This window comes from Melopsittacus undulatus, chromosome 2, assembly GCF_012275295.1.
Source record: "Melopsittacus undulatus isolate bMelUnd1 chromosome 2, bMelUnd1.mat.Z, whole genome shotgun sequence".
NCBI classification, from domain to species: Eukaryota; Metazoa; Chordata; class Aves; order Psittaciformes; family Psittaculidae; genus Melopsittacus; species Melopsittacus undulatus.
Window position 1 is genome coordinate 52,624,845 of NC_047528.1, and position 286,637 is coordinate 52,911,481.

Below are 286,637 nucleotides of genomic sequence, written 5' to 3' on the forward strand. Positions count from 1 at the left end.
TAAATCAGATTACTTTCTTCTACTATAAGCACATTCCACTTGGCTTTCACATGAGGTGTTGTATGGGTGAATGAGCCCAGAGCTCTCCAGCTGGTGCAACAGCTTTATTTATGCAGAGGGATGGCATGAAAGGGTTTTGGAAAGTCCTTTTAATGGCTTCAGGATTGTACTTCAGTGATTTGTACTGCTATTGAACCACTAAACTGCTTTAAGTTCTTTCTCACTTGCTTGTGTTTTCCAATGACAAACTATGGGCTCAGGTGATGACCTCTTTGATCAAGAAACTCTGTGCTGGCTGGAAATGCAAGAGAGATATTTTTCTAAACTCTTCTTATATGTTCCTAGCATTTCCCATGTGGCAGTAAAGCTTCCACAGTCTTGCTGTCTATAATGTGAAACAGCTTTTTGCCCCATTGGGCTATGCTTTTATATCTCAACTTTGAAATGCTTTAGGTCTTTGTAAAATTATAACCTGCACTTTGTCACTTCTACAACACATATCACCAGTAAAGGACAGGTGATTCAGTAGAGGAAACTGGGTGACTTCGTTTATTTTGTGCACTTACTACTGATTTATTTTTCTGTATGGATTTTTTTCTTTTAAATGCATTTTTTTTCACTTGTGCAACCATGTTGAGTTTTGCTTTTTCATAGGTCTTAGTGACAGAATTGTCAAAAACAGGTTATGCAAAATGGAAGGGGTGGCAATAAAATCAGATATAAGAATATGATACTAGTAGCTTACAACTTCTTCCTAAGCATCATTTCTTATGCAGGCAGTTTGACAGCAGGTTGAGAAACATCTCAGCAGGCTGTGAGTTTCACAGAAAAGAAGAAATATCCACCTTCTGACCCAAGGTAAAGCATCAATTTTGTAGAAAAGATGCGGTCTGTTCAGTTGTGAAAGTGGCAGGAAAGTATTTTCAAAATAAAACAGTGTTAAACTTCATGTGCAAATGAGTTATAAGCAAGTACCCAGTAGTTAAATGGTGATACAGTAAATGCAAATCAACTGGGCAATATTTAATTCAACATTTAAGTGTCTAATAACAAAGCGTTTGTGTAGAAATATCTCCCTCTGGACTATTAAGGGATTTATGGCTCCAGGAGCCCCCTATTTTGCTCAGACTGCAAGGGATTCTGAAGGGAAAACACAGTTCTTAGGGGAGAGTCACTAATGGAGTAATTGGAACTAATCATCCCTTTGGTTTAGCTGATGAGACACTAATTTTCCTTCCAGGAATAGCCAGAATTACCTGTTTGTACAGTGCCTTCAAGTTGGCTGACTTAAAACTCGAAGAAGAAACTTTAAAATTGGCTGTGTTGGTTTGAAGAGGGTATTAGCATCCCTGATTCAAGTAAGTAGCATTGATCATGGTACAAGGGTACAAGTGAAGACAAGTCCCTAGAGACTGGGAAATGGTCACAACTGGTGCCAAGAGTAACTTGTATAAAGAGCTTTCCGAGAGGTTCTTTCGAGAGCACACGAAGGATTCATTTAATTGCTCACACATATGGGATGGCTTGGCATGCTTGTGTAAGATGCAGGGAAGAAAAAATAAATGTTCCTTACCTGCAATAAGTTTCTAAAGCAACGTTGTCCAGAAAACATAGCACACAGTGAATGAATATGTTTACTGTCTTGTTTAATACCACTGACAGTCATCAAAAAGAATTTTAATTTTATGGCTGAAAGAGAAATATTTTTAGACTGGTTTGATTCCCAGAACAATCTGTACTTACGCTTAAAGGATGAGGATTTTCACAGAGGCAATTGCAAAAGCATACAAAAATCCATTACTGTACTTGCTGATAGAACTACTGACAGGTATGTGTTTGAGGAAGAAAGATAGCAGACATCTGATTTGTGCAGGATGGGACTGCTCTTTGCTGACATCTGGCAGAGGACTTGGAATCTGGGACAGCTGCTAGTGCCACAGAATTGCAGACAGCTTGAGGACCTGAATGCAATGAAGATAAATGAGCTCCAGTTGGTACTGAATGGCCCTAAAGGTAGAAGCAGCAATGAATGCAGGCCCTCTGAATGCTGTACTGATAGGCTTGCAAGAGGGTTTTTTTATCTGTACATACATAAATGTTCATTATCCTGGATTTCAGGCTATATTATCAGCATACTGAATAGTTTGAGTTTCTAAAGCTTTGTGTTACTTATTGCTTAGGTCCCTCAATTTTACATTGGTTTCATGTTCTAGCTGTTCTGTTATTAACAGCTCTGAGTACTTAGTCTGTCCCTCTGTATGACCGTAGCGGATTAAAGGGTAAGACTGTGTGATTTAGGTATTTTCAGAGCCTGAATAAGATGGGCAACTTCATGCATTATCTTTATTTTCATGAGAGAATGATGAATTATCCACATCCATAAATGGATGCCTTCATTGAGGGCATTTCTTACTGCTGCAGATTTTAGGAAGTCTGCAGAATTCTAAGGTATCCAGTTCTGAGACTGGAACAGGTAGTCAGCCATGGTGGTTTTTGGGGAAGGCAGGTTTGAAGAGGTTAATTTTTGTGTCTTTAGGGACAGGAAAAATAAGTGTGTGTTTAGAAATTAAGCCCAGTTAAGCAGCTCCCCCTTCCTCCTGTTCTCCACTGACTTTACAGGGGACCAGACATGACCTGCTAATGCTGATCTTCTTGACCATACCTCACATAGACCCTCCCTAATTTTGACTTCATGAAGCAGCCATAATTTATAATGGTATTTTTTTTTTTATTCCAGAAGACAGCCCAATGGTACAGAAGAATTGGCTTTTTATAGTGCTTCATTCTCTATGTGAATATTGCATATGTGAACAAAAAGGGCAGGCAGGAGTCTGAACACAAATCCATCAACCACCTTCAGCTGCAACATGTCCATTAGGAGCTGAGCAACCAAGCTTAGTCTGCTGGGTGCGAGCAGAGAAGCAGACACCCAGCACCTGTGTCTGTACTACTGCCCTTCAAGCTTGAGCTATTTTTCTGTTAAGAGCGTTTGGTGTCACATTTCTTTGCTTCACAAAAATGCTGGTCCATTAGCCTAATGAAAATCTTCTGGGTTTATGTCAGATTTCTAATGTATTATTTTCTTCATAAGGACCTTTGGGTAATGTCAAGGGTGTATGAGGTTCTGTGTAATGTGAAACACAGAATCATGGAATGGTTTGGGTTGAAAGGGGCTGTAAAGATCATCTAGTTCCAAACTCCCTGCATAAACTTTGTGTTAGTGAGGCAGCTGTTCGTGGGTTTTGGTAGTTCCTTAAGAAAATCAGACTTTTAAAATAAGATTTTCTGAGAAATCTTTAATATCCTCCCATGAGAAACTGCCAAAGACTCACCAGATAGTAGCTGACTTGAAAGTTTTCACTGCAGTTGCTTTGTACACCTCTGCCATGGATTTGTGGAAATTAACTGGGATAATTCTTAACAAAGTACAAAAGCCTGAACTACATTGGTGCTTGGTCTGTTCCCCATCATTCCAGACTGAATTTAGTTTCAGTCTGAAATTCCTGTTCCTCTTGCCCTCTGCATGTGACCTGTGCATATTACCCTGTCTTCCTTATAACTTAATTACTGGGATTCCTAAAAAACTAACTCTAGTTTGTCAAGTAGTATGTTTTCCTGCAAAATGGAAAGTGCTTAGAATTGGAGATGAGTACTTGACAGGAGTGTTAGCTACAGTATTCACTGTAGTCCTCTCCATAGTTGAGGCTCTCCAAAAGTTTTACAAGAAGCTGGGAGTTAAAAGCATGTGCAAAAAGTCTGTCTGAACTGCCCTTCTTTCTCCTTGCTGCTTCATGTTCATTATCCTTTGGAATATCTGGATTGAGTTTGTTCTTTTGTAGTTCTCTGGTGCCTTCCTAGATCTTAATGGTAGTTTGTAAGCCATTGAGTCTGTTTGAGGCATCTCATCTGGTGTTTTATCAGCTACTTTGTAATCTCTTTCAAATGTTTCATTAGATATGATCTGGGACACAGTGGGCCAGCAACTCAGTGGCCCTGACTGCAGCTTTAACTCTGTAGCTGGTCTGCTCAGTGACTTTACAGGCCAGTCACATCATCCCACTGTGCTTCAGGCTTCCCCACCTTTGAAAGGCATATAGTGAACAGTGTGCTGCCTTCCGTTTCATGCTGTGAAAATGTGTTTAAGCAAAGCAAAAGAAGTGGAAAAAGCCTAAATACCTGGTACTGTTCTTCCTTTATAACAGGAGTCTCTAGGAAATTCTTGGCATCAAATGTCCAGATCTCATGGCCTGATCTGGGAGAGCAGAGCAGTTAACGAATCGGATTAGTATCTATTCCAAAATGAGCTCTGCTCACATTTCTAACAGAGGATTATTGCTCCTCTTTTCCTCAGTACTTCATAATTTTTGTAACCCCTTTTTCACATTCCCCCCATCCCTCCCAAAGTGCTGTTTATACTCCTAGTTCACTTTACACTAAGTCAGTTTGTTTTCTTCATCCTGCCAGAGAAAAATACGTGGAAATTTTAATTGCCCTGAACCTTTCCAATGCTATAAAATTTGACTGTTTTGAACATGGAAGGCTAAAACAGCTCTGTGCTGAACTACATCATGGCCTTTATCCAGCTACTGCATAAGAATCTATGGAACTTAAAATTTTCATCTAAGCATTTAGTATCTCTGTAAAAAGATTGTTAACATGTGATTAGGACAAGAACAGGTTTACTAATCTAAGTAATGGCAGTTGTAGATTTGCGTGCCAGTTAGGTGAGATGGCTTGAGCCAGTCTAGTGGCCTGCCAGCAGCTGGCTGGGCTGAGCTCACCTTGGCCTTGGATTTGCCAGCCTGCTGAGTCCAATCTAAATTTTTCCTTATCCAGCAGAGAACAAAACATTGAACCATTTTCTTTTGGGTTAGAGCAGTGCATTGAAGGAGGCTGAGTGTCAATGCACAGCATCAGGCAGGACTGCATGGGTGGGAGCTGGGAAGGAGCAGAAAGTGACAAGGCTCTTCCACTGGCAGCTCTGCTATGTCAGGTAACTTCTCTCACACAGGTCAGAATGCAGGTTAGCTCTCTGCAGATGGTGTCTCTGCATCTTTGCAGATGCTACAGCACTGCTGAGAAGGGCACTGACACCCTGTAAATCTGCAGCAGAAATGATAGATGTGATCTTGGCCTGCATTTTACCAGCTGTCAAAAAGACCAGGCAGAAACTCATAATTTTCAGTGTTCAGATGAGTCCTTTTTATTTGCTGCTCTCATTGCTCCTGTGTGGGTTGTCTACTTTCATTTATGTTTTGCTTAGGGCTGCATGTGTTGGAGTCTGGTGGCCACTGCTGTTTCTTCTCTGTTAATAAGAGAGTAGATTTAAATTAGATATTATGAAGAAGTTCTTTATTATGAGGGTGGTGAGGCACTGGCACAGGTTGCCCAGAGAAGCTGTGGCTTCCCCATCCCTGACAGTGTCCAAGGCCAGGTTGGACAGGGCTTTGAGCAACTGGGTCTAGTGGAAGGTGTCCCTGCCCATGGCAGGGGGGTTCGAATTAGATGAACTTTAAGGCACTTTACAGCCCAAACCATTCTGTGATTCTATGATAATACCTTCCCCAATTAATCAACTTTGTCTTTCTACTAGAGGCTCTTTAAAATTCTCCATCCTCTTCCAAACTTGATCCTTCTCCTCATGTGACAGATGTTACGTGTCCTCATCCCCCAAGGTTTGCTCAGTATTTGCTTAATACTCTTCTAATGCATTCTGTGACCTTAGTTCACTGCCTTATAGATTCAAAGTGATCTGGGGAAAGGTATGCAGCTTGACCGATGCCCTGCATTATTTTAGAGGGTGCAATTGTAATAATTTTCAAGGCAGCTTATACAAAGGCATAATAAAGCTTTTTTTGCTGATGTTATGACAGCACCACAGTGAGACTAGTGTCATGCAGAAAAAAAAACAGCTTAATGTCCAGTGCAGCATGCTGATGTTTATACATACAGATTAAAAAAGGAAAGGTCCGCTTTTAATTTTCTAAGTAGCAGACGCATGTGATGAGGGAGGCCAGTACTTCTCAGATCTTTGCTTCCAAATGGAAGCATGCGTGTGTTCAATATATGTAATTACAAGAGTTTCAATATTACTAACTGTTAATAAAAAACCTCTCAGCTGTATATATGGAGTGGTTTGGCTTGTACCTTTCCTCCATGGTGTTTTTTGCTCCTAAATTTGCATCTCTTTGCCTTGTTTCACTAAGTTTATAGGCCTGTCCAAATGTGTGTGTGGGCCTCTACATCATCCTGTCAGAAGAATGTTTATAGAAAGGTTCAAGCTCTGTAATATTTCCTTGTGTTATTATTTAATGGTATCCTTGAACTGATTGGATTAATTCCTATGTTTAGGATTTAATGGAAAGAACAGATTTCCTCTTCATCTGCTTTAAATGTCTGTACCTAGCCAAAACCTGCTGTAGTAACATAGGAATTGTAGAGGTCCTTTCTGCTGTGCTGGTGCTGTCTGTGGGATGTGGTGACTTCAGAAGAGCTCTTAAACCAGCTTTGGAGTTAACAAGAATATTGACCAGTATCTTTGTGTGTAATGGCATTTCCAGTCTGGGTGTATGTGCTACCTTTTTAAATGTTCCTGTGTACTTCATATGCAGGAAAATCAGATTTATTTGTAAATAGGCCTGGAGTCTTGTTATATAGAGCTTGGTGTCTTCTGGAGTTCCTACATCCAGCTGTAGCTTTCTTGTTGGCACTTATTGTACCTGTTGAGCTGATATGTAGAAGTGTGTGATCTCTAGTTTTTCATTCCCTTCCTTCTCAGCTAACACTTCTTTTAGTCAAAGTGCTCTTGTAAATTTTTTACTACAAGCTTCTTGATGTATAAAAAATCTGTGGGAACACATTAGTCAGGACATGGAAGAATGATGTGTACTAAACAGTGTATCCTGCTGAAGAGAGGACTGTTTTTATTCTGTCCTTGCGGAGGGGACTGGTGTCTTATCACCTGGCACTGTTCTTTCTAGTATACTGTAGAACTAGTGATGGATTCACTAATACGTAGGCTACCTTGTGCTTCCTTTTTTTCCCATAGGCTTCTCAATAGTTATAACCTCAGAGTTAAGGCCAGTCAGTGATTTTCAGTACTCTTTCTTGTGCCTCTGTTCACCTGGAAGGTTAAATTTCCATTCTTTTTGTATGCTACATGTTTGTTTTTGTTTTTTAATGGACATAAAAGTCATGCAGAATGAAAATGCAATTACCAAGAAAGATAAATAGGCAGTAGCAGTGGGTTTAATCAGAAACCCAGCCAGAGTATCAAAAGGCAGGGGGATGAAGTGAAATAAAATTCTGGTATGATGTGTAATGTTTGACAACTAAAACTAATAGTCCTTGAATTAAAAAAGAAGGTTCAAACGTGTGCCAGTTAATGAAAACTCACACTGAACTACCACTGTAGCTCTGCTCCTGTTCTAGGATAGAATTTAGTAGAAATGTCCTGTATAATGCGGTACAAAAGTTGCATGGGAGCAAAATTAGTGTACTGGTTTCTGAGCTTGCTTTCCATAGATATAAAGCAGACATCCACATTCAGAGCTGGTGCAGGTGTAGCCTTCCTTTAGCACAGTGAGGAAGGTGTGTTCCTTGGTGTTACCCTCCCACTTACAGGGCTGTGTGGGAAATAGGATTTCCTGTGCTTTTTCCAATCTGTGTTACTGCTCTGGGTAATTTTTGGCCTTCACAGTAGCACATCCTCACAGTCCTTGGTCTGTCAGTGGGATCAAGCTGGGCTCCGGGTTCTAGAGTAACACTGGTCCTCAGAATATGCAAAATATTTGGGCCATATTATTGGGGTCATGTATCCCTTTTGCTTTCATACATCGCAGACCCTTAGGCAAGGTGGCAGCTGCAAAGGGCCAGAGAAGGCTGGAAGGTCTAATGGAAAAAATGCTGATTATAGCCAGGAGGGAATGATGGCCAGCAAGCAATGAGTTGTGCCAACTGCTTTCCTCTCCTTCCTCATTCATAAATACATAACAATTAGCATAATTCATTGAAACCTGGGTTCTGTCATGCTCTGTTTCCAGTGTGGTCTCACTTCCTTTTCCAGGAAAAAAGGAGTATTTTCCCATGGTGCAGTACTATACCCAGTCTGTCAGCCTTACCACCAGCAGGTGATGAGCTTGTGTGTTTTATTTTTTTTCTTAAGTACAGAGGCTGCCTGATTTTCTTGCCTTCATATGAGACATTGAAAAGAATAAAATCATAATGGTTATTACTTCATGTTAATGATCATATGGTTTATTAGCTGTAAGTATATATATCATAATGCTTATGTGCAAAGTATCTTATTTATATGGTCTTCTTTGCCCTTATTCTTTTGTCAGATATAAGAAACGTGTTTCTCTAAACATGGGTGAAACAGAGCAGAGACCAACAGCAGGATCCCGGTTAGGAGCTCAGGAAAATGCTGGGATCAGTACCTTGGAGCATGGGCAGAAACCACCTATGACACCTCCAGGAAAACTCGTCTCCATCAAAATTCAGATGCTGGATGACACGCAAGAAACTTTTGACATTCCGGTAAGGATGTGGAGGTTGGGGTGGCTAAAGATTATTCAGGTGTTTCTAAAAGCACATTTTCAAACCAGTTTACGTCTTATTTCAACTGTGATCCCTTGGCTGTTGAATTCATGGTGTGGAGAAAATGGATGTTATATCAGCGTTAAATTGATGATGGTGCAATAGAATAACATTAAACAGTGAACTGTAAATTGCAGTTATTTATTCCGTTTGTTTGAACAGCTTCAGAAGAGGTGTGATTTCTTGGTGTTTTGTTTTGAATTCCAGTATTACATCAGTGGTTTCCTCTGCTTGCTGAACAGTTGATGTATTTCCTGGATACTGTTTGCGTTTGATCCAGTAAACCACAGATCTGTACAGAATTTTTTCTTTTCCTCTAGCAAGTCCTTAGGCCAATAACTTCAAATCAAACTTGAAACTTCACTAATTTGTGTCACTCGCACAGGTACCAAGTGCTCTCACACACATTGAGTGCAAGCGAAGAATCAAAGCAATCTCATCTAAAGTTTTTCTGTACCACTCTGAATTTAACTTAGGTTGGTACTTGCCAAGGAAACAGATTTATTACTGCTTTTGTGTGTGTGTGATCAGAATCATAGAATCATAGAAACATTAGGGTTGGAAAGGACCTTAAGATCATCTAGTTCCAGCCCCACTGCTGTGGGCAGGGACACCTCAGTTTGAGTAAGTTTTGATACAAAGACAGATTCTGGCTGTTGGTAACCACTGATGATTTTAACATGCCATGCTTAAGTAATTAACATGTAAGGTTGCTAAACATGGCTGCTGTTATGAAAATGTACTGGAATGTGTATTTTTCAAAGTGCTCAGGGTTCAGGGAATAGGAAACTGGAAATCTGAGTTCAAGTTTCATCCTTCGTAACTTGAATTTTATGTAGCTATGGTAACTCCCATGCTTTCGTTGGGTCAGTTTTCCCTTCTGTGAAATGGAGGGTTACCAGTGAGGTACATGGATCTTACACATATAGTGATCAGTGAAAACACTTATGGTCATCACTGGAAATGTTATTCCTATATTAGAGATGAAGGAATTCTGATTGGGAAAATCCTCATTTAAAAAAAAAAGAAAATAAATGCACCTGTTTATAAGGTTTTGTTTGTCTGTTTTGTCTGTGTACATGCACATGCTTTTTGGACTGCTCTCTGCTGCTGTTTGTGACACAATTAAAACTGTGTGTTCAATCTCAGATTTTGTTGTAATAGAAAGTTCCCTATGGCAGGTATGTGTGCACTGAACTGTCATCAAGTTAAATGAGTGACCAGCAAGTCGAAGGAGAGGTGATCCTGCCCCTCTACTCTGCTCTTGTGAGACCTCACTTGGAGCATTGTGTGCAGTTCTGGTGTCCTCAACATAAAAAGGACATGGAACTGTTAGAACAAGTCCAGAGGAGGGCACGAGGATGATCAGGGGACTGGAGCACCTCCTGTATGAAGACAGGCTGAGAAAGTTGGGGCTGTTCAGCCTGGAGAAGAGAAGGCTGAGTGGAGACTTCATAGCAGCCTTCCAGTAATTGAAGGGAGCTTACAGGAATGCTGGTGAGGGACTCTTCATTAGGGACTGTAGTGATAGGGGTAACGGGTTAAAACTTAAACAGCAGAGGTTTAGACTGGATCTAAGGAAGAAATTCTTTCCTGTTAGGGTGGTGAGGTACTGGAATGGGTTGCCCAGGGAGGTTGTGAATGCTCCATCCCTGGCAGTGTTCAAGGCCAGGTTGGATGAAGCCTTGGGTGACAGGGTTTAGTGTGAGGTGTCCCTGCCCATGGCAGGGGGTTTGGAACTAGATGATCTTAAGGTCCTTTCCAACCCTAACTATTCTGTTATTCTATGTATCAACTTATGCTTTTATGCTCTTCAGAATATCAAATATCCACAGCAAACAGGCTAAAATTAGCAATCTTTAGGTAATCATCTCTGTTCAAAAGTGTAGTTCTTGTTTAAATTATCAAATGATAATGAAAGTTGTGCTGCTTATCTTATATGGTACAAATACCCTCATTATCCCACATACAAGCTTTTTTTCCTCTCCACAGCTGCTACTTCACCATACTTTGGAAATGAGATACAATTTATAAGAGTTAATTCTATTTAATAAACACTTAGTAGGAACCACTTTGAGATCAGGTGCCTGTTATTAAATTGTTTAGAAGCAAGCATAAGTAATGTGCGGAAGCAGTGCATCTGTATAACTCCAGCTTTGCTTCTGGGAGTTTGAGAAAACAATATTATTTTGCTCTTCAGTGTTAGAAGAGATCAACATTACTTTTTGTTTTCCAACTTCAGGAACACCTGGGAGACTTGGGTTTAAATAATTCTCTCTTCACATCATTGAGATATGGTTATTTTCTGAGACTTTTATTTCATAATTACCTCTGTTCAAGGAAGACCTAGTTGGTTTAAAAGTCAGAACTTCTGGTGAAACTTTAAGGATGCTTAGAAGTCTCTTAGTGTAGCTTCCTAAAACCTTTTCTTTTTAAGGTATGCATAGTCAAATGGAGCAATACACCTAATTCTCAGTCTGCTCCTAAAGGTTTTTCTTTGTTTGTTTGTTTTTTTTATAGTCCCATCTCACAAAACTGAAAAACTTTTAATACATCAAAATTGAGATGTTTATTCATGTTGGAAAACCCATGTTCCCACATATAAGCTTGCTTGTTTTAGCCAGATGGGTGCAATATACACAGAAAAAGAAAATGACACCATTTCAACAAAATATTTTAGGAGCAGCAAGTGTCCTGTGGGCAGAGGATGTTAAACATACATGCCTAAGCACATATGTGAGCTTGCTTTCCAGTGGAGAGTTAAAGGGTTTTTGTGTAGTTGAAGGTCTGAACTACTCTATCCAAGACTTGAGGTGACATGGTTATGAAAACAGCCTCCCAAAGAGAAGTACAAACTGAGATAGAAGTAGATAGAAGTACAGACTGAGCAGGGTTTGTGTTTCCTAGAGTTATAGGAATTTTACTCGATGATCTTTTCTCTGTTAGCAAATGGGCCAAACTTTGAGTGGTTTTATTGCTGCTTGTATGGTGTCTTACAGGACAGTGTGACATTTAAGTCATGCCAGTTTAGCATTTGTTCATGAAGTCTGGGAATAGATAAAAACAGATACAGGTATGACTTCTTCCTGAGTATGGGGGAAGCAGTAAAGTAGTTGGGACTGACCGTCTGTCTAGTCCTCCTTCCTTGGTACTCCTACAATTTCTTCTGTTACAGGTTCATCAGCACCCAGGCCTCCCTTAGCTAAAAGTGGGTTAAGATCTTATCTGTGTGGTGTTTTCTGGGGTTTGTTTTGTGTTGTTTTGTGGGGGTTGTGGTTTTGGTTGGGGGGGATGTGTGTTAGGTTTTTTGTTTGTGGGGTTTTCTGTGTTGGGTTTTGCTTTTTTTCCTTTTTTTTTCTCTCCCACCGTATGCAGATGAATAGTTTTTGTTACAGCAAAATCCTCTGGATTTCTGTGTCTGGTCTGTATATAACAAAACAGGAGAAAAACATGACCTACTTTTGCTCCCTCCCCCCTCCCCAGTGCTGCTGCTCTTTGGGCTGTTTAAAAGTGAAGTAGCTCTGGTGTCATTTGTCCTTCAAAAGGAAAATTGATTCTATTTGTGTTAATGTTTTGATGCTATATAATTACACCTTGTTTGGCTTATTGTATTACCTTTTCAGAAGCCTAAAGAGAAAAAGATCCACATGGCTTCATGTTGGCCTGTAGATGGTATTTTTTTTCACCAGGAAAGGAATCCATGAAGTGTATGGAGAGAGTTTGTATGGGAGACTTGAAAAATGGGAAACACAATGCAGGCCTATTCATCAACTAGCAAATGCAGTATTGTAAAAGGAAGGGTACATATGAAAAATCTTACATGCTGCTTGCTGTTAACAAACAATGTTTCATTGTGGAATTTCCAAACATTCCTATAGTCCAAAAAGCCAGCAAAAGCTTGAATAGATGATCCTGGGTCTTTTACACATGTTCAGTTAGCTGGTTGCAGGATTCTTTTCAAGCAAATACAGATGCTTGGGGAGGTGCGGGGAAGGTAGGCACTGCTGCTTTAAAAAAAAATTTGTATTACTTTCAGTTGGCATTTCCTGCCTTTAACATAAAAGGAAAGTATAAGATAACATCAAATATCTTTTTGAGCACATTTTTGTCTATTCTGCTATGAGGAGATAAATTGTGAAGAACATGCTTCCCCCTTTTAAGTTATTCAGCTTTTTACAACTCTACCTTTAGTTTGAGTCTTGTTGTGAATTCTAAGACGAGCTGGCTTCAGCTGCAGTTGTAGGTGATTAGTGCCTGAAAATAAGGCCATGAGTTGAAGGTTCATGATCATTCAACACTTGCAGTCATTGGCCATGTGTTAGCTTTGTGGAGGGGTTGCGTGCAAGTGTGTAAGAGATTTTTGTCTCTTGCTTTTTGTTTCTAATTTCCAGTTTGGCTGTAATTACTGAAAAAATAGTTAGATATGCTGACTGAAGACTGCAGACGTCAAAAATACAGCAGTTTGTTTGAGCTAGTGTTTGGCTGAGTTATGACTATGCGCTAGAATGAGCAAATACAGCCCTATTCTGGTAGGTAAAATGGCAACAGCTTTAGCTAAAATGACGAATGTGAAGGAGGGAGAACATTTTTTCACTCTTGTACACATAATGATAATCATATAGATAGATCTTGGGTATTTTGAAAGGTTGACGCCTCTACCGTAAGACTTGCAAAACCCAACATGGCCAAATAGAAGTTGTCTACTATACAAGAGACGGTGGAGATGTACAGTTCTGCTTGATTTTGCTCTGGGTTCATTTCTACCTGTGTTTCTATGGATCAATTCCATATAGTCATAGTAAAACTTACAGATTTTCTTACGTTTGTTCTAGTACAGTCTCCTCTGTAGATTCAAACTATAGTTTAAGTGAAAAACAGCTTTTAAGAAACAGCAAAAGTAACTGATGATTCCATCTACTGCAGATCATTCTGGGAAAGAAAACCATTTAATGTTTAGTGATTAGGCCATTTATATTATATTTACTTTTATAGTTGTTTCCATGCTAGAAATAACTTGTTTTGAAACGTCTAAGCAGAAAGACTCAGTGTTTCTCCTTTCTAGGTAATGCTGAAGACATGACTGATTCTCATGTTAGACTGCTGTAGAATGATTTGGTGACTCAGAGCAGGTTTAATCCTGACTGACTTGTTGCTTGTCACTGATCATATTCTGCTCTTTGGGTGTATGACACTGATGTGACTGGAATGATACTGCTGATACTAAATAAAAAGTCAGAGTTGTTTCTTTCTCATTAGCATCAAAGGTGAGATCAAAGTAAATCACAGGAGGTAAGGATTCTTCTTCTAGTTAGCATCCGGTCTCTTTAATTAAAACCAAACCAAAGTCCTCTTTATTGTGTCTGTAAGAAAATAGTTGCTTCCTTTTTGTGGCAGTCTTCTGGAAAGACCAAAACTTGCCTGTCAGATTACTCAAGTTCATTAAACATCTGTTTTGTGTCTTATGTCAACTTTCTTTCCCTCTGAATGTATTCAGGCTTTGTGAAATATGCAGGGTTGGAAAATGTCATCCACTTTGAGGGATTAACACCAGGTTTCTTAAGCAACAGGAGTCTCTTAATAGAAAGCAGGGTGAGGGTATAATCCTTAGTAAACATCAGTTGTAAACATTTAATTTCAATTTGCTTTTCTCTCAGAAGAGAAAGGCTTCCTTCTCTTTAGGTTATCTGAGAAAAAAGACCAAATTGTCTTGGTCTACAGCATTTTATCTTCCATGGGAGTTCAGATGTAGTACTTTGGCAGAGAATTTCCATGCCTTAAATCCCAGATTTTCAGAGAGGACTTCATAATCCTGATGGGGTGCAGTTCCTTAAGGCTGACATTCTGGGTGGGTTTTTTTGTTTGCTTGTGTGTGCAGCCATATAATGGTGGCTCATGTTCTCTTTGTGGGGAAGATGCCTTCTATTAAGTGTACTCCCCACTGACTTAGGCCGTTGTAAGTGTGCCAGGAAAAGTTTAATATTAAGAAGTCTTGATACTTAATAAAAAAGATCACATGTGCTTTATTATAAATTTGCACAAGCATTGTGTTACTCTGTTAAATTTGACATTTCAGCCATGGTTTTATAAATGTTTAAGTTATTTTCTGTAACATTAATGGGTTATGGTAATTGCTTTGTCCTAGGTATTTACCCTTTTCCTCAATATGCAATTATAACCAGTGAATAAAACAATTTTATAAGAGCATTAGACAGTAAAGCAATGCAGAAGCATGAAACAGTAGTTTATGCCTTCTTAGCCAGCTTCAACTTCAATATGAATTGCATTTTTTTCCAGCTTAGAAAGTGAACAGGAGGTCAAATGTCAGTTACTCATCAGTTTGAGACTTTCTTTTCTTCTTGTGCTTGAAATTATTTGGCCGTCACTGTCAGACTATTTCCAATGAATATCAGGCATTTAAATATTCATTATTGTCACAGCAACCCTGCTAGATCTCCTGAAATTACAAGAAGAAAAGTATTTTTTTACCCTGTAATTCTGAAACATATCAGTTGCATTTTTCTCAGCAGAAGATTACTCGTAGATAGCCAGTAAACTGTAATTTCTGTTGACAAATGATTAGAATGTCCTTGTTGAAAGACAGGGAATTTTAGTGATTTGTGTTAATAATCTATGTGCTTTTCAAAATGGGGGAGAGAATAATCCACAAGCAAACTTCTGTAACCTGAGGCAGCAGGCTGCTTGAGCTGCTGATTTCTTTGTTACAATATTCTGTAGGCTGAGCAGAATAAGTGGGGAATATAATTTTAAGCACCAACAGATCCAATGCATTTTCAGACTCGGTTGATGTATTTGAAGGTAACTGGGAAATGGGTGTAATTTCATTGAATGAATTAGCCTAACTTGTAATCGGGGAAGGCTTCTCAAAAAATGCCTTTTCACCTCTCATGGTTCAGCTGACTCATGAAGTCACGCACCAGTGGGTGAGCTGGTACAAAGCAGAGGATAGAGCTGGCGCAGGGAAGAGCAGCCAAGGTTGAAGAGGCAGTGTGTGAGCATTTCTGAGCAATGGTGCCCTAGCTGAAGGGGTCAGTGAAAGCATGCTGTTAATTCTAACCATGTCTGTGCCTTTAATTTGGTTTGCACAGTATATTGAGGCTGGATTGATGCTCTGTGGGGGGAGCATGGGATCTGTCCCCAGCCATGAGGTGTTCCTCTTGGCCACCCTGTTTGGAGATGGCTGTTGTCCATGGAATGGTGGGAGGTGTTTGCCACTCTCCTCTTCCAAGTGTACGTGTATGGGTGAGTGGGTAGCTGGTGCCAGAAATGGAGGCTGATTTTGCTAGGACTGCATTTCCTGTTTCAGGGTCAATGGGAGGGATGTTCTGCCTCTGGTCAGAGGAAGGAGGGGAGCTGAACTGTCTACTGTGTGCTTCCTTCCTTTGCCCCGAGACTGGGGTTCATCCTTTCTGGCTTTAAAGATTTTAAAACTTGATGTCAAAGCCTCAGATAATCACTCTTTCCTTCATAGTTAGGGTGAAAACATGGTACCCTCAACAGGCTGTTCATCATGCCTGTCTCAAACGCGTATTTTAGGATGAGATTAATTGCTCTCTGGAGTTGCTTGTATATCCCTCTAAGGGGAGTGTAGGGCAATTGCGTAGACTTCATTTATCATCCAGGCACCTAACTTGTTCCACAGGAATTCCTTTGTTTCCTCTTAGTTTCTAACCATGCCAAAGTGATACATGAGTCTTCCCTGCACTCCATAGTTGGCTGGCAGTGCTGTCTAGCTTTGATGTGCTGGGCTTGGTGAATTATACCTGCTGTAGTGCTGCTTTTCTCTGTCCTAGTTGTATCAGAGAAGTTGCAGAATAAAGCATGCTGTGGAGTATGTTGGTGCTGTGCTGCAGTGATGCACATGCATGCCATGACTTACTTAAGCCTATTCCTTGTCAGCACAGGGTGGTCAAGCTTAAGTTACTTTCCTTAAGGTCTATATGAAAACCAGTTGTCTTTGCTTCTGGCCATATGCTCTGGAGAGACGTAAAAAATGAGCAGGATAAGCTTCTGGGAGAAAATAGTTGCCTTCCTCTTTCTCATGAATTACGTGTGTATTGTCCATAGCTAAAGAAATGCAGCGTGTTACGCTTTGCCAAGAGCACAATCTTATGTAAGACTTCACGCATTTAGAAGGCTAGGCAAACGACAGAAAACTTGGGCTCGTATGTAAAGCACTACTGTGATGTGACTATATCACACAGTGTGATGAATGGCCATTCAGAGCAGTGTGAATTTCAGGAACATAAATTGCAAGTAAAAGCGTATCTCTCTGTAATTTGTTCTATCCCCTGTTGGAAAAATGAAGGAACCTTTATTGGGCAATCACCGTGCAGTTGCTTTCTGCCATTATTTTGCACAGAATGGAAAGCTATCCATGTAAAGGAAGACTTAAGCACTACATGATAAAAGGACAGTAAAATGTTATAAATTGTCCATTCATTTCTCTTTCAGTTCATTCTCAGTTGAATATGGTCACGTATTAACGTTTTTTGCCTGGTGATAAAACAACCTATTGAAATGCTCCCCTCCAGGTTAATTTGCCTACTGCCGATTCCTTCCTCTGGATCCAACCTTGCTTTGCCTTTTGGCTTGGGATGTTTGTCATTCCGTGTTTGTTAGCAGTCGTTCAGACTTGGATAAAGCTGATATGGAAATACACAGCCACAGAGGTAGGAGAGAGAAATATCAGGAACATCTCCAACCCTTAAAATGTTTGCAAATATGACTTTAGATTGGTTCATATTTTAGCACTTCCATGTTTTTCTAGTTGTTATCTCTTGTTCCTTTCTTGCTTGACACTGGAACATGCCACCTTATATTCCTTATCCTCCTTGTCCTCTGTGCCTCTTCTTTGAAACTTCTGGTTCAATTCCTCGATATTCTCCAAACAAACAGTAGCACTGCAGGAGTTCTGGGTGTATCTCCTAAGCTTTCAACCAACTTCATTCCGATGATGATTTCCTTCCTCAGCACAGTATTAGGTCTTTGTATTAAAGATTGTATTCTCTATGGGGAAAAAACAGTCATCACCATTAAAGGCTGCATCTGCACTGCAGAGCTAGAGATGCTTTTTGCAATGGCATAGTGAAATCCTCATCCATACCCAAACTTTTGCAAGTGGGATGATCTATTCAGATTTTACCAAAGATAATTTGTGGTTTTGGAGTGAAATTTGACCAGCTTAAAATAAACTAAAAAACCTGCAGCTAGGGTAAAGTGATTAAAACAGTATGTCTTTGTCTAATCTTGGTACTAAAGGGGCTCCACCAGTTCCCAAGTTTAAAAGCCTTCAGAATGACTTAGGAGTAGGCTGCTTACCTGTAAACTTGTCTTTACTGCTCCGATGAGGTGCTTAGACAAGGCTGTGATTATAATCCGCACACACAATTAAAGGTTGTCTTTTGTATGCCAATGCATAAATTATATAAAATACATGGCTGAAAACATCTGCCAAAGCCATTGTGCATATTTGACTACGACTAGTGTGTTAAAATCATTCTTGGATAAATAAGTCAATTCTTGAATAAAAGGTGATACAAGAGGCATCAAGCACTAGATAACTCAGTGAATGCAAACAGTAACAGAAGAAGTAGATTACAGTATCTCCTTTTCTTATCCCCATCCCCAAACAAGAGGCTGTGAGTGATAGAAATTGCACAAACATAACGTTGCCAGAATGTAAATAGCAAACGGTGAGTTATGACTCTTTGCCAATTTGCTTTTTGATGTCCTGTTGGCAGATGCAAATATTCATGCATCGCGCAGCAGCAGTGAGTTCTTCTCATTTCTTTCTTTCTTACCTTCTCACCTGGTTTTCTGATTGAACCTGGAGTCCTTTCTTCTTTTTTCTTTCTTCAGTTTGCCTTGCTATTATAATTCTGGTCCTGTTCTCATGGCATAATGTCTTAATAAGTTTCTTGCTGAATTTATTTGTAATAATCTCCATTTAGTAGATAGTGGACAGTATTTTTGTGTAGATGTTGCTTAATATTCAGAGGCTAGTTCTTCATGCTTGAAGGGGGACATTTTTTGCTCCTAATTCACAGTTAATTGCTTCATTACCTGGTGCAGATGCTCAGTTTTATTCTCTTATGTCATCTCACCCTCATCTAACTTCTCAGTTTTGAACTTTCTTGGAAAACATTTATCTTTGTATTCTCTGCATGGACAAGACGTATAGCTGTTCATAATACTTTGTTACAGAGCTCTCTTTCCAGTCTTTTACAAGAAGCACATTTGATCAGAGCAGCTGATACTGGATCTGGAGTGACTGTAAGTTAGGGGAACACTTCCCCGTTCTGAGCAGTGTGCCCTTGTAGCACAGAACACCAGCTGTGTCCTGGACTGCATCAAAAGGAGTGTGACCAGCAGGTTGAGGGAGGTGATTCTGCCCCTCTGTTGTGCTCTCATGAGACTCCACCTGCAGTGCTGTGTTCAGCGCCAGGGACCCCAAAACACAAGGGGGACATAGACTTGTTGGAGTGAGTCCAGAGTAGGGCTATGAAAATGCTCAGAGGGCTGGAGCACCTCTGCTACGGAGATAGGCTGAAACAGTTGGGCTGGAGAAGAGAAGGCTCTGAGGAGACCTTGTAACAACCTTTCAGTAATTAAAGGGGGCTACAGGAGATCTGGAGAGGACTTTTGAGAGGGGTATGTGGTGGCAGGACAAGGGGTAATGGCTTTAAACTGACAGAGGGGAGATTTAGATTTAGAGATTAGGAAAAAAATAGGTACTGTGAGGGTGTGAGGCCCTGGCACAGGATGCCCAGAGGAGCTGTGGCTGCCCCATCCCTGGCAGTGTTCAAGACAAGGTTGGATGGGGCTTCAAGCAACCTGGTCTAGTGGAAGGTGTCCCTGCCCATGGCAGGGGGATTGGAACCAGATGGTCTTTTAACATCCCTTCCAACCCAAACAATTCTATGATTCTGTGATAAGCCAGATCCTCAACTACTGTGCATTGTCTTACGTTGGCTGGAGCTACTGCAAATAAACTGGGTTACATTACACAGTGATGGTGATCCAGGGGTCTCCTCTGAGAGTGCTACTTATTGAAATTAATTTCAGATACCACAGTTTTGGTGAACAGAATTGAAATAAAAGGGTTTTTTTCAGAATTAATGAAGTTAATACATGTAAACTGATGTGAAAGAGAATGCTTTCTCAAACCTTACATAAAAAGTTACATTACAGGAATTATAAAAGGACTGTATCAAGCAGTTTCTGGTGTTGGATTCACATGCATTTATGCTGTAACCATAAATAAATGTGGCTTGGTAGTTTATACTGTTAAATATTCCAGAGTTCAGAAGCCCCTTTGCACTTAGGGACAAACACTAGCAACTGGCAAAAAACCCCACTTTTCTCAGAAGCACTTGAGTTGGAAGGGATCTCTGGAGTTAGTCTGGACCAACTCTCAATGCAAAGTCAGCAGTGACCAGATTGCTCAAAGTTCCTAAGAAATAGTAAGTGTAATATTTCAGGGCTGCTATGTTTTAGCATCTTTGTTCTTCTAGAGCTTTAGTTGAAGTTCAAAGTTACCAGTTGAAAATCTGTCACTTTTAATCCTGCAACTGGCAATTCTGAGGTAGAAGGCTTGATGTTTCTGTGTGACAAATGGGCATTTGCAGCCATATCTGTGGGCTTTTAAAAGGAACAAGGCAGTAGTAATTTTATAAATGAGACACATGTCATAAGCTTGCTTATGTTCTAGAGATCATCAAACCCTTCAGATTTTCTTCTTTAGGTTTTTTACTTCATGTCAAAGTCTAACTTCGTCTCTGTCTGCTTTGAAAAGCTGTGGAAGATTCTAAAAATAAGATTCAAGCAGAAAGCAGACACTTCAAATGGTTGATGGTGTCACAACATGTTCCGCTCCATGACTGGCAATCTCAGGAAAAGCAAGGTAGAAATACAAAGCTGTAGGAGATCAGGCTTTGGGAATGGGAGATTTTCATAGCTGCAGCTGCCCAAAAAGAGACAACACCACCTCCCATCCCCTTGAAAACCTTTTGGATTCACACCAGCTGTGGAAGAGCCAAGTTTTCAGATTTTTTTTCTGTGAAGTCAAACTGGATTACTCTTGTAGAAAAACAGAATTAGGAGCAGATAATCTTTGTTTCGCTATCATAAGATGAGTCTGGCCCTTGCCATTTCTTCTTGCACCTATTCCATGGGAAAAGTAACTTTGAACAGATATACGCGTTTCGGTGGAAAGGTCACATCTCTGCAGAGCATTTCAGATCTATAATGCTTAAATTTCATTACAGGGATCACATACACACACCTTATCCAGGTGAAGTGAGAAAAGGTTACTGAGGAAATGGTTCAGCATTTTCTTGAGCTGAAGGAACAAATCGTTGAGGGGTCAGTTAACACTGTTGTTGCTAGTGCCACTGAAATGACTGATTTCCCATATAGGTATAGCTGTGAAGTAAATTGGTTGTATGTATTTTGGATTCGGAGAGGTGCTTTTCCTCTTTGAGCTGCTTCTATTTAGGGTGCTGTGGGGAAGAAAAAACCACCAAATCCTCAGCCTCTATGGTAATATTTTACTGAGAGTTAAACTGAAAGTTATTCCTTCAGCACTCTCAGAATTAATTCAGTAGGCACTGCCTCGGGAATAATGACTTGAAAATGGAACTTGGTCACCTGACAGTAAAATATCATGAAAGGATTAAATAACTAAAATAATGAACACAAACTAATAGTTCTGAATCAGTTGGTAGCTTAGGCATTAACATCTGATTTTTTTGTATTTCAGATTAGCACGATGTTTTAACAGGTAATGCTCATTTAACAGGAGATACTGGCTAGTCTGATTGTGAATTACAATTATTCCCGAAGATAAATAACTTGTCTTCCTCTCCTGCAGACATCTTAGCACCACTTGCAGGTAATTCATTTGTCCTTCTTAGAGATCAGATCCTCACACTGATATTTCCCAGGTGAATATGTGTTACCAATTACTGCTGTTTTCATCTGGGGGCATTTGAAGGCCTGGTAAGGCTGTCTTGTGGTGGTGCAAATTCCTTTGAAAAGGTCATTCATGTGGAAGACAATACAATCAATGAATTTGTAGAAATGGTCCATGGATTACCACGGGCTGAAAACCTCTGTACTAGGACATGAAGTGCTTGGGTATGTATATATAGCCCTGTTATCTCAGCATATAAGCTGTTTTTTCCTTTTTCATCTGTCACAATTGTACACAGTATTCTGGCCCTGAAGAGCACTGTAGCAACAAGTGGAGCCCTCTCTGTAAAGGTGAATGCTTTTCCCTTTGCTTTCAGGCTTTAGTCCAGGAGCGGGTTTCTTTTGCATTCCTTTACTGGTAGCTAAGAGGACCAGAGAGTGAGCTGGAGCACTAGGTCCATGATTTTCCACAATCCTTAGCTTTAGCTGGGTTTCTGGCTGTGATTTAGGCTGTTCCAAGGAGATCTTTCTGAGGTAATCCTAGCTTTGAGTGGTGACTTGTCCTGACCATCAAGTCAGTACATGTGTTTCTGATCTTTGGGGTTGGAGTTGCTCCCTCATCTTCTTTTATTTGTAGCTCTAAGGATAGTTCTGGGGTACAGCTGAAGATGTGGCAACTCTTTTAGCATGCCAGATATAAGCTTGTTAGCTTCTTTTTCTTCCTGTGTTGTTTCTGCGTACCCGTAACCCTCTCTGAAAAATCATTTCATGGGAACATAAGTGCCTTACTGAAAAAGGCTAGCAGGCCTTCTGGCTTAACATTTTTTCTCACACCCTGGCACGTGAGCTTGCTCCTCTGTCTTTCTCTTGTTATTCCCTGGCTTCCAAAGTCACTTTCAAGCCTCCTACCTCCATGGTCTTCTGTGGCAGAAAGTTCTAGGAGTTCACTGCTGCTTATGTGAAGAAGCTCCTTAATTTACTTTCTCTAAGATAATGTTTGAGGTACATCAACTGTTTCCCTAATCTCTGCTTTGTAAGATTTGAGCTATTCTATTTAAACCACATCACAAAAATGGACCAGTTACTATTATTGGGCATAATTACATCTCAGCAAAAAATAATCTCTTTGGTTATTGACTGACTAGTAGAGTGGTAGGTGAAGGAGATGGGTCTGTTTAGGGGAGGGCAAATCTACTTTGGTGACAGATCAAATGCAGGCAAGAGAGTGATGGGAAGAGGATAGAATAGGTAGCAAAAGGGGCATCTAAAGCTGCAAATGCAAGAAAGTACATTAAGAGAAGGGGGAAAGAATTGTTTCTGTAACTTTACTGAATTAATTTTTTTCCCCCTTGGCTGTCCTTGCAATGCTGGTGGTCTGGTGCATTCATGTTTTAAACATCACAGCGTGACATAGCCACATAAAGGAAGAGCACTGGAAACTAGCAGTGACTGCACAGTGCAGTCAATGTTGGAATTGGAAGCAGAATCTCTCATTCGCTCCTCTAATTGCCTCCAATCAGACGTTTACACATAGCAGAGGGCTAATGATACGGCTTTTAAAAATTACTGCAAATTGCAAGTCTGTTACATTAATATGATTAATTTGAACTAAACCCGTAGCTAAGGTACTGCTAAGGCACAGTGGAGTGTAGAGATGTAAAGCTGTATGTGCAACCATAGTGTAACTGCCTGTTCTTTTCTCCCCATGTTCTGTAATGGCAGAAAGGGGCTGATCTGTTAATTTATTATATTCAGTATCAATGTAGAAGTCAGGAGAATGGTATTTGAAATAATATATTGAAGCAAATTACAATGGCCTAAAATGTATTTGAGTGAAGAAAATACCTTCAATAAAAATACCTAAATTACCAAATCAGTACATGCCATTGCAGTTATCCCAAAACAATGGGTGCTTGACTATTGAAATGAAACCTAAGTGATAGCCTAACTGTAAGAGGGTGCAAATCAGTTTATGCCAGTTCCATGCTTTTAAACATTGCAAGTGGCAGCAGTTTAAAAAGCAAGTCAAGCTTCTGAAAATGCAAGTGATAAAGTATTACTCAGGGTTGGTTTGATTTTTTGAACCTTCTTGTCTGAGAGGTAGTTCAACATTTTGAGTTCTTGGGATATAAAAAGACTGGGGGATTTCAGTGCCCTCCAGGAACTAACTGCCTGCCCTTGCTGCTTGAAGTTCATCTACTTAGCTTCACATCTGCTCATTGCCTCTCTCTGCCCCCATCTTCACACCACAACAGGAGCACTGTGGCTCTCCTGGCCCCTTTTTGTGCGTTCCGGAGCTCAGCTTCTCATTTCTGGGTTCTTGCTCCTACTGCAGCCTTTTGCAAGCTGCCCAGGGAAGAGCTGCCATAGGATGCCAAGTATTTGCTCTGGGATCACTGACCTTTGAGGAGGAGAAGGAGAATGGTGTAGTCTGTCTCCTGTAGTACTATCTTCTCCAGAAGGGCAGGGAAGTGAGGCAGGAGCAATTGGGTAGTTTTCCAGCATTTGGCTGAAAGGACCAACAAGGTATTCCTAATTGCCAGCAAGACAGGCCTCCTGCTTCTGTGGCGACAGAAGTTCCGGTCCCGACTATGTTTTGTAATCCATGGAGAAAGTAAGGTAAGAATTGGCAAAGCTAGTCCTACTATTCTTCTGTGCTTTCGTTTTCAGTTTTTCAGTGATGCAGTGTTTGAGATGAAGACATTGAAAGGGAATGTTAATGTTTAAAACAAAATTGGAAGTGTTTGATTTTCTTGCATTTGTTTTAAGAGAGTGGAAACGATTTCATCCTTGGTACAAGAAAGCTTTTATTGAGCCAAGCTTGAGCTAAATATGATGAGAAGTCAATAAAACTTGTAAGTAGCTTGAAGGTTTTTCAAGCTTGCATGAACTGTTGTTGGTGAGCTTTTGTCCTGGAGGGAAAATGTTTAGCTTGAAGGTTAAGATGAATCAGGTGACTTCTTGATTATCCAAAGAATGAAGGCTGTGTTTGCACCCTCATTCCTGTTCCTTTGCATATGGTTCTTTCATCCATTCAGTCTGTGCTAGTCAGGGAGAAGGGATGTTTGAAGAAGGAACTATAGAGCACTCTGTCTCTCATCCAGCAACAGCTGAATGCTTTATGGAAGTATATTAAGTCCTTGACAGGCGAAGGTAGCCAGCTGGCTGCTGCAGCAGGATGTTCATGTTCTCCCTCACAACTGAGAAGGAGGAGTTGGCAGGGCGCCTGCTGAGCTTGCTGGGGAAGAGGGAAGGCACAGACTCTTGCAGTATTTTAACTAGGTGGGCCGTTAACCAAAAAAATGAGGCAGAGAGCATGCATTTCAAGTCTGCCCAGGCCACCAACTAGAAAGTGGTAAAGGGCTGACTTTAATATAGGTGATGACCACCCCAGAGCCTCCACAGTTTGAGGTAGGTTAAGAACCTGCTTACTTAAAGGTTGCAAACAAGTAAAGTAACTACACAAGTATTTGTCCTGCTTGCAACAGCATGCAGAGACTCACTGATTAAAATAGTGATGTGGCAGTTCTACAGAATCTGGAGCCTGGAGATTGGCTGTCCTTTCTTGTCCTAATGAGTACAGTTCAAGTTAAGATGTCAGTGTGTGTTACCAAGAAAGATAATTAAGAAACGAATTCACATTATAATTGGCAAGTTCAGAAAAGAGAGAGCACTGGAACAGGGCTCACCATTTCATTATGCCAAGTTTTGAAACAACCTGAGATACTATCCAGTTGATCATCTATTTCCAAAAAGCATGAAGGTGAAAACAGCCTTAAGGCACAACCAATTAGCACAGAAATAGATACATATGTGGGGGGTGGATGACTAAATGTGCTGAGGTACAAGTATGTGAAACAAACCAAGCCTCAGGTCATTAATTTACAGACTGTTCTTCCCAACATGCTTCCTTGTGTCAACTGTCCCAATGAACCCTGTGTGGGTGCTTGACTGACAGCTTTTTCACAACTACTGAAGGTAAAGATGATAGTAGCAATAAGTGCAGAGGCTTGTATGGTTTTTTGATGATGGAGTTTTGTGTACTCATGAGGTATTTGAAACAAACATGTCATAGAGGTCCAACCATTGCAAATACATATTCAGATAGCATAGATCTTTGAATGCATAGTCATACTAGGTCTCCATGTCCAAAACCCAAATGATCCATTTATGAAGATGACTAAATATTCATGTGATCTGGTTTGACCTTTCAGAAGGCAGGAAATACTGCTCTGTATTGCTTTCCCCTAATTTTCTTTTGATTTACCTCTTGGACAGAGTTGGGAAAAAACCTTAAGTTCTGGTATCAGTTTACTGTCCCCTCCCAAACTGGCAAAATTAAAGTAAGCTCTGATGCTTTTGTGCAAATTCACAGTAAATCAGACGTGTTAAAAAACCAAACAAACTTTTGACTGCTAATGAAGGAAGTGGTGAGGGCTCTGGTTTAAGATTACAGGTTATTAACAATAGGTGCTGGTTTTAGCACTTAGTCATTGTTTGTCTGCTTCACAAGATTGAAGATTATCTGGCACCATTTGATGCAAATAACCATGCTGCCTCAAAAATGGCAGAATCATACAGAGATGGGTGAGCTGTGTTGTACATGCATCTGAAGTTTGTTTTTCCTTAACTTCCATTTGCAGCAATCACAGTCACGCTGGAATTAATTGAAAGTACAGGATTACTTTGTGTCTAATGTAGATGTAACTATGTACTAACTGAGATGTTGAGAGTAACTTTGACTCTTTGTCAAGCATACCATGTAGTCTTTGCTTGCAGATTTGTTTTGCAGCTTGCAGACATGCTCCAGTTACTATTAGAGCTCCATGGGCAAAGGTTGAGAGGACGGTTGGGAATTTATTGTGCTTTTTCAGTTGTTCAGAGAAGAGGGAATGAATACAGCTCAGGTTTCTCTTAACAAGTTGAAGGAATTTCAGCCCTTGTTTTTAGACTCGCAACTGCTTGAGGCTTCAAAGCTGTGTATGTGTGAAAGAGAGAAGAGGGAAGCAGGAATATGTAACAGTGCTAATCTTACGTTAACATAAATGTAAGGATTGAAACCTCAGCTGTAAAAAAACATCTGCAGTAGCAGGGGGGATATTCAAAACACAAGCATTCAGTGCTCTCAGAAACAGGTAATGCATCATAAAGTCCTCTTTTCAGTAGGATATTGATTGTATATTCAACTTTGTACAAATCTAATTAAAAAAGCTATTTTTTGTTTTACTTCAAGAAAACTAGTACATATTTGGTTATGAAATTTGATCAGTGATTTTGTTACTGAGACAACTGTGTGTAATATACAATTAGGGGAGCATTTGAAAGAATTAGTCATGCACTGAAGAACTGGATATAAGAAGAGAAGATAATAAAAAAAACCCACAAACCTCTAGTTTTATTTGGAGGAAAATGGGAATCTTTAGTTGCTTGTTTGTACTTCTGGTCCAAGCACTGAGAGCACGTAAATGTTTCTCCCTCCTGTTTTTGACTGTCTGTTGTTAGACTTCTAATGTCTCCAGCTGAAAAAGGAAATTAAGCTGGAATCCCAATTCCGTCTCTTTTGTGCAGTGGCTCATTCTCACAACAGGGCAGCTACTTGAAGCAGAGCAGGAATGTTGCCAGTTTATCTCAGCCTCTTGCTACCCACATGGGAAAAGTTCAAGAGCAGAGAGAAAAATCTTGGCCTTAGTCTGTTTTGTTCATTTCTGCACAGGGGTGAAGGAACACACAAACCTGAAGAAGCACTCATTCATCAGTGGCTACAGGAGCTAAAAGCGTTCCTTATTTTTGAGAGGATGGTGGGTCTGCTATAGACTTCTGCAACACACGTAGCTCTGTGGGTTGCATTACTAGAATGGAGTTAATAGGCAAAATAAAACTGAAGATTATTAAAATGTCTAATTTCTCTCATACAGTTCGGCAATCTGGTTTGGATTGGAAGGGACCGTATAGATCATTCAGTTCCATCCCCATGCCACAGGCAGCGACACCTTCCACTACAGTCAGTTGCTCAAAGCCCCATCCAACCTGGCCTTGAACACTGCCAGGGATGGGGCATCCACAACTTCTCTGGGCAACCTGTGCCAGTGCCTCAGCACCCTCATAGTGAAACCTTTGACACATGAGCCAGTGGACTGGATGCCATGCATGTGTTTTGAAACAAAACAGAACCACCACCATTAGTCTTTACAGACTTACGTGTCTTAAATGTGGCTTTTGTTTTTCACTTTTGAGTGGTGGTTTTGTTACAGGACTTGACGTTAGTCATTGAAGAAATTAATGTTAGGTTTTGCATTTGTAAACTGCTTGAAAGGAAGGTTGATGATTCAACTAGCACAGCTTTCAGTGTTCCTGCTATTACAAATGAAAAGTTTTACAAAATGTATTCTAACATAAATGGGTTACCATTGGAAATTATTTGCTTTTTTTAGTTAATCAATAATACATATCATACAACACCTGGAATACACTAACTAGTGGTGTTAGACACAGTAGTTACAGTCAGGGATAGATTTGTAATCTATGCAGAGGAGAGATAATTGCTCTATCTCTCCTTCTGTTCATCCTTTGCAAAAAAGCAGAGATTAAGGGATTTGATTTGAGGGTGACACGAGCCTTCTGTGCAACAGCTATGGAAGAAGAAAGTGATTTCTCAGAACTGAGTGCAGTAATGACAAAATAACTATTTTCTCTAATATGATATTTTATTACAGATATTTAAGCACAGTTCTTTTTCAAAGATTAAGGATTTACATTAATTTCTAACAGTTAAGGCTATCTAGTGTAATCCCATGGGATGAGGCTTCATAAGCTGCAAAACCATCTAATAAATAGATATTTAGGCTCGCTTGTGACTTTGTTCCAGAGAGTCATCCTAAGCTTGGGTTTATCTCATGTGCCATTTATTTGGGAAGCTTTTATTCAATAAACTGTATCTGATTAATCATAACATTTAATCAGATCCACTCTGTTTAATGTGCCTTAATGTTTTCTCTTCTTTTCTTTTTCCCCCAGCTGGTAAGAACATAGTGCTATATAGGGATTTAAGTGCCCCTTCCCTGCAGAAATTCTCTTCTAAGACTCCAGAGTAGCTCAGGCCCAAGAGTTTTGTTGCAGACTCTCCAAATAGCTGTTTTAGTAAATACTGGATTACTAACTTCATTGATTATTTTTGTCACATTAACCTTGAACTACTAAAGCAGGCAACAGTTGCTGTTTTGAATGCAAGCAGAACAGTAGCTGGCATCAGCAGCTATAGTATGATTTTGCATTCTCTGTCTGTAGTCACATTCTTCTGTTTCACTTTGGTACCTGCTGTCTTTTACAGACCTAAATTCTTGAATGGCAGGTGCACTGTGACAGTCAAAAATATGCATGCACAAACTTATGAAATAGAGATCATGCTTAAGTGCCTCATAAAGGAAAGGAACCCAAACTGCAGAGCCAAGGCAAATTATCTGTATAACTTGATACTATAAGCAGCTGTTGCCAGCTTCTGTCAGAGAACTTATTCAAAGCTAAGTGTTTATAAAGCATCCTGTATCCCTCTACCTGAATAATTTACTGTTAAAAGTATTAAAAAAATTCAAATATAATTCTTTCGAGGTATCTGTAGAACATGGTAATGTAAAATTGGAATGCTGTCATTTTCAAAAGTGCCCCAAAGCATTCATGTTCTGAACACTGAGATATACTTTTTCTTTGTATTAAAGGGACAGGCAAGTGTTTATCCAATGTCCATGTTTTTCAGCTGCACAGAAATCTGAATCTTCTGGTTCTGGTATCTGGAAATACCCTGCTGATTAATCTCCATACGAGACAAAGTTTATTTAATTTCTAAGTGGGAGCCATGAATGAGAATCTTTAGCTTTATCATTCTTGTTCCAGTGAGTGCAAAACCATTGGTTTCCCACCACAGTTCTGGTTTTTGCATATCCATCAGTTACAATTTCATGAATTCTCACTGCTGGCAGTAACACACATGTTTTCATTTACTGCATTATGGGTATTCTCCAGACAACCAGTCTGTTGAAAAGAAATTAATCCCAGCAGTGAACTAAGATACTGTATTCTCAGCAGTTCATGAATTCATGTTTTTACATTGAGTCTATTTATATCTGGATTGAATTAATTTGAATATGTAACCAGGTGGTTGTGGTTACATCTTTTATTATCCACTGGATGTGAAAAGCCAGCAGAATGCAACTGCAGGATGGGAAAACTCAGTAAATGCAGTTGGGAAATACAGCATTGTATGGCAGAAAACTCCAGCTTGAATTTCCCTCATTTCTGTCCACAATTTCAGGCATGACCAGAATGAAGGAATACAATTATACAGTACACTGTAACTAGAGTATCTTAAGGCATACTATACACAATTTTTAGATCTGACTTATTTTAAAATTTCACTGAAGATGAAAATCTAACAACTTGTTGCTCTTTTACCCTGTGGATCCCCTTTCACCAACAATAAGTCACAAAATATCCAGACAAAATCTTAGACAACCTCTTCTGAAGGAGAGTGCAGACTTTATAGATAACTTGCAAAGGCTGTTACTAAGCTGCAAATTCATACTTAGCAGGGTTGTGCTTTTTGTATGTTCCTTCTGCAATGAATATTCAAAATTCTTGGCTCAAGGAAGAAATGGGCTTAGTCCTGAGCTGCATTTTACATGGAGCAAAGAAAGTGAAAAGCTTCAAGTTTGCTTCTGTTGGATATTAAGCACTTTACCCAATCTATTTTCTTCAAACTGGGTTGCTCCTTTTAAGAGGAAGCTTACTTAATTACAGACAGAAGTTGCATTTTATCTCCTCTGCTGCACGAAGATTGAAGGTTAAAGGGAAGTGTAAATTTTGTATCTCAAGCTTTGATTCATGTCTGTGCAGTTTGAGAAAATTTCATAGCAATAACTGGAGAAAGTGACAAGCTTGGAAGATTGTAAAGGCAACTGAAAACTCTGCTGGCAAACTCTTTAGGATTATATTAAGCCTCAGTTAGACATGTCCCCATGATGCTAGTCTTAGCTGTAATACTTAGTCATTCTTGTAACTAAACAGCAGCTACATGGACTAGGTAGTTGTGACTCATGAAATCTCTGCCTCTCTCTGCTACAAGAAGTACCTGTTCCAGAGGCTGCTTTTGGTAGGATATGGGTGATACACTTTCTAACACTGAGCGGTTTCTGATTTTTGGACAAGAAGGGATTTAGGATGACAGTGACAGCAGGCTCTTTTTTTTTTCCCCCCAGGGGTTGCACTGAAACTAGGCTTGCTTCCCTCTTGAAGACTTGTACTGGGAATTCACTGGTTAAGGTACATTATTTTTAGTACCAGTCTCTAAACAAACCCTGCCTTTTTCAAGATGACAACATGCCTGGAAATCAGAAATTTCTGAAGTGTTAGTAAATAACTGCATAGTTTGTTTGCAAAGAAGTATGCAGGCAGTGAATTTGAATACGTGCAGATAGTTCAGCATTTTTAGTAGTAAGAGTATGCATAGCTAGAGGATTAGAAAATAACCTATTTTAGAAAGTGTTCTGTTGATTCCTTTGCTATATTGATTTTACATATTCTTTTTATCTTGTGACTGATATATGTACAAGGAATATTGTTGTAATCCCTTGTGTCTGAGGGGCAGCATCTCTGTTGAAATGTTTTCCAGATCAGTCTCAGGATATTCTCTTCTATCTTGAGTCAATATACAACAAAGAGGAAAACTCATACAGTTTTATTCTCTTAAGTGGTAAGGAGAAAGGAAACTATATCATTGTTTTGATATGGAAACACCAGGATGACTTTTTTTCATGCAATGTGTGTACAAGATACATGTTGATAAATGGTACAAATGACTTTGAGAATACCCATCAGACTTTCTGTAATCTTATGGAAAACATCTGACGTATATTTAATTTATACAACATTGTAGTGTGTTCTGGTTTTCCTTCTGTGAATTGCTGTATTTGAGTGCAATCAGTATCTTTGTTACTCATTCACCTACTGCTGTGTCTTTCTTTCTTGAATTAAATAATTTCTACAGGAGTGATTTCATAATGGTGGTGGTGTTTTCTTACGCCACCGCATATAAACAGAGAAAGTACATTAGAAGAAACTTTTATTAAGAATAACAGTTATTTCTGTAGTGAATACATCTATATTGAGGCAATGGAGAGAAATACATGTCAGAGAAATACATATGTCAGAGAAATAATTTTGTTAGAGGTTTAATTTATTTGTGCTTCTGGGAGCAGCTAAACCCCAGTAATTCTCAGTTGTGCTGATTTTGGGCCTCTCTGCATTTTCTCTCCATGAAGAACAGTACCCTGCCCTGCCTTAGACTTAATGCCCTGCCTGAGACTTAGTCCCCTCCCTTGGTGGAGAGTGCGGGTGCAGAAGTTAGCTGCCAGGATGTGGCTGTTTCTTCTGCAGAAGATGTGGAATGAAGAGGCACAATCCTTGGTTGGCACCCCTCAGGGCTCCTCATGGCTTATTATGGGTGTAGTTCAGCTACTGCTGACACCAGCCTTGAAAACTGTGTGATGCAAAAGAGCATAGAATAGTTGTTCTCTGTATTTTCCTGGCATTGTCTCATGTACAAGGAGGGCCATAATTGTGAGAGCTAGATTAGTTACAGTACGTGTAATGAGACCAGAGCTGAGGCTGCTGTAGGGCAGAAGGGATGGAGAAAGCTCACTCGGGGATGGAAGTGGGGCTATACCAGCACGTTGCCTGTCCACAAGCTTCAGTCCCATTTCCCAGGAGATCAGCAATGTTGAATGGCAAATGTGGCCCTGGCATGGCCTTCTCATTCAGTGGGATGGTTACAAGTAAAGAGCTCCTTACTTTGTCTACTTCCTTCCTTCCCTCTGCCCTTTGCACAGCTGCAGCATCATTCCTGGCTAAAAGTTGAACAGCAAGTTCTGTAAAGTTAGACGCTGCCTTAAGTGGTTCTGTAGCCATCCTCTTTTTCTGGTGTCACATTTAGTAAAATGACTTCTTGGAGAGTATACATAAGAGTTTAAATGAATATGTTCTCTGTAATTCCTGAGGTTCTTTTTGATTCTTGTCTCTATAGGAATGCCACTAGGCTCTATCTTCCCTTTTTATGCATGAGAGTGTATGCAGGACATACTAAACCAGGGTCTGAAAATGGAGCACAATATAAAACATGCACAGAGCAGAATTATGTTACTCAGAGCAGTCAGTTTTGGTTTTCTTCCAACTTAAAAAAATACATGATGGGGCTGGGGCTGGGGCAGGGGAAGGCTTCCGCAGTAGTTAGACTTCAAATATAGATACAATTTTGTAAGTTTAAGAAGTAATAGAGATATTTTCTAATAGATATCTGTGAAATCAGTATTTATGAGTGATTCTGTATTCTTACTGTTTTCTAGCTAATCCATATGCTTTGGGAAGGGAAAACAGACTGCAGAAAAAACACATGCTCCTGAAACTGAGGAATGACCCTAGGCAGCTCCCTGTAAAAGACGTCAATTGTTTGCACACCAATTAAAGGCTAAATGGCCTACTTCTTATTAGCTAAGTCTAATTTTGTTTCTAATCAGGAAGCTAAATATCAAGGCGGAAAGGGCTTTTCTGATCTTTTTTTGGTGGCTATTACGTGAATGTTTCATTGCAGTGCACCTGTCTAGGAAACAACATGGGAATGGAGCAGTTCTGAATCCTTGCATTGTTGTTGGAATTGTTCTTTTTTACTGCGACCACTGTGATTTAGAAAAGCTTGTAACTGATGAAAAATGTTTAGCAGATGTACTAAGTAAAAAGTCATTCAACACAGCAATAAAAAAGGTCTGCTTTTTTCTAGTACACCGCCATGTTGTGTTTCTCTCCCAAAGCTAAAATTTCACCGTACTGATGCTGTCAGCAATGTTACTTTTTTTTCTTCCAAATCAATCAAAACAAGTGTCCTTTTAAGAAGAAAAATCAATTTAGCCTATTAATTAGATGAACTTACTATGGTGCCCAAAGGCCAGAATGTCACTTTGTATGAGATTTGCTTTAAAAATGCAATCTGAATTGGAGCTCTCACAGCTTGTCATCAGAAAGGGCTCTTAATACTTTAAAATACAAAGTAATCTTTGTTCTGTGTGATACAAACCCATAAGAATATTCTAGTTAGACATTTTTGGTTGTATTTGTTTCGGTTTTCTTTCTTCCACATTAGATACAGGAACTTGTCAGCCAATATAGCCAGTGCCTGGGCAAAATGTTGCTACAGCAAGCTCCCAGAAGATTGTACATGGTAATGGATTATTTTCCTATAGCTTCTTAGCCTTCAGCAAAAAAGACAAAATTTAGACTACCAACTCATACGAAAAAAAAAAGGAAAACAAAATGAAAAACGTTATTAAAGGACAGTTATTGCTTTCGACACTGTCCTGCACGACATCCTTATCTTTAAATTGGAGAGACATCAATTTGATTGATGGACAATGCAGTGGATGAAGAACTGTCTGGATGGCTGCATGCAAAGAGTTGTGATCAATGGCTCAGTGTCCAGCTGGAGACCAGTAATGAGTGGTGTCCCTCAGGGATCGGTGTTGGGACCGGTCTTATTCAACATCTTTGTCTGTGACATGGACAGTGGGATTGAGTGTGCCCTCAGCAAGTTTGCCCATGACACCAAGCTGTGTGGTTCTGTTGATACGCTAGAGGGAAGGAATGCCATTCAGAGGGACCTTGATACACTTGTGAGGTGGGCTGATGCCAACCTTATGAAGTTTAACCATGACAAGTGCAAGGTCCTACACCTGAGTCGGAGCAATCCCAGGCACAGCTACAGGTTGGGCAGAGAAGGGATTCAGAGCAGCCCTGAGGAGAAGGACTTGGGGGTGTTGCTCAATGAGAAAATGAACATGAGCCAGCTTCAGTGTGCACTCGCAGCCCAGAAAGCCAACCGTATCCTGGGCTGCATCAAAAGGAGTGTGACCAGCAGGTCGAAGGAGGTGATCCTGCCCCTCTACTCTGCTCTTGTCAGACCTCACTTGGAGTATTGTGTGCAGTTCTGGTGTCCTCAACATAAAAAGGACATGGAACTGTTGGAACAAGTCCAGAGGAGGGCCACGAGGATGATCAGGGGACAGGAGCACCTCCCGTATGAAGACAGGCTGAGAAAGTTGGGGCTGTTCAGGCTGGAGAAGAGAAGGCTGCGTGGAGACCTCATAGCAGACTCCCAGTATCTGAAAGGGAGCAACAAGGATGCTGGTGAGGGACTCTTCATTAGGGACTGTAGTGATAGGACAAGGGGTAATGGGTTCAAATGTAAACAGGGGAAGTTTAGATTGGATATAAGGAAGAAATTCTTTACTGTGAGGGTGGTGAGGCACTGGAATGGGTTGCCCAGGGAAGTTGTGAATGCTCCATCTCTGGTGGTGTTCAAGGCTAGGTTGGATGAAGCCTTGGGTGACATGGTTTAGTGTGAGGTGTCTCTGCCCATGGCAGGGGGTTTGGAACTAGATGATCTTAAGATCCTTTCCAACCCAAACTATTCTATGATTCTATGAAAGTGGGTGTGTTTTAACTGGCTGTATGCTTCTCCGCAACACTGTCTCTGAAAGCTGCGTGGAGAAAGTAATACTTGTTAGTGAAAATCTGCTTTACCAGTATGTCTTCTTGGTGAAAGAAGTGAAATGTATTTCACTGAATGTTCAGAGTGATTTATCTTCTGAACTAAGTAGTTGGTACAGGTAGTGTTATTAGAATGACTGTCAGGAGTAGAAACAGTAAGTTCATCCCAGAGTCAGAGCTCTCTACAGAAAATCACAGCTAATACTCAGTATCTTGTAGTCAATGGAGCAGAAAGAATTCAATTACTATTCAGAAGGACAATGTAAAGGATTGCATGTCCCTGGTTTCACCATGGGCAGAACTCAAAGCTAACGTGGTTCTTGTGCAGAGGCTTGCCAACCTTTCAGCAAGCCGTCTGTGCTAAACACCATATTGGTAATGGCAGCAACTCAATAGCATACTGGATTCCTTGTTTGCTGAGCCTGCCAACTAAATGCTTTAGGAAAGGAAACTTTTACATATTCAGCCCTGAGTAAACTGCAACTGCAGGCATACAGTCCCTGCTTTTTGTGTGTTCTTCTAACTGCTCACCAACAAGCAGTTTCTAAAAGCTTTTATAAGAACTGAACCCAAGCCATGCAATGGGCTTTGCAAAGTAGAAGGGTCCTATTCAACCAACAAAAAAAACAAACCAAGAAAGTTCCAACAAGGATCCCACTTACTGATTTAAATGTGCCATCGGTCAAGCCACCTTACTTTTCTCCTGATTTCAGTATGAATTTTAGGCCATGTTTAGGACTTCCAACTCTAACTGTTAACTTAGAATAATAATGAGCATTCAAGCTTAGTTTTTGTTCATGAGATTTGTATGATTAGAGTAATAAACTCCTACTATGGATACATCAACAGTATAGTCTGTCATTACTTTCCCTTGTCATACTGCCTGCGTTCCTTCTGTGTCTGTATTATACAGTATATTTTTCCAGAGGTTCACCTGGATTTCGCTGCTCAACATAAGAAAGAAATAGAAAACCTTGAGATCTATTTACCTGTTAATTGGATGTTAACCATATGAGGACCTTCGATCTAAGGAAATGCATATGAGTATCATTTAAGGAAAGATTGTGTTCTGCAGCTGATCTTGGGCAGGCAGATGCCAGTGGGATTCTGCATAGCCGCTCACGGAGCAGCTTGTGGTATTGGGACTGAATAGTCGTTAAAGCCATTCAGATATTAAAATCACAGTCAGGAGGCAATAGAAAGGGAAAATGGGAACCACAGTAATTAAAAAAAATGCAGTTTGTTGTTGCTTCTTCAAGTTTCAAGTTTAAAAAGGGGGGGGGGAGTGGGCATTTTCAGAAATATTCTCAGATTTGTCAAACCCAAAAGTTTAAGCATCCACTTGGAAAGACCCAAGAATCCTGTTGGTATTATGTTCATAAAAATGTATCTTCTTCGAGCATTTCAGCTTTCTCTGACTTCCCTGGCAACGCATGTGTGACAGTTGCAAATTGAAAAGCACATAGACAATATTCATATGAAGATTCTCCACCTGTCTCAGGTGCCTTCCCCATCTTGTCAAGGGTCCCAGAAGTGATGGCATCTTTTTGCCTCTGCCTGTGAAAGGAGTTGTTTCTAGGCTCTTTTCCTCCCACGTGGTAGGTGAGAAGTAGTTGAGGTTACTGCTACAGAGTTCAAAATTGTGTCTACTTTGGAAGTAGCTGGCATGGGAAAGCTACCCTGATTACATGGTGAGTGTTTACACTGGTACCTCTTAGGCAAGTAGATCACAATCCTATTACATTCTGGTTGTTTTTTCTTCACTCCCTTGCTGGGTGATGTAGAGCAAAGAAAATCGTAGAATCACAAAATGGTTTGGGTTGGAAGGGACCTTAAGAATCATCCAGTTCCAACCCTCTGCCATAGGCAGGGGCACCTTCCACTAGATCAAGTTGCTCAAAGCCCCATCCAGCCTGGCCTTGAACACAGCCAGGGATGGGGCAGGCACAGCTTCTCTGGGCAACCTGTGACAGTGCCTCACCACCCTCAAAGAGTGCCTGCAAACAGTGATGGTCTATGGTGGTAGAAATAAGAAGTTTGTTCCACCTGTTATTGAAGTTTCATATATTTTCACACAATGATATGATTTTAATTCACTTGTTACTGTACTGGGCTTCTAAAATATGCACAGTGTCTTTCATTATGGGTGTTTGGCTGACCCTAAACTTGTCTCTGCATTTTTTTTCAACAAAAACAGTTCATGAAGTTACAGAAGTTCAATTAAGTTATGAGGTGCTGTGCATCATCTTAATCATGTTCTTGTTCATCTTCCTAGTTCTCAGCAAATGTAATGTAGAGAGGTCTCAGTGAATTTTAAACTAACACATTTTATTCTGTTATTCTTTTTGGTTGTGCTGAGATACTTGTTCTGAGTTGTGAACTAGAGAAAAAAGCTTTGCTGTGCCTGTTAACCCTTTTTTGTTGATCACAGTGCTCTAGAGCAGAGACTCTTGAACTTTGTGAATGGAGGGGCACACATTTTGGATAGCAGGTTGACTCTGCTGTTTCACAAGCACTAGTTAATGCATCCTTATGTCACCAAAGTGGTGTGAGGGATTGCTATGCTTCCCTTTTTTTTTGTGGATGAAGAACTGAATGAGAGCACAGAATCACAACAAGCATAAGCTCTCAGTTTTGCTCTTGACACAGCTGGGTCACAATTTGCTCAGGACAGATACTCTCAATCCTGAATGGAAGTTGGGATGGGAAGGGGCACTCTGGGACAATATTCAGGATCCATGCAGCATTTAAAACACCTCCAACCAAAACAAACCCCACATCCCCCAGAGACACTGGTGAAGCGTGAGTTAGGTAAGTAGATGGCAGAATGGACTCAAAGGACTGAAAGCTGTCTGAACTGCTGGTGCTCAAAAGTGCTCAAAGATCAGCAATACAAAGGTCAGCTAGAGGCAAATCACATTTTGACACTGAAACTGGTACTGCTGAACATCACTTTTAATGACCTGGATAATGGGGTATGACATGCCCTTAACATGCCTTAATCAGAAATAATGGGGTATGACATGATCTGCAGCTGATTAAAAATTGGATTTGGTATTTAATACACCAGTTGCTTTTGCTGCCATTTAGACGGACTTTGACAGGCTAGAGAAATGGGCCAGTGGGAACCTCATGGAGCTCATCAAAGGCAAAGTCCTGCCCCTGCGAGGAATAACCCTGCACACCAATACAAACTGGGCATGGACTAACTGGAAAGCAGTTTTGCAGAAGTGGCCCTGGGGGTCCTGGTGAACAACAGCTTGAATGTGAGTCAGTGATACATCACTGTGACAGAGAAAAACCTGTTTCCCTGTGAAGGTGGTCAAACACTAGAACAGGTCACCCAGACAGGCTGTGATAGCTCCATTTTTGGAAGGAGATATTAAGAGCTTTAATTGAACAGGGCCCTAAGGAACCTGACCCATCTTTGAAATTGGATCTAACTTTGAAGTTGGCCTTGCTTTGATGGGGTGGGAAAACGGGTGAACCAGATGATCTTTAGAGCTTCCATCCAACCTAAGTTATTTTGTAATTCTCTGATTGTAGCACAGATGTTATAAACAGCACTCCTTTTCCCCTAAAAAGCCCCAGGGGAAAATACAGGCAATGGTCTTTCATGTTTGTTTGCTGCAACACAAACTAAATCAAAACACATGTTTCTGTGGCTTATAGTTCAATAAAGATTTTCCCATGTGTTGAATGTATTTAGATTAAGAATATACAGTTTACTCCAGTGTCATCTTCAATGTTATGCTGTTTCTTTGCTGTTTTCTATTGTTTAAGCTGTGCCAGATAATGTTCCAAGTCACTCTTTTCCTTTCTCGTGGACAATGCATTTTTCTCTTTTCCCCTGTGAATTGTTGAAGCCCTTTGGAAGAATTCACTCTTTATGATTCTCCAAGACACAATCACTTGAGTTATTACTGCTGTTCCTTTTCAGCAGGTACAAAGGCACTACAGTGCTTCCTTTGCTGAAGATGCTGCAAACCAAACTCTTCTCAATTTTCACTATGACTTAACTTTAATGGGGGAGCATAGCAGAATTACAAAACTTCTTCACCACTTTTTTTCCCTTCCTCATCGGAGTTGCATTGATCCTGCCTTGAACATCTAACCTGTGAAAATTAGTTCTAGATAATAAGTTGCATTCAGTTTACTTGATTCTGAAAAAGATGAGAAAAGGCATATTTATTCTTAGAGGAGCCTAATTTAATATGAAATAGAATTCTAGTCAGTTCACCATATTTTTATTCTCTGAATCCATGAAGTCCTCGGCAGCAGTATTGGATTTTTGCTTGTGTGCAATTCTCACTCTCGGTTATCTGGCTATTTGATTAGGTGGGAAGTTTTGCAAAGAAAATGTAGGAAACATTGCATTTATTGAGTCACAAGCATGAGATGTGTTGTTTTTTTTTTAATCCACAACACCCCAGGTCTGACCCCCTTTTAGCCAGTCCAGATCAGAATACCTACTGGTACTTTGGATTTGTGTTGGTCTGTCTGAGGACTGGCTGTAAATGACTAGGATAGAAAGAAGTATTTGAAGTCCTAGTTTTCTACTCATCTTGGTAGATGGTTAGGACTATTAGTGTTTCATTAGACTTAGACCAATATGCTTATTATTTTGTTTTGACAGGAAATAGTATCAGAATTAATGAGGTGCCTGGAGGAGGGGATTGTAAGGACTTTGCATAGGCTTGCGCTATTTTATTCTTGAGACAGGAAGAGGAAAGAAAGTTTTGGCATGTGGATTCTACAATTACTTTATCTGAAATTATTCTAGTAGGGGAGATGAAATTAGTGTGTTTGGGAAGCAGTAAGTACTAATGTTGCCATGAGAAGTCTCCACAAAGAAACATCAGTTTGCATGAGATATGTTTGGTATTCCCCACACTAAGAATCTCAAGGGTTATCTGGAGTCATCCACTGTCAATAAGAAAACAAAGCCCCATGTTGGGCAAATATTAACTCGCAGATTATCTTTGTCTGTGAAATATTTTGTTTTAATATAAATTCAGCCTCATGCATAACTCTGAAGGATCTCTGCCAAAATTTGTTATGGTTGAAGGTCATAGGTTCTAACATTTTGGATTAAAGGAAATTTTAAAACCGATTGGAAATCTAGGAAGCCAGTGATAAAACCCAAGAAAGCACCCACTTTTGTTTAAAAGGAGCTGAAGTCTGGATGTTTTTTGTACCCACTCCAACAAGCTAATGAGCAAGAGAAGTGCTAAACATCCCTGCTCAGTCGTGTCATATAAATGTACATTCATCTGCACTGATGTCACCCTAGACTGTAACCTGTTCTGGTTATGGACTTGTAAGCTGGTTAATGCTTTTCTGTTGCTATATGTAATTACAGTTTTAATTTTGACCCTTTGAGACAACATTTCTTATAAGATAATATTTAAGAGCCAACACATTTTAACATTCCAGTTGGTATTTATGTTAATTTGAGTTCGATTTGTTCACTGAGTTTTTGAGATCAGCTATTTTTAGCCTGGTTTCCTGAGGAACTGAAGTTTATAGGATGGCTGTATCTAGCCGTCTGTCTTCCACTGAGTTTTTCGAAGCCAATAATCAACTATCCCAATCTGATGGAGTGTGGCCTAAATGCTGTTAAGCTTTGGTAAGTTTTACTAATGGCTTTGGTTTAGTAGAGGAGGCACACACAGATGACTACCCCACCTAAGAGAAAAGGTGTAAGATATGTTCAGCATTTGTGCTGGGTGTGGTTTGGAAGGAAACCAGTTTAGCCACAACTCAAGTGGTGCTTGTCACTCATGGGGCAGTGAGAGAATGTGAGAGCTGAGGTTGTTGTGGCTGAGTGGGGAGTGGGTATTTAGTCTGTGGATTATCACAGTTGGGAGGATGCGTGGAGATTACAGACAAGGACCCTGTGTTCTTGCAGTGAGGAGAATGTGTGACTATGTGGCAAGACGTCTGTAGGGCATCAGTTTTATTGCTCTGAAAACTGCTTGCCTTTAACAAGGGAGGTTATTGTATGGACACTATTCGTATTCCTGGAAGCCTGTAAAAACATATAGCTTATTCTTCATGTTGGGAGAGGGTTCTTGGACATGGCACACAGGCTTTTATATGGGGAATTTGCACCTACTAAACAAATGATCTCAAAGTCCTTCAGGAACAAGTTGGGCTTTGTTCCTCCCTAGTTCCTATATAAATGAAGTTAGGATTTATTTCTTTTGGGGAAACTGGGAACAAGGGAAGAAATGAGACTCAGAATTTTGGTTATGAATGATAATGTGATTGTGGAAACGAGCTCTGAGCTGAGCTCTTGAAGTTAGCTCTCAAAGACACCATGCCTAGTGGTGGTGATTCTAAAAAAGTTTCCTAGCAAAAGCTGTGCCAAGAGAGTTTACTGCCAGAAGACAGTTCTCTGGTTTCAGTGACTGAACTTAAAGTTTTTATGCACTAAAATAAAGCAGAGATTTTAATTTTTCAGGAGTTCACCTGCTTTTCCTTGGTATTTAAACAAATCTTCAGAATCTCAGCATGTAAAGAATCAATAGCTGTAATACTTGTTAAAGAAGAACATGGAAAAGCAAATTAAGTTCCACGTGCTGCTATGGAGAGGGGATTAGGACTAAGAATCATCACGCGGCCTCTGCGATTGTGCTTGTGATGAAATACAGGACGTGAGTTTTGTTGAAATGCCTGTCAGCTGTGATACTGTGTTTCATAAGCTGCCTTTTCAGAAAAATCTGTTCAGCTTTAAATCTCTAAAAGATGTTCCTGGGCTTTTCACTGACTTCTAGTTAGATGAATACTTATAAACAAAAAGCACAACACAGGACTAGAATGTTACACTGCATTTTTCTGTCTCCTTCTCCTGTATTAAGCATGTATGCTATTCTATGATCTGTCTAATTACAGATAAGCTCTTAGAGAAGCTTCCATAACAGGTAGACACTCTGTATTTCAATTTGGTTTGGTAAATTTTGGTTTACTTGCATAAAAATGATTTTAATAGGAACAGGAAACATAGATGTTGGTTATAACAAACTAGAAAAGCAAGACAAAAATTGGTTTCAGTTTCTCTTCTTTAAAGCTGATTACCTCTTCAATTTTCAGAAGCCAAATGAAAACCCCTGCTTAAAAGCCTTAAGGCTGCTTGTATATCCATTCAGCTCTAAGAAGGGCTGGATAATTTCTACCAGAAACTTAGAGATCACACAGTAGTCAGCTGGAATGTAGAAAATGGGGTCATGTTTTTTGACCTAGAGTTGATTCTGCATTTCCTGGTTGTAGCACTGATATATGTTAGTAAAATCCAATGCATCTATAGTTTCAAGGAGTCAGAGTTTTTATAGTTCTTTTATTTTACTGCTTATTTCTACAGTCCTATTTGGAATATTTATCCTAATTGACCTTTATGTGTATCTTGTGTACGAACAGAGATTCTATAAAATATTAACAAAACAGTCTGCTTTACAGATCTGTCTACAGTAAAGATCTGTCATTTGTGAGCTTGTATTACAGAAAATCTTGTCATTTTTTGCAGTGACAGTATATTAGGAGCTATGGGTTTGATGTACCAATTCCTAGAGTCTCTTATTTATTCTGTTGTGCCAGCAAAGCTGTTTTGGCAGAGAGATCAGGGTTTAATCCAGCCCAATAATAATGCCCCTTCTCTCGTTTTTCTTTCTCTTTCGGCTGTTGTTTTAACTGAATCAGTTCCCTGGGTTGCTTTGCCAGCCAGAGAATTTCTGTCATCTTTGTAAAGTTGGTGAGGCTAATCTGCAGTGTTGAAACTTCAGGATTAGCGAGAAGTGGGCTCCAGGAGCCTGGGAGGTGTAGGTTTGGCTGTTTGTCCTCTTAAGTGCTAAGAGTTTGTTCTTCCATTGCATAGGCTGACTTGTTGAGTGAACTATTTATTGTTGGAATATAGTTCTGCTTGGAAGGTCTCTCCTCCTGATTTCCTTGTTGTTTTCTCATGGAGAACATCTAACTGTCCTGCTGGGCCTGGAGGTTGTTACTGACCTGCCTGGGAAAGCAGCAGCACAAGAAAGGAGAGAGGTGCAGGGTTAAGCTAGCAGAGCTTTGGGAGGCAACTGCCTGATTTGGAAGTGTCTGGCTGCTTTTCCAGAGGAAAGGGAGGCATAGGTGCTGGAAGTTCAGAGTGGGGTCATGCATGGGCTGTTACAAGGTCAGGCTGCTGTCACTGTCGTGGTGCTGTTTTGGTTAGAGCAGCACTTCTGCATCCATGTGCTGTGGTTTCCCTTTCTGCTGTAGTCAGTAGGCTGGCAGGACCCAGTGGGATAAAGGACAAGGGGCTGAGTGGTGAGGGAAGAGGCTGTGATCTTCATTGCCTGTGTGAACAAAGAGCTCAGCTGTGGAATAGAGTGTAAGGAGAAGAGCAGGAAATGATTATTAATAGATTTCATACTGCTTTTGTTCCTTCTTTCTCCCATTTTAAAAATACAGTATGCTGCGCCTTCAGTCCTGTCCTTTTCGTGGGCTTAAGTTCACAGAAACCCATGAAACTTGTTCCTGACAATTACTGTCTGGCACAGCCGCACTGCAAGACAGTACTGAATGTAGCAGTAAGAATGAGGACACAAGGTAGGAAAGGAGGATTACTGTGGAGAAATGGGAAAGCAGGGGAAGATCAGGCAAAGTGTCAAATCAAAATGTCCCATGTAAAGACTGTTGGCTAGTGCATGCCTATGTCAGATGTACTTCTGCTCCACAAAAATGGCTTTTTCAATGTAGATGATAGCTTAACCTGAAGGGGTGAGTCTGGGCTTTTTGCTTTTGCCTTGTGCCACTTTCAAAATACTTTCCTTACCAATGGGTCTTAAAAAAATCCATATTGTATTAATAACAGAAATTCTCCTGCCATTAACTTGTGAAGGCTCAGTTAACTGAAACTTATATTTAAGTGCCTATTTGCGAGTTCATTGATCAAATTACCAACTTTATTTCTTAAAGGAAATTGAATACGCTGAGTATTTCCTGGGTTGCTTGATTACATGGAGAACTTACAAAAGCATTTTTCAAATTTTTGTCAGATAAGTATTACTGCAAGAGGATAAATAATGGTTATGTGCAAATATATTGGCAGTTCTGTATAACAGTTGTGTGTACTGACTTGCAGGTGCATGGGCAGAAAATGTTATCTAAAGGCATGCTGAGAACCAAGTGCTATGTATGTACTGACAGTAGCAGTACATTTGCCACAAAGTTAGGCGTCATGTCAGTGATGTATATAGGCTGTACACATTAGCACTTAACACAAAAATGAGCAGAAAGAAGTATGACCAGTGTGGAAGTTTAATAGTCTGAGCTAGACACTTCCTCTAGTTAAGCATACCATCATTACATTGCTTCGCAAAGGAGCCTTGTGTATTTTCAGTATTTTATATGCATTGAATCCATTGCACTGAAATCCTGTTGATGCATTTACCTAATCTGTAATTTGGTCCAGAATTCCTATTTGAAAGCCACAGCTACTCTCAAAGCTGAAAAAATAAATATCATCTAGAAGTGAATTGCATTTCCTTAACAAATACATCTCATATTGTATACCTTTGCATTTCTTTCATACTGGTTTCTGCTGATTTGAGGTTGGAGAGTAGTTATCAGAGTACTGCAATACAAATAGGAAGTTTTAAAGCTATTGACAGCCATTACTTACATTTAATGTAATTATTCAAATCTTTACCCTCCTTTCTAGGCTTTAAAAAATCCTTTAGTCAATCAAAAGCTCAACTGACAAATTTGATGGTATCTTTTTCCATTACAATACTTGCTGCTACAAGAAGATACAGAATAAAGTATCTCTGCTAAATTTTTAAGACCTAAGTAATTTTTTTTATCATATCTAGCTATGTCTGATAAGGTTATTGTAATAAAAATCAAAATTTAGTCAAGATGAACCAGGGCATAAAGTAGTTGTATTAAGGAGGCTGAGAAGAAATCTGTGCAATCTCTTGGATCTCAAGCTCTGTTGATCATAACTACCTGGGAGGTGACTAAAGACTTTGCTCTCCTCTGCCGGGTCACATCAGAGGCAGAGCATTGTAATGGATTGACTGTTGATAGGATTTGCTGTAGTGGATCGTGCTTTCAACTGTGTGCTTCTATTCTAGCCTATTAGAAGCAAGCAGACAGGACACCAAGGGATGTTCTGAAATATAGGTTAGCTTATATATAGTGCAATAGTTACGAGTAGCCTCTATTTCATGAGAAGCGCAGTCCAAAAGTGTGATTTTTATTGTTATCTGCAACAAGGATCTGTTCAGGTCAGAATTTGCATCAGGATGTTTCAGAAGTATTTTCCAAGTATTTCTGAAAATTAAGAACAGAATCAACATAAAGGTTGAATAGATACATTTTAAATGTTTGAGCTTATTCTTTTGCGTTGGGAAGTAGATGAGGTACATGGAAGGGAGAAAATAATAGCATATTGTATTGCTTTCTGGAAAAAAAAACTAACTAAAACCCACCGTTGCTATTCCTTAGTTCTTCCTCCTGGAGAGAATATGAATTGCTGATTAGAGCTTTAGAAACTGATTCAATGCATTCACAGTTTTTCAAACTATTTTTGTAGTTGCTTTCAAAAAAATCCAGGACCTGGCACGTTCATAGAGTTTAGAGATGATAGACTGCTTCTTTCAACTACCTTACACTGTTCAGCTTCATCTAGTTCAGTAATTCAAAGAATATCACCATGGCAAAGCAAGCTGGAGTTGGCAGAGCAATAGGAGAGCAGTTCAATCTGGTAATGATCCTGAGTGTTTTATCCATGCTGCCCATGTTGTCACAGTTTCAGGGGCAGAGCTCCCTAGGATGATTATAAGTAGTTCTTTACCAGTGACAACTCTTCTGTATGGACTGCATCTCTGTTTTCTGTCCACGCATGCAGGAGCAGCACCACTGTGTGCTGGGTGCAGTTTTCCTGTATGTTACAATTCTTCTGCCTTCTGATAGGTGTTCACTGACCAAATTCAGATGTGCTTTTCAAATAGTAATCCAGAGCAATTTAATAGTGATCCAGATGTGTTCTGACTCTTGAGGCTCATAGCAAGAACCTAAGCTGAAGACACTGGAGCAAGTGACCACCAGTAGAAATGGGCATGCCTTGTCAGCTCCAGCACTGGAAACCAGCTATTTCATCCTGGTGTCATCAGACCACTGACATCTGGAAGGACTGCTGAGATACAGGGCTTGGCCCTGCTCTCTAGGTGAGGCATTCTAACAATACAGCTGAATTTGAATATAACTTCTGGCTGAAAACAACCCAAGTGATGACAGTGACAAAGAAAAGGCTTTTCTGAAAACTCACCTGAACATCCAACATGTTTAGAGAACTTATGACAATGTGTTCTATGTGCTAGATAAGAAAGAGTGATCTGAGAGGCCAAAGCACATGTGATCTGCTTATAGAAGCACCATAGTCCTTGCAGGATCTAACAAGATAATTAGATAATAGGCTTCCAGCAGCTGCTTTTGTTATACCTAGTCACAAAAAGAGGAAGAGGTAGCCTATAGCGTATCAGGAAGTGATATAGAAATAAACAGAATATAGAGATAAAATCAAAAGGCATACGTTATCATGGAAAGGAAGGGATTGCATACAACAACCTTAAATGTTTTGATTACTCAGCATTATGTTTTCGTTTGCATGTGACTTACTTTACCAGAGGACAGGGAGACAAAACTGAGCAAAGTGCTCTTAGTCAGGGGATGTTTAAAAGCCAGATTTCCAAAGACATTACAGCTCATTCCTGACAAGGGAAAAGGCATCTCTTGCCCTAAATGATTGTATTAATATGAAAGGGTTTTTTTTTGTTGTTGTTGTTTTTTGTTGTTTGTGTGGTTTTTTTTGGGGGGGGGGGGGGGAGGGTTTGGGATTTTTTTATTTATCTTTTTTAAGAACCAAATGCTAGCAGTATAGAGAAGAAGGACTAAGTTACCAGTAACTCCTTTCTGCATCTGCTGTCTTTGTCTGTATATGTGCTTCCTCTTCTGCTTCTGCTGCCTTGTCTTACAGAGCATTTAATTTTCAGACATTAGACAAAAACCAAAATACAATAAAGAGGTTCTGTTACCTCTTTACCATCCCTTTTCCTCCCAGTCTTTCTTGCAGGCTCTCTTTAGTCTCATTCTCAGTTTTGCTTATTCCTATCCATTTATTAGCTTTTCTTCCATTCCATTCAAAACTCATATGCATAATGCAGTATCTCTGCAGGGCCCTTATTCTGTCTATATTTAAATCTCTCTTGACTCAGTTCATTGAAAGCCAGTTTTCACATGATTTATATATTGCAAATTTGTTCAATTTCCCTTAAGTTCTTCATACTCCTTTGTCTAGCTGTAGGTTTTGATATACACTAAGGCAATAGGTCCTGTCTTGAAAAGCTCGAAAGACCTTCACATGCATTGTTAGCCTACATAAACTGACAGCTGAATACTGAAGCACCATTGAGGCAAATGGGAGCCCAACTGAGTTGTTTCCCACTGAAAAAGAAAGAATGGCAATGATGCTCCAAGGCAAAGCTGTTTGTGTTATCATGATAATTTTTCTAGCAAGTAGGGTTGGTTGAATAGATTTACCAGCTGTGGACACAGTAAATGAGGCACAGATCATGCCCACTAGATTGGATGGTTTCAGGGAGGAGGATGAAATCTGCAGTGACAGTTCTGCTGATATCGGAACAAGGCTCTGGTCTGTAGAAGTGAAGGCGTCTGTTTGTGGCTCCTGCCCTGTGGTAAATGTGTAGAAACGTGGGAAAATTGCAGTTGTCACATTCTGTGGATTGTCCCAAATATATGACTTTACACGTGCATTTGCCTCAGATAACTGAAAAACAAAACCCCCAAGACTTACCCGCCTTTTTTCATAGAAATTTGTTATTTGAGGTGACTGGTGTCACTGGGCATGTCACAGAGCAAAGGATGCTCTGTCCCTACCATCTCTTGAGAACTTCCTTTTCAGATCCACTGTGGTATTTTGAAGTTTATGTCTCTCTTAGCTCCTGCCTGATGCCTACCAGTTCCCTACAGCTGCTGTTGTTCTGACATTTTCTGTCTTTTGGGCAAGTTGTTTTGTTGATGGGCCAAGTCTTGTCCAACTTGACCATACAACCTTAGGAAAGCATCATCCACATCTGTTTGCCCTGTAAGCATTCACACTGCTCTGCTGGGCTGAGGATGGGGCAACTTTCATCTTCTGTAGTCCATCTTTAAAAATGCTAATTCAGAGTAGTCTGGCACTGCTCACCTGTATTGTCCTGCTCAGATCATAGCTCTTGATTATTTAGATTCGCTTAATGGCTGCCTTCATGAGCTTTGGCTTTGTGCCTGTGCTCGAGGAATCCTCTGGGAGTTCTGCTCAACACAAGTAAGATACACTGCACCCTTTATAAACAGCCTCTCCTGTTGTCTGCACGTTGTGTGTTACAGCTCCTCAGGGATGCAACTGCAGTAGGTAAGTATTTCAGCAGTGACTTACAGTGTCTTGATGTTATGTATAGATCACTTAATCGCACTTGAATGCCTGATGTTCACAGGTATAAGAGACATTTCTCTTCTGCAAAACCACCAGCCCAAAAGAGTTATCTTCAAATTAAAGCCCCAATTAGATTTTTTAAAACCTATGTTGGAGCAGACTCACTGTTGGATAAGTATTGTTTGTTTCCAATGTTACTTACTGCACATAGTGAAGCCTTTCTCAAGAGCTGGATGAAAAGATGATACTTTGTTCTGATCTGAAGTTGGATTGCTTGGAGAAACATTTTCTGCATGAAATGAAGAATTGTTCTGCGTCAACAAGGGAAACGAATTAAGAGGAGATTTTTTTTTCAGTCTCTCTTAATCCGTTACACAAGAAAAGGAGCATTTATTTCATCCAAAAGTATAAGATCTAGTCAGTAGATTATGTGACTTTTGTTGTTGTTTATCCAAAAAATGACTTGAGGGGGAAAATGTGATAGTGAATGCCTGTTAGTGAGATCCTTTTCTCTTGGAGAACTGAGCCAGGGCCTCAAGTAAAAATGGCATTTTCTTGTACTTGTAAATTTGTTTTTTTCAATGGTTAGTAACAAAAAGTGTCTTTTTAAAAGCATGAAAGAATTTTTAACTTGCACAGCAGGTTGTAGTAGGCAGGAATATGACTCCTGGTTGGAGTGTGGTGGTGTGTTTAAAAAAAGCATACCCCAGAATTGAAGAATTGTTTTCTTTCAAGCACAATACCATTAAATTTGCTAGGAGTACGGACACAAAATCTCATAAGCCCGGCTGAAGGAAAAACTTGCATTGGCCTTGGTGTAGAGATAGAACAGTGTTTATAGTGTGTTCCAGGGAGGATTAATTCCCACTTAGACAGAAGCAAACTTAAGGTTTGGTGGCGGGTGAGAGAGATTGGAAGGAGACAGGTATATAAAAGTGATTGCCTCCTGATCACAGAATCCCAGAATCCCAAGGGTTGGAAGGGACCTCGAAAGATCATCTAGTCCAACCCCCCTGCAAGAGCAGGGTAACCTAGAGTACATCACACAGGAACTTGTCCAGGCGGGCCTTGAATATCTCCAACATAGGAGACTCCACAACCCCCCTGGTCAACCTGTTCCAGTGCTCTGTCACTCTTACAGTAAAGTTCTTCCTGATGTTAACGTGGAACCTCCTATGCTCCAGTTTACACCCATTGCCCCTTGTCCTACCACTGAACATCACTGAAAAAAGCCTAGCTCCATCACCCTGACACCCACCCTTTACATATTTGTAAACACTGATGAGGTCACCCCTCAGTCTCCTCCAAGCTAAAGAGACCCAGCTCCCTCAGCCTCTCCTCATAAGGGAGGTGTTCCACTCCCTTCATCATCTTTGTGGCTCTGCGCTGGACTCTTTCAAGCAATTCTCTGTCCTTCTTGAACTGAGGGGCCCAGAACTGGATACAATATTCCAGATGCTGCCTCACCAAGGCAGAGTAGAGGGGGAGGAGAACCTCTCTTGCCCTACTAACCACACCCTTCCTAATGCACCCTAGGATGCCATTTGCCTTCTTGGCCACAAGGGCACATTGCTGGCTCATGGTCATCCTCCTATCCACCAGGACCCCCAGGTCCCTTTCCCCATCACTCCTTTCCAGCAGGTCAGCCCCCAACCTGTACTGGTACATGGGGTTGTTCTTCCCCAGACGCAAGACTCTACACTTGCCCTTGTTGAATTGCATAAAGTTTCTCCCTGCCCAACTCTCCAGCCTGTCCAGGTCTCGCTGAATGGCAACACAGCCTTCTGGTGTGTCAGCCACTCTGCTTGGTTCATGGCCAGCTCAGGAGTGGACGTCTTGAGGCAGGACAGTAGTTGTTAGTTTTTCTCATCATTAGTATTCTGGAAAGTTTGTCCTTCGCTCTGCTGTTAACTGAGGAAAGATGTTGAATGGTTAAAAACTGCACTGTCCATGGGTATGTTCTGTTTATGCAGCAAACCACATCTTTTAAATGCCTTATCTTAAATTAGTCATGAAAATTTGCTACCTTTGACAGGAAGGAGGCATATTTCATCTACAGTGTTTCCTTACATATGCAAGACCTGGTTTACTATATATTTAAATAATTATGTAGTATAGTATTCATATCACAGACTTTCTGAAATGCTGGTGCTGTGCTGCATATACTAACACATGTCTGTAAATGTGGCCACGTTTGTACCTCCATAAAATCATAGAATCATAGAATGGGTTGCATTGAAAGGGACCTCAAGGTCATCTGTTTCCAACCCCCTGCCATGGGCAGGGACACCTTCCACTATCATGGGTTGCAGAGGCCTCTGATGTTAGAGACAGTCCTTGCTGGATCGGGGACAGGGGAGAGGTTGTTCTGAAATAAATACATCTGACTTTAATTTTAAAAATTAACCCGTTTTCTTTGGGTGCAAATTGGAGAAATATCAGGCTTGGTTTGCTGTGGGCTACAGGGGCCGCTCTGTCCTCTCCTTGTGAGCCCAGGTGGCATCCTGAGCCTTGCCCATGGCCCTTGTGCTGGGAAGCATCATATTGTAGCTCTTCCCACCCCACCTGAGCCATGCCCCTGCAGCCTTAGCATCTCGTAGACCTGGCTGGCCCTGCAGGTCAGGGGTGCTTGCTTTCTGCCTGCGTGCCAGGGCCCTGAGGGCATTGCCAGGCCTGGCTGTCCTTGCCCATGGCCCAGGACATCTTGTCAGTTCCTCTGCCGTGCTGTAGGGAGCTACCACTTCTCCTGGTGTCCCAGCTCACAGTCTGGCAGTGCTGCTCTTTGACACTGTGAAAACATGAGTTGTCTTCAAACCAGGCTGCCGTTCATTTGCAGAGCATGAAGGATTTCATAAGCAAGATGCAGCACAAAGCCTAGGGGTACACCTTGCTCTTACGCATGGGAAGAAGAACAAGGGCAGGCTTGTCCACAGCTTGAAGGGGGACAGGGGACAGTGGAGCTGGATGCTCCTTCAGCGTGCCCTCTGCAGCCTCACCACTGACTTCTTACAGGCATTTCTCACTGCTACATCTCTCAAATGCTGATGAAGGAGCTGTTACCATTTTCCTTCTTTAATGCACAGTGGGAGTAGGAGGGCTTGAGGTTGTTTTCTGCTGTCAGACAGTGCCTTCAGTGCCAGGAGCCCCACTTCAGCTCTGTTCAATTACTTTGAGTCAGTGTCTGACTTTCTCCTGAGCCATTTCTGTCTAATCCTCCCCCCTAACCTTCAGCAAAAAGTTATCTTCCTCCTCCACTGCTCACCTCCCCCTCACCCTTTAAATGAAAACTCATTTACTGGCTTTCAGTCCCTAGCAGAACAAAGAGAACTTTAAGAGACTTAATTACTGAAGATGTGCTGCAGTAAATACAGAGATTATTGATACCAGATTTAAACCTGAGTGAGTAAAATACTTGCATTTCCTGTGTGGAAAAACTGAGGCTTTGTGGATCTCAGATAAAGCTAATTGAAAGAAATCAGTGACTTTTATGAGCATTACTGTCTGCTGCTAATCAGAGCTGTTATTTCGGAAAAAACACTGATTGTGCTCATTAAATGAGTTACTTCCTACATGGTAAAACACTCATATCTTCAATAAACTACTTATTCCTACTCATTTTTTCCTATCTTTTCTACTGCCAAAACTTCACAAATTCTGTATAACAAAAAAATATGTGTAACATGTGCTACAATATTGTATATTTAAATATTTTGGTGTGACATAACCCGAACAAGTAATGAACAAGAGATGTGATCAGTGACCGCCTCATTGCAGATCTTTCTGTCTTCCTTGTTCAGTCTATGGGAATAGGAATAATGACAATTTTGGCCACAAATAATGCACTTATCGGTTAAATTGCCATGAGACTAGACCCCCTCTATGTAGCTGTCTGCCTTTTGCCTCCCTGTAGGGCATAATGCATGCATAAGATCCCCGCATAAGGAACACACACTTTGCTGTGTGTGAGATTTATGTAGTAAATTTTACTTGTGCCTGGAAGTCTTCTGTTATTAATGATTATAACTGTTAGGGCGTGTGAGCCATAGCTGCCATTCCCACAGACAGCAGTCCCTCACCCCCATCTTCACATCCCCTCAGCAGCAGTATCCCTTTAGCAGCTCAGATTCCCAGGTTTCTTCAGCTCATCCTGTTCTTTCCATCCCATCTTTGCTTCTGCACCCTGGCAGGGTGATCCTAGCTCTGCCCTGTCCACTGCCCACTGCTGGCTCTTGGCCTAGAAATGGGTGGTATAATGCAGTTTGTCAGTACTGCTTTGCAAACCGTATTTGAAATGGTTTTCCTTGGTGTATTTTCTGTTGCTCCCATTGCCCAGCTATTAGTCTGTGGGATAAGCAGCAATTCTTTTTCAGGCTGTCCTTGAGGAGTCATGTAAGTTCTTTGGCCAGTTGTTTTGAGGCCAGGTTAGATATTACCTGCTTTTAAAATGTAATTTCCAGTGTTCTTCCTTCAAAGACAAACTCATCAAAATAAAGTTGTTTAAGCTTTTGTCTTTATCCTGAAACAGTAGGCTTTGTGTATTATAGGCTTTGGGTACTCCAGTGGTATTACAGCATACCTTGGGTACTCCAGTGGATGGGGGTGTGTCAAGTTAGGCTGACAAAGTGTCAGGGAAGATGTGTGCTATTCAGAAATGTACGTGAGACAGGTACCAAAGAAACAGTTTTCTGGGCCTGCAGGAAAAGTCATAAATAGTGGTGCAGAAAAAGATGATTGTAGAAGTGATTACCAGATTAGATATGCAGAAAGTGCTAACTATCTTCCCTGTCCTTCAGTAGGAAAATGAGTAGTACTTTGAAAATCAGCAGGATGGTGGGTGGCATCCTCACTGATGCTCATTTACTTGTTGGAATAAAGGCTTGCAGGTAATTCAAACTTTCAACCACCAAATATTTCAAAGCCATACTTGGTGACTGAACATCAGAGGGTGTCAACAACCTGTGTTCCATGAGCATAGTTAAATTCAAAAGTATTCAGTATTTCTTCCTCTCCTGAACATTTGCTGCATGTTTGGAGTGCAAATCCAGCCTCTTGAGAATGAGCCAACCTTGTCCAGTCTCCACTTCTCCTGGACCTTTGTCTCCTGGGCCCTGTAGTGGATGTCCGTGTAGGCAGTGTGTCTTTGCCGTAGGACACTGTGTCCTTCGGTGGAGCATATTGCCAGACCTGAGAGGTAATTTTAGCTCAAACAATGGCCTCTTATGTTGCCAATCTGATAACAGCCATCCTGGTTTACGGAGATGGCTATCTATTTACTGCTTTGCTCACTGTCAGTCTTTTTCACGTTAAAAAACATACTCTATTTATATAAAGAAACAAAGTGGAAAAACTAAGTTTCATTCTTGCTGAGAACTTGTCAACTTGTGTTACCAAATGTCATATGTTTTTCCTGCCTGCAATCATTTTTTGCTCCATGAATTTGCGGGGGAAGCGTCGTGTAGCATCTTGCAGAGAGGAAGCTGCTCGCTTGCTGCCCTGACCTCAGAGAGTCTCCTGTCAGTCCATCCGTCCCCAGCTTGCTTCCTATGTTTTCCCACTGCAGAGCTCTTCCTCTGGGGACCGATCACATTGGGCTGATGTAGCTTCTGCCTCAGGATGCACAGTCTGCTCAGTCTCCTTGCAGCCCAGGAGGGTTTTAGCTGTTTGCTGTTTGCTGAGCAGTATCAGTGTAGTAGCTTCTCCCCTTTGATGTGGAGAGCTAAGTATGAGTTCCCAACCACAAAGATGCAGCCTCTGGTGGTCTTGCCACCCACTTCTAGCTGAGTGTTTGGCGTTATGACAAGCTGCTGAGAGCATGCTGGCCACCCTTTGCACATCAGTTCCAGCTCAGTGTGGAGAAACACTGGTAGCACAGGGCGAGGACCATAATCCAGAGAGATACCCATGCTGTCAGGGGTCCTTGAGTGTCTCAGCCAAGATCTTAGGCTGCAGTCTTAACAAACTCAACTTCTCTTAATCCTGCAGCTTCTGTATCTATAAAACATTCCATTGCCTATTCATGAGAATAAAAGCCTCCAAAATCCTACTTGTACAATTAAAATCACTCCAGCCCAGTAGCATACAGCTACTCACTCCTGCCCCCCATACTCTGAGGTGTAGCGAGAGATTGTTTTTGCTTGTGCTGCAGAAACAGCTGGTTAGCAGGAGCTGTCTCATGCTTTTGCACCATTGTGTAGTAATTAAAGGCTAATCTTACAGCTGCCTTAAATGGCAAAATGGAAACTAACTTTGCCATCTTCAGATTTTTTCATTTAATTAAATAGATTGCAGGGCAGCATGCCTTTAAAATCCCCTCTTCAAATACATTCTTTGCTGTTTGACCGCTTAATAGGCATCCTATAGTCTTACTACATGTTGATGCACTGACAGCTTTAGAGTTTTATATGGTATATGAGAATATTTTGCCAGTGTGAAGCAATGGCATCTGTGTTATGTGTCTGGTAATTTGAGAGTCTCAAATTGTGTCCATGTCAGTAGGAGCACAACATCCCTTCACAACCTTAAGGAAGAGGAAATTAAATCTCAAAGTCTTTGCATTTCAGATATTGAAAGATGGTAAAGGTCTATGGGGGGGGGGGAGGGGGTGAGACGGGGGTAGGGAAGAAAGGCATCCAGTCCTTTTTTCATGTAACTGAGCATAATTACTTAGAAATCTGAACCCTTTCCTTGCTGGGCAAAGACTGCAGGATCAAGCTTTACTGTCCCTCATTGAAAGTCTGCCGCAGTATCAAGGTGTGATGTGATGAAATCAAGACAAAGAGCAGCTCACACTGCCTTTCTCTTCCTTTTTTGGGGGGAGATTCTGTGTTACCCAAGCAGCATTTGATGTTTGCTGCAGTCTGTTCCTCACCCCTCCATGCAGAGAATAAATTGCCACAGATTTCTCAGCCTTCTGAACGTGACTGATCTCACAACAGTATGTGGTTTTTCATTATTGTCTTCAGTACTCTTAAGAAGGTCTATAGGAGAGGTGGATTTACTGTAATGGCGGCTAAGAAGTTTAACTTAATCCTGAATAAACAAACAGATGCCCTCACCAAGGACCTGGCATCTGGGGCTGTCAACATTTATTACTGCAAGGCTCAGAAGAGATAAAATTATCATTAGCCTTCACAGAAAGACCACGGATGCTTTTTTGAAAAGAATATACTTAGAGCTGCAGTCTAGCCTCCGAGACACTAGTTCGGATATTTAGATGCCTGTATTAGTAATGACACAAACAAAATGCTTCTTTCTTCACTTGATTTGTGCTTCAAAGTTTGCATTTTACGTTTGTCATTCTTCCCTGCAGTGCAAGGCTGAAACAGGTGTGTGTTTACACTTGTACATATGTGCATTTACAGTTGCATGTCTGTGCATCTTGCTGTAAGTTTTTACTCAGAATTTTCTCTATGGCTTCTACTGGTTTCTTCTAAAACCATCTCTGTTAAAGAAACAAAATGTCGTTTAGTAATTAACTGAGGTTTGGTAGGGAGCAGCCATATGGCAGTGTGCTGCTGTTGATAAGCAGGCTGGGGTGCAGTGCCCATGTACTATCAGGTCTGGGGGACTGCATTGGGCATCCTTATTACATATGCCAGTGCAAAATACCAGGGTCTAGGATTACTTAAGCTTTTAGGTCATCAGTTTTAAACCTGTATCCATCAAAAGCCCTAAATCCACAACTACATGCTTTGTTTAATGCAATAAAGTGGTGAGTTTGCTTCCCCTGTGACCGTCATTCCTGTCAGTAGTTTAAGTAGAGAACTTCAAGCCCAGATTTCATCCCAAAGAGAGGTATTTAACAAACTTTGCATATTTCAAAGTGAACTTGTAATAAAAATAATAGGTTTAAAATTCACTTAAGGATTTCTCAGAGGGGGACCAGCCTCCAATGGTACTTGGATTGCAGTGGGTGGACTAATATTCCATATAAGCCTGGGGTTAAGAGTCATACAGCAGTTCCTGTGAGACACAATGCTTTCTGAAGAGTTCTTTTTTTCTTCCAACCCATATGATATTTCTCTTTTAGTAAATCTAATACTTTCGGGACTCTTCCATGAAGACTTGTGCAGAAGGATTGTTGACTGCTACTGCTTGCACCGTGCACAGTGTGTGTTTTGCATATGAAAGGCAAATAGTTGGTGGAACTTTATGCCATCCCAAGGTCTTATTTCCTATTCATAGAAGTCCTTCCCTACATATATATATATATATACATATATATACACATGCACACATCTCAAAGCAGTTCTGTCTTCTTGAAAGGTTGGAGAGTCATGTGTGATGTATTCAAGCTGTGACTTAGACTGAAATTCTTTACTGTTAGGGTCGTGAGGTACTGGAATGGGTTGCCCAGGGAGGTAGTGAATGTTCCATCCCTGGCAGTGTTCAAGGCCAGGTTGGATGAAGCCTTGGGTGACATGGTTTAGTGTGAGGTGTCCCTGCCCATGGCAGGGGGGTTGGAACTAGATGATCTTAAGGTCCTTTCCAACCCTAACTATTCTATGATTCTAATAGTGTGTTAAGCTTAATTGGTTTTGGGAGGGTTGAGTTATGTGCAAGAGGTGAAGGTGACTTTCTGGTCAAGCTTGTCGTGAACAACGATGCCTGACAGACTGGAGGGTACTTTTATTAAAAATGCTTCACCAAGATCTCAGGCATTAGGGTTGGGTGTTTTTTTTTGAGAGAGTACCTGTAGCAGGAATCTGAGTCCTGGAACTCAAAAATGTCTCACTGCATCAGTAGAGTTTGGGTTTTGTTTGCCTATGAAATTGAAATGAAAATTTATTTCTAAAGTACTTCTGTCAAAGAATGTCCGTAGAACACAGATTTTGTATTGAGCAGATCAGAACAGTCTGGATAAAACATTTGGAAACTGTGAAATTTCCTCTCAGCCTCTTCTGAGAGCTCTCCAGTCTGCATTGCTTGTGTTTTCTTCTTGCTCATGCTTGGCAGTACCTTACGCCAGAGGTAGTTGAATTAAAGTCAATAGGCTACATTATGTCCCAAGGACTTGACCCGCAGTAATTGTGGTATGTTGCTGAGCAACCTCACAGGACTCCCAAGGAATGAACTGTGCACAGGGAGCCAGCATTTACCCCTCTTTTTTCCTGGTTTTTAGTAATTTGTTGTCAGTAAACTGCTTCTGCTTAGGTTTTTTCCAGTTCTTGCTTGATTCTAAACTGTAGCTGTTTTCCAGCTACCTGTTCTAGGAGAAGCAAATGGCAGCTTGTGCCCTGGTCCCCACATGCTTGTGGTCCAGCAAGGAGCAGAAAGGGGCTACTTACAGCTCTTGTTCAGAAGCCCACCATACCAAAATCAGTCTTCATAGGATCATAGAATGGTTTCGGTTGGAAGGGACCTTAAAGGTCCATCTAGTTCCAACACCTCTGTCATGGGCAGGAACACCTTCCACTAGACCAGTTCTTTATAGACCTTCTGATCATATGATAACTTTAAAATATGGCTTTAACCTCCTAAGGTTTCAGAAAATAAATTAGGCTTGAAAGGATTGAGTTGCTCATTGGTCGAAGAAGACAAATTACAGTCCAGGTCAACGTTTTGATAAAAACCAGCCTTTTTCTGTTATCTTTTTTTTTACTGCCTGTCTACCAAGGCAAGCAAGTTTTTAGTTTTTCTTTGAGTGAGTTATTTGCATGAAATTCATATTCTGTGATTCTTTGTGTCCTGAGCTGAAAAGAGTCAGTTCTTCCAAGGCCAGATTTACTGCTGAGCTTTGTGAGGGAAATAATTATTTTCAGAATAAAGTGACTTTTATTTCAGATCAGTATGTCTGCAGGGAGAGTGGAGCCATTCCAATGCAGTTTATTTTTCAATACCTTTTCCCATTAACTTCTCCATATAAAAAGGGCATCCATTCTATCATTCTTCGGGAGCTGTGCCACTAACGTTTGAACTGGACACTTGTCAGGAGAACAGTTTATTGAGCAAATGAGCACCACCGTTACACATAGAGTTATGATATGTTATGGTACAGAGTTACAGGCTTTTGTCCACAGGTAAAAATCAGTGATATATATAGCTTACAGGAAAATCTTTATTTTGTGCAAAAAGAAAGCAAAGATTTTTTAAGTTCTCTTCTTGGACTAAACAGAGTCCACAGAAAAGGTTTGAAATGTATAAACAGCAGTTCAGGGGGAGTTTGTTTCGTGATGCTGGAGTTACATGAGGAAATTATTGCTTAGTCCGTGGGCTTTTTCTTTACAAAACACTTTTGAGTTTCCTGACTTTTATAAAGGGGAAGCTGACAGACAACAGAATGAAATGAAACGAGGGAAAAGATAGAAAAGGGCATTTTAGGCCCTGACGTCAGCAAATTCGTCTCCTTGACAGAGTAAAGGCAAGGACTGCAAAAGCACAGATAGTAGAAACGAGCTGTAATTAGCCAGCTCCATTGAGGGAGGACTTGGGGTTTCTGTCTCTGTACAAGCTGTTGGTAGTTAAGCATGTGGTAGCTGTTGTTCACTGCTGTGCTCTTCCACTGAAGAAGGTCCGTGTTTTCAGTACTTACGAACTATAGACCGTTGTGATTCTGTTGCAGCTGGCTGTTAATCATTATGAGCTCTTATCAGGTTTGGGTTTGGAAACCTGTAAATCATCAAACTGGTTTTATCTTTAGCTTTGTCTGCTGGTTGGTCAGTCATCCCTACTGTTGCACAGAAAGTGCAGAGTAGTTGGCCCCCTGTTTCGCAGGAATCTGCTATCTCATTCCATGGGTCTTTGCTATATAGTGTGTAAGCAAGGATGTTGGTAAATGTCTTTTTAAATGGGTGCAGTGTGAAACAATATGTGTACCTGTGTAGTGGGAGGAGGGAAAGCAATGACAGCTCATTTCTCAACTTGAGAATCTGTTTACATACACTTCAGACAAAAACTTGGGGAAAATCCCTTGCTTTCAGGCTTCCTGCAGACATTTTACTGCTGTGTTGCTTCTATGCTGAGTTGCCCTTACCACTACTGCAGTCTGTAGAAAACAAAAAGCCAACACAACATGATACAGGATTGTGGTTGCTAAGTCAGATAAGAAGGAGCTGCATCCATCATGATACCTAATGTGCTCCATGGATCCATCACCAGGAAAATGCCAGGCAGGTCTTGTAAGGTTGTATTACATTTGTATTTAACATTAGAGAAATACCATTGTAATGTTGTGGCTGGTTTTGGTGCAGAACATTGAAGAAGATAGATGGTTAGTTGCAAGAGTGAGTAAAGGGAAGAGATAAAAAAAGCTCACTGTGGAAAACAGGAGGTCCTTGAAGTGATGTTTGGGTTGTGGTGATAGAGGAAACAGCACAGTGTGAAGCATTATACTGCAGTGAAGGAGAGAAAGTGCTGGGGTGCAGCTGAAGTACAAGCAGCAGGTGAGCATATCGTAAGTGTTGCACAAGGATTACTTAACAGCAAGATCAGAGGTACTGAGGATTCGAGACACCTGTAGAAAGAAGCTGGAATTGGATGTTATTCCAGCCATCCATCACAATTTTTCTTAAACTTCTTGGAAACCTGTTCCCATCACTCTGAAATGAACCAGACTTTTTCCAACCAGTGTCAGTTTATCAGAAGTTCACAATTACATCCATAAATTCTCTTCCATCTTTGCTTGGCAGAACTCCTCTGGGTTGTCTGGCTTCTGCAAGCTTAAAATAATCAATTGGTTTCTTGCTTCCAAGACTTCAGTTAAGCTGAGATATACTGATTTTTAAACCACAAGATGCTGAAGTATGAATCCATCTGCTCACCATGCAGAGGAGAAATAAAGGAAAGTATTATGGTAAAAGCTTGGCAGCTGAAGAATATGGGCAGCTGAAACCTTTGTGGTGGTATTTGTGGTGGTATTTCTTCTCATGTCCATTCTTCCATATATGTAGGTTCTTTCTAATTCCATGTATGTTGTTGTTCCACTTTTCCTTTTTTGTCAAACTTTAACATCTCAGAGAAGATAAACTGGAGGGACAAACTGAGTCAAAATCCATCACTTAAAAAAATCTCAACATATAAAACAATCAGAATGCTGTAAAAGTAGCTGAGTCTACACAGTTTGCAGAATGATGTGAATTATTGTTGGCCGTACTGGCTGGAAGCAGATGATGATTGTCCCTCTGAAATCTGCTTTTGGCTGTTGGTGTTGGAGGCCTTTCTCGGTGGACATGTTTTTTTCTTTGTCAGAAGATGATTTGGTAAATTGCTGTGTCCTACTCACGGTACAGTGTGCATGTCAGCGTCCTGTCAAATCACACCTTACTATGGACTTTTTGGTATCATACAGGCCCATGCACCTTGTTAACAAATAAAAAAAATGGCACAAAATAGCAAGGTCACTTAAATCTGAGGGCGAGGGGAAGTGTATGTTTTGGTGCAGCCATTCCAAATTTCTTTCTGCTTCAGGTGCTTGACGCTAAATCGCTGACATGTTTTTGTTTGTTTAACTTCCTCTCCATTGCCAGGGGAGGTAGGGAGGAGGCTGTATTTTATTGATGCCTCCACTGTGACTTTGCCACAGAAGCATTTTATGTATTGTATCTATTTTTCTTCCACTGTCTGAGGAGTAAATGTGTTAGCCTGTCTGTGCAAAGGTCCAGGTTAAAAACATCTCTGAAGCAGTATGGGATGTCTCTGCTCTGGTGCACTGTTTTTAAAGCTGTGATCAAAGAGGATATCAAGGACATGTTCACCTTCATTGTTCATAAACCTCTCCAGCTCTGGAGAAGCTAAGTGTAGAGGAAAACTTTAACAAAATAACAGATGTCTCTCTAGCTTATATTGCCTTTTTTTGGTGGCCTTTATTAATCTGGTGACATTTAGGAATTCTGCTCTTAACGTGTTTTAAACTCAGGCCAATCTTAATGCAAGCTGATCTTCCACATATAGGTGAATCCTTTCCTTGAATTTCTAAACTTCATGAAATCCAGCTACAAATGACATGATATGTTCCAGTACTTATATTACTAAACAGGGAAATAAATATGGTAATTTAGTTACCTCTGTAGTAAGTTGGTCAATGGTGTGACTTTTAAAGAATTAACAAAATTCAGCCAACTTAATTCATTGCATCCTATTATTGCAGTAATAATCTTGAATAGCAGTTGTGGTTTCTCATTACATACAGAAAACAAATAGAAGTTCTTTTTTCATTTCCTATCACAAGATTTTGCAGTAAGATAGCATATATCTTACTAATGGAGGAAGGAGCAGAAAGGCAGGTTTTAATTAAAACTCTGATATGCCAGGAAAACTTAAACCACTAATAGTTTAGTGTGTGGCTCACCTAGGAATCCTCTGAAAGATGTGGTTCACTGGAAGAAAACACTAGTAGAAGTTAGATCCCATGGTATAAACTCTGTCCAGTGTAATCATAGAATCACAGAATGATTATTGTTGGAAAGGACCTTAAGGTCATCTAGTTCCACCCCCCTCCCATGGGCAGGGACACCTTCCACTAGACCAGGTTGCTCAAATCCCCATCCAACCTGGCCTGGAACACTGCCAGGGATGGGGCATTTACCGCTTCTCTGGGCAACCTGGTCCAGTGCCTCACCACTCTCACAGGAAAGAACTTCTACCTTAATCAACATTGATGAGTCTTTATGTGCCAGTATAATTGGAGGTGAGATGAAAAATACTATTTGCATGTGTAGTGTACCTAGAGACTGAGGAGAAGCCACCCTGTAGTCAGCTTTTCATATACTGGAAAACTGCAACATTACGACCACTGAAGCAGCTTATTCAACCAGCCGTAGAAGTCAACTAAGCCAGCAGGATGCGTCTTTCAGGACAGTTTGTGTTTCAGCCTGGGCAAACATGTACAGATGATTTGAAATTTCTGCTGTAAGCCCCAAATATTTAGCAAGGATCCAACCTTTCTGTCCAGTAAAACCTTTTTACCTTGACCACTATATCTGAAAAGTTGACTTTCCTACTAGTCCTCTTTTCTACTTTCAGTAAAAACAGACAAGCTGAAGTCCAAGAGAAGAAGGTGCATGAATGACTCTGTAGACACCACTAGGGTCATTGTAGAAACCAGGCTTTTGATTTGGAGGGTAGTCAGGTGTTCACAAGTTTGGGCAAGAGTAAAGTCCTGTAAATTAAGAAGAGAATGAATTTTAAATTAATAATGGGCTGTAATGAGTATACACCAAGTGTAAGATGTAACCATAATTTTGTAATTATTGTTTGCTAATGTAAAAAGTAGTAAAGGGAGAAGAACATGTGGTGTTTTAAACTGTAGAGTTTTATCCTGGAATTCCCCCTTTATCTATTATAGATTTTAGAAGCACTGCCTGTACTTATGAACGTGCATATTAAGCCCTCTGACCTCATTGCTACAGATTAGCCACCAATTGAAATACTGGAAAAACACAAGAGGCAAAAGAAAATAGAAGAATCTGCTGTTTTCAGTTTCCACAGTGTGAGTTCTGGTGCATGTAGGATGCCTGTCATTTTTTAATACTTCTTGTGTTACTGTAAGGATAGTCATCTCGATATGAATAAGAGCATGTCTGTGCTGCATCTGACAGCATAGTGTAGCCTAGTTAGATGTGAAAATAGCAATAGCATTATGACTGTGGCAGCAGGGAATTCTGTGAAAAAGGGTTTATCCTCCTCAGTAGAGAACATCAGCCCACATCTCTGTGTTCCCAGTGGTACATCTCTTCTGGTAGCATAGTTAGCTGGGGTATCACGTAGGTGTCACATGGACATATCTTTATCTTGAATTGGCAATGACTAAAGTCACTGTCTGCCCATCATACAGGAAAATATGCAGGCAATTAACTCCAGTGGTAAGTTAATGATTGGTTCACTGCTACAGGGTCCTTAACTGTGAGAGTCAGTGTAGCTCCTACCTATTCACATAATAAGCTGCATTAACCTCTTTTATATTTCATGTGAACAGGCTGCAGTGTAGCACTGACAGTTTAGATTGAGAAGCTTTTTGTTCGTCTATTAATGACTTAATTTCTTTATTAATTAATTCAGAAGTGGTGACTAGTTGTCGTGGTTTAAACCCAGCCACACAGCTCGTTCACTCACTCCCCCCCTTCCTCCCCCAACTCCCGGAGAGCTGGGGAGGCGAATCAAAAGAATGTAGCTCCCACGGGTTGAGATAAGCACAGTTTAATAGCTAAGGTATAACACAAATCACTACTGCTACCACCAATAATAATAATAATGATAAAGGAGATAACAAGTGAAGAGAATACAACACCCCACCACCCACCGACCGATAACTCACCCCACCCCGCCTGACCGAGCACTGACCGATACCTCCTCCAACCCCCTCCAAACCTCCCCCTCCCGAGATCTAGCCCTTCTGGATAACACTCCGTTATATCCTGGGCATGACGTGCTGGGGTATGGAATACCTCTTTGGTTAGTTTGGGTCAGGTGTCCTGTCTCTGCTTCTTCCCACCTTCCCCTCCTCCCTGGCAGAGCATGAGGCTCATGAAGTCCTTGGCCAGACTAAACATTTGAGCAGTAACTAAAAACATTGGTGCTATCAGCACCATTCCCAGGCCGAAGTCAAAACACAGCACTGCACCAGCTACCAAGAAGGAGAAAAAAATGTCTGCTGCTGCTGAACCCAGGACACTAGTCCTCACAAGGATTTTGGCTGCATCAACTGCTCATTTTGGGAGTATGTTTCCTTAGAAAAATAGCTTTCTGTGCAATCCTTCTGCATGTGTCTGGACCCTTCGTGTATGCCACTCTGCTCCTGCTAGGCTGTGGGAGGGAAACAGCACCTTGCACATGTTGGGGTCAGATGGTATTAAGAAAATTAAGCTAGTTTGTTTTTCAAAAGATAGTTGCCTAGATTTATGGACCTAAACAGTAAAATTAATACAACGGCATGTCCTGGGTGTTCCTTCCCCAACTTGGTTAAGTATCCATACCTCCCATTGCCTTCACTGACAGTTGATTCTGATACTGCTCCAATTTTATGTGAATTTTGAATTCCAAGCCAAGACACCTTCTTCTGAAATTCTGTCTCAGTTGCTGTGATTTTACTGCATTCTCCCTGCTTCCCTTGCACCTTCTTTGCAGGAGATATTTCTGCAAAACAGGTGAGCTTTAGATGCTGAAACTGAGATTCCACACCCCCACCCAACCCCCAGTTCACTGTTGAAATTTTCTTTTGCTCCCTGTTTTTCTGTCCCTGCAACAACTGCAATAGAAGATAGAGGCACTGTACTTCCAATTTCTACATGCTCGCAGTAATGCCATTGCTTAGAGGCATGTTGTGAACAGCTTAGCACATCCTTGTTCAGTGCCTGGAATTCTGCATTCCTACAGCAGAGAGACTTTCACTCCAAGCGTAAGCTTTGGTCTGGAGTTTAAATATAGCACAAATATTCAGAAGGATTTTTTCCTTCTCATGCCCTCCTACCCTCGAGGAAATCTCTTGTATGGTGCTGCTTTCCAGATGTTCTTGTGAGAAGCAGAGGGGAATCAATGAAGTTTGCACGATGGGAAATAAGTTGCGGGTTATTTTTCCATTAGCTTTGCCATGCAACCTGACGTGTGAGATCCCAAGTTAGATTGGCTTCACCAAGATAGACTGGCTTCAAAACTGGGGTAAAAAAGAGGGGACAAATATCCAATCAGTAACAGAAATTCTTGATGTCCCTAGCTTGTTCTGTAAGGCTTTCTCATTACTGCTGGTCTCCATGCAAACAATAACCCAGTGTAAAGGTGAAGACTGTAAGGAATGAGAGGTCTGTAGACTCTGCATAGGTAATTCATTACACATTCCAGGTTTGCAACTGAATTTCAACGTACTGCTAAATATAAATGTGAAGCTGCAGTTATGCCAGTCCTGATCCTCTAAGGCATGAATCCAAACCTAGCAGTTCAGTGGCAGGCTGTGAGCATCACAAGTCATTCTGCCATCCCTGAGGTCTTTGAAGGAAGGGGTGGAATGCTAATGATGGAAACAGGACAAATCCTTTCAGAGTTGAAGTGTTGTTGAGTCCTCTTTCTGGCAACTTCACTCTTTGAAAAGCTGGACCCTTTCCTTTTGGAATACCCAATGTACCCTAATTGTCAGAAAAAGTCTTCTAAAATAAAACTTCTGCCATTTGGTTTGTTCCTTCCTGTAGTTTGAAAGGTGTAATGGAGAACCTGCTGACCTGCACCATCCTGGCTCCTTCTTTTGCTGTCTCATGAGCTTGCACAGAGACTGAACTGTTGCTTTGCTATTCAGTTTTTTTTCTGACTATATCTACTTGCATTTTACTTCTATGTTGAAGAAATATTCCTGGTGGTATTCCACAACATTAAGATCATTAGGATCATTCCACAACATTAGGATCAGAGTTGTTATACAAGACATTCATACATTTTTTGTTGCCTGTTATAGTGCAGAAAGGTGTGCCAAGCTTCTCCCAAAACAGGTAAGGCCATGTAAGATTTTGCAGTCTGATTTTAACCATAGTTTAAATAGGTCAGATATAAAATATGTATTCTGAACAGAGAGAAGGGGCCCTGACTTGCTGGTGTGAATTTTTTTAGCTTATTAAGAAATTAAAAATACATGTCTTTGGTTCACTTTTTGCATGGATACTGTGATAAAAATGGTCATTCTGGAAACTTGGGAAAAGTGGGCACTCTCTGCATGAATTAAAATTGGAACGGTAGAGCAGGAGTTGAGAGAAATCAGCATATGGGGTCTTGCAGATGGAATTAATAATGGGCACATATCAGTAATAAGGTATGTAATTTATTCTTGAACTGTAGGAGCTCAGCAGACAATCTTCACAGTTCTTCAGCACTTTCAAGATTTCCCTTTCATTCCACAAGAACAGTTTACAGCAGCATGTTGGAAATAGAGGAGCTATTTTTTGGCACTTCACTTTATGTTCCCAGAACACCTTTCCTGAAAATGAGGAGTACTGCAATGAATTCAGTGTTGGTTTTCCTTCTGTCATTTCTGAAGTTTGAAGTGTTTCTCCAAGTAAAGTCCTAACTTAAGTCAGATGAATGCTTCTTCCTTTGGATCTGACCCTGAAAGGTGTTACGCACCATTTGTTTTCACTGCCTCCAAATGGGAGCAGAGAGTTCACAGGATCTTGCCAATTCTGGCCTTTAAATTGCAAATGAATGTAGTGCTTTTGATGTTGAACACTCAGGGATACACTTCTTTTTATTGAGTTGTTAATTACTTGGTTCCTTAAAAGTAGTACTCTATTGCTGTGAATGCAAGTCTTCCTTGGAAACATATTTCTGAACTTCCCAAAAATATCTGATGTCAAACACCTGCTTATTTTATGCCCACCTCATATATCAGAACCTAATAATCTGATGGTTTCAAAAAGGCTCCCCACCCTTCTATAAACTCTATTTGGCAATACAACTCTAATGCCACAGTATACATACATAACATCCTGCAAAACAGCAGCTCAGATTTATGAAGTTTCATAGAATGAATTGTTAGATACTGATAGATTTGGAAGATGATGGTGAAATGGCATCTTCCTTCTCTTCTGGTAGGCTTCTGATAAATCTGAAGCTCTACTCCCCTCTAGCTGCTGTCTCTGTTTCCTTATTGTTGAGGGGGACAGCAGGACTTCTGGTTTTCTTCTCACTCGCATGCTAGGTTCTTCCCTCTGTAGCAGTGTATTGCACTCACTGTGGCTGCTTCACCTTCCATCACACAGTTATCAGTGTTAGGTGGATGTAACACCCAACTGGTAAGATTTTGAACAAGTTGTTGGCACAGCAGCAGCTGTGATACTTGGTGTTTGGGTAACTCCATTCTGTAGCTCCTTAACAAAATGTAAACCAAGCCTCAAAGCATTCAATTTACCTCAGACTCTGGAACATGGCATTGCACTGGTATATGCTTGGTTGACTATCTGTGAAGGTATTTTTGCAGCTATGAGAAGCCAAGAGAAATCCTAGGGTCTGTAGAAATGAGTGCATTAGGTTCACACACACAGCATGCAAAGCCTCTCAGATGTTCCTGCTAAGTTGAATTCCCTTTCACATTGAGTGGTTTTTGTCAGAGCAATGCCAGCATGATCTGCAACAGTAAAAACTGATCATGCAAACACTGTTCAGCAGAAAATAACTGTGGCAGTACAGGTAATCTCACATAGTTGGCATTTAGATAATTTATGCTCTGCTGCACATTTACAAGTGATTTTTACCATCTCTTATGTTATTCTAAGTGGAAGGCAGGACTTTGAGCTCAGCCACTGATTCAGTTATAGAGCTGGTGTGATATATCTTCTGCTAGCTTAGCTACTTACTTTCGGTTTAGTCACAAATAAAATGTGCTTGGAATAAGTCTAAAGATTACTTTATCAGAGAGTGATATGCAGCCTTACAACAGTGAAGCAGGCTATGCCTTAATACTATGGAAGTTGCAGAGCAGTAAGGAAGCATACCAGAGTGGATCAGAATTTATCGTATATATTATGTTGTTTTAATATCAGATTGCTGCTGAAAATTGTCTAAAGAACTAATGAAGGTTCCACAGGTTAATGATAACGTGTGAGTCTGTTACAAGGTCATTAGGCGCAATATGATTCCTATTGCCAGCATCCCCCAGTGCAGTAGTTACCTGGTAAGTTTAAGAACTATTAACAAATTACTCTTTGGATTTGCACTCTTGATGGAAGATTCAAGACATGATATGTAAGTATATGTATTGTAAGCAGGACGCAGGTGAAGGGATCCACGTGCTTCATCAGCTGCAGGCCATGTACGGATTCGCAGGAGCAGGTGAAAATACCTGGTGTTCTAGGGACTGGAAAAGCAGCCCGTGACTACTGTATGGTTTGAGGTGTGCACCTTGGTTTGGCATGCCAGCTCTGACCTTGTGGGCAGAAACATTGCTGGGATGTGCCAGCAACCTGCTCCCCAGGAGAGTGGGAGCACAAATGAGCCCAGCTCCTTGCATGGCTGGTGGGTGAGTCATGCTGTAGAATAGCTGGCATTTTTAACACCATTACAGCCCTGAGTTTCTACAAGCTAGTGGGCATATAGTCCATACAGTTTTGCTGGGCTTTGGTGCCTCTTAATAGCATGTAACCCTGAGACCCCATCTGGAGTACTGCTTCCAGCTCTAGAGTCCTCAGTACAGGAAAGATACGGACCTGTTGGAAAGGGTCCAGAGAAGGGCCACAAAGATGATCAGAAGGATGGGGCATCTCTCCTACGAGGAGCAGCTGAGAGGGTTGGAGTTGTTCAGCCTGGAGAAGACTCTGGGGAGTCCTTGTTGTGGCCTTTCAGTTCTTAAAAGGGGCCTATAAGAAAGATGGGGAGAGACTCTTTAGCAGGGCCTGTTGCAATAGGATGAGGGGTGATGGTTTTAAACTGAAAGAGGGGACATTCAGGCTGGATGTGAAGAAGAAATGTTTTACAATGAGGGTGGTAAAACACTGACACAGATTGGTGGTGGATGAACCATCCCTGGAGCATTCAAGGCCAGGCTGGATGTGGTTCTGGGCAACCAGATCTAGTTGAGGATGTCCCTGCTCATTGCAGGGGATTGGACTAGATGACCTCTGAAGATCCCCAAACTATTATATAATTTGATTACATTCTAGTCTACATTGTTTTGTTGCACAGGGGTTGAACTGTGACATCAAAACTGTAACAGCGTGCTTATGGTGGTTTGCAAAAAGACCATGTAAGAAGAGCTTTTTTTTTTTTGAGATCTGAGGCTGTGACTTGAGGTCACATACACGCATGAGAAGTGAGTGAGGCTGCAGTTCCACTGACGTTTCCACCCCTCTCACCCCTGCTGCTTAGCCTCTGCTATCACAGCCACCCTGCCAAGGCAGGGAAGCCATGCTTTCTCTCCCATCATCCTCCCTAACTGTATCGTTTGGTCTAATTAACAAAAGACCCAAACCCAGAACATGTCCTTGTCCTTCTGCAGATCATGCCCACTGGCTGAAAGCGTGCCATATGAATTCAAGCAACTGATGATTGCTTGCAACTGATGCAGTGTTTAGTGCTGCAGCCTGTTTGAGATGTTCTTGTTCCCTTCTGGGTCTTTTTTTCCCTCTCTTCCCTTCATTTACATGGGCCAATTACCAATATGCACGTTCTGTAGATTGGTCGCAGTTCCTATCAATCAGAGAATCAGTCAGGCTAAAAACTAATTCCTCCCCACTTTTTCTGCCCTTGAGGTCCCTTTCAGTTAGGCTGGTGCCAGCTGGGATGAGCCTGCTGCTTTCCATGGGAGGTTGGGGTGGGCTTTATTCTGCTGTTTTTATGAGACTCAGCCTGGGGAATATGGCAAAGAGCCATGCATGTGAGGGGAGAGATTGATTTTTGTCACCAGTGAAAGCATATAGATAACTACATCCAGAGTGGGTCAGACCACATGAGTTTATATCCTTAACAAAAGATTTTTGGTGTTGACCTCTACTGCTAATTGACATGGAAAAGTAAACAGAGGTGGCCCAACTACTTTTGTACTTCACTGCTAATTGATGCTGCTGGTCAGAGCAAAAAGCAAACAAACTCTTTATCAGTTTTATTTTATATTTACCTGGAGCGGGCAAGTGTTTGCTGAACTGCCCAGAGCTTGTGAGAACAGGAATGGGATGCGGAAAACATTCCCCTCATAGCATGACTGCTTCAGGTGGTTGTGGTGGAAGAAGAGAGCTGCACTGCCCTTTGCAAAGGGCCTGGCTTTAATCAGCAGGGGTTTTTCACCTTTTCCCAGCACTGTGCACCTTGTTTTAATGTTCCCCATCTTCCATCCCTTCACTCCAGTGGCTTTTGTTTCTTTTGGAAGCAAGTGAAGAATATTGCCACCTCTTCCACTTCTGAAGTTGTTTCCTCTCCCCCTACTCAGCTTCCAGCTTGTGGTTTGTAAAGGAATTGGTGTATGTAGTTACTATGGAACACTTCTGAGGAGACGTTCTTGTTCTCTGTATTCAAAGTGTGCAGAAGTCATTACTTAAATACACCCTGGTGACATAGTCTGCAGATCATGTTTTACATTGAGAGGTCTCCTTCTGAACTGTCAAATACCCCATCTCTTGGATAAGAACCAATTTTCTGTATTGGGGGGGGGGTGTTGTGTTTTACTTTGTCCTTTCTAAACTCATGTTAGGAAAGAAAGTTGTACAGTTGAGATACGATGCTGTTTCATACCTGGAATTTTGTCTTCCTTTGGAATTATGTAGCTTTGAGTATTTAAAGCCAGCTACAGTGCTGGACAGGCTGTCCTTTGGCAGCTTCAGTGAGCATTACTAAAACTTGCAAGCTGACATTCTCTTAAGCTGCTTCTTATTTTTCTTAGTATGGCTTGGTGAGTGAACTTTGCTCTTCAAAGAGCTAGGCACTTTGCAACGTCTATGTGAAACCCAAGGTTTTTAAATAATATTGTTATTACTGGCTGTGCTGGGCAGGGTTAAAAAGAACCCTAATGTAAAGACTGTACTGTTTTCCCCAGATGAGCAGCCAAAACACCTTAGAGTGTACACAGGGTAGATTGGGTGTAAAAGATGCCGAGGAAGTGATGTGTATGGCTTTCCCATACCACCACCTCTCCCAGGAATGCTTCTTGGGTATTACTGAATTGTAAGCAAACAGTCATTTCAGATGAGATGTTGGTGAGAATGCCTCCTGTTTACAGTCATTGCTTCATCTGCCTCTCAGATTTTCTTTTCCTTCTGCCTGCATTTCTGCCGGTACCTCTGACCTTTCTCTTGTAATGACTCCTTCATATTCTCTGCTAGAAAAGTTCTGATTTGGGTGAAAATAGAAATCACAAGCTCTTAGCTGATAGCATAAGGGGAAATTTAATTGATGCACATATTCCTTCACCCTTGATACTCGGGAAGTTTCCATGTGGTGAATCGTTAAAATAATCTGCTCTGCTTTTACAGTTTGTTTGCATTTGTTGTCACTATTGGACAACAAAACCTATTATGTTAATAGCTTTTATTAGATTTTGTGCTCGGTTTGAATTGCTTCTTCAATTCAAGATAAAGGTGTTTGCACTTTCCTCGTTCAGCTCTTCCCTTCTTTTTGTCAAAATCTGCAGGGGATCAATCAATGTACTTGAATTTCAGGTTTTGTACAGATCATCCTCAAACAAACACTTTTCCAGTCTGGAGAACTCTGGATGACTCAGTGTTTGCTTGATGGGCCACATTTTTTTTTTTACTATGCTGAGAGAAAAGACTTTTAGAAATATGAAGATTTTATTATCTGTTGGCAAATTTAGAATAATCATAAAATGGTTTGGGTTGGAAAGGACCTTAAGATGGAATCATAGAATAGTTAGGGTTGGAAAGGGCCTTAAGATCATCTAGTTCCAACCTCCTTGCCAAGGGCAAAGACACCTCACACTAAACCATATCACCCAAGACTCTGTCCAACCTGGCCTTGAACTGCCAGGGATGGAGCACTTACCACTCTTCTGGGCAACCTGTTAAATCAGAATTTGCAGTATTACCTTTATCACCTTCAAATTATTAAAACTTGGCCAACTTCCATCTCATGTATTTTATGGTACTTCTGTTCTAAACTGTTCTTCTTTATTTTAATTTCCCTCACTTTAGCCTTACAGCCTTTATTTTGCAGGTTTTGCTGTGACAGTGGACTGCATGTGATGTAAATATCTGGGAAATCGCTTCTTCTGGAAATCTTCTCTGGGTTGTACCCTTTGGATTTTTTGACACTGACAAGCTTATTACTTGCTCCTTGTGGTTTGCTTGCAGGCTTCTGGGCTGGCTAAATAAGAGATACCAGCCTTCAGCAAGGCTGCTGTTTGCCAGTGGTATGGTTCTCTAAAATCCAAAGGAAGAGGGAAATCTTGCTTCCTAAACTGCTGGTGTTTTCAGGCAACTGATTTTCCATCGAAGGAGTGAGGTAGTAGTCCCTGTGATAAACATCTCTCTGATGTTTATCCAGTAGCCGATCCTGCTGGGTGAACAGACCAAAAAATGGAACCCACTCCAGATCACACCACTTGAGATGCCTCTCGTGGTGCAAGCACTGAAGTGAAGGTCATCTTGATCTGGTAATTCCCTGTCACTGTTTAAAGCCGTGGTGTACCGTGCACATGTATATGTACGATCCAGATACATACTGGAAGAAATGACAGCCAGAAGTTTTCAATGGCTCTTGTATTCTGGTTTCTGGATTTCTGGAAAATCCCCAATTCTCTCCTTAATGCCTGAGAAATAAAGACAAGTCCCTTTTTTCTTTTTACCCCCAGCTGTTATGGATGAATGATTGTAATTACACATTGACTTACTGATAGCAAAATTTGCCTCAGATGAGCATGGTTGAAGGGAAATCGCTCAGCTTTTCTTTCCGAGGAGATGTAAGCAGCGCTTTGAAGTTGGAGTTTGAAATGGAAGTTGGTATTTATTAACAGGAGTGCAGGCTCTTCCCCCTGTGGAAGTGCTCCCCACCCCATAAAGCCCTAGGCAGGGTGAGGGCTGTAAGATGCCAGATCAGCTGTGACAGAGCAGTGCTAATCACACACTGCCCTGGGTAAGCGTGTATAGATTGCCATTGTAAATGGCTCTCAGAAATCCTTTCAACTGGATGATGGGCCTTAATTTTGTTTTATGACATTTGTTCTGGCAGGTCAGTAACTGTTTATGGATTTGACAACATTTCTGCTGTTGCAGGTGTCCTAACAGAAACAAGGCTGTTTGCTTAGTTGTCCTGAGAAGCCATGAGCATTTGGCAGGCAGCCCAACCTGTTGGGTGTTTTTATTTCTTTCCAGTAGGGTTTTAGCTGAATTGCTTCCCCTTCTGCCAGTTGCTGTTCCTGAGATACGGAGGCAAGGAGCACCCCAATGGAGAGTAGCCAGCATGAGTGTAAGTCAGGAGCAAATGTTTTAAATTTAGTGACAAATTCAGTGGATTTCATTACTTTCATACTAAAAGAAGATGTCAAGATTTTGAGGAAGAGGTAATCTCAGAATATTTCTGGTGAACCATTATTATTTCTGTTGGTGTTTTTTGTTTGGTTGGTTGGGTGGTTTTTTTGTACTTGTTTTGAGGTTTTTCGTTTTTTGTTGGGTTTTTTTGGTGGGTTTTTCCCTCCCTTTTTTTTGGTATCATTTACACTTTCTGTAAATGGTAGTCAAAACTTACATCCTTTATGGAGCACTTACCATAGACAGTATCACACCGTAATTCACAGTTAGTGTCACACTGTAATTCTCCACTTACATTGCAGGATGTAGAAGTATGTGTTTAGAACCATTTACTTGACATAGATGTTCTGTTCCCCTGAGGGTTTGAGATTAGGGAAGAAGGCTTTTGATGATGTTTTTGTACCTTCAGCAAGTTTTTCCATTTCAACATGCAAGTCATGGACCCTCATGTATCAACTGTTACATTTCTTTTACTTGTACAGTAGTGCAAAACTTGTATCAAAATATTCTGAATGTACATTTATCTCACCAGTTCTCTTTATACTGTGGTACAGGAACAGTCCTGGAAGAATTTTATATCTGTGGCACTATGGACTCCTGCAGTCTTCTCCCTGGGCTTTTTCCACCAGAAGTCCTGGGATGGGAATGTACCTGCCAAGGTGCACAGAGGGATGCTTGCATGAGGATGTGTGATAGTGTTGGCCACATGCAAGTCAGGTAACAAGTACCTCCCAGTCATACCATAAAACCAGGCAGGAGTCACGGCAGCTTACCCGGTTCACTGCAAGAAATGCCTTCAGCAATTTGCTATAGCTGTTGTCCCTGCTCTCTTTTCCTGGCTGACACAGACTGGTTTTCACAGAAGCACGTTTAATATTTTTGACTTCTGTTGCTGAGATGAGCCCAGAGCTCAAGAGTGATGTTTAAAGTTCTGAATGGATCAATGCTGATCTTGGGGCATCTGATATGTTCTTATTTAGGTCAGTCCTCCTTGGAGCAGCCTGTGGTTGAGCAGTGTGTTAAATCCTGTGCCAGCTGCCTGAATGGAATAAGCCAACCCTCTGTAACTGGCCTACTTCAAGATTCTTTTTAATAGACCTGACAGCAGACAGCTGATTTTTATAGGATTATAACAGGTAGGCAGTTCTCATGCCAGGTCCATGCCTTCCTCTTAGCAAGACAAAGGAGTACCTGTCGCACACAGTTACCCTTTTGCTCACTTGCAGGCACAGTAAAGACATTGGTGGAGCAGGGGGTGGTTTGAAATGCAGCCTTATCTCTAAATGTGATTCTGCCTCTTTCCCAGCCTGAGTACTGCAGAAATGGAGCAGGACCGGGGTAGGCAAACATTGCTATAAGCATCTAACCGTACTGTCACTGGAGGTACATCTCCTTGCTGCCCATTGTCCTGTTTTGGAGACTATGAATTTGCAAGAGCTTGAGCCCAGTTTCATTGACCCAAGCATCAGAGAGAATTACATTTGTTGTAAAAGGCGAGGGCACCCTCTTCCTGCCTGGAACAGCTTGAGCTGGTTATGAGCACAGAGCTGCTATTGTTCTGCCCTGGGAGATTGTGCGAAAAGCTTTGAAGCAGCGTTTGCATGTAGGTGTCAGTTTTCTAAGCATGGCTTTTTTTCTTTCCTTGTTAATAAAAAAAAGACAAGGAAAGAAAGAATCCTGCCACCCTCCCTCCCAGCCTTTTCTTGGCAACGGCTGTTTCACTTGGTAATTATTGATTTTAAGATGTGTTGTTTAGGCTTCCCAGTTTTTCTTTGGCCTGGCTATTTAACTTCTTTTCTTTGTTGGATCAAAATCAGCATATATGCAGTGAGTTAATGCAGGAAGTTTGCTGTTACAGATAATGCAGATTCATAATGTTATATTATGCAATATATTTCATGGGGTATTATAGGTGATCTGTGGTAAACGGTTGTGTATGTCCAGTACTTAGATTTTGAAATGCTTTTATGAAATCAAAAGATTAATCAAATGCTGTATAAAATGTGGACAGGAGCTTAAGAACTGTAATACACAGTGCTCCTCTTGTGTCTCAGCACAGCTCCTGGGCTGCTTGAGCCTAGCTCAGGTGAACAGGGTTCATCAGTTTGAACCTAGTAAGGTCTCATTCTGAAAGGTGCCATCCCTCTCTGCCTCTATCTTGCTCAAGTGCTAGAGGGCACAATGAAACTTTTTAATCTTGAGGCTTAATTCAGATTGAATTGTGTTGGAAAGTTTCAGAGCTGGTGCAGTTAATGTAGGATAACCAAAGACTTTTCCCGGTCTGCTGGCCTGCACCTTATGAGCATTGTATGGGGAAGAGCAATCAGGGGACGTTCTAAAACATTCTTGTTCAACCAGTGATTGAGGAGGCCTAGGGAAGAAAATTGCGTTCTGTTTCACCACGTGATAGCTTCCTGTTCGCTCTTACCAAGATGTAAGATCCTACCTAAAGTGAAACAGAGGCATCCATTTATGGATGAAGAACAGGCAAGCCAGTCAGGGTGGGAGGGGGATATCGTAGGAAAGAGCCTAGTATGTCATGCTTTATTACTCTTGTCCTTTTCAGAGGGCAAATCTAGAGTGAGTTACAGCAAATGTGAAAAGAGCGACCTTTCTTTCTTCAGAGAGCTTGTAGGGAACATGGGAGTGATTGAGCACTGGTGGAGAGAAACTTCTGAGCAGGTATGTTCAATGTCATAGGCCATACAAAACAGGATTCCCTTGGTCTGTTCAAGGACATGATACTGCTATACTCAAACATTAGACAATCAGCTTTAAAAACTTAAAAAGTTGTAAAAGTAATTTCCCTTTTATCTGTTTTTTTTGAGATCTTTAGTTTGCATGTGGATTGATCTTTTAATCTTTCACATGAAACTGTGAAAGTTAGACTGTTCTATTTCCTAATGAAATATCAATGTGTTAGATACATGATTCCAGATTCTGTAGTTTTATGAAAATCACCAGGACATGTGTTTAAAAGGATAAGAGTTGGCAGAGCTCACCAGAGGGGATCACTGTAGTCATTCCTTTAAGTGAGGAGGAGAGACATGGCTGCTTTCTTCTGTTACTCTCTTGGATGGTGGATAAATATGAATTTACACCCCTTTTTTTTGTAGATGTCCTGGTATTTTTCAGTGTTTTTGAAGGGCAAATACTGTGTGAGGAAGACTGTATGTGTTCCCACTTGCCTGGGTGTGAATATTAGTAGAAGCAAGGAGGAAGAAAAGGGGAGATCACTGCAAAGAACAGTGTGATGTCTTTGCAGAGGTTACACTGGCTTTCCTTAGAGCCCTCCTGACCTAGATTGCCATTAGGCCCTTGATTTTAGTACTCCTTCAGACAGCTGGAGAAGGCATCTCTGGGGCTGGGGTGATGCTGGATGAGTTGGTGAGTTCAGCTGTTGTGAACATGGAAGGGTTCACATGGAAAGGTCCATGAGGGCCACCACAGGTCTTGGGTGGTCCAGGATTTGTGTCATCTTATGGCTTGCCTTTACTGCATCTATTGCCATGTGATGTCCTTGCTGCTCTCCATTGGTTGGCCTAGTGCTGCCTCATACTTTGGTTCAGGATTTTCCAAAAGCTTAAGTCTCTGCTTGTCAACACTGCACTCTGTTACCTTACCCTTCCTCCTCCAGACATCTACACCATCTGGGAATGTGCACAGAGCTGCTTTTGGGAGAGGTAAACATCCTGCCTGGGAGCTGCCTGCTTGGTAGGAATAACCACTAGGCTGCCTGCAGCATCTGCTCCTCAGAAAATGCAAATAGATCAGGATTGTGCCTGCGGAGACATGGGGAAGAGAGGTGGGGGAGAGTTGCCTGGTGGATCTGCAGAGGGAACACATAGAAAGGGGCAGAAACCATGGTATAGATAGGAATACACAGGCTGTGGAAAAGATGCAGCAGTAGAGGAGGACAGGGGTAATGCAATATACAAAGCCATTCAGAAAAATATGGTACAGTGGCTGGAAAGAAGGTGCAGTAAAACCAGGAAGGAAACAAGATGGAACAAAATTAGGAGGTACTATTATGTTTTCAAACTAAGTTAGAAGGAGTTTAATGAATTGCAAGAGCTTTTGGGGTGGGAAAAGAAAGGGTAATAGTGCTTTAATCCTTCATAGTGGGAATAATACTCAGCTGAGAAAAAAATCTGTAAAACCTCATTTTAATAAATGGGTAATAAATACATTTCTCTGAGATGCTGATTAGGGTATTGAATTAACAGCATTGGAAATGAGGCCATTTGCCACCTTCAAATGTAAAGGGTTTTTTTGTTCTCAAAATAAATAATTCAGTAACTTCGTATGAGCTTCACTGAGCAAGCACAAGCGTGGCAAAGTTAAGCTCTTTATCATCTTTTGATCTCTGCTAACTTGCTGTTGTGAGAAGTGTGACTTGTCCTTGAGTTGGAGCTGCTGCCGCTGGTCACAGGATGTAAGTACAGGGTGTTGATTTAACTGTGACTGCGGGGCCTCTGCTCCAGCCAGCTGAGGGGAAAGGGAAAATCACAGAATCGTTAGGGTTGGAAGGGACCTGTGGAGATTAGCCAGTCCAACCCCCCTGGCAAGGCAGGTCCACCTAGAGCGTGTCACACAGGAACATGTCCAGGTGGGTTTTGAATGTCTCTGGAGAGGGAGACTCTCCAGCCCTCCTGGGCAGCCTGCTCAGTGCTCTGCCACCCTCATAGTAAAGAAGTTCTTTCTCATATTGAGGTGAAACTTCGGTGTTTTAGTTTATAGCCACTGCTCCTTGTCCTGCCTCTGGGCACCACCGAAAAGCCTGCACCATCCTCTTGGCACCTGCCTTTGAGATACTTATATGCATTAATGAGATCCCCTCCCAGTCTTCTCCATTCTAAACAGCCCCAGCTCCTGCAATCTCTCCTCCTAAGAGAGATGCTCCAAACCCCTGATCACCTTTGTGGCCCTCTGCTGGGCCTCTCCAGTACCTCCTTGTTTTTTCTTGTACTGAGGAGCCCAGAACTGGATGCAGTACTTCAGGTGTGGCCTTGGTACACTTTACCAAAGGGGGATGCAGAGCTTTCAGCTGGTGTGGAAGACTGTGTGCTTTGTCTCAGCTATTTCAGAAGAGCAGAAAGTGTTGAGGAGCAGTGGAAAATGCTGATTTACGTTTCAAGAGAATAGTTAAGAACCCAGCAGAAAAAAAACCAAGTGGGTGCAGAGCTGGTGTATGTGTATGTCATTTTGCACCTTCAGAGAGCAGATGTGCCCAGAGAAATGTCCCCTGGAGAACGGCAGTGCCTGCCCTTGACTGAGAAAGGGGAACTGGAGCTTGGCAGCTGTCCCCTGATGGCTTGATTAAGGAGAAAAAAAGTGGTAGTTGCTGGGCAGCAAGAGAGGCTGGCAGACTGATCAAAGCACACAGAAGGAAAGTATTTGCTACAGGTGTACGGCATTCACTTTCCTTTTTATCCCTGGAGCTTACCTGACAAAGCTTTGTCTGCTTTAAATTGTGAAAAGTATGCATCTACATTTTCCAAAAATTCTCTCTTTAAATTAGCCCTTAACTCTTATTTTAATCTGATTTTTATTGTGTCAGTTTCAAAACAACCCCTTAAACAATCTTAAGCCTATTTAAGCCGTAATAAAGGGGAATTTCCTTGTGTTTGTGTCTCTCTTCCCAGCCTCCACCAGGGAACCTGGAGGAAGGTTCTCTAACAAGCTGTAATGAGATCGGGTGGTGAGATAGAAAGGGGAGAACCAGGGTGCCGGTAGCAGGGGTGTTTGCCAATGTTTTACAATCGTAAAATGAATAGTGCATTTTGATGTTCTTTTTCAAACAGCATGGGGAAAGAAATGGTTAAACTGGGTATGTCTGAACTCTGAATTTGGTATTTGATGTAGCAGAATTCTCTTTATTTTAAAGGTGTAGATTACAAGGAACTGAACTCAGGTGACCTTCTGGAACGTGTTACTTCTTTCCTTTTTTTCAGAGGAAAAAGGAAGGTGAGATTTCAGTGCTCCTGATGTGCTGTTCACAAAATTTATGTTAAATATTTATGCATCTTTGCCATACGAAGTAGCGAGTACTTTTATGGGGAGGAAAAGTCCAGCATAATCCAGTCTCGGAAGCGTTCCCAGTCAATTTTCTTCATTTCTGCTTGTATAACATGGCATATTAGCTTCTTTGCACCCTACCTGGGTGACCTTCATACATCTTAGTGAGGTTTTTGACAGTAACCATCATTTTTTTTCTCTTGACAGCTGAGTTGAGAATAAGAAGTAAATCTCATTCATTATGTTAAATTAATCATTAGAAAGATTCATGGGAGATTGATAAAGATGAATATGAGATGTTTCTTCTTGTGCCTGATTCTGGTCTTGGCATGGTGGGACCCTGTGATTGCCTGAAAGGGAAAGGAAAATAAACCTGTAAGTGCTTCCTTGGTGGCAGTTCTGAACACTGCAAAGCTCGCTAGTGAACATTTCAGGGCTCAGTGCCCAAGGAATCATAAATGTGGCTCTTTGCCAGTTTCCCTCCTCCTGTGATTGTAGAATATGGATGACCAAGCTGTTTAACATGGGAAAGTTGTTTCTCCGGTGTGGTAGCTTTCTTGATGAATTAATAGAAGTGCAGGCAGATACTATGCTGTGTGTGGCTGCCGTACAATAGGGAAAGAAGATGCAGTCCACAGATTATTTAGCAATTTACAGTCCCTATGAGCAGAATTTGTGTTGATGAAGATTTTGCAGATTTTTTTCTTCCTTTTTTTTTTTTTTTTTTGGAACAGCGGGGAAAGGATTAAAAATATCTTGTGAATCCATTAATGTGTGGTAAACATCATGATGCTGTACTCTGGAAGCAGTGCTTCAAGCACAGCTGAAGTATAAGTGCATGCTTGTAATTATTTTTCTGGACTCCACTGGAGTGTCTCTTCAGACTGATGGACTTGCCTAAAATGCAGTTTGAGAGAAACCGGGTCAGAGTCATAGAGTAGGGTGCAGGGGAGGGCATTGGGCACATTGAGATTGCAGAAGAAAAGCTCCACATGGCAATACGGAGAATGCTACTTGGGAAGCATCTCTTCCAGTGAAGGAGCCACAGCCCAAACTACAGCCATAGAGGAAAGAAGGGAAACCATGGTTTTGCTGGTGTGTAAAAAGCATGGCTGGGGGAGCTGCAGGCCAACTGCAGCTTTTGTGCTATGAGTGTGAGACTGAACAGGCTTGTACCTTGCTTATTCTTAGAAGTTTTGCTGTAAGATAAATATGGATCTGTGTTTCCAGCAAATAACAAGATACTGCAGACTTCTGGAGATTGTTCTTTGCTCCAAAAGCAGGGGGAGTTTAATACATAAACCAGTCTTATATCTCTGCATGTTTCCACTTTATATCTTTAACTCCAAGTACTAGCCTAAGAAAGAAATGAACAAAATCTCTTCCTGTCTTCAGGTGAGAGTGACCAGGTTAGGGTTTACTTACCAGATGGTGTCACCCCACCACAAGGCAGCAGGGTTCTTTCACTAGAAAGAGATCAGTATAATGTGTTTAAAAGGGCAACTCTTTTCAAGAAAGCTTGCTTGTTACGTCCATCAAACTCAGTTGGGTACACCATGGATGGGCACCGTGCATGGAGGCAGTCTGGAGCAGAAGCCGGGGTTAATAGTGGCCACAAATCCAGCTGTTCTTCAGAGATGCTGCCATCAGCACAGCTGTAAGAACAGAGCAAATCTAGAGGCCCATTTCAGAGCCTCTACCTTTTTTGCTTTGCTTTGGTTCTGCCAAGTAGTGTGTGCCATGTTTTTTCCCCACAGACCACTGCTGGGGATCCCGTTTTCTGAGTCTGCAGAGTTATGATTATTGCTTGCTCTCAGAGAAGTACTAGCAATGAACTGCATGCAGTCAGTAATGCTCTTTGTTTCCTCTGATGGAGTACACTTGTCAAGTGCCAATGCTTGAGATCTATTTCAGCACAGGAAAAGGTTTCACCTTCAGATTTGAATGCCATCTTGCCAAAAGGAGAGAAGCATTTTCCTGCTGACAGATTGTTTCATCTTGGTTAAACAGCAGGCAGACACTACCTTGATCAGTTTACTCTGAAGAAATGACTAGATGATTTAATCCTATCTGAAGAGCATTAACATTTCTACAAGTTGAGGGCAGGATGTAATCTGTCAGGAAAAGAACATTTTAATTAATATTCTTGCTGTCCAGAGGAGCAGAAGATTTCAATGAAGATGAACCCAGGAAGGCATTTTTTATAAAATGGGTTGTGTCCAGGGTCAGCAAACCTCAGGACTTCAGACTAGCCTAAGAGCTGGCAGGGCTTGGGGGATACAAAGGGAAAACCGCCTGGTCTGATCTGCAGTACAGCTGAGGTTTTGGTCTTCTTTTCTCATATTGCTAAAGAACTGATGGTCACTACAATCTGTGTTCAGATTGTATAAGGAAGTTTTCAACTCTCATCTTTTTCTGGTTTTAGGAGCAATTGTGGAGCTGTTCAGGTGTTGGGCATCCCAGTACAGTTCTCCTGGGTGTTCAAAAGAAGATACACCAACAGACTGCAGTCCCTGTTGGGAATTACTAATGCAAGCTTCTCTGTGATTGAGATGACTTTTGGTGGAACACAGCAGTGTCTCTGCGGGGAAGGAGGAAGCTTGAAATGTGGGGATCTTCTGAGGGACTTTGAACAATATCTCAGTTTGATTTTGCATGCTTGTCTGGGTATATGCAAATGACAACTTCAGAATAATTTCAGTGCGTGCTTCTTTCTACTGCCAAAACATCTGATGCTGCAGTACTTTCCATGGCCATAAACCTAAATTCTACATTAGTTTCAGACTAGAAGAAGCTGAAATCATTAAGTTCTTCTGGAGGACAATGTTGGAATCAAAGGGAAAATTATCAAAATAATTTTCACTCTGTTCAGTGTGTTTTGGATGTTCTTCTGGTGGGAGGAGATGGATATATGTTTGTGTCAATTCTTTTATTGTGAAGCATTTTGGTTCACTTGGATTGAGCTTTCACAAAGGTGATGTTTTAAAAAGTAAATCTGAAATAGTTGGATGAAAAAGTCTACAAGAATATTCCTGTTGTTAGCTTGAGCTTTCAAACATAAGCACATTGTAGGACCTAGGCTGCAGCCTTATTCAGGTTCTGATACAGGTGTATTGTGCTATCAGTTAGACTTTCTAAAACAGTATGCTTCTTTGTGGCATGGTTCCAGGCTATTCCTTGTTCAGATTTTAAGCCTTTTCTTAGAAGCATGATACCAGCTGAACCTCTGGAAAGGAATACTTACAGGACTGGTTCAGATGAGGAAAAGGTAGATTTTTTTCCCCTTTTCTCATTTATAGTACTTTACCTGAGCTGCTGGGGTTGAAACTTTCCTAAGAAAACCCATTTAATGTTGAAGATGACCTACCAAAAATTTAAGTTACTGAAAACAGTGTTTATCAATGGAAATAGCCTGGCAAACACATCTGTATATGGCACTACCTACTTCTGTGGCACAGGGCATGTTTTTCAGGTGCTCTTTACTTAGAATACTTTAGGTTATCCAAATAAATGTAGGAGCATTTGAAGGCTTTATGGCTTGCATACCTGCCAGTTAACGCTTTTGCTTGCAAGCACCATTGCATTCAAACTGAATCCAAACACTTGACCCTTTTCATCTGTCCCCAGTCTCCCTTAGTTGAAGTGGCTACCTAGAGTTGCCATCTCCAAATTTTTGTTGCTGGAGTATTGTAAAGACTAAAAAATCTTTCTGCTGCTGCCCTTATCCAGTTGATTTTTCCAGTTCTGATGGTTCAACAACAAATGCTACAATGTTGATATCCCTTCTTTTGGAATATAGTGCTTTCCTTCTGTGTGTCTTACCTCACTGCAGAAGCTGTATTTTACTGAGATTTGAGTATTCCTCTCCACAGCAGAACTCATGCATCCCTGTCCGTAGCAGAGTTGAAATGTCTGCCTTCTCTTAACTGATGGCAAAAGAGATATGTGTTCAGTGATAGGATATTCTTGTAAGAACTTTGAGTCCTGCAAGCGCTGTGAGTAAATCTGAGTGCCTTCCTTAGAAGTAGACAGATTCAGATAGGGACAGAAAGATTTTTTCTTGAAGAACTTTGAGATGCAGACATTTTACATATACAACATAATTCTGAGCAGAGATCAGGAGAAAGTTGATGAGGTGGAGAAAAAGTGATGTTTTCATAACCAAAGCAACATTTTTGTGAGCTGTAGGTTCTACTTGCTGTTGCTTGAAAGAGTAGCCAGTGGTGAGTTGAATATTTATTGAAATGCACTAAACTGATTGCTTTTAAACGTGACTGCATCCTTTTGAAGCGAGTGAGCATGACTTGGAAAGTCATAGCATGCAATTAATATTCATGGTGCATCAATGTGTTACTGGATATTAGGTTTGATGGAGAAAGATTAATTCACAGCATCATCCAGTGCCTGTGGTGGGTTGAGGAACACTAGCAGGCAAACTATTACAATCACAGATTAGCAGAGAAGTAAAACTCAAAGGTTAGATATTGTAACTTTAGCAAGCAGTGCTTAAGAATTTTTTTCTTAATTTTAGAGAAAAAATGAGTTCCTAGCTTACAAAAAACAATGCTATTTATATTGCTGTGTGTTAAATATAATGCTATTTCATGAATTTTTAAACTGTCTCCATACCCAGCATCTCAGAACTACTGTACCTTTAAAATATGAATGTGAGATGCAAGAATTACAGATGTTAACAGTTGTTGACATTAATTATAGATTAAGGACTTCTTTAAGATGTTAGCAGATATTTCTTCTGCTGGCTGTACTGTAGTTTGCTGTTTGGATCGGAAGGAGGACAGACGGGGTTCTGCTTGTATAAAGTTCTTCCAAGTGGGCATTCAGAAACAATGTTTAAAAAATACGGAAAGCAATTTGAAAATTCTCATCTTCTGAATTGCAGGCACAAGAGGCTAATGCAGCTGGAGAGATGTGCTCAAGGAAGAGAGTTTATGTTATGAAAAAGTTATTTCTGAGTAATTATAAACAAAATCATGGCCCTTGGGGTAATAGAAAACCATTACTCATAGAACACTGTTGTGTTACCACTAAAATATTTAACCTTTTCATGCAAATTCAAGGTCAGAAACTGCTTCTAAGGTCCAAATCAGCAATTCTGCTATAGCAGTCACAGTGCTTGAGGGAAACAGATGGCTCAGATTGTTCCTAATGGCCACCTTTTGCTAATGCACAAGCAGTGAGCAGCAAACACCAGCTAACAAGAATTTAAAAAATAGTCTTGTTTTCTGTTTTTATAATGATCTAAAATACAGAGGGGAGCTGAAAGGTGAACATAAATGTGTAAATCTTTCTGTTCACAGGCATGACACTGTTCATTACTGGTTCTCTAGGTAATAAGTTTGCATTACAGATTCATTGAGAAGCTTTGCATTTGCCCTGCTGGGGATTAGGCACCTGGAGAGGGATAAATATTCAGGAGTTAGCCATGTGAAATGTTGACCAGCAAGAGCAGAGTACTTTAGTGAAGTGTCATTTCTTGTGCTGACTGGGAATGCTGCAACCAGCCAGCAGAACAAGCCAACAGATTTTTAGATGCTCATCTGTGGTTTTGTGGCCTCCAGAAGAGCAGGGTTGGGGGGCTTGGCTTTGGGCCTTGCTGATGAAAATGCTTCAGTTGCAGTCATGAGCTCACCTCCCTGCTCCAGAGGTTATAGATGTATTTTCTCACTAAACTTGAATTTGATATAAAGTGTACTTAGCGTTGGTATGAAGAAGACCAAAGCCCAGGCTTGTGCCCGAGTGGAATGTATTTGTGAAGGGGTTTAGAGGTTGATATTCAGTACCTCCTTACACATACTGCCTGTTAACATAAGACAGGGAAAAGGTGGGAGAGTTTAGGTATGATTTGGCAGCTTTAAAAAAGAAGCGTAGAACAAGAGCTGCTTATTTCAGTATGGACACATTGAAGTGTTATCTTGTATGTAGCCCATTTCTTAAAGGTGTTTTCTAATTCCCTCTGTTTATCAAAACTGCCTGAAATATCTTACCTGAATTTTCTTTTTGGAGTACATAAGAATGTGTTCCCATGCTTGGTGTCAGTACCTGACATGTTTTACTTCTTTAGACATTCTCTTTGGACAGTAATGGGATGCTTGCATATGCAGTTATGCACGTATGAGTCCAAAGTGCCTACAAACTCACCAAATATGAGTTGACTGCAAACCCTACAGTGTGGCACCTGTATTGCATGAAATTCAACCCATAGCTTCATTGTTTGTCACAAGAGAGAGAGGTTTGGAGGTTTGATCTTCCCATCAGGAATCTTATCAGCTGTTTAAAGCACTTTGGATCAGTAGATAATGCAGGGCTTGCTGCTGCTACTGCAGTAGAGTGTCCTTTGTTCAGGCTGTCAGGGTGGTGACAAGGTCTTGCTGTGTCCTGATGTTGTACCCTAGAAAGACATCCCTCCTTCTTTGATGTGTCATGTCAAAGGCAACAGATGATGTAAAGTGTCAGAGCAGTTAAAGCTGGGAAAATATCAGGAAAATGCGAAGGGATGAGACCAGAGAGCCACAGCAGCTGTGGAGGTACTGCAGGCAGAACAGCATAGGGGGGAAAGGAGCTCTTCAGTGACCCATCATCTGTGCTTGAGACTCTTGAAAAGCAAATGAGGGCTCTCAGTCATCCTCACTACCTCTACCAAGTAGTTGTGTTTGATCCTGCCGTGAAGGTTGAACCAGTTGCTTTCAGGAGCCTGCTGGCGATAATAGAAATTAATTTTATAATTGTAACAAGTAATTATTTTTTTGTACATTGGTATCATTTGAGTGCAGATATGCAGAAACAATGTGAGTAAACATTTGAGAGGTAAGTTGTCTTTTAAAAACCGAGATGAAGAAGCAATCCTAAACCTGGAAAGTGCTGGAGCTTTTAAAATGAGCTGGAGTTTTACAAGTCTGTTAGTAACAGGATTGAGTCCATCATTTGCCTCACATATCAGCATCATTTTTAAAGGTTTTTCTTAATAGGCCCATTGACTTTTCCTTAGAAATGACCAGCTTCTAGAGGAGGAGGAGGAACTGCGGCTGGCAATGAATCAGGACAAAACCAAGGGAGAAGATTCCAAACCAGCTGAAAAACAAAAAACATTGTGGCCAGGGCAACAGGCGGCAGGAGTGCTCTTGAGCAACCAGAGAGGGCTGTGGTCAAAGCTCAGAGCAGCTTCAGGCAGCAGCAGGCAGCAGAGGAGTTCAAGAAGTCTCATTTGGAAGTTGAATGTTTAAATTAGGCATCTAGACTCTTCCATTTTTAGGCATCTTAGTGCTTTTGTGTGCTAAGTTTTGGACTCCTTCACACTTCTTTGAATTGTCAACCTAAGCATTCAGAAATCATGAATCAGCCTCCCCCTGCCCCCAGTGGCTTAGAAACCGTAAGATTTTAAGAAGTAACAGATGTTTTGTTCTTTTTATTTGCCTTCTGGTTTTTGAGCTTGCAGAGATCATATTTTAAAAGCGTTTTTCCTCGAACCCCAGGCTAACACTTTATTTATTCACTCTTCAAATTTAAAACAGATTTCCCCATCAGCCTCAGTAATGGGGGCTTAAAGAAGGAAAATTCCATGCTCGTGGCAAAATCATGAGTTGGCATTGCTTGGTTCCTTGAAGTCGTCTTTGGGAATATAGGATGGGACTTGATTTTCTGGGTTACTGGGCACAGTCCTCTTACTGCAAACAGCCGTATCATAGAATCCCATCCAAAATTTATTTATTTTGACTCCATCTTAAATATATGTACATTTACTGCCCTGTATGTTTCCTATGGAAAACTCTTCCAGAACCTCATTAATCAACTGGTTATAAAATTTCCTCTAATTTCTAGTCTAAACTTATTCATAGCCAGCCTAATACCCATGTGTTCTTGTGTGAACATCGTGCATCCCTTGATGTGAGTGTATAATGTTCCTTGAGTATTATTTCTGTATTTGCTCTCTTTCCCAACAGCCAGCTTTTGCTCAGATGTGGCCAACATCATCTTCATCATTGCAAACTGAGAGAAATTGCACTAAATCAGTATAGCTTCCAACTGTCTTAAGCTTGTAAACCATCCTCAATACACAGTGGCCTGTCTTTCACATCTTTGATGTGAGCAAATTTTAGGGATTTTGTGTGTTTATACGTAATGCTTAGATGTTGACTTGGTTACAGTAAAAGAATAGTTTAGAGTGAGATAAGATTACACTGTAGTGTAATCAAAAGTATGCATATGCTTTTGAATAACAGCTCATCCTAATGATTAAGTAGAAGTGAGTATGCAAAGTGATTTAATGGTAGTACGAGAATAATGTGGGGAAAGTATGCTGCTTACCTTCTAGCTGGTATAGTCTAACCTAGTATGCAACTAGTTTAACTGGTGATGTATAGAAAGTTATACTGGAAATGATGTAAACACTCAGGCAGAATAGGCATTTTCTGGAGATTGTCCCAGCTAATCACTGCAGATGATATTACCTCACATTTCAGGTTTACTTTGAAAACACACTTGTCAAACTTGAATACTAAGAATAAGAAAATTCTGTTGACATTTTCAGGTGTTCAGTGGTGATTTGAATGCTGAAAACCTGCACCTCAGTTGCCTAAAAGATTTCCTTCAGAATTTGTCAGTGTCCTGGGCTTGTTTGATGCACTGAAAGCAAAGTCTATGAGCATATGGGACATTATGTCAGATTCTTTGCAGTTAGGTTTCTGATAGATTAGCTCGATGGAAACTTTTACCTCCATCTCAAGACTTTCACCTCTGTGGCTCAAATTCAGTTTTGGTTAAGGAAGGTGAAAAGTGCGATGCCTGACTGTGAGATACCCTTTCCATGGCTATTTGTTCTCTGTTAATAAACAACCTTTTGATAATCTGGTTCCTAAAGGATTATGATTGCTAGTGGTTGGCAGATAAAATGCCCACGGTGGAAGACTTTCAAGGCACAAGTTTAAAATGACAAAATGAAGAAAGAGAATAGCATATAATCATAGAATCATTCAGGTTAGAAAAGACCCTTAAGATCATCAAGTCCAGATGAACAGTTGCTGCTGTGTTACCGCTTGCCTAAATGGTAACTGCAAGGTCTTAGGGAGTCATCTCTTACACAGATAATTCATTATTTCAATACATAACTGAATGCTTTTCCATGCTCATCGGTCTGGTGTAGTTTGACTCTACCTAGGTTAATTGCATGACAGTTGACAGTACTAGATTTTCTGGAATTGATTTGCTGAGTTGTTACCAAAAGCCTATAACAATAGTGGGAATGGGTGTTGCTTTGTTTCTCTGGATGATTATCACTCTATATAATAACAGTAGTACATGGTCCACATGCTGGATTTCATCTGCGTTTCTGAAAGAGTCCTGCTGTTTCTATCAGGATTATGTTAATTTGGGATATCTTGGTCTCACTGGCTACCATATTTTGAATTATTTCTCTAAGAATTTGTTTTACTTTTGGGGGAGTTACTTCTATTTTGAATTGCCCATAGAGGATGGTAATAGCAGTCCATTTGAAATTTTGTTCAAAAAGGTGCAAGGGGTTTTTAAACTTATTTTGGGGCATCAATTGTCTTGAAATACTCACTACTTTGAAGACAGAGGGGCAAACTAAGGAATATTCAAATATACTGTGCATGTTTGTTTTTATTTTGTTCTTTTTGCCTCCCACCAAATACAGTTAGTTTGATGTTCAGCTCCCTGCTCTTGCTCAGCACTGGTCTTCTCTGAAATGCACTTATGCTTCCTTCTCGCCCCATCACTTTCAGTGAAGAGATATCATTACTTCCATGAGGCTGTGGTATGTAGGAATCGCTAGACCCTGTAGGGAAAGGAGTTTCAGGTGCTTCTGCTATTGAGGTTTGCCAGCCCAAGCGGCAAAGGATGGCAAGGTGATATCCACTTACATCCCAGCAGCACTTCAAATAATTTATGACCTACATAAGTCTGGGCACCAGGGGTTAGTTATAAAGCTTATTGCCACTCCTGTGGTGAGCTCTGCTTTTAAGGCTTCACCTTCTTGTGAGATACAAAAAAGTGAAGGTAGCTCAGAAACTGACCAGTGTAAATGAGCTTCTGTTTGGACTTCTCTTCACCTCTTGGGGAATCTACAATAGTTGCTTTATTCTTGTTGTTGCAGGCATTCAGATTTTTGAGAGGAAAACACATTAGGAAAACTCTGATTCAGCTCAGAGCAGCTGTTGCTTTAGCTGTCCTCTGTCTTTGTTATGGTACTTGGCTAAAAGGTTGGGGGTTTTATTGTTTGGTTTAACCATATAAACAAAGGTCAAGAAAGCAATAAGATAGGCTTCTGAGGCTGAGGAAATGTAATATGTATCGTTTCAGTCCTGACATAGAGGTTAATTTTTATTCTACTGGACATGAACTTTTAACTGCAAATAAAGGGTTATGGGGTGGGAGGAGCTACCTCTTCTATTTCGCTATGATTTTGAAATGTGCTTGTCTGTGATTGTATGTGCCTTTCTATAATAACATTGACTACACGTAAAACATACACACATCAGAAGTGAAGTGCAACACCCATTTCCAAATATGTTTTTGGCCCTTTCCCTGGCCTTGTGAGATCATAGGGGGCATTTCCAAGGAGAGGGCTGCCATCAAGCTCCAGTGGATCTTAGGAACCTTGCCCTCTTGCCTTCCCTGTGCTTGTTCTTGGTTGAAGGACACAAACCAGCTTGGCAGTAGCAGGAAGTAACTTCTGGGAAGAGTTTTGATGTGAAGGCTGGGGCCCCTTACCTATTGATGCCACAGGCACAGGCTTTCCCCAGCCTGACTGGTGAGCACATAGAATCATAGAAACACTTAGGGTTGGAAAGGACCTTAAGATCATCTAGTTCCAACCCTCCTGCCATGGGCAGGGACACCTCACACTAAACCATATCACCCAAGGCTTCATCCAGCCTGGCCTTGAACACTGCCAGGGATGGACCATTCACAACCTCCCTGGGCAACCCATTCCAGTACCTCACCACCCTAACAGTAAAGAATTTCTTCCTTGTATCCAGTCTAAACCTCTGCTGTTTAAGTTTCAACCCGTTACCCCTTGTTCTATCACTACAGTCCCTAATGAATAGTCCCTCCCCAGCATCCCTGTAGGCCCCCTTCAGATACTGGAAGGCTGCTATGAGGTCTCCACGCAGCCTTCTCTTCTCCAGGCTGAACAGCCCCAACTTTCAATAGCACATGCATGTGCTATTTCATGGGCATCCATGTGTTGGAAGATCAGTAGCTGGGGTTGCAACAGCCACCTTAGGTTAGCCTTCCAGATAAGGGCAAAGTGACCTCTTGCCTTTGTGGCCAGAGATCACATGTTTAAAAAACAGCTGTGTACTGACCAGGGCAATTATTACAAAAAAAGGAAAACAGGAGAGATGAGCATGTTGCTGAGTGTGAGCAACCCACTGCTTGCTGAAAACTGCTCACAAAATGATTCCGACTTAGTCATCGTCTTGCATCACTGAGGAGAAATTGTGAAGACATGAAGAGTTTCTGGTTCAAGGTGCATGGTTGTAAGGGACCAGTGTTTGTAGTTCTGGGCTATTTTTTAATAGAAGTGGAGCTCTGCAGAAGAGTAAAGCAGAATGGTAAGTAATGGAGGCGAGGTGGAGCACAATATTTTGGTTGAAATTTTCCATTACTCTTTGTATAGATGATTGACAGTTTGAAAATGTAATACTCAATGTTGTAGCAGTGGTTTGTGATTCTATATGAATAGTGCCTATTGTTTCCACGTAAAAGCCATCAGAAACAGTAGTATGTGATCTATATAGAGTATCACACTGATTGGTGTAACTGCAGGATCAAGTCTCTTTTATGACACCTGTTGAAAACTTCAGTGAGTGATATTTTTCTTTCTAAAGCGTTGTTGTTGGTATCATAGTATGCAACTGTGTTACTATGTTATTAGAGTGTTATTTCTATTAATACACAAGAGTTTAGAGGTGCAGTTTTATTAAAGACATACTGCTGGAGGAATCTGAATATGTAGGTTATTTTTATTGTCAACTTCGGCCACCTTCAGACATTCTTAACAAAGAAAGCAAAGCCTTTTGTTTTGCTTGATTTTCCTTATTTATGTGCTTATGGTCTATGGACTTCTGTGATGCTTGGAACTGTGATTTACAGTGTAGCATTTCAAGTGTATTGTGAATACTTTGGAGGTGCCTCCTGCCCCTCTGTAGGGTACTTGGCTAATAGTGACTGCACAAAACATCTTGAATGTAATCACAAAACCAGATTTCACAAACCACTTAGCAGCGGCATAAAAGGTTAGTGTATGTTTTATGCTGGGATTTTTTTCTTACACAAGACTGGCTGTTTAGTAAAGCATACTATTGCTAGAAATAACAGTAAGCAGATCTTTGCCTTTGGCAAATGCAGTCATTAAAAAAGGGCTATAAATTGCTCCTTGTATAACTGCATGTGTTGTATGTGTGGTATTTTTCAATTTGTTACTCAAAGTGGTGAAGGAAAAAAACCATGCATACATGTATTTTCAATGTAACTATATAAATATGTAGCTATCTAATGGCATTTAGAAGTTGTATTATTCCAAATCACCTATTGATCTATCAATGTGAAGATACTGGAATCAGAGACTGAATATATCAGTTGCTTAACTGTTTCTTTTAATTGATAATGCCAGCTCTTCATACCTAGAAAAGTATGGCTGGTAGACAGGCATGTTGTTCCATTCTTTGGCATCTATTTTAAGACCTTAAGCATCAGCCTACACATAAAGCACTTTATTTACATTTTTCCTAAATGAGTTTCTTCATTACTCTTGAAGACTGTTGCTGAGCAATTTTCTGCTAGCAAAATTTTGCCTGTGGGGCCACGTGTGCTCTGAGAAGTACTGTGAACCATTCCAGCCAGCTGGCCCTGCAAGATGCTCAGTTCCTGAAGAGCATCACCATGTATATGCAGGGCCTCAGCACAGGAGCTCAGCACCTAATGGGATGGCTCTGCTACATCAAAATTCAATCCTTATTCAGTAGGCTAATGTTGGACTCTGAATCTCCTTAAAACCATCACTTGAAGAATGAAAGAAGACAGAACTTCTTTTTGATCAATATAGTGCTATTGAATATAGTTTTGTTGAGTCCTGAGTTTCATCAGTGCTCTAGATGCAGAAAACTGCTCAGTGTTTGCGTTTAGGTAACTAATCTACTGGAGCTCCTTTGCAATATAGGTTTCAACATGATACTGAATGGAAGCAGTTATTTTTACTGTGAGAAAACAACGTGACTTACATTTTATTTCTAGTTCTGATTTGTAAGTATGGGCAACAGATTTAGAAAATGGAGGATTTTTTGTTACTCGTAGCCTTTGTGGTAGGTCAGCTTTGTGGACCTGTCCTTTTCGTAATACATTCTCAATGCTACTATCTTTATTTCTGCTTTGTCTGCTGTTGTCTTCTTAGCCCTTTTGAGACTGTTATCTTAAAACAAATACACAACTTTACAAGAGTTTATCTTTCTTCTGTTTGCCCTTCATCCCGCAGAGGAAAGTGCCATGTGTATTGTATCTCAGGAATATGGGAAAGTTGCAAGGAAAAAGTGTACCAGGCAATACAATCTTACCTGTGCTGAAGTTTCAGGGTAAGATTGATCTTATTTGATTTTAGCTGTTTGAACACTGGATTCACAGGGAGTAGGAAAGGCTCCTGCAGCTGGAATGAGAGGTGCCCCAGTAGGCAATTCACCCTGGGTGTGTGACACATCTGTCTCCAGATGGGATTAATTTCCCCTCACAATACTTCTCTCTTCTCTGACTGCATGGACTTCTCTCTTGTCTGGACAGTGAGCTTAGACTAAACACATAATTTCTAGACAGCTGAAGTTGGGTGAGTTCCACAGTGGCCACTGGTGCAGCTGTGGGAGTGCTCTGCATGAGCCCACAGCCTAGCCCTGACAGAAATCTGCTGCTTTTAATGCATTCATTGCCTTAGTTAAAAGCATATTTAGGAAAATTCGGGGACACTGTTACCAGCAGTTATGAGGAGTTTAATGAATTTTAATAGTGCCCTCTCATGATCACAATTATGGGGAGTGGAAGAGAGGTGATTGTGCTTTTGTCAAAGTGCAGTTGATGGGGCAAGTTCACATCTCCACTGCTTTCAGGATTAATAGCTTTTTGAACATCAGCAAACATGTGGTCTGTGGAAATTTTATGTTCATTATTGGATCCACATGTGATGGCAGAGAAATGACCTCAACAGATCTTGTGATTTCTCAAGCTTTTAAAATTACCCAGTGTAATGCTATCCTTAATTATAAATCTCCAGCAAGGGAATGTATCCAGATATATTCAGCATTGCTCAAAAAGAAATGTAAACCCTTCCTTAAATATTTCACTGAAGGTCAGGATATCCTGAAATAGCTGGTTGGTGCTTAATGGGTATGAATTACATCTTTTATTGGGAAGTGTTTGTCTTCAATAGTTTGGTCCTTTGAATTCAGTTTGGGAAGACTGTAAAATACAGTGGTGATGTCAGCTAATATGCGTAATACCTTTTGTGTAAGCACTTAGGTGTTTCCTAACAGCACAGTAGACAAAATACCTCATGACTGTTAATGATAACAAGGAGTAAGCATTACCACCATGTTAAAGATTGCTTAATCCAGAGGGAGAAGCAGAGTAGCAGTGAAATGAAGGCTAAGTTCATCCATGTTTCTTTGGAAGTAAGTCCAGGGCAACTGGATGCATAACAGCAGTTAAAAAGGAATGAAGATCAACCTAAGGAAGGCTCTGAGGGTCATGAGACCCCAAGACCTTGTTTGATGTTTGAGAGTAGATGGGATAGCTCAGGCTTTTGGTATCAACAATTTGAGAAATATTTACAGTGTAAAAAAAGCAAGAGCTGATAATATTGGCTCCTTAATGCCACATTAGTGTTATGGCTCTCCCTGTTTTAATTACAGGGTGTTCTTTGTCAAGCATTAGGAGACACTGTGCTTAAAAATGAGTAAAGGGTCAGTACAAGAAGTGTGCAAGTAGTAATACTGGTTCAATGCCACTGTGGTCTTCTGCATGCTGAAGTTCTTTCCTTATGAAATATATTCTGAGCCTGACAGGGTTACCTGACTTCTCTAAGTAAATTATGATGGAGAAAGGTAATTTCTGAAGCTGAAGCGGGTAGCAAGTGAGTTTTGATCAAGATGACTGAAGTATTTGTATATGCTAGCCCAGAACTTCACTTGAGGGCTGGTGAGAACATGAATAACCTAAACATGTTCTAAATAGGCAAAGATGAAGGATATTTATTAAGTCTCATATTAGGTACAAAAAAAGTCTTATAATTTGAAAAAAAAAATGGAGCAACATTTTGATGAGTTATTAATACAATAGATGGTCAGTAGTAAATTCTAATCAACTTTCTGCTGGCTTTTGTCTCCAGATATTTGTGGTCTTTTAACCAGCTGACATTTAACCAGAGTAGCTGTTCATATCTGAGGTTTATCATAAGATTTCTATCTCTTGTTAAAACTGCCTCTAGAAAAAAAAATTATTATGTCCTTTTCAGTGCTTTGGCAAATATGATCTCACCAGTGCGGTGCTGGGCAGGTGGGGTCCTGCTGCTTTGCAGGAGCCCACTGCTCATTTTGCTTATGTGCCTGGACAGGAAAAGATAGCTGCTCTCAGGTAGCCAACAGCTGATGGCATTGAATTCTGGCTGTTCAGAGTGCAGCCATCCTTCCAATTGTTTGGCCTCCATCTGGAGGCACCTTCAGCAAATGGTGTGCTCTCTTTGCATGTGGATTTGCATAGTTGTTTCTCCCATTGCTTTCTGCTGGGGAACTTTGAAGCCCATCTAAGAAAGGAGTGATAACAATCTGCTTTTATTTTGGTCATTTTCTGAAATGGCTTCTTGTAGGAGCCAAAATTCTGTTCTAAATAAGCATGAACATCTTTTATTTTCTACAAGTTCCTTTTTTTTCTTTTGAAACTTAAATATTGTAAAGAATATATATCCATGAAAAACTGTCATTCAGCAAGACATTTATGCCAGCTGTAGTTACTCTAGTTTATAAAAAAGTGGAGGGAGAGGGGCCAACTCCCAGCTGATTCAGATTTAGGTTGACTGACAGGTAGTCTTGAGAGTGCTTATTTCTCCTCTGCTGATCAGACAGGAATCTGGGAAAATTGCTCTTCTGTCTTAGGAATGTCAGTTAAATGCTTAGGGTTAGGTGGGATTAAGTTAGATTTCTGTGTGCACATCAGAAGGTGGAGAAGTTTGTTCCTGACAAGCTGCTAAAACCCTGACAGATAGTAACTCCATGGCAATCTTTATTGATATACTGAAATGGCATCTTGGTAATAATCACTTGTAGCATCCAATTATGTTATTATGTTATAAATAAAAGTATTGCTCTTACATAGCTCGGGAATCTGGAAATTACCTGAATATTAACATGAAATAGAACATATTTGTAAATATAAATTTAAAATGAGATGCATGCCATCTCTTAAGCACATAAGGACTTGGTTTTCAGCACAAAGAGGAAAAAACTCCTACCAATTAGGTGAAATCAAATCCTTTTCCTTTACACACATTATTCCTAAGGTTAAATGAATTAAAATTTTTATTTCTGAAGGGGTTCAACCTAAGACTGAAAATGCGGTCAAAAAAGTCACATTGTGTCAGCCTGATGTTTCACTTTTGATAGTACATCCCCAAAGACTTCTTTGACATATCCTGAACAGAGAAGGCTTGTTTCCCACGAAGCCTGTTGTTGCTGATAAAGCTCGTTTGTATCAAAGTGGTATCTATTACAGTACTGCAGTATTCTGACCTTAAGAAAAAACAGTAAAGTGGCTCACTTGCCCTTGTAAATCTGCTGTGCCTAAAGATTTGTTTTAACAATTCTGTCCAAAGCCCAGATCACAATAACTAAGTCTGTACAACACATGTTTTTAAATAGAGTATAAAAGAAAACAGTATTGCACGTTAAAACAAAATAGAAGCCATAAAAGTTGTATTTCAGAGACTGTGTTAATGTACTTGTAATGATAACATGATGATGCTTTTCCTTTGATATTTGAGGCCTCTCTCTCAGTGACAGAAAGCAGATCTCTTAGGAATCTCCTTAGTTTGAACATTTTGTATGGTTAAACGAGCAATGAAGCAGAAGCTGTTTTCCTCTGAAGTATTGCGCATTAACTGCAGGTACGGGCAATTCTGTAAGGTACACACTGGCAGCACACACACATATGCAGAAGAAGGGATGGGAAATAGGTGAAAGTTGAACGTCCCCAGTTCAACACAGATAAGAGTAAAACCTTGCTTGTAATCAGGAGGAAGTACTGAAGACTGATGAGAGGCTTTTACCCCAGCTCACAAACATCATGTGCACCTTAGAAGGTGCTGGCCTTTCTTCCCCTCCACCTCACTCTGCCCCACAGATACAAGCACAAATCCCTACTTTTCCTGGTTTGCCACAAATGTGTAGGCAGATCTCTGTCTACATGGCTTTTATGTTTAATGCTAGATTTAATATATGGGTCAGTCCCAGCAGCTTTGGATTTTGAAGTGACTGGAGGCTAAATCACTGTTTCTCCCAGCATACACCCGCACCACTCCTCTGTTTGTGTTCCCCAATGATTGTTACAGTTATGTGTTGTTTGCTAACATAACCATTCATCAGACTTCTACAATCCAGAGGCAGTTTCATCTTTGACCTAGTATGACTCATGGGTGGATTGTTCAAAGCATCTGCAGCATTAGGAGACACTGCAAGTGGCAGACAGACTGCAAGGAATGAGCAGAAAAGCTCCTGAGGATCTTTCTGGAAAACTACAGCACTATTAAAAGGGGAGGTGGTTATTTTTTATCTTTCCTTGGAAATGTAACTTGACCACATCATTATGAGGTGTCTCTGAAATCTGTTGATAGAAGCATCCATTATTTTAACACCCACTACACCAGTTCCCCTTTTCTTTCAACTCTGGTTTGAGTCCCACCAAAGGGAGTACTTTGATGCACAAAACAGAGAGCTTGTGCCTTCCCTTGCAAATCCCATAAGTGTATAGATGGTTCTCACTTTTTCTCCTGCATCTTTCTTTGCATGTCTAAAAGACAGTTCAGGCTCCCTGTGTATTCAGTCTTAAGGTCCTTTAAGGCTGCTTAGGGAAATGTTGAATACCTTCTCTATATATCCATGGTACAAAGGTTACCAAGGTGTTTTCAGCCTGTCAGGTTGGTGACAGATCTTGCATGACCAGACAAGAAACTTATGAGTATTGGGAATTTGACTGGCAAAAAAACCAACCCAAAAGTTCTGCCTTTTGGATATTTAAAAGAAGAGATAGCCTTTGGGACTTACGGATTGCACTTGAAGGATTCTTTTCTATGGAGACATTTTGTGGGTATGATTTTTAGTCACTGAGACATGAACTCAGGACCATCTCTGTTTCAATTTCACACATAAAATACAGGATTACATGCGCTCTGGAGTAATTGTAAGATGCTGTAGCTGAGCTTTTCCTAAGCTGGTCCACATCAGTTTTGCAAGACAGGATGGTACCAAGCAGATCCTAAAGAAATTCTAAGTTTCATTCAAGGTTGCCTTCCTTACCCTGCCTCACTTCATGGCTATGGAAGCACTAGATCCAGCTGGAGCAGTAGCCTGGCTGAAGACAAGGATGTAACCGGTCTACATTCTAGGTTAGCAGTGGCCCCAGCCTAAAGGCTTCATCTAAGAATGTCCTTTCAAATTAGCAGTCTGGTCACAAAAAGTTCTGTATCCTATTGTTAAAACGTGTTTCCTTCTAGTAGAGTGAAGGGTAAAATACTGGTACAGCTTGTGCTCAGCTACATAGTCATGTTGTGACTGATGCAGGGCTAAACAGGAATTATCAGAAGCTTTTCCCTGTTACATTTGATTTTGCTTTGGGTTTAGGATTGAATATTTTGCCTGAACATCTCTCTTTTTTTCATCTGGTTGGTTTATTTTTGTGTGTTTGTTTTTTTTGGGGGGAGGGGGGGTTGTTGGTTGGGTTTTTTTTCAGGTCTCAGAGTTCGTACATTTAAATGATTTCTTCCAAGGTTTTTACTAGAATAATGTCTAAGCTAAAATATATCTAAATAAAAACAGTAAACAAACACTTTGCAGCTCAATCTGGTTTTGTAGTTAGTTACTCCTGTATACTCATAACACTCCATATTCTCATGTTTCCAGTCGCATATAAGGGTTCTGTTTTCACATCTGATGACTTCAGAATTGCCTACTGCTGCATTTTAGTAGTATTTGCTTATGGGTAAAGAAAATGACAAAAAATGAGCAAGCAAAGAAAACAGGAGAAGAAAGCATTCAGAATAATAGAATGATTTTATTTTCTTCTCAAGCACTACTTAATGTTAAAAAAAAAAAAGAACTTGAGAAGGTGGTTAGATGTTTTTTGCCGTGAAATAGAGAGGAGTGGTGAAGTGGGATGCAAGGGGTGGGGGGTGTCACAGAGATTGGGGTTTCCATCCCCAATTACGTGCTGGCTGCTGCGCTGCTGCATTACATTGAAAGCACTCAATGGTGCCATTATATTCCTTTTCAAAAGTTGTGGGCTATGAAATTCAATCTGAGGTATTTTTAATGAGTGTTTTGAGCCTCAGTTGCAGCTCTTCCCAAGAAACAAGGAGCACAGTGTGCTGCTAAATAGCACCTAGGCCGAGGGTTAAACTCATTCAGTTTTTTTGTTCACAGGGAGGGGAAGTAGTATCAACATTTATTTGACAGAAATAAACTTGCTTCCAGAGTTAAGCTTCAGTAAAACAGCTTTCCATAAAGAAAATGTCCTGAAAAATGAGGTTTTATCAGTTTTGAATCAAACTCCTAGGTTCTGAAAAAGAGCCTTGTGATGTGTTTTCCAAAGCCATTGCCCACAGTGCACAGGCTGGACCTGTGCTTTGGGCATCCCTGCACTGCAGGACACTTGTGCCTGTGTCCATCAGGCACATCTCTGCGGGGAGAGGCTGCTGGTGGATGTGCAGATGATGCCAGATGGGGACATCTGCCCAATTACCCCCCTGGCTGTCAATTAAACATAGATAATTCAGAGGTAATCTTTGTCAGAGAGGTGCCTGCTGACATCTCTGGGTCTCTACCAAGGGGTTTGGTGTCGTAATTGTGATGGTTTTGGGGTGACTCCTTCCCTTTTTGCACCTCTCAATGAGACATAGCTTTTCAGGGAAGCTCTTTAAGCATGCACCTGGTTTTAGCACAAAGTAACACAAAAGTGGGGTTGCCTTCTTATTTTTTTTATGTGCTGATTTGCGAAGTAGTGTGTTTCTGGTCATGAGGAAAGCACCGCTTAATGCATCTGCTCTGCAACTTACTCCAAGATCTGAAATTCACGGTGGGCTGGCGCTGGTTCTTGCAAGTCATCACCATTCAGCCTCAAAGCCCTGAAGCTGCAGTACATTGTGCCAATGATACTCTTCAGAAGGGGAAAATAGCCTCTTCCAGCAGTGGATATTTGCTCTGCTAATGGATTAAAGAACAGCCATAAACCACTTTTTAGTTTTACTAATAAAATTAGGTAGAGATGACTCAGCATTTGCAGAGATAATTTAGGGAGTAAGATGACATATTTTTAGTAAATTTTCTTGTTGCTCTCTTAATGCCTCATTTTTCTTGTCCACACTGTGCATTTGAAACAATGTTCAAGGAAAGTAATTTTGGTCTAGTAACAGTGGCTCTGGCAGAGCTTCCAGATGGAAGTGTCCAAGAACTGACTGGCTGGTGTGTGTAATCCTGCGGCCTTGAACAGTTACTTAAAAGACTTGCTCTGCCAATACTGGTTTCCCACAAGTATTTTACATGTATCTGAAGAAAGTCAGCAGTAATGGCTGTGCTACAAGAAATGAGGTTTGGGGTTGTTTGGGTATTTTCTTAGGAAGACTGATTAGCTTGTGCAGTGACCTGTTGTTGCAGTTTGAGGCTTTTGGGGAGTTACCGCGATCAGCATTTGCATTTCGTGTGAAGGAATGAATGACCTCATCAGGACAATTTCTTAGAGGAGTGTTAGGCAGATAACAGTGAAGTTTTCCAGCTGAATTAATTAGCAGATGGGATCAGAGCATCTCCTTTAAGTTGATAAAGTGTTTTTTAAGTGCATATGTGTCAAATGTATTTTTTTTTAATCAGTACAGAGAAGTTAAGGCTGTTAAAGGTCAGCTGAACTTTCAAACTGAAGGTTAGATGTCACCTAGTTAAAATGCTGTAAATACAACTAAAGGAACCAGTGAACTGGGAAATCATGAAGTGTTTTGTTAATGCTTTTCACCATGAATAACACTTTGTAATAAACAGATGGGTACTTAGACTACAGTGACCAATGGCTGAATGTTTTCTGGTCTATAGGGTTTGTGGTGTTTAGCTGCTGAGAAGTTCCAGATTTCCTTTGGCATTGATGACAGTGGGATGGATGTGCAAATTAAATTCTCCTGTAGGATTTTGTCCCTACAGCTACCCAAGAAGGAAGTTCTCTGGGCTACAAGAATCTGCCTTTCTTCTCCTTTCTTCTTCTTCTTTACAAAGGGCTCTGCTAGTTTTGTGGTGGTTGCTGCTGGTTTTGCAGTAGCAAACTCCTTATCAACTAGAAATTAGAGTAATTTAAAGGTGGGAAATAAAATCAGTATTAATATCAGTTTGCATTCGTAAGAACTGCAGAGAAATTAAATGACTGAATCTTTACACGTGAAGATGACAGGTTGGTCTGTGGAAGGAAAGGCCCACATCTGTGGGTGCCTGTGCCATCTTTTGTATTTCCTCCCTTGCAAACTGAAATGGCATATATAATACAGTGTGGGTGGCATTTGCCCATTATGTTATAAAGCTATGATTTTATTAGCCAAGTGAAAAGAGACCAAGCAGAGCCTCCAATACCAGTAGCTTTGCTGAACTTGTAATTATGGAGATGTACAGCTACCTGAGGATTTGCTGCAGCTGAAATTTGTGTTAGTCTGACTCTGCTGTAAGAAGTTTTAACCAAGAACTACTGAAAATAGCTTTGTCATAAAACTTTACATTAGCTTTCCTAGACAATTTTAATTTTTTAACTTCCACACTGTTTAACTATTAAAGAAGATTGTTTAGTTACTACTTTTCCTGATAAATGTTTAATTTTCACCTGAATTTTGCAGCTGAGTATTTCCACTAAAGTTGATTTGGGGCACTGGAAGAGAGTTTAAAGCCTAGTCAGAGCAATCCTGCTGCTTTTGCCTATTTTAGAAAATATTTTGACATAAGCCAGTTTGTCATGCCCAGAAATCCAAATCCATGGTTGTAATAACAAATCTGTGTATCTTCAAATGTAGAAAATGGCAAATTTCTTTTGGAGACCATACTAGAAATGCCAAGGAATGAGATTTTTATTAAAATCTTTCTCTCTGTATTTTCACTTCAGTAACTACAGTTTTGATTTTTGGTTAGTAATTGCATACCTAAAATAGTAGTTTCTGAAGTCGTCTGGTTTATCATAGCTGAAAAGTGGGGGCAAAAAGTGTAACTTTGCTGCTGTGTTTTATTTTAAGGGCAGGTATTTGGAGTAAAACACACCTAAATTCAATCCCACTGTTTAAAAAAAACCACACCACCATAAAAATTGACTGAGGGGTAAAGCTGTATATCAAAGATAACAGAAGGCAAGCGCCTGCATTAAAGGGAATTCAGCTTATGTGATGAGCGTAAAGTGGGAAAGCAGTCCACTAAAATCTTGAAAGAAAGGAGCACTAAATAGTCTTATTGTACACACACAGCAGATGATCAATTGCCTGTTTTTAAGGCAGTATAAGAGACTTATTCTGTTACTGCATTTGGCCTCTATCCTGCCTTTGATGGTATGTGCTTAGTCTGTGCAAAAGCATGTGGGATATGTGCCAGGAGTGGAGCTTTCAACTACATTCAAATGGAAAATATCTTCAAAGGAATGAGGTGCCATTAGGTTATCATGAAAATTTGCCTCTTCTACACCCTGCCTGCAAATGGGGTGCATACCTGGTGGCTGGAGGCACAGAGGGGAGATCTGGAAACTTGAAAGCAGTGGGAGTGTGTGGCTGCTCAGTTTAACATGTCACTTTTCCTCTCTGCTTTGCCCTAGTATGTAGGGGTGATGAATCACACTTCTTCCAACACTTCCTAACTACGCAGTCTAAGCTGAACAGCAAAGTAAAAACTAGTAAGCCCAGATGCGAGAGCTATCTTTATGGTCTAAAGCTATTTTTATGGTCATCTAATCCTTCCTATAGGATTAACACCTACACTTTAAAAGGGAGGGGAGGAGGAAAAGGGCAGAGGAGCTCCAAGTGTCTTGGCAATGTTAGGTCCAGAGCAACAACACTTGGACTACAGCTGCCTGCTTTTAATCCCACCCTTCAAGCAACAGACTTTTCCTAAATATGAATTATACATTTCATTTTATGCCAGAAAGGAGAACTGTTTGAAACAGAAATTTGTCTTTGGATGCTGACAGCACTGTTCTCCTGTGAGTAGTTTTCAAGCCTCTTTTGAAGTATAAATTTCTGGCAGGGTTATTTGTTTAAGAACCCTGTTGCTCAATATCATCTTTAAGGTTATTTTCATACAAGTTGCCTATCATGAGCACTTGTTGGTTGGTTTTCTTCCCTTTCAGAGCTGTAGATACATATATAATTTTTAGCAGCTTTAATTTACTGAGAAAATTTATGCTGTTCAGAATTTGGTGTGGTTATTTTTAGTATTGGTTACGACTGTATCTGACTTCATAAATAGTAATGAAAACACTGGATGAAGTTTTTGCTGTCATTTCAGCACAGTTGATAAACTGAAGTATAAAAATAATTTGGGACTCAGCCTGAGCTGAAGCACAAGGGGCTTTCTGGATGATTACCCATGAAAGAACAAACAAAATCTTAAACTTTGTGTTTAAACATTTCACAATATAATACATATGCATGTGTAAAATATTTAGCATGACCAAATTGTGACATCTCGTTGTTGAGCACTCAGAATGTGATGGGAACACAGGGCATTAGTGGAAGTAATGGCTGTCTTTATATTGTGGCAGGTGTGAACGATTAAGGTACCTTCTTCTTTTAGATGAACATAAAGGAACTCTGTCCTTATCAGCTGTTACTAATGCACAAGCAAGTGTAATAAAATAAACAAAAACCTTTCAATCAAAAGTTGAAGTCTCACTCTGAGATGGATGGAAATGGTAATATCACTATTTGATCCTAAACAGGTACTTCTTTTCTTTTTCTTTTTTTTTTTTTCCTGATAAATGGTTAGTGAAATAATTGCTAAATGAACTGGGAGGTGGGGGAATGTGTCCTGGATATCTTCCAGATATTGCTCTGCACTTTCTCCTTTTAAAGACTTCTATATTGCAGTTTGTGCCAAAGAATGGCCTAAGCAAGTAAGTAGAGGGAGATTTTTTACAATGATTATTGATTGCCAGAACATGAAAGAATTGGTGAACCTATTAAAATATTTAGTATTGGAATATCATAAGCAGCGTACTGTTTTGGATTTTGGTGAAAGTAGGGGGAGGATGAATTGAGTAGGACTGAAATAATGAGCAGACAGCAAATGTTGAATGCATAATGCGTAAAGCAGGCTACTTTGACCGGGTACCTTCATAGCTTGCAGCTAAACACGGTGATGTGCATTATTCATAATCTACAACTTAGTGGCCTGATGTTGCCTGAAAATGTAAAGTGACTTTTAAAATGTGATTTCACAGAGCTAAATGAAAGGCTAGTTCAAAATGCATTAAGCAGTAAGGATGTGTAGCTGGAAATCAATGAGCTTCCCTTCACTGCAATAAATCTATAATGGATTTTTTGTGTTACTAAGTACCACCTTGAGAGAATAATAGTAATTTCCTGCTGTCATTATGGCAGGGATCCACCTCACCTAGAAGGAGCCCTGTAACACAGGTATCTGGGCTCCTTGTCATCAAGACTAAAAAAGTACAGCTGTGCTACTAAGTACAAGTTCATTCCAGTGTGCTCCGGTGGCGTTTTTAGGGTAGGAAGAATTGCTCTCTGGAGCTGCAGTATTTCCTCATCGATTATACAAAGAACCTGATTGTCAAGAGCAACAGGGACAAGGGACCACCACCAACTACAGCTGCTTCCCAGCTCCCAGGTGTTGCTACAAGTTGTATTCCACCAGTTCACCATACCCTCCCATTTCCTTTCCCTCACTACCTTACAACGTGGCATCTGCGGTAGCAAATGATCTGGAGGTACACTCTTTCCATCAGCTTTCATTGTGGCAACTTCCATATCAATGTCCCACTTGTGTGCCTCATCCTTTTCCTTTGATCTTCACCCTGGGATCACTTCCTTCCTTCCCTCGTGTGAGTTCTCATTCCATGATGCTCAGGGAGAGTAGAGATGGGTCTTCTGTCTCTTCTTTCTAATGTCCTTCATGTTCGGCCACGTTGACAACCTTTTTCAGTCCAGTGTATGAGGCTTTTGTTATGGTCATGTAATACACAGCTATTTGGGGGAACTCATGAAGCCCCCATGGATCAGAACAGTGCTAGTGTGAAGCGGGGAAAGCAGCCAAGCTCCTGGGAGATGGATGTAGCTGCAGGGCTGTGGGGCACAAGCCAATGAAGCTTGCCTAGTTCTTGTCTGAAGGATGGCAGCAGGGCTATGCTGGATGGCTGAAAAATGCCTTCCAAGTTCTGGGGAAAATTTGTGTGGCCTCATAGGCCTTGTAACCACATTCAAGTCAGACACAACTGCTGGCTACAGATGATGTCATCCATGTGGTGCACTCATTCCTGAATGCTTCCTCTGTCAGCTCCTATTTGCTGTGCCCTGAATGACTGCTGGTTTGCTTCCATACCCAGCAGACTGAGATTTTAATTTATTGTGTTTAAATTTTTTAGTAGGGATGTCATGAAACTGCACTGAATCAACATCTCTGTGAGACCTGAGAGTTCCTGCTTTTGTGGATGTTGTACTTCTGGTCCTGCAAGACTGGAGTGTCATCAGGCTCTAAATCTCAGCAGATTTCATATGCACAGTGTTTCACTTGAATAAACTGTCAGATTTTATTTTGAGGTAGACTGATCAAAGCTAAGTTTGGAATAATGAACTTATTTACAAATACTTGAGTAAGAAGCATTTCATGTTACTGAGGCACACTCCAGAGAAAATGCTGAGTGACATAAATGCTACAAGACTGCTGTTCCATTGTCTAAATGCCTGTAAGAAAAAAACTCCATAAAAACATTTAGCAGGTTTTAATCACATGTTTTTACTCATGGGCTGATAGCAGACAGGCTTGCTCTCCTCAGCTAACCCTGGGCAGTGTAGTAACACAGGTGGGCTCTCTGCCTTTTCTCCTGTTGGTCAAGTATCTCCCTGCTCCAAGATATGCCTTTTTTTTCCTGGGAGGATTGATGAAGTTTGGTCCTTATCAGGTAGAATCCATCAGTTACTTTAGTAAGACACATACATAAGCATAGGCACGTTTCCATTTTTTCTGTTTGTGCATGAGGATGAAAACAAGTATCTTGCTGCAAGAGTGGCTTTTTAATGTCACTCTGTTGCCTCCAGTGAAATGCACTTACCAGGAATCTCTGCTCTCGTGAAACCTCACTTGGAGTATTGTGTGCAGTTCTGGTGTCCTCAACATAAAAAGGACATGGAACTGTTGGAACAAGTCCAGAGGAGGGCCACGAGGATGATCAGGGGACTGGAGCACCTCCTGTATGAAGACAGGCTGAGAAAGTTGGGGCTGTTCAGCCTGGAGAAGAGAAGGCTGCATGGAGACCTCATAGCAGCCTTCCAGTATTTGAAGGGGGCCTACAGGGATGCTGGGGAGGGACTATTCATTAGGGACTGTAGTGATAGGACAAGGGGTAACGGGTTGAAACTTAAACAGGGGAAGTTTATATTGGATATAAGGAAGAAATTGTTTACTGTGAGGGTGGTGAGGTACTGGAATGGGTTGCCCAGGGAGGTTGTGAATGCTCCATTCCTGGCAGTGTTCAAGACCAGGTTGGATGAAGCCTTGGGTGACATGGTTTAGTGTGAGGTGTCCCTGCCCATGGCAGGGGGGCTGGAACTAGATGAACTTAAGGTCCTTTCCAACCCTAACTATTCTATTATTCTATTATTCTATGATGTATGTTTGGAGGTGCCTATGTACACAGACAGATGAAGTGGAAAATATGGGAGGTTTTCTGCTAGAACTGACACACAGGGTGTGATGGCTGGCATGGGCTTGGGTGGTGGTCATTGGGGATGCTTTTGGTTTAATGAAGCTGGAGAATGTGAAGTGAGCGTGTTCAAATATATTTGCACTTGAGATTTATTGTAGATAGCATTGCGTCAGATCAAAAATGTTCAGTACAGAAAAATAGATGTCTTTTTTTTCCCTTCTCTGTATCTCTTATTTAGCCTTTTGTTATGAATTGTCTTAGTTACTGCAAGATTGGTTATGACAAATGCAAAAAGAAAATTAGTACATCTGTCTGCCACTGTTCTTTTATGTGTTTTCTGACAATATTATAGAGCTGTAGGATCATAGAATAGTTTGAGTTGAAAAGGACCTTCAAAGGTCATCTCAACCCCTCTGCAATGAGCAGGGACATCTCCAATGAGATCAGGTTGCCCAGAACCACATCCAGCCTGGCCCTGAATGCCTCCAGGGTTGGTGCATCCACCACCTCTTTGGGAAACCCGTGCCAGTGTTTTACCTCCCTCACTGTAAAATATTTCTTCCTCACTTCCAGCCTGAATCTCCCCTCAAACAGTTAATAAAATAGATAATCTAAGTGAGCATTGCTTCCTGGTGGCATAGGTCTGTTAGAGGCAATGAGAGTATGTTGGGCAAAAACCTGCTCAGCAAGTTCCGGGGCAGGTGAACTTGGCCTTTCCCTTCTGACTTTCAAAACCAGTCAGCACTGAAGGATGAAGTCATTGTGTCCTCCATCACCTGAGTGACAGCACTGCTGTGGTGGCACATATGTCCTGTGCTTTCCCCAGAAAAACATCTTCCATTTAAAATCTCTGGTGTAAGCCTCACTACTGGGTAGTTACTTTTGACAAATCATATTAGACAATGTTAGATAAATTGATTTTGTAAAGATGCTTTGCACTTCAAGTTGTGGCTGAAAACCAGGTATTACCCTAGGTGGAAAAAAAGTGGGGATTTATTTTTTAATATCTCAGTGAAACAGAGACCAAACTGAGCCTCAATCTGTGAGGAGGTGGGATTGAGCCAGCTGCCCACTCACAAGTAGCCTGTTCATACAAAGCACTGGCTAAAGGTATCAGGACCTGGGCTCAGGCTCGGACCTGAGCCAGGTTGGCTGAACTGCCCACCTATAATGGTTTTCTGTTCTACACTCAGTTACTGATGTTTTATTTTGCTCTAGTAATTATTTACTGGGCACAAAGGGAAAGGGCCAGTCTGTGGGTTCAGTACAAGGGCATTTGTCTGGGATATGGTGTGTTTCTTCTAACAGTGGAGCTTGTGCAGTTTAATGGGTTATTATTTGTTCTGAAGTGAGTGGAGATCTGTGTTTCAGGGCCTCCTGAGTTAAAATAGGAGCATTTGTCCAAGGAACAAAAATATTTGATTTCAGTGATTGGCTTTTTTATACAGAAATGCTATTTTTTTTTTTGCTGAAGACTTGCTGGTGAGCTGTAATTTACAGTATTTGCTGCAGGTGTGGATTTAATTGACGTGCTGATGAGATGAATCCTTACAATCAGCAAAGCAGCAGCTCTGGGAGCTAATAATTGAACAAGAACATCTGGTTTTTATAGAGGGAAGACTTTCAGTCTGGAAGTCAGTGTGGAAGGAAATGCTTTCTCTTGACTCTTCCAAACTACCTAACAACTCTGTTAGGGTAGCACAGATGGGCTTTGACCAGCCTCAGTGCCTCACAGCAGGAGGCTAGGGATAAGCCCATATGAAGTCAGAACCCAACGCTTAAGCCTGTATCGTGCAGTGTCCAGCAAATTCTCAGTACCTTGTGTTTTGTATGATAGGTCTGTTAATGAACATTTTGGTTTCAGTATGTTTTATGCAGATGTATATAGCACCACCTCACATGGCTTGAAGAGCCATGGGATGAAATAGCTACCTTGCACAATTCACATTAGAAATTATCCTTGGCAGACATAAGAACTTAACTATGTCCCAAGTTCCCTTCTTCTACCTCTTCTGTTTTGTGGTATTTTTCTCTCAAATATAAAAATGCACAAAAGACGGATTCTCAGCTGCCATCCAGAGAAATGGATGAATGTTTTCTGTAGCTTTAAAACTAATTTAATTATTGTCAACTGCCCTGTGGGTATGGTTAGAATATCCACTGATTTTGCAAACTGTTTTGACAGTGTTGTTTGCTGGACGATTTCTTAGCATAATAATTTTTCTGCCGCTAATTAAAAACATCTTTGTAACCCTAGTCTTTGTTTTCTTCTTCCAGCAAAGAGCTCCAGGGAAAGTTTTGCATGATGCTGTTTGCAACCACCTGAACCTTGTTGAAGGCGACTATTTTGGCCTTGAATTTCCAGATCATAAAAAGATGATGGTATGTAAAAGGATTAATTTTTTCAGCTGGTTTCCATCTACATACACACTGTATTATTCTCTCATTCTGCTCCTTACTTACCAGGTATGTTTAATCCTCACTCTCCAAATGAAAAAAAGGACTTAAAAAAATATTCTTGCCTGCTGATGTTGAAGAAGTGTTTTTAAAACCTGATTACTCCTGTCAGATTTCATTTGTGTTGAAAGTAACAGCCAGTTCAGACACAACTTGGAAAAGCGCTTTATTGTAATCAGTTGCTGTAGAGAAGCCAAAGCCTAGACTGTTGCAGCATCTCAACTTTGATTTTACAGTCCCGCTTAATTTAGAGTGTGGAAATAATCTTTCCCACAGACAGAGAAGTTGCCATGATTGTGACACAGTTGCATGAAAACCATCATGGGGCAAGGAAATGGATAGGTAAAATATAGTAAGGTTAAAAAAAAGATGGCAAAATCAAAAAACACAAATAAACTGATGAAAGACCTGTTTGGAGAATTGAGAGGTGCTCTGGTCCTGACGCAACTCTGAGAAGAGCTGCCAGAAACATTCAGGCATTACACTAATACTTCTAGGGTGGAAAGAGTATCAGGTAGCAGAGAATGCCAAAGGCTAATGACTTCTCAGCCTCTAATGACTTTTTCCTGAAGTGTATTTTACTTTAGACTTACTGTGTGACCCAGCGGCGTGTGGGCCGGTCATTTGGGTTGCTAGACCAGTACCTTTGGGTGTGTATCGAATTTGCTGCTTGTTAGTGAATCCTGCATCAGTAGCCTGGCTGACATACAAGAGATTGCTTTGGGGAATTAAAAAAAAAAAATGTATTTTCTGTCCATGTACATAAATGTCTGGAAGAAGCAGTATTTCTTAACAAAAGAAAGAAAAGAGGATTTATCTGCTGCCACAATAATCAGTTGCCATGCCTTAGTACAGGCTTACGTACATGCTAAAACTGAAAACTCATGGTCAGAATGTTTTAGGCTAACTATAATTAAAGAAGACATTGTAAAAACATGGGCATCGATCTTTAGAAGTGATCTCCATCACAGTTTGCTCCTGGATTTACATGAAACACATTTTACTAGAAAGTTTCATATTCTGCCAGATATCCTTGGCTAATGCTTTAGGTAACTTGAGAGCTTAACGTAATTCTTCAAACAGTGCAACTGTACAGTACTGTTGCAACAGAGGGCCCATGTAGCCATGTTAATAATGACATTTTGACATTCCTGATGGATGAATGGATGTAAAGCCCAAACAAATCCTCATGTCTCTTGTATATACAGTTCCTTTTTAGTTTTCTAGAAAACACAGGTCATTTGATCAACCTTCTGTAATTCACAGGTCATTAAGTTTCAAACAGATGACCCTCTGTGTTTTGCTCAGAAACCTGAAGTGAACTAACAATTTTCAGCCTCCTGAAAACAAAATGGTTTATTTGCTTCAGGCAGAACACAGGAGAGATTGAGGTGCTGCCAGTGCCTGAGGCCCTCGCAGTGGCAAGAACTGACTGGCTAGAAATATATCCATACAATCACAGTGGGTCAGCCGTGGCTCTGATGAAGAGGAAGCCTTCAGGCTATTGCCAGTTTGACCTGAAGGAAAATGCCTCCATGCATAGAGCATGGTAAACCTTACCTGGCCCCTACTGTTGCAAAGGGAAATATAGCCAAGTATCTGAGAGTGATGGTCTGTCTTCCTGCTGGAGGTTCCAATCTTTGCTTCTGAAAAAGGGGGAGATCCCCAAACCTTGCCCTCATCTAGACAGCTGTGCCCCAAGGCTGGTGAGATTCAGTGGAAGTAATGCTGTTGACCACCTAAAAGCACCTCACAGAGATTCCGAAGCAGATCTCATTATGAATCATTGGCAGAGGTGCCTGCAGAGAGGCGCCTCCATCCCCGGAGCGAGGGGCAGCCCCGCGTGCAGGAGCCTGAGCTCCGAGCGGGACAGCCCCCGAGGGAGCCCCGAGCCCTCGCCAGGCCTTGCCCGGGAGCCGCAGCTCCGCTGAGCCGGGAAGGGGCTCACAGGGGGTCCCGGGGAGCGCGGGAGCAGCGCGTGGCGCGGCGGTTGGAGCCGGCAGCGAGAGTGGGCGGGAGAAGGAGCTCTCGCTTCAGGGCCAGGGCCGGTCTGGGAGCTCTGCTCCGGCGGCACCGGCGGTGGCAGCGGCGGCACCGGACAGAGCCGGTGAGGGGGGAGGCTGCAGTGCAGAGAGTGCCTGCACCGGTCTGCTGAGGGGAGGGCGCTCAATGGGCAGGGCTGCACTCGGTGCGAACCGGTGGAGGTCCTCCTGCAGCAGGGGCTGAGCTGAAAGATGTCAGGGGAGCTGAGAGGGAGATGGTAGCTTGCTCCAGGCCCAAACTGTGCAGGGGCCACCACAGCAGGAAAGGAGGAGGCATTAATCCAGGAAAATGGGACCTAGGAAAAAAAAGAAAGAAAAAAGAGGAAGGACCAGCTCACAGGTCCAGCTGTGACATAAACAGATACATTGTGCACAGGGTGAGACACTATTTACCTGAAATGCAAAGGAGTTTTCGGCAACAAAAAACTTTCAAAGACACAAATCAGAAAGCTTAGAAATAAGGCAGGTGGAGAGAGTATTTCCATTTATTTATAAGTAACTTTACGTTTAGCTCAGCTTAGTTTAGCTTAGTTTAGCTGATTTTAGCCTAGTCTAGTTTAGGTTATGTTTTCTTTCCCTAAATCTTTCCTAGCGGTGCTGTGGTGGTGCGAGAGCAGTGCAAGAACCCAGCCAGAATGGGCCGGGGAAGACCTGACAAGGGGTGGTGCTCAATGCTACAGAGGACAGGCAACAATCCCGGGGCCACGCTGGGGCCACCCTGGGAGTCCAGAACTCTGCCTCCCCCGGATGCGGGGCACGAGGGCCAGCTGCGTGGAGCACGAGCCGCTGCCCTTGGGCCACACTAACCCAAAGGAGCCCCATGAAGGGGCTGTGCTCGGCTGCAGGGGAAGGCAAAAAACCCCAGGGACACTTGCTAGGCCACCTGGGGGGAAAAAAGCTCTTCCCCTCCCAGCTGCAGGACACGAGGGCCACCTTCGTGGAGCACGAGCACCGGGTGATAACCAAGCCGGAATGCACCGAGGAGCCCTGACAAGTGGTCCTGCTCAGTGCTCAGAGGAAGGCAAAAAACCCCCGGGGACCGGTGCCAATGTGCCCCGGGGGAAAATTCCTTCCTGACCCCAGTGCTGGCGATCGGCTACTCCCTGAGCACCTGAGCAAGACCTGCTCCTGGTCCAGGGGCTGGTTATGGCTCTTGGGGGAAACTGGCCCTGCCTTTTCTGCCTCCACCTGAAGCCATCTCAGGGGCTTCCAAGAACAGCAAAGTGACCCTGGCCTCATCAACCCTGGCAGCAAAAACCCTTCCTGTGCCCGGCAGTGGGAGCTCCAAAGCACTGCGGGAGGGCACTGGGCCGGCTGTGGACCCTGCGTCTTCTGTCTTCTGCCACTATCTCCCCAGAAGATGAGGATGGCGATCTCCCCAAAGACTAAAGACAGATTTCCATCCATCAGATGAGCTGCGAGTGTGACCCCTCCAGGGGCTGGAATTGCAGCAGAGAACCTCCAGCAGCTTCGGGCAGTCTTCCGTCCTCTGCCCCTCCAAGTAATTCCAGGGGTGCCTCAAGGAATTCCTTTTGGGTGCCTTCAGGTTCCAGCTCTGTCCTGGTGCCAGCACCAGGCTCTCTGGCAGTGGGACAGGGGAGGAGGCTGCCTTATACTGCCCCGGGGCATTGTGATGCTGCGTTGGTGGGTGGTGGCCCTGTGACACGGGGGTGACGGGGCCTCCGCAGCCCCGCCCACTGCAGCCCTGCTGCTGCTGCCCCTTCGCCCAGCATCCCCTGGAGAAAGGCTTTTGGGGTGCTGGCCCTGAGGCAGTGCCTGTGCCCAAGAGGCCCTCAGGATGTCCCTGCCCATGGCAGCCACACAATGGGCACTGCTGCTGGGTGTCCCTGAAAATTAATGTGTGTTCAGACTGTATCAATAAAGGCATTTATACCACATGCAGTCATTTGACTGTGGCGATTGCAGGGGTGAAAGAAAGGGGTTCTGGTCCCCTCGGCATGAACTTCACAGAAACTTAGCATACAGGATTTCCTCACCATTCCTTATCATTACACCAAGAGGCGTTTGCTGCTACACTGCTTATGGGGAGGTCTTCTTGGAAAAGAAGAAGTCTTCTGCTTGGAAAGAAGAATAATTTAATCTCTTCTGCTTTTGTGACACAGGATGTTTAGACATTTGCCTGTGTTTATTAACATTCATGTGTCTAGTTTTGGGGTTTACCTCACACAGGGACTGTGAGAATGAACACCTTAGTCCCACTGTAGGAGAGGATCACGTTCAAAATCATTGTAAGAACCTGAATGTGCAGAAGTCCATGGAACCTGATGAAATCCATCCGTGGGTCCTGAAGGAGCTGGGAGATGAAGTTGCTAAGCCACTGTCCATCATATTTGAAAAATCATGGCAGTCAGGTGAAGTTCCTGATGGCTGGAAAAAGGGAAATATGATCACTATTTTCAGGAAGGGGAATATAGAAGACCCAGGGAACTACAGACCAGTCAGTGTCACCTCTGTGCCTGGCAAACTCTTGGAGCAGATTCTCCTGGAAAGCATGCTAAGGCACATGAAGAATAGGAAGGTGATTGGTCATCCAGTATATGAAGGGGGCCTGCAAGGATGCTGGAGAGGGACTATTCATTAGGGGCTCTAGTGATAGAACAAGGGGTAACAGGTTCAAACTTAAACAGGGGAAGTTTAGATTGGATATGAGGAGGAAGTTCTTTACTGTGAGGGTGGTGAGGCACAGGAATGGGTTGCCCAGGGAACTTGTGAATGGTCCATCCTTGGCAGTGTTCAAGGCCAGGGTGGATGAAGCCTTGGGTGATATGGTTTAGTGTGAGGTGTCCCTGCCCATGGCAGGGGGGTTGGAACTAGATAATCTTAAGGTCCTTTCCAACCCTAACTATTCTGTGATTCTGTGAATCGTTTCTATGCAAAGCAGCACTGAGAGTAATATTTACACTTAAATTATAGTAAAGAGTTTATATGATGCAGTGGAGGTGAATGTGCCTGTGGGATTTGAAACTTTCTGAGCTTCATAATGGCCATAATGTAGAACTCAAGCATTGTGCAAATTTAAAAAAAAAAATTGCAGTTAATGGTGTGTCTGAAAAATAAACCAGGCATCGTGTCTATTTTACATTCATATCATCTGAAGAGATTGAGTTGCTTTTCCAATGGAGAGTGCAATCTAAAAGGAAAAATAAATATTTAGAGCATATTTGTTTGGATGTAATCATATGTACCTGAAGTCATATATTTGCAGTTCAGCTGTGTTTGTTTCAACATGCAAGGCTCCAGAGTTCATATCAGTTGTATGCATTCAAGTATGCTGTGTTTGTAGCAGAGAAGATCTGCATGGGAGATGAAAGTGTAGGGTCTGGGGATTGCACTTCCTGTTGGGACAAGGAGAAATGAGGCATTGTGGCCAAGCCTGGGGTTTCATGGAGTTTCATCACATTTGATGTTTGCTCAGTTCTCCAGCTGCTGACATCCAGTCACTATGAGGGCATGCCAGACTTTGTTTAAATAATAATCTAGCCTTTGTAGTTCCGCAGAAAATGGAAAACATGAATCTTAATTGAATCCTCACATTATTTTTAATTTCCAGTTCATAAATTGGTCTCAGATTGGCTGTGTTTAGATACAGTGTGGGAGTTACACATGTGTAAGTTTTGATTGCTCAGGTTTGGTGATAGTGGTAAGGTCTTTGTTTTGCCCTCCCTCTCTCCCTCCACACATGGCCAGCAAATCAAAGCAGTTGATTCTGCCACTCTACTCTGCTCTTCTCAGACACCATCTGGAATACTGCATCCAACTCTGGAGTCCATACAGGAAAAATATGGACCTGTTAGAGAGGGTCCAGAGGAGGCCCACAAAAATGGATGGAGCACCTCTCCTATGAGGGAAGGCTGAGAGAGTTGGGGTGGTTCAGCTTGGAGAAGACAAGACTAGTGAAACAGGATAAGGGCTAATGGTTTTAAATTAACAGAGGGGAGATTTAGGAGGGATGTGAGGAAGATATGTTTTACAGTGAGGGTGGTAAAACACTGGCACAGGTTGCCCAGAGAGGTGGTGGATGAGCTGTAGAATCATAGAACCATCCCTGGAGACATTCAAGGCCAGGCTGGATGTGGTTCTGGGCAACCTGCTCTTATTGAGGGTGTCCCTGCTCATTGCGGGGGGGGGTTGAACTAGAAGACCTTTGAAGGTTCCTTCCAACCCAAACTATCCTATGATTCTGTGATTCTGTTTCTGATACCAGTAGTCTGGTCGAAGATGTTGTTACTTGCTTGTAGGATGATTGAGAAGGTGGAAGGAATGACTTCTGTCACTTGTGTGCTCGTTCTGTATCATAAACTCCCTTTGGACAGAGAGGTGGTGGTGGGTTTTTTTTGGTGCCAGGTAAAATACATTATTCCCATATTCTTGTAAACTGGTTGCTTCATATTCAAGATTTTTTTTTCTCCCACTAAACTTGGCAAAGTCCCCAACCAACATTGCAGGTCATGTACATGTCAACTTTCAGAACTTTCAGTTTTAAGTTACTGAAATGGCAGAAAGCATCAGAACCAGTTTGATGTTTGATAAGCACAGTGTTCTCATTCTTGGATAACTAAGTTTCTTTAACCCTTCAGAAGGAAAAAAAATACCTGCAGAGACTGAGAAACATAAAAAGAATTCCATTAAGAAACATATAATCATAGAATAGTTAGGGTTGGAAAGGAATGTGAGGGCTTTGCTAATTGGAAGCACTTATATTGGTAATGGTGAAAACAGCAAACATCGGAACAGTGATAACAGCAATACAGGCTGGTTCCTGCCTGGTTTCACAGGTGATTTTCTATAGTGAATATTTTGAGTATGTTTCAGTCTCTGCATAATCTAAAATTACTTAAGGTCAAAGATGTAATCATTTCTGTATATATTCTTTTTCTAGAGGAAGACTTGGTTAATTTGGTTTTTAATGACTTTAACCTTTGTGGCAATGGTAGGGTGCTCCTTCACAAACTCCAGATGTCTCCAAAGGAGGCTCTGTGCAATTTAGTGAGATAACAAAATATAAAGCTTGAGCAATAGGTAGTTAGCAGCTGAGGATTCTGAACTGTCATACTTCTCCAGATTCTACAAGTCTGGCTTTTACCTTCTGCACAGTTGTGCCTTGGCTTTCCATAACATTTTCCTCAGGTCCTTCAGAAAACTATTTCTACCCACAGCTGCTCTTTTGAAAGCTGAAGAAGAAACCTATATGCCATCCTGAAATATGGGTTAAGAAATGGATGAAAGTGAACTATGTGCAGAAATTACACTGCCCCCCAGTAGAAAACCTGGGCCTGAGCTTCCCAAGTTTATAGAAAAAAGGAAGTGTTTCACAGCCCAAAAGTGAGCTTCTTCCCACCCATGCCTCACACTGTTGTGAGCCTCATGCCCTCAACCTGAGAGGACTTTCCTCCCCCAGGTGATGGTGGTAAGATTCCTTTATCTCTGTCAGGCCAAGCAAGGGAGCTTCACCTTTATGCTTAAGCCTCACACTGGGATTTCTCTTGGCCGCCCAAAACCAGGAGGTTGCCACCGTCTTGTCTATCCATTTGTCCAGTGTTCCTAGCTCAAAAGCAAGCACCAGCCCCTTTCACTTGCCTTTCTCAAGATTAATTAGGGTGAAGACCACAATAACAGTACAGGACTGGCTTATTCTAAACTTGTTTCAGTTGTTCTTTTCACAAAATTAGTTTGGTTCCTGGTGTCTGAGATGAGTGAGGGAGAGATTTCCTCACTGTACCCAGCTTTCTGAATCTGTGCTGCTTCAAAAGCTGTGCCACAGTGACAGCTCCTTAACAGTGCTGTTTCCTGAGTGTCTTCCACAGTTCTGGGGAGAATACCCACTATGTATAATTAGGGAGGTCATCGTGATAATGGTGACCACACCGGAAAAAAATAAATAATTAGTAATCTAAGTAGTGGGATGAAAAATGTTCCTCTGTGAATGGTAGTTTGTTCAGAGATGATAACGCCACCTTCTTTTGTTTTCAGGTGTGGCTTGATCTTTTGAAGCCTGTTACAAAACAGATTAGAAGTAAGTAGTTCCTTGCTGTCATTTACTTCTGTCATTATGCGAGTACTCGAATAAATTAGGACTCTGTCAGTAGAGATCTTCTCAACTTTCTTCACTAAATGTATTTATTTATTTTTTATTTCTGATCTGTCCTTAAAATATGTACTGTATGTGCTGTGAAATTGTGCCACATGAACATATGAAGGGGCTGACCCAGTAGGAGGCTGAGGTTTAGCCAGTCAGTTTAAGAGGTAGTGGTGGCAATGGAGGAAACTATTTTGCAGAGAAAAAGGAGTGCAATAAAAGAAATATTAGAGGAAGCATACACCGTCAACAGCTAGCAGTAATAAGGATAAAAGAAAATGATCAGGAAGACATTATTACTGGAAAGGAGCTAGCAAATGCATCACAACTGTGGGACATGGCTGCTGAGCTTGGAGCTACCTTCATCTATTGAGCTTTGCCATTGAGATTAAGGTTTCATAGGTGGCTCTCTGGTCATAATCATGTGTATCATCTGGAGCCTCTCGTTTTCACAAAAGAGAGATCTATTGGTTCTTCTGTCTGTGGTCATACTTGTAAGAGTTGTACTTAAGAACAAATGTGCTGCTGCTGAAACAGGAATTGTAATTTGCTAGTGGACTTGAAAAATAGATTGTATTTTAGCTCCCTCCTGTTCTGAAGCAAGGGAAATAGACACATGTATTTTATTGGATCAACTGATGTAATTACTAAAACCAGAGTCCATTTGGCAGAATATCCCACAACCAAGGTACTCTTTTACGTGTGTAAATTTTATTGTGCAGTTTCTAAATAACCTGAATAACAAAGAAGGGAGGTTAGTATGTATGTGTGCACTGTGGGTTCCAAGAATCATCCTTTGTACATCATTCTGCTTAATAAAATTTCATCAGCACGTTACTGATGTTCACTAACTTCCTTTGACATTTCCCATAGGACCGAAGCATGTTGTTGTAAAATTTGTTGTAAAATTCTTCCCACCTGACCATGCTCAGCTGCAGGAGGAACTTACAAGGTTAGTAGCTACATGACTACTTTTTCTTACTAAATCTCTAGTGGACACAGGGGAGAACACGGAATTTTAAATGACTGGGTGAGGATAGACTGGAAGAGGATCAATGGCTGCCTTTTAGTATTAGCTTCAAGTTCAGACCTTGAGGTCTCTTCCAACCTGATACTATATATATATATATATATATATATATAAAGGATTTATTAAGGTTCTTCGTTGTGAATAGGTCCTTCCTTTATAGTGAGAAACATTGTTCTGATGCAGTATTTCTTCAGTGCAACTTTTCACCTCCTTTTCTGATCTGCAGTATTATTAGTTTTAATTACAATTCTCCATTCTGATTCAGTATTTTCACTATTAGTTTTTGGTTTCAGTCTTCCAACACATGGAAGCTCTGTTTTACAAAGAACTCTGGTTTCCATATGACTTGCTTTATAAAGAACACGTCCACCTTCATGATGTTCTGTGTTTGTCTCTGTCTTGCTTTATTTGGTAATAAAGCAATGGAATGGAAAAAAAATATTATTGATATTTCTTGCTATTATTGATATCTCTTGCTGGCCTGGACAGAGAAAAGTAGAAGAGTGGGGTAGGAACAGGGAACATTTACTTGAAAGACTGGGTAAAAACAATAAAATGGATGAATGAAAACTCATAATGTGATTGATGTTGTTAATGAAACATTTCTGTTTCCAAATAGATAATCTGCATAACAGTTGCTTAGTATGTGAACTGTAAATTGATTTTTGTTGATCTCTTTCTGCACCTGGAGATGTGTCTCTGAATCCTAATGACTTTTTTTGTTAGATTTTAAATGTGCATGGTAGGGTACTTGAATATATGTACGCAGCAGTGTGTAGGATGTGAAAGCATATCCACAGGGAACAGCTACATCACTTGAAGAAGCAGAGAATACAACACTTTTGTGCTATATTCTTCTACTAGTATGCTGAGTGGAATTAAGTAATTTAAATTCCTGTTGAAGCTTAAAGAAATTTAAATGTTGAAATAATGTCACAGACCTGTGTTGTCCCTGCACTTAAACTATTAATGTAGAATTGTCCTACATGGCTGAAATGGTTTGAAGGCAGTGTTAAAAATGGCTGATGCACAGGCAGTGCAGGTAATGGGACCACAGAAGGACCACAGCTGGCTAGAGCTGTTTTAAGAAGATCTTGCTCCTTGTTTCCAGGTGAGTGCAAAGGTGTAGATTTCTTGGATTCTACAAGAGCTAACTGATAACTCTAAATCAGTGGTTTATCTGGCATTTCTTCATAGTTACAACCTGCTCCATTATCTAGTGCTACTTGCTGTGAGGTTGCTGAGCACTTAATAGCTGTCAAATTTGCTTCCAGTCATATCTCACTGGTGTGGTTCCAAGGGAGGGAAAGGAGAGAGCAAAAGACAGGTATCTTGGTTCTGCAAAGCAGCCACCGTGTAAGACTGTAATGGCTGTAATACAGTATCTGTTATGCTTTACTTAGCCTTTAAACTTAGGAAATGCAGATCACTTCTGTAGATTCCAAGAAGTGAAAGGAACATGGAGTCAAAAATGGAGCTGGGGTTGAAATACTTTCCCCTCTTTCCCTTGTGCTTTGTGTAACCCTTTGTTCCCTTTGGTTTTGCAGGTACCTATTTGCATTGCAAGTGAAGCAGGACCTGGCACAGGGAAGGCTAACGTGTAATGATACCAGCACTGCCCTCTTAATCTCACACATAGTACAGTGTAAGTTCCCTTTTCTCTTCTTTCCAGGAGGATAAACAAGACAATTGGTTGGATATGCTGTTAGTAGCTGGTCTAGGGACAGGTTTAAGCCATATGGACAATTGATTGTGTTTCTGTATAACAGCATTCAAATACAGGTAATTTACTCTTTCAAATAGAGAAGAGGTCCTGGACACATGACTTGCATTTTTAAGGCACTGCATTTGATAGTCTGCCTAGGATCATTTAAAAAGCAAACTTTGCAGGCAGTGGGAAACAGGTTGAATTCTTCTAAATTCCTGTTTAATAATACTTTGTATCATGTCAGCAGAGCAGTCAAATTCCTGGAAATCTGTATGCTGTCTAGAGAATGTAGTAAACAAACATGCTTAGAATGCCAGACTGAATCATAGTCCTAAGAGGAAACTGATAGGGAAGTAAAACCTAACAGATTTTAAGCTTTCTTTTTTTTTTCTTTAATTGTGAAGTATGTACAGCAACACTGTTCAGAGGAATTGTACATTAACTTTACTAATCAAATCAAAACTTGTTTTTGCTTTCAGATCACTTGAAAGGCAATGTATGCTTTTCATCTCAAGATTTTATGGTTATTCATCTTGATTATAATGTTAGTAAAAAACACTTAGTAGCTTGCATAATGGTCATAATAGACCATTGTTTTGAATGGTCATTGTGCAATTCAGTATTGCTTATTTCCATTGAAATCCTGTTGTGTGGAAATTACAGTCAACAGGGACGTTTGTCGTACTCTTGAGTGTCATGGCAGTTTCTCATCAATTGCTGTTGGAAAGGCAGGTATTGCATAGTTCTCTATTTGCCATGGTCATCATTGCCCAGTGTGACTGAGTAACAATAAGGTGTGCAACAGCCTCTCTGAAATTCTGTATTTCTCATACCATTTTAAAACTGAGACTCTTGGCTAGTGAGGTTTTCATGACTTTCATTTTATCTTGTTACAGTGCCCAGCATGCCAACAGTGGTTCTTTCCTTGGTTAAGCTAGTTTTTACTTTCATCTCAGGAAAAAAAGTCTTGATCATCTGGGGAGAATTGAGTATCGTTTGTTACATTGCATTCTAGGAGGGTGAGTTTTTCTGCTAAATGCCTGTGCACCAAAGAAAGGTGCTGGGGAGAAGACACCCTAATGCTTGTGTCTCTCTTTATTTGAGGTATTGCTCCATGATCATCCTCTCTTGAGCTTTTATACTTTATATGCATAATTTCTACTTAGGTTCCTTTTCATGTCTTGTCTTTTATTGTTTACTTAGTTAAGTTCTTCACTGAACCACCTACATCTCTGGTGTCTGAACTGCTCAGAGAGCAACTGTTAGCTTGTTTATCTAAAGCAGCAACTTAACAGAGTAAAATACAGGATGTCCTTTCACATTTACAAACTGTCCCTTTCCCTCCTCAGTGCAGTCAAACTCAAATATATCTCAGTGTTTTTTCCATTCCTCCATTATACTCCTCACCATTCCCCTAGACACATCTATACAGGCTGGCAAGAAGCTTTCTTCTGAAAGTGTGCAGAAATGGCAAATCACCACCATTGCTTTTATGCTGCTGAGATGCATTATACTGTTGGATTAAATAATTCTCTTCAGTTGCTGTCATGATGCATTTGAAATATTTCTATTTTTTTGTCCCTTTCCCCTGCAAGCTGGAGATGCTGAGTGATTCTGAACTGGGATTTTAGTAATCAAGTAGTACTTTCATTATAGGGTGAGGAAGGTAAGAGATTTTGTACTGAAAAATTAGGTTTTTCCCTGTGTCAGAAGGAGAGAGGTGAGAGATTTGTCATGCAGAAGTGAGAGAGTATTCACAGAATCTGAACTGCCATTTTGGGCAGAGGGATGTTGTGCCTCATGGTGCATCTGCCATCTCCTGACTGCAAGATGGACCTTTTGTTTGCTGTTTATGATTTTCCCTTCTCCCTTTTTTTGTGTAACATTGTTTGCTAGAAACCTCTGGTAGAAGTTTGCAGCTATCTCATTCATTTATGTATCTTCTTGTCTCATTAATATTTGTCTGTGAAAATTTTCTCTAGTTTGAGTTATCTATAGGTGTACCTCACCCCCATGGGTATCTTTTGTATTTATTTTCTCTCTAGATTATTATTCAGTAGCAAAAGAAAAAACAAATGTATTATGTGTTTGTCTGCAACAAAAATAAAACTAGACAGCTGATAAGAGTAATGATACCAAAGTGGAGAGATTGGGAATGCAGGTTAAGGATTGTATGTCTTATCAGTGCTGTGCCTACCAGCATTTTCCATGGGGGATATCTGATTCCAGGAGACCTTTATATTATGTATACAAGCTTATGTCAATGCTAGAGACTTTTATATGGAAACATAATATGACAGCAAATAGGTTTCTGTTAAATTAGCATTTATATTACAGAATAAGATTTATATTTGGAACATGCTATTTAAAAATACCTTAAAAGCATTGTAGAAAGTATTAAAAGTGCAAGGAGACTTTGATACTGGAAATGATGTAGTAACATGAATGTGAAGTAAGAAGATGGACTGATTAAAGGAAAAGAGCTGAAATACAAAGCATTGGACATACCACAAGTGCTAATGCAGACAGAATGCAGCATGATATAATGCACGTGTAACATAAGAGAAAAGAAAGCATCAACGAGAATCAGTCTTTGGTTAAAACACAGAAGATTTTAGAGAAGAGTTGTAAGTGATGTTGACAATGTTCAAAATACAACTCCCTCTCATTTTAGAGGGAGTGCTAGTAGAAAGGCACTTAATAGGGAAAAGGAGGGCTAAGGAGACAAGTAAAAGCAATTGAGTATGAAGTCAGAGAGAACAAATTCAGAAGTAACTTGAAAGCCAGGAGGACAATTTGGATAATGGATTTGCATCTGACAAATTCAGAGAGCGTTATAGAAACAATGTAGAAGTGAAGGAAGAGGCTTCTGTACTTTTGGCTCTGAAGAAAGCCTTACAGAAGGTGGCTAAAATCCATCCATGTACAAGGATGTATAGGGTATGAACTGCATTTTAAAGAATCAAGGCTCATGTTATTTGAGGTGTTGCGAACCTACATAGGCTTACAGCTTCATTAAAGAAGAGAAATTTGCCTTTTATTTGAATTAGGGTTAAAAGCAGATCCTAAAGATTTGTGACACTTGCTCTGTCATTCATAGATGCTTTGGTCCTCATCTTCCCTGCTTACACAAGGCTATTACCTCCTCATCCACATTTGCAGATGAACATCATCTGAAGTATTTTTTCTAAACAAACATATTTTGGACAGAACTGGATTAAGGGTTTGTTTACATGAGCAGAACTGAGGCGACTATCTGAGCCTGGATCCATGATACTCTAGGTCAATTGCACAATGTGTGTGACTGCAACCTGGATTTAATTTGAGGGCACTGCATTTTAATTTCACTGGCATTATTAATGTAGCAGCCTTTGTTGTAGCGATATTGCAGCTACTGCAGCAGGTTTGCTGGCAGAAGCTGCTACTCTGGCTGCTCAGTGAAAAAGCTAATAGCAAGATTTTCAGAGGCATTCCAAGAATAGCAGGCAACAAGATAGTAATCTGGCACCCACACATAAACTGCCTCCTTCCCATTCCCCAAACCCCCAAAAAGAGGAAATCTCACTCAATGGGCTGCAAAATGGAAGGTGGGCGTGACATACTGTTGCACACACGGTACTGGATAACTGCAGCAGATGGGAGCAACTTTGAGGAGGAGGGAGACAGAATGTGTCTCAAACTGCTGCAAAATTAGAGGAAGACAAATGTTTCATAACCCCATGAGGTGGTATACGTGCCTGCGTTCAAACAAGCAAACAAAAGCCATCTTTCAGATTTCCCTCCAAGATTACAGCATGGGGCATGGGCCTGGGGAGTAAGCTTGTGCTTGGCTGTTCCATGGTAAGGCACCTGAGCACCATGATGTGTGTGACAGAGGTGGATGAGTTCTGCTAAATTAGTGCTGTCCTCCTATCACCCCTACACTTATCCCACACACAAGTCAGGGTGGCACTGTGATGTCTTCATTTGTTCAGTTGACATCCAACAGCTAATTAGATGGGAGGAAACCTTGGGCTTCTTTTGCATATCACATGCTAACAGAAGAGAGTAGTGTCTGGAGATAACTCAGTAGGAATCTGAATTGTAAAACCATGACACAGCTTGCAAGAAACTGATTCTTTGTCCTCTTCCCAGCTGTCTGCACCTTTTGGATTGCACAGATAATTCAGATTTAATACAGTGTTTTAATAGACTTTTCTTAAAATTCTCCATAGCTGAGATTGGGGATTTTGATGAAACCATAGATCGTGAACACTTGGCGAAGAACAAGTATATACCTCAGCAAGAAGCACTAGAAGACAAAATCATGGAATTTCACCGTAGCCACACGTAAGTCTTTTTTGTTCTTGTTAATGGTCATCTTTTCCTTTAGAGTAGTTCTAGCTGTAAATATGTGCTACATCATAAGTGCAAAAGAGATTTGGACCTCTGAGTTTCTCAGAGGTTGCTTCTTAAAAAATGTTCAAGCCTCTGAGTTTCCTGAAGGTTACTCCTGCCTTTTTCTTGCCATCATAACAAGATGTTTAAAGAGCAATTGATTTTAATATCCATTCAAGCATGCCATGATTTTACAGTCTATTTCATACAAAATGCTTCACTGCTGATTTTCTGCATGCAGGTATGATTGCAAATTATGACTGATCAGCCAGGCACTTTTGACAGCAGTCTTTTTCATTTCAAGGACATTGAATGTTGCCTTTTCAGCTTTCCATCCTTTTCACCACCCATCTAGAAATGAGTGAAGGAGTTTAGCAATAGTTCCAGGAAAAGCACATACTGCTTGCAGAATTAGGGATTTAGGGGAATACAGTTCAAGATGGTGATGCACATTGGTATCCTAAAGCCTGGGGAAAAGACTAGTGATAAGAAGATGCTTAAAAGAATTCCAAAGACATAGAATAGTTGGGGGGTTTATGCTGTTGAGAGCACTTTCAAGACCTGAATAGTTTCATTTTGAACTAGATTGAATTAGATATGAGTGGTAGGGAGTTCTATAGCAGTAATAATCAGAACTTATGCATAATTCTGTCATGATTAATTTAGTGCATATGGGTCCCCAACATTTATGTTAAGGTTTTAATGTCTTCTGTTTTACTTAATTTTGGTATTCCATTTACTTTTACAATGAGCAATGTCCATACACATTTCTGGGTTTTTTTTTGTTGTTGTTTTGTTTTGATTTCTTTATTATTATTATTTTTTAGGAATACAGCATTCTGTTAAAGTTAATGGTTCAAAATCTGGCTGTATCACGTGCTTCAGAATTGGAGCAATCAAAATTTCTAATAGACTGCAAAATCTGTGGGTTCCTTGATACTGATTTAGACTAAGATAAAGCTGTTGTTCTACCTGCTATAAATCTGGGAACATAATAAAACCATACAGATCATACACCTTTGACAGGTTTCAGTCTCCGATGAAATATCTCTTTGTTTCCTGAAGGACCTGTTAATCTCTATTAAAATGTGTGATGGATTTGTGTGTCTTCTCTATTTTGTTTCTCAAGGGGACAGACACCAGCAGAGTCAGACTTCCAGCTTTTAGAGATTGCCCGCCGGCTGGAGATGTATGGAATACGCTTGCATCCAGCCAAGGACAGGGAAGGGACAAAAATCAACCTGGCTGTTGCCAACACAGGCATTCTGGTGTTTCAGGTTAGAGCTGCTCAGGACATGACTTTGTACTTTATAAAGCACAGAGATTTACAGTGATGAGAATTTAGGACCTGAACCATGTCTGAAAGAATTTGGTTGGGAAAATTCCGGAACTTCCACACTTTTTCTAACAATGACCTTAAACCTTTTATAGCTGCATTAGGTCCTTCACTTCCAGGGACTCTTACCTTATTTGCTTGCACAGGGTAAAACTCCATTTACAGCTACAATGTGCTGTTCAAGATGCAAACTGATCCATAGCTTACAATTTGCAAGCTAGTCATGGTGATACCTCCTACATATACCAGAAGGTAGGTATTGCAGGTGTGGTGCATACTAAATGGATGTGAAGCAGGGACAAATTTAAACAGCAGACAACAGGAATACCTGGAGAAGGAGGTAGGTAGTGAATGTAATCTCTGCAGCATTACTTTGTCAGAGTTTTTGCAATTTTCTTGACCAGCCTTGGCCATTCTACTTTTGCTGAATCCATGAATCTTACTTCTTTCCCTGAAAGATACAAAATCTTTTCCTTAGATTTCTTTCCTCTTCTACCCCAGTCAGCCTAGCAAATGTTTGTGAAACATTATTAGCAGATTTATCAAATTGTTCTGCAGCTCCCTTTAGGTAAGTAACAAATAGGGCTTTTACAATTGTGAAGGTACAGGTAGTCAGCTGGTATGAACTGCTTTCACCTCAGATGGAATTGTGTGTGCTAGCATCCAAAATCGTATTTACCTCACTCTGTGTTAAAAACAGTAAGTTAACTGTTCTTTAAAATACACAATTTTACACTTGTAATTGATTATTCATTTTAATTGTTTGACTATAATTAAAATACTAACGTTTCCAACTTTGTAAAGTACTTTGAGTCCTTTTATGAGGAAAAACAAGCAGCAACAAACCTGGAATACTCTGACCCAAATGCTCTGAAATAGACATTAAAAGAAACCCCAAACCAACAACAAAACCAAAAATATATATATAAACCCCAAACAACTAAATATGTGACTAGTAAAACCCCCAAACTGAAGCATAGTTTGAAGCATCAGAACACCACAATGATGTTAGAAATGCACAAAACTAATTGTATGTTCAAGCCCATCCCCTGCTCCCCCACAGTATTTTCATCAGCTGAATTACTGAATTGCAAAGCCTTATAAATTAAGACTGTCTTTCGGCTGAAAGTACATGTTCACATAAAACAGCATAGACCTCACTGGCCTGATTTATAAAGCTCTAAAGTTCAGTCATCTCTCTGTGTCCTAGTGTGTTTGGGACTTTCAAAGGACATCTTCTATGAACTTTCAGAAACACTTGGAGATTTTGCTGGGTCAAGCCCCAAGACTGAATGCTGAAAAGGAAGTCAGGTTCTAACCAGTCTGTCCAGCAGCTGGTGTCTGGCAGTAAGCTTAAGGCTTCCTTTAAGCACTTCACAGGGCAAGAGCCTCAAGTTCATCTCTTTAGTTTGGATATAACTGATAAAAATTGAACTATGAAAACCTCATTAGGAGAAAAAGAAAGGTTCACTCATAAATTACATAAGTGGTAGTCAGACTTATTTTAAAGCCTGTCATTTATTTAGAAATCAGTGTCAGTGCTGCTGAATATTCTAAGAGAGATTAATTATGGGATTCTTAGACAGTAGGTTGGCTTAGCAGAGATCTTCACACTGTCATTACTCCTACGGCGTCTCGTGACAGCACCCAAATCAGCATGGGTTTCTGCATTTAGCAATCCTATAGTAGCTCTCAGACTTTTGCGCTGTAAGCATGTTTGTACTAAAGTCTTTACTGAACAAACTTCTGTAATGAGTATTTTAAAATAGTACATCAAATACTTTGAAACATAGGTAAGATCAAGACTTCTGGGGGTAGGGGCTAATGATGCAGTGTCTGGGAACTGTAGTATTTTGAAGATAATTTCTTTCAGGCTTGCTGTTTGCTTCAGCGTTTTGATTGCTTTTGGGGGGAAAAGCATTTTATGACTCTTTAAAGAAAACTTACTTATTTAAGTTTCGTTTACTTCCATTGCTCCCTATGATAAAAGCTCAGAATACTTCCAGTTCAGTTGCTGTTTTTCCCTCAGTTAAGTAGTATTTAAAGGGGTGTTTATTTGCCCTGTAGACAGACTTAAGAGGGAGGAAATCTACCCCACCAAAGTGAGGTGACACATTATATGTCTGGATTCCCTGTAGCTTGTAAAAAGAGAAGGAGGCACCTCCGGGAGGTGACTTGGTCCACTGAAAATCAGAGCCAGCATAGTGGAACAAGATAACATCATCCAGGCAAAAACGGGACCACCCTGTTTTGTGCAGTTGGTACTGAGTCAGCTCAGTATACCTAGTCCTAGGTGCAAGAGGTTAATTATAAGCATCAGCTTCAAGTCACAGCACCAGTTGCCTTGTGGTTTGCGTTATCAGAGAATGAATGATAAGAAAAAACATAATTTCAAGTGAAATGAATAGATGATTTATTTATGACAAGCTTACTCTAGTGGTTTAGGTTTCTCCATTCAGATATGGAATATTTAAACTCTGTTGTCTTTTTTGTCTGTAGGGTCACACCAAGATCAATGCCTTCAACTGGGCTAAGGTTCGAAAACTGAGCTTCAAAAGGAAGCGTTTTCTTATCAAACTGCGTCCTGATGTGAATGTAAGTTCTTGTCAACAATTGAATAAGTTGACAGAAGGTTATTTGGTAACTTTCTACTGACAGATCAAACATATGTTTTTGTCACCTCAAGAAGATTTCTTTATTTAAATATGTTCACTCTTGGTACTATATGCATCAACCTGGCATCTCAGGTGAGAGCAAAGGAAATGTTAACTGGATGTCACAGGCTTGTCTTCTGGCTGTGACTCTGGTACTATATTATCAATTCTTAAGTTGTAGCATGTAAACCACCTCTTCTCATTAATTTTATCTCTGTCATATTTGTCAGTGAAAGGAAGTTAGAGCAATAGGTCTGATGCTGTCAGTCAAATTGTTGTTTCAAAGAGGGAAGGGTGGGGCCTGTTAAACCTAAAGGGCAGTGAAAAAAGCTTTTTTTTTTCTTTGTAGCATAGCACCTGCTTTGTCAATGTAAATCTCTGTAGTACATGTTGCTTGCTTCTTTACATTGCAAATGCTGTCTTTACAGAGTTCATTCCAGGACACCCTGGAATTCCTTATGGCCAGTCGAGATTTTTGCAAGTCCTTCTGGAAGATCTGTGTGGAGCATCATGCCTTTTTCAGGCTTTTTGAGGAACCTAAACCAAAGCCTAAACCTGTTCTTTTTTCTAGAGGTTCATCATTTAGGTTCAGGTAAGACCTGCATTCTTCTTCCACCTTTGTTGCCTCCCCATTTCAAAATCATATCCATAATGATCTAAGATTAAACCTATTATTTTCACCTTTCTTTATTTACATTGTAGTTTGCTCCTTTATATTTTCCATTGCATCTTTTCAGCCAGAACAGTGCAAAGGCTACTGTAGGGAAAAACCCTGCATTAATTTTGTATTAGGTGTTGCAACATAGCTTTCTGGAGGTATGACATAAAGTGTATAGATTCCAGCTGTTTTCACATAAGGAAATCCATGTGTGTCCTAAGCAGCACTAGCTGGCAACATTTTGGCACTCTTTGGATCCTCTGCTTCTAGCATGGGATCTTTCCTGTGTAACAGAGTAGAGATTTTTATTTCCATTGCATGTCGCTGTGGTAAACCCATTTCTGTGCAGTAAAAAACAATGGCTTGTCTTCATGCTGAGACCTTTATGCTTGCAAATGATTCATGTGAGATGACCACTTATGCTGAAACCAAATCTACCTGCAATGTTGTTAAAGCTGTAGAAAAGTTTTTAATAGTTGGGTTAATCTGTTTTTTTTTCTTACACTGATAGAAGCCTCATTGTAGATCCTGTATTGCATTGCATACACTGGGGGGTGGGGGGGGTGGAATCCTTTCATCCATACAGTTTATTTTGTTTATAAAGCTGATAAAAGCTGAACAGCTAGAAACCCTCTTTGCTGAGATAAGCTGTACACTCCCGTTGTCTTGCACAGGAACACAGCAGGTACGGCCATTCAGGCTCTCTTTCCACTTTGTTTCTTGCTTGCAAAGTAAATTAATCAAGATGGAAGGACCTGTGTAAGAGTAAACAACCTATAATTTGTCAAGTTTCTGCCTGAGTAAATAGAAGACTGTAGAGACATTCAACTTACCTTCTGCTTTAGAGAGCAGGTTTTGGCTATGTCTTCCACTCAGTGTGGTCTGTGCTAAATAAATTCAGTAATTTATTCCAGGCCTTATGGTAATTCAGTTGGTTGAAAGCTTCTAATGAATGGGAGGAATTTGGTTCTCTGTTGAGCATTCTCAAGGTGTGGGTTTCCTTTACTGGTTCCATTTTCCTTTGGTATTTATAACTTTGCACAATAAGAAATGCTGGGCTTTCTCACTACTTTTTCACAGCCTGTAGCAAAAAGGGTGAAAGGGATTTCCAGGGTACATTTCTGCAGGAAATATATATAAGCTTAGTTGACGTTTTTCATAGTAGTAACTGAGTCATGAAATACATTTCTGCTCTTTTTATCTTGGTCCCATGGTTTACTCATACTAGGGCAGGCTGGTGTTTGACTCAAAATGATTCAAGAATATTTTTTGTGCCATGAGAGGAAAACTTAAACTCTGCTTTGCTTTTTATTGTGGTGACTTTGCGGTAATGTAGTACCCCATGAAGGGCACACAACAGAATTTAAGCAGCTCTGAAATGGCATCCAAAAGTAGCTCCATAGTGAAAAAAAAAAGAAAAAAAAAGGCAAGTAATGTGCAAGTTGATAAAAATATGTGTTTATTTCTGTGGTTTTCTTCCAGTGGTCGGACTCAGAAGCAAGTTCTTGACTATGTTAAAGAAGGAGGGCACAAAAAAGTGCAGTTTGAAAGGTGAGAGGAAATAAGTAACCTGTTCAAATGTTTTTAATCGAAGAAAAGTAACAATTTCCAGGTCTTTATATTCTAAGATCTTGGCACCAGTCCAAGTTAAAAAAAAAAAAGAAAAATCCTTCTTTGTTGGTTTGACAGTTTGTCATTTGTATAATTCCGCTTTGGTCCTGAATACATTGGTGGAAGTTGGTATAACCCATGGTTTCCTTAAAGTCAGTATTTTTCAGTCTGTTTTTCAGCAGTGAATGCCTTACCATCACAGGTAACTTCTTCCCATACTGATTTGCACTCTCTTTGGTGGGTTGTCATTAACGTATAGGATCAGGGATATTCAGCTCATAATACTACTGAAAGTAACAGATATAGGCATAGCCAACCTCAAGTGAGAGTCTCCAGAGAAATCTTCCAACTGGTTAGAGCCAGTTCTGTCTGAGCTCATCTTGTTCATGATGAACTGAAAGTAATGGCCAAGATGCCACAAAGGCCATGACAACAGTTCCTTGCTTATGAGTCATGTTCATGTGATAGACCATTTTTGCTTCAGTGCCTCTCCCTTTTCCTACACTGATGTGTTTGCAGCACATAGTGCATTGAAATTTTACAGAAAGGAGGAATGTTAATGTGGTTGGGAGCAAATTTTTATGAAAGCTGCTATTGAGAGGTTTAAAAGGCATTTCTCTTGGTTCCTATTTGTAGGGAAAAAAAAAAGGCAATGAAATGGCTTCTTACTATGATTTTCCTTTTATCTCCAGGAAACACAGCAAGATTCAGTCCATCAGGAGTCTGACTGCACAGCCTTCAGAACAGCATACAGAGGTGCCAAAACAAGTCAGTGATGTTGATGAAACCCTGGCTTATGCCTTTTAGACATTTCTTATTAGATTATCCTGATTACTGTTTTAGAAACTCTAGGAGCATAGATTTCTGCTCACTTACCATTTAACTGGGAGCTGAGGAGCCCTGGGTGTCGTAAGTTTTAGGTTCTTCAAGTAGGACAGGTTCATTTTCACTGTGGAATAGTGTTACTTCCAGACAACCAGACAAATATAAATACAGAGCTTATGTGAGCTGTACTAATAAGCATCTAAAAAAGCCGCAGTCCTCAGTGTTATTGCTAGGGTCCTGGGTTCTATTTGGTTGTTGCATCTGGGAAAAGTTTAATTCTTTTCCTTCACTGGGGAGCCTTAGTTGTCCATGACAAGGTGTTTTTTGTATTAGCCGGAGAGAAGACGAATTATTTCCTTAGAAAAATGACAGCTCTGAGCATTATAGTCATTATCTCTGGTAGATACCTTAAGTGTTTGTCTTACATTATTAGCTGCTATGCATTAGGAGTTTGCAAATCCAACAGCAGTGAGGTTGCACCAGCTGCATTTTCACAGGTCCAGCTAGTAGTAAGGCTGTGAATGTATTCACTATAGACACCCACATAAATGCAAATTGCAATGTATATACACAAGCCAGCCACACAGGTAAAAGCAAACAGAAAACAGCACTCCCACAAGCACAGTGCCAGTGTCCTCACCCTGTTACATTCTTTGGCTGATCAGGATGCAAGTTCATTAGTGAAAAATATGCATACATACACACTATATGGATCCTTCCCACAACTGGTCTTAGACAGTCTGTCCAGTAGTGGGCCCGTGGATCCCTAGGTCTCCCAGTGTCTGGACATACAATCCTGCAAGGCTCACAGCCCCACTCCAGTTACTCTTGCTCAGATACAGAGACACACATGTGTGAGTTTCTCCAGTAATTCGTCTTAGACAGTCTGTCCTGTAACTGACACTTGCATCCTCGGGTTCCTGGTTACCTCAGCCACAGAGATAAACACACCAAAGATATCTCTCCAATAGCTGGTACAGAGTTAAGACGTTGCTGGTAATTGATTCCCAAGCCCAGTGGTCTTTCCAGCATCTGTCTGGCCTGCCTTACAGCTGCTCCAGTATGTGGCTTCCAGCTCTTATGCTACTTATCAACTAGCCAGTTGAATGCTCGCTAGCAATTACACATTGATCTACCTACCCAGCCAGGTCTGTTGCTTTGGTCTGTCCAGTTGCTGCTATCCCAGACATACCCAGACCATGGGGTGATAGCTCTCTTGGGACAGCATCCAGAGGAGCAAGGTCAGGGAGCTCCATTTTCCTGACTAGGATATTGGGGTTCCTCCACCTGCCAGTGTTTTTCTGTGCTTATCTGTATTTGTTGAGGCAAACTTTTAATCACATAACTTTATGTTAGATAAAACTTAAATGACAGGATCAAGCTACTAGGTTAGTGTCTTTAAGAATGCTACCCGAACCTTCACCTTCATTGCATTGCTTCCTTTTGATATTCACAGTCCCTCTCATTTCTGCAAATCTAAGAACTTCAGAGAATTCTGTTATAAATGCAGCCCATTTGAACTATCTTTCAGCATTTTAAAATAATGAAGACAAGCTCAGGTGGGTAGACCATAGCTACAGGGCCAGATGTGACATATTTATATATGCAGAAAAGTCAGCCCATGGACTAGTGGCAGGTATGCTCCAGGGATTGAATGTGGGGTGCTCAAAAGCCCACACATGGCTTTTTTAGTGTATATAAGTAGGCAGAATTTGTCTCATGTGTTTATCTTTTCCTCCACCTTCTCAGAGTAGTGTGAATAGGTTGATGCTCTAGAGTGTTGATGGCTGCCTTAGGGCATTGAAAGACCTCAAATACCACCACATTGTCTGCCTTCTCTTCCCTTGCTTAGCTTATATATTTTTCTGTTACTTAAGATCAGAGAGCTCTTTTTTTTGATTGTATTTGTTTTGAAGCTTGGGTTATCTCTTCTGCTTTCAAGAGATTCCTATGTTGTACCGTGCAAAATTCTGGTGTGTAATTACACGTACCCTTTTCCCTCTGGCTCCCTTCCCTCCCAAACCTCTCCCTACCCCCCTGGTCTCCCCCTTTGTCTCCCCCTTGCCTTCCCTTTTTTATCTTTCCAGAGCTCTAGCTTTGCCTATGGAAACGACAACGATACTGCAGCAGTGCAGAGCTGCCGTCAAGGAAAGGAAATGAAAGCGTCACCAAAAGACACTGGACAGCACAAGAGCCATTCCTTAAAGAAGAGCCCAAAGGAAGGCAAGAAGGTGGATGGAGCAGTGGTGTCAACAGTGGAGGAAGAAGAGGAGGCTGCTAAGGACAGGATACAGCAGAACAGACCTCAATCACAGCAACCAAGCACAGGTCCAGCTTCCAGGGCTGCTCATGGCAGCAGCACCTCCATTCCTTTCATTGACTGCAGTGATGTAGATAGCGAGTATGATCTGCTCAGAGGACAAATAACCCGGTCATATTCCCAAACAAATGACAATTATGAGGGTGATTTGACCAGTGGTGCCTATATTCACTACAGAGATGAAAACTGCAATAGAACTAGATACAGGGATTCCTCAGCTTCTCTAAAGTCTTCCCAGTATCTCTCTGAAGAGTACCTTGATGATGATAACCCAGCTAATATCTCCTTCTACACTGGGGGAAGCCCCAGAATGCCAAGGCACAGCTCACTGGTTGACGAAATGTTTAGAGGGCCAGGGAGCCGTAGTCCACTGGCCACTCCCTTGCCTCCCAGCAGCAAAGGGTCAAGCCCTAACATGAGCCTGAGTAGAACTGGCTCTCAGGGTTATGTCTCAGAAAATGGGCATGACTGCAGGGTGAAGACTGGGGAGGAGGATAGCCATGATGGCAGCTGCCATGGGTATTGCAGATATTCTCCAGGTTCTCAACAGTCTCATGCACAGAAAAAAGCAGATCTCTGCAATAAATCAGTTACAGATCCATTTATCCTAAGTCAGATATCCTCAACCCCTGGACAAGAGTATAGATCAGAGAGGTATTATAAAGGAGGTGGGGTGGCTAAGGTGTCTTCTCCAGAAGGCAAAATGATGGCCAATGGTATGCCAGCTGGGGCACAATCAAAGCATAGCCCAGTCATACAGTCACTGCATGCCAGTGGCACGGTGGATCACATGGCTGCAGTCCAGATGATGGAGGGTTCCACCAGCAGTGGGACAGAATCTAGCGATTCTGATTCAGAAATCATTAACCCCTTCACTCACCCCCTGGTGTTTGGAAATCCCATTGTGCTGAATTCCTCTCCCATGCCTAGAAATAAGTACTCATTGGGAAGCCTTCAGCTTGAGGAGGAGGTAGAGGAAGATGTGTCTGTTCGTCTCAGTGATGAAGATGGTGTGCAGGTGTTCAGCTGCTAGGGACCAGGAAGTATAAGACTAGTGGATACTGTGATTGCTCAAAGTGGTTGCATCTTCTGGTGCTCATGAAGAGTGGCTGGTAATAATTTCAGTGTGTGGGCTATTTCAAAGACTATCATTGTACTGACCAGCCAGAGGGAAGGGATGCTGGAAATACAATAGTAAGTCTCATGAAGCTTAACAGAAACACATCTCCTCTGAAAGGCAGGAGGATTAGAAAATTATTACTGATTTAGGTACCTTTGTAAGACTTTATACACTCACCAATTCTTTGTATGAAGTCATATTTTAGGTATATATTGTAGCTACTTTGACACTTGACTAGTTTTTTTTGACAAAACAAAAGTGAAATTAAGTAGGTACGTTTTGCTCTTTTGTATTTCTATTACTTTTTTTTTTCCTCTCCTGTATAGGGAGAACAACTAATGAGTGCCTCAACAGAGTTAGAGTTAAAAACTTGCAGCCAAATATAGGCAACTCGATATTCAGGACCAAGTCTTGTTGAAATCCTGAAATACACTGGAAAATCTTTTCACAGCAATAGTGTGTTTGGTCTACTCATCTTCATAACCCATTTTATAATCTTAACTGAAGAACTGAGGGTACAAATGAGGCAGGTATACAGGAACAATGACAGAACAATGACAAGCTTTTTCTTCAGTGGGTTCAACAGGCTGATTTGGTGATGGAGATTTTGAAACTCCAAACTCTTCCTTGGGCAAGAAAGAGAACAAGATGAAAAAGATAATTCAAATGAACAAAACACTTAGATTGAAATAGATCTAACAAAGAGTGATATGAGTATTACTTGCAAGGCAATCCTTTTATATCCTTTATCAGTGTGGTATAAAGATTAAATTGCAAGGGATTTTTCCCCCTCCTTTGTTCTTTTAGTGAAATTATTATGGAGACATCAAAGTTTTGTGGTGGGTGATTTTTGGTGGGGGTTTGGAAATGGTGGCTATTTAATTTTACTTTTTCTTTGATCATAAAAAGTCTTTCTCTGTACAGGATCCAATTAGTCTGTCATAGGCAATTTTTTTCTTTACAGTGCCACCTCATAAATTTTTCATCCCCTGACACAGAGAAAGATGGCACTAACTGTGGTCCTGGCTTTACTGTACATAGCATAGTGAGATTTTGGCCCATGTGCAGAAAGACAGAGTGAATAATTCTTTGTAAACTTCAAATTCACGTGCTCAAAGTATTGAGAATTAAGGCTCTATCCTAATAAAATCTGATTATAGTTTCTTGAATTAATTAAGGAAATCCAGATAAAAGGTCTCCTGTATGGAAAGTGTCCTGCACTTGTTAGAGCTGGGAGACAAGATGTGCTATGTAACACTGGCCTTAATTTCAACTTTCATGTATTTTTCTTGTGGGGGAGTGCAACTAAATCTGTGAATTTTAAGTGATGAACAAAAGCATTGAAATGCAGGTCGCTTGCAGTGATCTGCATCATGCAGTGCATGCATGCAGTGATAATGGTCTACCCACATAAGTACTGATGAATGCGTTACAGGAATTTGTAAATCTAGGCCATATAAAAATTTGAAGATTGTTTTTACAAAAATAATAAAATAAGAATTCTTTTTAATTTTTCTACTGCCTTGGTCTATGCACACTTTAAGAGTTTAATCTGAGTGAAGGATATTTAAGAATATACCTACAGTAGTTAGGCATGTCTTGTTATATACCTTACTTTTTTGCAGTAAAATATATCTTTGTGTAAATATAAGTTCTAACCTGCTCATCTCCTTTAGTGTGTTAGGTTTTTTAAAGATTAGATACCTCATTTTTGAACTGGAAGATGTAAAGCATCTCTTTAGACAGTGATACTTTGGTGACAGGGAATGCTCTCGTTTGTTCCTGTAGTTTAAAGCATGAATCAAGAAACAGCGAGATTGATAATTAGGGGTAAGCTTACTTGTATATTATTCTAAAAGAAGATGGTTTGTGGTTTGGATTCAGTATAGCTGTAAAATAATTGCCTTGAACTTCTCAGTATTTAAGATGAAATATAAGTAATTGAAGCCTGCATTGGCAGATAGCATGAGATTGAGGAGTGGGTGCATGAGTTTTCTTTTGATTTGGGTTGGGTTTTTTTTTGCTGCCTGTGTAGCAAAAGTACCAGTAGTTATATAGTAAGGTACTAACAGTCTGGACAGATGGCTTAATTGCTTTGTTAGCCAGTAAAATTACAGTTCAGATAATGAATTATCAGCAAAAAGGATTTGCAGTCATTTCTTCTACTTAGGAAAAGTGAATAGTTTCATATTGTTTGGATTTAAGAGAATATGAAAGTGTTGTTTACTGTTTTGCATCCTTTCAGATACTGTTTTCACGCCTGATCTTTTGTTTCATATGCCTACAAGGATAATGCATTTACAATTTTATAAGAACAGACATGCTGGTAGCTGGAGTTAGCCTAGTTTCTAATGAAGTACCTCAACAGCTTTTATTATTTTCCTGTTTGAATACTATCCTCAAAAATGAAATATGAGGATTTTTCTCTGGCTGCTTTCTGTCATCTGGCATTTTTTCAACTTTAACTGTTTAAGTGCTTGTTGTTTCAACACATGTGAAATTCTTCCAGTTTGAAGAAATGAAGTTTGTAAATTACATAGGAAATAATTTCATTGAGGATGAATCATTTCTGCAGCATTCTTATGCCACTGAAGTTCCGTTTAATATCAGTTGACAAGCATTTAATTAAAAACAATCTGTGGGCCAAATTCCTCCACCAGACATGAGGTTCATATCTGAGTGCTTGCCAAGAATTGTAAGTGAGAGAGTAGTTTTAAACTGATGTTTTCTCATAGGATCAGGTCCCTTAGAACCCATCTGGTAGTTTGTTTCTGTAGGACAAATACAGAAAGACCTTGCAGGAAAGAACAGAAACCTCTGGGGGAGGACGACAGATGAGATGGTTCACAATGAACTAAGGGTGAGATGGGAAGAGAAGCCAGTCAATTCAACTTAGTCATTGCAAGCATTGATTAATCTACATACACGGGTCGACAGGAGTGGTCTAAGCATACCTGTGTTTCAAGTGTAACAGAGATAGTTATAGACTAAGTAAAAGATTTGATTCTCCCACCAATGCCAGTAGATTTTGGAGTGTGGCTGATAGTGCTTCTGATTCACTGTTCTAAATCTTTTATTCTCAATAATTAACTTTTAAATTCCATACTCATCAATGCCCAGATATCCTTAGGCAGTTGCTACAAATGAGGGAGCTGAATCCCAGCAAGATCAAGCAGCTATGTCTGCTGTGGGTGAGTAGTCCTGAGCTGCCCATCTCCTGTCTTTCCAGAGGATGTGGAAGAAGCTGCCACATCCAGTGGATGTGGAGGAAGCTGCCTAGATGGCTTATCATTGTGCTGAACCAACTCTGTCCATGTAGTTGGATGAATGTGGAAACTAGTTGCAAAAGCAATTTATGGGTTTGTCCCAAGATAATGTGTAGGTGTAGTTAGTCTATGGATAAAAGGCACTCTGATTCTTTCTTTGCTATTCCAACTACCTGACGACTTTCAGTCATGTTCGGCAATGGCAGTAGAAAAGTTCTGTCAGACAATTCTAAGTTTCTTCCAACCCAGCAGCAGCTCAAACTTGCTATGTCCTGTTGTGATCTTCTCATGGAGGGATTTTGTTTTTAAAATCATCCTTTCCTAGAATCTAGTTTTCCTTAGTGACCTGAGATGTAAAATTTGACAATAAATTTAGCTAGGTGAAGGAAATGTGGATAGTGGCAAGTTGATGTAGGAGCTAGGAAGTACATAGGATATTGCAGGTATGGAGATTTGAATAATTGGTATCTGAATGGCCTAGACTACATTGTTTTCAATTTAAGACCATATCCTTTAGCAAGCATAATCCTTGTGCATGATGGAGAGGGGTGTTCTCTGAAGATGGTTGGTACCTAGTGCTGCAAATGCCTAGTGCCTAGTTGTTTCAAATCACCCATAGCTCATAGACCTGCCTAACAGATACCATCCCATTAACCATTGCAGTGCACACTATATACAAATTACATTGAAGAAAAACTTGAAGAGATATTTCTGTAGCTGAAAAATGTCAACATGTAACTGAAGGTTTTTAGGTCTGCTGTATTTGAGCTTACATTATGTGAGCTAGAGGGAGTTGAGGTCAGTTCTAGAGTAGATAGATGAGCACAGAATCATAGGATGGTAGGAAAGGACCTTAAGATCATCTAATTCCAACCCCAATGCCATGGGCAGGGACACCTCACTCTAGACCATGTTGCCTAAGCATAATCAAAGAGTTGCATAATGATTTGAAAAATTAAATCAATCTACCAGTTTGCTTCAAGATTAAAGGGCATGCAAAATCAGACAGAATTTTCTTGACAGGAGCGTTAATGATGCTGAACCTAATCATTAGAACTTAGCAAACAGTGAAAAAACAGTGGTTTGCAAATTAGTTCAGCTAGTGGGGAGAGTATTATTAGCTTAGAGTTATTTAGGACCTGTATTTTCTCCCTTGAATATCTGTAGGGCTGATTTCTGTTTGCACAGATGTTTTTGTAGCAGCTTTTATTAGTTGAAGCAGCTGTGTTCATTCTGAAGCAGTAACATCCACACCAGAAGTTCCTATCTGGCCTCTTATGCAGGTACAGATTGCATGTACAGATGTGCATGCAATTATTTGGTGGTGACCAGAGAAAGTCAAATGGAAAACACGTTAGACAGATCTAAGACCTGTTTATAGCTTCTCCTTTTCTTCACTAAGAAGCAGAAATATTTTAAATTCTGTTGTCTTCTGTCCCATAATAAACACACACAAATTATCTCCATAATTGGAAGTTTCTTCTGGAGGGCTTCAGGATTGGGAAGACAAAGGAAAAGAGAACAGGAAATACCTTAAGCACACTGAAAATGTCTAGCCTTATTTATTTACAGCTCCCTTTGGTATAGCATGCTTTCTACCCTTTTCCTGAGAGTTTAAAGCCCCAGTAGTTCCTTAGGGTACTCGGAGAGCAAGAATTGTGTTGGTCAGTTCAGCTCTGGTAGTAGACCTGATATTGGTAACAGTGATTCAGATCTTATCAGTATGATTTATGTGCAATTAGCATGGATTGTGGCTATTTCTGGAACAGTTCTTCAGCAGAAGAAAGAATGTCTGATCTATAAATTCTGTCAAATACCATGTTTGTTTAAAGAGAATTATTTGTCATAATGAGGCATTAGACTGCTGTCAGAAGTGACTTTAGAATGAAATTTTAATTGCTGCAATTTAACTTTTAATGATGAAAAACAAATTGACAGTCCAGCTTTTTTTCCTGACTTCCACATGTGTGTGAAGGAGTTGGATATCACTTACTTTTGTGGACAAGGATGTGGACCACTGGAGATCCACCTCATTCATCAGTGGGGTTTGTATCGGCTGGAAGGGCTGTGAGTGTGAAGGAACAAGGTTTTCTGTTCAAGCATGTATAAAGTGAAGGAAGCCGAAGTCCCTTTTAGTCTTCTAGTAATGCTTCTCTCTCCAAATGGTGTAGTTTCTTAAGGCATTTTCTGTACATTTTAGCACACCACTTTCCTCTTCATTTTAGGGGATCAATCCTCTTCTCCATACCAAATAAGAGAGACCCTAAATATTGGAAGGAAAGTGAATTTTCTTGAACAGTTTTTTGTATGTACACCTTTCTTCTATTACCTGCTGTGAGACACAAATGGTAGGCCAACAGTCCTTTTGTCAGAAACCCAGTTGTTTGTTGGTGTCTCCTACTTGATGATGAAGGTTTTGGAGTTTCGTGTCTGATGCACGGTGTTAACATCAGGAGGCACCAAAGATTAGAGTGATGTGTAACCTTTCTCAAATGTGGGTAGCAGCAGACTCTGGTTTCAGTCAAGTTGCTTTAGGAGAAAATTTTATCTGTGCTGTCAGTTTCTAGAAAGGAAGAAAGTTTAAATCTTAGGAAATCAGAATTTACAAAATCTTTCCGCCTCTCTTTCAGTAAACTTCTTTAGTTGCTGAAATAAGCCCAGACAAGGGCACGTATCTTATTTACTTATAAGGAAAATAATTCTTGTGCAACATGTGGATCCTGAGCAAAGGCATCTTCTGCATTCCTCTGTGTGGTAGGCTGTGTCGTGCCATTGACATCTTAAAGTGCAGAATTTCTACTTAAAACTCAAAGGCTTTATATGAATAAGAAGCTTAGTTTGGGTGACATGTAGCAGTTCTTTATAGAGTATTTTGTCTTCTGTTCTAATCCTGTGGTCTATAAAGAGCGTGTAGAATATGCTTGTCTTTTATCTTGTCTGTCATTAAAAGCAGTGAGCACTTCGTTTTAAATCTTAAGAGATCTTTAAAGTCTCTGTGCCTGGCTGAGCTGTTTATTCACAGGCATGTTTTTTCACAACATGGTGTTATTACAGTAAGGGGAGTAAAGACCTTAGAATCATGAATCTACATGACACGATGGTAAATACTTAGTTTGCTGTAGAATCATTAGAGTTTTAAGATATAATTTTAATTGATGGGGTTTTGGTAAAGTTTTGGCTCCTGAGAGCCATAAAACCCCAGAGTTCCTACTGATAAAAATAAACTCTGAAGACAGTAATGATACATCTGTCATGGACTGAGTATGGAAGGTTGAAAGAAAATGAATGCTTTCTTATTCAAGAGCTTTCAGGCTTGTAAAATTAGATTAGATACTTGCTTTAAAATGCTGCAAATCCTGTTTTGATAAGAAAACAGGTTTTTTCCTTTGATGGTTTACAGCAAGATCAGAGGTAGGTCTTTCTGTTCAGTTCAGTGAATGTTAGAGCTCATGACTGTTGCTTTTCCATAAAGCACGTAAAAATCTTTGATTAGCTGAATCCATATTTTTTCCTTTTCCTGCTAAGAAGCTCACCTGGGCCCACTAACAAAATTCATAAACTTGGCAGTGTTTCACTTATCCAGCCCTTTCCTGATTTCTGTGTGTGCACATGCATAGATTTTTTTAAATAAATCTCAACAGTTAAAATTAATTTTTAAAATTGAAAATGCTGGGGACTTCATTCTCATTTTTGTCATTTGTTCAATACCGTTTAAAGAGAAACATTTTTTGTTTCATTGTATGCACTGTTTTGTCAGCATGTACCTCTCTGGGAGAAAAAGCCTTTTCAATGTTCTGTCTATCCTCAAAGCATGGTGTATCTTCTGTTCCTTGCATTGTTTGGAGCACTGTCTCAATGTCCTTTTACTGCAAAAATACCTATTTGTATTGGGAGTACCTAATTCCTCTTATTACAGTAATCCTGTCTTATAGAGCACTCTCTCACCTCAGAACTGGAGAAAACCCCCACCAGGTTGTGAGTCTCAAATTGGGAAGCAACACATTGTTAAGGAGTAGAAGAGTGGAGGGAGGGGGGAAGAAGGTCTGTTTTCCTGGGCATTTGAGCTCCATTGAGCACAGCCGGACTGCCCTTCATTTCCTAATGAAGGCTGCACCCAGTGATGGTGGAGTCTGTCTACCATAGCTCGTGTAAGCAGGATCACTGCAGTCCTGGGGAGATGTCTTGATGAAATGGACAGTATCTGTGGCATAAGCTTACATGGGGGCTGAACATTTTCAGTTCTTTTGTAACACTATGTCAAGTTGGTTTTTAAAGGCAAACAAATGAAAGCAAACCAGCTCTAACTCTGGGTACATCAGGGAATCCTTCTATAGGTTGCTCTATTTCTGTCTGGAAGGATCAAGGCTAGACAAAGGACTGATGCCCAGTGACCTTGTATTCTTTCCAGGCTGTATTGTTCACTCTTTGTTCTTAAGATGCAAGTATACCCTGATGTAGGCTGACAGCAGTTACTGTCTGATTTCACACTCACCACTGTCTAAAACTGCAGTTTACCAATAAAGCATGGACCTTTACCAACTGGGGAGGTTGCTGGCTACTAAACCAACACCAAGCTTGATGAGACTATAAGCATGTCAAGCCATTTAACTGTGTATGCATGGAATTAATTTTTTTAATTATTATTTTTAGTTTTACCTGTACTGAAGGCTTTTACTCATTCTAACTGGTATTTTGCTGTAAAACTGTCACTGGTTTAATTGTTCTGTCCATTTGCTGGCTGATGCTTTGTCCTAAACGTGAGGGAATTGGTTCATTGAGAGGGTGCACCGTTCTCCCAGATCCCTGCCACTCACTGCCACTCCTGCCATAGGCATGAATTTTGAAGCTGTGAAGTCAAATACAAACCTTTCTCCCTGTCATGTTCCTCTTCAAGCCTGGCAGAATTATTGGTTATGTGTGACATGAAACTCTCTTCCTAAGTTGTTTTCAATTCCTGTTCTTTCTCAGATTCTTTGGTACTGCGTACAGGGGTATTTGTACATCAATTTACGGCTGATGTATAATTACTTTTCAAGATCTTTAATTCTAACAATCTGTATCCAGCACTCCAGCTTGTACTGTATAATGGGGAAGAGTGCAGCTTGATGAATTAGCCCCCTCAAGCTTTCATGGCAGTCAGTGGATTTTGTTCTTGTATTGTGGGAGAGCAATGCAGAATCTCCATCCAATAACTCTTGTTAATTCAGCAGCACAGCTGTGCCTGGTTCACAGCTGGGAAGAGAAGGGATAGAATCCCTATTAAACTCCTCTGCTTCAGTCATTGGTGAAGTGCATATGAAAATTCCTGCCACTTCATCTGGTGCTATCTATCCCCAATGTCATTTTGTACTGTGCATCTTTCTCTGACCAAAACCTTTTAGCTAGAAATTAGAGCCATGCAACCCCTGTGACTATGGAAAATTAAGCTAGACCTGTGTGGTCACAGCAGCGGCAGCTCTGCCAGATACTTTCCTATGAAAGAGCCTTCATAGGTGGTATGCTCAGTAATGCAAGACAAAGGGACAACAACTTGGGTTTCACCTTTCAAACTGGAGTTTAGAAAACACTGATCTGCCATTAAAGCAGAGTAACAGGGATCTGGATGTCACAAGCTTCCCCTGACTGCAGAGCAGGCTGTGGAGCAGGCTTAAGAAAGAACAAACCCTGCAGCATTCCAGGTATTAAGAAAGGTGCTTTTCTGGCTCTTAACACGTTTAAATTTCTAATAATAAACCTATAAACCTTAAGAGCAATATAAACCTTAACAGTTGAGTTAGTGAGCACTGTAGCTGTACATGAAGTTTTCCAGAAGAATCTCAGTCACCTTCAGCACTGGTTGATGCTTCCTCTCAGTTCCCATAATTGAGTCATTTTTACTTCTTGGGACTGTAGAGGAGGAACATAACTAGGAGCATCTTAACACTGCTGTACTCTTCCTCACTGTTAAAAAGAGTGTGTATGGAATAGGAACTTTTGAAGCAGATGCAGAATACTAAGTGTCTGTAGTTTGTTATTCAGCAGTTTCAGGAGTAAAGGCATAGAGGAGGAATATCTTCAGGATAGAGTCCCATTTCTTCCTGACAAAGAGGGAAGCCCACCCATGTTAGATCGAAATCTTCAACCAGGGTTTTCAGATTATCTTATGCTGTTAATGTAATCAGCAAAGCAGCAGGCAGTTCAGCTCACCTATGATTTGAATTTACTTTCTTCATCAACTGAAAATTACTGATTTGAACTCTTTTCCTGGTACTAGCTGTGTTTTAAAGTATACAAAAATATATACTCAGCCATCTCAAGGCTCCATAGGCACCATCCTCAGCACAGGTTCCTATGGGTTAACATCTGTGCATGGTGCAAGCCTAGAGTAAAGCACATAGCGGTGGTGGGATGGATCACGGTTGGCCAGCCAGGCACAGAGCTTAGCCTGTCCCTCTCTGGCTGGGCCCTCCACCCCAGCGCTCCACCAAATTGTAACAAGTAACTGTGATGTGTGTTTTGACAGAGGCATAGCTATTACGTGTTTGATTTTAGCCACTGGCTTCATTTTACTTAGCACATGGAACACATATGTTTCTGGAGAGGAATGAGGCACATGTAAGGGTAGGACAATAACCCATAGTTTCATGGCCATGTAAAATGCCATTGTTGTTACCTTTTTTCTTTTTGTTTTTCAAGTTAGCTTTCAATCAAGGTTTACTTTTTCTGTCATGTTCCCTACTGCAGCACCTTTCCCAGTGCCTGGAGAGTAAACTGGCTCAGTGGAATTAAGGACTGCTGCAGGTACTTTGGCATTGGTGGGCTAATCTGCCATACTGTGGTAAAGTGTATCTCACTATTTGCCAGTCATCAACTGTAAGTTTCTCTTCCTAATTCCAAACTCAGATAAGAATTAAAGCACATGCTTAGTTCCTACCCACTCCACCAAGGGTGTAATTTTAGCATGTGCTTAAGCAACCCTTTGGTAAACATCCTTGGTTTGTGTGTATATAGCTGGCTCTCGAAAGATGGCCCAAGTCTGAAACTAAATAAAATCACATACAAGCAATGACAATTCCATGTTACTAGCTGCAAACCTTTTAGGCCTCCAATGTGTTGTGCAGTACCACTCGAATCTGGCAACTGACATTACTAATAATTGCCTGTCAGTCAATGAACCCTTTAGGGTAAAATGCGAGACATTTCAGTACCTTGTAAATAAGATTGGTCTTCTCTCTTCTGCTTCTGCTTATATTCTGCAGTATGTAGTTGATGAGTAGAGCATATATGAATATACTCTTACGTGGCAGGAGGTCAGATGAAATTCTGAGAAAAGCTATTTGGTTAATGCAGGTTATTTGTTCCTCAACTCCATGAAAAAGAGAATGTCACTTTGCAGCATTGCTATGACCCATCAACATGACACTTGTCCTGATTGATTTGTGATGGGGGAGAGAAGATCTTCCATTTTCTTTTCTGTCTGACTACTTTCTCACAGCAGAACAAGGTTTTTTTCCCACCTTTACTAGAACAACATCCAATATGTTAGTCTTTTTGGATGTGTTGGTTGTAATCTGGCCCTAGAATGTACTAATGTAACAGCATTTTGAGGCTGCTTTGTTATACCTAGCTTTAATTTTCACTTGCTCAGCATATTGGCAGATGGGGTCTAACTGAGCTCTTGCTTGCAGGTGGTGGTGGTTGGCTTTGGTCACTGCTCATGTCCATATTGATACCAGAAAGGAGGATGTAACACTTCAACTTGCTGCAAAATATCTTTGAGAATGTCAATGATGTGTTGATGTGCAAGTCTTTAATCAGTGGGGTGTATATTCAATGCTGTGAGCTACCAGGCACACTTTTTGTGATACTTTCCATAATACTTTTCCCAAGTCATGTCTTCCAAGAGTAGGTTAGGAAATCTTTTTAATCCATTATCCATTTGATATTTTATAGTTTGAAATACTTGAGTTGTACTGATAAAAATTCCAGTACATTAGAAGTTAGATCTAGGATTATAAATAGGTAGATAGATACATCAATATATCTATATCTATCTATCACAGATAGGTGCTACTTGACTTCTAGACTATAATGCCTGTGAACTTCTCACAGAGGTGCAAATCATTTATTCACTGTCGTATGACAGACATAGTGCCAGAATTTCTTGTTTCCACGTTTGAGGTGATACCACTTTTCTTATGTCTTTTGTAATGTAGTTAAGTACTTTAAACTTTGCAACCTTGCTATTAATCTGTTTCACTATTTCTCAATGATGAATTCCATTTCTTTTGAAAACACTGTATACAGTTGTGTGCTAGTGTCAATAAAATTGACATTTGTGTAACAAGCTGTGGCATTTTCTCAAATTTCACTGAACATTGATTTAGTGTGAAACTGTTGGGAAATCCTTTCTTGCTAGCTGTAATAATACAGACATTTATTTCAGACAAGTACTGCTTTGACTTTGATTTATAATAGGCTACATAACTGTCATGATTACATAAACTGATAACTGTATTGTTTTTTTCCTTCTCTTTCTCAAAGGAATGATATATAAACATGAACTGGTTTGGAATTTGAAAGCATTCATGTTCTAGGAATAAATATTGAGTTCTTCCATAAAATAAATAGGTTTTACTACTGGCCTAATTACATTTCTTGGTGCCTATGTATACTAGAATACCTCAGCTATGTTGTAGCAGCAGGAACACTTCCTTATCATAATATAGGGAGGGCATAAACACATGATAGTAAAATGTGTGTGACCGTAATTATATATGGCAATGTATGTGGTTTACATTTAATCCTAGACAGCCTATTAGCTGAGGTAATCAAGAGACAGTCACATTTTTGGGGTTGGATTTTGATGTATGATGCCAACACGCTACGGACTGTGAATGTTCTTCCACGTGACAGATTCATCTTCTAAAACAGGTTTAGATTTTCAGAGGTTTGGAGGAGGATAACTGGGAAAGCATTGGGCATTTTTGGCAAACTCTTTCCTTTGTGCAGTCAGTAACCTGGCTGCCTCCCAGAAGACAAAATGCTAATTTCAGTTATATTTTATGCAGTATATCCATGGAAGTGTAATTAATTGTCTGATTCATTAATATTTTTAATCCAAAATTAAATGGGACTTTATATCTGTGATAATCTGAAGATGTAATTCTTTGTGCATTAAAAGTATTGCTTTTCTTATGTAAATGTAATGCTAGCATTTCCATCCCAAACAATCAGAGGAGCATGGAAAGACCTACAAGGTATAATATACATACTTGTGTTGTGTGTAGAAACTGGGGAACTAGTAGTTTTCTTCTTTCATGTTAGATCAGACTGGTGTACTGCTGTAGAAAGTCATAGTTTCTTTTTCTCTAGACTTCCATTAGATAATTTTGTTCTAACTTGTGTCTTGTAGCTCCATATGAAATAATGATTTGAGTCTTTGCAGTTCTACTTTGTTAGAAAGAACGACACTCCTAGAGTGACGCCCTTATTGTTGTTTTTATTCTTTTTCATAGAGTGGATTACAGTAGTGAAAAAATTGATACTAATTTGATGTTTAGCAGTAAATATTGCAGCCAGTCATGTATGCCTTGATCCCTTCCCTACAGAGACACTAATTTCAGCCAGTTTTATCAGCTAAAAAATGCTCCAGTCCCTTGGTTAAAACAAGTGGATGCATATTCTCTGGCTTCAAGACCATTTGAACTAGTTTGAGGACCCTGATGGCTGTGTCTTATAGTGTAATTTCACATACTGCAACTTAAGGTTGTAATTCCTTTTGGTACTTTCTAGAGAGAACTTGTCCTAACTGATTTCTCTTTTACCCTTTTTTTTAGCAGGTTCTCTGACTGGCAGCCCTCACCTTTCAGAGCTCTCCATCAATTCCCAAGGAGGCCCATCGGTAGCAAATATGTCTTTATCTCCAAACTTGAGCCCTGATGCCAAGCAGCCATCTCCCTTGATCAGCCCTTTGCTGAATGACCCATCATGCATCAGGACTGATGATGAGGAAGAGGTCAAGAGAAAGGTAAGGCAGAGCCTTGGGTTTCTTCTCCATGTTGTGTTGTGGCTACTGCTGTTGGTTAAAGTGACTAATATCTAGACCCCTGCAGCTATAGGATTCACACAGATAAATCAAATTGGATCACTTGGTATCTGCTGTCCTTAGCCACAGTGTGTCCAAGAGCATCCCTGTGCTCCTGAGGCCAAATTCACAGTTTGGAGTAGGTCAGGCCAGAACCACAGCACTGCTTTAGCTGAGGGCTCAGTGCCCTGGATTCATTCTCTTGAGCAGATGTGAAGGAATTAGGGCCCCATCTCCTTTTTAAGCAGGAGAGAGAAGATAGGTAGCTCTGTGTCCCTAAGTTTAGTGCAGGATAAATCTGGGCCAGTCCTATTGCGTGGAACTTTAAAAGCATGTTTTGACAGGGACTGCTATAAATCCAGCTTGTTTTTAAGGAGTGGAGTTTGGTACTTTGTTGTGAGAAAACAGTGTGTTATTGGAGAGAAAATATCCAGGTGACAGATGGAAAAGACCACGGTGTTGAGCAGGAGTGTCCAACCCAGGCTTTACAGTCTGTCTCTACTGGGACCACCACTGGGAGCATTTGATTGTAGGGGTCAGAAACGCGCTGAGCCACAGCCTGAAGCATTCGACAGGAAGAGTTTGGCTCAGCCCTGTCACTGCAGCAAAGCCATAAGGGAGTATCACATCCAACACTGCTTTTAGAAGACAGAAGTGATTCTCTCTGTGTCAGGTTATTTTGGATGCCTGCTGGCTTCTCCCCGCTGTACTGCCAGGCAAGGGGGTTGACCTTGTCCTTCAACTGCTGGAACATCTCAAGAGGAAGAGGGTAGGAACTCAGATGACTTTGCTGGAAAATGGGAGCATGCGTAAGAAGAATCTCTTTTTCCCACTGTTCAGAGTTAGCAAGATAGGAGAGAAATCTGAGAAGAAAAATAAACAAGAATCAGTTAATGGCCTCATGATTCTTTGTGTCAATCAAAGTTACAGCAGCAAGTGACTGCTGTGTATACCAGCTGATGATGGTTCCTGTGGGGTTATATACTGGCTGGGAAATACCCACAATCTAATTTGCATCCCTTTCTAGTGCATCCTCTGCATCATTGATCTTCAGGGTGGAAATGTAGAAGCAAAAGATCTATGGGTGTTCTGCTCTTCCTCTTTGCTTCCTGAGCAACAAAGAGGAGATCAGTTGGGGTCCTTTGACCTTTTAAAATTAAGAGATCAAAGCCACTTGGACACAAGAAGACAATTTTTCACAATGACAACAATCAGCCATTAGAATAATCTCCCCAGGGAAGTGGTGGATTCCCCAACACTGGCCACTTGCAAGATTCAGCTGGCCAGGGTGTTGGGACGTCCAGTCTAGGTCATGCTTTGCCTAGGAAGGTTGGACCAGATGATTCTTGAGGTACCTTCCAACCTGATATTCTGTGAGTCTGTAATTCTATGGCTTTTGCCTCTTGGGTAACACAAGATTTTGTTTGGTTTGTTGTTTTAGTTTTGTTTTCTTCCTAAGACTTGAAATCTGTAATTTACCCTAAGACCCTAACCCTCTCCCACTGGTGTCAAGCCACAATGGGAAAAGCTTACAGATTTTACTGTTTTAAGAGTATTTTTACTGTGGATTCTTATCCAGAATGATGGATGATCATGAAATTTATAATAATCAGACAGTAATTATTGTTATTTTTTTCAAATTTGATTCAAATGGTTATTTAGCCTGCAAAGGATTTCTTTGTGAACTTAAGAATACATCCTGCTCTGGATGTGTGAAATAACCTAAAAGGAACATCAGCACCCCAGAGCTGTAGCAGTCACCTTGGCAGAAAAAAAAGTCTTTCAAGAACCCATAGAAAGTGCTTGTTCTCTTGCGTTTGCAAGGAAGGATTGTTTTCAGGGCTTCAGGGCTTAGGAACATTCAAGCATGAGTCACAGTAACCACAAGCAAGGGTCACTAGTTTGTAACTCTCTTGGCAATTGTTGTCTGCAGTTTTTTGCTACAGAAAGCAGCTCCATAAAAGCAGATGAGAACCTAATGTGTTTGCAATTTGCAGAGATTCCCAACTGAGAAAGCTTACTTCATTGCTAAAGAAGCAGCGACCACAGAACGAACATACCTGAAGGACCTTGAAGTCATCACATCGGTATGTTTACTTGAGCATTATTCATGAAACATGTGAATCTCTAGTCAGCACTAGTATTTCATCTGCCCCATTTAACACTTTAGCTGTTCCATGCTGCTTTTATATTCTGCATTGTAGGTACTCTCTGCAGTGCACAGGAGTACAGCTCTCAGGAGGAAATAACACAAAAATCAGAGAGTAGAGATTTGCACTGTGGTTAGTAACATGCACTACAAAACTATATTAGGTTGAGGAACTTGAGACACATCTGAGTTATTTTTCTTCTTGCTCTCATACTTTGTGGTCATAATTACTAAAAATGCCAGTGGGTTTTCAATGACTTCTCTTAAAACTGAAGTAGCTCTCTAGGGTGACGTGTAAATGTTTTCTGCTGGATTAAATGCTCTCCATTTAACATGAAATATTGTGGAGTACCTATTTGAATAAATCTGACTTTTCAGTAGGTGAAGCTGTCTGTTAAATGAGTCACTAATCCATAGCATCTGATCAGGGTGCGATCGTTAAAATCACCAAGGCAAATACGTGTCTTCTTTACACACACACCAACAGTCTTGTTTAACTTCCAAGTGTAACGTGTGCAAGATTTGGCCATAAATAACAATTGCCTGTAAAAGGGCACTGGATCCAAAACCCCTGAAAGCAGGGCTGCCAGCTCCAGATCAACTAGCTTTTTAATAATCCAGTATGTGAAACTGTGAGGTGCATGGCTATTGCCTGCATTGAGTGCTGTGGTAAAGAGAACATGCTGCAGAGAAGACTCCATTGGTACCAGCTGAGAAACAGGAACTCCTTCCCAACTTCTCATCTGTTTCAGGAGCCCACGTGACAGATGCAGTTGCTCTGATGCCAGCTTAGATATAGCCAGTGTGGGCTGGATCAGCATGATTGCTACAAGCAACTGTGGTCCCACTGCCTATTTACCTTGGCTTTGTGTGAAGCTGCGGCAACAAGGGAAAAGGCCAGGTTCTGTGGGATGGTGGTCACTGCTGCAGTCTCAACAGTAGATACTCTTTTTTCATCTTCTATTTCCCTCAGTGGCTGCAGAAACAAAATTTTAGCTGTTTAGATCTAAACCTCATTTCCCACTCTGGTTTTTATTCTTGTGGCAGGCAAATTTGTATTTGCTCTGCCACCAAGAGGCATACAAGTGGCTCTTAGCTAATCACCAGGCCCGTCAGTTGTGCTCCACATATGACTGGCCGAGGAGGCCACTGAGAGTAGCCTGTGTCATTAGAAAAGGTAGAAGGATCAAGTGTTATGCATGACTTGGTAAGCATGCAGTTCTTCAACCTCAGCTCTGCTCAGTGTAGAGACAAAGCAAGGGAGAGGGAGGCTTGGGAGGGATCTCTCTTTATCTCAGGGCTGGATCAGCTCCAGCTGAGTCAGTGCCAATCAAGACTGCTATTAACAGCCTTCTATGGTCCCAGCAGCCTTCTAGGGTGCTGCTGGAAGTCAACCATAGATAGCTGGAATCCCTTATGGCAGCTAGGAGGTAGTAGTGTTATCATGTTGAAGATTAGAGACTGTGCCACCTTGGCAAGACCCGTAGTCCTGTGGCTTTACATTCCCCATTGGTCTCTTAGGGTGGAATAAAGATAATATAGAGCAGAACTGAGCAGAAACCTGTTGCAGTCTTAACAGTGTTTGAGACTGACCCTCCTATTTTTCTACTGTCTTAACAGTGTTTGGGACTGACTGTCCTATTTTCCTACTGTCTTGTCTTGCAAGTGCAAAGTACCATCCTTCTACTTGTTCACTTTGCAAAGTTCTTGATGTTCTCTAGCTGCACACAGCAGCAGGGGCTTGAGTGATTACTATACCAACTCCTGTGAAAGGGATTTCAGACAGAACTCAGCAAAAAGCAGAGCATATTTTTTTGTTTTATTGGAACTTTTGCAAGTGTTTCAATACCCTTTCTCTTGCACCTACAGCATTTGCAACTTCAGTTTGTATTGACCAACCAGTTTGGGCATGAAAAGAACTTTGACAATTTGATGAGGGATGGCAAAGGGAAAGGGAGTTTCTTTTATAACTAAGCACAGATAAGAGTACCAGTTCAGCATGCAGGAGTGGCAGAGTAGCCTGGGTTGTATTTCTAGCACCAGCTAAATGAGGTCCTTACTGGGTTAGATGTATAAAGAGAGCAAATTATCATACCTGCTGCATTTCACCCCCTGATAATTTTGCTTTTTTGTTTGCAGTGGTTTCAGAGTGCAGTGAGTCAAGAGGATTGCATGCCCGAAACACTGAAAAATCTCATTTTCTCCAACTTTGAACCTTTGCACAAATTTCATGCTGGTTTTCTCAAGGAAATTGAGCAGAGACTTGCTCTGTGGTAAGACTGTTGTTTGTTATTTAGCTGTGTTATTTCATGCAGTTAAGTGTTTTTGCATTCCCTTTTGGCTAACTTGTGCTCTACTGTAGTGGCAGATTTGTGAAAGTTACAGCTGTTGGTTATTAACAGACTGGGTATATTGAATCATGCTTTGTTCATGTTTACTTGACAAACTCTGTTGTTTGGCTATCTCAGGTACAGACATATGCAAATGGGATAGTAATTCTGGATGAAGCTTTCTTTTGCCAAATGTCAGTGTTTCTATATGGCAGATCTGAAAAACATGTTGCAAGCAGTCTTACCAGTGATAAAGAGGGATTCTGTCAAATAGGTGTAGGTTTTCAGAGACCATTCTGCAGGCACCACATTTTTGACACTCTCACAGTCTGCAGTGCACTCTACGAATTGACAGTATGTTGGAAGAGGGCACTGGACTTTAGAATTATCTACCCTTAGCATAATAGTGACAGTAAAACATGGCATTTTTGTGAAATAGCTATGAAGTGAGTAACTCTTTTCTGGGACGACTCTTAGTTCATTTGACCCCTGATATCTGAGCAGAGGCAGCACACAGAAGCCCTCTTCTTGCTCTGATTAGACCTGTCTGAACTAGATTGTCTTGCTGTATGTAGATGGGGTTTTTTTGGTAGTTTATATTTGGTGCTGGGAGCCCAACTTTTGCTTTGTGGTTAGAAAAGTGACAATGGAAAACCACGTGAAAGCAGAGCAGGCAGACCTGATGAGTGCTAATCAGTTTAATGCCTCTTTAACTAATTAACCAAAACAAAAGCAAAACACAGTCTTAGAGTGTGTGAGTTCAGCTCTTGTGCTTTGAAGAGCATGGTCATTGAATGAGAGCACAACACATGGCAGACTAGCGCTATCCAAACTCACCCTGCATAGTTCCAGAATTAGTGGGTATTTTCTGGGATGAGGGGAATGTGATACTGCCTCTTAGAGCTGACATCCTCGCCCAGGGCTCCATGGTTGATGCTCGACATAAGGTCACTCTTAAGGCAGAATGATGCACAGCAACTCTGCCGCTATTCCCCTTTTTTCACTGGGCTGCTACTAGTGTAATTCAGTCAGGATTTTTACTGGTGTTAATTGCTTTCCAGTAAGGAACATTTATTGCAGGTACTCCAGTAAGGCACTATCAAATGTTATAAAATAGTGGTTGTTTCTCCAACCACGGTGTAGGATTAACAACTGGTTGGGGATATTCCCCAACTAGTTGGGGTTCAGGGTTTGTGATAAGAAAATAAATAATTATGCAGTTAGTAATGGGCCAAGTTCTGTTGTCTGTCAGAGCAGTCTAATCTATTGAGTTGTCTGGGTGCTAATTGCTTGGGCGCATGTTGAAACAGAGATTCCCCCTGTATCCTTCTGGTTGCTGGTAGCACTACAGATGGGTGACAACCTCCTGTTCAGGTGTGATGTTTTTCAAAAACTGGAAGATGCTGCAATAACAAGACTGCTGTGGAAAGGTGCCATTGTAGGAAGTGTGGGGAGCTGCGTTAAAGGAAAGAAAGAAAGAAAGAATATTCAGGCTTTTAGATTTCCATGGGTTTGTTTCTCCTTTTCAGTTAGCTTCTTTTAGAGCTGAATAAGCCTTTTGTTTTATAGCTTTTCCTTGTGTCCTAAGGGTATGGTTTCACAGAGTGGTAAACCTCAGTTTAAGGCTCCTAATACCCTATTGAAACTGCAGTTAACCTGTGATACAAAGTGCTGATCTGCAATGAAGTGACTTTGCAATACAAATTTGTTCGAAATTATTCTGCTGAGGTAACTTTGTCCCAGCTGGGCATCTCATTCTGACTTTGTCAGCTCAGCTATTACGTGTCCTTCCACAGCTAATGTAAAGCCACTGGGAATTCTCTGACAGCTGCTCTCATTCACTTGACAGTAAAGTAATCACATTCCTCCCCCGGTCTGCATCCAGTTTGCAACCAACAGCATGAGTTTACCTAGCATAATACCACTATTGAAGATGGTGTTTGTTATGTTAAATTCTGGAAGATTTGAATACATGCCTTAGGAAGAGAGGTGGATTTGCTGGCTGGTGCTTTTGCATAATGCCATAGATGCCAAGATAAGCTGCAAGCAATAAGATCTATCCTGTAGAGATTACTGTTTAATTAAGTGGTGAGTGACAAAAAATAAACAGCCCCTCAGCATGTAGAAGAAGCAGGTAGTGGCAGTGTGGAAAGGAGTATCTTTAGCGGTGTGGTCAAGGTCACTTAGCTCGATGTCCGTATTGCCATGATTGTGCTTTTGCCTTTGACCTCAGGTAGTTTTAAGTCAGTGGGCTTTGGCTGTGTTGATCACCACTGTGTAGAGCATTGCCCAGACTCTGTGTCAGCTGCATAGCTCCTCATTGGCCTGGCTGAGCCAGCAGCACTGATGCAGGCAGGGATGGGCAGGATTCAAATGGGCTTGTTTAAATCTGACCCTTCTATGTCAGCTCTTCTAAATTTCCAGGCAAGTGGAGCAGAAAGGAAGGTGGGATGTGTGTGTTGAGATGTGAGCATGCCCTGCATTCATCAGAGGGGGGTGGCATGTCCTACAAAAACCTTCTAGCAGCCTTCCAGTGCCTAAAATGGGCCCACAATAAAGCTGGTGAGGGACTTTTCATGAGAGCAAGTAGGGACAGGACAAGGGGGAATGGCTTTAAATTGGAAGGGGGGAGATTTAGATTAGATATAAGGAAGAAATTCTTCATTCTGTGGGTGGTGAAGCACTGGCACAAGTTGCCCCAAGAAGCTGTGGCTGCCCCATCCCTGCCAGTGTTCAAGGCCAGGTTGGACAGGGTTTTGAGCAACCTGGTCTAGTGGAAGGTGTCCCTGCCTGCATCAAGGAGGTTGGAACTGGGTAATCCCTTCCCACCCAAACCATTCTACGAGTCTGTGAAAAAAGAGCCTTTCAATGAAAGGACTGTGGACTTCATCAAGCTACTGGAAAGCCCCTAGCTACCCAGCTGTGCTGTGGCACCTTGTCTCAGAGGAAGAGCCTCCTACAACCAGTCATCTGTGTTGCCCTAGCAAGTAGGATGCTGGGTTTTATAAACTTCAAGCACAGTGCAGCCTTCTTGTATCAGTGTGTTTGTCTAAGGTTTGTTTCAAACCTTCATGTGTTGGGCACCTATACGGAACTTGGATCACATTGAAGCTGTGATCCAAGCAGCTAAAGGAGCTGTGAAGACAGCAAGGCCAGGGGAGGATTGCACATTACAATTGCTAGGTGGCTCTCTGCTTTGAATTCGTTAAAACATCTATAGACTCAGTATTTGGCCCAAAGAAGCGAAGGTTGTGTGCATTATTAAAAGCATTCTGGCTTGCTCAAGGGCCTCTGAACTGTTTGAATCTGCTGTCAGAGGCAGGCTGTTTCCTACTGAACATCTTAAGGGCTGGTATCCTTTTGACCCAGTTATAGATCCTGGCAGGTCTGATTTGTTTCTTTACACAATTCACTCATTTTTCTCTTTAGTACTGCATTTCCTAAGAGTATCACATCTTGGTCTAGTTCATAGTGATAAAGTTTTTAACAAGATGTGAATTGATGCTGACACCAGTAGCTAACTGCAGAATATAGAAAGTTGGTGCTTTTTTCACAGCTACAGTTTCTTTCTGGCCATGAAACTGAGCAGATTCCTGGTGGGCTTATTACACAGTCTCGTAAGATCAATCATACCTTGCTCTGGGCAATGTTTTCTACAGCTCACAGATCTGCCCAGTTACCCCAGCTGTGCTGAACTCTCTCTACACAAGACTCCATGTTCCAGGGACCAAGTGAAAATACCCCACTAGAGGCTCTGGGGTTTGAGGAGAGGAAGGATGAACTTTAGGGGATGCAGACATGCATGGGGCTCTGCCCTCTTGAACAGCAAGAGAAGAGGAGGGAAAATAGCAGGAAGCTGCCTGATGTGGGACAGGGAACAGTGCACATGAGGCTGTTTTGTTAGCAAGTGTCAGGAGAGCCGTGTCCAGCACACAGGCATCCAGGTCCTAGTCCTGGACTCATTCAGGTTGCTCCTCAGCAAGGCTTTGGGTGCAGGGTGTGGAGTTCTCAACCCTTTCAGCTGGGAGGAAATATGGACGGCATATCTCAGTGATGGCGTACCTCAGCTCCTGTTTCCCATAGAATTATAGAATAGTTAGGGTTGGAAAGGACCTTAAGATCATCCAGTTCCAACCCCCCTGCCATGGGCAGGGACACCTCACACTAAACCATGTCACCCAAGGCTCTGTCCAACCTGGCCTTGAACACTGCCAGGGATGGAGCATTCACAACCTCCCTGGACAACCCATTCCAGTGCCTCACCACCCTCACAGTAAAGAACTTCCTCCTTATATCCAATATAAACTTCCCCTGTTTAAGTTTCAACCCATTACCCCTTGTCCTGTCACTACAGTCCCTAATGAAGAGTCCCACCCCAGCATCCCTATAGCCCCCTTCAGATACTGGAAGGCTGCTATGAGGTCTCCACGCAGCCTTCTCTTCTCCAGGCTGAACAGTCCCAGCTTTCTCAGCGCATCTTTATACAGGAGGTGCTCCAGTCCCCTGATCATCCTCGTGGCCCTCCTCTGGACTTGTTCCAACAGTTCCATGTCCTTTTTATGTTGAGAACACCATATCCTGAGAGATGTTAAGGCAAGGATGTTATGCACTGTGGGCAGTGCAGGCAAAGTGTGATGTGCTCCATTAGCATCTGGCTGGTTGAATCATAGAATCATAGAATAGTTAGGGTTGGAAAGGACCTTAAGATCATCTAGTTCCAACCCCCCTGCCATGGGCAGGGACACCTCACACTAAATCTGAGAAGTCACTTAGATTTTACTCCTTTATTTATCTATGCTGTTTAATAGGCTATTCATTTGGGCCCTGAACACCATTTTCCAGCCAAAAATATTGAGCTATCTTTCCACACCCCTTTGTTTATACTACAAATTTCCATACTGGTTTCTGTAAATTCTGACAGAAGATGGCAAATGGAGAATCGTAACTTTCCCTCCTTGGCTGACCGCTAAGCATTGCAGAGAGCAATGCTGGGGCAAGACAGAATAGCCATTACTGCCTTAAGAAGCACTATCAGTTAGTACAAATCTGCATTTTGTGCCTTATACATGGGCTTGGAAGAAAAAGCACTATGTGTGTTCCAGAAATGCAGGGAGACTCATCTCCTCCCAGGAAAGCCAGTAGTTTGACTCCCAGTTCACAGGCACTTCAGAGGCAAGCTGTTACTCAGTATGACCAGATGTGGCTGAGAAATGTGTGGCTGGTGATTTGCAAGAAAAAAGCTCTTAGATCTTAGCATATGAAAAGAGAAGCCTTCCTCGGGATTCATGGAAGCCAGCTGGAAAACCTGTAATAAAAAGCACTCAGAGAGGTGTAGGAAGATGAACTAAAATGTTGATTTATTAGACATTTTTTGTTTGGGAAGTAGTACTTGTGGTCCTGAAGAACATTCCGATAAACAGTTTATATAAACAAGGCAGCAGCCCTTATCTTTGGCTTTGCAAATGCATGAGCACTGACTGCTCAGCTGGTTCTGAATGTCTGGTGAAGAGGGATGAAGAGGACAGTTTGGGTAGTGTTTGTCCTATGTACAGAAATGAGGTATTTTAGTGCAAACCTTGGAGTTAATGCTGTGTGGATTTCTAAGACAAAGATATTAAGAGGGGCTTGGTGGCAGGTCATTGGGCTCACTTTTGAGAGGACAGTTTCTTTTCTGAAGTCACTTTTGGGTACTTCTGGGGATTAGAGCCTGCTACACCCAAATGAACTTGAAATCATGGGAGAGAAATAGCTTGCCCAGGTTCCATTGGTTACACCAGCACCATGTTGCTTGTCTCTGTGGCTCTCCTGGTGGGATGTGCCCAGGATCACCGTTGAGGACATTCCAAAGCAAGGCATGAAGTGTTGTGAAATATATTGAAGTATATTTCCATGTGATGATGTTATTTGCCCTAATCTCTTACCATTTAAAAGTATTAGTGACACATGCTTGCTGTACATTGGGTTTCCTCCCACAGCAGGGATAGCCAGCTCAAGTCTTTCAAATGTGTGAACACTCCTTGAGTGGGAATCTGGGGAGTTCTGGTGACTTCAGCAGTACATTTCTTAGGCTTTGAGCAGCATTTCATGCACCACTTCCTGCTGACAGGACAGCTGTTTCAGGGGCTGGAATGGGCAGGGCGGTAAGAGACACTATGTAATAGCAGGGTGGGTACAAGGAATAGGATATTTTACTTGTATCAATTCTTCTTTTCCAGTTACAAAATGTTACTCGTATTTAAAAGGTAGTTGTAATGAGGAATGTTTAAGATACTTCTTAATATCAGAGCTTTAGTTAATAATAGTCCTAAAAAGTCAAGATTGTGTAAGTACTCAAAGACAGCTGATAGTCTCCAGGAGAGAGATGCTGTTCCTGAACATCTAACAAAGGTTACACACTGTAAATATCATTTGCTGCATTTTTTTATTATTGTTATTATTTGTTCTTTCTAATTGAAGGGCTGAAGTAGAGGGTTTTTTTATGTTCACCTGAGGAGAAAATCTCTGTTGAGCTGTCTTTCTCTCCTTCTTTGCCCTCTCACCATCCCCATCAAATTTCTGTTCCTTCTACAAGTCCTGGATGATGGAGGGTAGTATGAGCTGACTTGAGATTTTTTTTTTCATTAATTTTTCAATGAGAAGTTCATGTAATTAAAAATCCAACATAGCTGCTTGTGTACTCTCTGTAAGTCAAGCTGGTGGCCATTTTTACTAATACATAAGGTAGTGTCTGAGTCTCTTATCAGATATAACTGTTGGTGTCCTCCGCTTGCAATCTTACACTTACATTACTCTAAAAAGGAAGGGACCATTTGGAGAAAAATGGGAAATTAGCTTATTATAGAAAAATATCTCCTGATATTATTACATTTCCTGATATTAAATCATGCTGAATAACTACTCAGCATGATTTTCAGAGGCATTAGACCACAATGTCAGTAGATTGAAGGCACATTATGTGTGGGGAAGGCGGCTCCTACATCCTGTGTTCGGTGTCAGGTCATAATCAGCTCCTGATAAAAACTGTAAGAACCTAGTCCCTGAGCTCTGTCCCTTGTCACTGGCAGGTAGATACCATGTCCCAACAGTGACCCGTGAAAACAAGGAGTAAGAAGAACAATTTAGCCATCAATGCACAACAAATTAGCAGCTTCTTCCCCCTCTGGTGCAACGAGTGTTGTTATTCCAAACGTACACACAGGGAGAGCTCTCTTCTCCACTGCTGTGCTTCTGGCTGTTGCAGCAGTAAGACACCATCTGATGCGTTGAGTGTTTGGGTTTTATTTTAATATTCTGTGTGTTTGGATGATCTTTTCTTGGGATTTCTTTTCTTCTTGTTTACTTGGGATTTTCACCATTGAGTAGCTGGGGAAGAGGGTGGTGGTGTAGTGTAGGGATTGCTATGGAGTCCCGACAGAGAGCTAGGGTGGAGTGGAGGATGGGGTTTAGGAGGCAGATGTGAAGTCATCATATTCTCCCATGCCTGTCCTCAGCTTTCCCTGCCCCTCTGCTCCACATCACAGCCCACATGCGTATGCACCATCCCCAGTGGGAAAATCATCTCTGCTGCAACAGACAGTGTTTGCATGGAAATAAATAACCAAAGCAAGGAGAATGGCTGGAACAAATAGGAATACTCAGCCATCACATCTCTGGGTTTTCCTAGGGTTTTATTTGTTCCAGTGGTATGCATCTGCCTGCAGCACAGGTTATCTCTGCTGGCCTGGGCTGAGGGCTGTGGGCTGTTCAGCAGTTCACTGTTCACCCAGCAGCTGGAGAGAGGCTCTTGCTTTTGAGGAACCCCCTTCTCTCCCTCTTTGTCACTCTGCCAAGATGCAGAGGAAGATTTGAAAGCCCTCAGGCTGTTTAAAAAGCACCCCTCGGACCAGTCTGTATCCTAAGCCAATGAAGGTGAATGTCCCTGATGCTTTTTGTGTGACTGATGTGATGAGATGCTATGCAAGAAGCCAGTGCTGGCTGTGCTGAAGAGGGGATCAGCTTTTAGGAAGTAAGTTTAGTGAACAGCCGCACTGATTACTAGCTGAAGTTCATGAGGTCAATGGAAGCACTCACTAGGACTTCAATAGGCTTGTGGTCAGCCTTCGAGTAGCCAGCTGGTAGGAAAGAAATTTGCAACAAGTATTCAAGCCAACCTGTATTGTAGCCTTGAGATCAGAATAGCAATTTCTGTTTAGAAGTATCAGCCTGTAATGACATATTTAATATTTATCTTGGCAGTAAACCAGAAAGGCACCAAACTGAAGTCCACTAGATTAAATTAAAGGTAGAGACATAAAAAAAGATCCAGGTAGTGCCAGAGCGTTAGAGAATAACACATAAAGCAAGACTTCTTCTAGAGATAATTACCAAATACCAGGCTGTTACTGAGAGCAGCACAAGTTCATCTGGCTTTGACATTTCTGGGATTGTGTGCAGCAGCACAGTGTGAACCATTTTGGATGGGATGCTGCATGCTCACTGCATGGGTGGAGAGCAACTTCCCCTTGCTCCCTGCCTGTGCAGTGCTACTGCCTTGGACCTCAAATGGTTGTGGTTTTCAGTCGGGGGCACTTTGATACACACCACTTTGAGCAGAGCTTTAAGGGCTGGAAAGTTTTATTTACAGCCTCTCAGAGGAAATCTCGGTGGGGAGAGCTGCTGAATGGATAGGACGTGGGGGAAGGGAAAGGCAGAGAGCAATATAGAGGGTAGATAATTTGACAAGCAGAGGCTTCCCAGAGAGAGAAATTGGACTTTCATCCTTAGGTCATGTGGAGACTGTAGTCTTTTAATATCCATGCATACCTCTACTCTTCCTTGCAATACAGAACATTTCTTGGGGCACGCTGTAGCTATGGCAGTGTTTATATAATGTAGTGCTTTTGCAGAGCTGGTGATGCTAATTAAAGTTACCATTGACACAAAACAGCTTCTCACCCCAGTGTAACCTTTGGGTTCATTAAAAAAGAAAACACGTAAAAAATCTTGAGAACTGTATTTTTCTTGTTCAAATAGGCATGTGAATGCCTGGGAGTCTTAACACAATAGGAAATAATTAAAGACAGCCTATGAAACTGGATATTGTTCAAATGAACACGGAGCAATCCCTGTTTATCAACCGAGTCTCTTTGTTGAAGGATAAAATAGGAGATGTTACTGTGTAGTGTTTGTAAGTTGTGCCCTCCTCACTTCCCAGTTAGAAAAGCATGCAGAGAGATTGTTCAGCATGGATATAAACATGTTTAACTCTACAAAAGAAAATATATTTCTGAATATGCATCTATTAATGTAATTAATGTAGATTTAAATTATATGGATTTAAAGAAGAAATAAATTCTATGTGACTTACCAGTGAAAGTGTATTCCTGACAATAGCTGCATCCTCTGTGATCTGGTGAGTGTGGGACCTCTCTGACTAAATTGCAGAGATTTACCACCTGATTGTCCACTTACCCCTTCATTACACATAGAATTTTCTTTAAAGTGTGAACTCCTGCAAGTGGGTGAAACCCAAAACAAAGGTCCTGTTTACCTTTGGTTCATTTACAGCTCGATTCTGTTTCTACCCACTGCCAAGCTAGTGTATTTCATTGGCTGAATTGCAGTTGCTCACTCCAGGACTGGATCTGTATCCCAATGCTCAGATGTGGGAGCTGAAGGGCAGCATGTAAAAAGCCACACTGCAGGGAACTTGACTGCAGTATTAGAAGCTGGAAGGAGGAGCAGGACGGTGTTTCTCCCCACACCCCTGCAGTGAATTTCTTTTGAAAACCCAACTTGGTTGGAACAGATCTTTAATGGGTTCTTGCATTCATGATTTTCACTCCTGTTTGCTAGGATATATGTTTGGATTCACTCAGTGTGTGGTATCTCTGCCTGTCTCGCACATGGGTTTAGAAGCAGGAATATCTTTTTCATCAGGAGCTGAGTTTCACCAAAATGGAGCACTCACCCAAGTGCAGCTGGCTGGGTGGGAGGGAGCAGTTTGCATTTTTAATACCAGAAGTGACACACTGAATGAAATTCCTGCCAGTATGCAACATTTATGAGTCAATCTCAGATGCTGGATGGATTTGGGTTTTTTGTCCCACCCTCCCTTGTACAAGCAGAAAGCTTTTCAGACAAGCACCTGCGGGTCCTGTTGTGGGGCACAGTCCTCGTTTCTAAACACAGTTATCTTTCTGTTCTAGGCCTACATATTGTCATGGGATTTTGCTGTCTTCCTTTCCTTACAGCCATTTCCAGCCTTCTCTGGTGTGTTTAAAAATGCTAACAACTGTCTTTAAAAGTCTAATTCTTCTGATAAATGCGTACCCTCTCTGTTGCCAGGAGTGCAAGCCGGGCTGGGTGAAGGGTGTCCTGTACCTGGGAATTACATATTCATCAGGAAGATTCCTCACATGCTCCCCAGCAAAGGAGCACGGGGGTCAGGATTTTAAAAGAAATGAGTTATTGAATCTCTTTCTGTGCTTCTAAGTGATTATGCAGGTTTATTGCATGACTAAATGTGATACTTCTGTTGCTGACAGGGAAGGCCGCTCTAATGCTCACATTAAAGGAGATTACCAAAGAATTGGAGATGTTATGCTAAAGAACATTCAGAGTATGAAGGTAGGAATGTTCCTGTAACTATTAAGCTTTGACACAGATTAACATTAGCATGCTTTTCATTTTCATATAATGTTGCCTCTTTTGCTGGTCTTTGACAATTGTAATCAAGGCTTATGCAGTAGAAGTTCCCTTTGATGAAGCAGCAAGCATTTGGTGAGTCCTGAGATTTCAGAATTGCAAGCTGATTTTATATTGTCCAGCCTCCTTCCTCATTCCATTCTCCAAACAGAGGAACAACGAACACAAAAGTTCAGGAACATTTCATTTCCAGTTCTTTTTTCTTTCAAATAAGAAGGCAAAAGAGAGGAATTTATATGGCTGAAGAGATTGTTCAAATGCCAAGTGTGCCTACTTATTCATGCAAATATAAGTGTTAAGATACTGCGGGGTTAGTGACTGTAATCTGGATATTGTTTTGATTTGGGAATTTTGTATTTGTGCATTGTTGTGCCAAGGTAGATGAAAAGTATTTGAATAAATGTCAATAATTGCCTTTGATCCCTTTAAAGCTGAAAGCAAAGAAACATATATGAACTGTAAATCATAGAATCATAGAATAGTTAGGGTTGGAAAGGACCTTAAGATCATCTAGTTCCAACATTCTTCAGACTTTGCATTTGTTTCTTAGTCTGGCTGGAGCAGCATTTTTGATGCTCTGTGTTACTGAACACACAGCATGGAAGGCAGGCACAGGAATCTGTGCAAACTCTATGGACTTCTACAACACAGGTGGATAACAGCTTTCCTTATTGTAATGTAGCTTATGCATCCAGGACAATGTGTGGCAAAATATGGCACTGCACCTTGGGCATGTGCATCTCAAAGCACATTGGAAACTATCTGGTAAATCTTTCCTTGATGATTGCCACTTCAGCTTTAACTGGAGTGGCCTTGAGTCCTTGGCTGGAGGAAAAGGCAGTTTAATCTTTACAGCTCTCCTGAGGCATTCATTAGTGCTAGGCTTATCTTTTAGGAGGACAGAGAGGTGCAGAGAAGTTAAATGACATGCAGGTGATTATACAACAAATCAGAAAGAGGGAACATGGAAATCTGAACTTACGGCCCTCAGCATAGACAGCTTTCTCAGCAATAAGGCAGTCTTACCCTTTGTGCAGTATACTTTGCAGGAACTGCCTTTTCCCCTCAATGCATAGTTCAGTTGCCTCCGAAGAAACACAGAGGGCACTTTTCTACCTCCATCCCTGTGTCAACAAGTATCCACTTTCACAAACAGTTTTGGGAATCCAAGAGAGCTTCTGACAGACTCTGTTTCTGCTTTTGGTACCTTACAACATTAACTTGTCTGTCCTTCACTGTCTGCAGGACCTTCTGCAGCACTAGTGTAGTGTACAGTCTTCACCATAACTCAGGCCTGTCAGTGTGCTTTCACCTTTGCCATTCTACTTTTCCTGTTAGAGGATTTTCTGCATTTGCTTTGAGATCCACCACCACTTACAAGCACAGATATGTGGAGAAAAGAGGCAAAACCCAGCTTGACCTAAAGAACTGCACAGGAAACAATGAAGTTAGTTAAAACTCTACATATTTATCTTGAGACCTGTTAAAAGGTCTGAAAACTGACACTCCTCATTTAATTAATATAGAAAAGAAGTTAAGAGCAAGTAATTAATGGGCAGCCTCTGTAGCAGTCCAGAGGGTCTTTGCCTGAGATACAGGCTCATAAAATGAATATGCAGTTTATGGAGGAAGCAGTTTGGCTGTAGGGAAGGTGTATTTCTGGTAAAGGAGTCACAAATCACAGAAGAGAGAGAGTTGATTGGAAATGTGTCAAAAAGCACAAGCATTACATTAAGCTAAACTCTCTTCTCAAGTCCTTTCAACATACACATTCAGTTTCTTTTTGTGCTCATTAATATTTCACCTGGTACCAGGAGACTTTATTTGGCTGCTTAGAGAAGCTGTGTACGTCCTGAAGAACCAATTTACCTTTTGCAAATACAAATGAAGATGCCATGGTAATTATTAGAAAACACACTGCTGAATTGTTTTAAATAGGACCTGTGAATGTCTGTGACACTGAGACCTAAATGAAGTTATGTTATTTCACACAAAGCTCATTCACTTGCTCATACTTAACTCCTTTCCTGCCAGTGGAATCATCTTAGAAACTGCACTAAGAAGAGGATGTAATCCGAGGATGAAGAACTATCTGATATTTCTGTCAGACAGTACCTCCATTTTTGTGTTTGTTCAGATTCCCAAGAGATGCAACTTCTCATTAATAAAAGGGGAGCAGAGCTAGAAGTCCATTTGCCTGCATCTCAGTTCCCCAAAAGCACTTAAATGAACTGGGGCACCTAAATCCTTCTAGAAAATCCCATTTTGTTTCTTAGCTCTGTATTCACATTGTCTGGCTCCCTCCTTGTTGCACCTACTTGCATGAGCTATGTTCATGTCATCATCTTGCCTTTAGATTTTTTACTGATGTGAGACTTAGTCTTGTTTGCTCACGTGCTTTTGTTTTACAGGGAATACAGAGAGAATGGGGGGTACACTTAAATGAGTAATGTCATTTCTGCCTTTTGAGTGAATATCAGAGCCATTGTGTTGTACAGTGATTTGATTTGCAAAATCCCAAAAGCTGTGCTAGTTGGATTTTTGTTGGAATGGGTTTGACCTGAGTCATACCTCCCAGTAATTGCTAAGAACTCTACCACATGCTCTTTTCTTTGTTCATATCAGCAACTGACAATTCACCTGTGGAAGCACAATGAGATTTTAATGGAGTTGGAGAACGGGATCAAGAACTCTCGCAAGCTGGAGACCTTTTGCAGAGATTTTGAGCTACAAAAAGTCTGCTACTTGCCTCTCAACACCTTCCTTCTCAGGCCTTTACACAGGCTGATGCACTACAAGCAGATAATGGAGAGGCTTTGCAAACACTACCCACCAAGCCACACAGACTTCAGGGATTCAAGAGGTAAGAGAAAATATTCCAGTTCCTGGGAATGGCATCCGAATCCATTAGAGGTGCCTGGTGGGATGAAATAATATTTTTTTAAGCCTACATTGAAAGAGGATTGAGTTTCAAAATCCAGCACTCAGAAGACCAGAAATGGTAGGGTTAAGATTGATCTCCTGTATACATTATGTCACAGTCTGGATGAGTACTTGGAAGAGAAATCTGCTGGGGGTTATTAAACACAGAAATGACATGCAGTTCAGGAAGTTACTTGAACTGAAAACAGTTGAGAGGCTGGGAGAGAGCACAGGGAACATACCATATATGCTTGTCTTGTTTCTGGATTTCCCTACAGATCACTAGGAACACAGAATACTGGCCCAGGTGAACCCTTGGTCTGACTCAGTATGGCTGCTGTTATTTCTTTAAGTGTTGCCATTTTTCTTTCCAGACATACAGTTTGCTCTGTTCCCATTCCCATGATTTGTTTCACGAACGCAAAGCTGCCAACATGGTTTTTCTCTGAATGTGACAAAATCTTCCTCCTGTAGCGTGAACTCGCTGCCTGCTGTTTCTTTCTGATAATTTGTTTTCCTCTTTTCTCACACCTGTCCCCCACCCCCATTGGAAGCTATCTTCTGTAGTACTACTAGATATAGTCCTGTTGCTATTTAAAGATAACTGTATGTTATCTATGCAGCTAGCACTCAGTGCACATCCATGGAAGGACTTAGGCGGGGAGCAGTGCTCAATATGACTGCTCCAAGCTCTAAGGTGTTAGCTGAGTTAGCTGCCTAAGTTCCCTTAGATGCCGTATGATGAGACCCACAGCAGACAATGCACAAAGTGCAGAAGTAGCTTGACCTGTAGCAACAGGAAGTGCCACAGAGGTCTGTGTCACTGAAGTGCTGCGTGACACAGATGTTTGCCTGAATGATCTCAAGGAATGCAGCAAGTACTGCCTACATTTCTTTTAGCCTAGGCTAGGTAATGAGGACGATGTGTCTGATCCCACCTTCCCCACAGAGTGCAGTGCCTATCAAGGTTTATTTCCAGCTCCATTTTTGGTGGATGGTGAAAATAAGAGAGCATGAGAAGGACAGAGTGACTCAAAGACACTATTGCTCTGGGGTCAGTCTCTTACTAAGGTGTTTGCAGATTTTTGTTAAAGGAAAATGTGGATCTGAATCCCACCAGATAGCACAGGTCTCCCACTAGCAGATGGATGAACTGTGCACTGAGCAGTGATGTAAGAGGGCAGAAAAAAGCACTGTTACTGTTCCATTGGCTGTATTTTTTAACTGACTCCAACTGCTCTTCCTAGTGCTAAAATCAGTCATTAAAGTGCGTTTAGCCCACTCAGAGACTGCCCTTCCATCTTGATGTATCAAGGTTGGTGCTCACATACATGATGGCACAGAGAGTCAGTCCCTGAGCTGGTTGCCCACAAAAGATCAAATGGTGAAGTGATTTTCAGCTTAGTTCTCTGAGCTGACTTACTGCATTGTTGGCACAGCATAAAGACAGACACAGGAAGCAGATCGGCAGCAGCCTGCACCCGATTTGGCTTCTGGCATTTCTGGTCTTCTGAGTGCTGGATTTGACTTCTGCTGCCACAGTGGGAGCTCACAGTGCCTGCTTCCTCCTGTATCCCACCCAATCCTTCTTCACACAGCAAAAATCCCCTTCAACATTGGAGATTTTCCTTAGGAAGATCACTCCCAAGTGTTGGGTCACTTGCTGTTTGCAGTGTCTTTGGAGAGAATGAAGTAGAATGTGATGCAAGTCAGCAACATGCAGTTCTTTTAGTTGTTCTCATTGCTGGGACTGAGGACAAACCCCAGAATTACTGTTTACTGTCTGAAATGATACAATAAATGGCACTGCCATTTCCTGGAGTTTTCAGATACGGACCTGGCCCAGTGTGCTGCAAGCACGGGGAAAATGGGTATTTTTTCAAGCGTAGCGAAGATCCCTAGATTCATTGGAGATGCCCTTTAGGAGAACCTATTCGTTGGTGCACTGAATTGACTGGAGTATTCATAACAAAGTTCCTGTGACTAAAACAGAGCAGACTTTTGGTTAAGGAATAGACTGTCTCTTCATTACAACACTCCACCCTCTGCCCTCCACTCCATAAGATGACATCCAGAATATGTGTGGGTTTTAGTCTGCCTGAGCAGCTTCACACTGTGAAGAAGGGCAACACAAGAAGGGTGAGGTTCATGAGCTGGGTGCTGCAGATAAAAAACATCTTTGTTTTTGAATGTTCTTGTAAATTGCATTTTATGGTTTTGTCCACCTAATCTAGCTGCTTTAGCTGAGGTTTCTGAAATGGTGGCTCAGCTCCATGGCAATATGATAAAGATGGAGAACTTCCAGAAGCTGCATGAGCTCAAGAAAGACTTGATAGGCATAGACAATCTGGTGATCCCAGGAAGGGTAAGTACCAGAGTTATGGTCAAGATCTGATACAATTTCAACACATTAGGTATATATTAGAAACCTGTTTTTTAGGAGCAGCTGTGAAACTGCCTTTCCTCATACTAACCTTTTTTCCCTCACCAGTAACTACCAAAGGTAAACATCATAATGCCACAGAAAACAGCAGGCTTTAAAGTGGGAAGAAGCAATCATCTTTATTACCTTTTTACTGATTTTATTAGGTTTATCGTATTTGTGGATTTGGGTGATTTAGGCAATTCCAAACACCTATTACATCAGAGGTGGTAAAAAGTGCTGTTTATCACAGTGTTCAAAGCTTGAGCAGTTGCACCTTTCCTGATTTCTTTCTGCCTTCAATTTTCACTTTTTCCAACCCTCAGTGCTAGAGCATGGCAGATAAAAGGAAAAGTTAAGGTAGTAGTTCTGGAGTACATTCAGCTCTTTTATGATACCTAGCTTTGAAACTTAGGGCCCTGGGGAGCAAGCAGTCTTTACTTGTAACATTAAGCAGTATGTTTTGTGACAGTGTTGCCTTCAGTAAACACTTTTAATTGTGTTATAAAAATACCAGTAACTTCTTCTTCCTTCTCAAGACTTTTTTTTAAAAACAGAGGCTTATTTCAGAATAAAGAAGCCTCAGTGTAATATTTTAGCCTTTTTTACTTCTCTGGGTGCATGTATCTGGACATGCAAACCTGAGAGCTGTCTGTTGTTGAAGTAATGTCCCCGTACTCTCTGACTTTTGTGTGTAATAAGCAAAAACAGTACTTGCAGCAGCTGAAATGGTGGGTAAAATGCATTGTTAGACTGTTTTCACCCCTTATGTATTTCTGGGAAACAGTTTGGGAAAAAGATGAGTTTTGCATTCAACTGCAAATACAGTAGCCCTTGAACTTGCCCTGTAGCATGTCCATCTGGCTCTGGTAGATCCCACAGGATAGCTGCCTTGCTTGCTGTGCTGTGTCTGTGTCTAGTGCCACAGCAGGGTTGTGGCAGGGGGGTCCAGCTCATTTCAAGATTCAAACATGTAAAAAAGGGTTTTGAAGTTGATGTGCCATTGTGAAGGCAGTGCCAGACACAGACATTTCTGGATTTGTGGTTGTTCCCCACTCCCTCACTTTGCCTCTTCTCTGTCTCCCAAGAATCTGCCATGGCTCATGACTCCTTCCAGTGACCCACAGACACTTCCTTGGCAAGCCCCTCACAGTCTGTGCATCTCTCTATCACATGAAATTAAATGCTGTCATCGGGTGTTTCTGCTACCCTATTCTATTTAAAGCCTTCTTGTCATAGGAAGTTCAAGAAGAAGGCAGACGGAGTGCAGAAGTTGTTTGCCTGCCAAGGCAGAAAGCATTGGCCACTATACTCTGGCACATGCCCAAGATGTTGCTGCTTCCAGCCCTTTGGCAGATTATCTGGCTCCAAGTGAAGTCCCTGCCCCAGTGCAGGCCGGCCTGGCAGGCAAATGGCACTATCGCCCACAGATGTGTTTAAGGTGTTTACTCTAATTTCACATCTCAGAGGAGAAGTCTCACATTAGGCTGGTGATTCAGCTGTCCTAAAGAAGGCTGTAGGTAACCATCATTTTCCAGTTGTCCCAGAGTGGGGTCTCCACTGCCACTGAGCTGGTTCTTCTACTGGATGTTAAAACATCCCATAGTCAATTGTGCTTGCAGATTGTGGTGACCTGCAGCTCTTGATTCACATCTTTGCACAGCACTTGCCATGGTGGTGCTAAGCCTGCAAGTGACTACTAGGTAGTACCATATACATTTTAATCAAGATTAATATTCTTTGGTAGCCAGCAATGACTACCAATGGCTGCTCTAGTAACATGAGCCTACTGTGAAATAGGAAAAACCACCTCTAGCCACTTCTTCCACCCCTTAGCCCTTACACAGTGCAGGTAGAGGAACTGGACACATTACAGCAACCCTAAGGTGACCAGAGTGTCTCTCTGAACTGATTAATCTTAGAGTTCATGTCTAAACTGCAGGTGATTCTCATGCTTTATATGACTTTTACATTCACAATTACAAGTAGAATGACCTTAGAAAGACTGTAATAAATAAATACAAACCTATTGGCAGAAGCTGGAGGGAGTGACTGGAAAATGGTATTTTGATGGGTTTCAGGTAAGTGGAAGGGAGAGTTGCAGTCTAGTTTACAGTAATCCCAGGAAATCCAGCATTTTGAAAGTTTCAAATGTGCTGCTTTTCCTATAATTCCATCCCTAAATATTCTTTAGCAGTTTGATCTGAGTTAATGTAGTGTATGATATGACATGGATAGTACCCACATAACTCACACTGCCAGACAAATTTACTTTGTTCCTGATGGCGATGTTGATTTGTGTAGTTGATTTTTACATCTCAGTGAAGAGCTGTGTGTGCTGTACACACAGCAGAAGCTTACCAGTGACTAAGCAATAACATACAGGCCAACTTATAGTTTTTACACCATTTGTACCATGAAAAAGACTTAAAACAGAAAGAAGGAGCTGTCTGAAGGAACCAAAGTTAGGTAAAGAAAATTTTCTTAAAGTGAATGAAAGACTATGGAGGAGTTTGTCCTAAAGACAGTTCCGAATGGAAAGAAATTATCCTATAAATAAGACTTTTAACACATATAATAAAGAAAATAAAATGTCTTGGTGACTGATAGTCAAGACAGTCCCATGACCAAGTAGTCATATTTCTGTTTGCATAGTAATAATGGTAATCTTTATTTCTGAAGATACATATTTGTTTTGTATGTTTCCCATAGGAGTTCATTCGACTGGGCAGCCTCAGTAAGTTGTCTGGAAAAGGTTTACAGCAACGGATGTTCTTTCTGGTAAGCAAGAAGACAATTTTTCTTTATATAATTAAATGTAACTACAGGCAACTATTGGTCATACTGGTAGACTTGAATTGTGTGTTACAGCAAGTATTTTTAAACAGCCTTATTTAAGTTATCATAAATTTATATAGTAATTTATAACAACCTCTGTAGGTTGTTAAGAAGCTCTGGTTGTTAAGAACTTACATTGCTGTCCAAACCCAATATTCTCTCTGTAACTGCTTCTTAAAAAAGATAAAGCAATTTTTATATGACACTGTGAATATAATAATAATATTGTACCTCCTAGCACATCATCTTAAATAAAAGCAGAGTCATTATAAAATGAAAAGTGGCACCAGGGTTAGTGATCATATCCAGAAAGGAAGATAAAGAGTAACTCCTGGTGGTATGAACAATAATCCACATTCTCAGGGCACATTACAGAACCAAGTTTGTCCAGAGTTCAGCCCACAAATTCTCCCAGTGTGTTGTTGGACCTGCCTTTACCTGGAGATATGTGTTATGGCTCTCACATGAGGAAAGGTGATATCCTCCCACTATCGCATGCACCATTTTCGGGTTATTTGGATCAGTCTCTGATCTGCAAGAACTGCAAAGGTGATTTCTCCTTCTTTCCAGCCAGCTGGCTTGCTCCCAGGCTCTGCAACCTGTTGCTGCTGCTGAGCCCTTGGTGCCAGGGCACCAGTGGGATGCCCAGTTGAGTGCATGGATTTTTTCAGTCCAGTATTACAGTTCTAGTCCAGGAAAATACTTCCTTGTTTTCTGTTATGCAGAAGGTGATGACTGTGGCTGTGTAGAAGCAGCTTGCAAGTGTGCTGGGCTTTACAGGATGTTTGTCATTTGATCTTTCAAATGAGCCAAAGTTAGAACAGCTAAATCTACCTGGGTAGGATTATCCTCTGCTTTTAAAAGCACTAAAGAGGAAGCCTAGTGCATATGGTGCACGTTTTCTTGCATACCACAGTTCTTGCTACCAGATATTGCCTCCGTGTTATACCTGTATAAAACATTTTAAATCAGTTTCTTGTGCTGTCAAAAAAGTCTTTGGTCTGTCTCAAGCACCAGCATTTTTTGGAGGTAAAATCCCAGGTCAGTATTCTGGGACTCTGAATGCATGTGTAATCATTAGCAAAATTAAATCCCCCTCTAGTGGCTGATCCACACAGCTTAAGAGTTATTGCTATTGGATTGTAGATGTCTGTGGTGAGAGCTCAGCTTCACACCACAGAGTGTGATTTTCTTGCTGCAGCTGTCTGGTTTGAGACAGAAATCCTTTGACCCAGGTGGCACAGTGAAAATATGTCATTCATTTTATAGCAACAAAATGCAGGTGGTCATTTGACATGCTTTTGACAACTGCTGTTACATGCAGGAAGCTCTATAAATTGAGATACTCAGTCTCTTCACCTTGGTATTTCTAACCTAAAGCCATCTGTACCTCTCCTTCTGAATAACGGGAGTAACAGATAGCCACTTACTTCAAAACTGTGTTGGACACACCTCTCGGTCTTGCTTACTTACCTTTCCACACAAATCAGAAGGAAACATTGGTGAAATGCCCTTATCTTCAGTAGCTTCAAAATGTGGGAGAGTGCAAAACGTATTACTTGGTTTCACTGCTGTTATGGCTTGTTAGTTCTGACCCAGAGATCATGAAGGGGGCATTAGAAGGCAACATAACGTGTCTGAGACCAGCTGGGAAGAAAGGCCAGGGAAATTACTGGTGCTAATCCTAGGTACTGAAATATTGTGGAAGCCAATATTTTGGATTCAGGCATTAGTACTGCTATATAAATAGCCAGTACTGAGAAGCTTTCCCATATTTACCATTCATTTACCATGTTTTTTTTTCTACATGCATACATGCCAACATCATCCTGATAATGCTTATTCTTGCTTTTTAGTTTAATGATATCTTGTTGTACACAAGTAGAGGCCTGACAGCATCAAATCAGTTTAAAGTCCATGGGCATCTCCCACTGTATGGCATGACAGTAAGTATCATGAGAACTTAACTTAAGGGATATGTGTGTAAATGGCCATTTATCGTCCCATCTGCATTGCTTGATGAATTTCTGCCGGACTGAAAGCAGCAGCCAATGGCTGTTCTCTGATTCAGAGCTGTGGCTACATTTTCTGGAGCCTGATGGGGCTGTGTTGGGTTTGGTGTGTGTTCATGCAGCATTCTACACAAAAGTGATTGTATAGCAGAAGTGGAGAAAAAAAGGCATTTGTCGGGGCAGCTTCCTCATAATGCAAATTCCTTGTGAGATGGGTTCTTTTTAAACTGTAAATTTATCTGTAATTCTTACAAGTATTTCATCAACAATTCCTTATAGACGCCCTGTGCTGTGCAAGTAAATAGGAGTGACAATCTCATTTCCATTGAAAAACATTTCCTCATGTTTTCAGCTCTGTATCTTAAAGCCAAAGTGGTGGGAAGCTGGCAGCACTATGTTGGAACTCTTGTTACAATTCCTGTGGGAAGCAGTGAATTGAAGCTGATAGCACCTTGTTACCTCCTCTCCTTACACAAGTTCAAAAATATATTTGCTAGTTTCAAAACACTTGCATCACCCCCCATGATTTTCATGGGAACTTCTCATGGGTTTGTATCTACTCAGTACTGTGTTCCTGAGAATTGAGTTGGGTAATCACTACCTCTGGAACTGAATTACCCTGAACACCTGCAAGGCTTCAAGTTTTATCTAGGGTTTCTAGAAATCCACTCTATTGGTAGTCCACTCAGCATGGGCATATTCACAATAGAACTGTGTTATGCTGCAGTGTCCAGCATTTAACATATCCTTTTGCATGATTAATCACTCTTCTGATAAAAACATCACTGTTTTCCTTCTGGTTTTGGACACTAAGCAAACAAAGCCATGCTTTTGGTGTAAGAGGTTATTGCAGAACTTACTTTTTTTCCAACTTAATGCCACCATTTTTTTTCTCAATACCTAGCTCAGAATTGTTGTTTGTGAACATTTCTCTTAGTTTTCCCCAATGGCAAGAGCTTGTTCAGTTCACTGTTTCACCTTAAGAAATATGTACTTCTGCAATCTGACTGCATTTGGGCTTTTATATCTCAGATAGAAGAAAGTGAAGAGGAATGGGGGGTTCCTCATTGTCTAACACTGCGAGGTCAACACCAGTCCATCGTTGTTGCTGCAAGGTAATTCAGTGAGGAAAACGTACATGTATAAACCGTGTATCTCTGCAGCTTTCACAGTGGGACAGGTAAAAATGCAGAGGCAGCATTTTGTTTGGATTTTCTCTTAGAACAATTTCAAAAGTGTATTGTTTTGTGAAAGCCACCTATTAAAAACAGAAAATGTGAATGGGCAGAATAGAGTGGTAACTGGGCAAGTAGGAACCAAACCTAAGTTATTAGGAAAAAAACCCTAGCATTTTGTGTCTGAATTCTTCCCTGTGAGGGTGCTGAGGCACTGGCACAGGTTGCCCAGTGAAGCTGTGGCTGCCCCATCCCTGGCAGTGTTCAAGGCCAGGTTGGATGAGCAACCTGGTCCAGTGGAAGGCGTCCCTGCCCATGGCAGGGGGGTTGGAACTGGATGAGCTTTAAGGTTCCTTCCAACCCAAACCATTCCATGATTCTGTAATTCATTTATTTGAAATAAAAGTAAGCTCAAATTGTGACTGTTTTGTAGTGTTTGCTTCCAGCCTGTACGAAATTGAATAAAACCTGAATTTTCATTGCTAGTACCCGCTCTGAAATGGACAAGTGGACTGAGGACATTCAGATGGCAATAGACCTGGCAGAGAAAAGCAGTGGCCCTGCCCCAGAGTTACTGGCTAGCAGCCCACCTGACAACAGTAAGTAAATGCTGGAGAGGAGGTTTTATTCATTTTTATCAAGTATGATTAGTAATTACTTCTAAGTAAAATGGTGAAAAATGCTGGCCACAGGTCAAACTGATACATTTAGAGCTGATTTATATATGTATATATTTATATATGTGCCATTTTAATGTTCTTGTTGATGTTAGCAGAAAGTTTCACTGAATAGAGAAATGACTTAAGCATAAAGATTCCAGGAACTATATAACAAGATCTGGGCAGTGCCTGTCCTTGGAAGGTATTAAAAGCAGCAACAAAGCATGGTAGTTAGTCTTTGATTCTAGCACATAAACCAGAAACATGTAAAAAGATACAATCTATTTAACATCTGCACAAAATTACTTTTGAAAGTGTGTTTTAGTTCACAATATTGTGGACAGAATTGATTTGTTTATTTTTTCCAATTATATATGTTGTTGCATAGAGGAAGAAAGATGCTTTTTCCCTGCATTTCATAGAGTCTCCTGATGAAACTACTGTAGACCAGGAATCTGAGGACGACCTCAGTGCATCCCGCACCTCACTCGAACGTCAGTCACCACACCGTGGCAACACTACGGTGCACGTCTGCTGGCACAGAAATACCAGTGTTTCAATGATCGACTTTAGTATTGCTGTGGAGGTATCTACCTCAGAACGATCTGAACTGCAGCTCCAGATTCGCTCTTGAATGACAATTTCCTTTTTGCTCCTCCTTAATAAGTGCACTATTCCGTTGTCTCCTCCCTGTTCCGTTGTCTCCTCCTGGGGAAGTTTCAGGCACACCTGTTTAATTATCCGTAAAAGATGGCATAAACCATCAGTCAAGAAACACGTATCCAATCCTTAGTGCATCTTCAGAATTTCAGTTAGAGCAGTAATTGTCATAGAAGTAACTGTCCAAAAAAATGCTGACTCCCTTTAAAATTTAAAGCAGGTTGAAGTGCTTAATGCTCTGTTATAGAGGCATTAAGTCATTGCTTGAGCTGAAAGGATATTGTCTTTAGCTGCTGCAGCCAGTTTTACTTACATGTATTACTAACAAACATACTTTCTTTACCTAGCCATCTTTTCTGGAACCTTGTCTCATTGCTCAATCTCATCTGCTTTTTCTTTATTTGCGTTTTCCACCTCAAAATGAAAATCCTTTTTTCCCTCCCCAGTCACAGCTAAGCCAGTTTGATATGCATTCCTTAATTCTGTACTCAACAGACAAGATGCAGGCATTGACTTTTCAAAGATTAAAATGAAAGACTCCCCGTTCAGTGTAGGTTATAGGATGAGGTGGTAAGCCGGCTTAGGTGTTCTTGCTTCACTCAAGGGAGTCTCCAGGGAGCTCTGAGTGCTTTATCACAGTTCTCAACAAATGCTCAATGGAAATGGTAAAAGGAATCTTAAAACTGAGAATGGACTTGCACTCACTGGGCTGCCCTCAGACATCAGGCTACCATTGGCCTAGAGAAGATGTATTACTGATGCAAAACACAGAGATGCAAGGACAGACACATTTAGAGTTTGTGTAACTGCCTCGGTTTCTAAACAGAAGGCGAGTTTGTTGCTGAAATATGGCAGAGAAAATTATTCTCTACTAGAAAACACTGACTGTAGAGTCTCATGTCAATCCCATGCAGGTGGACTTTCTGCTCTGTATATCCTTATGTCCTGCAAGAGAGGAATAGTTCAGCATGGATCAAGTTCTCATATTTTTCCCTAAAGCAGAGGGCTTATTATAAATAGATGTGAAACTGAAACCAGTGACCAATTCTAACAAATAAACATTTAGTGAGGCAAATCTTCTGGTCTGAGATCAGTGCTCATTATTCCTTATTTTTATTCCTCAAATGAATGCAAACAAAGCAGCGAAGACCAAATGCACCCCGGAGACATACATTGTTCTGTGAAAACATCTTCAGCTCCACTGCTGTTCCATGTGTGGCAGGTTACGCTCATGCTCACGTCATTCTGTTGGTGTCTCTCACTTCAGCATTATCGTTTATTTTCTTTATGTCTCTCCCTCCTTTCTGTCTCTCTCATGGTAGAAGATCCTCTCTCTGTCAGTGACTGTACTTCCCTACCTGCTGGACTGATCAGTGATCAGCGGCCTGTTCCCATTTCATATGTCTGCTGGTACCGAATGCAAAGCGTGTCCTTTTATGATATCCTCCAGAGTAATGAGGTAACAGAAAATTAAGGAGTACGCCTGTAACTTAGGGCAAGGAGGCACCAGTCCAGATATCACAAAAGGGGATGATTTTAAAGCAAAGGCTTTATTGTATGTCCCAAGACCGGTGAAAACAGAACATTTTCAAGAATATTTCATTTGAAGTAGATACATCAGGACCACCAGACTTTGACTGTTACACTTTACAAATGAAGTTGTTAGCTTCTGATTTATATAAAGAGAATGATGTGAACAGCTATTTTGATCCACGTGAGAGCCCTTACAGTGAGTAAGGAATGGGAAGGAATGAATTCACGGAGAACTCCCCTTGATTTGCAAGGCACAATGATACTGGACTTCTCATTGTCACAATGTGGAGAGAGTTGAGTCCAGCCAGCCGTTAAATACTTGTACTTGGTTACGGCTTCCTCTTCCTTTTTCTTAAAACATCCAGAATTCAGCTAGGACTAAGGTTAACAGTCCTTGCTTTTGAAATCTTTGAAAAGTTACCATGTGAACTCACTGGGTACTGAGAGCTCAATCTCTATCTGTGATTCTAAAGTATGTCATAATTTTCCTTTACATCACAAATTCATGTCAGACTTTCTGTTTCCATTCTAAGTATCATTTTAAAAAGAGCAAAGACAGACTAGAATAACAAGACTGATGTTCAGTAACGTAATACTGAAAAGCCAGCTCAATTGACACAAAAATAATGAGTATAGTAGCTTGAAGTTTTTGGAAGTACCCAGCTACAAGCAATATATATTAGATAAAATACTACTCAAAAGTAGAACAATGCAGAAGAAATATATATCCATTCAACCAAGACATTTTCACGTACAACAAGGTCACATACAACCAGATAAAGGCAGATAATTTTTCTTACAATAACTGAACTGCCGGTACCCTTCACTGTTTTATTTGGCTCCTTCTGATCTGTTTCAGAACCAGCTGTCTGGAAATCTCCTCAGAAAATTCAAGAACAGCAATGGGTGGCAGAAGCTTTGGGTGGTGTTCACCAACTTCTGTATGTTCTTCTATAAATCGCACCAGGTAACAGACTGCACAAGTCGGGGGGGGAGGGGGGGGGGTGGAAAAGACCTTTTATGTTTTCAAAAAGGAAGGAGAGAAAAGCATCCATCAGTCAGGGGTGCTGTAGGTGAGAGAAGCAGGTACACTGGTCATGGCTGAGAAGCAGGTGGAAGGTGGAGCAGAGCCTTTTCTCTATCTGCTTGCTTGGCAGTTGAAGAACACATACATCTTCCCTGAAACTCATCAGTTACAGTCTGTGTCATCCCTAAAAGCACAACAGGTACCACTGCTGCTCAGAAACTGTGGTGTGGGTTTTAACAAGAGTTTGCTTGCATAGAAATTCTGAGATTATTACAATTAAAGACCTGATAGCGACTTACCAATTTAGTTTACCATTATGGACGCTTAAGTCAAGTCAAACAAGAGAGAACAGTGGCAAATGATTAATCCATATTAGCAAACATTCCACTGCAAAAGTCTACTATCTGCTGGACATTTGAAGCTCTGTATTCAAGGAGGACATAAACACAAAATAATTCAAGTTGCTACATCATACTTTCATTGCTATAGAAATCCTTAATGATAATTTCTGCACTAAAAAAAAATACTTGTAGAATATTGATTCTGCCCCTCTGCTCATGAAACCCCACCTGCAATACCATGTGCAGTTCCAGGGCCCCCAGTGCAAGACAGATGTGGACCTGTTGGAGCAAGTCCAGAGAAAGCCCACAGAGGTGATCAGATTGTGCTGGAGCACCTCTCCTATGGAGACAGGCTGAGAGAGCTGGGCTTGTTCAGCATGGAGAAAGCTCTGGGAAGACCTTCTAGCAGCTTTCCAGTACCTAAAGGGGGCCTAAAAGAAAGCTATAGAGGGATTTTTTTATAAGGGCATGTAGGGATAGGACAAGGGGAATTATTTTAAACTGAAAGAGGGAAGACTTAGATTAGACATTAGGAAGATATGTTTCATTTCCCAGTTCCAGTGAACATGTGTGCTGTGCCTGCTGATGCAAAATGATGGGGCTTTATGTTTGTCAGCTTGATAGTGAATGGTCAAGATTTTAGACAACCTTCTCATGAGGAAATAGTGATGGGATCAGCCTGCAGCAGATCCTTGTGAGAAGGGTCTATAAAGATAGACAAGCTGAAACTACAAGACAGTTAAGCTCAGTGTGATTGTATAAAGTTGGTATTTTTTCATGCACATGAGAAAACACTATGATGAACTTCAAATGAGTATGTGTCTTCCATTTTATGTGCTCTCTTTACTTAAGAGCATTTGACCATAGGGCATTTTCTATTATTTCTTTTCAGGACAATCATCCTTTAGCCAGCCTTCCTTTATTGGGATATTCACTTACCATCCCTTCTGAATCTGAAAACATTCACAAAGATTATGTGTTCAAGCTACATTTCAAGTCCCACGTGTACTACTTCAGGGCTGAAAGTGAATACACATTTGAAAGGTAAGTCGGTCTTCTGTGAGAGGGAAGTTGGTAGAATTCCAGGAGGTTAGTAGACGGTTAGTAGATTCCAAAGAAGGTTAGTAGAATGGAAGATTAAGTAAGTCAATTGATTCAGTAATCCAGGCACATAGTTCAGCACAGTGAGAGAAAGAACCCTTTAAAATTCAGAAGACATTTTCAATCTGATAACTTCTGAACCAAGTGGTTGGGTTTGATGATGTGATGGCTGTGACTCATTAGTGTCACACTAATCAGTCTACTACACTACTGATTAGTGTAGTAATCACTACAAAACAGGAATTACCCAGTCAAAATTGATCAGGTTGGCTCTGTGTCTCACACTTCAGCAAGCACATGAACAGATCACAGGACTCTTCAGAATAACTTCACTCCTTGTGCAAGTGAATGGAAAATCCACACCTGAAATAAAACTCTGTGTTTATGCCACTTCAGCATGGAATTTTTATACCTCCCACTGAATGTCAGATGCATGGAAAGCCAGGAACCAGATTCTACTCCTCCTAAATGGCAGTTTGAGGTTGTTCATACTGAGAACTAATGTAACTCTTTTATATGACACATTTAATATCAAAAATCTTAATGTCATCTCTTATTGAAGAAAGCTATTTTGAAGTTTTAGCCATATCAGTCTAAAAGTGTAAATAAATTAGGCAAATTGTGGGAATGAGATAATGAGTAGAACGAGGAAAAGCACAAAAGCCCCTTCTCAGTTCTAGGAAAAAGAAGAACTGCAGCTGAATTACATTTTGTCACTCTATAATTAAGAGCGGTTGATTGTGACGGGTCATCACTTGGCCCATCCAGAAAAAAAGGTAAAGGAGACTGGGTGGCTGCAGAATGAGTAAAACACTAAGTTCATGAATTCTGGGGGTTTTAAACTTCCTTTTGTATATGCATTTGTCAGTCACTTGGATCTAGATCCTCTTGCCTTCGGCCAGACTTGGGAGTGAATTAGAGAGATGCTTCTGTAGGCACTGGAAATAAAACTCTGTACAACTAGTAGTGCAGACTGCATCTTTCAAGAAATCTATCCTTAGGCATTGACCATTCTTTTGCTTTGTGTCTCCTTGTGCCTCCTCCCAGATGGATGGAAGTGATCCGAAGTGCCACCAGCTCTGCCTCTCGCACCCGAGCTCTGAGTCATAAAGAGCCGCACGCCTATTGATGGCAAACAAGCCGCCGCGTTGATTGTCCAGCAGCTGCTGATTTTCTAGAGGACATTTGAAACTCTTGTCTCCCTCCAAGCTTAGGAAAACTTACAATTTGGTAAAAGCAAAGAAACAAAAATCAGTGTGGTTTTGCAGAAACCAGTGCAATTCCTCAGCAAAACTGTTTAAGTAAGCAAGTTCTCCGTACGTTCAGGCTAGCGTACCACCATCCCAGTGGCTGCGGTTTGTTTCATGTCTTGTATTTTGTCATTCTGTGCTGTTTTTAGCTTGTGCCAGTATTAAAATATTGTCCTTATTAGAGTGCCAAATGCCAGAAGACATTTTGTTGCCTCAAAGATTGCACCTAAAACAAAAGGAAAAGATTACTTCACAATCTGAACACTTTCTCCTCTGAGGCAAACACTATTTCTTCTCTTTTCATAAAAATATATTATTTTTTTTTACCATGTTAATCTGTAGACTGCTGCATTTTTAAATGTAGATGGACTTTCACAGTATAGAATATATAATTATATATACAGCAAGCAGTCTAACAGGAATGAGATAACTTTCAGACTTCATCTTCTTCCCCAGTCTTTCTACATTTAATCAGCAAGGAATTACTAATTTTCTATCTTTAACAAGGAGACAGTTTACAGCTCATTCTCATCTCCCTTTGGGGTTACAAATCCATGTGGTATAAATAAAGTATAGGATTCTTATCTAACCCTTTCCTTGGTGCAAGTTGACCAAACTGTTCCTCTGTTGGCTTTGAAAAGTGAATACTACTTGCAAGATGAAAACTTTTTAAAATAATCCAGTGCAATATTATTTGGGCTGATAGTGTACTGTGAATGGTATGTACAAGAAATTAAAGGCTGTGGTGACATTCTGCTGTTTGTGTGAAAGAAAGCCCATATGCTATGGGAACTGCAGCTATTTGTGATTGATTTGGAGAGTGTTTTGGTAATGCAGTTGCTGTAAGCTGGGGGTACCCCTGAGGCCCCAGGTTTTTATCCTGCCTGCTACACCTCCTGGCATGACTTTAAGTTTCTGGTTCGAGTTTCAGTCTCTCCCTCTCTTCTCACATGCTCAGTATGCAGAGAGAGCAGCAGTTCCACCCATTTCACATACCCAGCTTTACCATTGGCTAACACCCTAGTTTGGATAAGTCGTTGTCCCTCTCAGAAGGTTGGCAGCACTGAGTCTGCTAAGTTTAGATGCTTTGCCTTGTGTTTAAAGAAACACTTTGTCATGAGGGTGACTTAAAACTCCCATGAAGGCAAGTTCAACATGCTGGAAATAACACCTATCCCCGTTAGGAACCTCCGAGGAGACAGAGCTAGGCAGAGCAGCCTGGATATGAGAAAAAAAGCTGGGACTATTCTACCCCTATTTTCTCTTCATCTAGCTCTTCACTTTGTTAATGGCTTAGCTATGATGTGCAATGTATAAAATGGCTGACAGCTTTGCTTGCAACAAAAGGGAATAAAATACCTCACAATATGATCATATTCTTCCTGTTTTGAGAACAGCAAAGCTTTCTTTGTGTCCCTCACATCCCTCAAACAAAGGTACATGCGGACTCCCATCCAAGGAGAGGGAGGGCTCCTAACCCGTTATGACAAGCAGCAGTCCCCATGGCCAACTTCTCCAGCACGGGAAAATGAGGATTTCTGCATACTTCCTTTGGCTGTGTGGAAACCTTCCCACTCCTGGACAGGTACCTTGTTGCAGTTGCTCTTCTCCTTGGCTGTTTCCCCGATCAGTACTGATGTAATGATCACATCTACCCTCTGGCATCACCTCTGTCTGTTTATGACATGAAGGACAAACTTAGCAATTAGGTAGAAAAAGATCTGAAGACCTTTTGTGCCAGTGTCATGTCCCGGTAGCTTTTCCATTCCAAGGCTGCAACCTTGTTCTGTAGGGCCAAAGCAAGTGAATTCAACAGCCTCAGCATACCAACAACATCCAGGAACGAGCACTTCAGCACTGACTGGGAACGCGAAGAAGGCACTATAGTGATGAGAAGGGGACAGCTCATGGCAGAGATAGATTAACAACTTCACAGTATTGCGCAGGTAGAGAGCAGAGGTAGTCTGTGGCTGCAGTTTCATAGGATGTACCCGATTCAGGAGTTTCACATTTTTGTATTAGTTTTTTTCCTATAGAAAATAAGAAGTTATAAATAAGATAGATTTTCTTCTTCTTCCTTCTCTACCAGAGTAATTCCTGGTTTTCTTTTTTTAAAGGAATCAGTTGAACTGCCCTCATTTGTCGATATTTCCTAGTTCTTTATTCCTAAGGTTAACCCGAAGCTGAAAGCAAACAGTAAGAGAATAAAGGCGTCTTGATAACAGTCATATCTTACAATCAGTTGAAGTCTATATGTATGGATAAAACTTGCAGCTTATTAGAAAGCTGTGAGACTTCAGCAGTTGCTTCTAACCCCAATTCACAGCATGCTGCTGGTCATCCCATCCAGTGGGGCACAAAGAAAGGTAGGTCACAGCGTGTCCCTGGGGAGCAGCCAAGGCTAAATACAGTTTTCGTGTTGCAGCAGTGGGAAAACCTCAAAACTGGTCACTAAGAGATTAACTCTTGGTGCTGTTATGACTTACCATGAATAACCAGTTTCTTCTTCAAATAACAAATAAAAGCAAAACAGAAGCCTTATTACCTTAGGCAGGTGCAGCACATACAGTGGGCTCAGCAAAGCCTGGACTCTTGGGGATCTTCTTCCACAAGACTAAACAGCTCTATCAGTTCTTTGCTGTCCAGCTTAACCTCCATTAAGACATGACTGTTTATCACTTTACCTCAGGCCTGGCACCAGATTTTAACACTGTTGAGATGTCAGTTCCTTTGTAAATTCAGCTGAAGCGTGCTGAAAATGACAGACTGAAAGGCAAGGGAGCAGGCAAAGCAAAAGTTGCTGTGATTGCAGAGATCTGGATAAAAGTCTCTGACTAGAGAGAAAAGGACTTGCAAGGAAAGAGGCAAAACCAGGTGCACTATCCTACTATTCCATCAACCACCAGCAAAACAGAAACAAGCACAACCTGAAAAACCCCATTTTGAATATTTTTTCCTTTTCATAGAGGACCAATTATGTGGTCTTCTCCCTCAAACCATAGGGATGGCCATACAGGGACTCAGCAGTTGCTAGAGCACAGATACACCCCTCCCCATATCTCCACCAGGGACACAGGAAAGTTGGTGGAGTTAAAAAAACCCCACAGCCCATATGGTTTTTAATAGCAGAAGATGTTAATGAAATGTAATTACAGGAGTGCAGCTGTCACAGGTTACATGAGCACTTATGGATGCAATATTTGGGGTTCCATTAATGCAACTTGACACAAGCTCTTCATCAGCATCACTGGGCTGGCAGGATGGGGAATACAATGCAGGTTTTAAATCATTGCCCTCTGTAAATGCACAGTGTCTTGCTATAGGACAAATCATAATACAGAGCTGCACATATTTAACCAAGACAGTACACTAGCAATCACTCATGTGCAGAGATAAAAATCCACCCAAATCAAGAAAAGTACTAAACTTCCCACATGGTTAAACCATCTGTCAGGAATTAGCTTATTAAATATCCCAATGGCAAAAAACATTCTCAGTGTTCAGAAAGTGTTTGAGTTTATGCAAGAGTTTTGTCTTGTACAAATTCTAAGATATTACAACTAAAACCTGATCACCAATTTATAACCTTTCTGCTTACCAGTACCAACACAGGAACAATAGCTGAGGTAGAACCCCGCAGAAGCATTGCCTTCTGGGAGGAGAGCCCCAGATCTCATCTTACTGACCACTCAGATGGCAAAATTTCATTAAACTTCTCCTTCTTTATTTCTAGGTCACGTAGTTTACAAGTTTTATTATGTTGGTGTAGAGTGACAAAAGTAAAACTTAAATACACGGTTATAAACAGACAGCAATGTTACAGAAAACCACATACACACTGGAATCATCCTCTGTAATCATGCTTTCCAAGAAGGCAGGAAACCGTTGCAGACACTTTGTCTACTGCAGACTACAGTTAAAAAGAGCAAGCTTGCAGGTTTGTGCTCTACTTCCAGCTCCTCCCCAGCAACTTGGAAAAATAATTTGCGATTGTACTGATCCTTGCGTTATCCCCATGCTTCTTAGCAATTCTGGTAATGTTCCTGCAGTGACATATTTGAAGGCAAAATACACTTCCTTAAAAGTAAGGCTAATGTAAAACTATTACCAACTGATAGCATGTTGTTTAAAAAAAAAACCCACAGAATGCCACATGAAGTAGTAAGAGCTAAACATTTCACAAGCCCACTGAAAGTGGAGGCAGGTGAAGGAGTTCCAGTGGACAGAGGAGGAACAGAAGTCACAGTAGTAACTGCTTTGCAGGTAAGTGCCAATGCACACGCTCTTACCTTCCCCGTGTACTATGAGGGTGCAACACCACAGGTAAATCATTCCGCAGTAACTGGTTCATCTGTCCATACTGATGTGGATATACACAAAACATTTTGAGGCTGCAAAGGAACCGTGGCTCTTCCGAGGAAGAGCTGCACACCAAAAGCATTCAGAATGACAGCGATCGTGCCGTCATCCTTTAGTAAACTGGTGATCAACAAAGTGCAACTGCACGGAAAATTAAGTTAAAAAAATAGATTACACATCTGATACTTACAAAAAGCAAGCCGTCAGTTCAAATGACTGATTTTGTTTTCTTTAAAGAGTTTATTTAATGCCTAATCTTGAAATCCCTGACAAGTATGCAGTTCCACTAACTTAAATGTTTGCATAAATAGGGCTAGCTTGTCGCTTAGTATATTCAAGACTAAGTGAAGTACTACCTGCACAGAAAAATCATCAGTGCAACATTATAACACAGACATGATTTTAGCATAAAATAACCTCTTAAAATATCAACACGCTTCATTTTCTCTCAGAAACTGAGGACAAGCTTCTTTCAAACAAAGCCCCCCTTCTCTTACCAATATAGATCTGTTTTTTAAAGCATCCATACTTTCCAAAGCAAATGATTGTAACTGTACATTCAAGATGAAGCACACTTTTTTTTTTTGCAGTGAATCTCAGTTTAAGATAACCTATATTTAAATAACCTATATATCACATATAAAAATACACATCTCTACCATAAATGAGGTCTTGTCTTTTCCTAAACATCCAGCCTTCTGGCCAATTGCCCTGGCTGTAGTTCTTATGCATCTTAAGCTCTCAAACCAAAGGACACGTTCACTATGCAAATTCTGGCACGAGCTACTCTGAGAAGTATTTCCTCAGCATACAGTCCTGGAAAACAACTGAAATGCAACTCAAACAATAAATGTGTGTATATAACTTTTTAAATGACTGTTCAAAAAGAGCATACCTTGCAATTTCATTCAATTTTCTGATGGAGAAATTCTTGAGGTTCCAGCCAGCACCATTAATTTAACTTCCCCACTAAACCTCTGAGCGCTGTGCATCCCCAGGTGCACTCACTTTAATTTGAAATCCTTACATGAACAGATGACCGGAGAAAAGCTTCTGTTAATCTATCTGTATTTCAAATGCAAACACATCAGTTTGTTTCTGTATGCTGTAACAGCACGTATTTACTGAATCGCTGAATGTTCTGTTACTGAGATGTCACAGGTAAGTTTCCCATGGCACTGTATTCAGGGGTGCATTTTGCAACAGCAGAGCTAGATTTGCTTCCTCAAGGGTAAGCCTAGCCTCAATGTTTAAGAGCACACAAGCCAACATATTTAAAGATATTAACAAAAGAGGAATTATAAACCATTTCTCAGGCTTAGGCATTGTTCAATTTACCTTAAATCCATGTAGCCATAAAGGAAAACCACTACTTCATTATGCTGGCAATCATCTTGTGTCTAAGAACACTGGTTAGAGAACAAGGGCATGTCCACTCATCCCTTCAAACTTGTTTCAACCAGGTCAGAAGTTCATAGCTCCAGTGTCCTCGTAGTGTTAAATTATTACATTAATAATTAAGGCAATTTATATGCATAGAATGAGGGTGATATGAAGTTGTGCAAGGACACCTCCCTGGCTTCCAGACTGCTTAGATAACCTGGATCCTTCTGTACCAAGGCAGGTAGATATACCTGTACTTTGAAAAAATTTTAATCCTTTCTGTTCCAAAATTCGTATTTTTTTTAATTAAACAGGTAAGTTACCTCACTGTCATGAAAAACATAAAATCCTCATTAAAACAAGGCAAAAGAGCTCTCCCAGCTACAAGAATAAGCAGCACCTGAATATAGCCTTGGTGAAAAAAAGAACAAGATGAATCTAGAGTAATAGTGTGAAAAACCAAAATGCTGCCCAATCAGCGGTGTGTGTCACTAATGTCACTGCTTCCAGTCATAAAATGTTGAGTCAGCTACTAGGAGCACTGAGAACAGCGAAAATCTCAACATTTGGACTTCTTTTTCTGGGGAGACAAGTAATAGGACATGGTGTACACCACTCAGTCAGGCTCAGCTCTGCAGCCTTTCTGTCCAATAGCCATTACTTTCAGTAAAGAGACACACAGATTTAGGCAGCAAGACCGAATATTGAGTCTGTGGATAATTTTACTCTGCAAGACATTCATTTTAATGATAAAAACAGGCCTGAGGATGAAATTCATGCCACTGTCTGAGAGCTCAGAGCCAACATCTTATGGAAATATTTCAGAAGAAATTAAGGTAATAATTTATTTGTGTGAGCATTCAAACATGGTCAGGTGAAAAAAAGATTGTATCTGAATTTCACCACAAGCTTCGCAAACACCTATTATAAAATTGAACAATGCACAGTGTTCAGAATTTGCATTGGCACAATTTAGAACTGACAAACTAAAAGAGCTTATTCTGTAGGAAAAAGAATAATTTAAACTTGAAGTTTTGAGAGACAAGGTGAATTAAAACAACCAGAAATAGTACCATAATTAGAAAGTCACACTCAGAATATAGATTAAGAAGGAAGAAATACTGGAGAAATAAAGTTGTGTCTTCGCTGAGGTACTAGTAGAAGGTTCCATGGTACAGGATTAACTCTTTCAATGGCAAATCCTTCACATACGAAAATCAAACCAAGAGTCACTTATCACGGAGTTCAAAATTTACATGTAATAAAGGCAAGGCAATACTCAGTTATGGCCTGTCAAATATTTACCCCACTAACATTATCTACAAAAGCACTTTACCATTTTGTACACAGTGATTCCTTATCCACGTTGAAAGGCTTTCAGTTAAAAAAGACATTATATACATATCTGTACACAATTCCAACATATGCCATCTCCCAGTGGAATTCTTAAAGCAAGATACCTGAGGTTTCTCAACATCTTCAATTTCTCTATCACAAACCTAAATATACATTTCAGATTTTACAAAAAATCACCTCCCTGGAATATGTGTATTATCATTTTTTAAAAAATTATAGCTTTAAGTTGCTGAAAAGGGCTGCCTCCATCCGAGAGACTTCCTTTTCACTCTTGTATGTTTAGGAATGTCCTTCCACCAAAGGGCCTTCCAATGACAAAGGAGCAGAACAACATTAGGGTGTACGCCTTCACTGCAGATACTGTGGAATTTCAGTTGTCTTAGAAAAATCAGGAACAGGAGATCAGTAGGATGAAGTACTTCCTCCAGCCAGTGAGTATCTGAAGGATAAAAGAAATAGTTCTTGATGTGATTTTCAGAAAGGAGTTCTGCAACAACCAGCAACTAAAAGTTATTCCATTTTATGCTGCTGAAGTTCCAGCCTTTTTCATAGAATCACATAACGGTTTGGGTGGGAAGGGACCTGGAAGACCATCTGGTGCCAATCCCCCTGCCACGGGCAGGGACACCTCTCACTAGATCAGGTTGCTCAAAGCCCTGTCCAACCTGGCCTTGAACACTGCTGGGGATGGGGCAGCCACAACTTCCCTGGGCAAACTGTTCCAGTGTCTCACCACTCTCATAGTAGAAGCAAGCACTTAACTTTCTTTGAATAGAAATTAAGTATTTCAAATTAACACTAGCCAAATATTTGCATAATCAAATCTGGACTTTTCTGTAACCTTTAGGGAAATAATTTCATTACCTCTGAAGCCTCTGCACAAGGTGCGACACCAAATTATCTGCAATGCCTGGACAAGCCTCTTCAGCTAAATAAATAGCCTTTCTCAGTTCTTCTATGGAATCCGTGTTACCACCACACACTTCACTCTTCTCTTTCAACTGAAAGAGAACCAGGAAGAGATAAATTAATAAGAGATTCATAAATATTTCTATAAACAATATAAAGCAAAACCTCGTAAGGAAGTGACCAACAGTGTTCACAATGCCAAGATTTGATTTTCATTATACACCTTCACATGCTGAAGACCTTTTTCACCCTGAAGTTAGTCTCTGCAGTAGTTACCAGGATGTCATTCATCTTCACAAGTATTCCATCATTCACATATCCTTTTCAACTGAAAAATTACAAAGTATTCCAAGAAAGAGGCACTATTTATATGCTCTATTTACCTGTAGCTCTGTAATTTCAAGATGTGCTGCTTATACATACTCACTATAGTATACATACTTTTACACTTATATGTATAGGCTGCAGGTGCACTTGTGCAAGCACTGATGGAAAATGTTTTCACCCTTTCACCTCTATTAACAGGGTACCCCAAGTACTCTCTCATTTTCTCCCCAGCCCCCAAAGCAAAGGATCCCACAATCAGCCAGGAACTGAGGGCTGAGAGGGAAGGTCTCAGTGCCTCACTAAGATTAGTTAGGGAGAGTAGTTGTTTTTCTGTGCCAAAAGCTTTGACACCTCCACGATGACAAAAAGCTTGAATGGGCAGCTTTGTTCTTTCTGGAGGAGATCCACGGTACAACTCATTAACTTAACCTGCAGTAATTCCTGATGGTGCAGATACCATCATGTGGTATTAGCATTCATACCACCATGTGGTTTGAATGCTAAATATATGGAACACTGAAAATCTAACATAAGGCTTCCCCCAGACAGCAAAGACAGTGACCATGCCCATAAGAAAAAGGAAACCCTGAAATAAGATTCCAGAACAGTTTGGGAAAGTTGTGGCTATCCTCCACAAGTTGTATGGAAGAGGAGTTTAAAGTATGACCTAAACAGCAGATACCAGAGCAAGCAGACCAAGAGTCTTCTCATACAGCATGAAAAGATATAAGCATGTGAGGCAAAAACCTTCTGAAGCCTCTACATGTTACAGAGATGAAAGTAAATGGCATTTTGAAAACGGACTGTAGTGAAAAGTATTTGTGTTGCTACAGCAGTGCTGGGGGAATCATATACTCACAGGGATCAGCAAATGGTAATTAAAATGACACTGAAAATGAAGAAAGGTAAAGAATGACAGCAACTACTTAGCAATATCATGGGAAGGAAGAACTCGGAGCAGAGGTTTCTAGAAATCATGCAATAAAGGGCACGGTGATGAGAAAATGAAAAATAAAGAATGAAAATAGAAGATGGAGTGTGGATGTCACTGGGCACAGGACCTGTATCATGCTCGGTATTGGAAAAGGAGAAGGAAGACTTAAAGGAAACACATAGCAACCAGAAAAATGTGTGGAAGATGCAAGGGTAGAGAATTGAAAGAAAATTTGCAAACAGAGGCAAGCAAGTGGATAATACATGAAGAACTGCAATGGAGAATGCCAGAAAAAAAATAAATCCCCATTTAAAGTGTTTCTCCACTCTGCACAGGAGAATGTCAGGCTGACTTAACACTGGAGCCTGACTAACCAATACAGAGGACATCCCCTTTAAGTAATTCTAATTGCTTTATCGCACTGAGTATTTTTCATGTTCATTGCTTTAAGCTACCATGGTTGATGCTGCTACCATGCACATAAAGTACTCTTAGAAGCAGAACAAAGCTCTTAATAGCAGGCATGCATGAAAGCAAAGGGTACAGCTAAAGCTGTAACATATTATGTTCCAAATGGGTTGTAGAAACCTTAGGCGTCATTCACTGCATTTTCTATTTTTCAGAAACATAAGTCCTGGACCTGTAAAGTCTTTAAGCAATAGCTTACCTCTGCAAATAAAGGTGATATAACTGTAGACAGACACTGGGACAGAGGCCTCTTTGGGATATCCTTTTCCTTTAAAGAAAACAAAATTGTGATCAATTTTATTTCTAGAGAAAAGCATCCTCATTATATTCTCCTACTAATTAAATAAAAATAAGTAGTTCCAACATGCTACAGTTATCTGAGGCCACAGCACCTCAAACACATGTAAGCTCAAAAGACAAAACCTAACACCCATACACACAATCCTACTGAGCAGGTACTAAATCACAGACATGCTGACATTTACTAGGCTTCTCCCATATCATACAATATCTTCCTTGTACTTCTCCAGTTCTCATAAGAGCACACACAGAGACTTTTCACAGCTGGGGTAGCACCCACCTGCCCTAGTTATACAGGCTGCAGAAAATATGATGGAGCAGCTCCAAAACATCCCTTAGTCTGGCTTGGGGTCTGTTTTGGGGGTGTTTTTGTGGGGCCTGTTGTTGGTTGGTTTTGTTGAGGGTTTTTATGGTTGGTTTAGGTTTGGTTATTTTGGTTTTGGATACATGCACAACCTATTTTTGCTACAGTGCAGTCTTTTTTCCTAAGATACCAGCAGGCCTCCCCTAAACCCCTATCTTTGTACTGCATTGGTTTAAGTTTACTTTACAAATGGAAGGTTTTTAAAACAACGTATTGCCTGCTATTCCTCCAGTGCTAATATTTCACAAGCTACAGAAACAGGACACATTTACAGAACATCCAAACATCAGAACTTAAAAATGTTTTGTGAAAGGCAGCTTCCGAATAAATATACATTTTTGCACAGTTCTGAAAGTTTTACAATTTAAATGCTTTTCACTGTGTAAAATAAAAATCACTTCACTAAATTATTAAAACAAGAATTATCTCCTGGTATAATGTAGGCAATATTTTGAGCACCTTATTTCTTTGCAACTCCAGAGGCTGGGCTGCTCCATTCTCTAGATTCTTGGGGTCCTTTTCTCTTATTGTAAAGATCCACTCTCCTGCATCACTCCCACCTGAAGCCTGGCCATCCTGTTCACTTCAAGGGAGGGAAAACAAATACAAAAAGTTTTATTACCTACACCTTTCATTCAATATACACGCTAAACATAGAAACTACAGTCAAGACCAAAATCAGGATTCAATTGCTCAGGCCAAGAAGTGTAAAGACAAGTATGAAAAGTAATTGGTCTTTTGGGGAAAAAACAAAACAAAACAAAACAAAAAAAAACAACAAAAACCCCAAAGATACTTCACTAGAAGTGAAATTAACTTCAAAGAGAAAAAGTGGCATTACAGATTAAAAGCATTTTCCCAAGTTACATAAGCCAACTAACATGAAGTGTTCTATTGCTATCTGAAAACTGGCTTTAGTGGAGTATCTCAAATCATTAGGGACGGGGATTAAAATTAGAAGATTTAATTCCCTTTTTTGCCTAAAACACAAGTGCAGACTCTAGCTCAGAATAGCTTTGAGGAAGAGAGTTCACGCCCATTAGCAGGGTAAATTTCCCACTTAAACAAAAATGCCCAAAAATGTACAGCTATGTCATGGCTTTAAACTAGATCACCATAAAAAATGAATCTTTAGCCTCATTCTGGGGGCTAACATAGTAGATATTTTCTGTAACTCGTGCTAAGTTAAAAGAACAAAAACATTGCTGCTGACACTAATCAATCACTGCATTACCGTCTCCTCTCATTAACATATACCCTTCTCTAAGTTCATTGCTGTCTGATCTGTGAATTAAAAATGATCTGCAAGAAAACTGCCAATTAAAAGGGTTGTACAAGAAGTATCTGGAGTAGCCTACCAAGTCAAAAGGCATGTCAACAGTGTAAGAAAACTCTCCAAGATTCCTGCTAGAAGTCACATGTAACTTCTGGCTGTCACTGAAGGAGGCAGTTCTACCTTTCTTGTATACATTAGCTCTAATAACTTGATCCAACAGAAAAATATTTACCAATTTAGAAAGTTAGCATTCCAACATGCCAAATCAACTCACTCTTTGTAACACCTAATACAAGAGCTGCTGTGGAAACAGAGGAGGGGAAAGCAGGCTTAGACATAAAACTAAATTGCCTCATAAGCACTTAATAACCATTCTAGTTCTACTACTCTCCTATGACAAGCTATAAAAGCTGATATCCCACAGAACATGAACTGTAACCTCAAAGTTCAGTTAGTAACTGATCTGAAATCAGTTTTAGGACTAGTAATTTACCTTTGAACTCAGACATGGTTTGGGGCTGAAACTGTGATCACTGGAAGGCATGAAGCCACTATTAATGTAGGACAAATACACAGCTGTAATAGCAGCCAAGAAGTCATAACCAGGCTGATGCTTTCCATTAGCACACAGGCTGGAATTACAGAGAATAGTTGTATTTTCTTTATTATGAGAAATTTAACCCATTTGTGAATAAACTGTGGCAATCCCTTCACTTGATTTTCAGAAGTATATAATCTGATGATAGTCACTATTTTAAAAATTACTCTTAGACCCACAAAGTTAAAAGTTAACCAAATCATAATTATTTGTAACTTGGTTTCCTAAGGGAACACATGAATCTACTGAACATGTCCATCAGAATTTGCAAAGGAAATCTGCATTTGGAAAAATTGCAAAGAAATCTGGAAATATTCACAACATTTCTCCTTTTTCAATAAATAATTTGACGTTTCATGACTATGTGCTGCAACTGCCAAACCTTCCTAGAAGGTCAGTCAAAACCTCTCATTGGAAAACCTAGGTAATATGGTTTTTACACCAAAACCCCATTACCAGGGAAGCACTGTCCGCTAATTCCCTCTTATATGCAAGGATACGCTTCTGTCTCTTCATTGAGATAGCCAAAATGAGGGACAACCTGCCACCACAGAGACAACTCCCTTCCTTAGGTGACCATTGGCACACGCAGCACAGTACACGTGCACACTGCTGCTGGGCCATGCAGGGCAAGGCCCAGCTTCTGCACAACAGGAGTAACAGTTGGCCTTACATCTAAGAAGGACCCTAGACCCTAAGTAAAAGAGAAGGTATTATAGAATATGGGACAGAATTGCTCTCAGTGACTGTGACTTGCATGAAATCCCTTCCAATACCGAAATCAAGATTTCATTAGTTCACCAAGGATGTTAAGCTGAAAAGCTGTAAGTAACAGAAGACAGAAATGTGCTAGAAATAACTACTTGGCTCCTGTATTTACTAAGGATATTTTAAAACCCTCAAACTTACGTATCCGAGTCATCAGAACTGGAGTCATCGTGACATTGTTCAGCTTTCCACCTCTTGTGCCTATCGATAAGGTCCGTCAGATAGGAAGTTTTCTTTGAGTTGCGTAAAATGAATTTGTGTTTTAAGAGCTCTTTTGCAGTGGGTCTCTTAGAAAGAGAAAAACAAAATAATATTTCTTTACTGCATTTGAGAGTGCCAAGTGACTCCTTACAAAAAGATTAAGAAATCCAAGTTTCAGTTGTGAGAGAAATGAGATTTTTAAGGTAAGAAAAAAGCAAACCACAATGCTGCTGATACATTGCCCCATATTGGAAAAACTGAACTGTGCTTTTTCCTGTCATTCATGTAAACCAGTCAGGTTCCCAACTACACACTGACAAAACAGATGAAACTCACAAAGCTTGGGTCCTTGTTTAAGCAGGCCTCAACAAATTCCTTGAGGGATTTACTGAAGTTCCCTTCCAGCGTTGGGGGATTGTTCTTAGGGATGAGGAACAAAACCTTCATTGGATGCAATTCCGAATGAGGTGGCTCTCCTTTTGCAAGTTCTATGGCTGTAATGCCTAATGACCAGATATCTGCCTGTAAGAAAAAAAGATTAAAAGATTAGTTTGGAGAATCCCTTGCTCTCCCCTCAGTGGGATGGGGGGAAAGAGAATTGGAAGGGTAAAAGTGAGGAAACTCATGGGTTAAGAACAGTTTTATGAACAATAATAGCAGTAATAATAATATAATGTGTAACGAAAAGGAAAACAACAGAGAGAGAGAGGACTCAAGAAAGGCAAGTGATGCAAATGAAAACAACTGCTCAGCACCAACTGCCCACTGCCCAGCCATTCTGTGAGCAGTAACTGCCCAGCCCACCTCCCCCCGTTTTATTGCTGAGCACAAAGCCATAGGGTTCAGAATATCCCTTTTGTCAGTTAGGGCCAGTGGTCCTGGCTGTGGCTCCTCCCAACCTTTTGTGCACCCCCAGCCTGCTCGCTGGTGGGGTGGGGTAAGGAGCAAAAAAGGCTTTGACACTGTGCAAGTACTGCTCAGCAACAGCTAAAACATCCCCAGGTTATCAACACCATTTCTAGCACAAATCCAAAACACAGCCCCATACCAGCTACTGTGAAGAAAATTAACTCTACCCCAGCCAAAACCAAAACACTTGCAAAGCCAGATTTTAAAACTTTACTTTAAATAATTTTGTATCTAAATTATTCTTATTATCATGGTCTGATTTATGTGATTAACCAGTGCAGAGTTCCTTGGTTGTTTTTACTCTACAGCATAAAGCAGTTCTTTCATTCTTACTAGACTTGCAAAACTTTTTGAAAGTGCTGTTGCACCAGCAGTTATAACTGATCTGGAAACACAAATATTCTGAAAAAGTGATGGTAGAGTTATTATAAATAGCACCTCATTCAAGTACACTACGTAAATATGGGGCAAGGCTCAAATATTGGCATAAAGGGAAATGTTATAACATGCACAAGATTTTCCTCAATAAGCATCAGCTAGTACAGCTATCAGAAATAAATACATTAGAATGTAATTTTCCTGGTGTTTAACACTGTCTTACACATCATTCTTATCCACTGACTAGAGAAATGCAGTCTAGAACAGTGTTATCCACCACTTTCAACCCAAGATTTCAACCAGTTAAGTATTTTTTCATGTAGCTTCTGAAATATTGACAGCACTATTCCATCTGATACGCTTCGTAGACCTTCTCCTGAAAGTCATGTCCTGTAGGCCAAGAAGACCGGATCTAAATCAAAATACTCCAAGTCATGCACATGTGAATGCAGATCAAATGGCTCGAGTCAGAGGGACAAATCGAGTCATGCAGCAGAAACCAGTGCCACCATGTAATTTTGCTGAGAAGTTGGATTCACATTGATGCCGATGCCATAATATGCATATCAGTTTCTTTTAGGGAAGATAATATTTAAACATACTTGTTTCATAGGTTTTAATCATCAAAATGTGTTGTTCTTTTTATGGAAAACTGTCTCCCTAGATCCAAGTCTTCTTGCCAAATCTGCCTAAGGTAATGTGAGGTAATGCATCAAAATTCTCTATGCTTTGCTGTCATAACAGATCAAAAGGTCAAAAGAATAGATAAATAAACCCTTTCAGAAAGATGAAAATAAAATAAAATCATCACAGAAATGTCTGTTCCAAAGGACAAAACATCAATTAAAAATATTTATGTTCTGGGTTTTGGGGTTTTTCTGTTTCTTTTGAAGTCAAGGCAGAACCAAGACTTGCTCTCAGGAAAACAGGAAAGATTTGAAGTGAGGTATCTGGTTTTACCCCCAAACAGAGCATTTGGAACTTTGTTATGCTGTAAACAGATCTATTTTCAGATACCGGACAGAGGTGAGATTTTGTTTATCACTGCTGTCCTTACTAAGTGTCCCCCTAATCTATCTGTGTCTGCTTAGTTGATATGCTAGGGTATCTGACAAACTCACACAAGACTACAGGCTACATCCATTTCAGTGTCATAGCTACATTGCCTGACTAAAAGCCAGCTCATCCTTCCTTGCTCAGACAGTATTCTATTGTTAAGAGCTTAGCTGCTTAATTTTGTAAGAAAGTATGGGGGGAAAAAATCTGAGTCAATGAACATACCATCCAATGTATGAAATGAGGTTTTGTTATCCCATATTACAGAACTGCCACCTCACACTAAGCCCAGAGGATTACATACATATATGAGCTCTAAATTTCATTTAACTTAATAACAGCATTATCAGCTAAGCTCTCCTGATGACCGAGTATAATTGTGATTTACTTCCCTCTAGAAGGACAGGTTTTCTTGGTTACAAAAGAACAATGTCACCTGTGAAGATGAGTCTTTGTGTTAACAACAGAGCATTAGTATTCCCAATTTATTCTGAATTCCTGTTTCTCAAGAGGAATGCGATAAAAACCCAAATGGATAGATTTTTCTTCTGTCAGACATTCAGGCACAGATGGAGCATGCGTATATATAAATATAAAAATCAGATTTATATGCGTACACGTGCACAGATATCCATATGCACACACAAATATATATACATAATTTTTTCCTCCTCACATATTTGTAGCTTTCTACTGCTAGTGATCTTCCTCAACAAAAATTGAGCTATAAAGTCCAACACACCCCAGCTGTACACTGAACATGAAGTCCAAAATGGGGTTTGGAAGCCCATTCCTGTGGGAAGCGTCAAAAATAACCGCCATCCCCAACCCCCTGATTCCTCTAGAACTGTAACCTCTCCTTTCAGAGATAAAGGATCTCAAACAGAGATATAAGCACCAACTGCATGTGTATCCAAACAGGCATTCCATACAATGGAACTCCAGAACAAGTGCAAATTAGTCCTCCAAATAGAGGACTTAAGAAGTGATGAGACTGTATAATCATTAAGTTTTACCACATGTTGTGACTTCTACATTTTCCAATCTTACACAAAAAATATTCATCCATGTTCACAGGAGAGTCAGCAAGTGTGATTCGTAGCTACTCCTGTTGCAATACTGCCATTCTAATGAGTAAAATTTAGACTGACTTTGAAACTCACTCTTCCGCATATAACCAGTAGAGCAATGTCTTACTGAGTCAGATCAGCATGAGGGAAAGGGAAGGGAGAGGAGAGACAGCAAGGAGGGGTTTATGCAACTCAGTGTAACAGAAGTATAAAACCCAAATAAGCAAAAACCCAACTTTGACAGAACAATATGCCTGAGCCGTCTTCAGTGTATCTACTCCTTACTGACAACTCGGAACTCCCAGGTGCCATGCTGGTAAGCACATGGAGACCCGTACCAGGAATCACATTCCTATTGTGATCCAATTGTAAATTATAATATATATCATGTTTGTCTTGTTATTTCAGTATGCTGCTGTACAACTCTGCTAAATCAAAATCCTGTGTAACGTAAATATCTACAAACAAGTAAACTTGATATTAAACATTAAACCATCCCTGTATGTCATATCTAAGAGAACTCGGTCATAGAGCAGCACAGACCTATGTAGTACATTCTTCCACAGATGAGTAACACCACTTTCAAACAACCCTTTCACACCCTCAAATCCATATTCAACAATGTTGCTATTTTTTTCTAAAAGCAAGTGGAAACATATGAACATTTTGTATATATTTGCTCACTCTACTTTTAAACAACCACCAAAAATACCCATCAGTAGGGTGGGATAAAAGGTGATGGGGATGTACTTATCAACACTGTAACATTTCTTGCCATCTGGATAGCCTTAATATACTAGGAAAGTTAAGGTTTGGATACAAATCAGGAAAGCTTCTTCCCTCACCAACACCTTTTACCTGCTAGGTAGCATCTAAACCCACACCTGTCTAGACGCAACCAAATCACTAGCTACATTCTGAAAACCAACCCATGTAATACCAGTTAAAAAAGGAAGGGATTCTGGTCATGCCTTGAAATACCTTACCTTTGAATCATATGCTGATTGCTTTATTACTTCAGGTGCCATCCAAAATGGTGTTCCCACAAAGGTGTTCCTCTTTATCTGTGTATCTGTTAGCTGGCCAGCTACTCCAAAATCTGCTAGCTTTACTTCTCCTTGCTCAGACAGCAGTACATTAGCAGCTGGAATAAAGAAGGGCAAACAGGGAATTAAGACATCTGGCACTGTAAAGGTGTTCATAAGCTCTTCTAATATTCTTCCAATACAAACAAAAAAAAAGTATTTACCTTTAATATCTCTGTGGATTTTCTTTTCTGAATGCAAGTAATCAAGTCCTTTGAGTATTTCCCTCAATATTGTAGCAATCTGGATTTCATCAAGCGAGCCAGGTTCTAACTAGGAGACACGAGAGATATTTGATACACATATTTATGCATGTGTACATATATATAAAAAGGAGAAACAGAACAGAAATAACACTGTGACTATAAAAATAAATTACTCCTTCTGTCATACCTCAAAACTTCCAATTTGCTAACATTGTAATATGAGATACAACCCAGAATGTTCTTTTTAAAAAGACATAGTTCTAAACTAAGTGGTCTTATGAACAATGGGAAAATAAATACTTTATTTACCCAAAATATTTTTCAAAGTTCGTTACAAGCTCCATAAAGACACGGTTTCAAGTTATTGCTTTGTGATCATATCACAGATATTCACACTGCCTTTGAAAAGCATCTATACTGTAATCTGATTATTAACATTACACTGAACTTTGATGTGCAACTCTACAGGTCTTATATGGACCCAATTCTCAAAGCCTGTTCAGGAAACTGAGGCATATAAAGTATCATATCAATCACATCCTATTACTATGTACTGCATGGGATTTTGTGAAACCTTCTAAACCACAACGCAAACTGCCAGGATGACAGAGCAGTGGGGTTTGCTATGGGTTTCTTAGTAGCTAAAGTGAATGGACAGCATCCAATCACAGAAAATACAACCTGCCCTGAGCTTCTAAAACGATGATTCAAAACTGGGAACCCCATGCCAGGTGCAGAATGTGGCACTTGCTAAACTTCATGCAGCTGGTGATTGCCCAGGTCTCTGGTCTATCCGGGTCCCTCTGTAAGGCCTGTCTACGCTTGAGGGAGTCCACGGCTCCAACTAGTTCTTAGAAATACAGTTTTTTAATACCAGACTAAATTGTGTTTGTCTATTTAGAGCCCAATGAGACTTCAAACAGGGAGACTCTGGGAATGGGGTGGGGGAAAATGCATTAAAATGCATACTAGGAGAAGTTGTCAGGGCAGAATTAAGAGACAGAAAAAAAAACAAAACTATTTTCAGCCACTAGTGTTCTCTGATTGACTGAAGATTAGATGTTTATATCCTGCTTTCAATATTATGTTGCTTAATTCCCTTCCATCTATACAAATAATCAGTCTTGTCTCATGGAAGTAACATTTTTCTGGTATTGACAAATACTTTTTCTTCTTTACTGGAAGCAAACATTGCCATAATCAAATGTATATTACAGCTTCCAGAATTAAAAGAGAGGAAAATAACTGAGGTAAAATAACAAAGCCCATACATAATTTACTTACTAGATCAAGGGCAGAGCCTCCACCCAGATATTCCATTATTATCCATAATTTTGTATCCTGAAAAACAAAAACAACAACAATGTAGTAAGTTCTTTTAAAAAATATGTTATTAAGTTAATAGGACTTGTTCAAAACTTTTTACTGAAGAAAAAACTACAGTTTTGAAACAGCACTAATGTTTCTCTATTCCTCAAAGAATAATCCAAGGACATTTTGAAGATACAGGATTTTTTTAGTCCCATCTGATCAGGAATTAATTTAGGCTGTCACAAGCTATTTACACCAGTGTGTGTGTGTGCACTCAAGAAAGTTTAATTCTTTTCCTCTACATTACCAAGAGGAAAACTACTTCACGTTTACCAATGGGTAAAAGCACAGATTAGAAGTTCATTACTTCCAAATAATTGATGCATGCTCTTAACGTCTCACTCCAGCTCATTTCATGGTACGTCTTCTTTGTACCAATACTAATAATGTAAAAATATAGGCAGTATCCAGGGGAAAAAAGGAAAAAAAATATGTTTAATCCCTACCAAAGAGTCAAGCAGCAGAAAGAAATCTCTTGCCTTCATGCCAACTAAACTGGACAAGTATTCTGAGCCTGAGTTGACCAGCACATTAACTCCCTGAAGTCATCCTCCTATGTGCTCTTACCATACTCCTTAGTACAGTTTGCAAAAGAGTCTTCTGAGACAAGAGACTGGCAGGGGCCACTCAATGAAAATGGAGAAGAATTATACTTACATTTAAAAACCTCTTGACTATAGACATTCAAAATACCAAGTAATAATTACATTACATAAAATGCCATTTCCTTAGAAATGACTTAGTTTTGCCAGTTATCTCTATTTGTACAGATGCTTCAAAATATATCTTTTAATAAGCCTGACTCCCATGTAGGTTGAATATTATATTTATTCTTTGCACCTCTGTGTTTCTTTTTCTTGAACAGCCAATTGTCTCTGACCTAAGGAAGAATACCAGCGCATTTCTTCACTAATGCTTATTCATCTGATATATGGTACAGAATTATAGACAACTGTGCTCAGGAAAGATGAAAGAAACTAGCAATAAATATTATTTAAGTTGACTATTTCTGTTTGCTAACTTTAGCTAGTAAAATAAAAGCTAACAGCAACAAAAAAAAAGCTACTATATTCTCATGGAATGGCATGTTAAACTTTCCTATAATACACAAGATACACAATATAAGATATACAAAGAGCAGACCCAAATCCTTTCTTTCTGCTGTTTGCAGCATGTTATACCCAAATACCCTACGAGGAGCAGTTAGTCCATCTTTCCTTGTACTACCATCCTTGAAACATGTTTTAATGCAAGGCCATAAATATACCAGTTACATATTCATATAAGACTGCTGCATAGAACATATGGTGTGTTTTGGTTTAGTTTTTATGATTATCAAGCTGTTTTATGGTTTGTTATTTTTAACTCTATGTACAAAAGATGCACAAGACTTCTAGCATAAAAATACAGGGGGGTTCTCAGAGCAAGGAGCACAAACAACAACAATATTCATTAGCCTGCAAAATAAAACTTCATGTAAACATAACAGCTCACAGCAAGGGCATGTAAGACTCTGAATACCTATATATGGAGAGGGATTAAAACCTTTAGAAAAGCGATACATGTACTTTTTCTGTCTGGCCTCAGAATGCACCTTCTGCAGGTAAATACACACAGCCCTCCCCACCTCCCTTCAGTTACACAAATTACTATTTTTAGGTAAGACCCTGGATTAGAGTTCCTTCATCACCCACTATTTTTAACACACAGATACAGCTAAACTTAGATACCTTTCTTCAGGAATAAACTAATACTATTTGACAAACACAGTCTTGTTAAAAATGTTTTAAAAGACCCAGAACACATTTTTAGGGAGAAAAAGTAATTTAAAAATATAATCTTAGTACCTACATACAGCATTTTGACAAAGCTGACTTTCTGCAGACACCGCAGACACTCCAAGAATTACAGCCCATCTTGAGAGAGTCCCTTAAAGTACTGAAATACTTATTCTGCTGCTGAGTTTCTCAGATTTTGCCTGTCCCTTCAAGGACCCAGGTCCTAATGTTCCAGAATAAGTATGCTTCTGAGAAGTGCCTTATAGCACAAGTCTTTTCATCTTCAGAAGTGTTCCTAAACTTGGTCAAAATTTCACATGCATACTTCGCTTCAGCCTGATAATGTCTCTCAAAGCTGCATGAAATCCCCCTCATTTTCAAATTCTATGTACCTGCAATGTTTACATTTAATTTTAATAGTAGTTTAAACACAAGCATGTCACTAGTTTTTATTTCAATGAAATGCGGGGGTGGGAAAAAATATGGTAGGATAAACAAACCCCTTGATCCTTTCAAAACCAGAAAAAAAACCTTTAAAAGAAGTCAATAAGAGATGCATCTTCCCTTTTATATCATCTTGACTACCTCATGAATTTAAAGAGCTAACAATTTCAAGACACAATGTCCAAAATGAGAAATTCTCCATAAAACCAGCTACGAAATTCTCCAGCTGAAAATCAGAAATTAGAGGTAGCAGAAAACATCTAAAGAGAAATATTTAAGAATGTATTTTAAGTGTGTAGCTATACAATCATGCCACACAATTACAGAACTACAAATTATACAAATTCGTCGTCTTTTAAAATCATCAATAATCCTTTTAATTCTTTTCTTGGTCTACTTAGATTTTGTTCCTGAAACTTTCATCAGTAACTGCTTGGGGCCACATGTCTGAACTTACAGTATAAAAGCCAATCCTGTTTTAAAACATACTATTGCTGGGTTTACAAGTATGGAAACACAGTTAAGGACTGTATCCCAGTAGGAAGCTAAGTAATAGCAATCTATTACAATTATGGCATCTTTAAATCTATAGCCCTAGATTCAAAGTGATTTTTAATTCCCTATGGTTCCCCCTCCCCTTTGCCAGAGAAATATTACTCACATCATTCATATGAAATATCTTGACAGATGTAATTGCTATTGTAATGAAACTTACTATCACTATTAACTAATTCTTGCTGGAACATTTTTTTCCTTAGCTTTCTTACTTTAAAATCTGCATACATTGCTTAGCAAGAAAGCACAAATAAATGCTTTTGGACAGTTTTAATTATTTCCTTAATACATATTCTACCTTATGCCTATGGTGGGTTGACCCTGGCTGAATGCCAGGTGCTTACCACAGCTACTCCATCACTCCCCATTCTCAACTGGATGGAGGAGAGAAAATATAACAAAAGGCTCAAGGGTCAAGATAAGGACAAGGAGAGATCACCCACCAATTACTGTCAGGGGCAAAACAGACTTGGGGAAAATAGTTTATTACCTAATCAAGTACTCCAACCTAGAGTAGGGTAATGAGAAGCAAAGCCATTAACTTATCCAATGAGTACTTCCCACAAGCTACAGGTCTCCAGTAACTGCTCCAGTGTGGGAGCAGGGACCTCTCCAGTGCGGGTCCTCATGGGTTCACATGTCCTACCAACCCCAGCTCCAGCAACGGCTTCTCTCTCCATGAGCACAGGTCCTGCCAGGAGCTTACTCCAGCACAGGCTTCCCATGGGTCACAGCCTCCTTTGGGCATCCCCCTGCTCCACTGTGGGGTCCTCCCCAGGCTGCAGGTGGAGGCTTCACTAGGTCCTCCATAGGCTGCAGGGTTCCAGCCTGCCTCCCCATGGGCTGCATCACGGGCTGCAGGGGAATCTGCTCTGGAGCACCTCCTTCCTCCTTTTGCACTGAATCTTGGTGGCTGCACGGATGTTTCTCTCACATACTCTCACTCCTCTCTCCAGCTGCAGCTGCTGTTGTGCAGTAGTTTCCCATCCTTCTTAAATACATTATCCCAGAGGCACTACCACTGTCACTGATGAGCTCAGTCTGGACTAGCGGCGGGTCCATCTTGGAGCCGGATGGCATTGGCTCTGTCATACACACAGGAAGTTTCTTGAAGCTTGTCTCAGAAGCTGGCCCTTGTAGCCCCTCTGCTACCAAAACTGTGCCATACAAGCACAATGCAGTGCCTTGTAACGACAGCACAAGGCAAGTAGAATACTACTATCAATTGACTTCGGCATCACCAGAGACAGATGCCTCCTTCTGTCCTTCCTTTCCAAGTATCTCTGGCATGTTTCACATTCCCTAACACCTACTGTCACTTTCCTTTTTAAAGCTGCACAAATTCTTTTTCTTTTTTTTTCCTTGTACTTCTCCCATTCTTTATATATTCCCCCTTTCCCTCTCAAGTCGAACACTGAAAGCACTAAATTTTCTTCCATGGCCTAGATTAGTAATTACGTATTACACATAATCACTTACATTTTCAAGAAGATACTACTCTTATATACTGAGACTATCAACATTCAGTGCTCCACTTTAAGATGTGAAATAAGACCAGTTTTCTTCTTTTAAACGTCAGCCACAACACAGCACTAATTTTTCTTCCAAATACAGTGAAGCCATGGTGAGTCATCAATCTAAATTTAGGATTATTATTTCTTTATAAACATAGATGAGCACATTAATGAGGGCACAGGGAACATTTCCTTTTTCACAGCAGGAACAAGAGGTTTTCCTCTCACACCATAAAACTGAGGAAAGGAACAACTTTGGAAACCAGAGGAAGCTCCTGTTATAGAACAGAGCTTCCATAAAGCCTTTCCAAACCAGTTTGTTCTTCTTGAGATCTGACTTCTGGTTTTAACTGTGAAACTACATTAAAGCCTTACAATTTGAGCTTTACCTCTAATGAAGTGTTCTACATTAGTGTCAGTGTGATACCACAAAAGTATTTGCAAATGAGTGCAGTTCCAGCAAGTAAAGAACTTTCCCTAACATGTATAAATGAAGGACTATACACTGAACAAAATAGGCCACCCACCAAAACACTCCCCTAGAGTCTCAGAAGTACGTTGTAACTGAAATTGAAGTAGTATAGAAGACACATATAGAAATAAGTAATCAAGATTTAAATGTTTGTTTATAAGTCCTTATAAAGTTATACATCTAAAACATGGACAGACCTATACGTAGATATAATTTGTATTTTTATTTATTTATTTTTTAACATGACAAACATACGCATTTCTTAGCCCTGTGATATTATACAGAAAAGATTGACCTAAAGCAGTCAATCCACTGTACATATCGATTAAAATGTTTTTAAATCACCTTTCTTGACTGAAGGAGAGGTAGCAGGAGAAAACATAACACGTAGTCACAAAAGAAAAGGACTAGGAGGGCTTAGAAGTAAAGCACCAAGTGACCTGTACAGTACTATAGAATTTAACTAAAGGTCTGAAATCAAGGAAGTGAACTAATGCAGTTTGAAAACAGTATTACAACAGTGAGCACATGTTTGTTTCTAAGTGCAATAAAATCCTCCCATCTTATTGTGAGAAAGAATTCCCCACCTTCAATTTATTGTGAGAAAGGGTATATCCTACCTTAAACTTATGGTTCACAATTAGCAGCAGAAGAGAGGGGGTTTATAAATACATACAAAAGGCTTTCTGTAAACAAGCCATCCCCAAATTCGGCTTAGAACTTATATTTACAAACACTTTGTCAACATTCACAAGTTAGAAATCACATACTTGATTAACACAAAAGAACTAGCCTTAAGTTGATCTATATACTAAACATTTTGCCACCACCAGATTAGTAGAAAAACCTACAGTATTGAAAACCAGAAAGAGAACACCTTGGACAGAACCTCAACTGATCTGAAAAGAACATACTAATTCCAAAATTGATATGCATTGCACAATGTGATGTGATATTATAATAAAAATTGCAGTTTAATTGGTATATATATGCTAAATCAATACAGGCCAGAAGCAAGACTTGTATTTCAATACTGGTATAATTTTAGTGTTAATAATCCTACTGATTCTTCAGCATAAGAAGCCATACTAAAAGAAGGTGGAGACAGACAATGTGTGCAAGAGGGTAACCTCTCCAAGTTACTGCTACAGTAGTTTCTGCTACAGGTCATTACCACTCACCATAGGATCTGGCTTTTTTTGTTAACTTCATCTATAAAAACACCCAGGCAAGTTTTGACACTGTAGCAACCAAAAGCAAACAGTCACACAATGATACTTCGATGACTGACTTCAAAAACATGAGAGATCACAGAACTTGTCTTCTATAGCTACTTTAAGCAACCTTGCCCACCGATTCCCTTTCGTGGACGGATTTTTCTTTCTCTCCAGTCTTTCCTCACATTTGTGCGTTTAATGAAGCATCTGATACTCAGGCTGCCCCCCGAAACCACCAGGTGGCAGAATCACATAATACATATCAAAGATGATCTCTCACCAGTGCCCAACAAAGAAGGGCCCCAAAAGAAGCTATGCAAGCCACCGAAGATAGAACAAAACCACCTGTTCAAAATGAATCTGAAAACATGTATCACTGACACTCTTCACAAAAAGAGGAAGAAATTATTAACCAAAGAGAAATGCGCCTTTAAGAACATAGAATCATAGAATAGTTAGGATTGGAAAGGACCTCAAGATCATCTAGTTCAACATGATCATTCATATATCAATTCTTCAAAATGGTTTCCTTCCTTCACAATCCCCAAGTTCAGCTTCAGGCACCATTTTATCCATTCACTATCTTTCAATACCAGATCACAACAGTCATCACTGTCTTCTTATACTGAATGAAGAACAGGCACACCGTGGCATTTGAGTTCTCATTATTTATTAACTTGCAAGGACATCTGTGAGTTTATATGCAGAGGTAAAGTACAGATTGATCAGAAGAGGTTGTTTTGTACAATGTCATAAATGATACATTGAGGCAGTAACAGGAAATGGCATTTATGTATTTGTGGTTCCTGCTCCTCTTAGACAAGCTCAAACCTTTCCATAATACCACTAAATGTTGCCAAGTCTGAAAATATGTATCAAGACCTCCAAACTATTTTAAATGCCCTTTCACTGGAGCTTATTCTTTCATAAAAAATTAATATGTATACAAGAAAATTACTTCAGACTTTAAAGAGATGGCATCTGTGAGTTGATGTATTGCCGTTAGATCCTTGAAATGCATCAGGAGCTGCAAACTTTCCAGTTGCTAGCTGACTGTTCAATTTTTAGACACACAGATTAGTATTAGAACAGATACCATTTGCCAAAAGTCATATTAATAGCACAAGGTGGCTATTACTGTTATTCAGCAAATGCATGAATTTGGCAAGGAATACATACAGCTCTACCTCATGCCATCAGTTCTTCTCTAGTTATAAATATTACCTATTTGCACTATTGCTTCTATTTCAATCTAATCAGAACTAGAACCAGTGCTGCCATATATTAACAGTGCAGAATGACAAGCAAACCACTATCTGCTTTCACTCCATTCTTTACAGTCCACAATCTCTGGACAGGGAAGGTAAGCAATGCACCCAAAACTTCAAACAGCCTATCCAGATGCCAGCTGGATTGCTCAATGTCCTATAATAACATTTGAAAGATGGAATGGATGTGACAAAGGATAGAATTACTAATCCCAAAAGAAAGTTATTTACACTGCAGAACACCATGGGTACCCAAGTCTATTAGTGTATGTAGTAAATAATCAAGCTCTTTCCATTGAAATGACAAACTGATTTTACCACTCTATATTCAGGGTCCTGTTTAACAGCTATCAAGAAAGTCTATGTTTTTACAAGCTTCTGGAACTGTCTTCACAGAAGACAGGAAATACATATATGTATATATCTTTCAGTGCCAATTCATACCACCTTTCTAAGAGAGTATAGTTTGTTCTAAAAGACAATCTCAGTAAGTACTACTACTATTCTTCCATATCTGATGAACAAAAAATTCTCCAGCCTCTTTACAAGGAATAAAGTATGCCACCATCACTCAAACAGTTCCTAGGAAGCATTTTGAGTTCCATCACACAGTCAATCCTTGATGTGAACTACAACACAAGCGTATGCAGATTGGTGTAGCGTTTTTTAAAATGGGAACTTCTTTGTTGATGTTATTACAGATTTCATTAAATAAAAACAAAATAGTATTTCCTAAAGACACTTGTTTCAGAACACCTGAAAATCAGATGGCACAGAAGAACAACTATTAGCTTTGAAGAACAAGAGAGACTATTTTCTGAAACAAGACTAAAGACAGCGAGGTTGCTTCAGCCACCAAAGATATCCTCTAGATAAATTGTCCTCTCCATCCCCCATCTATCATAACAACAGTCCATGTTTTAGAACAGAGTCTTAAGTACTGTCCAGTGGTCTTAGAAAGGTGAAAAGTAACTGAAACACCAACAGCTGCAGTGAATTAGCAATTATTAACCTTGGAAATTAATATCCTCCTTTGGGGTTTTGGAGTGTAAGAACAAAAGTAGATGCTATGAAATACAGATTAAGTTAACGTAGTCATCGAGGAAGTATGAACAAAAATCTAGCCATGCTGCAGTAGATCATCCAGTATACTACTGAAGAAAACAGTTAAAATTTATTTTTCTTCTTAAATGAATGACTGAATTTCACTATCAACATGAAAAGCTCCGAAGAGAAAGAATACTGCTTTGAATAATTGGTTCTCTCCAGGAAAAATGAATGAATCAATATCTACATTTACTTTTTGAAAGGATTTCTTTAAGTATTTTATGAATTTCAGAGCCTCCAAAGAACATTACACTTCCCACCTACCGCTAGGTCTCTCATTTTATCAGAATTTATGTCCACCAACAGATATTTTATTTTAGACTAGAAAGCATTCTAGCAATTTCCTGCCCTGTTTCTACTCTTCCTTGTTGAATTCCTAGAGAAGCAGACACAAGACCAAATGAACAAAGCCACCTCCACTTTCAGCGACACTAAAAAGCCACTCAAATGAAGGAAATAAAAGGTGACTTTTTTCTTTCTCATCTGCTCACAGGGGATGGCAACCCATTAATAAAAATAAACTATATTTGTGATTTAGTTTGTCTTACAGGAAAAGAATGATCCTGGTAAGATGTACACAAACTGGAGTGTGCTACTGCTCATTTTTGGCCCATTCTTTTTTTTAATCTCTCCAAGCTACTGAAGTGTTAGAATGATTCCAAAAAAAATATTTGTGGCTTTCTAAAAGTTTCCTGCTTTGAATTTGTGTATTTATTTTGTCTCTAAACACCAGAAGAAGGGCTACAGAAACAACACATTGTGGAAAGTCAATATAGAAAGAAAAAAAAAATCCCAAATTCCTACAACACTACATAGAAGACTCAAAAGAAAATTTTCCAATGAAACTAAGGAAACTGACTACTGTGAGAGCAGCATCTGAAGGAGGGAAGGGGAAAGAGGGAAGGGAACCAAAACCAAACATAGAAATGAACAAAAACCCCCAAAGCCATAAAAACCGGCAACAGCCACTAAACATTTCAACGCACCAAGCAAACCTAAGCTAATTTAATCTATCAAAATAGCCAAGACCTGAAATATTTCAGGTGTGAGGGATCTGTAAGCTGTTCAAAATATCCATAGGTAAATCTCTTCCAAAGGTGTGGAAGTGTATAATTAGGTGGGGTATTATTTTTACAGGGCAATCCACTTCTTTACTACCTTAACATATTTAAGTTACAATCTACAGAACATTTGTATTTATATAGTAAAGCCCAAGAAGAAGGCTAGCCAGACAGCAATTATTAAAAGTACTCTACATAATCAGAAAACTCTTACTTGGGTTTAAGTAAGTCTAACAGCTAAATAATATACCCTCATCATAAACAGAAAAACAGAACTTAGTAACAGATACAGTTTAAGTGATCTGAGTGCCAGCTATGCTCTCCAAATCCACACCATTAGAAAGAAAAAAAAATTAATAAATAACCACACAAAACCCCAAAACCAACCAACAAAACACCCCTCCCCCCCAAAAAAAAGCCCACAAAAAAGCTACCCAAAAAAAAAAAAAAAAAACAAAACAAACCCCAAAACATTCAGCAAGCATAATTCATATTTACTAATGGTCTACTACACACCCAAATATTCCCGTTAAAAAAAAACAACAACACAACCCAAGAAAGTTCTGCCTTATGATTTCAATCACATTCTTATTTTGTCTCATATAATGTTTATTGCAATAAGAAAAAAAAAAAACAAAACAACAACATCTATAGCTGAGTATTTATACAACTGACCTGATGGCAGATAGGTTAAAGGGGTGGAAATCACCCCAAAAAGCCTGATTTTATTAAAAAAATAAATAAATTCAGAAAGCTAACAAGGGATTTTTGTGTTTATCCTTCTGATGTCAAGGTAAACTTCTGCTGATCTTAAATTGCCCTTTCTACCAAATATTCATTCCATAGGCATCTAGAAGACATAAGCAGCTGTGTGCCAACCTAAGGATTTATTTCTCTCCAAGAGAATGAAATGCAATAATTTGTTTCCACATAACTTTCCTGGGATAATGTTCACTAGAAGTTAAAACACACAAAGAATTAGGTGGAAATCCTCTGGACATTAAGGAATCAGAGATGATTTGTTGGTTTCTGTTTGTTTGGTTTTGGTGGGAGTGGAGGTTTTTTAAATCCTTTTAAAACTGTGTGGAGCAAAGCAGGTTTTGTATTTTGGTGAATGAGGTTGGTTGACTGGCTTGTTGTTTTTCCCCAACCTTTAACCTTAAAGATCATGACTTGAGAAAAGCTCTTCTAAACCTCATCCAAAACATAAAGATCCAAATAGGGGAAGGACAGGAGAACATGTCTTTTTCCCTTACGGGGGGGACATTCTTATTAAAGTGAATAAGGATGACTGACAGCAGCAGTCAACTCCATGAATCTTAAGGGATCATCAGCAAGCAGCTGATGAGGCCCCACAGAGTTGTCAAAATATTTTCATGAAGAAGCCACGAACAGAAGCCTGTAGGAGCTGGTAATACTGTACTAAAGAATCAGACCACACTGGGGTGCTGGACTGATGTGAAGTTTTTTGTCTGGGGAGCATTTCTGAGGTGCTTACCTCCTTTGAAGTCTCTTGGCGTCAGGATGAATGCTAGCTGTCCTCGGGCTGCCATCCCTTTGAGGGGAGGGAGATACAGATGAGCCCAAAGGTTCTCTTCTAAACACAAGTCCTTACTGCAAGCTGGCCAAAAGGTCCCTGCAATCAAAGAAATCATTGTGGTTTTGCATGTGGCGCATTTATGTCCTTTAATCAAGGTTTGTCAGCCATCTAACATGTTCAACCACGAAGGAAAAAATAAATGCATCTGCTGGGTAGCCAATGCAGAACAGAGACTAAGGAAGAGAAGAACTGCTCATTCCAGTTTGGATACTATCAAGTCCATGGAAAACACAGGCAGTGGGATTTTTCAGACTACGTAGAACCACCTCAGTATACAGTATTTTATGCATGTATATATGTATATAAAAAAAAAAGAAAAGCTATTTGCCTTTGGAATCATTTTGCAACACTCAAACTCCTGCCTTCTTCAGATCGCAAGAAAAAAAGTCACATTTTCATTTCTAAGTATACATACTAGTCAATGTATTCTACAATCTAATGCAGCAGTCATTCTTCAACAATTACCTCTTGCAATTACCACAGCAGTATACAATCAATCCTCACATGCATTCTTTTTGCCATAAGCTAGTTGTAAGAGAGCTTGCAGAGCCATTTGCTAGGAAAAAAAGCAAACAAACAAGCAAACAATGAAAGTTCTGTCACACTACTGATAAAAGGTTCCTTCTGCAGAACGTTTAGCAGAATTCTGTGTTTGCATGCCAACATGCTAGAGCCACAAGCTCCATGTTTTTCTTAGCGTGAGTCATCTCTAACAGTGTCCATATTCAAGGCCTCTCTGGCACATTTCCTGGACACATGCCATTCAGCCACAGAAATGAATCTTCATAGCCCATCTGTCACAAGCCTAGGCATGTCATATTAAGCACATGATTTCCTAAAGTTTCACGCTAATAGGCAGTCTTGGTTTTTAACTCTCCTACCAAGTACATTGCACTAGAAATAAATAGACACCTATTTATTTTATTGGCTGCTAAACAAGTTTCCAGCTAGTAACCACAAGAAACTCATATAACTGAAGAACTATACACATTTCACATCCTAGAACAGTAGGTAACCACTTCTTAGGAACACCAAGTGGATGCGAGTCAATACCCATCCTCTTCCCCCTGCCTAGAACCATTTTCCCTTTTCTCACTGCAACAACCAAACACAGCAAGATAAAAAAAAAAAAACCAAACAACACCCCCCCCCCCCAAAAAAAAAACAACAAAACACCTGTCCCATACAACCATTTTCCTTTTAACTTTAATTTATTTAATATCTGGTGGTGCTGATAATAGTCATTCCCCCACCTTCCCTGTCCACCCGGCAAATAAGTACTTTGTAATTGCCATTGCATCATTACCTTGGGGGAGTGGGGGGTAGGGGAGGGAAAAGACACACCAGGCAGTCCATTTAAAGAAGCACGCAAAGATTAATGAGCAATTTACACAGTTCTGTGACAATCCCATTATTTTGTCTATTCACCTCTTACAGAGAGTCACTAAGAAGGCCAGAAACATGAAAGTGTAACCCATAAGCAAAGATCCATATGGAACTGAATTTTACTGAGACACATCAGATTGTTATTAATGTACAAAGTCCCAAAATGGGAAATTGGAAGCAAAAATAAATCAGCATTAGTGTACAGTCCAGGTAAACTGCATTTAGTGCGCTAGCTCTGCCCAAAAGCAGAGCTAAGAAATGAACCCTGCATTCAATGAACACTGAGATTAATAATCTTCTAAGTAATTTTTTTCAACAAAACATCACCCTACTTGCACCTACATATCTTAAGCCTATTTCACTGGAGTAGTTCACGTCAATAACAATCAGGAGTTTTATTATCTACACTCCCCCTCTACACCAGAAACAAAACTCCAACAGAAAATATGAGGCACAGGAACCCACTCACCTCAACCGTCCAAAACCCAAATCGCTCTGATGTTTATATCTGTTCCTGTTTACCCATTACACATACTAAATTCAAAAGGAAAAGTAGAACTCAAATTTACTTCTTCACATAAATATGAATCCACTCATCGGTTTCATCCTTTTTCACCACTTGTGTATACAATTTCCAGTATCTTTTGCATTCCTGTTCTGCAGCCTGTAAATCTCCTTTTCCTTTCGCCTTTTGCATTGACATTGCTATTAAATTCCACTGCTTCCTTTATAACATATTCACAAGCCAATCCTTCAAAACTTTCACTACTACTGAAGATGTATGTATCAGCCCAAGAATTACCCAGGATCTTCCACTCAGACTGCCAAGCTCATTGCTTCAATCCTTGCAAAACACATAGTTTTTCTGCAAACCCCTTATTATTTTCCACTTTCTCTTTACAACTCTTCTCTAACCTCTAATTACTGCTAAAACCACCTTCTATTCACATCCATCATTTCCATTCTGTCTTCCTCCCCTATGTTTTTGTTTCCTTCTTATAAATTGCTGTTTCAAGGAACTGTTAAAGAAAACAGAAGGAGAAAGACTCAGTATCTCCAAATGATTATTTTTATCCCAACTGTCATGCAACAGCTAACAAATTAGGTAGTATAATGAAAAAAATAAATGGAAAGAACCTTAAGAATTCAGTTGAAATAATTGCCCCCTGAATAAAGAACTGAAATATTTTAGAACTAAATACAGTCCATAAACCTATCCACCATGGAACTTTCCATTTGAAGTTCAGTATTTTTGAGTTTCCGAATAAGTTTCTGAGAGTTCAACATTCAACCATTTTTATGTTTATTAACATGCTCTGTAACATGCCATAATATTCTCTTATTTGTGTAAGGCATGTGACTTTTCTGCTTTTGTACAACTACCTCCATACAGACCATGTGAAGACCTAGGAGAATTCATTTGACCCAAAGACCCATGGCTGAAAGTATACTGAAGCAAAAGCAAGCTAAATGAGCAATACAAACTGCCTGACGTTCACAATAAAGATAGCACACAAACAGAGTAACTGTGTAAGAGAACAAGGTTAGAACAGAGGTATATAAAGAGAGGAGTTTTCAACTGAAATGGCAAATGTTTGTGATGTTCATGAGAACATCAGATGAATAGACTAGCAGCCACCTGACAATGTCATTGGTCACACTGTAGCTGAAAAGCCTTGTTTCAGGAAGCCTACTGGGGCAACGAGATGGGGAACCAGCCCAAGAACTACTTCAGCTAAACCTGGGCACAAATACATACACACATGCACTATTTTCAGCAGGACTGTTAGCTGATTAAGTTTTATAAAAATAATTTGGCAGGGTGGTGCCATAAAGCTTTAGATCAGTCTAAGCCATCAGTGTACAATTCTCCCCATCCTTAACTGAGAGTCTAAATAGCCCCTCTGGTAAGGATGAGGAAGTGGGTTGTGGAAAGGCAGCAGCAGAAACATCCTTGCACCTAGATGTCACAGCAGTACTCCCTTTTCAGGTATCTCACAGGCCCACAGCACCAAGTCTATCATTTAACACACAAGACACAGAAGGACATTTGGCATAAACAGTACTATGTACTGTTAAAAAGCAATGCTATGTCATCCTGATCTGAACGGCCAAACTAAATACAAGGCCTCACATTACCGCTAACCTAGAAGCAAGCTGTTACCAAAACCTATGGTCCTTCTCTGTTCCTAATCTCTCAATTCCACCATATTTTCTTTTTTTTTTTTGTACCAGACCTAGGAATTCTGATGCCACAGGTCTGAGCTGGCTAATTTGAAAGGGTTTGGGGTTTGTTCTTCCCAAGAATCAGGTTATTTTGGGGAAGGGGCAGGAGAAGGCATTGGGGAAAAACTTGTTTCCCAGCTGAACCAAGTAATTCTGCAGTCAACAGATCAGATGCAAGTAAAATGGCAGGAACATGAAAGCAGAATGGGGAAGATTCTGTTGTTGCCTATTTCAGCAGCAGCTACCTGATAGATCTGCCTAAAGGCAGGTATCAACATGTGAAATTATGCACAGAGGATTTCATACTATACCAAAGTCAGCAATCAGAGCAGTACAGAGGCAGCTTTTAAGGCCATCACAAGCACAACACACATACGTTACTTTCAAGAAATTATATTTTACATGGAATTTTCTGAATTTTGACTTAAAGCAAGATCAGAGTAACATGACACAGTTAAGGACTTTAATACTGGGTAATACAAAATACAGTTATTACGAACTATTTTCTCCAAGATATACACTAGTGATGCTTCCCAACACTGATACACTTGTACAGTAAAATTATTTAGCCATAAAAGACTAACAGTGCAGAACTGATTACACTGACAAACAGAAAAAAAATCTTGAAATTGCCACAGCTTACTAGGTAGATTTTTCCACAGATTTAGAAAAACAGGACTATATAATGCAGATTCCAGAAAGTAGTAATAATCCCTTGGACTGCTAAGGGTAAGTAGTGAAATAAAAAGGTTCTAAAAATTACAATTCAGTACAATATCTTTGAATAAAGACACTGCAAACAAGGGACTATCCTCATTAACAGCACCACAAATGACCTTCGGCAAGTCTCCTGATTTCCACTGGAATAGGGTTATTTTTCTCCCTAGTAGGTGGTGCAGTGCTGTGTTTTGGATTTAGTCTGAGAATAGTGCTGTTAACACACTGATGTTTTAGTTGTTGCTAAGTAGCACTAACCCCAATCAAGGACTTTTTCAGTCTCATGCTCTGCCAGTGAGGAGGAGCACAAGAAGCCAGGAAGCAGCAGAGACAGGAGACCTAACCCAAAGTAGCCAAAGGGGTGTTCCATACCATAGCACATGATGCCCAGTATATAAACTGGGGGGAGTTGGCCGGGAAGAACCAATCACTGCTCGGGTCAGGCTGGGTATCAGTCAGCAGGTGGTGAGAAGTGGCATTGTGTATCACTGTTGTTTGTTAGGTTTGGGGTTGGTTTCTTTGTATGTCTCTCCTTGTTATTTCCCTTTTCATTATTAGTAGTAGTATTTTGTATGTTATTCTAATTATAAAACTATTCTTATCTCAACCCATGGGTTTTACTTTTTCTCCAAGTCTTCTCCCCATCCCACCTGGGGAGGGGGGAGGAGTGAGCAAACAGCTGCATGGTACTTAGTTGCCAGCTGTGGTTAAACCATGATAGAAAGGTCAAAAGTAGTAAAAACTATGGACAACAAGGGTTCAGAGTAGCAAGGTAGCCATTTCTGAAATATGAAGGGACCAAACTATTTTAAATATGAAATCAGGGCCTCGCAGCAAAACCACCTGGGCTACAGACAGAGTTCATGGGTTCCTTCGCACCCTTCTGCCTTTGTCTTATTCATGGCCTTTAGTGCCTGTATCAGGGGAAGCTTTCAACTTGCTCTTTAAATCAGTAGACCAACTATATCTTAAAGCCTACCAGAACCATTACAGAAACTCTCTTGCTATCTCCTTCTGGGCTGTCCAGCCAGAAGTCAGTTTCACATTGACTATGCACAAATGAAGGCAACACCTGTTCAACTCTTCTGGAAGATACAGTCCTGCCTGATGAGAACAGAGAAGGTTAGCAGGGGCTTCAGAAGAAAAGTAAGCAGACCCTAACAGAGACTGCTTCACAGGAAGCTTGTGCCCCATTTTGTTCCCAATGCCATCACAGTAAGAGAGAATTTGCAATCCAAGTCCCCCTCTTGATTCAGATGCAGGATGTCCTACAGAGTAAGACGATTCCAGCTGGCTTTGAGGTCAAGAGAACAGAGAAGGCACTCCATCATCTCAGCCCCTTACAAAATGTAGTCATGACAACAACTGTAGTAGGCAAAAATCAGAGACAGTTACAGTTATCTTTCAGTTAAGCGTACCCAACCCCCATTCAAAATTCAGTGACTGTGGTTTGTGAAAATCAAGTCTGAAAGGGCACTAGCTGCTGCTGTGGGGCTGGGCACACAACACAAATGATTTGACATCAAGAAACTGCTGACACATTTCACTTCTCCCTGTGCTGAGAATCCATGCTGTTGTGGTTAATGTTAAGCAGGAAAATTGCTCTGCTCTCCCATCCTGACAAGTGTGACGTAACCTGCACAGGCTGCCTACCAAATGATGACAGAATACACCAAGTCCATTAACTTCTGGCTGACCCACAGCATATATTTGAGGTCACACCACTTCAGAGATGCTCATAAATGTTAAAGGAAACCAGTTAAACCTGTACAGCAAAAGAACATATACTTAAAACTTACTGAAGTCATATATAAAAACCCACATTCAAAGTTATATCACCTAGATTGCTGTGGCAAGAACATTCAACATATCCACATTGAAGTCCTTGAGTCCTAAAGCACACAAACTTAGGCTTCTTTAAATTCAGCAAGTACCGATTTTAAGAAAAGTAACTGCAAGTGACATAAAATACACTTGATATAAACTTTTCCAATATTTAAGCTATCTTCCCTTTAAAAAAGGGTCTGCAATTACCAGATGAAATTCACCTAGCTTGATCACTCAGCTATTACATCTTGTGCTTTCTAATCTGTCAAGCCAAAATAGGACTAAACTATCGGCACTTAAACATGGGAAAGCTTTCATACATACACAGTACTACTTCCACACTTTCCTTTATATAAACAAAATCAAGCAAAAACTTCAGCATTTCTCTGGAATACCAGTTTTCCAAACCTCAAACTGTTTCTGAAGCTCTTTATGAAATACCTTAAAGTTTTTCAGCCACACTTTGAACTGGCTATATTATTCCAAGAAGAGTCTCACTGATGTCATGTACACCAAAGTTTCATTACCCAAATTAAATTACAGATTGCTTCCAGAATCACTGCTTTTCAAAACCAGATCTTTATTTCTAGACTTCATTTGCCTGAACTCTTTGTTCTACAGGCTCAGTTAATCAAGCTTCTTAGAAGTGACATGGCTTTTTCATTAGCGTATGTTATGTCATTCACAAAATGTAACCAGAAGCTATATTCTGGGAGTTTTGCAGTCTATATACCAGCTTGTCTTACAGCAGCATGTATGTTATACCCAAGTCATTAAATAAACCCCCATAAAGGTGTAAAGACTAAAATTAAAGTTATAGCAACTATTCTTTACAAACTGACTGTCATCAGTACTTCTACGTTTGTTGGGGTTGGGTTTTTTTTGTGGTTTTTCTTTCTGTTGTTTGGGGTCTTTTTAGGGGGAGGGGAGATGGGTTTGCTTTGTTTCTATTGTGGCTTCTTTTTGGGTTTGTTTTGGGTTTTTTTGTTTAAGAACTCTTAAAAAACTCTTACAGAATGGGAAATTGTCTGGGTAAAAACTGGGGAAAATAAACTGGATGTCTGATTCTCACTGGGTCATGAAGTTTAAACTGTTCAAAACGATATCTCAAAAGCTACCAAGTGAGCTAGAAAAATACACTTGAAGGATGAAAAACATGTGCGTAGCAATATTTTTTAAAAAACATACTACAAGACTAGCTCACTATCAGTTCAATACAATATCACTTGTACCTACTTTTATTGGATGTTAAAACTACTTAGTGATCATTTGCTCTACCATTATATTCATATGTATAGAAGTCTAAGGGAATTTTAAGACTTTAACGTATGCATATACTAAAACACATTAATCTCACCTTTTGTCCACATACCTCAGCTTTGAGTGACATACATGTACATATATGCAAAAAAGCCAAGATCTTTTATTCTTCGTATGTATGTCATGACATACATAAACATAAAAAAGCCAAGAAATTTATTCTTCAACCAATGAAAGACAAATTAATTTCCTCATCTATTTCTAAATAGTAATAAAAGATCACAAAAATGAAAATGTTATGAAGTTATAATATAACAGTAATTAATCTTGTTAACGCAACTGGAAAAAAAAGTTAGAGAGGCATCTGAATCTTGAAAACAAAACAGGTTCCAAACAGCTTGACCTGAAAAAGGACAAGAGTAACAACTTCAGAACCAAATCTAATGAAGCTCTTGAAAAACTGGTAAAGCAGAAAAAAAAAAAATGCAAACAGAAGAGCTGACAGGCTCCTAGACAGAAAAACTGTTGGAGTAGGTAGCATAGCAATATTTTTAAAGAGTTACAGTAAGTCAAAACTCAGAAGAGACAGAAAATTACTTCAGACAATTTTATAATTAAAAATAAAATATATCTAGGAAGAATCACAAAGAATCCCTATTCCATTATAAAAGAGGCAGTGGATGCTGTTAACCTAAAAACCTAAAGCAGCAAACAGACCCAGAGAAGTTTCGTTAAAGAATTTTGTAAGGATCTGAAAGGAGTTCTAATTCGTCTATCCATGAAGTATTTAATCAGGTTATAGATGGAACAGATAAGCCGTTCATTTAGAAGACAGCATGGATAAGGTGATTCCCAGAGCACAGAGATAACAGAGTCACTACCTATTTTGTTAAGCTTACTTCATTAAGGAACACTGATACAGGTTTTTAACACATCATCACAGATAAGGAGAGCAATTCCACTAGATAGGAACCCATATAAACCATGTCACTGCAATATGCCTTAAGAGCAACATTCTGGGTACTTACTAGCTCCCACAGTATACAAAAGTCCTTTGGCCTAATAGAACGGGAACATGAGAATGTCATGTTTAAAAATATGGCTTTAGAAAGGAGAATTTGCATTTGTCTTATATATTTATTTGGGTTTCTGAAAAAAGCATGTTCTGCAAATTAATTTATATTCAGGATGACAACCTCGACTTCCTAAATTGGTACCCACAACACTACTGCTTATTACTTTATTTGAATTAGCTCTGACCACAGCAATTGCCCATGCATCTCCAACAAAAGTTGCAAAGAACAAAGTCCAAAGGGAATGGAAGGCTTGATTTATGTGTAAATTATGTGTGACCTGTTTTTTGTTCAAGACACACTGTGTTAAAGCAGTAATAGATATGGCTTAGCCTCTGTAAATTAAAAAAAAATAATAATACTGAAGTAATTAAGTCAGGATATACACAAAATTTTAGCATAAAAAAAATTACAAGGCTTTTGGGTACAGCACCCTAATTTTTAGCTACTTTTGGGAGTATTTCTTTTTTAAATGTAAATTTCTAGGATAAAGTGACTGCATTAACCCATTAAGTGATAAGGCTCATTTCAAGTTGTACTTCAATGAGTACCATGCAGTAGACACCAACAGCTTGACAAGCTGTTCTCATGAACATCACCTGAAGACAGTGAGAGGCCTCAGGCAAGTACAGCACTACTATATAAGCATTCTAACATTTCCAGCAACATGTCCCTTAACACACTGACATGTATTATCTCATAGTTTAATTGAAGCAGGTATGAAGTAACAGAGAATGAAGAACAATACAAGGATTTATCAGAGACAGATGATTCAGGTGCTCAAAAAAAAAAAAGAAATAAATAATCAACCACAAAACTTGTGGGCTACCTAAAAGATCTTTAAAGATACAAATGTCTTCTTGGCAATGCCTATTAACCACCCTTGCTGAAAATATAGAATGCCCCTTAAAATCTGACAATTATTTTACAGGATATCAGAGCAAGTACTCAGCAATTACATGAAACTTGTTGTCAAAAGGGACACAAAGTATTAACCATCAGGTCTGCACTATACCAAATGAGATATTTTTCTTTTCCAGCAACTTGTTACAACACAATAAATACCAAAAAGTTCTCATAAAAGATACTCCTACTTCACAACTGACATGGGAATACATAGAAAAAATTATTATATAGTAAAAGACACCTCTTCAGCTCACAAAAGGATATGCAGTAAACCTAGGGGGAAAAAAAAGTGTGATCTAGAGCCAGAAAGAAAAAAAATTAGAGCAACTGAAATTGTTATTGGAATTGATATTTGACTGCCAAAAATAAAGAAAATCAATATAAGAGTTCTCTGTAAACACAAACGTTTTTCTATCTGAGATCCACCAGACACATGGACAGAACACATCACACTGCACAGGCTTTAGAAAATAATATTCACTGCAGTGGTTGGCAATATAACCTAAGATCCTACCATTTTCCCCCTTGCTTACTTTAAAGAAGTTAATTCTTTGAGGAAATATGAATTGTAATTAGCGCTAAACTGTCCAATTATGGAAGAAATAATGTCTCCTAATCTCTCAGGATGTGGAAAATTAATCTGTTGAACATTCTTGGTGATGGATTATCCCACTGTCAGAAAGAGTTAAAAGACAGTCGGGTCCTTAAAAGCCCTCAGGACCTTATGGCAGTCCTGGCTTACAAATACAACAAAGATGTGCAGCAAATAAACCTAGATTCCTAGCCAAGAATATTAACCAATTACACATTAATACTGCCCTTTTTAAGTGTGTGTGTATATATATGTATACATATATATAATGACACATTATTACTATCCAATAACAAGACCTAACTCTTTAGAAAGCTAAGAGACCTGCAAAATGTTTCCTTGGCAAAGACTCTGTCACTTCAGCATGACCTAATAATCAGCACTTATTAATTTTTAACAGCATAAAGAAAAGAGTTTTTTGTTTTGAAGAGCAAAAAGTCCTGTAGTATGAAGTGTCTTGCAAAACAACATACATCCACAAAGTACTGAAGCAATATGTAAACATGAGTAGCTGTACATTCTACTAGCTATAAAAAAGCTGTACTTGTCTCCAGAAGTATGAGTCCTACACAGCCGATGTTAGTGCACTATCTCAGAAAATTGACACAGGTTGGAAAATTCACAGGCACTTGACTGAAGTGAGGCAAAAGGCATAAGTATTTTCAGAGGGTCCTCCTCACAACATTAATCACAAATATCACTATCACTTCCATCCAGCCAAACCCATACAGGCTACCAAGTCCTGCAGTCACCACTCTCCTTCAATTAGGGAAAGCAACAGTTGCCATGCTACCTTCACAACTTGTTCACATTCACTCGGTTCAAATTTGAACACTGGATTCTCTGTTTCAACGATATTATCCTAGAATCATAGAATGGTTCTGGAAAGGACCTTAAGATCATCTAGTTCCAGTCCCCCTGCCATAGGCAGGATGCCCCACACTAGACCATGTTGCCCAAGGCTCTGCCCAGCCCAGCATTGAACACTGTCAGAGCTGGAGCATTTACCACTTCTTTGCACAACCTGTTGCAGTGCCTTACCACCCTCACAATAAAGAACTTCTTCCTTATACCTAACCTGAACTTCCCCTGTTCTAAAGTGTAAGTGTAAACCCTATTCTATGATTCTAAGGTTATATTGTTACATTTTAAAAACAAGTGGCCTTCCCGTTAAACTAGCTGTTTTTCTTGTATTCTATTTCACTTATCCTACAAGTTCTTACTATTTCCACTCTAAAAGGAACAGATTTGAAGCAGGCACAGTCCAGGAGAGAAATTCCACTTTTGCTTTTTTGCCATATTTAACTACCAACCTAGACTAAGAAGTTTCAAAGGTAGCAATAAAAGCCATGATGAAAAATTTATCCAATTTACTGTGCTCAATTATGTGCCTCCTGATGCTTCTGAGACCTAGGCTATAAACTTCTAAGTCCAGTACTGGTAACAGTTGTCAGGTCTGAAATCATTCACAAACCCCTCGGAGACAAAATGGTTCAGAGCACAACAAAGAAAGGAAAACCTGTATGTCCCTTCACTAATACATCTCCTGGATTCAGAAAAAAAAAAGTCTTTTAACTTGGAAACTAACTGGCAATGTCAGAAATCCAGAGATAAAATAGGGACCCTTTCAAAACCTTCATGGATTGGCTGATGAACAGAATGCTTCTGCAAAAGCAGGCTGAAAGTTAAAATATTTTCAGCCTACTTGTAACTTCAAACCCTATCATGAGAACAATCTCTTATCTAGATTGCCATCTCACTGTCATAGCAGAAAGAGCTATCCAGATGGCGACAGTCTGAACAAAGAAATAAAGTAGTACTGAAAGCTTCCAGATAATTTCAATACCCTCCAGATGTAATAAATCACTATATCCATACAATTAAAAACAAACAAAAAACCACAATACACATCTATCTAACACACTTAAAACTGAGCCCTGAAATTAAATAATACGGCAGGGGGAGGGAAGGGAAACAGATTCAGAAGGCAGTTAATGGAAACTCCTTCTATTAGCTTCACTTACAGCTAATGTGCTGTTTGCAAATGTGCAAATAAATTAACATTTAGATTTTCATTTTTACATCACTCAGATCAAGGCTCGGCTCATTCTCCTTTGAAAAGCAACCTAAGCTCTGCTACTGATCAAGCCTTGATGAAAAACATCAAGATTCACAAAAGAGCTGATACTACATTATTTTTCAATGGTTTTGACTGTTCAAATCAAATGCAGACTTAGGTTATATTTTCTAAATTTAAACAATAGTTAAAGTAACATTCTCCTAATATTAAGAGAATCTAAACAGATTACTCTAGAGCTTAACAAACTAATGTTATTTAATTTCTTTTTGTACAGAAACAGCAAAGGACACGCCTTTTTTTCTATGAAGTTCTGTCACATACTTCACAAAACACAATATCTCATTCTTTCTGTAAAATTGAAAGGACAAAAATACACTTTCCTTCAACTGAGGTCTGACTGAAACCTTGCTAATGAAAACAGGCATGACTGGATAACTTGGGAAAGAATTACTTATAAAATCAAACCACCATCATCTGTAGGTATCTTACCTTTAAATAGGATCCATAATATTTAGTTACATATGGACTGTCACACTGACTCAGCACTGTGATTTCTTGTTGGATGTCTTCTATTTCATCTTCTGCCTCTTCCAGGTCAATAATTTTTATAGCAACCACTTTCTGAGTCCGATTGTCAATTCCTTTAAAAACTTCACCAAAAGAACCCTTACCAATTCTCTCCAGTTTTGTAAACAATTCTTCTGGATCTGCCTTCAGAGTCTGTTAAAAGCAAAAGAAAAGTTACTCAGTATTTGTAACATTAAAACAAAATGCGGTATTTTTAAAGGCAACAAATACTTCAAATTCTGCATATTACTATTTATTCACCTATTCTTTTTCTATCTCCACAACTAATGTCTTCTTCCTACATCCCTTATATCCACCCTTATATCCCCATATATATAGTACAAGTGTAACACCACCCCCCTGACAGGGTTTTATCTGGCATCAGAAAGTGCTGTTACCTCCATTTTTTTTTCTTTGCCAATAAATCATGTCCAGACATGAAGAATGAAAGATTCTCAACAAAGATTCGGTTTCTATTAAAGCCAAAATATATCAAATACCACTACCAGTAAAAGTAAACTTTTTGTCTACCCTCTTCTCTTGAAATTAGCTGTTCCCCAGAACCCACAGATCCTACTCTCTTGAATTTTTCACATCTCAGCCTCTTAAGGATCTTGCTCCCACTCGTCAGTGTGCAGACTACCATTTGCTTTTGACAGATGTGGCAAGCAAACCTCTTCAATTTCCTCCTGTTAAGAAACTACATGCACGAACTGTCATGCTTCTTCCTTATTCCTGATCCCAAGGTTTTCTCAAGCAGATTTCTATTTTATTCTTTTCTCAGTTGGGTAAACTCCTTCACTCCTAAGAACATCCAGTTTCCACCTGTCTTGTCACTGGATTTGAACAGTCACTGAAAATGGTGAGAGCTCACCTAAACATGCAACTAGGACCTAGGTGGATCGCTTTGCCATATTTGTTTATTCTTCACTGTCAAGTTCTCAATTAGATATTGCTGCTCTTAGACTTGTCACTTTCAGTGCATGTAAGGTAAGCTCCACTGTGTACCTTCTTAATCTAACACCAGGGAGCCATTATAGCTAACAAAAATATATATAAATCACAATTAAACTGGAATAGTCATAGGTAGAGGGAATAGGCATGAAATGAAGAAAAATAGGATAAGATTACTTCAAATCTTTCTCTTAAGAAATAAAAAAAACCCTTCAAAAGACTTGTCATTGTTCTTAAATGGATAAGGTTCATGCTAAGTGAAAATATATTGTTGATACAGAAAAAAGCTCAAGCAAGGCTCATGCCTAAATAAGCATAAAACCACACAGTTTATATTTAGCCAAACCTTGTAGAAGCATAAAGGAATGAAAATTTCTCAGTTACCACTGGCAAGCATTGAGCCAACATTTTCTCTTTAACAATTCAATTTAGCTTATACAGCATCTCCCACCTATACTTCTAATTCTGTTCTCACATGTCAAAGACTACATAATTAACCCATGCTGCCCCTAGAGGCAGACAGTCTAGAAGATAGTTTGCCTGGTGGCATTTGAATTTCACAGCAGAATTAGGAGTTTTGAGAGAAACCTACCCAATTCTCTGGGCAGTGTGCTCATGGAGCAGTTTGGATTCTACCATCATATGGGGCAAATATTGAATACACTACTGTTTCTAGTACTTTAAAGAAAGCTATGAGACATAGTTTTCAGATCATCCCAGGAATTGATCACTGGCACGATCAGTCCAAAGAAAAAATACTCTTCTAAGTAGAATGCAAGACTTCACCAGTCCCAAGAAGTTCCCCAATTTACATTCAGTTATCTATCCAAAGTCAGTTTCAGGAAACAAACAGAAGGACATGGCATTTCTTCACTCCTTCATCACTAAAAGGAACACAGCAAGAGATCCAAGCTCTTTTCCATCAAAAGGTTTTAATTTCAATGTAATGAGAATTACATACAATTACACACTATTAAATATTACATACATAATATGCCAATATATCTCCCACTTGGAAACCAGACCAGGGCACTTCATGCTTTCCAGCAAGTATAGTTACCCTTTAGCCACAGAGTAGCCCTCACCAATGCTTCTAAGGACAACATTTATAACAGATAACAAAGCTAGGAACCAAATCATGCTGTAGTGATTCTCCTCATGTCCCACAGACTGCCGTTTGGTCAGTATTTAAAAACAATCTTCTCTGAGAATTCTTCATGAATAAAAATAACCTTAACGCTTGCACCAGGTATTTTTCCTTGTGGAAGACAATTATCAGTCTGTGTTTTCATACCTACTGTGTTAACAGTTTGAGATAACATGCTGTAGAGCTGTTGTATGCCTAATCTATCCACACAAGCCTTTTAGTTCCATTCACTAGCCGCAGGAATCTAAGCATTACATCATTACAAAAGCATTTGAGCAAATCACAAACCAATCCAAGTCTTAGCGGCCTAAAAGAATTCTGGTTTTCACCTCCAAAGACAAAGTCACAATGTACTTTAGTTGTTCATATGGAGAAAAACACAGTGGCTATTTGCCAGCAGCTCTTTGAGATCTGTTGGCTGTATGTATTCACCCCCTATTGTCCCTTTTCCACTCAAACCTCTGTTACAATTGTATATTAAAGTCAATTACTTCACAGCACCACAGTTTTCTTAGACTTGCAGAATTCTCACAGCTTCATTTTTACAGTGTCAGGCTCTTGGCATTCTGGTGTTAGGCTTTTGCAGTTTTACAAAACAACGCAAGAGAACACTGTACCAGCCATTTCGTGCTAATAATTCCAGAAAAGCAGGAAGAGAATGGTTCCTGGAAGTCCTGAGAAGCAGGGGAAAATTGTTCCTCTTTGATTTTTCTACAATCAAAATTTTGCAGCCATTTTTAAATGTTAACTGTTCAGTAATAGAGGGAATCAATATCATTAAAATTATTACCAATACTTCCTACTCCAAGGTCCTTGTGAAATCATCTCATACAAAAAAAAAATCCACCCTTTTTCCTTCCCAAATCAGAACTTTTGTAAATTATTTTCTAAAGTTTTAAAATTTAAAAGCTGACATTCCTGAATTTTGTTCTGAGCAACAGGAGGCAGTAGTTTAACAAAAAAAAAGCTCTCTTGCTCTGTCAGAAGGTCTGAATTTTCTTCTCAAGAGACCACATGCTCGAAGTGAGAACCTTAAATGACTGGCAACCTTTGTTTAATGACAACTGCCAGTTGGTCTCTTTTTAATAACCTGCTCTATTTCAAAAATAGAGAGATTAGGCCTCCAGCTTGAATTTGAATACACACGAGTGGCCAGTTCCCATTCATTTTTCCAAGATCACATCTGGAAAGGATTCTCTCCAAATTTATTTTTGTTTCTTTTTGTAAATACTTCCAACAGGGCCAAAATAAACAAACAGCTTTATAAATATCCTCTCTATATGACTGAATAGATAAAATGTCTTCCAGAGATTGTGTTACTGCAGTTTTTCTGGCTCTACTCTTCACAAGCTTTTACACTTAGCCTACAGCTTTTTCCTACTAATATCAAAATAAAGGGAACCAATAAAAGACCCTTCATGTAACTGGGCATACCAAACATTGCTAGAAACCATAGAATAGAACAGCAGTATCTGCTGCAAAACGATAACTGGTTTGATAGGGAGCTAGATCTCTACCATTCAAACATTTCCTTCGAAGTGTGTCACAGAACACACTGTTGCAAATCAAAAACAAACTCTGGAACATTTGGATGTAATGATTACCAAACTTTCCACTTCCATAACCACTTGAATTAGCTTGGGTTTTGTTTTGAATAGTTTTTCACATTTCCAAACACCAATCACAACCATCCTGTCTCAGTCTCCAAATCATCTAGCCATGCAGGCCAAAGTCCTTACTTTTCATCATAAGCTGGAGCTTGGGCATTTTCTCTGTACTTGTTTCACACTGGATTCATTACTTTTGACCTTAATCAGCTAGAAAAAAAACATATTGCACTTAAAATTATCTCTTCTCAGTATCTAACATCACTGTCACCCACGTCTAGAGTATAAAGATAGTCCGATACATTCTCAGATCTATTTATTCAGTTTAGCCTCATGGCTCAAACTCAGCTGTGACCAACTAAACCCACTCACCTCTTCCTAAGCCTCTGCATTTCCAACTAATGAAAGGAGCTAGGAGCTCCCAGCCTCCTGCAAAGGTTCTTTGAAATAATTCATATTTCTGACACCTTGCACCTCATGCTATTTTGTGAGTAATTCAAATCCTCAAGGTTGTGTAGTTCTTCAGTAACAGCCCCTAAAGCATAACAGATGCCTTTAAATTTTGTACCATCAGCACATTGTAACAGCATGCATTGCCCTGTTTTATGCTAAGGTCACTTCTCAGCCTCCCACTGTCCAGAACAATCCTGGAGAAACCAGAAGTATCATCCACTCTGGTATCACCTCTCTAGTACTCTCCTCATAGCAAAGGCTATACAGGTCTTACAAAGTATTTAATTTTATGAATTTCTACTTCTCATCTAACTGTAGATGAGAATACTGCTCATCTCATCTATACTAACTGCTTGTACAGCTCAAGAGAAAGTGTTACTGAAATTCAAACTAGTTAATCAAACTTTATAACCATTCTGACATAAGATACGGCTTTAACCGAGTCTTTTTCTGCATCTCATTCCAGTTCTTATTTCTAACCTCTTTTTACGAAGGGTTATTCATCCAGATATTGTAGGAAAGGGTTAAATCCCTATTTTTCTCTTTAACTTACAAGAATTACAAGTCATATCCATATTCAAGTTCTCAAGCTTATTTGGGCAACTGATTTTACTTGCTCTTATTTCTCTCTATCTGCTGTTTTGAAGCAGATCATCCAAAGCCTATTCACCTCACCACCGACCAGTATAAAGCAGCTCTTATTTTCACTTTTCCCCCACACAGAGATAGCTGCACAAGAGGCAGCAAAGGAGAGAAAGCATAAAGATACTGCAAAAAAAAACCCAACAAAACAACAAACCAACCACAATTAAAAAGAGAAAACATCTCCACAAAACACCCATACAAGATGGTTTCACATCAGAAAATCTTCTGTGAACAAGAAGCTTTAGATTTTGCTACCCAGCATCTTACCTTTCTGAAAAGTGTACAAGGTTTTGCTTTCAGCAACACATATACACCATATCTGAATAACGGATACAATACACAAGATCATTTCCTGCAATTGAGGGGAAACTAAAATAAAATGGATGCAGTAAGCAGAAAATAAATCGTTCAACTTTATTGCATTGTATCAAGCCCTACTTGTATTTTCAAAGAGCAGCTAAATATTAGAAGTATTTTCATTTATGGTCTTGGACTTACCTAAACAAAAATAAAATGATGAAAGAAAATTTTAAGAAGCCTTAAAATTTGAAACAAAGGGAGCTACATCTTACCTATTGATAATAAAGTAAAATCAGCTGAACTAGGATAGACACCTATAATTACCATGAATAGCAACAACTGATTTTTTCTTTTAGAAGATTAGTCAGCAAAACATAATGAAAGGTACAAGAGCTAGAATGAAAGTGTTTATCTGCATTAACTAGGTGTAAAACTAAGATCCAGCTTTCTCACTGAGAATTTGTACATGAGAAAAAAACCCACGTGACTGCTTTTTTATTATTCAAATATATACATTCCATATTTCTCATTTTCCATCTCCAGTAATTAGACACACTACCATAAGGAAATTATAGAATCATAGAACAGTTAGGGTTGGAAAGGTCCTTAAGATCACCTAGTTCCAATCCCCTGCCATGGGCAGGGACACCTCACACTAGACCCTGTTGCCCAAGGCTCTGTCCAGCCTGGCCTTGAACACTGCCAGGGATGGAGCATTCAGTTTCCTTAGGCAGCCTGTTCCAGTGCCTCATCACCCTCACAGTAAGGAGCTTCTTATTTATATCTAACCTGAACTTCCATTGTGTTAGAAAGAATAAATTCCAATTAAATATGCCGAATTTCTGAAGTTTCTCAAGCTCTTTTTAATATAACATCACTAAAAACTTTCATAACCTGTAACTGACTACAGGTTGGACAAAAAGGAAATTCCTGGTAGTCCTGCGAAGAAGGACTTGGGGGTGTTGGTTGATGAGAAAATGAACATGAGCCAGCTTCAGTGTAGACTCTCAGCCCAAAAAGCCAACTGTATCCTGGGCTGCATCAAAAGGAGTGTGACCAGCAGGTCCAAGGAGGTGATCCTGCCCCTCTACTCTGCTCTTGTGAGACCTCACTTGGAGCATTGTGTGCAGTTCTGGTGTCCTCAACATAAAAAGGACATGGAACTGTTGGAACAAGTCCAGAGGAGACCACGAGGATGATCGGGGGACTGGAGCACCTCCTGTACGAAGACAGGCTGAGAAAGTTGGGGCTGTTCAGCCTGGAGAAGAGAAGGCTGCGTGGAGACTTCATAGCAGCCTTCCAGTATCTGAAGGGGGCCTACAGGGATCCTGGGGAGGGACTAATCATTAGGGACTGTAGTGATAGGACAAGAGGTAACGGGTTGAAACTTAAACAGCAGAGGTTTAGACTGGATATAAGGAAGAAATTCTTTACTGTTAGGGTGGTGAGGTACTGGAATGGGTTGCCCAGGGAGGTAGTGAATGCTCCATCCCTGGCAGTGTTCAAGACCAGGTTGGATGAAGCCTTGGGTGATATGGTTTAGTGTGAGGTGTCCCTGTCCATGGCAGGGGGGTTGGAACTAGATGATCTTGAGGTCCTTTCCAATCCTAATTATTCTATGATTCTATGGTTCTATGACTTCCCCTCCTCCATGCATTACACTTTTAAAATGTAAATGACTGCAACTGAAAAATCTCTCCATGCCTTGAACACACAGTGAAAACAACAAACAGCAGATATTGCCCAGCAGTGAAACCCAAAGTGTTTTTAGACAGCAAGAGAAAGACAACAGAAGAAGAGAGGGCCCCCCCCCAAAAAAACCCAAACACTTTAGAATGTCTCTCACTTGTTTCCACTTGCTAGAATGTTCCAACATGGTAAAAATTATTCTTAATTATCTAAGCTACTGATAAAAAAAAAAAAAACCCAGAAAGTAGTGGCTCTTTGTGGAAATTCCCACCATTCTGGCAAGTGGCTGAATCAATAATATTGATAAAGGCAATTAGAAATTTATGTTGCATTAATACTAACTGAGCAGAAGAAGAAAAATAATGAGTTTTAGGATCTACAGCAATCTAATAATTTGAGGTGAGTCTCTTCTTTTACCCATTCTATCATCTGACAAGAAAATTCAAATGTATGTCTTAAGAAACTGCTGAAAAGTGCATCTACAAAGACAATAGGGAAGTGTTTCCAAAATTTCCCTGTTTCATGCCTCACTTTATTATACAGAGTTACACCGCAGAAGGCTCTTAGTTCTATAACAAGGTAGAATCAACACATGGAAGAGTTTGATGCTTGCGCAACCTTAACGTTTGTTACTTTCAGATCTGCTCTTGTCCACTAAGAAGGAACAATTCCACGCATAGATACTTCTAACAAACAAAGCCTTTATTGGCTTATGAAACCAGTTTCACTAAAAAGGACTGCTTGTTCAATACAACTCTTCAAAAAAGCAAACTATATTGATCTGATTTGGGAACTATACATCCTGAGCACATCCAGGAGTTTGGTTTCTGGTAACACACTAAAGCTTAAAACAAGCCTGGGAAAACAAATAAATAGATTTTTCACATCAATGAACTTGTGAATGCCATCATCACCTTGTATTGATTATGGCTCAACACTCAATTAGGCACATAACCCAAACACATCAGCACAAGTGATTTAGCAACTTTGTCAAAATGAAGTTGCTGTATTCATGGTCAAGCTTCTCTGGACCAAAGAAGCTCAAAGGTAATGGAATTTTAAAAGTACCTTTGGAATTTTATGAAGCTGATACACAGACACACCTAAAAATACAAATAAAGCTTCTCATAAAATAATTATTTTGGAAGAAAAAAAAACAAAACAACAACAAAAAAGTGTTCAGGGCTTCAGGGCATTTGGGGAAGGGAGGGTTTGGTGTTTTCAGTTGTTTTTCTCCTTGCCCCCTTTAGGAGATTGAAACAGGAAAAAAGGTGACAATAATTATTTCTAACCAGTACCAGTGTTCATTATGCCATAGAAGTGTATTTGAAACTCTTATTCACTTGAAATTACTTTTACTGTGGAAGCACCTAGAATTACAACTAGAAGTCACACTTAGATCCATTTTAAACTCTGTCATTTACTGTATCACCTTGAACACTGCAAACTCTAAAGAGGTAAATCACCTGTGGGGTTTTCTCACTTCCCTAGGATCTGAAACTGATGGAGCCATTTATCTTTCCTCAATAGCAGTTTAAAGTATTCTTATCATTTACCATTATGACCTACCATAATATAAGGCTCATTTTAAAGTAGGTTAATAAAAACTGTTCCATACAGTTATTTCACATGAAGTACATAGAAAAGCTAAGGTAAAAAAAATGCAAAGAAAACCCCAAAACCAAACAAACAAAAAACCCACACACACAAAACAAACCAAGCTAAGCAAACAAACACACAAAAAAAGAGAAAACTACACAAAAACAAAACAAAACAAAAAAAACCCACACCCACAACCTAACTGGTTTTCTGGTTCTCCAACTTCAGAAACAAAGAAAAATACAAGCAAACCAGATGTAGCTTAACCTCAAAACTTTTTAAGTGGGGAAAGAGAGAAGAAAGACATTTAATCACTATTTATTTTAGCATTTTAGTGTTAAAAATTACCTTTAAACTGGCTACCCATGTATCCAATAGCTTGATGTACTGCAGCACTGTGTTCTGCAACTTCATCCACTAAGATTTTCTCTGCCAGCCTACGTTTCCCAAGCATTTTGGTCCAACATACTCCAAAATATGTTATGGTTCACCAAGCACACTTACTATAAATGTATAAACACAGTACTTTATTATTTAAAGTATAGTTTCCATAAACAAGCTATAGAAGCTTATCACAGCCTTGGAATGCAGGCCAGTCTGGAAATCAAGGTTACACACACTTATTCCAAGCCAGCCTTGCAGAAATCTCAGGCATTACAGACAAACAAGGATTCTCCCCAGGCAACTTCTATAAAGCACAAATAAGGAAGACAACATAATCACAGTTTAGTAATGATGCACCTTCACGGCACACACTCAAATGCTACCTACACAAAGCCCTTAAAACCAAGGACAGCATAATCTTTGGGTCCAAACTTATCTGCACGCATAGAAATATAGGTCAAAACCCAGCTCAGCTTTATTCAGGTTACAACATGGCCACTTCGCAGCAGACAGCAAATCTCAGGTCTTGACAACCTTCCAGCACCATCCTACATTTTCTCCACAGTTTTTCATTCCTTTGGCTCACTTCCTACCCACTCACTTTTTATGCATCACTCTTCAAACATTGATCAGAGATGTTGTTCAGAGAGAAATACATTAATCCTTCACTCCTCTGCTCTATTTACACAGTACTTGGCTTACACCAAGCAGCATTAATAAGGCTTTGTCCCTGCATGTGATTTTTGGGGGTCAAGAAGTTACTCTTGTTCACAGCTAGGATACTGACTGCTCTCTTGTGTAAGTACAGCAAAGAATGTAGAAAAAAAAACTGCATAACTTGTCAGTGACACTGCTTATACCGTTTGTTGCAGAAGCTGGTAGATGGGGAGGAGAGATCACACTACAGAAAAAGACAGTCTCGTGATTTAGGCAATTTAATTATAATCCTGAGAACTAAGCTCTAGTCCTCTCTCTTCTACATTGTAAGTCCCAAACCATAACTTTTGTCTTACATAAGTAGATGTCACACATTGTATGTACCTTCCTCTTTGAACGTTATCTGCAAGTACAAGCACAGAGAATCACGTACTGAAAACAGACCACCAAAAGACTGCTATATATTCTGACAGAATGGAAATTGATATAGACATCTTGAACTGGGTGCAAAAATTAGTAAGTAGCATTTACATTGATGACAGACTTCATGCCTCTACCTATTAACAAGTCTTTACCTTGGAGTTTGTTTGGATTTGTTTGTTTTTACGCTGGTAAAGATCACACTTGAGAAACTCATAAAATACAATAAAAATTCTTAAGAAAAATAACACTGTCCTGAATAAAAAGAGATTAGAAGTAAACTCCAAAATTATATGATCTAACAAAAAACCTGAATATCTACCCATTTAGTACAGCTAACAGTATCACAAACTAAATAACAAATCAAGTCAATAAAAACTGTATGTCCTCAGAGAGATCATGCAATGACACACATAAGCAGTACATGCATATTGCTGGAATGATTTTCGTCCTCTCACTTCTGAGCAACTACAAATCTGATTTCTTAATTCTAAATCATTACAGATTCTGTTTTAAAGTAAATAGGTCATTATCTTGGTTCTAACATGCTTTAAAAGGATAAAAAATGAAACATTAACCTAGTCCTAGCCAAAGCAAGAAACCCTTATTCTCTGTCTCTGGCAATCGGCAAACTGCTCACATTTGGAAGGTGAACTTGAGCACTCAACAGCAGTACCTGCAGAGCAATAAATTAATCAGTTCAGAGTGAGGGCCTACGTACTCTATTTGGCATCCAGTACTATGCCTGAGCATAGAATTCGTGCTATGCCTAAGCATGTAACATTTTAAATTCAAATCCTCAGGTTATGTAAAGAAAACAGATTCGTGACTTTGAATCTTGACTCGTGGAAAAACAAACCAGAGTAAATTAATACTTAAACCAAATTAAGCACAAAAACTTTCAGTCCAGGAGATAAATTCAGAAAAATTTTACTTGCTGTTAATAAGTTTTCCTTTTGGAGGTGGGGACAGGAAAGTTTCTAATAAGATGCTGGACACACTAGAATAACAACACACAGAAACCAATGACCTTAATGTTTTCCTGGCAGTAGGCTGCATCTGAACTAAGAAAAACAAGCAGAGAAAAGGAATCTCGGTTACCAGAAGGCCACACCACTTGTTTCAAAATATAGTTATAACACAGAACCAGCAAATTCCATCGTATAACAACAGCAACTAACCAACTCCCAGTGCCTGAGACAGGAGCCAAACACAAACCCTGGACGCCCACCTCAAGACAGCACTCCCACTAGCCAGCACCACAGAGATGGGCACTGCAGCATGCGCTGAAGGTCAACGTTTTCAGGGCCCATTTTTATGTATGTTCCCCTTAATCACGCCAAAATAACGGGCCCGAGAGTCGCCCGTCAAAGCACGCTTTGCTTCACGAATTAAAACGCCGAGAATTACTGGACTGGCGGAGGGGAAGACAAACCGCGCACCCCTCCGCTCCGCAGCCGCGCAGCGAAACAGAGGATACTGAGGAAAGAGAGAGGAAGGGAAGGATTCACCAGGCGGAGGGACTTCGTTAGGCATTACGCGAAGTGCTAACAGCACGGTTCGTTTCCACGGGTTACGAGGAGATCCCGCTCATGCCCCCCAGCCCAGACCCCGGGACCGAGTCCCCCCTCGCCTTGTCCCCCCTCCAACCCAGAGAACCCCGGTACCGGCTCGCTCAGCGCCCCATCACACTGTTCCCCTCAACCCCAGTCGCGGGGGGAGGCGGCGAAAGTTCTGCCCTTGGGGCTCGCCGCTCCCTTCGCCCGGCACATGATCCTCACCTGCATCCCCGGCAGGCCCGTCTGCACGGGGGAGTGAGCCATGGCGGCGGCGGCAGGGACGGGGCAGGAGGAGGGAAGGAGAAAGGGAGGAAGGGAGCCGCGTCTGCTCAGGCCGCTCCAGGGGACAGGGCTTAGCTCATCTCCACGTTCACACACAGCCCTTCCCCCGAGCGAACAGCGCCTGTGGTGGGAAAGAGGCCGTCCCAAGCACGGAGCTGCTCAGACCCCCGTCACGGATACAAACGCCGGCAGCCTCTTCATCCCTCCTCTCTCTCTCCCTCCCCTTCCTCTTCCTCCTCCGGCCGGCGACACGATGACAAACCTGGGGGGGGGGGGGGGGGGGCGGTTACGGCAGCATGCGCGCGCGCCCGCCCCGCCCCTGCCACCCGGGTACCTGCCCGCGCGGCCCCGCCCGGTGCCTGCCTCGTCGTCCCCCTCCCTCCTCCATCGCCGAACGGTGAAGGGGAGAGGGAGGACGAAGGGGTTCAAGTCCCCCCCGACCGTACGTACCACGGGGTACGGAGACCCGGCCTGAGCGGCTCCGGCCGTGCCTGTCCCCGAGCGCCGGGCTTGCATCGTTGCCGGGGCCGCAGGCACCCGGGGAGCGGCCTTGTGGGATTTGCTGTGTCTCGTCCTTCGCGGTTTCGGTGCAGCCAGCCCGCAGCCGAAGAGCCGCTTGTCCTCTCCCGCCGGCCGGGCGAAGGGCGGCCGGCCGGCTGCCGGTGAGGCAGCACAGGTGAAGCAGGCGAGCATCAGGCTCGGAGGCTGCTCGCTTAAAAGAAGACAGCCGGGGTGAGGCGGTAGATCCAGACGGCAGAAACCCTAGACATTTTGTGGTATGTCCTTTTCCTGCCTCCCTTTCACTTGGACGCTCCAAGAAAGGTCAGGGTAACGCTATCGCTGTGCTGAGGTATATGGTTTCAGGAAGCACTTGACTTCCTGTCTGAAGTTGCAAAAGCAGCAAACCAAATGACAGTCGTGCTTCCACACCACTTCCTCACTGGAAGAAGAGTGGGTCAGCAAGCAGGTCTCCCACACACAAGAGAAACCCTGAGCCCAAGCACAACCCTCCAGAACCTCATGAGGATGTATTCCCTTTACCTGGCTTATTTAAGATGAGAGTAAAGATTTCCATCACACAATTTCCAATGCACTGTGGAGTGCCAAAGATTCTCGCCTTTTTTACCCCCAAAAAGCTGCATAATCTCATGAGTATTAAAACTATTGCAGTCTGTCAGCCAGTGGGGTCTGGGACCCACACGGCAACAGTTCACTGTCTTTTTAACTGCTGAGCATCCACCACAGCATAAATTGCTTTTTGGTAGGTAATTCCCCAGAAAGTTTGTACAAGTATCTTACCGGCAGGAAACACAGCAGCCTTCCAGAATGTGAGGGGAGCCTACAAGGATGCCAGAGAGGGACTCTTCATCAAGGACTGTTGTGATAGGACAAGGAGTAATGGGTTTAAGCTTACATAGGGGAAGTTTAGGTTAGATATTAGGAAGAAATTCTTCACTATGAGGGTGGTGAGGCCCTGGCACAGGTGGCCCAGGAAAGTCGTGGCTGCCCCATCCCTGGCAGTGTTCAAGGCCAGGTTGGACAAGGCTTTGAGCAACCTGGTCTAACAGATGTCCCTGCCCATGGCTGGCAGATGCAAATGGATGATGTCAAGGTCCTTTCCAACCCAAACCATTCTATCATTCTATGAAATGTAAAACAGTCTTATTGATACCCGCTTAGTATTCCCACTGAAGTTTTTCCTATAGTTATGGTATTCTTACCTAGTACGTTCTGGGCTAATGCTACACAATCTGAAACCTGTAGAAACACAAATGTCTCTAGATATCTACCCCTCAGACAAACTCAAATAAAATTAGCTAACAGCCTTATTTGTCTACCTACACACACACTGATTGTTTCCCCAAGAAATTACATTAAATATACCAGCTCTTGAGTACAGTGAAACACAGAAAGGATCATGGATACAAATTGCTTAGCAAATTGAACCATTGGAATTCCTAGAGAAGTTGTTCATGAAGGAGTTGCTGGTTGCCTTAATGCTGGAATGGAATTTAAATTATGGGTGTTTTAACTTCAGGAAATATGAAAATGTTTCTACTGTTCACTGCTATGTAATTTTCTCAGAAATGTTGAAGCTTTGAATTGCGTTTTACCTCAGTGAAAAGACAAATAACAGTCACAACAGCCCGTAGTAAAACTTTCTGTGTTTCCTAAGGCATTTTTACAGTCGTCTTTTTCTGAAAAAGGTAGAGCTTTAGTATCTCAGTGGCTGCTCCACTGTTCATAGTAGCTTTTTTTCACTTGCTAGAGAGAAATTCAACCTTTTCCTTTGTCCCATGAGCACTATTGAGCTTTCCTTACCTTACATAATGTTAAAAGTCCTCCTTGAGAAAATGTCAGGCTTACTTTTGCCTGTGCAGCTTTATTTTGCTCTTTTCTATATAGTCATTATGATAGCAACTTTATCAGTTTCTTTACTTTTTTTCTGCAGTTATACACCCAGGTGCAGAGTGAAAATAAAAAAGGTATCATAAGAATCATAGAATAGTTTGGGTTGGAAAGGACCTTAAGATCATCTAGTTCCAACCCCACTGCCACAGGCAGGGACACCTCACACTAAACCATATCACCCAAGGCTTCATCCAACCTGGCCTTGAACACTGCCAGGGATGGAGCATTCACAACCTCCCTGGGCAACCCATTCCAGTGCCTCACCACCCTTACAGTAAAGAACTTCTTCCTTATATCCAACCTAAATCTCCTCTATTTAAGTTTGAACCCATTACCCCTTGTCCTATCACTACAGTCCCTAATGAAGAGTCCCTCCTCAGCATTCTTATAGCCCCCCTTCAGATACTGGAAGGCTGCTATGAGGTCTCCATGCAGCCTTCTCTTCTCCAGGCTGAACAGCCCCAACTTTCTCAGCCTGTCTTCATACAAGAGGTTCCCCAGTCCCCTGATCATCCTCGTGGCCCTCCTCTGGACTTGTTCCAACAGTTCCATGTCCTTTTTATGTTGAGGACACCAGAACTGCACACAATACTCCAAGTGAGGTCTCACAAGAGCAGAGTAGAGGGGCAGGATCACCTCCTTTGACCTGCTGGTCACGCTCCTTTTGATGCAGCCCAGGATACAGTTGGCTTTCTGGGCTGCAAGTGCACACTGAAGCCAGCTCATGTTCATTTTCTCATTGACCAACACCCCCAAGTCCTCTGCAGGGCTGCTCTGAATCCCTTCTCTGCCCAACCTGTAGCTGTGCCTGGGATTGCTCCGACTCAGGTGTAGGACCTTGCACTTGTCATGGTTAAACTTCATGAGGTTGGCATCAGCCCACCTCACAAGTATGTCAAGGTCCCTTTGGATGGCATTCCTTCCCTCCAGTGTATGAACCGAACCACACAGCTTGGTGTCATCGGCAAACTTGCTGAGGGTGTACTCAACCTCACTGTCCATGTCACCGACAAAGATGTTAAACAAGATAAAACTAAGTTTTATCTGTTGCATTACAAAAGGTATAAAGCTATAATTTTCAGTCTATGAGTATATTCTTTGGGACTTAAATAATTTCCACAAGAAACATATACTTGATTTGCTAGAGTTATTTATGTTCTATCTTGCTAATTCCCTTTCTACATTTAGTTTGGTAGATGGGGAGGAGGAATCACACCACAGAAGAAGATAGTCCCTTGATTTGGGCAATTTAATTATAACCCTGAGAACTAAGCTCTCTTCCTCTCTTTTCTACATAATAAGAAGTTCCAAACCATAACTTTTGTCTTATTTAAGTAGATGTCACGCAATTTATATGTGCACAGCACAAAAAAATCTTCCCATGTCCTAGCTGGTCTGAAGTAATTTTGCCCATGTAAGCTCCTAGCCCTGGGCCACTGTAAGCTCTTTCTCTCATATGCCATTACTGATGGCAAAATGATCATGGATTTATTTCATCTCATGGTTTTAAAGTTCTGCATTACATGTTCAACAAGAAACTGCCTAAAAATGATTGGTTGATCCAGTGGAATAAGCTTTATGAGCAGACTTACTTGTTAAATGTGGGAAAACAAAGGAGCAGATTCAAAATTGTGTCATATACCCGACACCAGGCCAAGTTAAGTTTTAATAAAATCAGAACAATGTATTAGAATGTCATATTTCTGTCAGCTTCTGTATTTTATACTATATGTTATGTTCTGATACCCTTCCAGTTTCTCTCCTGCACCTGAAGAAATTTATACCAAAATTGTTTTGAATGTAATCTTAAAATAATGCATGTGTTTGCTTGCTATGAATTTTGTAAATGCTAATCTTTCAGTGTAATTTTCATCTCTGCCCTCACAGACTAAACAGCAGAAGCCTTGCAAATTTTCCTCTTATTTTCTGAACCTTTTCTGAGAAAAAAGGATTTTGTGTATTATACTCCAAGAAAAGGCTGGTTTTAATCTCTCAGGCTACTCTTGCAGAAATCGCTATTAAAAATAGAATGATTACACGTTATGCTAACCTACCATCCCAGTAAAATGTCAAAGACTTCAAAAATAAACAGTTTTTATCATTAAGACAGTTCTCTGTTGTATCTTTTTGAAGCCAGATGTTTCCACCATGCAAAGGTTCAATTTATTTTATGTGTAGACTTTTCAGTGCCTGGTTTGCTTTTCATACTTTGAACATGCAGAGATTTTCTGCTGTGATAGTTATATATAAAAAAGTTACAAAAGGAAAATATAATTGCATAATTGAAATGGCAGCAACCGTGAACTTCTGTTTATAAACTACCACTGAAGAAAAAACATTTTCCTTTCTAAGACTGAAACTTCTCAAATAAGCTTTTTCAGAATTTGTAATATGCCATAAGTAAGTAAATAATGCTATACTAACATAAATACACTGCAGAAAAAGCACTGTGGATTGTAACTAATGGGGTGTTTATCCACAAAATACAGCATGTGAGAAATGTAATAGTGAATAAGTAGCAGGCACCAAATTTACCTGGGGAAGAGAGAAGAATGAGAGGGCTGAACACATGACAATATTGCTTGCAGTAAGGTGGCAATGGGATTATGAAGACTCCCCACAGATAGGGTTGAGTTTGTCCATCTTGCATGGCAGCAGGGGTATCCTGCCATCCATGGCCTGATGGCTGTAGAATTAACTGAATCATCACAGTGCCATACTGTTCACTGCTCAGCTTGTGACTGGATTTTTTTCTAGCTTCCTTATCATCTTTATCCAGCATCATCTCTTGTCTTTCCTGTTTCCTTTTTCTATGCTTTCTTGACTTATCAGTTTCATAATAAACTCTTTTTAGCAACCTTTGTGAAAATGTGTCATTTCTTCTCTCAGCTGTATATATTAGGTTCCTAGTTTTATCCTTTTTTTAACTGCCCTGTTAATAGCCTGGTGTGTGATGTACTCAGAAATAAACTCACAATAGTTTGTCAGTAAGGCTCCATTTTGAATACCAACATGTGAAATGTATGACACTTGCCTGTATTATGTAATGCAAAGTAGCTTTAACAAGGATTTTCACAAACAGACCTTAAAAGAATTTAAGTGCTCCTGAGGTAAAAAGGGAGGTCCTCATATCCATCTGTAAGTGATGATAGAGAAGAAAGAAGAAACCCAAAAACATTTCATAGGAGAGGCTGTTACCAGTAGACTGTCACAGGAATCCATCTGGGACCAATCTTGCTTAACATATCCATGAATGACCTAGAAAAGAAACTAAAGAGAAATGATGAAATAGTCTCATGTTGCCAAGTATCACAAGGTAAAAACTAAACTGAAGCACAAGGAGTTGCAGAAGAATCTCATTCTGAGTGACTGCTGAGTGACATACCAGCAGATGGGAGTTCAGTATTGATAACTGTACAGGAGGAAAGCATATGGGAAAAGAATTCAGCTTTACACACCAGAGTTCCTACCAGCCAAGAAGGAAATCTTGGCTGTCACTGAGTTTGAAACAGTCAAAAGATACAGTGGGAGTTATTAGGAAAGGAATAAAGAATAAGTGAGGTAACACTGTTATTTTCACAGATTTGGCAAAAATTCTCTAGGTGGAGAAATTACACACATTGTGACCCCTCAGCTTAGGAAAGAGACTTGTCATGAGTGGAGTAGAGTTCTGTAAGCCCATGAATGGCCTGGGGATGATGACAAGGGAGTGATTGTACACTTTTTCTCATAACAAGAGCTATCAGACAGAAACTAAAATACGGAAAGGCAGGTAACAACACAAATAACTGCCATGGGATGTAGTATATAAAAATAATATTTTTAAATTTAAAATTTGACCAGTTCATGGAAGAATTGTTTGCACAGCAGCAGCATGTTAGAAATAACTCATTCCTAGCTTCCCAATGTCACTTTTTAGTCTTTACTAGGACAAATTAGAAAGAGTATTAAGTTTTGATAAATTCAGGTACTCAAAGAGAGAAAAAATGACACAGCTCTGAAGAGTATGAGTAATGAAAATCAGAAACAGAAAGTCAGGCTTTAAGCTTCATGTACAGTATGTGAACATTGAAACAATCAAATAGCTTACCCATATAGCCAGCTGAGTCCCATCCCTTTTCATGTGGTAGCTTTATATTGACATTAGGAACAGAATTTCTCTGAATGAGAAGAAATAAGCTATCAGAATCCATTCTTTTGACTTATGTGAGGAAAGGATTAAACTGAACTGTCATAGCTGAACTGGCATATTACCATTTAGAAACTTCTTTTAAAAGCTTAAATAATATATATTTGCATGCTAAAAGAGGTTTAACTACCTGCAGTTCAGAAGAAAAAAAACAACTATTCAGCCATTTCTGAATTAGACAACGGGTAGAAATGCTGCATGTCTGGCAGTGAAGATTTGTATTGGGTTCTAATTTCTTCTTGGTTAAACAGGACACGGCTGAAGGGATTTTATTCAGTGACAGAGCGTTGATAGGGAACAGCGCAGTAGAACTTGTAAGCTACAAGGCTGGGTATACTGCAAGAGAGGTATTCAAATGTGGGCAGCTGAACCCCACAGGCCCAGGGAGTCACCTTCTGCTGGAACAGTATGTAGAGCTTAGCCAATAATAACTTTGAGCAGCTTTGACCCTCCTGGGAGACTGGCGAGGTAACAGAGCCCTGATGTCAAGCTCCTCCTCATCCGTCCCCTACAGCCTGGCTCATCCATGGAAGAACAATCCCTTTGAGCAGATCTCTCATAAAGGAAAGCAGAAAGGGCTGGTCATTGGTCTGAAATGAGAACCCATAGCCTGGATGACTCAGTGTGCAGAAATGAACTATAATTATATCTGTGGGTTTTCATTCAGTGATTTAGCTGCTTCATGTTCATAAAGCTTGTCCAGAAAGCTTCTTTTTTGTAGAGCCTCATTAAGGACATTTGCAATACCCACATTCTGGCATTCTTCTACTGTGCGGAAGGAGAAATGCATACTTCCTTGTTAATAATGAAAAAATCATTGTGTTGTCGAGGACTAATGTTTTCCTTATTTTTATCTGTGTTTTCTCTACAAGATTAGTTCCTAGTGAGCTTTCAAACTGTGTGGGGATCATACCCCTAAAAAACATCGGTGTTTCCGTGTTTCCAACAAAATTTGAAAATTTTGGGTCTCAGTTGTTTTGTGGAAAGGGATCCCCTTTCAAAGTTTGTGATGGAGCCATTCTTCCTCTGAACAGGCCATGGGTAACCCTGTGGCAATGTATTTATGCCAGCAGAGGAAGCTTATGTAGCTTCAAAAGCACAGATTGCTTTCTACAGCTGGATTTGGCCATACATTTAAGTTGTGGTTCAAGAAGTCATCTCATCAGAAAATGATTGTGTCTATTACAGAAGCAGAGTTTGAAGTTCAAACAGTGACATTCTGCTTTAAGTTTCATGAATGCTGAAGGGAAAACTGTTAAATTATGCTCCTCAAAGAAGCATGCTTTGTTTGTATAAAACATGCCGTTTTCTATATATTTCACTTTCTGCAGTGATGTACTTCATGGCATTCATAAAAAATTGTAGGGTTTGGGATTCATATTAGGAGAGAAAGTTCACTTTCTTGGAGTACTGAGAGTCATAATGCATAAGCCAGGATGAGGCAGGAAATGGAAGAAATGTCTCAAGTTTGTATGCCCTTTATTAATAATGAGCAGAATGTAAGTGCCTGAAAGTGTTTTAGTATTCCAGGCAGACAATTAAAATTAGATGGGGACCTAGAGCTCAGTAAGAAACATGAGATTGATTATACTGCACTGTGCCGCTGTCCCCAAAGAGCATCATTTCACCAAATTCTGCTTTTTATAAACCTTTCTCTTAGCACCTTCTCACACCAAGCAAACATATGCAAACAAAAGGAAACATACCTTCTCTATCTTCTTCTCACATTTCACATTTTATAATAGAGACATCAGTTCTTAGATTAACGTCTATGTAAACAGCAGACTAGCAAAACCTCCAGACTAAATGGATCCATTAAGGGCGACCCTGTAATTGTGATGTTATGCCCTAACCTATAACTGTGTCCCTAGACAGTGCATGTCATCACAGATCTAAAATGTTTGCTTGCAGGCTACAGTTGTCCCTGCAGAAAAAGCTGCAGTATATCTAGCTGATAGCTGGTAAGTAGTGGTCTTACAATCAGCTGCACTATTCAGTACTTCAATTCAAGAATTATCCCATTTTACCCTTCCTTAATCTTGTGACGTGCCAGAAGCTACGTGAAAATTCCTGTGTTGGTAAAAGTGTATTGCATTCATTAGTTGAACACAGAAGCATGTGGATTCCTAAAAGTTTCAGCTGTCAGTCTAGGGGTTTGGTAGCAAATTAAAATCATTATGATGTGATAGGTTTTTTAGGGTACAGCTTCATGTTGCACTTAATCCCATTTAACTGTGGTCTGCTGCCAAGGTGCTGATCCTGCTCTTCCTTTCTCCCAGCCCTGGCTCCCATCCTTGCATTAGTAATCACATGCCCACATGGTCGCTTGAATCAGTTCACTGATCCCACAGGAAATGCATTCACATCCTGCTGGGTTAGCCTTCTGTGGCAGCAGTCTCTAGGTGTCATGCAACAGAGAAAACGGGTGAGGTAGGGAAGGAGTCCAGCACATCTCATTCACTGGTAGCCTGCAGTCAGCTCAGATGAAGTAGGTGAAACTCCATCCAGAATGTCCTGTATGGAGTAGGATGGTGGCTCCAGGTCTTTCATACCACAAAATCCACCTTCTCAGCTTGCATCAATAAATGCTCCCACCCATGTTTTAAGCCTAGAGCTGTGCATGGTCAGACCCACAGTACTCAGGAACACTACCCTACAACCTTCTCAGCCTCAAAATGTAAAACTCAAGAGTGAAAAGCCTGAAATCACAGATATCCCAAGACTGTGAGTTTGTGATTTTGTGAGGGTTTCTATTAGGAAAATAAATTACAGGCTGTAAGCTGTTTTCTAACATTTGAACCTACCATCATCCCCACTAAGTATGTGTGTGGGACAGTTACAGCCTGTAATAACTGTGCCACCACAAAAATGCAGGTCCTGTGCATGTGCCTTCCCACACTCCCCATCGTTCCCATCCCACAGCCTTCTAAAAGTAGTTACCCAGTAAGTTCCTCCAGTGCCCACGGTGCTCTGACACACTCCAGCCATCTTCCACCTCCTCCTGCAGACCTCCTTTCATTCACAAAAATCTGCTACAACCTCCCACTTGGACCAGACCTTTGGCAAGATCCCAAAGCCCCGTGCTCCTTCGGCATTTACAGTTGCCAGCTCAGTTTTCCTTCCATCTTTTATATGACGGCAGACTTCCTGGGGATTTTGGACTGAGCATATCTCTTCTTCCAACTGAGATAGTGTATACCTGGTGCTTTACTTGCAAGGAAGAGCAGGTTTTACTGCTCCACATCAGCACTGGTATTGTTTCCTGCTCATAAGTGTCATGGTTTGAGCATGTTTTGAGGGTGTTTTTGTTTAAGGTTTTTTCCAGCCAGGGGGAGGCCGGGAGGAAGGAGAGACAGGACACCTGACCCAGGCTAGGCAATGAGGTATTCCATACCATAGCACGTGATGCCCAGGATGCATACTGGGAAAGAGAAGGCTGGAGGGTAGGGCTGTGGAGGAAAATGGAGGAGGGAGCACATGGTGCTCGGCCGGGCAGGGTGGAGTGAGTTATGGGTCGGTGGCTGGTGGGGTGTTGTATTCTTTTCACTTGCTGTTTGCTGTATCATTATTATTTGTAGTAGTAAATGGCAATAGGGGTTTTGTGTTATGCCTTAGCAATTAAACCGTTCTTATCTCAATCCGTGGGGGCTACATTCTTTGGATTCTCCTTCCTAACTCTCCGGGAGTTGGGGGACTTGGTTTAAACCACGACAATAAGTAAATTTACAGGGGGAGTTACGGGCTGTAGGCTCATATTAACACTGCAGTGGAGTACCAGAGCTGCACAGACTTCCCATCCCAATGTCTCCTGTTAACAGAGGGATTTGCCTCTACTGTTGCTGCTGATAGAAGAAATCTGAGGGAACTGCAGGAGGTCACAAACCTGCATTTATTTTCTGATGAGGTGTGAGAAATACACAGGTAAGCCCCTGAATCTGGTACCAAGAATTATCTGTACTGAGTCTGTATCTTCTGCATACAGCACAAAATACAGAGACAAGCCCACTAGACACTTTGTGTGCAGACTTACTTGGGCTAAATGCAAATTTCTGCTATAGAGAGTGTGCAGAACTCACCTGGATGGTCTGTTCTTCCTGGATCAGGTTGTAGGTTCTTAATAGAGCCACTGTCTAACACATCTACTCTCAGCTCTGCTCATTCTGTTTCTTTCATCTAGAATAGATCCTGCCCCAAACTGCACCTTTGTCCCAGACTCCCTTGGTGCAAATCATGACCTTCCCCATGCTTCTCCTGAAAAGCTCACCAGTGCCAACACACCACCTGCCTGGATCAGATATGGAAAGGTGCTGTAGTTATGTGCACTGAGGGGCTCAGGCAAAGCATATTGCTATCAGTGAAAAGATTCTCATCAACTTCACTGGACTTTGGATTTCTGCTGTTTGTAGGTAGTACGTAGGTTCCTCAGCACATCTTCCTTTCACACTTGTATAGAGGCTGACACTACAGCCATTGACTTATTTCTGTGAGCAATTCTCTCAAATAATGTAATGCAGTTCTGTGTTTGCATTTATGAAAGAATATTAAAGTTTCTAACCTGTTCCTTATTACAGCTCAAGGTTTTACCATGTGTTTTTATGTCGTTCTTCCAGCAGAAACACAAGACCCTGTAGCTATGTTCTGTCTGCTAAAGAAGCACTTCCAAAATACGTGTATCTGTGATTTTTACACATAGAAAGTGTTTGTATTTAATGATTCAGGTGTTTAACCAACTTCTGTAGAGATTAGTCTTAAAGCATTTCAGTTCACCTTTAAAATTAAGTTCCAGGCTTCCAAGCAGCTCATGTGAGGATGAGGGTACAGTGTCATTAAGGGTTTTAACTGCCTAAGGACTGCCCCACTCAGCAACTACCTACTCCTTCAGCACTGGCACCATTTCATGCTAACTTAATCTGAGCTGGAAACCATACTTCACTACAGCCATCCTGAGCTGAAGTTTCCTCTGCTTTCCATAGGTCAGACACAGTAGAAGACAGAGCAAGGGGAAGCAGCTCCAGGGAGAAGGATCAGGATGCAACAGTCCTTGCACACAGATCCTTGGCCCCAGCCTGAAGATCTAGTTAGATGTGCCTGGGGAGTTGCCATTCAGTGCCATTCCTAACTCATTCCATCCCAAAACTTTGGCACCCAGCATCTCAAACTCTCCCATGTCAGCCATTCCCAAATTATTTCAGCAGTCCTGCCTCCCAAAGTTTTCCCATCCAAGTCACAACTCACTGCAAATCTCTTCTGCTTTGAAGACCTCCTCAAAAGCAGTTGCCTGAGGAGCCATACTGACCCTGCTCACAATCCTCTCAGCCCTTGCAATAGCAGCAGCCACTGCCCTACATGCAAAGCTCTCTCCTAAACATTTCCGAGTTTCACTCTAAAGTTTGTGGGATAGCTCAAACACCTGTTCAGTATATGCTTGAGAGGATGTCAGTGTGGAAAACAGCAGTGTTTAGGAGAGACGTCAAACAATGTCATTCAGGAATGAGAGGCTCTTCCAGCAAACTCCCTTCATAATCATAGAATCATGGAGTAACAGAATAGTTTGAGTCGAAAGGGACCTTAAAGATCATCCAATTCCAACCCTCTGCAATAGGCAGGGACACTTTCCACTAGACCAAGTTCTCAAAGCCCCCTCCAGCCTGGCCTTGAACACTGCTGGGCTTGAGGCAGCCACAGCTTCTCTGGGCAACCTGTGCCAGTGCCTCACCACCCTCACAGGGAGGAATTGCTTTCTAATGTCTAATCTGAATCTCCCCTCTTTCAGTTTAAAGACATTCTCCCTTGCCCTATCACTACATGCCCTCATAAGAAGTCCCTGTGGATGGAATGTATTTAACTGACATGGCCACAAAAAGCACCATTTCAGAAACCTGGTGTTCCTACCAAGTGTGGTGATTGTGGCTTTCTTTTTAAAGACGGAGGCTGGACTGAGATTAACAGCTTGAGAAGTCAGCCATGAGGCAGGAATCTGAAATCAGTGCATGCATAGTCTGTCAGGACTGTGCATAGATTCAGCCCAAAGTCTGCATCCACTTGAAAATAATCTTTTGCTGGAGTGTCTATAGATCCATCCCTGCATTTAACATGGTGCTGTCTTCCCTGGGGATGAGTCTGCTGTGCCCACAGGAAGCAATTTTGCTTTGTCTGACTGACATTTTGCTCAGTTACAAAAACTGTTTGTGGCTTTGCTCCTTAGGGCAGGGTTTCATGCCTGGGGTTTAAGTCCTGCAGTTAAATTGGATGAAGTGCAACCCAGTGATTTTATCATCTTTTAGAGGAAGAGCATTGGGTGCACATAGAACCATAGAATAGTTAGGGTTGGAAAGGACCTTAAGATCATCTAGTTCCACCCTCCCTGCCATGGGCAGGGACACCTCACATTAAACCATGTCACCCAAGGCTCTGTCCAACCTGGCCTTGAACACTGCCAGGGATGGAGCATTCACAACTTCCCTGAGCAACCCATTCCAGTACCTCACCACCCTCACAGTAAACAATTTCTTCCTTATATCCAATATAAACTTCCCCTGTTTAAGTTTTAACGCGTTACCCCTTGTCCTATCACTACAGTCCCTAATGAAGAGTCCCTCCCCAGGATCCCTGTAGGCCCCCTTCAGATACTGGAAGGCTGCTATGAGGTCTCCACGCAGCCTTCTCTTCTCCAGGCTGAACAGCCTCAACTTTCTCAGCCTGTCTTCATATGGGAGGTGCTCCAGTCCCCTGATCATCCTCGTGGCCCTCCTCTGGACTTGTTCCAACAGTTCCATGTCCTTTTTATGTTGAGGACACCAGAACTGAACACAATAGAATCATAAAATTATAGAATAGTTAGGATTGGAAAGGACCTCAAGATCATCTAGTTCCAACCCCCTTGCCATGGGCAGGGACACCATACTCCAAGTGAGGTCTCACAAGAGCAGAGTAGAGGGACAGGATCACCTCCTTTGACCTCTGGTCACGCTCCTTTTGATGCAGCCCAGGATACGGTTGGCTTTATGGGTTGTAAGCACACACTGAAGCTGGCTCATGTTCATTTTCTCATCAACCAACACCCCCAAGTCCTTCTCTGCAGGGCTGCTCTGAATCTCTTCTCTGCCCAACCTGTAGCTGTGCCTGGGATTGCTCCGACTCAGGTGTAGGACCTTGCACTTGTCATGGTTAAACTTCATGAGGTTGGCATCAGCCCACCTCACAGGTGTGTCAAGGTCCCTCTGGATGGCATTCCTTCCCTCCAGCGTATGAACTGAACCACACAGCTTGGTGTCATGGGCAAACTTGCTGAGGGCGCACTCAATCCCACTGTCCATGTCACTGACAAAGATGTTGAACAAGACCGGTCCCAATACCGATCCCTGAGGGACACCACTGGTCTCCAGTCAGACATTGAGCCATTGTGTGTGGCCATCCAGCCAGTTCTTTATCCACCAAGTGGTTCACCTGTCAAATTGATGTCTCTCCAATTTAGAGACAAGGATGTCATGTGGGACAGTGTCGAACGCTTTGCACAAGTCCAGGTAGATGACATCAACTGCACTATCCCTGTCTATCAGATCTGTAGCCCCATCATAGAAGGCCACCAAACTGGTGATGCAGGATTTCCCCTTAGTGAAGCCATGCTGGCTGTCACGAAGCACCTTGTTGTTTTTCATGTGCCCTAGCATGCCTTCCAGGAGAATCTGCTCCCATATTTTGCCAGGCACAGAGGTGAGACTGACTGGTCTGTAATTCCCCAGATCATCCATTTTCCCCTTCTTGAAAATGGGGGTTATATTTCCCTTTTTCAAGTCATCAGGAACTTCACCTGTCTGCCACGATTTTTCAAATATGTTGGCCAGTGGTTTCCAACTTCATTCGCCAGTTCCTTCAGGACCCGTGGATGGATTTCATCAGGTCCCACTGACTTATGCACGTTCAGGTTCTTCAGATGGTCTCAAACCAGATCCTCTCCTACAGTGGCCCTGAGGTCTTCACTCTCACAGTCCCAGCATCTGCCTTCCAAGATTTGGGTGGTGTGGTCACAGCATTTGCCAGTGAAGACAGAGGTAAAGAAGTCATTCAGAATCTCAGCCTTCTCCAAATCCAGGGTAGCTGGCTCTCCTGATAGCTTCTGGAGCGGGCCTACATTGTCCCTCATCTGTCTTTTATCCGCTACATACCTACAGAATCCCTGTTATCCTTAACTAGTTGGTTTTATTTTTGTTTTTTGCTATTGTTCAATACCAAAGCCTCTTTTTATAATACCATGTAGGATTTTGCAGTTTGAACAAGTTTTTAAAAGTTTTTAAGCAGAGATGACTTCCACCAGCCAGGGACCATCTCTCACTTAAATCCATTCAGATGTTTTCATTTTCCTGAACACACAGCAGCCCTACAGTGTCCAAAAGCCATGCCGATCTATGCACTAGGTATTTTCATAGGATAACTTGAAGCTTGTGATAACTGCGAGTGAAAAATCATTCAGGGGAAGATACATGAGGATGTTCTGAGAGCATCCCCCTCTTCTTTTACTGTCTCTGTGTGTTTTTCCGCCACCTCGTGGTAGGAAATGACTCTCAGGATGAAACTTAAGGAAGCTTTGCCTGATCAAGGAGCATGGAGCTCTGGAAAAAAGGGCTTAAATAAGCATAGGAGAGGGTGGTGTGGTTTATCCCTGTTAATATTACCTAGAATCTGTAGCCACAGACTGGTGCTTCGTTGCAAAAAGCTCTATCTGGGCAAAGCGAATAAATCCCTCCTGTTCTGCAAGCTGCCTCAAGGCAGGTTGGAGGTGACTCAGGGCTTCTCTGATTCCTCCTGGTTCTGACAGGCTCCATAAGCTGGAAACAGGTGGCACAAAGCAGCCCCCTGGGGCTGCCTCCCACAGCCAGGACAGCGGTAAGGTAGGGGAGGAAGCAAGTTCATCAGCTGTATGCACCATGCACAGGGTCACTGGGTGCTGGGGCAACCGTCTGCTCTGGAGATGATGCAGTGGAGAAGTGATGAGTCACACTTGCAATGAATGTATGAAATAGAGCCAAAACCAGAAAACCAACCCCAAACCCCAGGGTTTCCATAGCTCAACCAGGAATGCGATGGTGAATGTCTGCAGCCTGATCCCAAACACTGGGAAGTGATGGTCTGTGACAGTAATATCTTGCCCTGCTGTGACAGAGAACAGCATGACCATCACTCTCATATTCCTGCTCCCTGCAGAGCAGCAGAAATCCAGAGTGCCGACCCTCACTTCCACACTCAGTTTCTCAAGTGCAGTTCCCATCTCCCCATAGTTCATGAACCATAGGTTCAGCACTCAGCCAGGCCCTGCCAGCATGGGACATACACAGTGCTAACTTTAGTAAAGTCAGGCAGCAGTGTTGCTCTCCTGCGCTCACACATTTGGGATCAGATTTCAGCAAAAATGCATCTGATAGCATGAATTCAGTTAGGTGGTTATAGAATTGATCTCAGGCACTCTGTAAAGTGCCAGCCTGGAGGAGATGCACCAATTGGATTAACCTTTACTTGAAACATTTTCTGTAAGATAAAACCTTTAGAAAATAGGCCTCCCATCTAAGCAGAAGACATTTCCAATGTTTACTACCAAGCAAGCAGGGGATGGCTTCAGGAGCATCGATTTTTTTATTATTATTTTTCATTTATTTTTTAGTTTATCAGATTTGAGTATTTTCCCCAGCTGTAAGGACTGTGTGTTCACCTGGGAGTAAAAAAGCCCTATATGGGCTCTGATGGAAAGACGCTTTGACAGGGACATACACTGCAGTCAGCTGAGTCTCACCGGAAGATGCCAAACACAATTTCACATAAACAGACATCTGAATTTCGTGAAGGTTTCATTTATCACTAACACAGAAGGGGTCAAGCAAGGCGCTGCAGCAGCTTGGGAGCAAGTGCTGTGAAAGTGCCTCTATTTCATGTCTAGCTCTTGCATTATTTTGATTCATTTTCTATCTAAATATGCAGCTTCCACAGCTTCAATTTTTATTTCCCCATCACCTCTGAAATACAACAATGGCATTACAGAGGCAGCCACTTTCACCACAGATAGTCTCCTTATGAGTGTTTCAGAAGGCCTTATGGCCATTTTGGCATTGCAGAGAAAGCCAGCTTTTTTTTCCAGTACATCTGCTGGCAAAGGTAAACTTATCTAATTAGCATCTGTAGTAAACAGGATTCCTTTAGGATGTGGTCAGTGACAATTGTAACACTAGTTAGGATCACCAAATCAGTGTTTGGCATGTCAGTATGAAGGAAATGATAACATACCTTCTACAAAGCATCCCATTGCCAAAGGCTTTGGGCTCAGCAGCTCATTAAAGAAGACCCTTTACAAAAGCACAAGTGGCTTTGCTATGTCCAGCCCAGTTGCTACCCAAGAAAGCAGTCCTGGAGGCTGCACAAGGGCCTTCTGAGAGTTTCCAAGTGGTGGGGTCAGTGCCAACAGCAGGTGGCCACTGTTCTTCACATAAATCTCTTAAAATGTATTTGTAATTTGAACCAACTCAGGTAAGCACATAGCTACTCTCTGGAAAACACAGGTTATGTTTTGCTCATTTCCCTCTTCTCTGTTCCCCCATGTGTGGTCAGATCAGCTCCCTGTGGCACAGAATGGGTATCCACCTCTGGGCAGTAGGTAGTTTATGCAGTGTTTTGACACAGATTAGGAATGAGCATGGGAAAGTGGAGATTTACTGAAGTGCAGGCTCTCAACATTACCTTTGTTCTGTGCTAAACACCACAAAATCCTGTTCTGTGGTGGTGTCTCTAGGAGGAACAGCAATGACTGAATCAGGCTGGGGCATCATGGCTTGTCCTGAACCACCTCCTAGTAGCACAGGATGGTTTCAGTTGCTACTTCCTCTTGGATAATTTGTCTCTCTTTCACTCTTCAGGGCATGATCCAGTTGTCTTACCATCAACACCCTAACCAAGTCCAAGGTATGAATGAAAAATGTAAAAGTAAGCTGCAGAGTATCAGTATGCATAGGTGGTTTGCAACCACTCCAGGAATTTAAAAAACCAACTTTGTATAGACATTTACCTAAAACTATAGAAAGTCTTTGAAAGGACTGTGCTGTTTGTAGGCCCATTTTCAAGAAGAACAAATGGCAGAGACTGGATTGATGTAGTTCGGAGAATCTGACTATGAACAGTTTTAAGTTAAGTGTCATTAGGTTGAGCTAACCAACAGCAGGAAAAACATGGAAGCTGAACAGTGTATTTGTAGTATTAGTAAGCATACATACACCTTTCTGTATCTACCAGGCCAGACACAAGTGCAGATTTGAATGCTAGAACAGGCTGCCATAAGTCACCACTACTGCCTTCTGTTTTGTTTTTTAATACATTCTTATTTTAAAGAAGAACTGAGGTTAGAATGATCAACTGTTAGTCTGAATCATATCAGAGTACCTTCTCTGTAACAGGAAAAGATATGCAGCAGACCCTCCCATTAGGCTGGTAGTCTAGACAGCAACACCTAAAACTCAGTAGTCAGATTTAAGTAGTCAATTTTTTCTTTATTCCTTAAAACTATGAACTGAAAACACTTCATTGCAGCCTAAAGACCAATTCCCTCCACATAGGTTCTAGACAGAATCAAATCAATGCTGGTAAGAGCTGCCCAGGTGTCTATACAAGACTCCCTGATTTTTTTCACATCAGATTTTGGAGAAGGCACATAGATATTTTAACTCTAGTTACTCCAATCCCTGTTGAAAATCAGATAAAAATCTTGTCTCACCTATGACTACCTTGCAGGGCTGAAAAGCCAGGGGAGTTTGTTTTCTCTTTGACAGAAAGCTTTCCCATCTAATTTTCAGCATTAGTGGTTTTCTACCCATAAAAAACATCCATCCAAGTGGTAGACAAGTTACTGGGTTTGCTAAAGTGCTAACTTCCAACAGCTTGTAACAGGAAAATAGACATGACCTGCATTCCAAAGGAAAAAAAAAAGTTAAAATGATAAATATTTCACCTTGTATGAGCAAAACAGTAGACAGAAGATACCATCCTGTAGGAATACAGTTAAGACACTGTTTATTTTGTATGGCAAGGGAAAGGCTATCTAAATCTACCACAGCTAAAGCTGGTGCAAAGCCCTCTTAGCTCCTGAGAGGATGACAGGTACCCAGCTCCTGCAGAAGCAGTTGGCTGTCCCAGGGTACCCTCAGCCCCATGGGCTGGAGGGACACCCAGCATCTTGAAGGCATGGGAAAGGCTCTACCTGGGTGACTTTAGAGACCAAAAGTGGTTACTGCCTATAGGGTACAGGACTAACTGGGGTGCAGATGAAGAGCAGCTTGGACTTGCCTTACCAAACTTCATTTCACATCATTTTCACAGATGAGTGACTCTATTTTCTGTATGCATGGAGGTTTAAGAGCCAGCAACCAGAACAGGATCCAAACACAGCTCCCAGAACTATACAAAGACCACTAGCACTCCATAACATGGTCCACAGTGCTACAGAACCCTGTTAAGCAGAAAAATTTAGTCTCCCCTGCTATAAATTTGATAAGTGTTACAGGCATATTAAGATAGAGAACACTGATATTGATCCATTAGCTTCAGGTGATGGAGCACATATGAGAGGTGGTATCAAGTTCTGTTAACATGCAATTGTAAGTCATACTCATACATCATTTCCATTGTTGTTACAAGTTTTATTGCTGTTGCTTATTCCCAACATCATTTGCCCTTGTCTGTTTACCTGAGTACACACCTTATTAATTTTATTTAAAATGGGTAGTTAACAGGTACATAAACCGTTACATTACAGTGCACATCCAAGTTTCTGCCATGTGGAGCAGACAGACAGCATTTTAATCTGAGCAATGCCAGAGCTTTGCTCCCATTACCATAGAGAAGTATAAAAGAATTTAAGGCACATGTGACCTGCTGCTTTCAAGTAACAGTGAGGCTAGAGGGATCACACAAACAGCTTAGCTTTAATTACTATTTCATGTTAATACTTGTTTCACTTGTGATATAAAATTGAAATGCAGTATAAAAATACATCTTTTCACAGGGTCCAATAGTGCCAAGTGCAATTCCAGTACTTCAGTGCTGTGATATTTAAGCTTGAGGTACATTAAGAGTGCAAATTCTGCTTGAGTTTCTTCAGGATACCATATTCAGTAGAAGAGAAACTAACTAAGGCAGGCTGCATCTTCAGTTAAAACAGTTTTTCTTAACCTCTCCCATGAGACATATAATCCAGAGATGTTACTGATACCCTGATTCCCCTGACTGCAGTGGTAGTTAATGGGACATCATAATTGAAACACTCCTTCAGTACACTTTTTACATCCGGGACACAACTTCAGCTTGGTTTTCATAGATATGTTGATCCTTTTTGCGTTGTTCCTTTTCTTCCTCATCAAGTTGGGCTTCAACCTCATTTGGATCGGTATAGGTATAAAAATAAGCCATGACAGCAAAAATGACGCAAACTACCAACAGCAAGGCAGCAAACAGCACATACTCTGCCCACTGCAAAAATAAAATATGTAATTTATCCAATGTTAGTTTCTCAAAAGAACTGCACCATTTTACTGTCTGCTAGAAATGAAGTTATGTATGCTCAGTTTCACAGTGAAATAACAAGTATCATGTCTTGAAGTGCTAATTATTAAATGTATATGATACATACTAAAGCAACTCAGAACTGAAGCCTTTTCAGCAGTTCTCTCTTCACTGAAAAGGCAGAAGTTCTGTGAACGCCAAGAAGTTCTACAATATCCTCTGCCTGGAGGGGGTATTCATGGAAATGGACCAAAAGACTGAAAACTCAGCCCCTCCTTTTAGTTGAATGATCTCACTTTAAGGCAGGCTGGCAGTGACCCTGCTTCTGCTTAGGTCAGCAGTAAAAACTTGCACCTGACCACAAATCTGAGTGGAGATGAAGACCAGGAACTCCAATTTCAAAGTGCTATCTCCACCTGAAAAGCCTCAACAGCTCTATCATGTTCTTCCTGTTTTTTTTACCTGAAATCAAGGCTGCCAGACCCATTTACTTCAACAACAGGCTCTTCCCTCTTTCAGATATCCCTTTTGGTTTGCTAGGGAGTGACACTGGCAGTCTGAGAAAGTCTCATTCAAGTGCTCTTCCCTTTGTAAGCCCCAGCTTTCAAACCCCAAAGGGTTTGAAACCAGCAAAGCCAGAAGATGGGCTGTGGTAAGGCTGAGGTATGCAGGTGAAGGTTCATTAGTTATAAACAGAGTTTTGGTAGGTTTTAATCTCATTAATCTAGAATTTTAGCCCAGAAGCTCACAGCTTTCCCCACCATGAGAAACTATTTTAGAGATGCTAGAAACTGCTACTTGCAAGTAAAGGTGCCTAACAAAACAAGAGTTAAGAGTAGCAAACAAGAAAAAGAGATAGAAACCTTTGAAATATCTGTTAGAGTTGTTTAGAGTTTTGTGTATGTGTACACATTTGGGGGAAGTGCTGGGGAAAAAATTCAATAGAAGCTTTAAAAGAGGCTATAGAGGACAAGTTACCACTCTGTTGTTGCAGTCTTCTACACTAGTTTTAAGCAAAGTTAAAGGTTTATAACTCTGTTACTTATACACTGTAATGAGACTATTCAGGCAAGCACTCATTCTACAACTGTTACACTCTTGTAGCTAACACTAACCTCCTGTATTCCAATTATAAATGCAAATCCATCATAATTCTCATGTTCAAAAGCTGTGGTTGAAGATTATCAGCCATGACTCTCACCTGGACTAAACCTTTCTCATAACATAATATAATAGTGTGCCAATTGTTTGGGTGCTTACCTGTTCACTGAGTTTGGATGCTCCAGCCACAATAAGGACAATTATGTTACCGACAGCCACCGTCAGCAGCCATCCTGCCTGCAGCACTGCCTTCATGTTAGATGGGGCCTATAGAAGTAAGACCCAAGGTTTTAGGCACATGTTGCTGTCATGTACTTTCTAATGTTTACTGCATTCTTTGCATTATAGTAGACAGTGGTTCTCTGGGGGAGGAGAATTTCTTGGGTTTTTTTTGTTTGGTTGCCTTGGGGTTTTGTGGGAGTCTTTATTTTTTGTTTTATTTTTTATTAAAAGTTGCTAGAGAACTAAAACACACCTGGAGAAGGGTTTGAGGAGCCAGAGATTATTGGTACTAACTATAAGCACTTTGTACATGCTGAGTTAACTAACAAGCACATTTTTACATCTCAAACACAAGGTACACATCACTGCCTATCAAGCCACATGTTACAGTGTTCCCATCATGGCAGTTTAAAGACTCAGAATTAAGGGAAGAAATACACACAGATAAAACTGGTGTTGGAAGACAAGTAATTAAGAGTGTATAATTCAACTGCTGCTAAGGACTGTGTGTATGAAATTGGTATAGAGATAATGTGTCAGTACTCATTCAAGTACTCTCCAGTTTGGTTTTACAGCAGCAGTACAGTTCCAGTTCTTTTCAATGGAAAGTCAACATGTGAAAAAGAGTATTTGGGGACTGGTAGTCAAGTCTTCAAATGATGTAATTCAGTATATCCTTATGGAAAACACTGAATGCTAGCAGAAGAAGGCCAGCTGGCACCAGCCCATAGTCCTGCTAAAAGCTCTAAAAAACATAACCATTCAAACAAAGCAGCAATACAGAACTACCACCCAAAACCAAGACAGCATAGATGATCTTTGTTTGTACCGATACTTAGGAAAATAAAAGTTCTGAAGAGTGAAACCTACCTGTGAGTATGAAAACTCCAACCCAGTGACAGAGAAGACTACTTCGGCACATGTAAGAATAAAATACTGAGGGATCTGCCAAGCCATATGGACTGTATTGGGTGCTATATCTTCAGAATACAATACGCCAAGGTTATCACTAGTGCACTGAAAATTAAAATAGCACATTACAAACAGTGAAAGTCTGTATAGTAATGCACTCTAGGCAGTTCTATATCAACTAGTTCTAGATCATCTAGCAATTCTGTATCAACTCACCAGCTGGTGGAAGGTGTCCCTGCCTGTCACAAGGGAGACTGGGACTAGATGATCTTTAATGTTGGTTCCAACCCCTACCATTCTACAATTCTACAATCTCTTGAAACATAAATATGCAAAGTTCTAAGTAATAAATACTATATACGAAGTACTGCATACCTGGTTATAAAGTAGTAGCTATTGTGCAGAAGACTTCATGCAAAACCTTAGTGTCTAAAGATTTCAGGTTAGTAATCAGGAACATGAATTCTTGCACTATATCATTATCATACCCATAATTATTCTTATAGTTAACAATGATTTTGTGTTCTGTTTAATATAGCAGAATCCTATCATATGTAAAATTAAGGGCAAGAAGGATAATTCTACATGTGGGTTTTTAGGTTTTTTTAATAAGGAAATAATGACACAAAACAATTTTGTATTGTACATCCAACAGCACTGGCAGCTCACCTCATTAACTATAATAGTATAGGCACTGCCAAATCCAAACACCTTTGAAGTAACTGAACAAGTTCTTGAATTACTAGTAGCTTTAATTTTATCTTTTCTGAAAAAGAAAAGACACATTTCAGACCACAGGTATATACAATTGTGTGTACCATTAAAATGAAAATGATTTTATGTCCTTTTCCCAAGCACAAGGGGTTAGACTACTGTAAAGGAGAAAAGCTTACCTTCCTCCTGAAAAGGAGGCATAATTAGTGGCAGAAAGAGACGTCACTGTTCCAAAAGAAGCGTCTTCCATAGTGATGTTGATATCATCAGGCAGATTGTTTATGAACCTTTAAAATGCAAGAGTGATGAAATACTAAAAATATGCACAGGTCAAAGAACAAAGGTTTTACTCTTAATTATATAGTGGCAGCACAACAAGCATGAAGTCTTCCCCTTTGATTTTTCTCAGTTTCTCTTTCAAAAGCATTAAAGTGTGTCTAATGCAAAAAGCAAGCTAGACCCACATCAGCCCACTACTTGCTTAGGAGAACATCAAAAGAAAGCCTCTACTACAATCAGTAATAAACATATCTGCAAATGGAAGACGTAGAAAAAAAGGAGAGAAATAGTAGGATATTTCTTACCCAAGAATAAAAAGGAGGTGCTTCTTGTCTACAAAAACATGTCTAGACCATGAAGTAAAATACACAATTTAAAGTTTAGCTAAATTATACCCAGAGTAGATATGCAAGATAGCTTAGATGAATTGTGCCCCAGGAGTTCCTATACCCCCTACACATTGAGCAAAGTCTTCAGCAAGTGGAGAGCTCCTACAGTACAGAAAATTATGTAGAGCAAGAAGAGTCCACCCAAGAGGCTGATTGAAGAGACAGTCACGCTATTGCCAAAACTTAAGAGCAAAACAAACTCTACCTGATGAGATTATTTCCTTCTTCTGGTTTTGATGTGACATTGTCAAACAGCTGGTGGAAGAGACCATTAACAAGATGCTTTGTTGGCATCAGTGAACAACTTAAATATGCACTTTTACATAGCAGTGGGAATTAACAGAGGCTTCAGAGCAAGACTGCAGACCTCTTTGAGGATCCTACTAGGATATATATCTACTAGGAAACACTACACGACTACACATTAAAGTCTCAGTGAAAGAAGTGCAATCATCAAGGTAAATATTTAAGTTGTTAATTTTTAAACTTTTTTTAATATAAAAACATCTTGCCTTTCTCTCGACAGCTCACCAGTCTCACTGGTACAGCAGAGAAGGGGAGAGGGAAAAGACAAAGGCAAAAGCTACCCCAGAGCACTCATTCCACACAGAAAGCTGTTAGGGCATTAATGTGTATCCTCAGAATTAAGCAGACTTACCCATTTAGCAATAATTTCTGTCGCAGTAGTTTTAATTCCAAGAGTATGACGATTTTGGCCTGGGAGCTGGATAATTTCATATTTAGTTTTGTTTCCAGAAGTTATGTTTAGTGATTGCAACTGAGAAGTCTCAAACGTCATGTAGCCAGTCTATAAAAACAAATGAATAGTGGTGTATTTCCATACAACTGCATGTTTTTCTACACTTTTGAGGGAGAGTTACAGACTTCAGGGCATCAGAAGTTTACACATTTGTTACTTCTGAAGCACCAGAGATTGCGAGCATCTCCTAACTTTCATTTTAGTTAGGTTTTCTGCATTGAGCACTAATTTCATTTAATCATTATTTTCTTTTATTTATTTTTTTTTTCATTACACAAGCTTCAAAGTAATATGAGCTTCCCATAAGTGTTATGGAATAGCTGTTAGATTTTCCTGTGTACTTTTTTGCTCCAGATAATTCAGGTTTACCACCAAGTAAAATTCTGTTTAGCTACAGAGGCAACAATAGTGTACATTATGATGCAGCATTTTCCAGATAGCAACACCTCCTAAGAGATGCAAATGTAAGCTGTATCTTTATGGTTTTGAACATAATAGGAATGACTGTTACCAAGACATGTTTTAAATATCTGAAATACATTTCATCAGCATAAAATACTTTAAGCAATCAGCAGGTGGTGAGCGATGGTATTGTGCATCACTTCTTCTTCAGTTCTATTTATATCTTTGTCATCTCCCATTTCAATTATTATTATAATATTTTATTTCAATTATTAAACTGTTGTTCTCTCAGTCCACAGGTTTTACCTTTTTTCCAATTCACCTACTCATCCCATAGTGTGGGGAGAGGCAGTGAGTGAGCATCTGCGTGGTACTTGGTTCCTGGGGTTAAATCAGTGATATCTATAGTAGGGAGTGGAGCATTTTACACACTTCCTTTTCAGAGATGCACCATGGTTATATCAATTCCACATCAGTATAGAATCTGAGTGCTTTTATCCTCTTCACAGCTCAGTTTCTATGCAAATTTGGAAGAGGATGTAATACGTTTTCTCTTCTTATATGGAAACAGGCTATCAGAGAATATCCTTCCTAAGATCAGCTAATGTCCATCAGCTCCATCACATTTTGTTGACAATAGGATTATGAAGGCTTTGCTGTAGTAGAACCTAGAAAGCTTATTTGACAGCAAAATCTGAAGCTTATATGTAATGTAGCCACACAAAGTCTCTCTGTTCAAGTAAGTGGTCACTCACAGGAGACTTACTAGAGCTTAATGGACTTTTACTGAAGAAAGGGGTGTTCCTGCTCTTAAGAAGTGGCACCTTTATAGCAAGGGTAAAATTTTCAGTTATTTCAAAATCACTAGTAAGTTTCTTTGGAAAAAAAAAAAAAACTCTTGCCAAGTACTACTTAGAATAATGCTATAGTTACAATTTCTTCTTCACAATCTTTACAATGAATAGATAAAAACCCCCTAGAAAATAATCAACTTTGAACCATTAGTTAAAAACCACTTTGACTTTCCCTATTAGCTCTTTTGGTTTTGTCTTTTTTAACTTGCTATTCACCATCTCCCCTTACTTACTGACTCCATAGGTGTTACAGTCACATTCTGAAGCCGAGGTTCAAACCGAACTATTACATTGTCTGTTCCTAGGTTTATTACTTTGATTTGGGATTGCCCAGCTGCAGGGAAAACTGGAAGGGTTTTCTGTAAGACAGAAAGAAAAAGAAAAATCAGTGCCCTACCCAAAGTCACATAGAAAGAAGTACTGTAATGACTGTGATCTTAATTATGATGAAGATAAACATCTGCCTGATGATCCGTGATTGTCAGAGGGATGCAACTTGAATAATGGGATTTGTAACTGTCCTCAAGCTGCCTTATGGCTGCTTCAGGAAAAAGCCTCTCTCATCCATAATAATGCCTTTATGGCCAGATGTGGTTCCTATTATGTCCTGCAGCCTGCTGCCAGTACCAGGCCATTTTGCTGTTCAAGGAGTAGGATTTTCCCAGATCCTATGACTGCCTGGATTCCTGAATTTCTTTGTATTGTGTTCCAATGCATTTTCCCCTAGCCCTCATGCTTCTGAACTGAAGCATGTATGGATACTGCCCGGTGCAATAGCCCAGAGAAACTGGACTTTTGGAGGTTCCACTTCCCACCAGATCTAAAAGTAAATAGCTTCTGCTCATGCAGAGCATCAAGAGCTGCAAGAGCTGTGTCTCAACTTTTCCTCCCTTCCCATACTTCTGTTTGCTCCAGTCTCTTTAGGTACACCATGCAACAGTAACAGGTTCATCTTTACCTTTCTGAAGGAGATTCTCGTGCATCAGTAGGGAGTTACCATCTCTGATGAAGCTTCTGGTCAACATCAGTACATGTGCGTGCACTGCTCTGGCCTTCTGAACAGGGTGGTAAGGAAGTGTCTACACCAGTTGAAGGCCAGACCCTTTACTTCCAACTTCAAGAGGGAGAGTTGAATATAAAGCTTGTTTTGCTTTATATTCAAGCATTATGGAGAAAATTCCTCATTCTAACTGAAGTTATTCAAGAGTTGAGCATCTAGCCTTGAAAATGCATGAGGACAGGCAGGCACCTCAACCTAGCTAATTGGATCTTGGAATGCAATGGATTACCTCCCAGAGGTGCTCCAGCTACAGGAGAAACCTTCATCTGATTCAGCCATGACAGCTCTCTTTGCAGCAAGGAAAGTTAGGCATGATGAATCCTGCCTTCAGCAGGTATCATCTTTGCCTGTGCTATACCACCAGTCTAAATATGAGAAGAATCAGAGATACAAAGAAGTCCCTGGTAGGAGGGTTTTCAGCTCATTTTCAGATTTTAGTGTCAGTTTACAGACCTGAGGTTACCTTTAATGCGTGATTTATGCTAATGACAGATGATGGATTGTGTTCATAGCTAGTTAGTTTTATTATGCTAGTCACATATTGCAATATACTTTAATATTTCCCCTTCCTCTGCTTCTGCTCTTGTATGCTTAGTTCTGAATTATGGAGTCTTAGCTCATTTTCCTTTAAACACACTTCTTTTTGTATTAAGTAAATATTAGTAGCAAATACTTTCATATGGCTGAACTTACATCTATTTGCACTTGCACAAGGGCAGCAGCAACAAAAGCCAAAGATGCAAGGAACATACCAACAGTGATCTTCCTCAGGGGCCTAGTATAACAAAACACATATATGAGTTAAGACATTAATTCAATGCTTCAGCAGCTGTCTTTTTTTTTCCAGAGGGGAAACTCAAATGGCCACAACTAGCATGTTATCACCATTTGGAGGGTTAATATTGTTATAGGAAGTGTTCTACTAAGCTGGGTACCTCTCAATTCCTAGTTGCACTACCAGGAAATACATCTTTCCAGCAGCATCTTAACCTGTTACTCTGCATCTACAGGGCTCAAACATTGACTGAACATAATTATTAGGTTGCTGGAAAAGTCTGAACTGCAGGAAGAGAAAACCCAATCCAGAACATTTGTTAGCTTTAAAACAATGGCAAAGGCAAGAAGTTATGTCTTTTTAAAAAAAGGATAGCAACTTGTGTCTATATTAATATGCTTAAAATATTGAACAAAAGAAGTCAGGGAAATGTCATGTTGAATTAGGTGAATTCTACTCACATTCAGGTAAGCTGTAAGGTAAATTCAAAGTAGATAGTTGATTTACAGCACCATTTGTCAGATGTAGAGTGTCCATAAATGAATGACAGCCTTCCCAGCACAACACCCCTCCTCCCCCAACATTTTTTGTAATTAGATGAAAAGACAGCATTACATCTTAGCCCTACAAAAACTGTTTTAAGAACTGTTTTCTCCTCTGCCTCCCTAACTTGCAAATGCTAGCAACTTCATGACCAACATTACATCTAATGTGCCATGTCCTTGAAGTTGCACCTAGAAGTATCCAGTGAGCCAGAGCCCTCAACTAGGGCTGAAGATGAAACATCTTCTTTTGGACTTAAAACTACCCGAGACATGACACATGCTAAGGACATGTGTTGCATTCCTACTTCTTGTACGCCAGGAGAGAGAAGAGGTAGGCACGGGGGAAGTGGAAAACTAAACAGTGTCTCTTGCAAACAAAACATTCTGCCCTTAACTGGAAATCCCTTAACTGCCAAGATGTTACTTTACTGTTAGATTCTCTCCCTCTAGTCTCCAGCACCTGTATGCACAACTTCTGTATCTTTCAGTTTTCATTTCTTAATTTCTTACTAGATGACCTTAAGGTCCTTTCCAATCCTAACTATTCTATGATTCTATGAAAATATTAACACCACTTTATATGCACCTTAGCTGAATACTTGCTCTTGTTACATTAGGGCTGGAAGAGCGGTTTTAAAGAAATCACTAAGATGAACCTCTGTTGAAGTCAGATAAGTACATCAACTTACGTAAAATTGATCTTGCATTTCTTGATTAAAGGATAAATCACACCATCTACAACTGGGACCATTACTATAATCAGTATTGGATTCACAGTCTGTTGAAGGTAAACATGAGAAGGGAAAAAATTAAGTGCTTTTCAAAGTTCCTTTTAAATTTTGGGCAATTAAAAATAGATATATTTGTGAAGTACTTAGAATTGGCAGATAGAAGATTACTGTACCTGCATTTGGTCTGGCTGAATCTGAATGGATCCCTGGTGGAAAAAACAAACAAACAAACAAAAAAGGTTTTAATATTATGAGAAAAAATAAAACTGATCTGAACAGTAAAAGTTAAGAAAAAAAGTAATAAAAGTAACCTACAAAATTCCCATCCATTGCTGTGGCTTGCAGTGTCCATCTTGACCCCTTAGCAAAAGAAAAGAATGTTAAATGCCACAGGTAAATCAACTTTGAAAAGCTCTTCTTGAATTATTTCATGATTAAAGTGTTGGGGAAGACATGCAATACAACAAAGAAATAAAGCTAGCTTGCTACAGCAGTATTCTTACTCTGCAGCGTAAACATTTGCATAAAGTGATCCTTGGGGCCCATTTCACTTCAGTTCCTGGTTTCATGAAATGGAGTGATTAGCTGGAGAGACTGCAAGGACATCCTGCACCAAGCCCTGCAGTGTGCTGTGCACAGAGATCATCCGACTGCTTTTGTGCCAACTGCCCAAGAACCCCATGCTACCAATATGCCCATCCTTGCCTTACGCAGCCCAGAGGCAAGCAGCCAAGCCAGGGCTGGACCTGCCCTGAGCCTTCTGCCCAGAAAACCTGCCTATAGCCAGGTCAAGTGGGGCTGACTTTCAGCTTGAGCACATGGGGAGACAGGAATATTCATCACTGCATCTGCAGCAAGAGCATTTAACCACCCACAATGTAGCACTGAGAGATACAGGTCATTACTCATGTAATGAGCATTTATCTATGAATTTCATAGCAGGGTTGCCTTTTTGTAATAGGTCACACGGGTAGTTACAGCTCACTGGTACTAGACTAAAGCAGCATAAACTAGGCAGTCTGGAGCAAACTTCCTTACAGTCTGCCTTGGATAAAGATCTCAGCCCTTCATTCTCTCAGAGAACACCTTCCTAAATCCATAGTTCAATGCTTAAATATGAAAGCCTACTTCGATGAGTCTTAAGCATTCAGTCCACAAAGTGAATGGGAATTCTAGACTTACACTTCTGCTTGAAGGTGGAGGATATTTATAATAAATTTTAGTGGTTTTAAGCAAACTAGCACCCAAGTCATTTCAGCCCTGAATCCCCAGAGCATTTACACTAGGACTGTACATTCCACCTCACAGCTGATAGTGGAAGAAACATTGGAACTAAGAAAGCTTTCATCTTGTGAGTCCTGGCTGATAGAAGATTTGGAGAAGCCTCAGTCACTGCACCAGTCCTGGGCATGTCCAGATAAACTGAGTTTCTTTGCCTGTCTGCAGAACATTCTGTACTAACATGATTCAATAACTACCCTTTCATATTAGAACCAGGCTAAAGAATTTGCCAATAATTATTTTCCACCCTCCCATGGATATCTTTTATGTCTGGTGACCTCAGAGTACACAGAATGACACGGTACAGCTCCAATTGCCAAACCAATTTCTCCTTTACCTGCTGGTCAAAAAGTGCCCAGAACATGGGGAGAGGGATGTAAAGGAAAAGCACCTTCAATACCATCTTGGTCTGAGCAATCAGCCGTTTCTGCAGCAAATGAGAATTACACAAGAGGAATCAGTCAAGAAAAACATAAGAGACAACAGCTGCAGACTGCTATTAGCAGCACAGCAACAGGTAAAGAGGTAAATACACATCATGTTATGTTTATCCATGTTCTAAACTTTATATGTTTGTGGTTACTTCTGCTTTCTTGTAAAGAACACAAGGTCTGCTGTGGATTTGGGAAGGGCAGCTGGTTAAAGGTGACACGGATGTCAGAGGCCTGTGCCTCTTGGTATGTGCACTGACCGCAGCATGAGATTAAGCACTTGCTGCTGTGCTATTCTATTTAGGCAACAGGTGTCTGAACACCAGGTGACTGAGGAACACATTTCACACATGAAAAATGTATAGGGGCAAAAGGAAAAGAAAGGGACAAGCCCAGGTTTGTACTGCTACTGGCAACAGGGCAGGGTAGATAGGAGGCAAGGGATGTGGCTGGGGACCATGGGACACAAGGCTTTGAGATTCATGGTAAGGAGCTTACACTGAGGCCAGGGGGATGCAGTGTTTATCTGTTTATTCTGAAATTCATAAGCATACTCCCACAGTTTGATCCCAAGTGTTATGGCCCTGCACATTAACCATGATAACCAACACCATGCCCTTTTTTCCCTTCTGCAGTCATTAAACCAGCATATTTTCACCTGAAGCCGGTTTACTGAGAGAAACAAAGTTGGCAAGTATAATCCTTGCTATTTTACCAACTCAAAAATTAACTTGTGCTTGTATTTGTTCAACAAAGGGAATAGTCTCTTCCTCATGTCCCTTAGATTTCCCTGAGCAGCCAACAGTCACAGGGATAACCAACACACACAGCTCTACTTTCTTCCACAGGAGCTGGGGCAATCACCTACAATCCCAAGGGAGTACCAAGGTTTGGCCAGACTATTAACTTATAAATGATGGAGCAGCTCAAAGCTATTTGCAATGGATCAGAGCAGACAGAAGAGAAGCTGAGAGTCAGAGGATGTCACAGCACAGGAGTGCTCATGAAATACTTACATCATATTTCTCACTCGCCCAGTCTAGCCAGTGCTCTCTCTTGGGGAACTGCTTGCTGCGATGCCGGAACCTGTTTTTGATTGCAAACTGCAGAGACAGAGTTTTGTTTAATGGTGTTACAAGTATTTATATGGTGTTTGTCATTAAAGGTGACACTCCTGCTTCCAGTGTTTAGAGGGTGCTAAAGGTGACTTAGTTCTGTTAATTGCTGTAAGCATCGAAGGGAATATTGCCTTTAAGGACTCGCACTGCATATCCATTGGAGTGTGTAGCTGGGATTAGGGGAACCGAACAGCTTAGTAATATCTGTCAACATAGGCTGCTGCTAGGAACTTGAAGACCTGCCTACTTCAGACTTACATAGAACAGTAAGTAGGAGGTCATATGAACATGTTTTCAGAGCTGAACAGCTTTGAGAGTACATTTCACTATGACAAACTGCATCTTTTAGATACAGACTCCTCACACTTTTACACTGGATATACACAAATATAGTCCTGAAGAACTCCTACGACTTTCTGCACGGAATAACGTGAGAGGCTGAGCAGGGCCTCAGGGGCAGGACTTTAAGCAGTGTCCAAAGTCACCTCTAGAGATTTAGGTATGACAGTAAGACAAGTTAAATAACAGAGAATGAAGCACAGAGAATGAAGAAGCCTGTAAGTGAGAAATGCAAAACTTGGGACATGCAGATTTAGCTCCCTTCCTTGTAGGCTTGCACTGACACATAACCCTACCATCCTCCCTAACATAGTGGGGATCAATACACCTCCACTTTGTAAATAGCATTCTTTTCATAAGCAATACAGTTTTGCTGATAAGATAAACTTTGTAGCTCTGCTGTTGAGTCAGGTCAAGGCATGTTTATCTCTTACTACAGGGCTGTATAAAGGTGTACAAATGAGGAAGCAATGATTCCCAGAAGCTGGGATAAGCTTTTACATATCACTGGCATCTTACATTGTTTCCTTTGCATTTAAATTAACATATAAATCAAGATACAGCTAAATAAAAAGGCAGTCTAAATCGGTCAATAAGAAGCTTTCTGTTAAAGTAAAAAAAAAAAAAAAAAGGAAAAAAAAAAAATCTTTCTCCCCAGTATGACAGATTCCTGCTGTGGGCAAGTTAACTGAACAGTTTTAAAAAACACTGCCAGGATTTGGGGTAATAAAAGTAATACTTACTCCAATGCATTTGAAAACTCGAATCATTATATTTCCTTGAGGCTTAACTTTCTTGTACATTCCACTTCCAATTACAAACACAGCTACAATGCACAAACCAAAAACAACTCAGGATTAACTGGAAATAGTGTCAAATAATTTGGTATGGAAACCATAGCAGTCAAGAGGTTTAAGGCTTATTCCCACACTGATTTAAGGGCAATGAAATTGCCTACTGGCATGTTATCATGCAGTAAAACAAAGCAAATTAACACCACCAGATTGCTTCTATTTAAAGGCAAGCTTCTAAATCTGGAAACTCTTAGGGTAAGTCCTCAGTGAGACATTAGTTTACTTGAAGTGTTGTCAAACCAAGGACCACTTAGGATCTTGGCTCTGGCCTTGCTGTACCAGATTAGGACAGCTTTATGGGCTCCCTTGCAGGAGTCCAGGATACCATAGCTCATGTCACGCAGGGACACGTGAGGCTCTCCCTGATCTGCAGGACTCACCAAGGTGTCCTCAGCTCCCACACCCAGCACATTCCCCAGCCTCACCCTCCCATGTGCAGGGCAGGACATAGTCCAACCCCCACAGCCACCATCAGCCCTGTGCTGGGCAAGACTGGGTCATCAGGAGCTGGAGGCCCACCCTATGAGGGCACCTGCTATCTATAGAGGACCTCCTATCTATAACTTGAAGGAGCAAGATGGAAACAGTTCCACTTACCCAAGGAGATAGCCATGAGGGCAGCAGGAACTCCAAAAGCTAGTGGGTAACACCGCTGTTTGCTGTGAATGCCACAACTTTGAGCTGAAATGCAAAGTAACATCAAATAACAATCCCAGTCAGCACCACCAGTATTTTAGAGAGGGTTTCTTTTCTTTGCATTTCTGGATAACTCAGAAGCAGGAGGAGCGGAGTTTCTACTGACAATATTGACAGAGTGGATGATCAGTATCCAATTTATCTTTCATTATAGAAAAGGGGAATTTTGTGTCACAAGAAAAATAATCACAGAATGTCTGAGGGTGGAAGGGACCTCTGGAGGTCAACTGGTTTAAAACTCCTGCTCAAGCAGGGCCACCTGGAACTGGTTGCCCATGACCGTCCAGGCTGGTTTTGAGTATCACACCAAGGATGGAGGATCTACAACCTCTGGGCAACCTCAGTCACCCAGTCAGCCAGTGCTCAGTCACCCTCACAGTGAAAAAGTGTTTCCTGCTGTTCAGAGGGAACCTTCTGTGTTTCAAGTTGTGCCCATTGCCTCTGGTCCTGCCACTGAGCACCTCTGAGCAGCACCTGGCTGTGCCCTCTTGGTACCCTCCCTTCCAGTATTTGTACACATTGTGAAATCCCCCCAAGCCTCCTCTTCTCTAGGCTGAACAATCACCAGCTCTCTCAGCCTTTCCTCATAGGAAATTTACATTTATTTTTACACTGAGAAGTGAAGAATCCTACTAGAATGATCAAGTGCATGCTCTTGATGAGAACGGAACTCTGTTACAAAAATTTTGGGACAAGTGCATAAATAAATATGCAACTGTCATAACAAATGTAGCTTGTTGAAAAGATTCTCAAACACCACCCTCCACCCCACCTCAGCAGTAGTCAGTGATTTGACTTTATAAACTTCATGCATACATCCTGAAATGATGCCAAGAGTGTGGCTATAGCAACTAACATGGGAAAGTAAAAGACCAAACAAAATTGTCATCTTTTCCCCCATACTGCTTCTAACAGGGAAATTAGAGTTTGATTTGGGGAAAAAAAAATTAAAACAATTATCTTACAGTTAGTGTCTTGCTTTAGTTGCATTGACCTTTCTGTTAAACCCTTTACATGGTATAATGGTATCACGTTCCTCAGCTATATTTGTTTGCTTTTCCAAGGTAGTTTGCACACTGTATTAGCATGGAAGTAAAATTCATGTTGTGCCTTATGCACATCTCCTTTCATTTTGGGGGAAGAACAGAATTTGCATTAAGCAAGAATCTAAAATGCTTCTATGCAGTCTGCTCCAGTCAAGAAATCCAAAAGCCAGAATTTCAGCCCTGTGCTTTAGGGTTATTCCAGAACCCACATGAGATTCTTTCATTTGAGAAAAACAGCTTTCCTCAAACTCCTGCCAAGCACATCCACACAGCACCATCTGTGCCAACTTGCCACAAAAATCCATGCGCATATGGAGAAGTGAATTGTTTGCTTTGTATTTAGGATCATGCTATTCGTTATAAGCAGAAGAGAAAATAGCTTTCTCCTTTAATTATATGAAAAATTATCCATCTTGCCACATGGATAAGTGTGCTCCTGTGCATGTAGATGATTCAGTACTTTGCATGGGTACACTTCAGAATAACCTCTACTTCCAGAGTAGAGGGCTCTCTTCCCTCTTCTGAGCAAACAGTACAACTCTTTCTGTGATGGTTTTAAAGGCATTGGAAGAAGAGGTGCCACATTTGTACCTTCATGGAATTAAAAATTGCATTAGGCATACAATTTGATGACTTCAGCATGCCTCTTCAGATCTAGTACTTCCAATCTTAAAGGCAATTCAGATCTCAGACTGGCTTGTTTTTGATAGTACCTCATCTGTGAGAAGCTGGATGACATACATGTAAACTTGAAGACTATTTGCCAGTAACTCCACAAAGAGTCAGAGAACAGAGTGCTCATTTAAACTTAAGCAGACTGCAACCCAATACTCATCCTTTACTGACACTTTACTTCATAAACAAATGTATGGCCTTACCTCTGAGAATTGGGGTGACTATAGTAGATATGAGACTTCCAGCATTAATGGACAAATAAAAGATAGAGAAGAATCTGCTTCTTTGTTTTTCCTACAGTAAAAACAGAGATGTTTAGAAAGTCTGAGCCAGAGCCACACTGACCAGACTAGACTGAACTACCAGCAGCTGTGTTTGCATAGTCAAAGATGAATACCTATCTGGCTCCTTCTTCAGCTACTCAGGAAACACTACAGTAACGCACATTTCTAAATATGTACATTATTAGAATATTGCAATAGCCAAACATCAGCATTAGTATGACTGAAAGACATTGTTACCTGATCATCTTCAAACTGATCTCCACCAAACGCTGACACACAAGGCTTGATCCCACCAGTACCAAGTGCAATGAGGATCAAGCCAATCATGGACAGAGCACTGAGACAACAAATTAAAAAGGAAAAAAAAACCATGTCATTTTGCTTTCTCATTTAAAATGCACATAAGAGACTGATTTCAAAACAGTGGAAATTCAATTACGTTAAATTTAAGGCATGTTACACCACCCTTCATCAACCTGGGGAAAAAAACCCCAACCCAACATGTACAAGATGACTCACATGTGCACTGATACGTTATCAGGAGAGCCATCCTTGTTGTGATCTGTCAGGTCACTTATGGAGCTCACAGACATGACTGTCTGCCCAATTGTATAGACAATGGACAAGGAGACTATAGTCCTGTTATATAGAGAGAATATGCATTTTTAGATATGTTAATACAATTACATGCACACACATACACAAATAATACAGAGTTTTGCTCATTGCAAAGATGCTTAGTAACTAAGCATAAGTAACAGGTAAGTCAACTTACGGACTCAGCTTATCACAAGTTACTCTATAAATCTGCCCACATACCTCACAATAATTCTTTTCTATTTTTTATTATCAATACTTTAGCTAGCTTTGTTTAATCAAGCAAGGCAAGCTGATTCTTTAGATAGTACCAGGTCACAGGAGACATTTAAGTATCTTTATTGTTTGCCTTTGAATAAGAAACTTGAGAATGCCATTATCATATTTAATACACAGTGAAATTCAAGTGAACTATTCTTTGACATTGGATTATGATTTGCAATGATTTTAGGTCTGTATAAACATTATTTTATTTTAGCTGCAAGGAACTAAAAAAAAATAAAAATAAAAATCTACTGTAAACATGGAAACTCCCCCAAAATACTGCTGTGAAAAACAACTCTATTACCCCACTCTCTCAGTTGTAAGTGTACCAACATCTTGAAACTCAGATCAGAGAGCAGCACGGAAGCATACAGGATGCAGGGTTTCAGCCCGATTTTCCTCTGCTAGGAGGAACCCAGGAAAATATGACAGAACACCAGCCCATACCCCCATGCCTTTAAGGGTCTATTCCTCTTTCTTGTATGTAAGAACATGTTCAGTTTCAACTTCTGTTGGAGCTTAAGTACATAACTATAGCTCAATCCATGTTCATCCACTCCCTTGGTTGTGGCTCTACAGACCCAGGTCTCCAGTTTGGAGAAAAAAACAGGATAAAAAAGGATGCAGTGATATGAAATGATTTAAAACGCTAGTTTGCCATCTGAAACCCAGTGCAGCCCATGACAATGAAGGACAAGGCTCCAGAACCATCCAATCTATTTGACAAAGTTAAGAGACCTTCACAGCAAGCTTGGAGCAGCCTACTAGAGTGACAGAGTAAGAAGACCAGGTAAGAAGAAAGAAGGACCAGGTAGGTAAGAAGAAAGAAAGACCAGGTAAGAAGACCAAATTCTTCTCAATTTAGAACAAGGTATTTATACATTAAAGCCATATTTTTCCAAAATCATGTTTTCTTTCTTATCAAGCTTAGAGTTCTGGTTTTAAGCCCTGAGCCATCCTACCGACCTCCGGTTAAGGGTCTGGTTGGGAGGGGCTTGCAGCTGTAGCACCAGTATATGTAAGTACCGGAGAAGGGATACAAGGTCTGCAAAGTTTCATCTTGCTAAAACAGGTAAAAGCCAAAACAGGTTAAAGAAATAAATCACACTATCTCAAGTACTGAGCACACAATATACTTAGGCTGCAGTCTGCAGGATACCCAGCTACTTGCAATGAGTTCATCCTGATCAGACCAGATCCAGAAAGCATCCCTTGACAGTGGTTGCAGCCCTGGGCTCCCAGGGGCTGTCAACACAGCAGAATATGGTGCAGCCTTCAGCAAACTGACTGCACAGCTTCACCTCTAGTCTCTGGGAGACCTTTGACAAGTCAGCCAACATGCCTGACACATATCACTCCATAAAATCTTAATGGAGCCTTTTTTAGCAAAGTAAACACTATTAGAATCATGACATCAGTAAAAGAGCAAGATCAGGCTGTTGGAAATAATCTGTGTAAGTTTCAAAGCACTCCATTCAGAATTGCTTTCCTGAGCAAATAGCACACATAAAACCCCAGAATTCATCATTTAAAGAAGGAATTGCAACTCAGCAAAGCCTCCCACTGAGCTGTCAAGTTAATACTGAAATAAAAGAATATTTTAGAATATATTCAAAATCCCAATTAATACCAGATAACACAGTCTTTCACTGCTTCATTGGCCTCAATGAACTGAAACAGGTGAGGCAGTCCACTGGAATTATAATCATCAGTATCTATTTTCACAGCTTAGTGAATGCTTTCCTTCATTTAGCTTAAATTTCGTCCAGGTGAGAGGAAAAACATGCAGCATGCTCAGAGAGCAAGCTACTGCCCTTAAGTGATTAGCAGAACTGTACCAGTTGTTAACTCATAGAACAGTTTCAGGTCTGACCTGAATCAATTTAAACCTTAAGCTTTGAAGACAAAAAAGAAAGCCCAGAAACAATCCTGGAGTAGCCAACACCAGTTCTGAAGCTGTTCTGAGCTGCTGCTGCTTTAGATTATTGAAGTGCTTAAGTAATACTGATCTCAGGTATGTTTTCATGATTTTTAGTCTTTTCCTGAGGAAACACTCACTTAAACTTTCCCAGCCAAGAGTCCGCAATGAGTGCTCCAAGGATGGGCGTCAAGTAGCACAGAGCAACAAATGTGTGGTAGATGGCTGTAGACAAGTTGTCATCCCAATGCAGGAAATACTTGAAATACAGAACAAGCACCGCTGCAGGAAGAACACCAAAACAACAGGTTACAAACCAAAGTCAGGGCTAGGTAAGTAATGGTCAGCAGATACAGGACGTGGGACATACCTCGCATGCCATAGTAGGAGAACCGCTCGCAGAACTCATTGATAACAATGAAGAAGATGCTCAACGGGTAGCCAAAGTAGCTTGGCTGGAGGCAAGAGACATAGGGTAAACTCAGAGCTGTACAAGACAGGCTAACATCTCTCACTGGAACTCACAGCTCAATACAGACTCAGTGGGAGTGGATAGGTACTCAGTGGTTAGGAGGGTGTATGGACTTCTGTGAAATGACACTCATTTACATGAGCCAAGAGCCAATTCTCACTTGCCCCTCATGGTCACCAAATATCTAGAGATATCTCATCTGTCTATTGCAACAGATCTTTAGTAATGCCATATTTGCTCTTCAAGCGTTGCATTGTGCACATTTGCAGCCTTCAGCATCTAACTCTTAGAACAATCTTCACTGGTACCTAAAAATATCTGAACTCCTATGTTTTTGGAAAATAAAAACCCAAACCCAGCAAAAACAACCCCCATAATGTAAACCCCCATAGCACACCACATTTAGAAACCTGGGACAATTATTAAATCCCTCCAGTTGAGACAAATAAGCATTTAAACATTTTATCCAACAGTTTCCTCTGGAAAGCTCCCTATCCTTACAAATACTCTGCTTGAGGAAGAATCCTCCATTTCTTCAGACTTGCTGATAGAACTGACTTTACTGCTAATCCAAAATGGCATGGTAGTAACTGCTCTATTTACTGAGCCTCCAGTTTCTGTAATAAGCATCTCCATGGTCACCACCATGCAGCTTGTGACATGGCTCTTGCCATTGAGACAAAGGGAAAAAGCATACATCAAGTACAGATCTGGCATGAGCAGAACTGGAAATTTAATTTAAAAATTTAATTTCTGGTTCTCTACTTTTCTTAGTGGATGTACACATGATATCATTTCTATTAAAATTACTAGGAATGCAAATTGAACATAATCCTCTCTTTTTACCTTTTTTATGGGTTTAATTCTGAAAGTCACAGAAATGGTATTTTTAACAAGCCTCAGAACATGCCAGAAGTAAAACAGTTATGAAACTTAAGAACAGACAAGAAAATAAAGGCATTGTTTTTCTTCATGTTGTGAGGGTTCAGGAGTTGAACCAATTTGCATTCCATGCGAATCTGCCTTCAGCTAAGGTGAGTGCCAGGTGGGAATCATTTAGTTTTAAAGCAACCAAAATTAAAGGACTAAACAGAAACTTGTCACTCTGGATTTATTACATCCTCTGAGTAGAAAGAGGCATCTCTTTAGAGAGACCATCCACATATATCCCAAAATCAGACAAAATTCACTAGAAGGTGCCTACTTCCCTCAGCTGAAGACAGCAGCAGCTGTGATACTCCCCACTTGCACACAGATTTTGTTGGACAGAGATCATACAGGGGACTGTTACCCAGCCTGTGGGTACCATCCCCCAAGCCATGCAAATGTTCAGGCTCCCAAGGAGATGGATGGAGAACCACACTATGAAAGTTGGGCTCAGCACCCACTGGAAAACCTTTTGGGTGCATGATTTCACCTGTTGTCAGGTTAGGCCCTAGCACAGTAACCTAAACTGCACAACTGGTTTCTGCAAGTGTCATAGGGTGTAACTCAACTAGGGAAGAAAGAATGTCCTCATCTGAAGCAGAACAAAGCTTCTCTCACATCTGGGCTGCCTACAGAGATAAAGTGACAGGGTAGCCCTGGCCCAGAGGTTGGTGGGACCCATCCCCACCAGAAGTTCACAAAAACCTAACTAAACTCTTTCTGACCTTGGGGTCTCCCAAACCTCCCCAGTGTTAACACCGTTTCATAAATGATTTTTTAAGTGGGTGTTACATGCTGATCTAGGAGGTAACAAGCTTCCACCAAGGTTGGATTTATGGTTTTAAGCTACTAGAACTTATGTGCCTGGCAGAGACTGCTTGCATTCACGTGCCAGCAGCTGCTGGTGGGTTTTTACTGGCTGCCCCTGAATCAGTGAACATCTCCAATTCACAACTGGGGCTGAGCATGAACAGGGGGACATATAGGAGAAAGCTACAGGACTTTCCCCAAGAGTAGACCACCTTTTGCTTTGCCAAGGTGCTACAAGCAAGAAGAGAACATGCAGTTATGCCTTGGTACTATATGACCTACACTGTTCTTGTTCTGCACTATATACTGTCCTATTAAACCTCTATTGCATTATACATATGCACGTACACAATTTTATCAACACATTTCCTGTTGTGATCCTCACTGTCCAGGAAGCAGGATGCACCACTGAAGAGGTAACCTGAAGGCCACATTTTATAATGTTCTCTAACCTTCCCCTGCCCTGGGGACACCACCACCCTGCTGCAGAGCTTTGACTTTGGCTGCTGAGGAAGCTACTAAGCTGTGGAGAAAGTTTGCAGAGTAAAACCTTGGGAGATAAGCAAAAGCAGAGATAGGGCTCCTGAGGCAGGTGTCATTAACAGTGCAAAGATTCAAGAGGAAGAGCTAACACTGCAATCTAAGTGTCCTAAGGGAGAGTCAGTGGATGATGACAGCTCAGCCACAGGAAGGATGGGCTCCAGGGACCCTTCTCCTCGCATCCAATCAGCTCAGTCAGCAAAGGCTCTTCAGACATTTTATCAGGGTGGTGAGCACACTAATGCTTAGCTGGGATTTCATAAACTGTCTGGCTGCTTTGTGCATGTTGCCCAATAATTAGTTATTTTATTATTTTAATGTTTACAGGTGGTTATGTGTTTATGGTGGGTGTATCTTTAATGTTTATGGGATGAATGAAATTCTGTGCTCTGCTGAAGTTGCCCAAACAATATTGCAGCCTTTTATAAGAAGAAATACTTACCGACTTGCCCTTGCTCTTAGCAGCTGTGGAAGGAAAAAAAAATAATCAAACACAAGTTCATGGAAAATACTAAGTAACATTCTTTTAAATCTACTGGAAGACATGGGAAAAGTTCAGATCAAAACAAACCATAAAACAAACTCAGTATTGCTCAGGATGAGCACATTTTCAGCTTGTGAAAGGGGTTTTTACTGTACAAGAAGGTTATTTGGTAAAGCGTCACTTGATAGCCTTCTGGTTCTTAGGGCTTGTGCAGATTCACATACACTCAAACGGGACTGACAAGACAAAGCTCACCACACATCATTCCAGGTGGTAGTAGACAACCCTACCATGCACAGAAGATGAATCCTATTTCAATTTACACTCAGGGATGCTACCTTGAAGGCAAGTCAGAAGTACAGAAGACACAAGATGCCCTGCCAGGGGTGGATGTCAAGTCCTGAAAAAGGGCAAACTCCCCATAGCTCAGATTTAAGCAGGATTGAATACATGACCCAACGGAGTAAGCCATGTTAGCAGGCATTCCTACAATCTAGAGATTAACCTAGGAATCCCTGGAAGCATAGAGGGGTCCCACGGGGATCCTGAAGTCACTTCCAGCTGCTCATGGCAGGTTTGCTACCCCAGCAGCCCTCTGTGCAGTGTCTTGCAGAGCTCACTCAGGAAACAGGCTCAAAGGCTGAGCTTGCATTTCATATAAAGGCCACTTGCCCACATTGTAGATGTCAGCATTTCCTATAAAGCCACATGAGCAAGGTCATTATCATTAAGATAAGACCAAGACATGAACTTTGAAATCCCTCTTTGCAGATGAAACATGCCCGTAATAGATCTCCAAGAAAAATATGTTTCCCAAGATCACTATTTAGTCCATAGTTCACAACTGATGAAAACAGCTGACAGCTACACCATAGTGTTTGACAAAACACTAAATAAAGTCACTTTCAATTATTATTAAAGTAAATTAATCTGATTCTTTCCTTCACAGCCATGGACAACTGCCTTTAAAACAGAAACAGTAGCATTATGCAGATGATTCAAGAAGGTATTTTCCTAGAAAACAAGTAACATCCAGAAAGTGATGTGCATGTGACTGCAAGTGACATGCAGGTGTTCTGGGCACATGCAGATATCCAAGTCATTAAAGTGACTGGTAATGTTCCTTACATAGTTCATACGAGCAGGTATTCTGAAAGATACCAAAGCACTAACAGACTACCTTTACGTTATTTCCACTTGGTGGCCTTCCCCAGCATATATACATTTTACTGCCAGTTTTCCATAATGGGTGCAGGGAACATCAGTTTCAGTAGCTCAATCCTGTCTGTTAGCTAAGCCTTAAGAAAAAGACACCAAGGAACTTGTATTCGGTTGGTTTTTTCCTTTTCAGAGAGGAAAAATACCACCTCTGCAAGACATGCTATCAAAAGAGGCACTATTTTTTCAGACAGTATTGACTGACTTCAGAGACAGACACACTTATTTCTCAGCCTTACTTCTCAACCATTTTGACTTTACTCCTCTATTCTCCTTTTACAACAACAGTCTGGAAATTCCCGATGACATTAAAGCCAACATTTCAACATAGGCACCAGAAGTGACTGAGGAATTCCACCATCAGGCAGCTTTCAAGATTAGAAGCATAATGATGAGCAGAAATGTTAAATTATTCCACAAAATACTGAAGAGCTTTGCATTTTTCAAAACAAAGCTCTGAACACACTTTGTAGTCCCTTAAGATTTTCCATACTTTTTAAGCAATATAAAGACAGAAGCCACTCAATTCTTGGCTTAAGCACTGAATCTCAGTAGTTATTTATCAGTATTATTTATTAACCACACTTGCAGGCAACATGGGGGAAGGCTTATGGCTCTGAGACCTTCCCCAGCAGCTCCTAGCACCTTGGCTCCCTGCAGTCACAGAGACATTGGGGGATGCTGCAGCTCCTGAGACTCATGGTCCACATCACAAGACAGCCATATGGAGCAAGGCAATCCACTCCCATAACAGCAAATTGATAGCTGGAATACTTCATGTCTATGCCTAGGCTAGATCTGTAAACAACCATACCATCATCTGGGATGCTCCTGGCTCCAGAGCAAGTGTACTCTCCTGCTACCTGATGCATGGCACAGCCAAGCCCATTTCCTCTGCTCCTTAGAGCAGCCTTACAGCATCTACACAAGGATGCTGCTCCCATCAGAACAAGTGACTCCAACAGTCTCTGCTTCACACCTTGATCTTCAGAAGGACACTGACACAAAAGCCACCAAAGCAAACCTGTAACACAGCAAACTTGATATTCCATGACACAGGTTTCTCCCTTTGCCCAGAGCCACCACCATTTTCCCAGCTCCAGCAAGACCCCAGAGTGTATCTTGGCAGAGGCATTGCTGAGCTCTGCCTGCTCATCACTCCAGCTGCCTATCCCCAGAGCACAGATTTGTTTGCTTAAGGTAAAATGCTCATGTTTTGGGTATCTCAGGTTCCTCCCCTAGACAAGAGAAGGTTCCCCAAGCTGAGGAACTGCTTGCTACAAGAGGTACACCAACACACTCAGGCACTGCAGGACCAAGGGGCTGCTGAAGGGCAATGCAGAACTACAACACAGAAAAGCATCATTTTTGCCTTTACTGCTCTGTATTCTGGTTTAGACAGCAACAAGTGTTCAGGATTAAGTAGCTAAATGGGCCCTGCCCTTGTCTGAATCTTCCAGCTGTGTTTCAAAACCACTGGGTTACCACCCCTGGGTAAGTGAACTTGTGAAAAAGCAGTTATTTAACAGCTGTGAGACACAGCACATTTAATTTGAGCTAGGATTTTATAACTCCCCATGCCTTAAAAGGTGAAGACAAAGCTTCTCAGCTAAGCATTCAGCTCAAAGAGCTTGCAGAAGCTAAGGCAGCGTTACTTGGCTTTTGCTATGGTTTCACGGCAGGTTCACACACCAGCTTGACTACAGCCATGCCAGAGAAAGAGAGCAGACACAATTTAGTGTGAGTGTCTCTGCCCACGGCAGGGAGTTTGGAACTTGATGATCTTAAGGTCCTTTCCAGCCCTAACTGTTCTATGATTCTATGAAGAAGCAATAGATGGGACGGCCCAGAGAGGCACAGACCACCTGGAGATCCCCTCAGACATTACACTAAGACCCAGATGAAGCCCTTGGCCATGCTACAAGCTCCTCATGGGCTGCCCATAGCCACCCGGGTCAGAGAAGGCAGCTTAAGGAACCACCGGTGCCCAGCCCGGAGGCGACATCCCCATGTCCCCCGCCCGCCCCACAACCCCTACCCATGTCACCGGCGCGGTCCGGGCAGCGCAGCAGGAGAAGAAAGGAAGGAGAGAAGGAAGATGCCGTGGACAGCCGAGGCTTTAAGGGCGGCCCAGGGGCCCCGCCCGTCCCCGCTGCGCCGGGGCGGTGTCGAGCAGGCAGCGCAGGTGGCTGGAGGCGGCAGGGGGGGAGTTCTATCTCCTGGGGAGCTGTTCGGGGCTCACCCGCCCTTGACCCGCCGGGTTCGAGCCTTGCACGGGGGGGAGGTTTGTGTGTGTGACAGTCCGTCCCGTCCTAGCCCTGCCCCGCCCGCTCCCCCTCCGGCTGGTACACGGGGGAGTGAACTTTCTACTCGGGGCTTTGCTGCTGCGGCTGTGAGAAAGCGCAGGGGCGATGCTGTCGGCTGTGCTAACGCCACGCGTCATCCCTTGGATGTCAACAGCATGATGGAAAACTGACTGAGTAAGCTGGCTACGTAGTGTATAGAGAGTGGCTTTCTGCCTCGTTTTCTCCTTTTGAGCCAGGGAGGCAGAGCTTTTCCCGACTGTTGCTGTCAAACAGAAGAGGAAAGACAAGCTGGCCAGCTGACACTTGCTTTCTAACGATGATCGACCTGTGTATAACATGAACCAGCACTTCTGAGAAGGTGCCCAGAGAAAGTGGGGCTGCCACATCCCTGGCGATGTTCAAAGGGCTTGGAGCCCAGTGTTCAAGTGTTGGACAGGGCTTGGAGCAACCTGATCTAGTGGAAGGTGTCCCTGCCCATGGCAGAGGGGTTGGAACTAGATAATCTTTAAGGTCCTTTCCAATCCAAATCATTCTGTGAGTCTATGTTTCTATAGCACACTTTGCTTGTCACTTCCATCTCTCCTGCATGCCATGTGTGCCTCCAAACTACAAGGCAAGCTGGGAGAAGGGTGATTAATACAACACGATGTATGTTTCATGCATGCACCTCACTGAACTATATGGGTGAAATTAATGGATGAGAAGTTTAGCATGAGAATGGCCAGAGTAAAAGGCCAGCAAGAAAAGCAGATTCAGGAAGCTGCACAATAGTGAGACTTGGATGTACTTAGGTAATGGAAACAGCAAAATATTAGTAGGTATTGTCAGGAAAAAGAAGAATAAAATCCTTTTTCAAGGCTTCCTGATGTTGTGTTACACTGGCCTATGGTTTATGCAATCAATCCAATGGCATCTCCTACAGCGTGCGCTTCACAATTACCTAGCTGTCAAACAGGTTGATTTCTTCTGAGGTACAAATCAAACAGGCATTGCAATATATTGCAATGTGGAATATCTGCTGTCAGCACTTCAGGTGCTAAAGAAGGCTGCTCTGATCTGAGATGTATAGCTATAGATGAACCTGGATTTCTTAAACCTTGTCTATATGGGAGAAATGTGCTCAAAGGACCTCTTAAGTAGTTACCCATACTCTTGACTGTCAAAATTTATGAATAAATTCTTAAGATTAAGAACAAGTTGGTGGTCATAGCTATATTTATAGCATATACTCCCATAAGACACACAAATCTTGCTATATAAGCTGCACTGCCACAGCTGATGCCTGTCATATATCATTGCTCTGTGAGATATATGGCTACACATAGCAGGCAGTGTTGTGTTTATTATGGCTACTCAAGCAAAACAAGGAGTCTGTAATGCAGCAAAGAATCCTGAAATCACTGACAGATAATTCATATGCAGAAATAAATAAGATACTACTACCATTTTTGGGCTGTTAAGATAGGAAATTAAAGGTGACATTTCTTCCCTGAACATTTGGTCTCTTCCTCTTGTGCAAACAGTGTTGAATGTGAATTCCACGTTGTTCCCAAGCACATTTTCTATACTTTATTTCACAGTGCATTTGGTGGAAAGAAAGAGTAGGCCTCTACTGTTTTTTCCTGTAGATATACAATGGGAAGCAGAAATTAAGCTAAAACTCACTTATTTTCTCAGCAACTTGAGATAAATAGGCTAGTTGGGTCATCCTGGCTTTCACTTGTTCTATCTTTCAATATTCAATATCTATCTTAAACCACAAATGAAAAAACCCCAAACACAGAAATCTTAGTAAGGAATTTACCCTACTGAGTAACAATGTTTTAATTAGCCCCACAGAGAGAGATAAATGTCCACACAATTGCTTCTAGCTACTTCTGCAGTGGATTGGAATCTGCTTTCATTCAGTAAGTCCATGCCATGAGGTTGACCTCTGTGGGGCTATTTTGTGACTGTAGTCATTGGAGGGACAGAGTTTGTTCTCAGAGGACTTGAATTTCCTAGAGAGGCTCAGTTTCTAGGAGAGCTCAGAGCACAACAGGGCTGTCAAATATTCAGTGAGTGAAGACGAAGGTGTAATTCTGCTTTCTTTTACAAAGCTCTGAACTCACCAGAGTGCATTTTCAAGGTACAAGTGAAAACTTGAGCCACGTAACTTCAAATACTTAAGTATAAACCATAGCTAGTGATGAGAAAGTGCATTAGTATGTGATTTCTGTAAACTTTGCCAGTTAAACCATCACATTATTCCAAGTGCCCTGAATTCAGCAGTAGCAGTCATTTTCTCCTTCTTAGTAGCTAGTGTAGTGCTGTTGTTTTGACTTTCGGCCTGGGAATAGCACTGATAACACCAATGTTTTTAATGATGTTTACTCTGACCAAGGACTTTCTGAGTCTCATGGTCTGCTAGGGAGGAAGGGAAGCCAGGAGGAAGCAGAGACAGGACACCTGACCCAAACTAGCCAAAGAGGTATTCCATACCACAGCACATCATGTCCAGTATATAACTGGGGGCAGTTACCTGGAAGGGCTAGATCACTGCTGGTGTCAGGCTGAATATTGGTCGGTGGGTGGTGACTGGTTGTATTCTCTTCCCTTGTCATTTCCCTTATCATTATTATTATTGGTGGCAGCAGTAGTGGTTTGTGTTATACCTTAGTTACTGGGCTGTTCTTATCTCAACCCCTGGCAGTTACATTCTTTCAGTTCTCCTCCCCATCCCTCCAGGGGGGGAGGGAAGAGTGGGAAGACTGAGAGAGAGACTGCATGGTTCTTGGTTGCCAGCTAGGCTTAAACCACGATACCAAGACCATATCCTAGCACCAACTGTTAGGCTGTATGGGTGGAAAATTTAATTGCTGGGTACCTTGCTCTGTTATTAGTTAAATGCCACAAAACATCACTCAGTTAAAGTAGGGAAGTCAGTAGGATTGTTTCCTTGTCTTTTGTAGGTAGGAAGAACATGATCATTTGAGGGATACTGGTGACATCAATCCATAATATAAAATAGATGATAACAACTATTTTTTATTTGAGGATAGTAGGCTGAATTAGGATGGAAGTATCTTTAGGAACATGTAGGCAAATTATTATTTGTTTACAATATATGTATTTTATAAATCTTAATTAAAGTTTTTGACTCAGTATTTTAGATTGAAAAATTATAAGAAGCATAGAAACTGCAATAGTGTGCAGTTTGTTGCGGAATAGCCAGTATTGGGTGGGATGCTGAAAACTGATTTAGGTAGTGCATTAATTCCATTCAGAATAAAGATTAATGCATTTTGCTCTATAACTACAACTTATTCGGCTTTCACGATGGTAGAAGCTAAACACTAATACTAGTGATTTCCAGTAACTACCTCTCCCAAGACAATACATCCTTCCAAGAAAAGTTTATCCCCACCTTCCAGATAGGGAATCTGAGGAAAAAGGTGATAAATGAATCCACTGGTGTATACAAAAGACTTCCAGAGAGGAGCTACACTTTCTAATGGAGCTGAAGCATCCCACTAAATCCGTGAATGTTCAAATAACAAAGAATACAGGGTTTGTTTGCTGGGACTTTTCTCATTGCAGTGTGTCTTGTTTTGTTTCTTGAAGACATGGTTTGCCAGTGGAGCACCACAGGGAAGGAGGGTACCAGGGGTCTCTGAGAAGGGGTCTGCAGCAGTTCAACTGCATTCAGCCACCATGCAGCTGCCAGGTACTGCGCATTTCCATGGTGACACCAGGTTTGGTATTTGAGATGCTCAATTTGCATGCAAAGATCAGCTTTAGCCCCAAAACATACAGACTTGCTGCTTCAGAAGTTTGCTAAACCAAACTGGGGATGTGCAGGGAAAGGGGAGTTCCCTACCAACCCAGCCTGCCAGCCCAGCCCTGCAGCACCTGACAGGTATTCTGGCCCAGAAAAAGGGAAAGAGTTCATGCTCTGTGGCCCAGGAGGGACTTGGATTCTCTGGCAGGTCTGTCTGTGCACACACTGAAGGTGTGGGTGGAGAGGGAAGCAGAAGCTAGAACAGGGACTTGCACATAAATAATTACATCAACTGTATTTACCTGGAGCTGCCCCAGACTGATGCCAAAAACCTTTGGCTCCTTTAGCGGAGCCTGCAGCAACATGCAAAGATAACATAGCAGAGGTAGACCTAATGAGTTAATGGTACACAATATATTGTGAAGTCACTTCTGCCAAGAAAGTGGGCTTGGATTTTTTATTTTGGTTGAAAACATAACTTGAGGTCAATAATTCAGGCTGTTTTATTTCCAGTTTGTTTACTTTGACAACATTGTATTCTCTGTAGAGCCACCTACATTCACTTGTATTTTGATTGACAAGGAGAGCACAGGGTGAATTGCCAGCAAGGGGAAGAAGCCTCACACAGACATCTGTCAAAAGTAGATGCAATCCATCAGGAGAAGCAAGGAATGTCCCCACTGAGCTGGGATTGTCCACTTCCTCTTTGTATCTATCTCCATCACGCCAACACCTTTGCTGCTCTTTTCCTCTGCAGTTTCTCCCTTGCGGAATCTGAAGGGACGGTGTTTAGAGCAAAGCCTGGATTTAACAGAAAACTTCAGTTCTGGACATGCAGGTCTGTATTGAAACCAGTGTTAGCTGACAGTTGCAAGGAGGTGTTAGAAATCTTGATTTTGGACTTAGAGATCAGACTTTCCCTTCCAGCCTTGAAGTGCCTTGGTGGGTCCAGCCTTCAGCCTTAACCTTTCTACTATGTGTCACAGTCAAATACAGAGTGCACACACTGTGTTGTACCTGTGCAATGCATCAGGCCATGAGACTGGGGGAACAGAAACGCACATAAGGATCCTACTTTTGGTGATGAGTTACTGTCAGATCTTGTGCAATCCATTTCTGAGGCTGGGAGATTCTTGCCTGCCAAGGAAGGGCACTCCCAGAAGGTATGTGGGGTAGACAAACAGAAGAGTTAGTGTAAGTATTAAGGGCAGCTGGTAGGCGAAGTAGGACAGTATTCAAAGACTTTGTGTATTCCTTTCTACTGCAGAGATATACACACCTTCGAAGCATGTAACTGTACTAAAGAAGATAACAACAAAGGTATAAATAAGGATTCAGGCCTTTCATTGGGTGGTGAAAGCTTTATTTTGAATTACATACCTCTGCCTTTCTTCATATTACATTTGAATTTACCTGACACACAACATCACCCTCTCTCTGCTAAGGCAATGCAGCAAGTTTGCTGGATGTTGTTCAAAGCATATTGAAATCACCTCAGCATTCCGTCAATAGTTTGTTTTCTTTGTACCTCCACATTGATATTCCCATTCAGAAAATTCAGATTCATGTTGTGAGACCTGACATTTCAAGTGAATCTTTTAGCTTTTTGCTGCATTGTGTGCCCTGCCTGTGGGGGGGTTGGAACCAGATGAACTTAAGTTCCTTTCCAACCCTAGCTATTCTATGATTCTATGTTTTCAGACAAACTGTACTTAGCTTTATATTTAACTATGCCTACATT

The 286,637-nt window shown here is 40.7% G+C and overlaps 3 protein-coding genes across 6 annotated transcripts; 1 reads left to right on the forward strand and 2 right to left on the reverse strand.

Annotated features, from left to right (window-relative positions):
* The first annotated feature begins 8,347 nt into the window (after positions 1–8,347).
* On the forward strand, positions 8,348–182,705 carry FARP1 (FERM, ARH/RhoGEF and pleckstrin domain protein 1). Of its 4 annotated transcripts, none has more exons than XM_034074377.1 (26): positions 8,348–8,538; positions 108,940–109,044; positions 117,153–117,195; positions 118,132–118,210; positions 119,836–119,933; positions 124,211–124,325; positions 125,503–125,650; positions 128,209–128,304; positions 128,792–128,955; positions 130,504–130,572; positions 131,325–131,400; positions 133,545–133,785; positions 147,982–148,172; positions 150,227–150,316; positions 152,518–152,651; positions 163,235–163,316; positions 166,020–166,257; positions 168,551–168,681; positions 171,451–171,519; positions 173,433–173,522; positions 174,621–174,703; positions 175,250–175,362; positions 175,845–176,008; positions 178,475–178,582; positions 179,876–180,027; positions 181,132–182,705. In XM_034074377.1, the coding sequence occupies exons 1-26, from the start codon at positions 8,368–8,370 to the stop codon at positions 181,211–181,213; spliced, it is 3,132 nt and encodes a 1,043-aa protein (XP_033930268.1). In that variant the 5' UTR covers positions 8,348–8,367; the 3' UTR covers positions 181,214–182,705. The 4 variants fall into 4 exon arrangements, with proteins under 4 accessions (XP_033930268.1, XP_033930269.1, XP_033930270.1 ...); XM_034074378.1 differs by having other exon boundaries at positions 147,985–148,172; XM_034074379.1 differs by having other exon boundaries at positions 131,325–131,388.
* Positions 182,706–187,430: 4,725 nt separating this feature from the next.
* STK24 (serine/threonine kinase 24) lies at positions 187,431–236,211 on the reverse strand. The gene is made up of 11 exons (XM_034060118.1): positions 235,939–236,211; positions 224,225–224,455; positions 200,566–200,622; positions 199,240–199,348; positions 198,977–199,134; positions 194,914–195,099; positions 194,518–194,663; positions 192,194–192,317; positions 191,270–191,338; positions 189,297–189,433; positions 187,431–188,871 (listed from the first exon to the last, which is right to left on the reverse strand). Exons 1-11 carry the CDS (start codon positions 235,978–235,980, stop codon positions 188,835–188,837), a joined length of 1,296 nt encoding a protein of 431 aa, XP_033916009.1. The 5' UTR covers positions 235,981–236,211; the 3' UTR covers positions 187,431–188,834.
* Positions 236,212–255,261: 19,050 nt separating this feature from the next.
* SLC15A1 (solute carrier family 15 member 1) lies at positions 255,262–280,899 on the reverse strand. Its single transcript, XM_034074354.1, has 23 exons — positions 280,869–280,899; positions 277,571–277,593; positions 274,750–274,834; positions 274,520–274,661; positions 272,120–272,239; positions 271,838–271,937; positions 271,520–271,610; positions 269,497–269,580; positions 268,789–268,871; positions 267,605–267,691; positions 266,495–266,584; positions 265,192–265,236; positions 265,050–265,082; positions 264,835–264,923; positions 263,519–263,600; positions 261,999–262,124; positions 260,408–260,557; positions 259,955–260,004; positions 259,261–259,368; positions 259,037–259,133; positions 258,326–258,472; positions 257,393–257,500; positions 255,262–256,099 (listed from the first exon to the last, which is right to left on the reverse strand). Exons 1-23 carry the CDS (start codon positions 280,870–280,872, stop codon positions 255,911–255,913), a joined length of 2,133 nt encoding a protein of 710 aa, XP_033930245.1. The 5' UTR covers positions 280,873–280,899; the 3' UTR covers positions 255,262–255,910.
* Between the last annotated feature and the right edge of the window lie 5,738 nt (positions 280,900–286,637).

Bases quoted from the DNA above. Each gene is read 5' to 3' on its own strand.
- FARP1 (XM_034074377.1), top strand. From the start codon at position 8,368: ATGGGTGAAACAGAGCAGAGACCAACAGCAGGATCCCGGTTAGGAGCT. The intron at 118,211-119,835 runs GTTAGTAGCTAC...TTGGTTTTGCAG, and splicing joins CTGCAGGAGGAACTTACAAG to GTACCTATTTGCATTGCAAG. The intron at 176,009-178,474 runs GTATCTACCTCA...GATCTGTTTCAG, and splicing joins ACTTTAGTATTGCTGTGGAG to AACCAGCTGTCTGGAAATCT.
- STK24 (XM_034060118.1), bottom strand. From the start codon at position 235,980: ATGGCTCACTCCCCCGTGCAGACGGGCCTGCCGGGGATGCAG. The intron at 199,349-200,565 runs GTAAGTAAATTA...CGTGTCTCCTAG, and splicing joins GAGGCTCTGCCCTTGATCTA to TTAGAACCTGGCTCGCTTGA. The intron at 188,872-189,296 runs GTAATGAAATTA...TTTATCCTTCAG, and splicing joins CTTGTGCAGAGGCTTCAGAG to ATACTCACTGGCTGGAGGAA.
- SLC15A1 (XM_034074354.1), bottom strand. The intron at 269,581-271,519 runs GTAAGGCCATAC...TTTGCATTTCAG, and splicing joins AGTCACCCCAATTCTCAGAG to CTCAAAGTTGTGGCATTCAC. The intron at 259,369-259,954 runs GTAGAGTTTGTT...TGCATTTTAAAG, and splicing joins GAAGGAAATAATCTCATCAG to GTTCATAAACAATCTGCCTG.